Genomic DNA, 231,606 nt, shown 5'->3' on the forward strand with positions numbered 1-231,606 from the left:
CCGCTTAAGATATTGTACGTAAGGAAGCTTGCTAAAAATTCGTTTGCAGTAAGGAAGACAGTGACACCTCTGAAAGACAATACAAAAGAGGCAGCTGTGGGAAACCTGGGCACGTGACAATAGCCGGTCATATACTATGTTGATGGATGGCATTCGCACATGAAGGCATGCAGCGTGCAGACTTGCCCTTTTAGTGACTCAGTTTATTCAGTATTCATTTAACACACATTTCCTAAGCGCCAGGTGCTGGGCTTGCCCTGAAGAGGCGAACAGGTATAAAACCTAGGCCCTGGCATCTCCGGAGCTCACACTGAGGGGGAATGCTGACACGCAACTCAACATCGCAATGCAAAACCAGAGCATCACACATCCCAGCGTAACGCGACACAGCGTAACACACAGCGTAACGCAACACAAGTGGCCACATCACGGAGAGGCGTGATTCGTGTCGTGTAGTTGGTGTGAGGGATGGAAGGGGTGGAAAGGGCTTCCCAGAGGAAGCAGCATATTTTGCATGGTCTCCAGAGTGGGAGTTTGCCAGGCGGATAACTAAACAGTTTGGGGGGGGGGGGAGGATAGATGTGAAAGGAAAAGAAAAAGTATTACTTTCAATCTAAGTTAATAATAATAATGATAAGGACCTATCATGCACCAAGCACTGAAGCAGGCACTTGACATGCATTATTTATTGCATTGCGTAATATTTCGTGGACACGTGCATGCGCGCGCTCCCATCGTGGGCGCCTCCCTTGTAAACAGAAGGCGGCCCCATAGAAGACAGACAGGAGGAAAGCATGAAGCGGCTCCCGGGCCCGGTTCGCATCCCTGTGCGTGCAGCCTCGCCCCCGCCTTCCTCCTCCAGGACCAGATTCCTCTGCCCCTGCCCCTTCTTTCCCTAGAGCCTCTGGCTCCTCCTTCCTCATTCCGTCTGGAGAGAGTCGGGTGTGAAAGGCAGGGCACCTCCGAGCAGAGCAGCATCTGAGGACAGCGTATGGAGGACAACGACGTGACTCGCACTTATTTCAATGTCGTGAGAAAAAGTCTCAAGGCAGCAGCAGCGTCATTGGCTCCAGGGCTGGAGTCACTCCGCCCACAGACACAAGTCCTATAGAAACAGCGTAAACGCGGCTGACAAGCATCAGACCACACACGTCAGTGACTTGCCTACAGTAACAAGCTGGGGAGATGTGCGCACACGCCGAGGAAACGTCTCCAGCTTTCCGGGCTGGGTCCCCGCAAGCCTGAGGCTGGGCAGAGAGCCGACATTGGGGCTTCACCCCCGTTCCATTCCTCTTCCTCCACGTGGCTCCCTCCGTAGAGAGAGAACCATGAGCGTGGTTCACTGCAGGCTTGGCCGTGCTTGATCTACTAACTGAATCTCGCGCTGTTACTCTTCCCATCACCTGAGAGTGAGAAGAACCTTGCGGAGCTTCTTGTATGCCCTCCTCCACCTAGAATTCTGCGTGACACTGGGTTGGGGCTCAGTAAAAACGTAGCTTAAAAAGAAAGACTTTCTGGGGGGAGGGAGGGGCCCTGGTTAGCGCAGTTGGTTAGAGCGCCGTGCTCTTTACAACAAGGTGGCAGGCTCAGTCCCCACATGGGCCACTGTGAGCTGCGCCCTCCACGACTAGATTGACGCAACTGTTTGCCTTGGAGCTGATGGGTCCTGGAGAAACACACTTAAAAAAAATAAAAGCTTTTTTTAAGAAATGAAAATTTGATTTAAAAAAGAGTTTCTCGGCAGGTCAACTCATGGTAGATGTTACGTGTGCTATGGTGACATGAAAGGATGTACAGTCCCCCCGCGGTATCCGAGGGGGATGATGCCAGGGCCCCTGTGCACCCCAACGTCCCCGATGCTCAGTCCCTTATGTGAAGGGGGGGAGTATTTGCGTGTCACCCACGCACATCCTCCCGTCTACTTCACGTCATCTCTAGATTACTTATAATACCTCATACCACGTAAGTGCTCTGTAAATATTAACAGTTGTTATACTGCATCGTTTAGGGAACAATGACGAGAGAGAGAAAGCCTGTGCGTGTTCAGTCCAGACGCCGCGTGTCGGCCAAGGACATGGTGCGTGTTGGCCAAGGACGTAGTGCGTGTCGGCCAAGGACGTAGCGCGTGTCGGCCAAGGACGTAGCGCGTGTCGGCCAAGGACGTAGCGCGTGTCGGCCAAGGACGTAGTGCGTGTCGGCCAAGGACGTAGTGCGTGCCGGCCAAGGACGTAGTGCGTGTCGGCCAAGGACGTAGTGCGTGCCGGCCAAGGACGTAGTGCGTGTCGGCCAAGGACGTAGTGCGTGCCGGCCAAGGACGTAGTGCGTGCCGGCCAAGGACGTAGTGCGTGCCGGCCAAGGACGTAGTGCGTGTCGGCCAAGGACGTAGTGCGTGTCGGCCAAGGACGTAGTGCGTGCCGGCCAAGGACGTAGTGCGTGTCAGTGCGTGCCGGCCAAGGACGTAGTGCGTGTCGGCCAAGGACGTAGTGCGTGTCGGCCAAGGACGTAGTGCGTGTCGGCCAAGGACGTAGCGCGTGTCGGCCAAGGACGTAGCGCGTGTCGGCCAAGGACGTAGCGCGTGTCGGCCAAGGACGTAGCGCGTGTCGGCCAAGGACGTAGCGCGTGTCGGCCAAGGACGTAGCGCGTGCCGGCCAAGGACGTAGTGCGTGTCGGCCAAGGACGTAGTGCGTGTTGGCCAAGGACGTAGTGCGTGCCGGCCAAGGACGTAGTGCGTGTCAGTGCGTGCCGGCCAAGGACGTAGTGCGTGCCGGCCAAGGACGTAGTGCGTGTCGGCCAAGGACATAGCGCGTGCCGGCCAAGGACGTAGCGCGTGTCGGCCAAGGACGTAGTGCGTGTCGGCTAAGGACGTAGCGCGTGTCGGCCAAGGACGTAGCGCGTGTCGGCCAAGGACGTAGCGCGTGTCGGCCAAGGACGTAGCGCGTGCCGGCCAAGGACGTAGTGCGTGTCGGCCAAGGACGTAGTGCGTGTCGGCCAAGGACGTAGTGCGTGCCGGCCAAGGACGTAGTGCGTGTCAGTGCGTGCCGGCCAAGGACGTAGTGCGTGCCGGCCAAGGACGTAGTGCGTGTCGGCCAAGGACATAGTGCGCGCCGGCCAAGGACGTAGTGCGTGTCGGCCAAGGACGTAGTGCGTGTTGGCCAAGGACGTAGTGCGTGCCGGCCAAGGACGTAGTGCGTGTCAGTGCGTGCCGGCCAAGGACGTAGTGCGTGCCGGCCAAGGACGTAGTGCGTGTCGGCCAAGGACATAGTGCGTGTCGGCCAAGGACATAGTGCGTGCCGGCCAAGGACGTAGTGCGTGTCAGTGCGTGCCGGCCAAGGACGTAGTGCGTGCCGGCCAAGGACGTAGTGCGTGCCGGCCAAGGACGTAGTGCGTGTCGGCCAAGGACATAGTGTGTGCCGGCCAAGGACGTAGCGCGTGTCGGCCAAGGACGTAGTGCGTGCCGGCCAAGGACGTAGCGCGTGCCGGCCAAGGACGTAGCGCGTGTCGGCTAAGGACAGTGCGTGTCGGCAACCACGTGACTTTCCCCGCACGCTGTCTGTCCGTGGGCAGCTGCGTCTGCGGGCTGGCAAAGGAGCTGCAGGAGAGCAGTGAGAAAATACCGTTTGTTGTTGCTACAACAGAGACGAGGGCGGCAGGGCGGGGGACGGACGCACTGTGTCCTGGAGGAGAAGGTGCCCGACTAAACCTGAGGGTAGTGCGTGATGCTGAGGAACGCCGTCCGGGTGACACAGCCCCGGCTCACGGTTTGGTCCTGCCAGTCTGCCCACCCTGGGGCTCTGCTGAGCGGTCCAGGGAGGCAGAGGCTGCTCACAGTGCTGCAGAGGGCGCCGAATCCAACATGATGGAGGGCGCCCAGGCTCTGTCCTTCAGCGGTGTTACCCCGCTCCGCGTCCCCCTGCCCCACCCCAAGAGTCTCACTTGGAGCACAGAGCACTGAGGCTGGACCACCGGGAGGACTGAAAGCCACTGCCTAACAATACTGAGCTCAGAAGAAAACAGAAACAAACTAGGAATTCCAGACTCTGAGAGGCGCGTTAAGAAAGTACCAGGAAAGACCAGGGAAAAGTCACTGGCTTGAAGGGGCGTAGCGAGGGGCGCTGGAGGCACAGGCCTGGGTTTGAATTCAGTCTTGCACTGTGTTTGCTGTGAGTTTGAGTTTGGAAAATTTGCTGAACTACCCAGCCTTGGTTTTCTTTATCTGTGATTAGTGGACATTGAGGTTTTTATTTTTTACAGTTGTGTACAATGCTGTGATCAGTATCTGTACATACATCCTTGAATTAATCTCATTATTCAGAAGAGATTCCTAGATGCCGCATTCCTTGGCCAAAGGTATGCATTTGAGGCGTGTGGTCAATTGCCTTCCCGAAAGTTTCCAGCATTTTACATGTAATGACAGCATAAGAGAGTGCTGGTTTCCCAGCATCCTTCATACCATAGGTTAGTAAAAAAAAATCCTGATTTTGTTGACTTTATGTGAAAATAGGCATCCCTTTGTTGTTATGTGGCAATGCTGTAATCACTAATTTAGTTGGATCTTTTTCACGCGTTTATTGGCCATTGGTGTTTCTTCTTTTGTGAATTGTCAGTTTATGGCCCATACCCATTTTTCTATTAGTCTATTTAGATTTCCTTGCCTGTTTTATAAGAATTCTTTATACACAAAGAAGGGTAAATTTTTATCTGCTATAATTTGCAATTTTTGTTTGTCTTTTTATTTTTTATGATGGCTTTTTATATTTAGAAGCTTTAAAGTTTATGTGGACTGAATAATTTCTGATGCCCTTTGAAATTATTCATGGCATTCATTCCTAATGATTTGGGGGGAAATGCATTTACACGTACACTGAATTATTTGGACCCCATCCATGGAGTGTTAGATGTGCAGATATTAGAAAGATAGAGTATAGAAAAGCCAGAAATGAAGTCACTCATATTTTAGTTATAGAATTAAATGTTTAATGCTTGGAGACATATATATGAATCAACACAATTCTTAATTTTTAAGTAATTTCAAATTTTGAATATGCTTTTACATATATGTATCAGGTATTTTGGTGTTTAAATATTTACATAAAACATTTATTAATAGACATGATGTAAAGTACTTCTCCCTGGAACTAGCAAATGCACAATATATCAACAAAACATTCCGCACTTTTATTTATTCAAGCTACCACAGCAGGATAAATCTGAATAAAGCCTAAGACATTTATGAATACTTTTTCCAAGATCAGATAGGAAGCTTATGTATAGGAAAAAATAATATTAAATACAATTGAGATAAATAAAATTAGACACACATAGCACTGTATCTATTATCTTTTTTCCTGACTCCTTTGTTTCTTCCCTTTGGCTAGGGAATCAGAACTGAGTCAGTAATGTGCTGTTTGATATATTTTTTACATTCAGAAAAGCACAAAAGAATGACATACCGTAGGTGGATTAGTCTGTTTCCAGCCCCACAGGTAGAGCGAGGAACGGCCCAGCAGCCCTGCCCAGGGGGCCCCTTTCATAAACCAGCCCCGGGTTGAGGATCAGTAGTACATTAAGCAGAGGATTGAAAGGTTAGAAAGCAGAGCTTCAGAAAAGGGTAAAGGCTGGGTTGGAGGGACTAAGGCTTCAGAATTGGCTCAGACCTGTTACTTAATTCCATTCTGCCTAAAGCAAGTGATTCTACAAACACAAATGACATATAGATAATAGTATTTTGTTTGAGTGCTTGACATTGGAGCGGTAGGGACTACTTTTTTTCTTGTTTTTTTTTAATCTTGCTCTTTTTTCTTTGTAAGACTCATTCTCTCACATGGGTCCCGTAAAACAAGAGGGGTTATGGAGAACATTTTCGTTACCCTCAGGTGAAAGAACCTGGCATTTTAACCAAGAAAATAAGCATGGTAACTTGAGGATATGAAAGGCTATCAGCTTTCCTTCCTACCCCACAGAGTGCTCAGAGGAGGGATTGAGATAGGGAGGAATAACTTCCTGACTCTCTGGTTAAATGTGTAACTAGCCAAATACAAAAAAAGGAGGTGGAGAAGAATCCAGGGAAATATTAAAATACACCAGTCCTGTCTCCATACTTTAAAACCAGCTAGTTTTGCTCCAAGTTAGAGGCGGGTAGACTCTCATGGAGGCAGCCAGATCAGCTGTCCTGATCATACCCACAACCCACACATACTGTAGCAGGCTGTATTTCTAAATTATATACTGGGATTAACTCACCAACACCAACTCCACCATGAATGACCACCTGGAGTCCTTCCCCATAACCTGCAGAGGGTCCCAAGGAAGGGCACTGATTGGCCCTGCTTGAGAAGCATACCCGCCAATCACTGAGCCCAAGATATCCGCTGCTATGATTGGCCAGATCCCTAGTTGGGGGATATGGAGGAAATGTTCTGGGGAACCAAACATAGCAGTTGTCTTAATGCATTGCAGAAAGAAACAGAGATGGGGTGAGTTTTTTTCCAAGTAAAACAGTTTAAATTTAAGTGAAATACATACAGAAAAATACACAAATTTCAAGTACAGAGTTTGATGAATGCTTACAAAGTGAAAATACCTATACAACCATCACCAAGATTACAAAGTGAAACATAATGTTGATTTTTTTTTTTTTTTTTAAAGTTTACTTAAGTCTTTACTGGCTTCATTTGAGACTCTTTCAGGGCACTTTTTTCCATGCTAACTCAATAAATAAGTTTCCTCGAAATGGTAAAATTATAACCACAAGTGCTTGTAATCAAAGAGTTAACTCAATCTTCTAAATAATAAATACAGAAATCTTTTGGTTTTTAAGAATTTTCTCTCATGCTAAGAAATATTCCCATTAAAAAAATAAAGAAAAAGGATGTGACACAATCCTCAGAACCTCGTCCTACCATCTGTCAATCACCTTTCTGTTCCTGTGTTCTGGGGTTTTCTTCATCTCCTGTTCTCTACAATACTATAGAATAAGTCAATGGCTTGATAATCAGTTTTTATATTTTTCTGTGTTTTTATTTTTGTCTTTTTACTCAGAAATAAAGTTATTGTAATTATATCAAATAATATATATTAATCTATCAAATAATGTTTTAGTAAAAGGGAATAGGTCTGTATTTTCTTTTCCAAATAATTGTTTTCTAATGTAAAAGTAATGTATACTCACGTCAAAATTTTGAAAATAACAAAAAGCATAAAGAAACTGAAAATCACCCTTAATCCCACTACTCAGGAATAACCACTGCAAACATTTTTCCAGGGTTTTTGTTTTTTTTCTGTGACTGTGTATTTTTTTCTTTTGCACAAAGTTCATAATCTCTGTCAGTTTTGTATACTGCTTTTTTCTTACTTACCTTTGCAATCTGATGGCTTTGTGTTTCTAATCAGAAAAACACATAATGAGAATTTCAACATTTTAATATGTGAAATTAAATTCACACGCTACTCAGTAGTATTTCAGAAGAGGAAGGCTGTAGAATTAGAGCACCTCTGTGGAATCAAAAAATGTAGAAAGAAAGAAAAAGATGCTGTGAGTTGCTAATGGCCAACTCCAAGCTACAAACCGTAGAAGTCATTTGGTGGTGCATAAATCTCAATTATAAGAACAGATAAAGAACTCAATGGATCTTTTGGAGAGATTGAAATTTTAGCCACTTCCTCTACGAAGCAACCTAGGTTTGTATTGTCACAAGTGCACAGGAAGCTACACAACAGGCAAGGTCTGAATTAAATTTTCTCTCTCATAACTCATAGACACAGAGAACAAATTAGATGGGAGGGGGCTGGGGAGTGGGTGAGAAAGGTGAAGGGGATAAGAAGTACAAATTGGTAGTTACAAAACAGTCACAGGGATGTAAAGTACAGTGTGGGGAATATAGTCAATTATATTGTAAAAACTATATAGTGTCAGATGGATACGAGACTTATTGAGGGGATCACTTCATAAACTATATAAATGTCTAACTATACTGTACACCTGAAACTAACATCAAATGAATGTCAACAATAATTTAAAAAATAGTCACAGGGATATATAGTAGAGCATAGGGAATAAAGTCAATGTTGTAATAACTATGTAGTGTCAGATGGGTAATAGATTTATTGGGGTTATCACTTTGTGAGGTATATAAATGTCTAATCACTGCGTTGGTTCATACACCTGAAACTAATAAAAAAAATTAGCTCCATCAAAAAAAATTTTTTTCTGTCTCATGGGAAATTAACGAGACCATTTAAAAAATCATTTAAGATGTGAGCTAATTATTTAGACAGTAATCCGAGATTAATCTCTGGGAATGGGAATGCTGTTCCACACTTCACGGCTTCTCTACAATTAGAAGCATGAAGCATTTTCAAAGGGAACTGCGTCTGTTGCAAAGTGAAGTTCAATTTGAACGTTAACTTCAGATATCCAGACTTGTCATGGAGAAGAGAATGTGACAGTAAAATTGTTACCTAACTTGTTGGGACTGAAATCAAGGCTAAAGCATACTGAACTTGGGTTCTCTGGCATGGATTTCTCCCCAATAAATGGCCAGGCAATCTTACAGTTGGCTTGGAGATTGGTTTCCTTTTCAGAGAAATAAGAAAGGAAAACAGATGACTTTCAAAATAATTTTGGATTGGGAAAGATCTTTCTCTACAAGGCACCAAAGGCAGAAGCCATAAAAAAAATAAAAATGATTCGTTTGACCATGTTAAAAAAATGGCCTATATATTGACATATAAAAACCTATAGAGCAAAAAGGTTAGATAATAGATAAATAAAACAGTGTTAAAAATGTTTTGCATGTGGGATTGTATCACAGAAAAACATACCTTTATCCATTATGGGGCTTTTTGAATGTAATTGTTGGGCTGAGTTCATTCTGAGCCTCAGACCATGCTGCCAGCCAATTTGTGATTTGTTTTTGGGTGGAATATGGACCTGTAGAGACAGGCCTTTGCAATTACATCAAAATAATCTAACAAGGTTTTTCTTTAATAACAAAAATTACAGTTCTTCGGGTGGCAAATAAATTACAGGATGCAGGCTAGCACTGCTCAGGAGCATTTGTGGTCTTTGGAGGCTCACAAATCTAGGTTTAAATTCTGATCCTGCACTTCGGGGCTAGCAGGTTACTTACCTTTCTGACCCATAGATTTTTAATCTGTGAAATTGACCTAAAGGCCTACCACACAAGGTTTCTATGATGATTAAATGAGATAATGTGTATTAGGCCCTTGGGAGAGTGATGGCAAACAAAACATTTCTAAATAAATGGTCACTGGTAACACTCAGTGTTCCTTGGTGGTAGTCAATTAAGAAAAAACAGCAATTCGTAAACACTACAAACTACAAAAAAGAAGTGTATATAATGAGGCTTGGGACTATGGCTTCCAGAAGACAAGGTCTCCTTCTGCAATATCAAGTCAGTTTTGTCTCAGTACAAAGCAATGGGAAGATTTCACAAGGAAAGAAAGAAACGGAATTTATAAAATATACCAGTGCATTCAGTGAACGTGTTCAGTTTCTGGAAAAGTGAAATAGTTGTGATTCTAAAATAGAACCAAAGATGTTCATCCTACCTCTGAACTTGACAGTTTTAGGACTTAAGATTGAAAACGTGTGATGGAAACAGCAAAGCTAGGTCAGAAGTATGATTTTGTTTTATTCCTTTGGGATCCTTGTACCATCAAAAGAACATTTTCCAAAAAGGTTAGCGTCTTACTGAGGGAAACTTAGGGGAGACAGTGATACACTTCACAGCAGGAGAGGAAAGCTCTGAAGGGAAGCGTTCAGCTAGAGAAGTCAGCTGGCTGCGGCCCAAGTCGGGCTCGCCACCTGTTTTCATGTGACTGGCAAGCTAAGAGGGAGAATGGTTTTACATTTTTTAATGGTGGAAAAAATTTTTTCATGACACGTGAACATTTTATGAAGTCAAATTTCAATGTGCATAAATAAAATTTTAGTGGAACATAGCCACACCCATGGCTGCTTTCCCATTGCAAGGGCAGAGTTGAGTAGTTGTCATAGGGACCAGATGGCCCAGAAAGCCAAAAATATTTACTATCTGACCCTTTACAGAAAAAGTTTGTTGACTGCTGAGCTCGAGGTAAGCCTAACTGGAAAGCAAAACAGATGGCTATTTTAATAATTTTGAACTAGAGAAGGTCAAAACACATAAATATAACGCAGTTGTTAAAGTGATGTAGACCCACATTTATTAACATAAAAAGATGTTACTATATTGTTAAATGAAAAAAAGGGTAGATTATAAAACAACATATCATCTGATCACATTTTTAAAAATATAAAAATAGACCAACCAATTGAGCAATCGATTGATAGATCGGAAAAGAGTGATAGTCAATATATTTTGCCACCAGTGGGCATGGACACCAAACCATCCACACAGTTGCCCATTGTACGTAACAGATAGATATGGTTATTCATCAGTGTATACCCTGTAAACCAGCCCTAGACATCTATGCAGGAACACTGTTTGGAATATACAATAAATGTTAATGACTGTCTCTGGGCAGTGGAATTGTGGGTAATTTTTCATGTCTCTTTTATTTACTCATAGTTTCATATATTTTCAAATATTTTTCAAACTGACTGCATTATTACTCTTCAAATCAGGAAAAAAATAAAGCTATATCTGTTTAGAAAATGAAATAGAGCAAAGGAGAAGAAACCAACTAACTAGTCACCCAAATAGCACCATTTCCATAAATCATGAAATGGAAATATGTTTTCTAAATGCTTTGGTTCTCAATTTTTATCATATAATCTTCTGATTAAAAAAAAAACTGCTTAGTGGAGAAAATTTGGAAAATACAGTAAAGGACAAAAAGTAATCAATTATCCTAGAAGTTAATATTTTGGTGTATTTACCTTTTATACAAAATTGGGAGCATATTATAGTTTGTGTCTTTTTTCTTAATATTTAGAAAAGAAATATATTATCATCTTTCAAAATATTATTAATGGGTACCTAATATAATGAGATCTACCATAATTAATTTCCCCACATTATTGGAAATTAAGTGATTTCTTATTTTCCTCTTATAAATAACACTTTGAAACACATTCTTGTATAAAAATCATCTCTGCTGTGGGGCAGTTTCCTAGGAGTGCATTTGGAGGCCATGAACATTTTTAATGACTCTTGAAACATATTACCAAACTGCTTTCCAGACAGCCTCTTCCAAATAGTCCCTTAGTCTCAGTTCATCTCACGCTGGCCAAGTTAGACTATTACAATTAAAAAAAAAAAAAAATCATCCATTTTTTAGAATGTTTTAATTTATATTTGAAAACTGGTTTCATTGAATTATTTTTGTATGTTTATTTGCCATATAAATGGCATTTTGATGGCAAGTGCTATTATCATAGCACTATACTGATGACAGTTATCCAGTAAGTAATGGGCCAGAAATTTTATTAAAAGGTTTTTTTTTTGTTGTTTTTTTTTTTTAAATTTTAACAGTAGGTTATTAAGGAAGAACTTCATCTATGATTCTTATTTATGTAGAAATTTTTGTTTCCAAAAATGTGATGGCCTTCTATTAATCCACAAGATGGGGATATTTTGATTTTATAGTATTTTAATCTCAGGTGTTAAAGTGGCATCATTTTCAGTATTCCTGTTAAGCCTGGATCAGAACCATTCCACTAAATCATTAAGGGGAAAAAGAATTACGTTTCATTTCTAGCTCATGATACTTGTCATGATATATATGTTTGTAAGGTAACATTGAGAAGACCTTTTTATTTCTGTGGAATATTTTTCATGCAGTTAGTATGTTGTAGCATCAGGTAATGGCAGTGGCGTGTTTGTTTTTTTCAAATAACCAAAACTTTAAGTTTTAATGTTTAGGCTTAGATGCTTTAATAAAGTGACTTAGAAATGTTGAGAGGAACAAGCTTTTGGAATAAACACATATAACAAAACCTTTTCTACCAAAACTAAACTGCTACCCATCACTATTATATAACCCTGGTATCATCTCCAGTCATAGTTATAATGTTCCTTTCTACAGTTCTGGGAATTTTTACCTTAGACTCACAAAGTTCTTCAGTTGGCTTTTCTCTCTCACTTCACCTGTGTTACTAAACTCACTTAAAACTTTCATGTAATTGAATCAGTAGCTTTGGCTGTCTTTTTTGGAAAACCCTGATCAGCTAGGAAGAGGACAACTCAACATTGGCTCTTCTATTCTCTCATCTGACAAAAGCAAAACCAGGAGAAAAGAGGCAACTTTCCAACACCCTCACGAGCAAGAGGTGCTTCTTTAAACTCTCTTCACAGAACTCCCTCCTCAGTAGCCCTGCCCAGGTGTCACTGGACACAGTCGCCATGATGCATCCCCCTTGGTGATGCCCAGCAATTTCTAATTTTACAAATAATTGGAAAGAATGCATCAGAAATAGCTTTTAGGAAGAAACTTTTTATTCATGTAGAGAACATTTTAAGGCATAGTCAAACATTTTTATGAACAAGAATGTAACGGGTTCCATGATACTGGTCATACGAAGATCATTTTAACACTGCGCACTACTGTGTATGCTCAATGTTAAATAATTTCACAAAAGGATGTCCATCCATTTAAGGAAACCGAGATTTCAATAGCATTTGCAACAACAAGAGGATAGGATTTTTTTCATGTATTGAAAATGATAAATTACTTGCTGCTAAACCTCCATATATACTGTATTGGAAACTGACGGGAACTGACAGTTTCATGGCAAGTTCCTAAATACAGTCTTGGGCCCCTTTGCTGTGGCTTAAGCAGGAACTACTGTGAGTCATGTAAAAAGTCTCGCACCTAACTGGAAAAACTCACCGCAGCCAGCTTTCCCAGGTAAGAATGAGCAGAGCCCAGGAACGACTGGTCACCTCCTGGCAAAAGCCGTTGAAAAATCAGCTGGGGTTTGGGTATGTGTGTTCCCTTTTCAGACGTGGCTTTGACATTCCTGGGCCGGGCATACTGGTGGTGGAAACAGTGAGGGTTATTCAAACCACTAGTTGATCTGCTCTACAATGTGGAGACTGGCAAACTTACCCCAGACACAGGTGCTCGCCGTTCTTCTCCACCTGCACCCCACGTCTAAACTGTTAGGTCTCAGCGCATACACGACTAGCAGGCACGCAGAGGAAGCTTAACAATCCTAACTGTGCTGATTATGAGGACTAGGGTTTATAATAGTCCACTTACAAATGCACACAAATTACAAATATGTAAATACGGAAACAAAAACCCTCTATTAGAAGTTGGTGACAATGAGGGATTTTTGTTCATAGAACAGCTTCATTACGAAACATTACATCTAGGGTCTATGATAATTTGGTGTTTTTCTACTACCAGTATCCAAGCAAGCAAGTGGCATCACTTTTAGATGTGGGGAGACTTCCTGATGAGAAGTGTGAGGTCACAGATGTCTCATCAAGTGAATGGGTCTCATCCTGAATGCCAACACCAATGGGTTAGGGGTGACGCCCACAGCAGCTCATGGGGCTGGCAGTCAGTGAGCAGTGGTGGTGTTAGCCATGCCCTCTGTCAGCCTCATGGATGGGAGAACCGGATGGCGGTTCACTGACGTGGATTTGCTACTCCTGACTTAAACGGAGCCGGGAATGGAGTCCCAGATATGAGTCTAAAGTCTGTCACTTAGAGCTGTGGCCCCTTGGGCAAGTTACTTAATCTCCTTAAATCTCGGTTTCCGATTTGTAAAATAGGGGTGATAAAAATGCTTGATCTTATAGGGTTGTTTTCTTTTTGAGGATTAATGGATTAATGTTAGAAAATATTTAAAGCAGGGTCCGGCGCATGATAAGCACTCTATAAACAAACGCTACTACTATTACTATTATCATCCATGAATGTTTTTAAATCAAGTCAGTGGTTAAAGCTCTGGCCCTGAAAGCAGAACAAGATAAAAGGGAAGCTGCAGAGGCTTGGCCAAAGCCCCAGGGCCCCACCTACTCTGCCCAGCAAACCCCAAACCCAGGGAGGCCTCTTCAAAGAACCCCTAGGATCCCAGAGCCCAAATTGAAAATCCCTGAAGAAGGTTATTTACAAGTGAAAACAATGCTCCTCTTTTGAGGTTCGCTCTGCATTTGTTAGCCAGTTAGGCTTAAATAAGAAAGGTCATAGTCAGGGCAAAATGGCCAAACTTAAGGCAGAGAGAAGTACACTATGCAGAAAGTGTTCCTGGAAGTAAGGTAGTCACAATCAAGCAGTAAATTTACATGGTGACCATTAAAACAAAAAATTTTATACTGAGATTCTTTTTGGCAAATAAAGGAGAATTAAAATTCACTTTAGGTTAGCTTGAGGATAAAGTGGATCCTTAGCTTTGTATTTATATCTAAACCATGGCTAGATCTGGTTACAAGAATTCAGCCAAGAAAAAAGTAACTCCCAATTGGTCTGGACACATTAAAGGAAAACATTCTTCAATTATTCAACAAATTCACCTGCTCAAATAAGTCAAGCTCATATGAAATTCCGCAGTTTAGTCTCAAACCTTTTTAACTCACATCTGCAAATCATGCAAACTTCTGCCTGAGGAATCCCTTGTCAATATATGGTGCCTCACGAGACTTCTGTGAGTCCCTTTTCCAGTGTCCATGAGTGAGAGAGCCACATAAATGAGTTATAACTTTACTTTTTAGAAGCACTGGAAAGCTTTCAGCTCTGAAACTAAAATAGTAGTCTTCAAATATATACCACATTCTAATGATTAATCCCACAGTGAAAATCCTTTAAACATACTTAAATTATTATGATGGGGCTCCATTTCATAGTGTATCAATCTTTAGTTTCAGTGGCGTTTTCTTTATTGGCCTGATTAAGTTTTGCTTTCGGTGTGTACATGTGGCTAAAAACATAAAACTGACAGTCTCTTTCTTAGGATACACAAAATGCCAGGTTTTGCAATTGCCTCATTAATCATCTCCAACAATGAACTATGTTAATAAAGGTGGGAATATAAAGAAAAAAAGGTGCTTAATATTTAAAAGCAGGACATTAATGACTGTGTGATATATTGGAAAAATTCTCAAATCTGATTTCTCAAGTCACTTCCTTTATATTTGCCAAAAATGGACTTTTATGATGATGGCAAACCAGCTGATGCAAATTTATTCATTTTTTTGCTTGCAAAAAAAATTGCGTCTGCATCATTTTTGCTTAGTTTACCAAAAACGGCCGTTCTGAGGTCTGGATTAGAGTCACAATGATACGATAAAGAAATTGCTTACGTTAAACATAAAAGTTACAACAAATTGGCATGATGTCAATGAGGGATAAATGCTTAAAGAGTAAAAACATCTCCTTTTTCTCTCATGTCCATAAATGGCTGAAAATGGCAGTGAAATTCATCCCCTACCCAGGCAAAATGTGCTAGGATTCTCAGCTCTTTTATATCCTTGGATTTTGTGGAAACAACCATGAAGGATGTGGTAACTTTCTAACAGCATGCAGTGAACTTTACAAAATGTGTCTTGGTAACTCTTTTTATGGAATTTCTTGACTCATATTTTTAAAGTTCAAACGTCGAGAAAAAAATGCTAACGAGCATTGAATAATTTTTAGGACCTGAATTTGCTACCTAATGAGGACAATAGTCCCACACTTCAATCTTAGTGACATAAATGTGCTAGGACTGTACTCATAATCTTTTTCAAAACAAGTATAAAAAACTAACAAAGCAGCCATAATTATAAATCTGCCTTGCTGCTTAAAGGAGAGGAATGGCTTAGGCCTGAGGGATCTGAAGTTCTGTAAGAATTTAATAAAAAAGAAATATTTCTCACATCTTTTAGAATATCATCGAAAATGCAATTAAAGGAAAAAATAACTCTCATCTTTCTTGTAAAACATTTCCTAAAGGGAGTCAAATCATTAAATTTATATGTTAAAATTATACTGCATTAAGAAATCAATTATGAAATTCTTGAAAGTCTAGGATTAAGCAACATTTAAATTTGTATATCAAGCTGCAAACTTAATCTTAGCTTGGAGAAGCAAGTTTAATCTTACATTAAGTGTTATGTACCAGTGCCAGCAAATTAATATTCTACTTTACAAGAAATATTTCTGGATGCTTTACTTTAACATCTCTCTTTTGGGCATTAACTTTCCATATTAAATATTTGATTCTTAGCCTTAAAATGAAGAGTGAAACATTAAACCGGAAAAGGGTGAACAGTATGGTTTCTGATATTATTCTTACAGAAATGAAAACGCAGGATACTGTTTACTAGGAATGAACACATTTTAAGGCCCTAAACACTCCTCAAATACAGTGAGCCCACCCTTCCAATTTCCCCTGCTCCACAGACCGTTAAGTGGAAGGTCGTGAATCTCTGTGGCATCAAGAGTTGGAATAAGCAGATTTCAACTTGACTCAGTTTAGAGAATAGAAAGGTCTGAGGCTCCTACAACCTGCTACTCGAGGTAAAGGACTTTTTATGGAACGATTCAAGCAGGGGCTGGATAAACGTGTCCAGTAGTTGCTTCTCATGTTCCTTCAGTTCGAAGATTCTATTAGTCTGTCTAATTAACAGATATCTAATGTTGATATGATACGATAGAGTCAGCAGACACCAGCTCATCAAATAGTGTTGGCATGGCTGGCGTGCATTAAGTAGCTTCAGAAAAGTCAAGGCTGTAATTCTTCTAAGGGTGACTTGGCTACACAACCCCGGCTCCTGGTGGCACTCCACAATGGAATGTACCTCGAAAGACCCTGCTGGTCATCCAAGAGGAAGGAAAAAGTGGTGACCCCAACAGTGACTGAAAATCCTTTGTGCATCAAACAATAATGCGTGTTGTCTTTGAAACAAGTATTTGTTAGCTCTGAAGGGAGTGATGAAAGTCACCGAGCTTTCAGTCACTTGATCATTTGGGACTGAGTACGAAGATGAGAGAAAGACCACTGGGAAAGGTCCCAGCAAAGCCCTGAGGGTGCCAGCGCTTGCGGGGTGGAGAGGAGGGCTGCATACAGCGTGACAAGTGCTGCAGAGTGAGATTTGGCCACTAGGAGGGTAGTTTCGTTCAAACGGCGCTGCAATGTAGCCTGCAGCAGGCCGAGGACGACGAGATGCCCACATAGCGACCCCGGGGTGGGCGAAAGCCCGCCTTCTTCTCTGAGGGCCGTCTGTCCTGTCAGTATCTTTGCCTCCTGATGGGACAGTATCTCAGGAGACAGGAAGAGCACCAAAACGCTTTGTAAATCCTTTACAATCAGACCATCTGTGCTGATTCATTTGTCTTAATAATAAGGAAAAACTCGTGGAACTATTTTAGATCAATGTTGAAATTGTGTTTTAAATAGAAATTTTGACTGTGAAGAATTGTGCTTGGTACTGAGTTCACTTGACGTGTACGAATGAGAGCCGACTATTGCAAGGGACTGAGCAACCCAAAGGCCACCAGATTGTCCTCAGTGGGGCTTGAGGTGGGGAAGCAGCGTGTTTGCAATGACCAGACTCCCAGTTCAGTTTGATGGTCTTGTAGTCTTGGGAATTGATTTAATCAGAGGCTTGATGGAAAATGTCGTTCAGGTCAGTGACGTTGGCTCGTGACTCACAAGCTTAGCGTTTTCAAGCTGTGTCCAAGGTGACTGACAAGCGTCGTTTACTGACACCTTAATGAATGTAGATGTTAATGAAAGGCACCCAAATAGTTTACTTCTAAAGGCTCTGGAAAGTCAGTGTCGGTGCTCAGTAAAGGTGGAAACCTGATGTCAAATTGAAGGACCTTTTAACATAGGATAAGCGGGCAATGAAAGGGCGTAATTAGAGAGGTATGTATTTTTATCAAGTGAAAGTCTCTTATTCGGCTCCGAACGTGTTTCTGAATTAGAGGTGTTCTCTAGCTCCCTTATTTAGGAACCAGGGTGGGGGGCACCTCGGATACTGGGACGTGGTATTTACCGGAATTCTTATGAAGGTCTTATTGTTTAATCAGAGCCAAGATGGCAAGGTTTTTATCCTTCTCTGTTAAAACGGTGCCACCGAAGTACTGACTCTTGTTGTTACTCCAGTCTTAATTCTGGAAAGTACACAATTCACTGATGTTAAGAAGGCACATGATTCTTCAATGTATGTACTACAAGGACAAGAAGGGAGATGGATGGAGTGAACTTAGAGATCAGGGGTCAGCCAGCTGCGCCCGCAGCCTAATCTTGTAAGGCTTATCAGAACCCAGCCAGGTGAGCCGTGTGCATGTTGCCTGTGGCTCTTTCCTGGTACCACAGTTGAGTTGTTGTGATGGAGACCTCATGGCCCACATGTTTACTACCTTCCACTCTACAGAAAGTTTGCTGACTCCCACTATGGACCATTAAGATCCTGACTGAAAAGCACGCGCGCGCGCGCGCACACACACACACACACACACACACACAGTGTGAGATCACCGGCATTTTAAACACTGATTAGGTATTTGCTATGAAGAGATTTTAGCGAGGTGTAAATATGCTGTGCTTAAAAAGTCACATAAAAATGGAGTGAATAACATTCCTTAAGAATATCACGTTCCTTAAAAATAACGTGGGAGGGGGGACTCGGAAGCTTGTGATCTCATCCTTTGAGGTGATGCTCTCCCCCCACCCAGGACATACGTGGCACCTCATCCAGCTGCCTGCGATGTTTCTGACCATTTTACTGGCCAGGAAAACCCTACTAGGTCTCAGTCCCTTCACCTAGGCCCGAGGCACGCTATGAAGGTGTCCTTTTTCTGAGTACATAAACGGGTTTTCTGAAAAAAGAGCTAGTCTAAGCCTACAGAGGGATCCAACAGAGCTGGGAGGCACCTAGAAATAATATATTCCTACCCCAGAAAAAGATACAATTGGTTAATATAAACATTTTTGGTTGCCAGTTAAGGCAAAAACATTAAGGTCTGTACAAAAATTCTATGGGTAACAAATCTTTCTCCCCAAAGACTTTATTAAGATACATTTTCAAGGTGAAAGTATTCTTTTTATTATGTTGAAGGGAGACAATGCAAAGTGCTGTGTATACATTAGCTTAGCTTAATCTGCACCGCTTTTGGTCATCCCACCTGTCCACTGCTCCCAGTTACTCCTGCTTTTCGGAATTGCTGAAATGAAGTGTGTTGTTTTTTTTATAAAGCTCCCTGCTTATTTAATGTTGTATCTTTTCCCATCCCTCATGGCTTGTAGTAGAATAACCTAGAACAGGGTGGACAGTGTGACCTCATTACCCATCACAGGCAACCATCTCCTCACAAACAGTTATGTAATACATATCTGTGGACTCCATGTCCGACCACAGGCAGAGGGTCTGTAGCTGGAAATGGGAGGTCCCATTGAGTGTGGTGAGTCACAGTGAACAGAGAAGGGCCAGCCGTGGTAGGGTTTCGAGGCAGAATTCCCGCCTAGTAGAATTCCCGTTCTCCACAATTTTTTCCACTTTCCCATTCCTGAATCCCGAGATACAAACTATTTTCTGTTCTCCACGTATCATTTCCACAAAGTGATGGCCGATACTACCAACCACCTGGGTTCAAGGAGCCGATTTTTCTGATTTCCCGACCAACTTTTCTCGGGATTCGGGAACGGGAAAGCGAAAAAACTTCCTGAGAACCCTCGTCTGTGGTGCCTGAGCTGCCTTCAGAGGCGCCTCCTGAAGACCAAGTAAGGGTTCTTATCCGCATCTCGCACTATGAAATGCAATCCTGAAAGGAGGCACAGTTCAGACTGCCCAGGAAGGAAACAGTAGCCGCATATATAAAACTCCAGTTGTGTACGTGGTCTTTAAAGAATTTCTTCAGGTTTCCTCTGCCATCGACGAGGCTAAGGCCCTGGACACATCCTCTGCTTGGAGGCAGATCCAATTCTGTCGTTCTTTGGAATGAGCTAATTGTGTAATGATTTAGGTGACAATTACTTGAAAAATTAGAGCGGTAAAAGCTGCTCTGGAAAATCACCCATGTCTTTATGTAAATACCACCCTCCTAGCTTAGGAATCGTGCCACCAAAACCCAGTGGGTGAGGCGAGGACAGGGGCAGGGGGACACGGACGTGTAACATACAGCCTGTTGTCCTTCACGTGGTGAAATCTAAATGCCAACACCTAACATGCCTCTTCACAAATACAAAAATCTTATCGGCAACTAAGACAGCAGCTCCAAGTGGCTTTACTGATGCACTACCCCACTCTCCCCTCCAACAAGCAATAAACTGCAACAGGATTTTCTTCTAGGCTTTCCCATCTTCCTCAGATACACTGAGTATTAGACACGTACATGTTAGTCGTGGCCACAGCAGTCATTCTACAACCAGGATTTTGCAGCAAACGGCTAATACTTAATCTTGTCACTAAGTATACTGAGTTATGGATTCGGTGTGGTTAAACAAAAAATATATCACCTGAGTCTTGCATCGAGATCTCTATAGTGATGCCTGCTGTAGGTAGGGTTTGGTCATTCTGTCTGTGGGGATGGTCACCTGTGTACTGGAGGAAAGGGCCCCAAGGGCCCAGGATGGACGATCCCACATGTCCTGTGCCTGGCCATACAGCCTACTTCTAACCAAAATCAGCTTGATAGTTACATGCCATTAGATAGAGCAGGCAAAACCCTTAAGAAAGTTACCGAGGTCTTTAAATCATTTGCTTAGTAAATAATTTTGAGTTCCGACTACGTGCCTGCCAGCCATCGTATTTGACTATACTCTGCAGCCTCTAATTTCAAAGTTTTCCCAAATCTAAAATATTTACTTCATGAGTTTGACACAGGGAAAAGAATATCAAGATGGAAGTTGAGGAGCCCTGGATCCTAAAATCCACGGCAAAGTGCAGCAACCTCTCTGGGAATCAATTCTTTATTAGAAACTCTCTGCAAGTTTCTTTCAACCTAAATTCCTTAATTCTCTTGAAACCATTTTATATACTGTTGTCTCACCAACTGTTGGGACATGTGCCAAGATGATTGTCTTTTGCATGTTTCACTAAGATTCTAAAAATTCCCTAATTATGCTTGGAAGATAAGTATTTTATTGCCAAACTTCGCTTTTGTTGGATAAAAGAAAAAAGTGTATGGCTGATGGTGAGAAGGTAGTACTCATCGCACGTAAGGCACCGTGGGTCTAGTGAGCCTGCTTTATTCTCTTTAATTAACTGAAGCTATGCTGGAGTCCATTCTTTTATTTCCTTCTTTAGTATAAAATGCGAAAGATAGTCATGACAGAGACTAAGCCCTGAAGGCCCTTTAATCTCCTTGTCACCATAGATCTAATAATTCAATTTCCTATACCAGCTTCCACACATTGGACTATGCTGACTGGTACTGAGAAAGAAAAAAGAAGCTCAAGTAGCATTTTCCTTAAAGTGAAACATGATTTCTAAATTTTAACTGTGCCCTTTCTGTTGTCAAAATACCACGAAATAGTTATGCATACATAATCTTTTCAATGTTTTTAGTGAAGCAGAACAAAAAACTGGTAACTATAATGCCCTGAAAATTTTAAAACAAAAGAAACCTTTACATAGAAATGTTTGCTCAATACTGCCTCAGCCAAAACGCTTGTCAGGCAATCCTTCACTTTATCTAGAGTATCTCCAGTGGAAGATTTGATATTGTTCTGAGGCTATCTCCTGTCATCTTTGGACAATTAAAAACTGCCTTTTAATCGTGAGCCACGTGGTCCCAGCTTAACCTCTTGGAACCATATAAAATATACCTAATTCTGCTGCACGACAGTTCTCTTACAAGGTTAAAGACACTGGGCATTATATGCCGTATGGGCACCCCACCCCCTCCTTTAATTCACCCTTCTCCAAACTCTCATTTCTTTAGTAAAGCCTAAATATCTGGTCATTCTGTAATTTCCTTTGTTCTAACACCACAAAAACCTAAAAATACTAGTTAAGTATGTTTTCTCCATACTATTAAAGTTTCAAAGACTTGAAATTTCCAAAATTATGCACAAGTGTAAATTACAGGGGAAATGCTTTAATGTTTTCTAAAACCTGTAGAGAATCCCAAAAGGAATCATGATGAAACAGATGACAGGCTGATTACAAATCGCTGCTGGTAACTCAAACAACTATCCAAGCGATACTAGGAGGTAGTTTGCGTCACTTACGCACTTCATATAAAAACATACAAACTTGTAAACCTCAAGTACAACGATATCTGAATTATACATAGGTCAGAGTTTACAAAGGTATTCCCCTACCCCAGTTAGTCTAATTTTGTACACCTGAAATGCAAAAAGATCTGAATTAAATGTCAGAGTCAACAAAATTCACAAAGCCAGAAGCAGTTTAGTGCTCACGAGTTTATATTTTTAGGTTTGATAAAGACTCTTGTGTATTTTCTAAATACACAGACAAAACAGTTTTGGAAGTTTACATACATGTCTTAGGACACTTATACTAGGTAGGTAAATTACATTAAAAATTGGTCTTCGTAAAAGGTCTTCCCAAAGAGCTTTTACAAACAGCAGGCAGAAGAAAGTGTTCTTTTTGTTTACAGTGTTTAAATGCTGATTCTCCCATTTCATCATGGTCTCAACCATCCCTCTCCTCGACCCAAAATCTTGTTCTCAATAGCCAGTGTACTCCGAGTCTCCGTACCCCACGCCATAGAACCCAGGGCTACTGTGTGCTCACCCCTAGCACATGTTAAGTCATCACGTGAAGGCGGGTACAGCAGGAACAAAACTTCTCATCTCAAATCCTAAAGTGACTAAGGAAAACCACCTGTTAGTTCTAAGCACGTATATCATGTACCATCTTTAAGTTTAAGGATCTGGGTGACTGAGCGGCACAAGAACGGGGCTCACATCTAGTTCTTCGTTTAAAAATCCTTTTAAAAACGAAAACGCCACAGCCAGTTCGTACGTGTGCCACGCGGAGGCTGGGCACCTTACTTATAGTTGGGCGACAGGCTACTGCTGCATTAGGAGGAAGGAGCAGTAAGGGGACTTGGGGGAGGCGGGGTTTGACACTCAGATTCCTAGCATAGCTGTTTCCTAGGGAAAGGAAGTCTCCTTAGATAGCCTCCTTTGAAGAGCTGAAATTCTACCAAAGTTGTTTAATGAGGCAGCAGTAGAGCCCCTAAAAGTGCTGCGGCTTCCGGGGCAGACCTGGCCCAACCCAGCTCTGCCCCTTAGTAGGTGTATTACATTAGGCAGGTCACAGTGGGCGGGTTGCTTGGGAGTCTTTCCTCTTCTCTAAAATGGAGACAATAGCACCTACCTTACAGAGGACTAGATAAAACAATGTAAAGCGCAATGGCACATGTAGGCACTAAAAAAAAAGAAAAAAAAAAAAGAAAAAAAAATGTTTGGAGTCCTTATTCAGAAAAATAAACTCTTCATTCTATGTTGACAAAGTCCTAAAAATATAAATAAAGCTTATCAAGTTTTAAAATTTATGACTTTTAAAACCCATCTTCCATCACGCTTCCCCCACATTATTCGACTCCAGTCATCAGGCCTTAGACTAAATGAAGTCTCCAGGCCCTGATCCTTTCATTTCCTAGTTTTCTCCCTGTCCGCCCTTTTCTCCTTTCTTCTTGTCCTCCTGGTTCACGTCTGTTACTAACAACGCCAGACAGTGTTCGAGCGAGCGCTTTACACACACTGACTCATTCATCTCTGTCAGGGTGGCTCTACTGAAACACTAGGGAAGCCAGTGTTTCCCCCCAAATCTCAAAGCTGCTCACTACTGTTCAGGTCTCCTTATAATGTTTCTTCTTTTTTCAGCTCTTCATTGCTTGGGTGCTAAAACTTAGCGAAACAGCTAGTGAACATGAAAATTGAGGGCCAATAACAATGATCAAGTCGGAACCACATGGCAGTAACTGTCTGAGAACCCTAAGAAATAATGCATGATCTTGACTTAGATGAGAGGGTCTGTTACCACAGAGACACTAGGAAAGAAACAGTTTATACTCTTCCACTTCATTAAAATTAAAAGCTCTAAAATATTTTTCATTTAAAATATTAAGTTACAAGAGAAAAATTCAGCAAATGTGTAATACGTAATTCTGCCAGCCCCCCCACCGACAAAATTATGAGTATTGTTACCTCTGAGACCAATGATAAGTTCTTAGTATCTAGCAACTTCCTGAAATTGTACTGTAAGTCAGAAAAAGAATATACTTAAAAAAATAGAAACGTCCAGTAGTATACCTTAGTACTAAAACTATTGTTTAAAAAAAGATCTAGAAGGAAAAGGCAGTCCCTCGAGATCATGGAACAAAATAAGTTAGGCAGTCAGCAAGTAGAAAAACCTGTCAATTCTGTTTCTGGTAAAATGTTTACTTTAAAGAAGAAATTTTTATATAGGCTGAGGCTAATATAGTCAAGAGTTATAAACATTTTTCCTTTGGATTATCTTTCTAAAAACAAAATTTTAAAGTATCATATTTCAGTTGACTAAAAATATAGCCAAATCTGTCACAACACAACACAAAAGGTAATGGACAATTATAGAATATTTTAAATTAACAGTAAGAAGCCATCTACATCCAACCTTATTTCCAACTAAATCCAAAACAAAAGCACAACAATCCTGTAGTGTACCAAGTGTATTTCAATTTACTGTATGCAATCTAACAAAAATTTGGTCATAATTTCCCAGATATACATAAATGATTTAAGTAGTAAAAGAAAATTCAGCTTAGAGTAAGTTCATATCTTGAAGAAAAGTAAAAGTACATTAAGAATGTAAAGCCAAGTCCAGTTTCTATGCAATAAGTGAACTGTAGTCTAATAAAGCAGATTTACGTGATTTTCAGATATATATCTTTTCTCTTTAATATATATTTATATATAGACAGATCTACCAATTGTAAACTATGGTTTATTTTAAAGGAAGGGGATAAATGGGATGAAAGAAATCTTTATACTATACTTACATATATTCACAATGCAGAACATTTTACGTTTAAAATACTTTTTCATTCATAGTATCTTTGCCCAACTAATGTCTACTTTGGACCCCACCAGAACTACATTTTACTCATTTATCTAGAACATTGAGAATAAGATGTACTCTTCAGTCTTAAACAAAATCAAACCAAAACTATTCATGTCAGTTTTACAGGTATGTAGAAACTACAGTAAAGTTTAGGTGACAAAAGATGCATCTAACCATGTAACTGTACTTTATATCTGATTTATCCAAGCAGAAACATCAATATCTAACATTATTCTACTGAAATCAGAGACAATGAGAAAGTCTCTCAAAAACGATCAACATTTCAACTTTGATCAGATGGAGCACCAAAATTGTGTCTGTCAAAGTGTACTTTGCAACTTTTCCACATGACTAGCATAATTTAGTTACCTGATATAAAATAGGAAAATATACTCAATTTCTATTTAAAAGAAAGCTGAAAATATGATATCCCTCAATCTTATATAATATACAATATGTTTCTGATAAATGTTGTGCATGTTGATATTATGTGAAATGCTGTGAGTTTAACAATGATCTAATTCATCTGTCATCAGGCTATATAAATCTGACAATTTCTACTTAATACATCACCCCTTGTACCCTGAAGAATTTAGTATAATAAACTGTAAAGTCTCTCAGTATTTTATTTGTAAGATTTTTGCAGCTTGTTGAATCATGGTGACTACTAGAAAGACTACATATATCAAGGTGTAGTGACTTTAAGAAATTGAAAAAAATAAATTAATTATCTATCATAATTTCAAAACACTCAATATCCCAGTAAGTATGAAACAAAAGAGAATGCGATTTTTGTGTTAATTTTAATGATAAAAGGGCACAAGAGTAAAAACCTGATATTTCACTTATATTGCATATAACAAGCTAACCAAACTGGACATGGAGGATAAATTATAAAACAAATCATTGTACTTATTGTTTCAATGAGTCTCCTTTCGATTAGATTTGTCTTTTCAAATAGGACTGAGGTATAGGTACACTGGCAAAAATAAAGAGGCAAACAAGAATAGTGCCAAAGTAACAGATACCTAAAACCGAATACCATGTCAGAAAACGTCTTATAGTAACCATTTATCAGATTAGAGCAGCAGGAGAAAGTTACTTCTAAATCATAATCATTTAGTGGTATTTGTCAACTTCGCCACGGTAACTTTGCAACATCATTCTTCATTTGTGAAGGAGTAAAATTCATGTCAAAAAGGAAGGGGGAATGGAGGAAGTCAGTTAGTTCATTCCAATAAATTACCTCTCCAGTTCTTATAAACATGCCCATCAGCACAAAACTGAGAAATAATACCTAAGACTAGAAGAGACTTGGTTTAACTTAGGAAGCAAATTAAAATGGAACATACAGAAAAGTACAACCAATGGGGTTGAAAAGGCCCCTCACTGAAAATCTGTATTAAAAAAAATAAAATTAATAAAAATAAAAATAGAAACAAAACTCTACTAGTACGAACTAGCCTGAGTGGTTTGATGGACAGAGTAATCGGGCCAGCTGTCACTGTATCCTCAGAACTGGATTTCTTCATTCATGTTCAAGTGGCACATGAATGTCAGCGCTGTCAGGACAGGGACTCTACTCTTATAGGACCCAAAGAGTTACTGTATATCCGATAAATAAAAAATATTTTTACTTTGATAACTGACTGAAGATGTGGGGACTCCATGTAATCCAACCACAAGGTGGCTTGCTGTACAGTCCTGTGCAAATATAAAAAAAATGTTTTTTGCTATAAGGCTTTGACCCTACAGTTTCACAGCAACATAACTACCATCCAGCATGTACCATTATTTTGCAAGCCTTCGAGTTCAACAATTCAAATTGTCGATTCATATTATGTCCAAATGCAGCATCCATGAGAAGTATAGTAGGTCAGTTAGTCATCTAGAGACATACACACGTCTCCGGCTTCGTCCCACCGAGACGGGTCATTCTGATCGTCGCCATCGTCAGGCAGCTCTTCATCAGCTTCTCCTGCTTCATTCTCCTCGTACTCGTCATCCCGAGGGAAAGCTGTCTCCTGTCCCTGATCTACACCGTCTTGCCCTCCTGGCTGTGACTTATCTGCACAGTCTACACAAACACCATAGCGTCGAGATCCGTGTCTTATTCCAACACTGGCTGCTAACATGAAGATCTTCTTACACACCATACATTTGTATTTTTTATCCTTTTTATGCACCTAATTGAAGGGGGGAAAATCCAATATAAGGATGGTATAGACAATACAATGCATTTGAACCACTCAAATGAAACCACCCATTTAACAATGAGTGACTGTACCACTGGTTTTCTATATGAAGCTCAGTATCAGTTCACCAATCACATTCTTTGTTTAAGGCAATATATTTAATAATCAAGGTTCCTTAAAACTGCAGGTAACGGTGTTAAAATACCTTAAACTTCACTGACATACGTAGTTTATCTCAAAGATCGGTTACGTTTCACGTTACTTACCAGGGAATGTCTTTTTACATGCTCTCTGCGAGTAAACAGTTTTCCACAAATATCACAGCTAAAGGATCTGACTCCCGTATGGATGAGCAAATGTCTTTTTAGTGTTCGTCTGTATTTGGCTACATAGGTACAGTGAGGGCATTTTAACTTGTTCGTGTTTAGAGATGATTCACCTTTGAAAATTAAACAAAAAAAGCACTTATTATATATAAGCAGAAACTGGCTATTAAAAGCTTATCTACTATCACTGAGAACAGAGACTGTTACAGGGCCGTGACTCTGATGTTTTCTAAATCTCAGAATACGGAAGCTTGTAATGGTTAAAAATTATTTACAAATTCTGTAGATGTTTAGTTGACTAATACTTGCCATTTTCCCAAGTCTCTTGTTTTGGCCAAGATTCAGGCAATAATCCATACTTGAAATCGTTTGAAGCACCTGGTAGCAATCCATACTTGAAATCATTTGAAGTACCTGGTAGCAGGCCATACTTGAAATCACTCGAAGGGCCAGGCATCAGGCCATACTTGAAATCATGTGAAGTACCTAATACAATTGAAAAGTGATTTTGATATAATAATGGTAATAAAGATCTGTTTCTTAATAGAATCAAAAAATATTTGTATTTGAGCATTATGATAGAACAGTGTAATAAAAAATAGCTAAATAAAACAACTCTACATTTTAGTCTCAAACTGAGATGTCTTCAGACTTTATTATTCCAATTATAATACCCTAATTGGCAGGCATCTTAAATAGAAAACTACAATACAATTCAACCATAGTAAAAAAAAAATTCAGTAAAATAAATCTGAATACTATTTAATGGTGCGTGGAGGGCACATGAAACTACCTCTTTAAATATTATACTTCAAACATATCCAAACAGACCTGTGTCTTTTTTTTTTTTTTTTTTTTTTTATTGGGGAAGGGGAACAGGACTTTATTTTTTATTGGGGAACAGTGTGTTATTTTTTATTGGGGAACAGTGTGTACTTCCAGGACTTTCTCCAAGTCAGTGTTGTCCTTTCAATCTTAACTGTGGAGGGTGCAGCTCAGCTCCAGGTCCAGTTGCCGTTGCTAGTTGCAGGGGGCGCAGCCCATCATCTCTTGCGGGACTTAAGGAATTGAACTGGCAACCTTGTGGCTGAGAGCCCACTGGCCCATGTGGGAATCGAACCAGCAGCTTTCGGAGTTAGGAGCATGGAGCTCCAACTGCCTTAGCCATGGGGCTGGCCCCCAAAACTCTGTCTTAATAGTTGCTATTCCTACTCTGTCACCTGAGACTGTCACCCTGAAGCCCAGCTTATGGAATAAGACAGTCTCCTTTTGTCCCCAAAACAATCATATAATCTTGTTTTAAGGATAACTGGTATAGAAAAATGGACCAAGGATGAAAAATAAAAATACACGGAAATTACAAATGAAAGTTCTTGCATCATTAGATTCTTGTTTGTTGTTTCAGACGCCCTGTTGGAGGTTCACCAAAATCTCTGTTTAAGTGCATTCTTAAGTAAATGAAAACCCAGAAGGTAGAACAGTTGATGCGTGAGGATCTTCAGACTGGCTGAAATAGGAACTATCTTCTCTGGATTTAATTCCATCTTGAATATTCCTTGTATGCAGGAATCCTTTAGCAGTGTGACTATATCCAGAACCTCCCATGGCTATTGCTACCCTGAGCCAATCGACCATCAACTCCTGCCTCTGGGTTATTTTCTATAACTATCGTGTGTCTCCCAACTCACACCGAGTTTTGCCTCCTCAACACAGCAATGTGAGATTCTTTGAAAACTTGAAGCCAGAGTCTGGCACTGCTCTAGTCAAAAGCCTGCAAGGACTACCCATCTCACGCCCAGTAAACACCCAAGACCCCCAAGGCCCTGTGCAAGCCAAAGCCCCCCCCCTGCTCTAGCCGGGCTCCCACCGCCCCCCCCCCCCCAGGCGCTCCGCCCACACCGCCCCGGCCTCTGTGCTGTTCTTCCACGAGAGATGGCTCCTGCTGCAAGGCCCTGCACCCACTCTTTCCTCTGCCTGGAACACTCCCTTCTCCATGCTGTATACATAGCTCACTCGTGCAGCAATTTATTAACTTTCCTGGACACCATCGGTTTTAGAAAAGAATGCCTGCCAAAAATAGGTTTTCTAAGAATTCCATTTCCCTATATCTATTTGCCAGATATATTGCCTCTCTTAAAAATTAAAAGAACTTCACATTTCTTCTTGGGTCAAAGTATCAATACCCAACAATGCAAAAAGGTCTCTCTGGTATTTAAAAACTGCACTTCATTACTATTAATGTAAATTGTTTTATACTTGGAATACATTCACCCACTTGTTTAATGTTAGGAACGCCCTCGGAATCCATAATTTGACTACAGTGTATTACCACTTGGGGGAAAGTTCTCAGAACCCTAAAGTGAAGCACCATATCGATGTCTGTGGGACGGAGACTGGGGGTGAGGGGTGGGGCGAGCCTGTGAGGTGATTATATCAATTTTAAGCTTCACGTTTCCAAATTAAGTTTGAGCTCTGTGACTCACAGTTCTTGTCTAAATTGGTGCAAAACAGAGCGCACAGGCTGTGCCTGTCTTACTTTGTACTTCTAATGTCCCAAACAGACACCCCTCAATTATTTGCTGAATAAATGTATCTGGCAAATGCTAACACGTACATAGTATTTTTGACTTGCTCAAAATACTTGAAAAACATCAGAAATCATGTTAGATATGCTATCCTCAACTAAGTACTATTCACTACATAAAATAAGAGAAAGAATGGCCCTAAAACAATTTATGAATTGATAACCTAAGATTCAGAATTAAAGATTTTTTAATACTTGAAATTCCATGTTTTTCCAAATAACCTTCAGTAAAGATATAATAAAAAGCATTCAATGATAACAGGCAAGAGACACCATTCTGGAATACAAAATGGTAATTCAAATTAAGAAAGCCTCGTCCCAAACTTGTTTCACTTCTCCAAATCCTTATCACCAGGAGAGAGACCTTACGGGAAATGTAAGAGCAGCCTGAACACAGGTATTCCTCTGTAATTCAGTGCACTGAAGGATCATTACAGTCATTAAAGATCTACCTCAAAACCGTGCTTACTGTTCATCAACACCCTTCTGGGCACACTAGTCCATGATGGCAAACGAAGAAGCAAGCAACGTTCTTCAACTCAAACTCCTAAGGCCAAGGCTGAGCTCAGCTGCACAAATACTAATGGATCAAGATGTCCCCTAAAGAGAAATGACTCTATATCAAGCGTTTACTTTCTGGAGAATGAGATAAATTCATTATATGGACCACTCGCCACTGAAAACGTTTCTGTGCACACATTTAAAATTTTACATATGAATTCACATAGCCCTACTAAACCCATTCTTGAACCAGATTTCTAAACCGAAAAAGTGTAATAAAATAGTCTTGCACTATTAGTGACTTTCTATACAAGGAAAAAGTCTTCGAAATCCAGCCTGTAAACTGCTAGTTTGAAAGCTTTTGTAAATTCTTTTCAACAGTTAGGAGAAACCACCTTAAAGCAGTTTCTTTAGAATTCTGGCTTACTTTTGGTCGGAGTATTCAGAAGCATTACTTACAGTTGCTCTAAGGAGGCCCCCTAATTGTCCCCTTCCCCATCAATGCTGAAAGAAGTGTCAAAGCTGCAGAAGTTGAATCAGTGAATATCCATGTCCCTTTATGTATCTTCAACAAATGTTAGTTTTGTCATATGTGCTCGCTATGTATACACACACACACCTTTTGGGTCTATTTGAAAACAACCTGCATACTCATCACCCTACCCCTAACCTAAATACAGCGTGTATCTTCTAGAACTTTCTCCTACGTAACCACAGCATCTTTATCACATCCAAGAATTTAAAATTGTTCAAAGAGTATCATTTAACACATACAAAGAACATTCAGTTTTCCAACTGTTCCCCAAATGCCCCTTTGGTCATTGTTTGGACCCACGATGTAATCAAGATTACGATGCATTTAGTCGGCCTCCTTCAATCTAGACGCCCCTATGCTTATCTTTTATGGCGTTAACGTTTTAGAATCTGGACTAGCCGGATTTGTGTAGGTTTGGATGGAGATTTTGGCAAGAATACCACATAGGTGAGTGACACTGTGTGTCAGGAGGCATGCTATTTCAGGCTCGTTTACTGCTCTTACTAAGCGTAATCATTTGGCCATGGTCATGTCCCTCGGGCCTCTTTGTGGCCTCCTTCCCTCTGTGATCGGGAGTAACCTATGAATAGACCGTTACAACAGCCTTTCGCTCGGTCATCATGGAACAAGCCCATCCATAGTGGCTTAACCATCACGGATGATCCTGAATTATTTCCTGTGTGGGTTGCAAAATCTGTGTTTTTCCAATTCTATCATTCTTCAATTCTTATTAGCTTGGCATTCTTCTGTAAAGAAAGCTTTTCCCTTTCTAATTTACTCATTATGTACTCATGTAATTCTTTCGAATATTCATGGTTCTGCCTTTATGTGCAGGATGCTTCCTCCAAAGTATGGCTGATATAAATATTACTATGTACAATTAACGTTCTCCATAGCCATCAACAACCATACTATTATTTTACATCAAAGCTAATTCAAATAGCCTGCTAATTACCATTCTCGTTCCAGCTATATACACTAGTAGCAGGAAACCACAGCTATTAACTTAATTACTTTTGATATTTAAGAGTTTTAAAAACTCCCCCAAACAAACAAACACCTATCCATTTGTATTTACCAGGCGTCATGAGCCTATTATAATCATAGCTACCACAGATTGGAAGGATTTACATGGCGTACTCTCTTTTAAGGGAAAGAAAACTGCAGTAGGTCTTTAACAAACGTGCCCAGGGACACTTACTTCCCATTCTCCAATCCTCTCATCCTCCCGTACCTACCAGCATCACCTCCATCTTGACCCGAGCTGGCTTCAGCCAATAAACTTGCGTTTACATTCCTATCACAATCTGGGCCTGAGAGTAGAGCACCGTCCAGATCTGAAAAGGAGATGTAGAGTCAACTGTGAGTTACAACCCCGCACAGCCATCACCCAAACCAGCAGCCCTTCCTGCAGCCGTTTCTGATGCAGACGACACAGAAAGGCCAGCCGCAGGGACTGAGTGTCTGCTGCGCACTGGGAGGCTGCGAAGCAGAAGACACGCGTTTCCACCACGAGAGTAAGTGGGCCCCAAACAGGAAGGCCGCGTACTGGCTCGGCGTGAGCTTGAGAGCCAGGTGAGCGAGAACTCCGGCTCCACCGGCTACCGGCTATGGGCGCGCGTCTCAGTTGCTTCGTGTGCCCCACCTGTATCCCAGATTTGATACGGAAGTGTCATTAGCTAATGCCAGCCACGTGTTACAATCATGCTGTGGGGCACCCAAAGGCAGCGGTCACTGCTAGTACTAGGGACACTAGATGTGTAAAACATTGTTGTTTCTGTATGAGTTCACAAGTGGGAAAGATCAACTAAAGCCACACTAGAAAAGGAAGACAGCAAAGAGGTTTATTCCTGAGTTCACCTTGGACCATGGAAGCGTGGGGAGGCAGCTTAAAACCAACGGGCACACGACGGAGATGAGTGCTGCTGGCACCAGCCTGCTGGCTGCCGTGTCATCTGTCCCCGCCGCACACTCTGTGTAGGGCACTGCCCTCACGCAGGCACTCACTCACGCTCCTGGATTACTCAGTCAGTCACTGAAACAGGTGCTTGGTCTCCTTGCTTCTAAACCGTGGTGCTCCCACTTCTACTCATTTCCCAACAACACTGCCGGAGAGAGCTTCCTAAAACATCAATCTTAAGTTGCTCCTTTACTTAAAATCTTCAATGGTTAACCACAGCCATTAAGAGAACCTTCAAACTCCTTAGCTTAGAATACAAGGTCCTAATATTCAGGTCGCTGCTTATGAATCTAGCATCACTTCACTGTACTATGTACTCTCTCAAATGAACTACACGTCTCTGAAGATGGTTTCACTAAAAAGACAATCTCTCCTCTGCCTCCCATTCAAGACTCACCTTTGGTATCACCATCCTATACTGCTCTGCGTTCCCAACACCCAAGGTGAAAACAGAAAACAAAACAAAACCCTCTTTATAGAAGTAGGTATTTACTAAAAAAAGAAACCCCAAAAGTACAGTGGGCAAATGCACTGCAGTCCGTCCTCCCATGGACTGCTCCCCAGTGCCTCCCGTGCATGGTTCTAAACCCCGATCAGCGACGGTCTGGTCCTCACACTCTACGTCCGAGGCCAGCAGGACCGCGCGGCACTGCATGACTGCGAGAAAGTAGTTCCTGTACAGGGATCTCAAGGGGCCAGACAGACCAGCGAGAGCCCTGCAGGCTCTAAGGAATCTGGCCTTGTTTCCCTAAGGGCAGTAAAAGGATTTAAACAGGGCATTAATCTCATTTCCATTTTAAAAAACTATTCCTGGTGGTGTATGAATTAAAGGAGGGCAGGAGGAGATGTAAGGAGACCAGTGAGAAAGGTATTTCAGGTGAGAACTGAGGAGGCCTTGACTTGGCTGAAAGGCAGTGGCAACCAGAGAAAAGCAGATGCATTTAAGAGTGTGTGAGGGAAGAGTTTGCTAGGGCTTGGGGACAGTGTGCCGGGTATTGGGGTGTGTGAGGGCACGGAGGGGTCTCGGCCTGTAACTAACAGCAGCCAGGAAAGCCTAGCGGAGGGCCAGCTGTGGTGGGAACAGGCTTAGGGACTTCATTATGCACATACTGAGTCACACGACCCTAAGAAGGTTTACTGATAGGTTTGGGGCGGGACGATGGGTGGGCGCCGCGCGCCAGATACTTCTGCTGCGTGAGGCCCCAGCCAGCAGCAGCGTGGGAACTGGCTCCAAATGGGTGTAAATGATCAGGCCCCATCCCAGACCTGCTCAGACCCTTTGGGGGTGGCGCCCAGTGATCTGGTTTTCAGTAAGCCCTTTAGGTGATTCTGACGCTTACTAAAGATTGAGAGCTGTTTTATTATAAAAATGGGGAAAACACCAGGCAAAGAGCTATTAATAAGCGAAAAGCGCTTAGTTCTTTGCCTGGTATACAGCAAACATTCAAAATTTTAACTAATTTTTTTTTCATTTAAGCTTCTAAGTGGAGAAATTTAGTACCAAAGGCTATAGGTCTAGTGCTTGAGCAGATGGTAACAATGAGTTAGAATATACATGGTAAATAAAGCCACGGGAGCAAACAGATGAGACCATGAGGAAAAGACTATGACCAATATAGTGAGATTCCTACTAGCTAATAAGCTACAACAGGATATAAACAGACGATAAGGAAGAGAGTATTTCAAGAAGTCATGCCCTGGGACAGTGCTGTCCAGAAATCAGGATGAGGACCGAACGCACTGCTATCGTTCCACTCACTGCGCACCTAGGAGGTCCCCGCTGACCTCAGGGACCCTCGTGAGCAGACAGCAGGAGTGGTGTGTGTTGTGAATGGAAGATGATGAATTGAGATACAGTACCGACAATGTGAGAAATTTGCTATAAAAGGGAAGAATGAGAAATAGAGTAAAAGTTATTTTTGGTTTTTAAACGGTTAAAGTGGGGTGGCCGGTTGGCTCAGTTGGTTAGACCGTAGTGCTCTTGACAACCACATTGCTGGTTCGATCCCCACATGGGCCACTGTGAACTACACCCTCCACAACTAGATTGAAGCAACTACTTGACTTGGAGCTGATGGGTCCTGGAAAAACACACTTAAATAAGTAAGTTTTTTTAAAAAAACCCTTTAAAAAAAAGGTTAAAGTAATAAACATGTAAATGCTGAAAGGAAGAAGTCACTAAGAAAGGGAGAAGTGAGAGATATTGAAGAAATGCCACACCAAAGAAATGATAGGTTTGTAAGATTCCTAGGCAGTCTGTCTGGATAACTCGAGAGAGAGCACAGTGAGTCCAGAGGGAAGTCTGCAGTGAAGGACACTGCAGTCCCCGGCTTTTGTTTTTTCTGGCATATAGGATATGAGCTGCCTGGAGGAATGGGACGAGTCAGGGGGATGAAGGACAAGGTCCTGGAGAGAAGGACAGCAGACAGCCTCCCACCTGTTCCTGGAGAGCAGACAGACTGCTTAGGCTCTAGTTCCCCGGTATTTATCACAGTGCATGGCAGGGAAAAGGCTTTGCAACAAATGCTGTTAAACGCTGGCTGAAATATTTTGCCCTTTGCAACCTGTATTGTTAGCTTAGTTTAAATGAATCGTTTTTGAAGAATAATTTCAGTTTTGTGGTGTGCAATGACACTAAAACACATCCATAAACTGAAAATAATTAACTAAAAGTCAGTGGCTTTGTTTTCCTGCAAAAAGTTACATATTTTTCGATAATCAAAAGTAAAATTCAAATCATACAAACAATTTTACTAGGTTTCTCAATATCTTTTAAAAAAAGTCATTCTAAAGTGTAGTCTGTTCAGAGGGCAATTCTTAAGATTCTGCCAAGTGGGTTTGTAAATACAGGCTGTTTCTATTTATGTAACATTCTATAGTGATTTGTTGAAGGCTTTCCTCTGCTAGTTCTTAAAACAGACATTTCCTGTCTCCTAGCCTATCTCTAAATTTAATTTGTGATCTTTAATCCTTCCTGGACACTAAGTACAGAACACCTCACTCTAAAAACTTAATAAATGGCAAGTGTATTCTCCCAGTGCACAATATTTCCTCTCAAACCAAAATCATACCCGTTACAGATATTAGATTTCTTTTGAGAGGTACCAACTAGTTGGTTCTTGACATTGAAAACAAACCTCAAAATAGGTGAGCTCTTCCAGGTTGACAATAACCTTTCATAAACAGCATGCTTAACTCAGAAATCAACACATCATATCACGGCTGCACCTTATTTGAAACCAGCAAAACTACCTAGTAACTGTTTTTTATCAGTTTTATTGAGGTGAGTGGGACAGAAGCCAGGGAGCCAACCATTCACTTGATACAAGAATGAATTTTGCTTCACTCGGAAGCAAAAGCAGTAACTCCTAGTCACCATCTTTTCTCTAAAATTATAGGATTGAAAAATAAACTCTACCATACTTGCTTTTTTGGCAATCATGACCGTGCTATGAAAATCTTTCACTTTATTTAGCAAAAAGGGCTAAGATATCTCTACAAACAGACCTTTTTGAAGAGCTATTAAAACATTAGTTTCACAAGATAACAGCTCTTTCTGAACGTAGCAGGTATTGTGTGCTATGTAATACCATTCAAATGATCAGAGCTAAATGATGTCATTAATAATTTCTTCTATTTTCAAATGTCTTTCTCCATAAACAGGTAATAGCAGACCCCCTCCCCAAAAGACACATCAGACATGGATTTTTATGCATCAGACAGTAGATCCTTTTGTAAATGCTATCTCATTCTAACTTTACTATATGAGAGTATTTATGTAAGTGTAAGAATAGTCTAATCCTCAGCTTTATGAGGAAGCTATGGTAAGCTAGAGGCAGAGTGTTACAGTATTTTATGAACTGTATCACACTGCCTCCGGATCTCAGCACCAAACCTGGGGGCCTGGCCCACAGCAGGCAATCGCAAAAAGGGGAGTTTGCAGTGCTGGAAGTGAACGTGCAGAAGTATACCCATCTTCAACTTAATTTCCCAGTGATACTTGATATACTTTTCTGCCACATGAACAAAAATAAATCCTACTTATACTCTGTGCTAAACCAGCACTCACTTTATTAACCTTCTCTTTATTTAATAAACCACCTCTAAAATCTTAAGGGAACCTAGATTTCAGCTATCATTGTTCTTCACAGTAATACACTCTGATCTATCTTTAAAGCAACCTCCTCCTTGGAATTCTTTTTTTTTTTTATATAATTCTGATTAACCATGTACTACTGCACTTTTAAAACATGACATCTTGTTCAGGGGTTGTAAAAACTTTAACAAGCAATGGAAAAAAATGTTTTAATAAACAGGTATAGATTATTTTCTCTTTATTCATTGTGGTCAAATTTTTTCCCCTTTCAGTGGACAGTAAACTCAGTTGCCAATTATATAAGCACCCTTGACAGTTCCTGTAGCAGCCTTGAGGCTCAACAGTTCCCTTCAACCCCACACTTGTGGACTCACAGTGACTACCCCATCCTAGATAGACTGCACTGTTCTGCTGTTTCCGCCATGACTGGGCCTTAAAGGTCTGCCCAGGTCCCTCACCGCTCCGATCCATGGACACGCTCCAGTTGGTGTGCCAAAAGCAAATAGAAACAGATCAAAACTCTAGTGAAAAACTCTCATGGTCTCAGAATCTGTAAAATGAAATTCACAATACATCACCATGTCAAAGAGAACCACAGCCTGGCCCTAACCTAGTCACCCAACCTCATTTCCCCTCTATTCCGTGACCCACTTATCCCACCTCCTGTCACCTTGCAGTCAGCGAATGCCCTCCTCCTTTCCCCGGCAAACTCCTACACAACACAAGAGCTCTCTGCCTGCCTTCTCGATGAAGCTTCCCCCACGCACCTCCGCCACATTCTTCCTTGAACATGTGTCACACACACTGCACTGGGCCCCACAGCCATCCTACTGTGAACAAGTGCCAGGTGAGGGACTCTTCTCAATCTAGACGTCAACAGCATCTGACATGTGGCTTAGTTTCTTGGGGTTTAACAATTTCTATCATCAAATTTCCTCTTCTATCATGATGTAGAAAGCTATTTGAGTCCCAGAAAAGTAGTATTTGGTTATAACATAACTTTCTGGAGAGTAAAGCTCTGAATGAAAACTTAAGACACTCTGGTCATCCCAGAATATTAAAGCTGTGTCAGAAGTCAAAAATTCTGTTTTACAAAACTCTCAGGGTTTGACACTTGGGGTTTAACAATAACTGAATGCCCTCAGCAAGGCAGAAATCACAGAAATGCTTTCCTAACTGACCCACACCAGGCTTCTGCCGCAGCCAGCGGCGGCCTGGCCACACAGACCTGTTTCCTTAGGGTTCTAACTTACAGGTAGGGAATCAGTCATCAGTACAGCCAGCTCTTGGGTCAAATAAGGCAGACAGGGAAGGAAAGGAACATAGTCAGAGCAAAAATGAAGGACAAGCAAAAAACAGATGCCAGAATATTCTAACTACCATATAGTTGCCCACGATCATCATAAGATTAAATAATGAAGATTCTTAGTATTAATATATTTTATAGCCCAATAACTCCTGATGGACATTTATATTTTTAAATGAGCATCAGGCCTTTAAATGACCATTTAATATCTGTTTGTGAAAAAAAAATTGAAAAATGACTTAATATTATCATTTGTAGCTCATCCTTTATAACATACTCAACCAACAGGATGCCTGAAAGGTAGAACGGAACTCCTGGAATCTTCTAACATAAAAAAACTAACCCAGGATCCAGGCCCATAATCTGTTTTCTGAAACATTTGGGTTAGTAAGACGCAGAATGCAGAAATCTTCAAACTTACAAAAGTAATAACTACAACCCTCCTGCGGGGTCTAGAGCAGGATCCTGTAATCAAAACAGTATTTCTGCAACAAAACATATATATAGGTGTTCACATTTAAAGAAGTTAAGAATATAAAGAGTTGATTTTCCTGCTGAGTATCAGGCTTTGTTACTAAAATGATTAAGAAAAAGCTTTGCGTAGTTTTTACAGCTTTACCACTTTCCAGGTTCCATCCCATTAGAGACATCCTGCAGGATACACTCAGGCTAGTTAAGTGAAAGCACTGAGTCCAAAGCCCAAGCTCCATGGCTTTTAAACATATTTTAAATAGTTCATACCGTAAACATATATGGCATGGGCAAAATAACAGAAGTCTCAAATCAGATGGCCAATTTTCAATTATAAAAACGTTTCATAATTTTAAAAATTTAGAAAGCATTTCAAGATTCTGCAACATACAGAAGTCACGCCAAATATCAACTACGACTCAAAAACACAGTAGATAACTACTGAGTTTACTGTAATTAGAAGTAATAATTCATTATTTCAAATATGTACCTCATTAGGATATCATAAAGATATTTAGTTCGAGCACTTTTCTCAGATTTGTTTACTAAATACTCCAATTATATGCTTTTTCGCCAAAAGGAAATTGTAAAAATTGAAAATGTAAAGCTTAAACCTGGTTTCAACTCTACTTGAAAGGATTAATAAAAATTTCCAAATGCTATAAAGCTGTTTTCCCATCAGAAGTATAGATGAAAAAAAGGAACTTATAGATTAACTCTGTATTCTTTGATCAGGTAAAACCACATTGCACCTGAATATTTGTACGGCACTAAGAAAAAATTCAATCATCAGTACAGAATTAATATCAGCTCTTATTAAAGATAAAAATCAATTATATAATCTACTGCTGCATTTACTAGAGAATGCTTTTGAGGAAATTGTCCATTATACTATTTGGTGTCAACGATACAAAACCACACAGGAATTCCTCCATTCAGAACTCAGTACCAGAAAAGTCTGTCATCCTGCAGAACTGGTATATTTCCTCCTTTTGAAAGAAGCTGCTTAGACTACATGACATGTTAGAAAAGACAGAACTATAGAGACATAAAAACACCAGTAGCTGTCAGGAGACTGAGGACAGGGAGGGAGGGAAGGACTAGGTGCAACAGGGACTCTCAGCACAGTGAAATTATTCTCTGATACTGTAATAGCAGATACATGACGTTATGTGTTTGTCAAAACCCAGACCTGTACAACACAAAGAGCTTAAGTAAACTAAAGTGGGCAACATATTATAATAATTTATCAATACTGGTACATTAAATGTACCACACTAACAAAAGATATTAATAAGGAAAACTGAGGTGGGGGAGGGGTGATGTAACAACAAAACTGTTTTTTTTAAAGTTTGTTAAAAAAAAAAATAGGGAAAACTGGGTGCAGGGGAGGGGAGGCATATAGGAACTCTATGTTCTGCCCAATTTTTCTGTAAATCTAAAACTATTCTAAAAATATAGTAATAAAGAAAAAAGCTGTTGCTTAGTACATACCTCATTTTATTGCACTTAGATTTTTTTTTTTTGAATTGCATGACAGGTATTGCATGTTTTTTGTTTTTTTACAAAAGGAAGGCAAGACCCTCCACCACCAAAAAGATTACGACTTGCTTTTTTGAGGTGCTCTGGAACCTAACCCACAATATCTCCCAAGTATGCCTGTATCTTAGAGCCAATTAGAAGCTTAATTAGGGCACCCATGTTAACACCCTTGACTAGCATAATGAACTTAAATTTTATTTGCTTTGCTAATTTGTTTCTTGTTGGTCATTTCAAAATCTTAGTTCAAAATGAGGCATGTATGCATACACAAAATGTACATATACGTGTAGATTACAGTTGTTTATAATGCATACAACTTGCTAGTGTGACGGGTATAAATATAAAATCTAGATTCAGAAAAACATGTTCCATGAGCCCAGAGCATCAAAAGACCAAAAATGGGATTCACATCTGATTTTGTGCTGATTAAAAGTGACAACTTATGAATACACTTTGAAAAAAATTAGGCATAAATTATTCCTATAATTTAATTTCTAGCCTTACGTTTATCTACTTTGTTTGCCTGAAATTTGTTTTCTGGTTGTGAATCAACAAGACAAGGATTTGAAATTTTTACATCATCAGAGCAACTGATACCTTTTTTCCTATATTACCCAGAATTTAGTTTTTCCTGGTTTTAATTATCCTATAAACTCCAATAAAACAGTAAGAAGGACAGAAGTTTTTAAGCTTTCTTGAGTTTTACTTTCAAGTATCCTCATCCATCAAAAATGATTCAAAGCGAATCCCAGTAGTGAGTCAAATAACAGATGATAGTTTAAGATTAAATAGCATCTGAATAAAATCCCTGCTATTTATGAGTAATCTTATCTCAATATCTTACATTTCTTTGAGGCATCCAAACAGCAGCTTCAACATTATGTAGCAAAAAGACAGCATTATTCAGAACTGTGGTTTACAAACTGTAGGCTTAAGACCCGGGGAAGTCAGTTTCTACAAGAGACCCACAAGTCCAAGCACTGCTTGGAGACTGAGTGAAACTCAAGTGGACTATCCAGACGTATAGGTACAGAACTTTGAGCTCATTTAAAAGCATTTATTTCACTGAGTTTTCACTATTTCCTCAATAAATGGAAATTAAAATGATGTGGGGTTTATTAAAATGTTTGAAGTTTTAAAAGGGACTAGTTTTTTAAAAGGCTGGGTCTACTAGTTTATTAATTCCAAGGTCTTAATGTGAGACAGTCTTAATAAAACATACAACCTGCCTCTATTATTTACTAGCTGAATGACCTTGAGAAAGGCCTTACCCTTGGTGAACACTGACCCACTGTATTCTGTATTGGTCACAACTTGCTTGGAGAGCTGTAGTCTATTCTGTCTACCAAAATTTCAAGGTGAAACAAGCCATGTCTGTGACTGGAAAAATTCACAAGGCAGGAGGAATAGCACGTAGCCTAGAAGGAGACTTGAGGGAAATGTTTTAAATGTCTAATACCTGAAGGGTTACCAGGCAGATTCGAGCGATTGGAATTAACGGCAGAATTAGGAAGTTAAAGAGAAGTAAATTTTGGCTCAATGTAAAATAACTTCCTATAATCAGTCATCCTATACTGGAACAGGCTGCCTTAAAAAGGATCCTTTCTAAGTATTTAAACAAAAGGTCAAGATGAACTTATAAAAGCATTTATGTAGAATTTGGTTTTAAGTAACCTCAGCAGTCTCCCAACTTTAAGGGGGGTTAAGATGACTGTGACAGTTGCTGTGCTTGCTTTTATAGTTGTCATTTAATTTGCATAATAATCCTATTATACCATGTTTTAAAGAGGCAGAAACTGAGGGCAAGTGTTAATTTAATTTGATGGTAGTCGCATAGTGGGTACGTGGAAGACCTCATTTCCAAATCCTGACTCTTTCTGGGTTCTTTCCTTGATATCTAAGTGGATCTCAACCTTGGGTCACAGTATAATTACCTGTAGGCTTATAAAAATCCCACCAAACTAGCCACATCCCAGACCAATTAAATGGGAATCCCTAATGGAGAGACCCAAACATCAGGGTCCGTGAAGGTCCCACGTGATGCCAACACCCACTGCTGCACACGGAGGGTTAGGTTTCTCGGCACACGTCCCCATTCACTTGTTTACACACTGTCAATGACGGCTTTCAGGCTACAACGGCAGAGTTAAGTAACTGACCTTATGACCACCAAAGCCAAAAATACTTACTACTGTTTGGCCCTTTATAGTAAAAATTTGCCAACCCCTGGCTCTATATCACATTATGTCCTAACCATAAAAGACCATTTTCTACCACTAAATGAAGTTTTATTTAGAGGCACTAAAAACTTCTGAAAAACGGCTGGAATGTAGCACACGTTACTGACAACCGAATTGGTGAGTTAAGCAATGTCCATCGGGTACCAAAGCGATACCAATGACGTGATAATGACCGTTTAGAGATGTGAGAGAGAGACTGAGCGCGTATCAGACTATCACAAACCAATGTATGCTAGACCTAGTCCATGGATACAATCTTAACCTTCGCTAGGGGTGCTTGCTAAAATAATCACCAGTGATGGTATTTTCTACAAGTATGCATTGTGGGTCAATATTAGTGCTTGCCTTTTCTCTGAATCCCTCAGTTTTACGTGGGGTTACTTTTAAGAAGGGACTACCTCTAATTAGTTTGCCAATCAGCTACTATCTGAAAACTCTGCTTATTCCTTAAATTGTGTGTGTACATACATGTATTTCAAAAAACACTATAGGGTTCCCACCATGCTATTAACAGTTAATCCATGCAGCAGAAAAAAACAATGTCACTCGAAATTTTGAGAATCGCTTCAAAGTCTTCTATATTAAAAATTAAGCCAAAGTAAGTGTGGACAACAATGTGGAAGCTAAAATTGACATTTTTATGTAAACGTTTTCTAGTCTTTGATTTTTAATAAACTTTAGAAACCAAAGGGAAAAAAAAAAGAAGCCCAAATAAGGCACTGCTAAGAAAAATCTACCCTTAATACTTTAAAGAAACTGCCTCTAGGATTTTATTGCTAAAGACTTATCTTGATAAGTATGAGGGAAAAGAGCAGTAAACAGTGTACATTATACATGAATGTTGATTTTTTTTATTTATTTATCGGGGTGACAATTGTTAGTAAAATTACATAGATTTCAGGTGTACAATTCTGTATTACATCATCTATAAATCCCATTGTGTGTTCACCACCCAGAGTCTGTTCTCCTTCTATCACCATATATTTGATCCCGCGTGTTGATTTTCAAGTAAGTAAAATTTCTACCAATGAAAACTAAACCAAAACCTAAAGAGCTAAAGGAACCATCTCACAGGATTACTATGGCATTTTGCCCTTTTCCCAGGGGGAAAAGGAAATAAAAACAGTAATTCTTTTTAACAGAAAGTACTCCATCCCCAGATGATCACCATCATGGAAATCAGACACTGAACGGTACAGAGCTTTGAGGCAAAACAAGCATTAAATCACATATGCGAGTGGTGGACAAGTCTGGGGTCTGCATGGGAAAACCTCAGACCCACTGGACTGCTGCTTCAAAAGAAGTTAAGTCAGACACAGGCAATTCAAGTTAAAGTCAAGTCTATTTACATTCTCCAAAAACCCCTCATCTCATTTTTTAAAAACCCACACTACAAATGAGGTATGCTAAGATTCTCGCGTATATTCCTTTGGGGATACCCTGAAGAGTAAGGTCTCAGAGGCCTCTCTCTAAACTAATGCAAATGAGAATGAAAATAAGGTGATAGTAAGACAAACTTAAAATATTCCAGCTTCTGTAACATTTATGGTGAGAACAGTAGCCCTAAACATTAGAATAATCCCATTACCATTTGCAAAATTCTATGAAACACTTGCAAATGTTTAATTCACTAAAAAAATTGAGTAAAGGATATTAACTAGGTCTCCAAAGTGTTCTGAAATGACAAACTATTTATTACAACCCAAGATTTTTTATCTTTCCCAGCACTGGGTGCAAAAAAGGTGAGCAGAGTCCAAAGATCAGGAAAGTCAAGGAACTACACACGCAGTGGAGCCCACATGACACAATAATACAGGCAAAGGCCTGATGATTAACCCAGCCTGTGAGAAACCCACATATTCACGCCTCGAGAAAGAAACTTAAGATACAAAAATTATGAGCTTCAGTAATTTTCCCGCACCTCCTATTGTAAGCATTCAAATTTAGTATTACTTATGTGTATTACTTTTATAATGAAAAAAACTAACTTTAAAAGTAGACTGCAAAATTAAATCCAACCAGAATTAGAATGAAAATGGAAATACCTTTGTATATACACTATTTACCTGGTTCTTCCTTAATGAAGGACAGATCTTCTTCTGGATAGGCAGCAGGTGGTTGCATCACTGAGCAATCTTCTAAATTTGCTTCATTATTAGGTGGTATATTATAAATAAATCTCTTTGTAGTTTGGTTTTTCCTCCTTGTTTTGCCAGTTTCTTGAATTCCCTGGGAGCCCATATTATTCCAAATAAACACTTTTGTTTGACCTTGAGATTCATTTTCAGCCAATTCAGGTGAACCATCCTGGACCCAACTACTGTCATTCATTTGGTAGTTTTCTATTTGGCCCTCGTCGACATTACAACCATCATTTTCAATTTTTACATTACTTGCCAAATTGGTAAGATTCCGTGTTGCCCAAAAACTGGCAATTTTTTGATCCCGTGATGAAGACAGCCCATCTCTATTAACTGGTTTTCTATTATTATAGTCCACAACTACAGACTCTGGAGCTTCGGATTTAATGCTTATATTTAAGGCATCTTTAATGAAATTTCGGCAAGTTTGAACAACTTCACTCATCTGAAGATAGCTGGCCACTGTCATCACTTCAATGGCATTTTGGCTTGTGAGCACCAGGTTACCAGAATACAGGAAGTCCAAGATGACTGAAAAACCTTGAACTGCAGCAATATCTAAATGGGTAGTATTGTTTTGGTTAGGGCTTTCTTTGTTTGAAAAGCAATATAAAGTCTTAAAGAAACGGCTGCCTGCAACCAGGATGTTCTTATGAGCTTTAAAGATTTTTCCGCTCACCACAATGCTGACATCACAAAGAATACCTTTCTTTCTCTGTTCATTTAGTTGTCGAAGAAGTTGATAGCAATAAGAGTTCTCATTTGGCCTACTATTAAAGTCACAGTACCCCTCTTCTGATGGTATTTCTGATTCCTGTAATTGGATGGAAAACATTAATATTAAATTTTATTTTTTAAAGCCCTCAAAGTATAAGAAAAACAAATATTACCATCATCAATTAACTTTTTAAAAAGCACTAATCATATAGTTGTCCTTCGGTATCCTCGGGGCTGGGCTCCAGGGCCCCTGTGGATCCCAACATCCCCGGATGCTCAAGTCCCTTCCGTAAAATGGGGGAGGAGTGTCTGCCTGTCACCTACGCACATCCTTCCATGGACTTTAAATCATCTCTAGATCACTCATAATCTCTAACACCGCGTGAAGGCTCGGTACATAGAACAATGCCAAGAGTCTGTACGTGTTCAGTAGGGACCCAACCACCGGAGGCCTAACCACACTGCATGTCGGCAACAATGTAACTGTTTTCGAATAACTTTTTTTCGAATATTTTCAATCTGCAGTTGTTTGAATCCGTGGATGCAGAACCTGCGGAGGCAGAGGGCCAACTGTATACTAATGTCAGTAATCATTACGAAGTGTGCAGTCTCAAATACTGAAGAGAAAAGGAGTGAACAGCTCAGTGCAAATCATTGCTATTACTGTAAGGAAAATCAAACCCATCTGAAGGAGGATCAGTGGGATTTAATTTACAGAGTAACATGTAGCATGCTATGCTTTTGAAGTATAAACTGGGCCGGCCAAATGGTTACAGCGCTGTACTCCTAACGCCAAGGCCGCCGGTTCGATTCCCACATGGGCCGGTGAGCTGCGCCCTCTACAGCTAAGATTTAGGCAACAGCTCTTCCTGGAGCTGAGCTGCCTGAGCAGCTGGAGGTCAGCGTGCGCAGCCGTGGGCTACCATGTGCTGCCCTGGGCTACCGTGTCCGGCAGCGGGTGAGAGCCTACGACTGGGGAGCGCAAGGCTCATCATACCAGCACGGGCCAGGGAGCTGCGTCCTACACAACTAGACTGAGAAACAATGGCTTGAACTGGAGTGGGGGTTGGGGGAAGGCCGAAGAAGCGGGGGGGGGGAAGGAAATATAAACTAAGGACCTGAATTAAGACTAAAGTTTTAAAAATCCGGCAGCACATCATGAAGTGTTTATAGAAGCAGCGAATTAGCATTTATACTTCAAGAACTACTTAAAGTTTATACATCCAGCAGGCCAACACCTGAAGGAGGAGGTGGTTATGTCTAACTGTAGCAGTCATCTTAGGCTATGGTCACTGTGTTCTGAATTTTCTGGGCCAGTCCCAATTTCTGAGAGTCTCTGCCATTATCAGACCAAATGTCCTAAATTTTAAAAATAACTCAGACAAAAGCCTATCCACCAAAATATTTGCCCCTTCTATTTTAACACAAACTATACAAATCAAGCACAACTACCCAACCGCTGTTTTTTCTCATTATTATTGTACAAGAACAGTAATGTCCCATGCTTTTACAAGCGACACTAGCAATTTCTTTTTCACTACTGATTAGAGCACTGAACTGGTAGCACCTATTAAACATACCCTTCATAATGAAGGGTTTGCAAATCAAGAGACTACGTACTCTCCAAGGGGAGTATTTCTTGAGGATGTGGGTGAAACAGAGCTAAATAAGCACATAGCACTAAAATAAATGGCCAAATATTATTTGATGAACCAAGTAAATTAAGAAATTCTTATTACTAAAGACAAACTCAAAAGTGGGTCCGTAAGAACTCAAGTATGGGTCTATTTGGTTCCTTCTTTAACATTCCATGATAACATGAGCTATCACTGATAAGTAAAATACACTGTTGAAAAGGTTTAAATATTTCCAGAACTGGTCTTTTCAAATGTTGGAAAACTTTTTCTATTTCCCTTCCCAAAAAGGAAAACACAGCTTAGCCCAGACATTAGTCGAAACTGGCTAAGCAAGGACATTTTAAGGAAATGGACAGATTTCAAAAATAAGACAATTTGTTACACCGGAGATTCTATAAAAATGAAAAGCCTTCAAGTGTTCTATTTGTGATGATGCCCATAAGTAAAATTTTAATTTTAGATCTGGAAAAGAATCTTAGAATTCTTTTCCATGTAGTTAAAATCCTCGTAACATATTCAAATTTATTTCGAGATGCTAAAAAATAGTAAATATTTCACTTTACAGAGGAAAAAGCTGCTAAAAGCTTGAAAAATCCTGTCTTTACTCATTTATTTAATAAGCATTAAGTGAATGTCTAGTTTAGACACATTCTACACTGGACCCAAAATGAGTACGTATAGTTCCCATTTGACGTTTTCACTAGTGGGCAGGACTCCTGAGGTACTGAAGAATATACCAAGGGTGTTATGCGAGCAGACAAGAAATGCATCAAATCCATGTGTGTGTGTGCGTGCGTGCGTGTGTGTGTGTGTGTGTGTTGTTTTTTCCGGAGCAGGGGAATGATTTTTAGAGGAAAGATCTGATCAGGGCCTTAAAGGATGCAAGAGGGGCAATGAAGGAGGCCCCTCATTCTAAGAGAACAAGAGAGCATGAGAAAAAGAACCCAGATGGTCTGCAGTATCCTCACAACTGCAGCTTTATGAAAGAACTTCAAGGTGATCCAAAACAAGCCCAAGATATGCAAATATGCACTTATGAACATTCTGAGGGAGTGTCTGTAGCTTTCATCAGATGATCAAAGGAGACTGGAATCCCCGACCAGATAAGTACTGCTATAGGTGCCTCACAGGGCTCCAGAAGCAGTGATCTGATTGGATTGGCAGATAGAAGAGATGACTGTGGCAGCCAAGTGGAGGATTACTACTGGGGGATGAAGACTGGAGATACTGTGACGAGGGGAGCTACTGTTAATAATGCAACATACTTGCAAGAAACAAGGACCTTAAGGAGGGAAGACATAATGGTAATAGGGGGAGAAGTGGTGAGGCAGAGTCTGGAAAAACATCTGGAAGGAAGATCAGAACCTGAGTGATTAACTAGATTGTGGAGGCAGGAGAAAAGAATCACAGGGTCTTCAGCATTCAAGCTTGGAGAGCTAGATAATGCCACCAACTTAGAGAGAAATCTAGACCACCCCCCAGTCTCACCCCCTTCTGAGCGAGAGTGGGAGAGAGAACCAGTCGCAAACTGAGCTCATCTGTAATCAATCCATAAATAAGAAAATGCTATTTTGCTACAAATCAACAAGTAATTAGTATTGACTTCCCTACCCAGAATTATAGTCCTCTTTCAAGAAATGACTGCATACCAAACACAATGAATGTCAGAACCTATGTAAGTATCATTCTACAAAATGGTTATTTAATGGGCCACAGGTTTAACTTTAATATTTCTCCTTCTTAGCGAAAGGTTTTCAGACTTCCTAAATTATTAAAATCAACAAACCTTTGCACCTTATTTTTGCCAAATGCAAAGAAGGCTGGTAGACCTGTTTCACCTTTGCTTTGGTTGCTGACCTCACATATTCCAATTAGTAATTTCAATCAGATCATCGATCTGAATTCAGTATTTACCTTCTGGAAAGGTTAACTAAATTGATAACAATAATACATCTAAGTGCATGTTTTAGGGTTAGTAAACTGGCACGAGTTGACAGAATGTGTGATTTAAGCTATGAATAGTTCACACGTGCATAGAAAGTGATCTGAACCAAGATACAGTGGTAATCACTGTTAGTAAAGCAATTTTAAAGTACTCTAGGCCAAATGGTCAAATCCTGTATGAGCTAATTATTAAACGTGATTCTATGAAGATATAGTCAGCTGTTACTCTAAACAACTACATGCTGTCCCTTACATCTTACACTCACACACCCTTACAAAGAATACAGGGGTCTCTGAAATAGAAGGTTAAGAACAGATTCTAACCTTATTTACAGTCTCCCATGAGCAGTCAACCAACATCATCTAATTCACAAGAGTATCAAACTTTTAAGTGGGTGCTATAATGTTTTGGTCATCACCGTAGAATTGATGAAAAAGGACTTTTCTTACTTACAGAAAGCGTAAGAAAGAAAGGCAACCCTTAGCGACATAGTAAGATTGGGCCAAACTCCTCTCGCAAACTGAATTCTTGCCTGTAGAACTCCAGAACTCTCACTTGAGTGTATTTAAGACAGGAGAAAGCTAGTAAGATACTTTTTGTGAAGCTGAGAAAAACTGCATGTATAGTGAGAAAGTCTCAGACTGCGCAAAGAACTAGATGGCTCAAGTCTCTGAAGATATGAAAAGGAGAACCGGTTTGCTCTCTAGAATCAACAGTGATTCCACGAGATAAAGTGGCTTCAAAACTGACAACATTGGTAACACTGAGACATGAGGTAGCAGGCCACAGGAAAACATCGTTATTCTTATCTGTGAAGAAAATAAGCACGATGATAAAAATAATAGTTATCATTTACCAAGTGATTACGTGCTGGCATATATGCGTTGCATACCTGAGGAGACGAGGAGTTTTAACCCATTTGCCTGCCAAGCAAGCAGAGGATTAGAAGTCAGGGCCCCCTCACCTTAAGCCCAAGAATGCTCTTACAGGCTGTGCTATACTGCCTCCTACAGGTCATCAAAGACTGCAGGACAATGGGAAAAAGGACTGAACGCCGCCCACAGGAATCAGCCAGTTCTTGAACCTGTCACTCACATTAACAAAGAAGTGTATGTAGGTGGTACCTGCGGTCAACGTACACACAACAGCAAGACAACACCCCAAACTAAAGTTAGCCAGAATTAAAACAGAAATGATTAGCATCAATTCATACTGGAAACATCCAAAAACCCAATCAAGGAAACCCAATACAGATAGCCTTACAAACTAAATTGTATTATCCTCAGTCTAATGAGAGAACATCCTAAGAGAAAGATGGGCTGCAGATTATATCTATAAAAATGGAGTTTCAAGGGGGCAAAAGGAAGGGAAGGGATAATTTGGAGTTCAAGTTTATTAAAGGTTTTACCTAGGAATGAATTCCTTGATCCAGATACATGCCTAAGGGGAAGTTTACACTGTACTAAGTCTATCATAAGGTTATCCAACTAATTCCCCTTCCTCTGATTTCAGGTTCACTAAGCAGCTAATTATAATTTGCATTCTCATTCAGATTTGCCTACAGGGAGAGACTATGCTGATAAGAGGAGTAACTGGTCCACTGTATATTAAGAAAATTCATTCTAATTGTCTTTTAAAATTTTTCTAAATAACCAACCTACCATTATTTCCCAAAGTACACTTTCATTTTCACAAGTCCCTGACCTCCACCATCTGACTAAATAACTTCAGAGATACGTTACTGTTACTTAACCCTTTCTAGCCTCAGACTCCTCTTCTGTAAAGTGAGAACAAAATCATTACTTTGCAGAGTAAGGTAAATGTGTTTGGCACACAGAAGACAAGGAAAGGTTAGTACTACTCACTCCATTGCCCAAGCTCACAAAACTAGTAATTGCAGAGAGCCGAGATCTGAACCCAGATTTACTCCAAATCCCATTCTTTTTCCATGACAGCATTCCATGTAGGCTCTCGTCTGGGTTGTCACCAAGGACTCTAAGAGTCAGGACAATTTACTTAACCTTTCTAGGCCTTCTATCTTTAAGTGACCTTCCTACTAGGGTTTAGGCAACTAAAATTTGTGCAGGAACTGTTGCCATTGTCCACAGGGAAAAAGAAACCTATGCTTTAAAGTTTAAACCTTAACTTCTGAGAAACTTCTGAGCGATGGGGTTATTGGATAGCGCCTAATTAACTCCAGTATAAGTATTCTGAACAGCCAGCTCACTCCAATAAACACAGGGGGACCAATATCTGAAAGTTGACTTTCTAAACCAATGACTGGCTAGAATACAAAAGAATGAATTCCATCCACCACCACAGGTTGTTTTAAAGGAGAACTGATCAACATCTGTTTGACTTGAAAAGGGATTATCAAACTGGTAGACTACTATCTCTAGAGTGGAAATATTAAAACAAGAACTAAGTACAGGTTACTTGTTTTGTAACCAAGGACTTATGATTTCAAGGAGTTTGGTAAATATGTTCTCTACCAGTCCAAATCAACTTACTGAAAAGTGGGGATTATATAAAAATCTCAGCACAGAAATCTGGGTAGAGGGAAAACAAGTTAAGCAAAGCTACAATAATTTACGCAAAGCACGCCTTTGGTAAGAAGATTCAAGAAGTTTAAATGGAGATGAATTTAGTAAAATTCTTCCCAAGAGGACTGTTAAGCAAGTAGCTTCCACCACATTTACATACTGCTCTCATATTTCATATTATCCTGACCTGATATAAAGAATTTTCTCTGCTGGATGTTTTCCCGAAAGGAGTAGCGTCAAAGGTTAAGGAAATTGTTTAATTCATTCTTCAAAGAGTTGCCAGATTTGACTTCTACCAGCACGCTAAAAGACTATGAACATAAGGCAGCTTTTCAAAAATCACAGCTAGTAAAATTTCTGACCGCAAAGTTAACCTTTTCGAGTTAAAACCTTCAACCTTTATTAAACGTTCTTTTTGATTCAATCTGATGGGCAAAGAAATTTGAATCATTAAAAAAAAAATCAGATTAGTAAACTGTCATTCCCTCCCGCTACCCCCAACACACAGAACTTTTGAAAAGTTGTTCCCGAGCTGCCTAACCTCCCACGCACAGATCGCCCGCACCTCCCAACTGGAACGCAGCGTTCCCCCAGGACAGAGGCTTTTTCAGCGGACAAACCTTCCCCTGAAGGATCTGAAAAAGCGGGCGCAGGGTCTACGGTACCTGGGCGTTGGCTTCGTGGAGTTTGTGCTCGGTAGAGACGTGGTGCCTCAGGAGCAGGGTTTTCTTGTAGTTGCGCGTCCCTCGCGAAAGCTCGTCGTGCCCCACTGGAGGAAGGTCCCCGCTTCCCCCGTCCTCCGGGGTCTTCTGGCACCAGCCGCACGACATGAGCCCCGTGTCCTGGGAATACCGCAGCCAGGGGAAGTCCTTGAGCCAGGCGGTCTGGAAGGAGCACTGGAGCTTCTGCATCAGGGACTTGGGCCGCGCGAGCGGGAAGTGCTGGACAGTCTCGCCCTCGCCAGCGCCCGCGCCGCTGCCCTCCGCCTCGTCCCCGCCATCGCCGCCCGACCGCCTGCTGCTGCTGCAGCTGCCGCCTTCCGCCCCGCTGCCGTCGCCCGGGCTCGCCCCCTCCTCCTCGTCCTCGGTGCTGTCGCTCAGGGACGCGCCGTCCGGCAGCAACTCCTTCCCCTCCAGCGCGTCCAGCTCCAGCTCCACCGCCGCCGGCGCTCGCCCATTGAAATGCCTCAGGGGCCACGCCGGGGTGTCGGGCCGGCCGCGGCTGCTGCCATTGTTGCCGAGACCCCCGCCGCCGCCGCCGCCGCGGAAGGCCAGAGTCCGACGGTTCCTCTCGGCGAGCAGGGGGCCCCCCACGCCGCCGCCGCCGCCCAGCGAGGTGGGGCCGCCCGCGTCCGGGGGGAGCAGCGATTCCTTGGCGTCCTCGGCGGCGGCCGCCCCGGCGGAGGCCTCCGGGTCCTGGGGCTCCAGGCCCTCCGATTCCACTTCCTCGTCGGCCCCCCGCCCATTGAGCTGCTGGGGCGCCGGCGGCGGGGGCTGTCGCGCCGGGGGCTGCGGAGGCCAAGCCGAGGCCTCCCCGCCGGCGTTATTGTTCGCGGAGCCGCCGCCGGCCGTGGCCAGCCCGCCGCCTCGGAACGCCAGCGTCCTGCGGTTCATCTCACTGAACGACATGGCGCGCGCCGCCGCCCGCTGCCCCGGCTCGCGCCCGCCTCGGGCCGCGTCCCGCGCGCTCCCCGCGCTCCGGTCTCGCGGGGCTCGGCCTCGCCCTCCCGCCCGGCCGCCCGGCTCGCGCTCGCTCCCGGGGCCGCCTCTCGCGTCCGCCGCCGCCCGCCGGGCCGCCGCCTCCGGCCGCCTCCGCGTCCTCCACCCCCGCCCCGCAGCGCTCCGGGCAGCGTCCCGCGCGGAGAAGGGGGCGGGCGGCGGGGCGGCGAGGAGCGAGCCGGGCGCGTGCGGCCTTCGAAGTTGAGGCGGAGTGCGGGAGCCCCTCGCCGCCCCTCCGGAGCGCCGCGCGCACACACCGACCCTCCGCGCCGATCTCCTCCCGCGGGCGCGCCGCCGAGTCCCGCCGCCGCCGCCGGCTCCCGAGGCGCTGAGGGCGTGCGGCGCGTTAAACTGCCGGGCTCCGCCACATAACGCCCGACAATAAAGCCGGCGGAGCGTTTCCGTCCGACCAGGCCCTGGCGGAGGTCGAATGGCAAATGAACAACGGACCGTGCGCCCACAATGCACCGGGGTAGCAGTAACCGCTGGAGGGGGAAAGGGTGGGGGCCGGGCGGGGAGGGGGCTGGGCTTGGGGCTGGGCCGGCTGGGGTGGGGGCGCCCGGGGACCGGGAAGGGGGCCGGGCCGCGCCTCGGGGCCGGGGGGCGGGGGGGCGGCCGCGGGGGAGGAAGTGGGCCGGAGGCGGGGGACAAAAGGCCGGGCGGCGGGCTGGGGGTCTCGGGAGGGGCGGGCGTGCGCGGCCGGGGCCGGGCTCCGCGGCGGACAAACAGCTGGCCGGTGTCAGGGTCCGGCCGCCTCCCCGCTGCCCACGCGCACCTACCCGCGCCCGGGACGCGCATTTTCCTGCTCTCGCCACGAGTTCACCTGGGACTTGGGAAATAACTGTGCGGTGGGAGCTGCGCTCCAGCCGTGTCACTTGGTGGGGGCAGTGGCGGTGCCTGAGGAAGTGAACTTATTTTATTCTGTTCCCTCACAAAGGCTGGCCCGGCGCTGCCTTCCACGCGAGGCGGTTACCACCACGGACACCTCCGCGTCGGATGCCTTGTGTGTGCCAGGCAGCACCTCAGACCCGAGGCGATCATCGGTTCACAGAAAACGCACCGCCCCGAGTGTCTTATTGCTGTGATGAAATGGAAATTTAAATAAAAGGTCGAACACGTGCGTTCACTGGGAAGTATTGACATGGGTGTTACATCACCGGCAGCCAATCAGACCGCGCCAGTGGTGTTTATACTTCTACAACCACCTTGTGAGTATTACAGTATGTCATAACGTTATAAATATTAGGCAGGGTTTTCCCCAGGAGCGGGGAGGAGTCTGCTGCTGCCGACGCCGTGTGGGACTCGGATCACTGTGCATTCAAAGACAAGAGTTAATTTTGAAGACTCTTTTTTTTAACTGTTTACATCGCGTACGGCCTCTAGATGGATTAGAAGAACAGATTGAGCTGGAAATGAAACTCATAACCCTAGTCAACTTTTTCAGAGAAAGATTTTCCCATTTAGAGCCCTCGTACTTATTTTAAAATTTTTAATATGCTGCATTTAGCAAATTCTAGTGTTTAGACTCACTGTACTATTTTTAAATGTGAGATAAATCTGAAATTTCTTTCATTCAAACCTATTTCAGGTTTAAAAATGTTCTCGAACTATGGAGGGATGTTTTACTCTTTTAAGCAATATATTAAAAGTTTAATCACAAACGACATATAAAATACGTTCAAGATAATTATTGACCGGAAAAGGATATTTATATGGCAAGGTACATTTTTTATATTAACATACCATGTTCCCCCCAAAATAAGACCTAGCCGGACAGTCAACTCTAATGCATCTTTTGGAGCAAAAATTAATATAAGACCCAATATTATATTATATTATACCCGGTCTTATATAAGACCCGGCCTTGTTTTCCTATGTATGGAAAAATAAGACCGGGTCTTATGTTAATTTTTGCTCCAAAAGACACATTAGAGCTGATTGTCCGGCTAGGTCTTATTTTCCGGGAAACACCGTATTAGATGTGCATAGGAAAACTGAGGAGTACCCTTGGAATCTTTGCAATTACAGACTACCTAGCGTTAGGGGCTTAAATGGTCTACATTATATATTAATACAAAGTTATATATTTTATACAGAGCATGTGTTGACACTTTTAGGCCCTCTAGTTTTATGATTCTGTTCTCTTAAGAAATTTCTATTTTAAAATTACACTATTTAAAGCTTTGAATATATATATAATGTGGACTATGGAATATGGTATGTTTTTTAGATTAACTTTGAAAACCAGATTTTCTTAGACATGGTAGTATAAAATACTATTTGTCTTAATATTTTTAAATGGACTACACACATGCATGCATGGCCAGGCTCTACTATTGATTATATAGATTTGTTCAAAGTAACTTTCACCTAACTCACTATAATTTTAGTATTTATATAAATGAGCAGTGTTTATATCAACCAAAAACATTAGTTCGGCCTTATTAAATGGAATGCGATTTTAATGTAAAGAATGGTGCTACTAACCTGCCACAAAAATAGTTTGGCTTTGGGTTATTTTTCCAGTAATGATCATGTTGTCACCTATTCATACTGTTGCCTGGCCACCAGTGAGCAACAGCTTGAAATTCTAATATAGGTCCTTACATTGGTATACTCTGTGACTTTTAAAAAAATGTTTGTTCTGCTTTGTTTTACTTGGGAAGTCTAGGGCAGCAGAATCTCTGACGTTGACCTAGTTTGTACCTTAGAGAAATGAGAGGATTCTGCCTGCGTTACTGTATATAATATGTGCTTCCATGTAATATATGGAGGAAGGGCATAATACTGTGCTTTGTCTTTAAGACATTTTTAAAATTCCAGCACTTTGCAAATAAATGCATTAGTTATTATATTTTAACCTCCACTGCCTCCCCCATAAAAAGAGGGAGGAGTTACTGAAGTTAATTGCTTATCTGGGGTTGAGTTGATGGGAAGTGAAAGTGGACTTGAGAATTTTTGTTTCAACTTTAAAGGTTGTTCTCATTCCAAAACTGTGAAGTTCATATCTTTGATTCCTTTCATCTTATATGCCTAGTACACAATAGGCACTATGTAAGTGTATGCTGGTGTTATTATTTTTGCTTTCTGGCAGTGCCAGAATCATCAAAAATGTTGGGATCAATAGGGCATTAGTTGTGTCAGGACTGAATTTTTCTCAGACATACGTTTTACCTTGTATTTTGTCTCTGTCTGGAATTATGTTTAGATAGGAACTAATTAGGAATAAACAGCACTAGATTCCAGTGGTCCAAATAGGTGACCTGAATTCTGGGACCACTGGACTCCCAACAGCCACACAGTGTGAGCGTGTGGTGTGTGTGTGCATGTGTATGTGTATGTATTTATACTTTTATCATTCTATGTATATAAATATAGATTCAGCTACCTTCCTCTAAGTCTGAAGGAAGATGAAATCAGAAGCAAAGTTCAAGAGGATGGTAACCACTAATGCATCAGAACACCCGGTACAAGGGAACTTTGAGTAGCAGAAGGGGATCTCCTATTCTGTAAATGGAGTTTTTAAGAATTCCCCCACCTGCTCCAGTCTTCTACTAGCAAACAGGGATCTGTTCTCCCCTCTAGCCCCTACATTTACTGTTGGGGTTCTACCGTATTCAAGGGGATTCCCCCTTATGCTTACAAGGGGAACCCCTCAAGAGTGGGGCATCCCCAACCCATTTGTCCCCTGCCTAATTTCACTTAAGGCTGTAAAGTTGCTGTGGACCACCGTGGTGCTATCCCACTGTAACTCACTGAGCAGCCTGAGTTCCTGTATCTGGTTCGGATGAACTTGGATGGTCAAACTTGACTTTCCTTTGCTGCCTTGGTCAAGGCACTTTGCCTCGTCACGGCCTGTGATTCTGTCTGTGGATGGATGTGTGTCATCCTCCAGAATGAAGTACCTGAGAGTAGAGACTGTGCATTATTCACTCTCATACTCCCCTCCCCCAACCCCAGCCTGGCACATAGGAAGCAATTAGTAAATGCACGTTGACTACTTTCTCTTTTCTTACAGTCTATTTTGGTAGGCAGCTTTTCTTCTGGTTCTTTTTTTTTTCTTTGCTAAGTAAAATGTATTCTTTTTAAAGGTATTGAACTAATGTTTCCATTGCGTTTACATTAAAAACATCTATCATTTTATATATGTGTACATATATATATATAAATTATAATGAAATATTTTTCAGCCCTGAAAAAGAAGGAAATCCTGCCGTTTATAACAACAAGAATGAACATGGAGGACATTATCCTAAGTGAAATAAGCCAGACACAGAAGAAGAAATATCTCATGATACCACTTATATGAGGAATCTGGTTAGACTCATAGACGCAGTAAGTGGAATGGTGGCTGGCGAGGGCAGGGGCGGGGGAGAGGTATTAGTCAGAGGCTTCCAAGTTTCAGTTATACAATATGAGCAGTCCTGGAGATCTGCTGTGCGGCACGTGCCGATAGTTACAACACTGGATTGTGTACTTCAATTTTGCTAAAAGGGTAGGTCTTCAGTGTCCTCGTCACAAAAATTAGTGAAGTGATCAGGAGAAGATGTTTGGAGGTGATGGATATGTTTATGGACAGATTGTGGTGATGGCTTCACCAGTATATACTCATCTCCAAACTCGTCAGCTAAGTACAGCTTTTTGTATGTCGGTCACACCTCAATAAAGAGGTTTAAGAAAAAAAAAGAAAAGGCAATGATAGTTGTATAGTTGAATGTAACTAATATGTTATTGGCACCATTTTCTAGGTAGCTTACAGTGAGTTATAAACAGTTTACACAACCTTCTCGTCAGTTACATCAGGGGAGGTATTATTATCTTCATTTAACAGGTGAGGAAACCCAGGTAGAAACAGGTTAATAATCTTCACATTATTTATGATACTACAATTAAATATTTCAAAACACTTTTATAACTTCCTTTTTGGATGAGGCTGAAGTTATATGTGTAAGGTTGAAGACAAGGTAATACTCTCTAGTCTAAGGCTTCCTTAGCTACTACAACACACAGCATACACTTAACAATGCTGTATCTACATAATTAACTATTGGCTTCACTTAATTTCAAAATTGGTTTTTTATTCAAACGTGCTCATAGGAGAAAAGAAAAAAAAAAAGAAAGCTCATCCGTTATTTCTAGTACCCAGAACTAACCACTGAGGTGTAAATACAGTTGTTTTTTTCTGTGCCTAGCTAAAATTGTTTTTTGGTGTTTATAAATTGGATCTTAGTGTATTTGTGCTCTTAGTAATTAATATGTTTCAAAATGATTAAATCTTTTTAATATTTTAATGGTATGGATATACTATAATTGATTTAATCAGTCTTCCATTATGGTTTTTTTTTTTTTTTTTTTTTTGCCATTATAAACAACTCTTTAGTGAATGTTCCTGAAACTGAAGTTTTCTATCTATTATTGCCTTAGGATAAATTCTAAAAGGTGAATTTCTGGCAAAGGGAATGAACATTTTAATAAGTCTTATTAGTATCCCCTGGTTACCCTCCAGAAATGCTCTCAAAAGTGTAAAAAGAAAATTCTATTAGGGAGGTATTTTTAATATGTTGGGAAGCGAAATACCTAGTTCTAAGAACAACACAAAAGCCAGAAACCTTAAAGAAAAAGGTTGACAGAATTGACTATATAAATTATAAAACTTTTGTTTTTCAAAAACACAATCAACAAAGGTTTTTTAAAAGTAAACTTGGAAAAAGAAATTTGGGATATATGTGACAGGCAGGCTTAATATCACTAATATACAAATGGATCTTATACATCGATAAGACAAACACCTATCGAGTAGTAGAAAAGTGTACAAAGGATGGATATTAGAAAATCACATAAGAAGAAATACAAGTTACTAGTAAACATATGAAAAGATGTTCAGACTTCGCCAGTAATCACAGAAGTATGCATAAAAAACACCAATAGATAAGTAATTTTAACCCATCAGAGGAATAGGAAAATGAATATAGTTGGGAAAGTAGGTAGGAATAAGTTCTCTGGTAGACTGGATATATGCATCAAAGTATGCAATGTTTATGTATCTTTTTACCCAGCAATTTCAGTTCTGGGAATTTATCCTAGACAGGTATGTTAAGATGTCTGTGCAAGGATGCTCATTGTAGCATAGTTTATAAGCCTAAAAAACTTGAGCTTCTATCAGTGTGGGGTTATTTACATACATTATGGCACATGCTTGTAGTGAATTATTGACCAGCCATTAGTAAGATTGATGTGGCGTTATATAAGTCCAAGGCTTATTGTTGAGTTAAAAAAAAAAAAAGGCAATATATTAACATGTAATTGGAATACTTAATTCAAACAATATTGGGCACCTATTTTGTTGAGCACTAGGGATATATATACAAAGGATGCCCAAAAAATGTATACACATTTTCAAAAAGGAAAGCTGTATTAAAATTGTAATACTCAATATACACCGATAACAGAAGATGAACACAAGTCACCTTTGACTTCTGCAGTTGTAAGAGGTGCTCAAAGTGGTTCCCATCAGCGTCCAGACACTTTTGATCCCAGCAAACTACTGCTTGAACAATGTTGAGCAAAGTGTCCACTTGTATACATTTTTTGGCACCCCCAGTGTATGTTGTTGCCAAACAGCACAGCTGCGGTCCCTAGAGCATATACGTAAGTTCCTGCTGAGTGCAAGCGTGGAAGGTGGTTTAAAAGGCTCTTCACCAGAATGGGGACAATAATTATCTCAGCAGGATTTCAGTTTCTAAGAGTCTTTCTCAATACCCTTCCTGTACTGTCTTATATTGAGAATATAATTTATATTGACTATATAATCCCAAAAAAAACCAAACCCAATAAAACTATTTTAATTTGGGGGTAGAGAAATTAACTCTGATAATCAATGAGAGGCCTTTGCCCAGGACTTCTGGGAAGGGGTACTGTTCATTCTTCCTTTTCTCCAGCTACTGTGAGCCAGTTTTGCCCTGCCCCCCAAAATAAACACAAAAGGTTTAAAAGATGAAAACCAGTTGTTTCTTTTCTTAGAAAATTCCAATCCCTTTAAACTATTATTTATTTTTCAAAAGCTTAAGTTCACATGCAGATGTTCAAGGAATCATCTATCTCAATAAACCCTACATTCTGGCCCTGCCCTCTAATCCATCCCTGTAGTGAAGCCAGTAATCTTTTCAAAATGCAAATCTGATCCTATCACCCCACCCACACTTAAAACCCTACAAAGGTTCCAATTATTTTCTGTTGGTCTACATATCAAAACACCTTTTTGCCTGCAGAGCCTGGCAAGGTCTGCCTGTCTTCCTCCACTCCTGCCTGGTTCCCTCCTCCCTCCACGTTTGCTTTGATCCCTGTCTGGCCTTTGCACAAGCTGTTCCCTGTGCGTAAGCTCTTCCCTCCCTTCTCCTGACTAATCCTTTGGTCACTTCCGCAGAACAGTTTTCCCTGACCACCCACACCCCCCAACATTCCAACATCCTGTCACAGGTTCGCCTAGCATTTTTCAGTTCTCCTTCACAACACTGTCACAACTGCAGTTTTTAAACATGTAATTGTTTGATTGTTGCACACTCACCCAATGAGTTGATAGCTTCACGAGGGCAGGGACCATTTCTGGTTTTGCTCAACGTTGTGTTTATTGCCAGCATCTAGAAGCAGTGACTCTGCCATCGCAGACAATCAGTAAGGATTTGCTGGATGAATCAATACGTGAATGCGCGAGTTTACAAGCACTACCTTGAACACACAACCTTGAACTTTCAACAAAAGAGTAAAATAAAACAGAGTTCAGAATTTTACTGGATAAACTAGTAGAGGAGAAATATGTTGTGGAAGGTTTCAAGTGTTGATAATTGCATGTTATTCAATGTAAGGTATTGCCATAGAGTATGTAGTCGTGGCAAGGTTGTTTTGAAATTTCTTTTAAATTAAAACTGGTGAATAAAATTTCCAATTAAAATTATTAGCTTATTAAAAATATAGACAAACATTATTTAATCTGTGAAGTTACGCTTTTAATTAAAAGGTTTTTTAGTTCCAAATTTAATAATAGCTAACCATTTTGTGATTGCAGTTTCTCTATATTCTGATAAATTGCAAATAGGAGTTAGCTTACTGTATCCTCAGAGAGATGAAGTAGAAAGTCCAATGCCTCCTTTGTATATGTGTTACACAAAAATCTATTCTTTTTACAGTATGAATTCTTATTTAGGCTGCAAAGAATGAGAACAATGGAGTAGGGGTTTGATATTTATTTTTTATCAAGAGCTAAATTATTAAAACCACGTGTACTCTCAGGCTGTTATGTGAAGTCACTAGGATGTGGATAAAAAGGCAGGTATTTATTGAAACAAAAACCACCCATACACTGCTAATTTCTTAGGAGTTCCATCTCAACAATTTAGTTTTCAGCTTCTATTTGATTCACAGATTCATTTCTCTGATAGGCCCATTAACTGGGCTCTGTGCAGTAGCCACACTCATTCACCTCTTTCATAAATTTACAAATGCAAGCCAGTTACCCTCAGAAGGACCAGGTGTGGAAGGGAGAAAGATTCCAAGGCCAGAAACGTCCAGTGCTGTGAAGAAACGCCCTTAAGCAGGCCGTGCTACACAACTTCATGTGTTAGTTTCATAGGGAGCTTAAATTCCAATTTAGGTAACTCCCTTCCCCCAGAACTTGGAGTTGATGTCGAGGACAGAAACTAAAGCTACTGGAAGCAAATAAATCATGAGATCGGTCTTTACAAAAGAAACCACCATCCCAAAGATGTGGTCAGTGTGCTCAAGATTGAGAATACATCCGGGCCTGGAATGGAACTGCTTCCCTGAAAACTTAATCTCTTAGGCTAGTCCAGTGCCCTTCAAACGGGGGTGTGCTTCGCCCTAGAGGAATACAAAGAATTTCCAAGGGCTATGTGAGCTCAGAGACAGTTTTAAAGAGAATTAGTTGTCAGACTTCCAACTGCCTTCTATACTCTTTTCCCCAAAACTGAACTGCTGCTCTTTTCAAGCTGGTTTTCCTTTCCCATCTCCCCTTTCACAATCCCCCTTCTCCCACCTCACCAGAAAAGGCAAACCTTTCACCCATCCCTAATCTAACTGTTCCATTGCCCAGATGGAAAAGGGGGCCCGAGACAAATAGACAAAGTGAATGCCACCAATCACTTGGTAGCTACATTCTGCAACTTGAATGGTTTCCAGCTTTTGCCTTCAACAAAACTGAAGAAGGGCCTAATGGAAGAGTCACTTGGTCATTAAAAATAACTTTCAACGATAGATCACTAAGGGTTTTTTGCACATAACTTGGAAGGAGTTTAAAGAATTTTGCGACATAGCTAAAACAAAACCCCCTCTATTCTCATCATATTTTTTTATGACCAAGTGTTCTCAGCACATATTCAAAAGAAGAAAAGGTGGAATACAATGATGACAAACGCTTTCTCACTGTAGCCAACAAATTCTTGGCATGTTAATTAGTTGAAAAAACTCAGCTAACTAAGGAATGTATTTCCAATAAATGTTTGTCATGTTTAACATCAATATATTTATGTTGCTTTGACCAAATGTGCACTAATAATTATCATGGTAACTCATTTCAGGGTATTTATAACATTTAGGGTCATTGGAATTTTTAAAATTAAATTTAAATTGATAATAGATTTCTGAGTATAAATATATTCTAAAGCTGTAGGGAAGTGGAATAGAAATAAAGGAATAATGTACATTTTCCAAGTCAAGGTGTTTTTAAATGAATGATGGTGGATATCAAGTAATTACGGTCTATAGATTCCATTGAATGGATTTTCTAAGAAGATACAATTTTATTTTGCTGTATCAATATTTACAACATGCCAGAAATGACATTCATTACCACAGTTTCAACTTACAATGAAAATACCTCAGATGCTACCTTAAGAATGCATGAAAGAGTACGTAGTGTTTCACAGTTATTTGGGGAGGACACTGGCCTAGTTCAGTGTTTCCCAAATGCTATTTTTCACCAGTTGGTGGTGAAATGAAAAATAAAGACAATTGAGAGAATTTTTCATAAAGGTAAATTTGTTCAACTTAAAAGACTGCTTAATATTCTGAAATTATATCCTTTTTGATATTTTAGACTGAAGATACATGGTTTGAAATTATGTTGTGAATGGTTGGTAGCATTTTAAAAAATGTTCTTCATTGCTCCCCAAATGGTTTAAATTATTTTTTTCTTACTAATTCACAAAATTCAAAACCCTGAGTGAATCACGGTCTCATGGAATATAAAGGGGAATATTTTATACAACAGACTATTTTGGAATTACTGAGGAATGGAGACAGCCAATTTACCACCTAGTTTAATGGACATAGCCAGCAACCAGTTTAATGGTAGTTTTTGAGTTTGTACTGTGTTCCAAACACTAGAATTTAATAGATAAATAAGATTGTTCCAACCCCCAAGACAGTGAGGAAGAGGAACGTGTAAATTAATAATTATAATGATTAAGTGTTGATAGAGACATGTACAAATTACTGTGGAAACATGGAGGCTAGAATGTTGCTGGTTTGAAGAATTGAATTGCTAGGGAATATAGATCTTTGAGCAGGGTTTTGATACAGATAATGAAATCTGTCAAAATTAAAGCGAGGAAATTTTAAGTAGTGTGTTTGGATTATAGAAATACTGGAGATGAAATTTGAAAAGAAAGAAGGAGAGATCAATAAAGAGTTTGGGTTTTATCCTGAAAGTCGTGGGGAGACTGAAAGATTTTTAAGTAAGGGAACAACGAAGTCAGCTACTTCTTAATAACATCTAATTCCTAATTATACGCATGCTCACCCAACAATCTGATCTTTAATTTGGCCTCCTATGTAGATTCACCCACTAGGAAAAATCCTCTTTGTAGATAAGATAGGTTATCCTGACAGATAAATGTTGTATTGAAAATTAATGAATTCTCAGTTTCTTCTGAATTTGATTGGTTTGAGGTAGTATCCAACATCTATTATAATATATTTTAAATACAGTGAGATCAAGCCAGTTTGGGGATGCCCACACCTGATTTGCAGGCCTGAGATAATATTACTGAGATCAACAAGCTATTCCCCTCTGCAGGAGAAGTCCTGAGTGAGAAGCTAACAGGGCTTCTAATGACTTTCTCTGTGGTACCCTGAAGACTACATGCCCACCATGTTTCCCCGAAAATAAGACCTGGCCAGACAATCAGCTCTAATGCGTCTTTTGGAGCAAGAATTAATATAAGGCCCCGTCTTATATAAGACCTGGTATTATATGATGTGATATGATATGATATAAGACCTGGTCTTATGTAATATAAGACCGGGTCTTACATTAATTTTTGCTCCAAAAGACGCATTAGAGCTGATGGTCTGGCTAGGTCTCATTTTTGGGGAAACGTGGCATCAGCCTCTCACCTCTCAGGTGTACTGAGAATTCCATAGTCAGGATGGCAATAATTCCATAGAAGATGGTAATGACACTTTAAAATTCCTTAACACAACTTCCAGAAATGAAGATAAAGCTCTTCCAAACATTTGTGATCGACCAACCTAAAATCTGCCTCACACTTTTAGGTATATTACTCTTGCAACAAGAACCATAAAGATGGCTGTGCCATTACGCCTCCGTTCTCAAAAGGAGTGGACCAGACAGTGTGGGTGGAGAAGGAAAACTCCCCAAGTCCCTTTGGATAAACTGCTCAAAGTGGTTGCATTGCTTAAACCGTGGCTCAGCAGAGTCTGCGTGTCCAACGACAGTCAATGTAAGGGAGGTAAGTTGTTTTCCTGTTGGGGAGAAGAGAATGAAGCCATTAATTTTGCCTTGATACGTTTTGTCACAGCGCTGAGGTGTGTTTCCCCAGGCCAGTCACGGCCAGCGTTGTACTGTACAAAGTCATTATGCCTCACTGGTCAGTGGAACAGTCAGGCTCGTTGAACAAGTACAATTCAGGTGCAGCCCACTTTTTTCTTCTAACCTAACCTAACACTATGGGATTCTGTTGTTGACTCTTGACTATTTCAGGATTTTCAGGTTTGCTCAAGAGACATAAGTGATCAATTTGTGATTCAGAGATTTCCCCTTTCTCACATGCTCCATGTTGCTTCAGTTAATACGTTTACATCTACAACAATATTCACAAAGGATGGGCGTCAGTCACACAGTTTTAACGTAGACTTCAGTTTTCACATTGTGCGGCTTGGGGAAATTACCTAACATCTCTAGACCCTGTTTTTCTCATTTGTAAAATGGAGCTGCTACTAGAGTGGTAGTAACCTCATAAATCTGTTGTGAAAATGTGAGTGATCTGTGTAAAGCAGAGCCTAGCAAATATAAAGCAACAAGTTAATTTCTTCAACTTTTCAAATACTTACTGCATGCCTATTGCTGTGCTAAGTGCTGGAGATAAAATGATAAACCGGAATAGACACAGTTCCTGCTCTCAGGAAGCAGGCCGTCTGATGCAGGTGGTGACAGCCACAAAAAGTGAAAAGGAGAAGGGGAGGAAAGGGGGAGAGGAAACTGGTGCTCTTGGCGCTTAAAATAGGAAGATTGGACTTGATTCTTTGGGTGATCAGAGACGACTTTCTGGGGAAATGACTCCTGAGCTGGCATCTGAAGGATGCTTGAGAGTTAATTCGGTCAAGTGGAGAAGAAAGACGGTTTTCCAGCCTGCACAGAGGTGCACAGGCCTGCTGAGAAGGAGTCATCGCAGGTTGGAAGGATGGAAGTCGCTGAAGGGAGCAGGACGTGTGGGAAGGTGGGTGTGAGATGGAGTGAGTGGGGGTCACTGCGCAGGGCCCGGGAGCAGTTTTAAGTTCGTCTTTTCGCAGCGACCGCTGGGAAGCTGCTGAAGGGCTTTTGAATGAAGTAGGAGGAAGGGCAGCAGGAAGTATGATCAGTTGGATTTTGAGATCTCTTGGCTGTAGAATGGATAAGAAGAGGACCAGAGGGAGTAGAGGCTGCGGTCAGAGATGATGAAAGCTTGGAGCAGGTTGGTAACGGCACAGGTGGAAGGAACTGGGCGTGTCTGAGAGAGATTGGGGGGGAATTTACAGAAGTTGGTGATGGATGGGATATGGGGATTAAAAAAGAACAAAGTGTTGACGATGACTCTTAGGTTTCCGACACCATTCACTGCAACAGGTAACATCAGAAGAGCAAAGTTTGGGGGTAAAATTACGTATATTTGGAAATCTGTTTGAAGTTCTTTGGAGATATTTAAGAGGATACATTAAGATGCTAGAGCTCAGAATACATGTATCATAAATACATATATGTGTGTACACACATGCACATACGTAGATGTCGTCTGCATATAGGTGGGGGCTTTTCACCTGTAAAATGGGCATATTACTCCTACATCACAGAGTGTTGTAAGAATTGAGTTGGAGATGGTGCATGAAAAGTGCCTTGGTATATTTAAATAACTCTGCTAGGCTAAGAGAGAGCAAGGAAAAAGTACTGGGTCCAGTAGTGGCAGAGTAATGTGGAAATGCCTGAGAAAATGCTGCCGGGAGTGTCTGGCAAGCAGCGGCCTGAATCTCGTGTGGTGGACAGAATAATCTGGTGTATCCCACTTGCGAACACTACTAGATTCTGCTAGTAAGCTGCTTAGGTGTTTTCTGAATAAACAGTTATTGCATCTGAGCACTGGAAAGGCTCTTATTAATACTAATTACAACAGAAAAAGTATTCCAGGACGTTCTCGTGGAAATTCATGAACATTTCCTGAGGGTGACCAGTCCAACGTGGTACAGTTAGAGGAAGATTCTGGGACTAAAGAGTAGACGTTGGCCACAGAAACAAGTGCAAAGGTGCATTTGAGGAGGAGTGAAGAGTACAGAGACTAACTTAAAAAAAAAACAGCCACCACAAACAAACAAAAACAGTGACATAAGAGCACAGCGGGATGACAGAGGTGACATTATCTTCGAATTAATATCATTTGGGGAACGATAGGAGATGATATCAGGTAAGTCAGGGGCCAAAGGGTGGAAAGCAAGTAAGTGATGGGGATGCAGGAGAAGATTTTAAGCAAGGAAGTGATGTGATTAGACCTGCTTTTGGATGGAATGGTTTCAGACCATCAAATAGACCAGAGTGGAATCGAAGACTGGAGAGACGCGTATAGTCATGATGCCGTTGCAATAGGACAAGTCAAAGACAAAAGGCTGCCGTCCAGGAGGCATGGGAAAGTGGTCTGGAGTGGAAGTATTTAGATTCATATTTGGGAATTATCAGTCCACCATAGTGGACTAATAAATGCAGTCAACGCAGGAGAACTTGTCAAGTGAGACGAGGTACAGAATTTAAAAAGAAGCCCGTGAAACAGCATCATTTGATGAACAGCTACAAGAAGAGGGTCCTGAGAAGGTTTCTCGTCTGATAATCCTCATTCTCGAAAGTTCTTTCTTGTGTCGAACTTAGCTCTCTCATGCTGTCCTCTAAGTCAGTTTCTTCTGTTCACGCCCCAGTTGAGCTAGAAAGCAGCTGTTCATCGTCCTGTGTAGAACCACCCTTCCCATGCCTGAATACTGTTATTAAGCAGCCTGGCAGTCTCCTCTAACTTGGGCTAAATCATTTCTAGCTCCTACTTTTTCCAACCCTTTAATCATCTCTGTGGCTCCCTGTTGACTCCCTTCCACTTTCTCCACGTCCCTCTTTGAGTTGAGTCTGTTGCTGGACCTTGTACTTTGGAGATTCCCTCTGAGGATCACAGAAGAGTTTTCTTCGATATCTCCTTTGGTAACTACGTGCGCCAGTGCTGTGCTTGGATTTGCTTGTGTTAAATACAGGATTTCTAGTAAAGCGGCTTACTGTGGCCCCTTACGTCTAACCAGCTAAGTTGTTGTATTTCTTGTTAGCATCCAAGCCTGTGGATTGTGACGTTTCAAAGAGGTAACGCTCAATACCCCTACGTGACGGAGTGAACTGCGATGCTCTGCCCTGGTCTCATGGGTCCGTCTGGGTAGGAGGCGCGAGCTTTGGCCTCCATGCGCTTCCAAAGCATGACATGGACCACGAGGGTGTTTCATCGCCCTTTTCTTGTTTTAACTGTAAATTCAGATTAAACTATAAATATGACAGAAGCTCCCTTGTTTCACTCATCTCACATGTCTGACTACCTTACTCCACTGTGGACTCTTTGAAGGAGGAGCACGACGCTGGCTGTTTTCATATACTCAGTTCACTTGTGTAACTCAAGGAAAACACGCTGGATGCCTGCCTTAAATCAGCTGGGTAAAAGGAAGGTCTTGTGCAGCGACGGCACTCCAGCTCGTTGGTGGTAACTTAGTTATTGCTGAGCAGTGTGGACAGGACGACGCTGAAGCAGTGTCCCAAAGCATCAGAAAACGCCGTGGCAAGTGGAATTGCTGGGCGTTAGAACTGTGATTGCTGTCACACCTTGTTTGCCGTGGAGCTGGGATGTGGGAGAGGAGGACAGGTAGTCCCTCCTGGACGTTAACAGTGAGAGGCATGCCTTCATCCTGTGTGATGTCTTGGGCCCAGACTCACAGACCAGTCCTGCAAGAAAGAAAACAGCGTTTTGTTCAGTTTATAGATCATAGCGAAGACAGCAGAAAACCTCAGAGGTCATGGCCCTGTTTAAAAAAAAAAAAAATCTGTCCACCCACTCATTTTGCACAATTGCACAAGGTCTGTTTTTAGTAGCTTTTGGAAACTGTGTGAGTGCTAATCTGCATGGTTGCCACACACGGTTCTGAAATGTTATTACAAGAGTTCATGGTTTTTCCCTTGAAGCTGCTCAGAAAATAGTTTTGATTTCATGTAAAAGTTGAAACGCCAGCAGCAGAGGTGTTATTTTTTAATTAATCAAATTCAGCTGCCACTTTCAAAGTTCCACAAGAAATCTTACGGTGCAATTGCTAAATGTTACTTTGACAGCACATTGTCAAATGATTTATTAATAGATGAAGAGCTGGATCACTGAAAACTTAGTGACGTCTTTGCTAGACAGGTAGAGTTTGGTATAAAAGCCGAACTAAGGGAGTTAGTGTGTTGGGGGTATTGTCGAGCCCCTGGAATGTAAGAAATAGGCCTGAAGAACTGTTGGGACATTCAGTTTTAGACACTTTTGTTGTGGTTGTTCTGTGCTTCTTCACTTAACATGAGCCTCCGTGTGGAGGCTTTGGAGAACGGCCTCAAGGATACATGAATCTTTGACAAGTCAGGTAGGTTGACCCCCTCATCACAGGTTCTGCGTCTAAAGCTCGCAGTGAATGGTGGACGTAAGCACTTACAGTATCGCTTTAGTGAGCTGAGAGAGAGGCATTCTCACTCCACCTTCTTTCTGCGTGACTAGACCACCAACACAGTTTTAACTATCCCTTGGTCTGTAGCTGTACCCCAAACTTTCTCCAGAACTGCTGGTTGTCTGCTACCTGTTTGCTGCACGTATCCAGGAACACCTCGGACTCAACAAGTCGGAAGTTACTGAAGCCATCACTTCCCATCAAACCTACTCCTTCTCCTCTCGCACTTGGCGTTGATGCTACGCTTCTCAGCTGTCTTGCACTCTTGCATTTCCTACGTTGGACACACGCAGTCAACCCCCAAGTCTTAGTCTCAATGACCAACTCCTGAAGAGTCGCCGAATCCTTTTCCTCCTCTCCACGCGCTCTCACTGCCCCTGTCCAGGTCTCCTCCTCCCTCCTGAATCCGGCAATGTCCTCCTAACTAGTCTCCGTCCACATCCTACCACTTTGTCTCCCTATTTAAAAAGTTCAGTGACTCCTCACTGCTTGTCAGATAAGGTTCCAACTCCTTAACATGGAATTCACAAATTCTATGGTCTTGCCCCATCTAACTTTGTATTTTAATCTCCCTCCACTTCTTGTCTGGAAAATAGCTCTCTCGCAAGGGTGCTGTTTCTCTTCTGTCTCTGTCTCTGTCGCACCCTCCCACTTTTTATCTTCCTCATCATTTGGTTGATTCCTCATTGTTCTTGAATAAAACCTACCTCAGCTACCATCCTTCCTAGAAAGTCCTTTCTACCTACCTGCGTGCGCGCACGCACATACACACACATACGTACGCACACACACCTGTGTGCCTCTAGAATCCCCAGGACGCATGGCTGTCTTGCCTGTACCCCTGTATCAGCATGCTTGTCTGTACCCTCCTGCGATGAACGCTCTAAAGGGCCATCACGTCCTATGTACCTTTGTATCCATAACTCTCCAGCATAGGGCCTTACTCTGGTAATCCTTCTGTAGGTGTTGACTGAAAAGAATGAAGGAATGTATCATTATTGGTGCCTGCAGCAGAACAATTAGCTGATAGCCGAGGTTCTAAAATAAAATGAACAGGACACCACTTTCTCATTTGCAGTCTTGGAATCTAGGCCTCCCTTTGCCTGGTAACTTTCCCTGTCCATTCCCCCAGGTTAATTACTTATTTCCTCTGCTAACATGCTTTATGATTCTGCGTGTTTGTTAAATCATCTACACGTGTACTTGTGCAAGGATTTTATTGAAAAACCTTAAATATTATGAGAGAACCAGGATTTTAACCATCAGGTTTGAAACCTTTATGGATAGTGTTGTTTTTAAAAAGAGAATCATGGAAATACTTCTTTGCTTATTTTGGAGTACCTGATGAATTTTAACAATTCGCTCTTTGAACATTTTGTATTCTATTTTTACTAGGAAACAGGTTCTTCCTATTTTGTTCATTGAAAATTATGCAAGCATGTGACCGTGACTAAGATACTGATCTGTGCCATCTTTGGTTGATTCACAGAGATGTTGGGTCACTGTTAGTGCCCTCAGAGACTTCAGCGAGAGGGACAAGTTAGAGCTGTTTATTCTTCCGTTTCATTTTTACATTAGATGAATTTAAAACGGGATCGTTTAGTGTAAACCATACTTTTTATGGCGAAGGGACAGCCCTAGGCAAAGGTGCCTCTTTCTTGAACTCTCATGAAACGAGAAGGTGCTCTGTCTTCTTAAATATATACTACGTGCAATTATGCCTTCTGTGTTACTTTCTAAAGGATTTCGCTGTTTTTAATATTCTCTTTCAGTTTGATAATGTCTTTAGGGAGTCAAGCATTTCACATAGGTTTATGTTTCCTTTAACTAAGTTTTACAGGGTAATAGTGTCATGAATATCATACATTTTTAAGAGATATTTATTGGTGAATAAACAAAGCAATAAATCAATACGTAGGGGGATGATGTGCTTTAAATTTGTCTGTGTAACATTTTAAGTATGTTATGGTGGAGATCCATTGTTTTGCTACCAAGCAATCCTTCTTGTGGGACGGCGCCTCCCTCGATTCCTAGCAGAGCTGCCAGGTTCATGTGATCAATGAATCGCAGACTTTTTGAACTTTTCATCTAGAAAATAAGGTCAAGTGCTTTCTAACGGTTGAGATTATAAGATGTAAAGTCTGGATGGTGTTAGTGGTAATGCAGCGGTCTAAAGTTTGGGCTCTGAACTTGAAGAGGTTTCCGCTGGCCAAAGAGGGGACGATATGAACATCAATAAAAATAAGTACAATGGATTGAAACAATCAAATATGCTAGAATCTATCAGTTCACAATGATACAAAAAATGTTAATTGGTTACTTTCACTAGGGAACCAACTCATTATTTTGAACAATAGTTAATAAAGGATTTACCTTGCCTTCCTTGAATTTACTGTACATTAGGGTAGCTAAACAGTTAATGAAGAATTTTTTTTCTCTATAGAGCTATTGCAGCTAATAAACGAAGAAGGAATGATAGACTAGATTACACTCATTTGCAAACCCCTAATGGGCTATGCAATAGAATATCCACCACCCACACATGGTTACCGAGCACTTGAAATGCGGCTGGTCAAATGAGATGTGGTATAAGCAGTGGTGTGATGGTAAATGTTTAATCACTGGCTCTCTGAGATGGAAAAAAAAGTTAGACAACAGCTATAAGTTTTAATGCTGACTAGATATTTGATGATATTAAGGAATTATTGTCAGTTGTTAGGTCTAATGATGGTGTTGCCATTATGTTAAACAATTCTCTTTTAGAGATATGCGCTGAAAAATTTACGGCTGAATTGAAATTATGTATGGAATTTGCTTCAAAATTATCCAGTGCCAATGGGGAGTGATTGGTGGTGGTGGTGGTGGTGGTGGTGGTGGGGTATACCATGTTTCCCAGAAAATAAGACCTAGCCAGACTATCAGCTCTAATGCGTCTTTTGGAGCAAAAATTAATATAAGACCTGGTATTATATTATATTATACTACCCTGTATGATATGATATGATATGATATGATATGATATGATATGATATAATATGATATGGTATATTAGACCCAGTCTTATATTACATTAAAATAAGATTGGGTTTTATGTTAATTTTTGCTCCAAATGACGCATTAGAGCTGATGGTCCGGCTAGATCTTATTTTCAGAGAAACATGGTAGGTTATGACAATCACTAATATAAGAGAAAGAAGGGGAAGTAGACATGTAAAGGAACGGAGACGAGACTGGATATTTACGTGATTCCGGTCCCTGGGTCCAGTTCCCCAGGACCCACATCAATCTCTTCAGGTTTCCTAAAATACTCCGGAATCCTCCCAATCAAGTCCCCTCTTTGGTAAAGCACGTTAGATTGTGTCTGTGTCTCTTGCAACTAAAACTGTTCTAACTAATAGATAAACCCGTACTTTTTATCTATGATCCTGTGAGATTTGGAATTTATTGTGTGTGTGCTGGGAGCAGCCCGTCTTGGGTTCCTTCTCTGGAGTTACTACGTCACCTCTCAGTTTGGGCAAGGCGTTCAGCTTAGAGCTCAGAAGCCTTTCTTCTTCTCATTGGTTGATCGTTAATCTTAAAATTAAGAAGGTTAACTTGACTGCTCCATGATTTCATGTCAATGGCCAGATTTAAGGTGGCTTTATCTATTATTGTGCCTTTCATGCTCCATGACTATGTCAGCTTCCCTCCTATTGTTCATTTTCTCTACCAGGGTGTGTGGCAGGAGGAGGAGACAGCTCCTCTGAGCAGGACTGAACCCTAAACTATTAACCACAGGGCTTGACTTGCGCTTGTTCACCACCAAACTGGTACGTGATCGTCAGTAAAGAATGTTGTCCTCTTTGAAAAGCCCGTGGACAGGGGACTTCACAGGGTTCCTGTTCATTGCTTCGTTTATGAATTCTCACGTAATGAGTTTTTATTGCGTACGTACAACTCCCCGGGCTCTGTGTTAGATACTGGGCGCTCGTCAGAACAAGGTGGGCATCGTCTCTGTGGTTGAGGAGCTGGCAGGGGAAAGACAGAAACACTAAGGAAATTAAAAATAAGCAAAGCAGTTACAAACTGGGACAAATGGTATGAAGAACACAAGACAGCAAGAAAAAGAAACTTTACAAAGGAGTATGATAATATTTTAGCCAAAAATTGAGAAGGGGCTAGCGTAGGTAATGGCAGGCAGTGAGTTGTTTGAGTAGAACAGGGTGTGTAGAAGCTGTGAGAGGCGAAAGGATTAATAATATTGGAGAATTAAAAGAAGAGTCTTGCCAGGAGTGAAGTGGGTGAGCAAGGAGAATGGGGTGAGGTTATGTGGAAGTAACCGGGCCAGACCCCTAGGGCCCTGTAGGGCTGCTCTGCGAAGGCTTCTGGGATAGCCCAGGCCTTTAAACCAGGGCGTGACATAATCTGATTTCAGCTGTTCTACCAGTGGTGTGGATGCAGGAGTAAAATAAAAGCCGTCAAAGGTAACCCAAGAGAGTGAATGGCAGTGTAGGGGGAGGGAGAGAAGTAGACATACTTAGGACACGTTCTGGAGGTAGACGTGGTGAAGACCGATGAGATAATGCACTGGACAAACTAGGTAAACGACAAACTGCTGCGTACACTCTGAGTCTTACCGTCACCCCTTGAGCCTTGTTGATGAAGCTGAGTTTCTCTGCTACCAGTGGGACTTCATTGCATCTGCTCCTTGGATCTGTTCTGTCTCCTGTCGTATCCAACCAAATGGGCCTCTGAAAACATTGTACCTTCTTCTTAAATTCTCAATATAAAATTCATGTATTCGAGAAATAGTCATTAAACAAAAAATATTGAGCTCTTAGCATACATTTATGTAGGTAGCAGATTTGAATATAAATTGCTCCAAAACTTCATTATTATTTTCATTCAAAGATATACTTGCTCTGTAAATGGCTTTTTAAATACAGAAGGAGCTCCTTTATCAAACTAGGAGAATTATGTGCTGACATAAGCAAAGTACGTTGATGGAAAATAACAGAACAGAATCATAATTTACACTGGAATTGAAGGTTACAGAGACTCAGAGTATTTTTATGTCTAAATAAATAATGACAAACTAACTGAGTAAAGAAAATTAAGGATAACAATTGCATAGAAATGCCTTTGATTTTATCATCTTTCTTCTACTAATAAAATGTAGTACAGGAAATTAATCTTAGTGAATTTTTCTATACCTTAGTGACCCCGAATATGCTTCTGTACAAACAGGCTCTCCTAGCTGCCAAAACAAAACTGAAAAAAAAGAAAGAAAGAGAGCAAAATGCTTCTTTTGCTCTGATTTAACCCTCCCGCTAATTCTTTGAGGAGTTTCTGAATTTCAGGTAAATCCAATCACTCCCAAATAATGACAGACTCTAGCCTATCTCCTGCTTGAAGCCCCAGCCTTTGTTCAAAGTAAACGGATTAACTTTTCATTGTTGAGATTTTCTCCAATCTAGGTATGTTTGCTAGATTATCAGCAATTTAAAAAAAACCACCACGAGAGCCCTCCTTAGCTCTTTCTGCTCACTCCCCACCACCCTCCCCATGCCCCCAAACCCCTCTCTTTGCCACGAGAAGACCCTGTGACTCACTTTTTTGAATGCAGGCTATAGTCTAGTTAGTACCTTCCTTTAATCTCACAGTTGCAGCGTTTTGTTCCTGGGTGAGAAGCTTTTCACAAATGTTTGCCTGATATTATTTTTAAGTCCAGGTGTCTCTTTAAATTTTTTCATATGGAAGGAATTAATTATTTGATCGTGCCCTTTCCATATTGCCTTTTCAGAGCGCTTGCTTCTAGGACAGGGCAGAGCAAAGCGCGTTTCCAAGGCTCATGGTTCTGAGCCCTGGATCGTTGCTTGGAATTCCTGCTCAAAGCTGAGGCTGCCTTCTGAGCATGTGTGTTTTCCCAGGCAGTCTTTCTCACCGCTGAGTAGTGGGCTTGGCCCCCAAGAGAAAGTGCCCTGTCTTCTAACAAGTCCGTGCACATCATTCAGGAACAGAAAGAGTTTCCATGCCGCAGTCACAGCTTGCCATCAAGGCACTTTCTTTCTTCCAAAGACTCTTTCTATTTTATTTTGACAGGCCTCATTTTAATTCTGATTACAACTCTGAATAGTATGGCCTCCTGAATTGTACCTCCTTCCCCCCCCCCCACTTCTTGACTGTTTGGTCTAGTGTATGTTCTCTGAGTGTTTCCTAAACACTGACATTTATTCATAGGCTATATGATGTCATTGTCTCATCAATAATGGAAAATTAAAAAACGGTTATGATAGATATTGAATTATGTTCTCTGATATACAATGTAATATATATATAAATACCTATGTAACATATGTATATATTTATGGATATATGGTAAATATATTCCTTGAATGTGCAAGTTTTCCATTACTCCTGACTGTCTCTATCCTTTCTGACCAGATCTCAAGTTTACATCAGCTATTAGTACAGAAACCATTTCGTGCAGGAGACATGCCTGCATTCTGACAAAAGCGGTTTCCTAGGGATGGCAGTCCTAAACTAAAGCCCTGACTCTACATGCCCTTCCCTTCACTAGGAGTTCCAGAACCTTCACTGTCAGCGTGGAGGTGCTGGGAACTTTGGGAACTGCTGCTGAATGCAGCAGAAGTGGCCCAGGAGCTGAGGCTCGGGGACTGGGTCCCTTCCAGTCTGAGCTGCAGACCCTCAGCGGGGCACTTCACTGCCCTGCGCCGTTAAAGAGGACTGATACGTTCCAGGTTCAGATGTCTGCGAAAGCATTTTACAAAGTGGTATACTGATGTCCGTTGTTGCTATCATTGAAAAGTGAAGGCAGACGTTGTAAGTTTAAAAAATAATAATAAAAGTAGGAATTTAAAGAATAGAACTTTGGAGGCTCTGGTCCAAAAATATCGTGTCCTAATTCGCCCCTTTCTATTGTTAAGGTGCAGTCCGTTCTTCCTCCAAAAAACATAAACATTTGAAATAATATATATTCCCTATCTTTTTTAAAGAAGAGCTCTGAAAATATTCCAAATCCATTAATCATTCACATATGGGTGTTCAATTAGAATGTTTTAATGTGAAGTTAAGAGAACTACACTGAGGGCATAGGAGTTTCATTAGGAAGGAAAGAAGCAATCATTGGGAAATACGACATTTTTAAGGAGTTGGAACAGGCCCAAATGGAGGGAAGCACTGCAGGCAGCACAGAAGCACCACCAGGAGAGAACTGGGGGAAAGAGGCGGCACTAACAAGCCAGACTTCACATTTTCTAGAATTTTCCTCTTCGTATAGAAAATAGTGGTGGTGGGTGGGGAAAAGTCTCTTTATTCTACTCTCCTCAGTCATCCTTACAAGACCCAGAATGCAAACAAGTAATACACACATCCAGGGTTGACCAGGCTTTTGTGCACTTGCCTGGGAACTCAACCATAGCAGTGTTTCTGGAAGAAAAACATATTCCAGCTTCCAAAGAGCCAACCATCGTTATACGCATTTTTGGAATGCAATCTGTTTGAAAGTGAAATAATCGGGCAGCCTGAATAAGTTGTCTTTCAAAAAGCTTTTGCAGTTAGAAACATATCAACTTCTATGAAAAACTGGTTTCGAATGGGGGCTGAAGCTTTTGGAGTGATCTTGCGTAGTTTTTGGAAGGAGATGGGCTATAGGTCTATAATTGAGGTGTGTAGATAAAAACATTTAAATTGATTTTAAGATATTTAAGACAGAGCTATAAAATAGTTCCCCTATGTTCAGATAGCCTGGCAATCTCTTTCCATTTCTGAAATCAACTATTCACTTTAGGATGTAATGGGGCTTCCTTAACCTATATCTTAAGAATAATCTCATCTATAATAAATCACATCTATATTAAAAAAAAGGCTTTGCAAAACATTTATAATACTGTAGCCAGGTCCATGGTTTATTAAACCCTTATGGAGTATTCAGAATCACTTACACAATTTAAAAAATAAAGTGGCAGGTTGGGGTAAAATACTTCCGAAAGTTCAACAGGTACTTGAACTTTTTTCAATCAGGATAGGTATAATTTAGAATTTCTTGTACAGTAATTTCACTCAAATAAATGATATGACTAATAAGTTATTTATTGCTAAATTAGTTTAGCCAAGTCATCCCTTTTACCCACGAGGTTACGAGGGCAATCCCAGTGACATTTGTGTTGCAGGAAAGAATTAACTTCCTTTCCCTTCTAAGGGAAATCCCCCGTAAGTAGGGTACCCGTCATGTATGATCCAAAGCGGGACAGTCTTCTCTGTAGAAGTGCCAGACCAGAGGAGCTATCGGGAGGCTAGGCATGCAGCACGACCATCTTGGGAAATACTGTGATTCTCCATTCACAGCAGTGCTTTGCTGCCCCAATTTCCCTCTCAGCACAATGTGATCTGCGGTCGAGGAGAGAGCCCGGCTTAGTGAGCTGGCTGACTGGGGTTCCCTCCTACAGGACAGACACGTCCTCCCCCAGCTCTTTAGGCCAGAAGACTAGGAAGCACAGGCCTCCTCCCACCTGATGATCAGATCTCATTATTTTCGCTTCCTAATTCCATCCGCGGTACCCAACCCACCATCCCTTGGTTCAGGTCATTATCTGTCACTAGCGTTATGGCAGCAGCTTCCTGTTGGCTTCCCCTTTTACCCCCTGAGCCCTCCGATCCATTCCCCACGCTGACGCCTAATCTTCCTCGATTGGTCATTCTCCTTCTTAAAATCCTCGTTGGGTTCCCACCGTCCTCTGATCAATCTCTAGCTGGCCCTGCAAGGCCTGCGTAATTGGACACACATCGATAGCCTTCTCTCTTAATCACCCCTGGCCCGCTCCACTCGCTCCCTGGGCAGCATATTGAATTAGTTCCAGGTCCTGGAGAACACCTCCCACTTAACTATATTTTACGTAAACGCTTCCTCCTCCTTGCTCCCCGTTCTCGCCCACCCCACCTCACGCCTGTGCCTGAAATTCCCGTCTTCGTTATTTAGATCTCGGTTGAGAAAGGACTTCCTCCGGGAAACCTATCTCTCCACAGCCCCAACCCCTTCCTGTGCTATCACAGTAATCTCGTTTTCCCTCTGCAGAGCACTTCACAGGCTGTGGCTCACTTCTTCGTGTGAAACCCCACCAGAGTGTGAGCTTAGCGGGGGCCTGTGCTTGAAACGTGCCTGGTCTTGACCTTCCAGCAACCTGTTTGGCATAATAATTCCAGAAAATCTTGCTTTCATGAATGCCAGCCGGACTTTGTGGAAGTTTCTCCTCGCCAGCCCCCAGTCCCAATTTTCATATGCTTTTGCAGATCACAGTAGATAGCTAACCGTGCGGAACTGTCTCATTCATTCCTGCCCCACACCCCCACGCGCTAAGGCTAAGGCTCCTCCTGCAGTGGAAGTAAATCCCATGTCCCTTGTGGGTGCCCCAGGGCAAGCAGCATATGGAAAGGAAAATTGGCTTATTGCCATCAAAAACACAAACTCAGCAGATTTTTCTTTCCTCTTAAATTTAACCCATGAAGAAAAGTGCTTGCATCACCAAAGCTTCCGAGACCCCAGGGAAATCACTGACAGCTGATTTCTCAGTTTCCTCGGAGGACCAAGGAGGGCAGATGCCAGCAGTTCAGGATTCGTGCGTTCACCAGTGGGTGAAGGTGCTTCAAAATCATAAAATACTCTATAACACACTCATTGGGGTACACGTGTGACCACTATGTTCTTCAGGTTTGAGACTCTCCTTCACACACAAAAGGATATAGAAACGTAGCCTCCCCCTCATTTGGGAGAAAGCCTCAGGGGCACAAACATTCAGCTTCTGTGAGAAGCAACAAGGAGAACAAATGTAGAGTGAACATTACCCAGTGATCTTGTGGAATTCAAGTGTGAAGACCGCAAAATCCGTCTCTGGCTTCAGTGCCTCAAGCTCTGTCTCAGGTCGGACCCCATTGGAATTGTCCTGGCCAGGACGGTCACCAACCGGAAGAGGAAAAAATTTGTCCTTTGGAGTCTAATTTCACCAGCCCTTTTTTCTCTGTGGGTGTCCGTTAGAGGTTGGTCAAAAAGAGTACCATGAAGGTCCAGGCTTCTATGTACCCAGTTGACTCGCTCTGTTCGAAGACACTGTTCACATTTTGGGGAAATGTTTAGGATACCAGTGTTTTTTTCGTATTCTGAGAGAGAAATGTTTTCATAAATATTACTTGCGTATCCGAGAAACACAATTAAGTGCTAACTTCCATGCAGCCCAAGCTACCATTGTCTTACGTAATTTAGATAGACAGCGGCTTCACAGACTTCTTTTAAGCATCAGCAGTGTAAATATTCTCTCTTTACAAATTCCAATAAATTCAGACAGTTAGTTGGTTCTAATTAATTGAGGATTTCTTGGACATAGCAGTCACTGCAGACCAACCGTCGCTTTTCTGTAATGTCATTTTCTGATGCACATGCGTTATGCCTCGCCTTAAATCTCACTCCTATTGGATGGATGCTGTGGAGACAAAGATGAGACCCCTTTAGTAGTCCGTGGCCCAGTGGGAAACAGGCGTCCACAGTTGCAACGCAGTGCAGTCCAGTGAAGGAGTTATGGTCCCCGGAAGTACCACGCCCGGCTGGAGGGCATCACAGACGGTTTTCTACAGGAAGTGGTACGTGAGCTGGGACTTCATGGCTGCACAGAACGAAGGTGGGAGAAGTGGAGGGGAAGGGTGCAGCGTGCACAGAGACACTGAAGCAAGAAGCCTTGCGCTGTGCCCAGGAATTACAAACAGTTCCGTGTTCCTGGAGCTTAAACTTTGGAGGAGTCAGAACTGTTGGAGCTGAGAAGTAGGCAGGGCTGACGCTGGAGAGGGAGCCTGTACCTTCTTAGACGGCTTGGACTTTATAATCCAGGCCGTGGGGCTCCACCAAAGGGTTTTGTGGGGATTCTTGTTAATAGTTAATCTCCAAGAACATGTGAATTGAAAAATTTTATGTAAATTACTTTCCATTTTTACACTACTAGCAGTTGGGAGAGACATATCATAAACAAAAACTTCAAAGGACTTACAATCTGGCACTCTTTTAATTGTGTTTATTCCAAACACTTTCCACATCAAAATGGATGTTTAAAATGAATAAATCCGATATTGTGAAGTAGTCCATCTTTAGTCCTGATGTTTATTAAATAGAAAGACTCAAAAATCATCCAATTATTCTTGGAAAATGTGCATGAATGTGTGGTATTTGGAATTCTATTTTAGAACCCAAATGTCATAGACATCTGGACACAAAAATTATGCAAGAGAGACCTTTAGAAATGTGTTACTAATTATTGACTCTTCCTTGCAACAGCACAACTGAGCCTTTGTTATAGATGCAGTGTGTGCGACCTGCTGTAGACTGTGGCTTTCTTCACGTGTTAGGGTTTATTTTCATAGGATAGTCTTCATAACTAGCATCACAAAGCTTCAGAGAGTCAATAATAAAACTAGTAAGCCTCAGAAATAAGTGGATTATGTTAGCAGTGATGAATGAACAAAACAGTAGCTTAGCAAAAATTGCTTAAGGAAGGAAGAGGAGCGATGTGATCAAGCCAGCTGAAGAATTAGGGACATTTGAGGGCAACTAGCTATGATGCACAGACCACGTCAAATTTAGACTTAGGAGAAGAGAATTCTAGTACTGGTCTTATAATTTCCCACATACGTGTTTTAATCCCTAAAGTGTTCTAATTTTTATTCATAACAGGAAAATTATAGTATTTCAGGTCTTGTTCTATTCTAAAATACAGCTCGTAAGAGTTTGTCATGAATTCAACTGCTATTACCTACTATGTGCGCTCAGAACAGTTCTCAGTGATGCTAAGAACAGGGCAGGATCCCAATGAGCTGAAATGCTAGTGGGAAGGGAAGACAAACAGAGAGACAGCTGTAAATAAAATAATTGTCCTTAGTAGCAAGTACCATGAAGGCAATAAGATGAGATCGCCTTCCAGAGAGGGGCTGGGTGGGCTGGGGCGACGTGACAGAGATGAGCAGGGAGTGGCCGAGACCTGAAGAAAGCAGAATCCAGACGTGTGAAATCCAGGAGCCAGGTATTCCTGACGGAAGTGCCAGGGCCAAAGACCTGGGCAAGGGACACACCAGACTTCCTTGAGAAACACAGAGAAGCGGCGGAGCTGAAAGGAACATAGAAATGAGGGGAAGACAGACAAGAAAAGAGCTAAAGCAGGTCACGTAGGTTGTCATAGGCCGTGGTGAGAAATTTGAATTTTATTTTGAGTGCAGTGGTCAACACTCGGAGGAATTGAAGCTGGGGCATGACACGATCTAATTTATTTAAAAATATCACTTTGACCCCTGTGTGCTGAGACTCGATGGAAGGTGGCAGAGTTAAAGTGAAGAAACCAATTTCAGAAGCTATCGTAAAATGCCAGATAAGAGATAATAGTAAACTTGGCTGAAGGCAGACAGGGAGAAAGGCCTGAGTGTGTGAGTGGTGATGTATTGGTCTCAATCCTTATATTTAAATGTCTTCGGTGTTAATGTGATACTTTAGAAGCTGACTCAGATTAACTCATAAATTTGGTAACCTTGATTAAAATTCAGTGAAAAATGAAAGTGGTCAGCTAGGATAAGGGGTAGGATTGAATGAATGTCATTTGCTCTGGAAATTTTTGTAGTTCACATGTTACATATCAGTGTATTCTGTAAAATTATAAGTTTCTTCAAGGTAAGGCATGTTTCCATTCGTGTCCTCTATGTGGTCCCTAGCACAGATGTGTAAGCAGTCATTCTAAGCGTTTTGTGAGGAAGGGGAGGACGAATCAGGAATCAAGGTGGGACGGGGGGTGAGGATGAGGAAATCTATTGAAAAGGGGCCACAGAACCAGTGATCCTCACAGAAACACCAGAAAGTTGTATTTAACATTTCTAAGTGGAGGGCTGTAGTATAGCTAAGCATCAAGCTACACTAATACTGTGTGAAGATAATTGTTTCATTTGCATGTGGCTACAAAAAAGTTGTGAGTCACATACTGAAAGAGGCTTAGGGTTTCTTGTGTGTTTTCTGTATTATATAAATAATTAGAATCACCTTTCAGAGAAGTACCCAAACTGCAGCAACCAGGATTAAAGCCTGAGAAAAAGAGTACATTAAATAATGTCTTTCTTCTTCTTCGCTGACATTGGTTTATAGCTGTAGAGTAGATCAAGACCAAGTGTTTTTATCCTTTTTGTACAGGTGTGACAGAGGACGCAGAAAATGCACACGCCTTCAGGGCGATGAGTGATCGTGGCCAACGATGGGCGAGATGTCAGGTGTCCCAAGAGTGGAACAGAAAAAGTAAATGAAGCCAACTGGTGAGCCCACAGAGAACACCTGTGCACAGCCACTCCGCTGAGCCTCTGCGACCACGCAGAACATGAGGGAAGGTGAACAGAGCCTCTCTCTCCAGCCTCCGGAAGTGAGTGATTCTTGTAGCTGCTGGGACTCTGTGAAGGTCGCCTCCTGCCTTCTGCTTTGAGGGTGGCAGGAAGGGAAGTGTTTTGAAGGGTCAGTGGGAGAATACTTCAGCTCCTTGTGTTTCATGTAACATCTTGCTTTTCCAGAAAAGTATCTCGGAGCAGTAATTGTCAAGATCACCATGTGTTAGGCACAGTCAGTACCTAGGGAACATCTGTGGATTAGGTGCTTCCAGAATGTTCTTCTCTAAGAATAAAAGCGGAAAGTATAAAAATAGGGAGGGTGAGACCTGTCTTCTGTCGATGAGACAGATGGTGATTGGATGGGTGACTGACAAAACTGGGACCATCCAGGTCTCATCAGGGTGACTGCCTGCCTTATTCCCTGATTTACCTGGAAGATGACTGAGGGGAAGGGAACATCATAACTAGGACCAAGTGGCCAGACCGGGACCAAAGGCCAAGCAGTGAAGGTGCTTGGGAAAGTCAAGAGTGAGGGAGGGTGGGCTCTGAGGTCGCTGCCTGTTATGCCCTCTGTCTCCACCAAACAAACCAAAATGAAATTGTTAGTGGGGAGCAAGAACCTAGGTAGTGGGAGTGACCGAACCCCTCCCCCCAACAGAACGCTGGTAGTGTTTCTCCTGCACGTAGGAGGAGGTCACTGACTGTCGCACGCAGTTTGTCAGGCCCCAGAGAATAAGTGTGCTCTGTGACAGTGAAGACAGGCCCAAGCCACCTGGCTTTTTACTGGTGCGTCCGCATGACATCAGCAGTTTCTGCTCCGAGTGACACGCAGCAAGCAGCCCTCGCTCTCATTTCTCATTTTACCTCCTGTTTGAGGCAGGAGTGGGTAGGAATAACAAGGTCTTTGAACACGTCTGTATCTTTTATTGTTAATGAACACATTTACATTTTGTTTTCTATCTCGAGCTTTTAAACGATGAAGGTTGAGGTTAATAGTTAGGCCACATAATCCAGTCCGTTCAAGTTCATTTTCAAAATCAAATTCCTTGGGCACACACCTAGACGTATCTGGATTAGACAACCTGAAACGTGTGATTAAGGCAGAATGAGGCAGATAAGTGGTCGGCTAGCTTTTCTCTAAGATTCCTTTATGGCACAGTGATGTAACTTCAACAGCTGGAAGGAGGTTTTTGTGGTCGATGAAACCATTTTTGCTTTTATTCCACGTCTGAAGACCAAGGGTGAGCATGTGCTGGAGGTGGCAGAGGCCGTGAAGCAACTTCAAGCCCAACTCTTTGGCGTGTGAAAACATTTGTGTGAGAGAGAAACAGTTTTCAAGTTGTATCCATGCCCGACATCCTCTAACATAGCTAAAGCCTATTATACAGTATTGATGAACACAATCGCTCCTTGCATTATGTGCACCACTGTTGTGCAAGGCATTGTGGGTAGCCTCTAGCAGTCCAAACTAACCAAGGCATGCCAGGAAATAAGTACACTCATCAGAGATGGGTTGTGAGGCTGTGTCTGAGGCGCAGTGTCGGTGAGGGAGACAGACCTCCCTGTCCTGTGCTCATGGGGCCAGGAAGGCCCCCTCGGACGGACGTTTTGAAAGAAAAATGATGTAGTTCCTTCTGGGCCGAGGAGGAGAAAGGGAATTCCAGGAAGAGGGACCTGCTGGAAGCAGAGCCGGGATGGTTGGAGGCAGATTGGCGTGGACAGCAGAGGACTGAAATATGGCTGGAGAGATGGGAGGAGGTGGGAGCACTGAGTTCCACAGACCCAGTCAGGTGGGATGGGACGGACGGGCTGTGAATGACACTTAAAATAGGGAAACAATATGGTATTAAGGAAAGGACAGTTCTCAGGGCAAGGAGGCAGAAGTGAGCAGGAGAAACGAAGACCAACTGAGAGTCTAGGTCCTAAATCGAGGCTGTTATAATGAGATGGGAAAGGAAAAGGTAGGGTGAGAATGGTTTGGCAGGCAGAATCGGCGGGGCTCGGTGACAGCTTGTGTTCGGGGGCGAGAGAGGGAGGAACTAGCAAAATCCCAAATTACTGGCTTGGGAACATAGGGATCTCTTATTATATCTTTCTCTAAACCATTATACATTATTCAATGTGAGATTAAAGAAACGCCTGCATTGTGAAACATCACAGTTTCCGACTAAGGGAATCCCTAGATTAGAAATCACCCTCCCACACCCGCATCCCCGCTTTTCCGGTCCATTTTTTTGCTTTGCTCAGGAAGCTGTGAGATCTGGCTCCGAGACAGAGACAGAGACAGAGACAGAGACAGAGACAGAGACAGAGACAGAGACAGAGAGAGAGAGACAGAGAGAGACAGAGACAGAGAGAGAGAGAGAGAGAGAGAGACAGAGAGAGAGAATCTCACAGACCTATTGTCCTAGAGAAAAATATGAAAGCCAGCCAGAAGATACAACTGGGATGCTTAGAACTAGGTGCCCACGGCTTTATCACAGACTATAGCTGTGTTCTGTGTGTGCAGTTCTATCTGGTTTTCATTAAGCAAAGAAACTGGCTTTCAATAGCAAAAACGTGAACACTTAGTTACAAGATAACCAGAGACCTGTGCTTGGAAGTTTCGATGTGCATTAGCAGAATTACATCTTGACATTTTCTACGCAATGAAAATAGTGAAGCAAATGCATGTTATTCTAAATAGGTACTGCCTTCTCATATTAGGGATGTTTGAGGGTTAAAAGTTTAAGTGAATATTGTTTCTCGTGTTTTGCATTTTAAGGTTTCCTACTGCGTTCGTGTCTTGCCTCTGTATGGCCGTTTGGGAGGCATTCTAGCACAGTGGCCAGGAAGCTAAGCTCTGGAGTTAGGTTGTCTGAGTTCAAACACTGGCTCTGTCACTAATGTCTTTTGGCACTCCATCAGTTGTCCCTGTTATCTTGTCACGGACACACACATGAAACTAATAATGTGAGCTTGACCTCTAAGTAGAGCCCAACCCCAACAAGGCTTGTGAAGCCCCAGATTGGCTGTGCCCACATCCAGAAGTTCCAATTTAGTAGACCTAGGGTGTGGACCAAAAAATAAAATTGCATTTCTAAAAAAATTCAGGTGATTGTATGGGCCCATATTTTGAGAAACATTGATCTAATTAATTAGAAAGGAACTCATTTAGGAAAAAATGAGACAACAGCAGTCAGAAAACATGTACACAGTTTGTCATGATTTTGTTTAAGAAGCTAAACTACAAGGTGTGATCAAAAACTATGTTGAGTGTTCAAACTAAAAAAAGAAAATTGTTACAGTAAAAGACACATTGCCATTAACCCCCCCCTCAAAATATTACCCCTCGCTCTGAACACATCGTTCTTGCCACTTTCTGAAGCATTTCTGGAAGTCCTCTTTCTTGAGTGTCTTTAGTTGTGCTGTTGTGGCTGCCTCAATATCCTGAATCATTTTGCCTTTGGGGAAGAGCCAGAAGTTGCACAGTGCAAGATCCTGTGAATAAGGTGGATGAGAACACACCACAATGTTTTTATTTGACATAAATTGCCGTACTAGAAGTGATGTGTGACACAGAGTGTTGTCAGGATGGAGGATGAAACCATTTGCCCGTTTCATGTTAATGTGCTGTTCGTGATCCATGACTTACGGCACACTTTAAAACACCCCTTCTCTCTACCGTAGCTCACACCCGACTGACTGCACCGAGCAAGTTGAAACTTGTCACACACTATAAGATTCGATGCGCCACGTCCCATATTGAAGATCCCTGACTCTCCATTGGATGGCACTCGGCAGCAGCATTTACCGTATTGATCACACCCCATATATGCATTGGGAAGTTCAGTGGCTGATGAGCCTTTCATTTAAGTGAGAATCTCTAATTTTTGTTTTATTACCAGGAAGCCCTTGAATTTGTACCATTCTAGGAATGTGTCCCCATAATTAGAGTATGCATTAGTCCCACTCAGAGAAACCGATTTACCCCAATCATCTTCTCTAGTATTTCAGGGTTCTGTGCTTGAACCTGAACGCAACCAAACCATGTATCATTTACCAGGCTAATTTGTTGAACTCCACAACTAAATCAAATCCTAAATGCCCTTTCCCTGAAGTGTGAACCAAATGAAAGAGACCTTTTTTTCAAAGATAGCAAACTAGTTCAAATTAGAAACAAACCTTTTGCTTTTTTTCTTTTTTAAAACAATTGAAATGCAAGATTATATTTCCTAACATACCAATTCATTAAAAACCAAACAAAATAAAAGTTTGTTTAAGACACACTTCCCCCCACAACTAGACTGAAAACAACAACTTGACTTGGAGCTGATGGGTCCTGGAAAAACACACTGTTCCCCAATAAAAATTAAAAAAAAAAAAAAGATGCCCTTACCAAACAAGCAGTTGACTGGAATGTTAAAGTCGTAAATCCCGGTAAGAGTCTAGGTCCCAGCAAGGCAGAGCATTCCACTCGTAGGGTTGAAATCAAGACACTTTAATGAAGGGACTTAGAGATGTGGGAGGGGAGGTTAGGGCACAAGAAAGGGGTTCTGGGGTCCAGAAGGCCAGCAATAGCAGGAAGTCATTGCCACAGGCCTGAAGAGGCTGAGGGAGAGCCCGTGAGAAGACGAGCTATGGAGAAGAGGCAGGAGTGTTAGGTTTGGGGAAGCACCCCGACATACACAAATTAGGAGGGGGCTGCTCAATCAAGGAGGAAGGGGGAGGGAATACCCAGCCTCTCTCTCCTCCTAGCCTCTGATCTCCTGCAGATGCCTCCCCATCTGAACTGAAGGTTCAGACAGGGTTGTGTCCAGGGCGCCCTTGACCGATCTGCCGTGTAGGCTTCCTGGGGGAGCAGGTGGAGCCCGCCCAGCTCACTCCCCCTTCTCCTAAATGAATGCTAGGTGTTAGATGAAGTATTAGTGACTGAGTTAGTGTATGTAAACTTTTTAGAAAAGTCCTTGGTGCATAGGGTGCGGTACCCTCTAAATGTTAGCTCTGATTGCTCCAGGCATAGCCCTGTTTTACGGAGGAAAACACTAAGACTCATGGACTTGAAGCAACTTCCCCTGGTTAACAGTGATGGCAGAGCCCACACTCAAACCCAGGTCTTCAGGCCCCAATTTGTGCACATTCCCCGTCACTACAGCACCTTCTAAGCATGAGGCCATGTGCTGCATGCAGAATTAAGGTTCTAATTTATTAGAGAAAGAAGCATCTTTACTTTCTGGACCCAACTGAAGCAATCTGTAACCCAGTCAACACCTATGAGCATACATAAAAATAACATAAAAGCTTATTTCAAAGACAATTCTACATGTTCAATAATAATAGTAATGGTGATTTAGTAATAGTTATTGTTAACATTTTTGAGTGTTTACTGAGTGTTCAGCGCTGCGTTTTTTCCTAGTATCATTCTAATGAAACCACTGAGCCATGTTACCCCTTCTTAATTTCTTCTTCATTCTTTCAGGTCTTTTTCTGAACTCGGAAATAATCCACTTGGAAGGATTTCATAATGGGTGAGTGAAATAGGTTTTACCTGACTCTGCTGGCCTTTGTCTGACCACTTAAGGTTTGATAAAATCATTTTGATCGTGTATATTACATCCTAAAAAGCCTCCCAGATAACAGTATTTTTTCCTGGAACTGTTGGAGAACTGATTCCGTTATCCTGCCATGATACAAAATTAGCCCCGAGGTCAGAGACATGAATTGGTCATGCATTCAAAATTTGATTGCATGAAAGAGACGTCTTGAAAATAAACATAGTTAGCGTTTTATTTGTGTCAGGTCAGCTTTTTTGGCAACAGATTTTAAACAATGAGATAGCATGTACCCTTAGGTCTTTACATTTTAGGTTTTTAGAGTTTCAGTTCAAAGAAGGTATAATCAGTAAGCTGAAGCATTGCATGCACGTTTCCAGTCAGCTAAAGAAACAAACAAGAAAGGTTTTTTCTTTTTTTTTTTCCCTGTGGGGTTAGGTTTCCACCCTGTCACACTGTCTGTCAGCTTTTCTCTGAGGATGGGAGCAATTATCAGACAAGGGCATGCTAACCAACAGCTCATCACGAAATTTCGGTTCTTTCTCGGCAGTCAAGTTTCAGAGTTGTCATTTTAAAAGTCTGGGTAACAACAGCATTAGAGAGCTGGCTCTCTTTGAAAACCAATCACATCAAAGAGAATAATTTTAGCATGCATACCGTTTGCTTAGCTTTCCTAGCCCAGAGGAAATGACGTGATTATAGTATTGGCCGAAGCATGTAAAGTTGCCAATATTTGGCCAATAATTAATGGTCCGATGCCAGCTTGACACTGGTCAGCAGTTTCATATGGTGCATCCTACTAGTTCTGATACTGATGGAAGCAGTACATGGAGAGGCAGGGTTTCATTCACAGCCTCTTTCGAAACTCACACCACTGGAAATGATACTGCTTTTGCACATTCTACAAATAAGGGTCACTGCTGATGTTTTTCCCTTGTGTTGAAAATTTCAGGTATATATGAACGAACATCCACGAAATCTGTGGAATTGAGATTTTAAGGTGTTTATAAAGGATTTACATGTGTAAATTTCCCGACCAAATTCCTGGCACATAGTAGGTGCTCAGAAGAATTGAGTGATTAGGTCTCACCAAAAAGGTCACCCACGTGAGCTCATCTGATCATAATAGTAATGCAGTGTGATACGGTCTTTACTGGTTACATATTGTTTTAAATACATCATTTCACTTAGTTTTGAGTCAAATTACCTAAAAACCCATTCCCAGCACATTCAATTGACGTGTCAAATCATACTGCAAGCATTTAAAAGGTAGTATTGCATTATTATTTAAGTATTCTTGTAACAGTTAACAGAAGTTGAAAACAAAAGGAAAGAATTTTCTGTGCATTTGTGTAAACTGGATATTAGAAAATGTCATAGTTATGATTCATTTTTCTAGTGAGATTGGGAAATGATTTCGTATACACAGATGTCTGTTGTGTGGTGAACTTGAGGAACTGACTTATGTGATTAACAAGGAAACGTCAGTATTTATAGAAAAGGAGAGTTTTGAAGAACAAGACACTGATTTTATAATTCTGGCGCTATGCTCAAATTCTCACTTATTGCTGATACCCAAATTCTTACAATTCTGGCACGTCCATCAAAACCCCGGTACATTATTTTCTCTTTGATATCATTACGGCTGTTCTGAGACACCGAGGGAAATGTGTGACGCAGTGGGAGGTGGGCAGATGACTCATCCGGCAGTGACAGCCACACACGTGGCCCACAGGTGTACTTTGTAGGCAGAGGTCTTTAAAGGGTCCCACACAGCTTGACCAATCCATCTCTTCTGCAGCTCCTTTGCGGTCACTACATCTACAGAACACGCCCTCACCCCTGGAAGTCTTAACCTCCAGAGCAGAGGAGTCTGGGCGCCAGGTCGGGATGGGCCTTTGCAGGTGCAGACTTAGCTGCATTCAGCAGGGCTGCAGCTCAGCGCGCTGTGTGTTTATATAGTTAAGTTCCAGGGTGATCCCATGCGGCCGCTGCACGGGCCACACTTGACTCCGAGCAGCAAAGAACGAGGCATTCCCACCTTTTTGACCTACTGGTATCTCCGAGGCAACGAAACCAAGCTCAGACTTACCTTGTTCCCCAAAGCAGGCAGTCTTCCTCTGGAGTGGTCATTATTTTTCCCCACTGCGAATTCTCCAGCTCCCCACAGAGCTGCTGTGAGTCTCCTCCTCCTCCCTCCCGCCTTCACGTCCCAATCAGATCTGCAGTTCTCTCATTCTTCCCGGGATCTCTCCTGCCCGTCCCTCTTCATCCCACTGCTGCTATCTGGGCTCAGGCCTCTGGGACCGCACGTTCCTAACGGCCCCTCCTGCCCTTCCAGCCTCTGCTCCACCCACCAGCTCCATGCACAGTTGGCATTCTAAATCGGTGTTCATTTATATTAACTTGGCAGAAAAACCGTCCAGAACAGTCTCGAGTCTCTGACCTGGCACTCCAGGCCCGACGCCCGGGGCCCTCTTTTTCCATCCCTATCTCCCCATGTTGTTCTGCGTGAACCTATGGACCACCTGCACACCTGCCACGCTTTCGGCCCCCCAAACCAGTGTCCTAAGCATCCAGAAGAGCCTGGGCCACACAACTTCATGACACAAGTGGCATTTGGGTAATAGTGTCATTGACACTGGTGGGTAATAAGGATTTCTACAGGCAGTGTTAACTGTTTCTGCATTTCTGCACTGTTGGGCTTGTTTAATGGGCATTCATCATTTAGTCAAAGAAATCCAGTAAGTGAAACCTTTTAATGACTAGATTAATGACAGCCACCCAGGAGTGTCCCTTGGGCCTCTGTTCCCGCTGCACCCTCCACAGCCAGGCAGGTAGTCAGGCTCAGGGTTTTGCTTGTTCTCTCTTGCACCTTGCTTCTGCCCCCGGGGAAGTGTGCCTCGTTCATCTTTGTGTGTCCAGCACTGAGAGCGTCGTGTGGTACAGGGCTGACATTCAGACAGGAGTTACGCAGGCTTTGCAGCCTAAAGTCCGTACAATGTAGGAGCCCCTCTTTAAGAACCGGAACCCAAAATTCTCTACATTTTCAAAAACATCTGACCTTGCGAATGCATGGCCAGGGTCTCTCCTAGGAGTTGGAAGGGGGCCATATCGATGGCGGGTGAGGGGAGGTCCTGAAGCTTACGCCGTGTTTGCCACATGGTGCAGCCACCTGTGCTTCCGGTCATTTCTTTGCTGTTGTGGTGGTGGTGGTGAGTGTTATTATTTTAATGAAAGAAAGAATGAGCGACTTTCATAACTGGGAACTTTCCCGTCATGCTCTCTGAACTGAGCCTGGGCACCCAGCATCAGACGTTCTGCTTCCCGGAGGACGGTTCCCTTCGGCTTACATGCAGGAGGGGCACTGGCGTTTCCTGGAATTTGGAGGAATTTCAGATACCCCTGGGATTGTTCTTGGACAGCAAAACCTTTGCTAACTCATCTAGTGAAGCTGGCAGTTTTCAAACTGTATGTTTGTATTTTGAAATGGGAACATTGCCTTATAACACCATCATTCTCCAAGGCTTTCAAATGTGTTCCAAATATTTCCTTATAATTAGAAACTTCCCTATGAAATCATAGATTTTGAATTCGGTTTGTGTTTTTTGTGTTTTTTTTTTTTTTGATACTCTTCAAGGAAACTTTTCTTATAGCTAGTTTTACAAGAGGAACACCCCTTATAAAAGTATGAGACACCTTTGTAATTTCATGTAATTTTGAAATATATTAAATAGATATAGATATAGATAGATAGTTATAGATATATATATATATAGAGAGAGAGATATACAAATGAATATATTTCACGCTGTACTTCGTCAGCAAAAGTTAGTGAGCTACATTAGTCTTTGCTCCTTGCGTGAGCAGTGGTGGCTGAAAGGTGTATTGTTCGGCCAGCGTCTCCCTGTCTGAAGTTTGTTCCCCACCTCAGTGTATTGTCACCCTGTGCAGTTGCATCCCTAGTGCTTACACCAAACTGTTCCTATCTTGCTCCTATCTCTGTTTACTGTTTACCCAGGTACCTCCTCGATGATGGGTAAATATTCATCGATGTAGACTCTTCTTTAATGATGCTGCTGGTTGCAAAGACTTGCATTTCCCACCAGGTTGTTAAATTCTAGCAAAACCCCAGAGGAAAAGAGAGCCCCTCCCCCTGGCTGACTCTCTCGGGCTTATCACAGCAGCTCCAAAGGGCTAAACCTAAGGGGCTCCCTCAGCCCCCTCCTCTTCTCAACTGCCAGCTGTGCCTGTCTCTTTCCTTTCCTCTTTCCTCTCGGCTTTAGTTCTGCCCTCCAGCTAATCAGCTGGTCTTCTTTGGACTGCCTTTGTTCACTTCATTCCTTCTAGATTGTTTTCCCCAAATCCTTGCCCAGCCCCTGTGGAGTGAGGCTTTGGCTCTTCGTAACTCTCCTTTTCACGAACCTCTTGCTCTTGGTAGCCCTCTCTGAACCTCCGTGTCTTCATCTGTGAAGTGTGGACATTCAGAGAACTCCCCACGGCACGTCTCGTCCTTGGCCGTCACCAGCTGGAACCCTTGCCATCATTGTTTTGATGACCGACTCCTTTCAAACCTCACTTCTTCTGCTCATCTCCAATAATTGTTGGAAATTATTGATAACTTAATAATAACTGTTCAAAATCATGCTGCATTTGTATGTTTTACTTCTCGATTGCGATGTAAGTTCTTTGAAGGCACGTCTTCTGTTATTCTCCCTGTAAACTGCTGTATGTGCCTTCTGTCTAAATCAGTGGTTGTCAGCCATAAAATTAATCCATATCACTTCATGTTGCACTTAAAGAAAGTGCAAGGGATCTCCTGCCTATTTGTGGCTATTCTGCTTTTGCTGCCTACATAATATCACTTAAGTGCCTCTCTCTCCTAGGTTGAGACTTTCCCCAGGAAAAATAGAAAGGGAGAAGTCTTTTATGTGTGTGCTTTCTATAAGATTTCCCCCAAGTTTTAAATCATGTAACTCATCCCTAATTTCAAACTGCGATTAGAGTTTCGAGACTCCATCACGTGCTGTCACTGATTATGGCAGTAAATGCATGGGACAACAGAGATGACCCCGTGACCTAGAAACAAGGTGACCTTCAGAGAACTATGCTGGGACCAGCGACTCTGTAGGGTGGGTGACAGAATTCCCCCACCCTAAGGGAGTCTGTGACTGTAAAGTGGAGGGGATTAGAGAACAGACAGATTTTATCAGGGGCCACCAGGGAGGAGGAGCCTTGCCTGACCCGCTATGTTGCACCCTGACAAGGGAGGAAAACTCGTGTGAATTAAGAGCTGGCAGGAGGTGCTATATATGGACTTTTTTTTTTTCCTATTATGTGGTCTGTTTGGAAATCTTTTTTTTTTTTAATTGAAGTTTATTGGGGTGACAATTGTTAGTAAAGTTACATAGATTTCAGGTGTACAATTCTGTATTACATCATGTATATGTCACATTGTGTGTTCACCACCCAGAGTCAGTTCTCCTTCCATCACCATATATTTGATCCCCTTTACCCTCATCTCCCACCCCCCACCCCCCTTACCCTCTGGTGACCACTAAACTATTGTCTGTGTCTGAGTTTTTGTTTATTTATTTGTTTGTCCTTTTCCTTTGTTGCTTCCAGTTTTATATACCACATATCAGTGAAATCATATGGTTCTCTGCTTTTTCTGTCTGACTTATTTCGCTTAGTATTATACTCTCAAGATCCATCCATGTTGTCACCAATGGCACTATTTCATCTTTTCTTATGGCAGAGTAGTATTCCATTGTGTATATATGCCACATCTTCTTTATCGAATCATCTATCAAAGGACTCTTTGGTTTTTTCCATGTCTTGACCACCGTAAATAAAGCTGCAATGAACATCAGAGCACATATGACTTTACAGATAAATGTTTTCAGATTATTTTGGTAGATACCTAGGAGAGGGATCGCTAGGTCATATGGTAATTCTATTCATAATTTTTTGAGGACCCTCCACACTGCCTTCCGTAGCGGCTGCACCAGTCTGCATTCCCACCAACAGTGTATGAGGGTTCGTTTTTCTCCACAGCCTCTCCACCACTTGTTACTATTTGTCTTGTTGATGATAGCCATTCTGACTGGGGTGAGGTGATAGCTCATTATGGTTTTTATTTGCATTTCTCTGATGATTAGTGATTAGTTGAACATTTTTTCATATATCTATTGGTCCTTTGTATGTCCTCTTTGGAGAAATGTCTATTCAAAGCAATTACCAACAGAACTAAAGGGAGAAGTTGACCAAAACACAACTATAGTACGGGACCTAATTACATCATTGACAGCTATGGATAGATCACCCAAACAGAAAATAAATAAATATCAGCCCTAAATGACACATTAGATGAAATGGACATAATTGACATTTATAGAGCACTTCATCCTAGAACATCAGACTACACATTCTTTTATAGTGTACATGGAACATTCTCAAGGATAGACCATATATTGGGACATAAAACTAACCTTGGCAAATTTAAGAAGGTTGAAATAATGCCAAGCATATTGTCTGCTCACAAGGCTTTGAAATAGGATATCAACTGCAAAAAGAGCAGGAAAAACCACAAATATGTGGAGATCAAACAACATACTTTTAAAGAATGACTGGATCAAAGAAGAAATCAGAGGAGAGAGCAAAAGATACATAGAAACAAATGAGAATGAAAACACATCCTACCAAAATTTTGGGGATGCAGCGAAAGCAGTTTTACGAGGGAAATTTATATAATTACAGGCCTATCTCAAGAAAGAAGAAAAATCCCAGATAAATAACCTCACGTTATACCTTAAAGAAGTAGAAAAAGAACAAATATATGGAATCTTAAAGAAAAAGCCAGTAAGATTTTAGGCAGAGTTAGTCAAATATTGTCTTGGAGAGAGACTGTCACGTGCAGTGAACTGGACATGTAGGTATTACAGACGCACTCTGTAGGTGGGTGAGACTAGCTTTGAAATTCACATGGTCTGCATAAGCTCACCCCCAAGACCCCCCACCTCTCTCGGCACTCTAAACAACCTAAGCAACCTTCTGAAGGTTAATCCAGCCTCCTGGCACCTCTACCACTGGGAACTGGAAGGCTCTAGAGAATTACTTGCCTTCACTGGACATTTGCATTCTGATTTAGCCATCAGTCCCGTGCAGAGACAGGTCCCAGGACTTATGAAACCTGAACATTCTTTACAATTGGCGATGTAAAGGGTGATTGGGACTTTCTTTGAGAAAAAGAATACAAAAGCAAATAGGAAATTATTTCTTAGGTGTTGGAATGGACGAGAGCAAGTGAGTGGGTCTGAAGCTCGTAGCTTTGTCAGCGTCTCAGCGAAGCCGTTGAAGTCAGATTGGTCAGTACCGGGAGCCCATCAGCTCTGGGTGCACCGGCCTGCAAAGCTGCGGGTCAGACCCAGGGAGCCCCCATCAGCAGCCCTCTCTCTCCCCAACAGCACTTGTCATCTTAATAGTAAGTACGGCAAAGGACTCAGATTCCAGACGGCCTCTTAAAAGGATTTTGAATTTTCTATGACCCTTTGTACCTATATTATCATCCTGTTCAAGTGTACAGTAACTCTCTTCCATTTCTTAACTCTTCCCGGATTCTGTCTATTTTTCTGTGTTCCAAATAGATCGCAATGTCAGATCAAACACAAAAAGAGAAAACTGTAAAGATACGACTTATGCCCAAATCAAGGTTTAGATGTCTATGGGCAGGAAGAGGAGAAAGCTTAAGTTGTGAGCATGATGGAGCCGTGGGCGTGACAGAGCCTCGGGCATGATAAAGCTGTGGCCTGACACACTTTGGCTCAGCAAAGAAGCAGACCAGGCCAGGAATGTCATTTCTTTGGGAGACAGGGAATAAAGATGCCCCATTTGAGGCAACGGAAGAGTGTGAGGTCAACAGCTCAAAGCCCCAGGCTGCTTGCAAATTGGTGCAGCCACTATAGAAAACTGTATGGAGGTTCCTCAAAAAATTACAAATAGAACTACCATGTGATCCAGCAATTCCACTTCTGGGTATTTATCTGAAGAAATCTGAAACACTAATTCGAAAAGTTATCTGCACCCCTGTGTTTATTGCAGCACTATTCACAATAGCCAAGATACGGAAACAACCGAAATGCCCATCAATAGACGGTTGGATTAAGAAATTATGATACATTTGTACAGCAAATTATTTACTCTGCCATAAACAAGAATGAAGTCTTACCATTTGCCACAACATGGACAGTGAGGACATTATGCTGAGTGAAATAAGTGAGGCTGAGAAAGACAAATACCATATGATCTTATATGTGGAATCTAAAGAACAAAATAAATGAGCAAACAAAACAGAAACACTCATAGACGCAGAGAATACACTGGTGGTTGCTAGATGGGAGGGGCGTTGGGGAGTGGGTGAGAAAGGGGAAGGGATTAAGTACAAATTGGTAGTTACAAAATAGTCACGGGGATGTAAAGTACAGTGTGGGGAATATAGTCAATAATATTGTAAAAACTATGTAGGGTGTCAGGTGGGTACGAGGCTTATTGGGGGGATCACTTCATAACTATGTAAATGTCAAACCACTGTGCTGTACACCAGAAACAAATATAAAATAATATTGAATGTCAACTGTAATTAAAGAAAAACAGTCACGGGGATCTAAAGTGCAGCATAGGGAATATAGTCAATAATATTGTAATAACTACATACAGTTTCAGATGGGTAATAGACTTTTTAGGGTTATCACTTTGTGAAGTATATAAATGTCTAACCACTATGTTGTTTTGTACACCTGAAACTAATATAATATTGTATATCAATGGTAATTGAAAAATAATTTTTTTTAATTAAAAAAAATCCTGAGGCTGGAATGGGGCTCTATTGTTCCTGAGAGGAGGCTGACAAAACCTGTAGCCTGGAGCCATAGTTTATATTAAGTTGTAAACCTAGAAAGCAGGAGGTCACAGACCAGCCCAGAGACGAACCTGAGACGTGCTTGATCAAGTCCAACGCTGTGACATGGGACTGGGCTGGGTTGTACCTGGCGTGGGTGGAAGGGGAGTGGTGCGGTGGTTCAGGTGGGTGTCAGCCCAGGAGGGTGTCCGTGTGAAGGGGCTGCCTGGCATGGGCTGGTGAAGACGGCCTCCACAGGGGATGGAGGTGGTTGGGGCAGCTCTAGCAGAATGGTTACAGGAAGAGGAATTGATCAGGTAAGAAAATAGTGAAACTAATGGTGTTGGGCTGGAATTGCAGGTAGGGTGTGAACTCATGGTTTTCAGCAGATGGGAGAGAGGTATGGAAATATTTACATTCCTAGTGTTGTTCCCTGCGAGTGTCTGGACAGTGGCACCCCAATAGCATTCAGTGCGCCTAGCTTTCAGGTGTCGGTTTCTGAGGACCTTTCCTCAGAGGTCCTTGGAGAATTGGCTGACTTCAGCGACGGGGTAAGGGAAGTACAAGATGAGTCTGAATCCTTTTGTTGCACCTGAAATCAGGAAGTGTTCGAAGAATGATGGGGACCCAGATGCCACCTTTCAGGGGCTCCCATTGGAAAAATCTGGGGCAATTCGAGTATCAAAGTTAATAATGATAGTAGCAGACTATAATTCATTGAATAAAATAGGGCACCAAGAGTTCATACAGATATTTAAAAATTAAAAAATTAACAGTTTGATGAGGAGTGATATGTAATCTCATAAAACGCCTCTCACAATATTTGTTCATTGCAAAGGGGAAAACAAAGTAATTTCACAGTGGAGAAGCCTCGTAGACAGGACCTCAACAAACTGACCAAAGTTAATGTCACCAGCAGTGGTACAAATACAAATCATGTCACTTGAATAGGATAAAACGATAATGCATCATCACATCTGTGAATTACTGCATAACGTGTGTAACAGGTACCTAATCGTGAGGAAAGCATCAGACAAATTCAAACTGAAAAACATTCCACAAAATAAATGCTTATAAGCATCAAAAGTGTCATGGTTATGACAGTGAAGTTAAGACTGAGAACTGTTCCAGATGGAAAGAAAGGAAGGAGACACGATAACTATTACCATGTTTCCCCAAAAATAAGACCTAGCTGGACAATCAGCTCTAATGAGTCTTTGGAGCAAAAATTAGTACATTAATATATTAAAATAAGACCGGGTCTTATATAAAATAACATAAGACCGGGTATAATATAATATAATATAATACTGTTTCTTATATTAATTTTTGTTCCAAAGATGCATTAGAGCTGACTGTCTGGCTAGGTCCTATTTTCTGGGGAAACACGGTATATATGCCGTGTGTGCAAGATCTGGGTTCAGGAAAGCACCATTTATCTGCGAAGGACATGATTGGGACAATTAAAGAAACTTGAATGGAGTCTGAGAATTTCATTATAGTAAAGTATCAATACTAATTGCCTGATTTTGATGGTTACATTGTAGTTACATACGAGAATGTCTCTGTAGGAAATACACACTAAAGTATTAGAGAGTAATGGGCCATAATATCAGTCATTTACTCTCAGATGGCTAAAGAAACATGTTTTTTTGTACCATACTTGCAGATTTTCTGTAAGTCTGGGATTGTTTACATGTATGTTTGTTTATGTAGTTCATAGCTTTTGTGTGTTTCATGTTTCGGATATCCACATTCAGCCAAGTTTCCCCAAGGCAGATTTTAATGCAACCTATTAGCTGTAAGCACTGACCTTGGATAGGTGATTAATTTTGCTATAATGAGAAGAGTTTGTTTTTCTTCTAAATGACAAGAAGCTTGATGAGATGGATATCTTTGGTAGGTCATTACCTCCCAGTCACACAGAGGCTCAGCGCTGCCACCCTAGCTAATGGTGATTCTATAGTATTTTCTAGAAAGAGGCATGCAAGTGATGATAAAAGGGTGAGTGAGACCAATGGTGGATGCTTGTTCTGGAACTTTGTCACAGGCCTTTCACATCATGTGACCACAAGAACTAATGATTTTCAGAATTGTACACCTGAAATGTATGTAGCTTTACTAACAATTGTCACCCCAATAAACTTTAATTTAAAAAAAAACAAACTAATGATTTTAATGATTTAATATCATTCGTATTGGTTACTTTTTTGTTTGGTTTCTCTTTTATTCCACATACTTTTATGGAGCCTACTATGTTACAGGTCCTGAACTAATCTTAGGAATATAAAGGTGAAAAAAGGCCCTCACAGTTCCCAACAGTGAACAAACGAAGTGGTCAGATGAGGAAGCCAGTATTTACTGTCTAGTGGAGACCTGGGGCACGGAATGTCCCAGACACACTGGCTGTCTCTTAGGAAGACTTCGCAAAAGGATTGTTATTTAATTGTAGATTCACATGTGCTTATAGGCAGTGATGCAGAGAGCTCCCAGTCTCACCCAGTGGTAGCATCTTACAAAATCATTGTATCATATCGCAAACAGAACATTGTCATTGATGTATCAGCGTTACTCAGATTTCCCCAGTTTTACTTGATTCACGTGTGTGCGTGTTTTGTTCTGTGTAATTGTATCTTTCCTGTGTCCATCCTTGCAGTCAGGACACAGTAGAGTTCCATCACAAGGGTCCCTCGTCCCGCCCTCCTGTAACACCCACCTCCCTCCGCCCTCCATCCTTCTGCCCTTACTCTGGGCAACCACTTACCGTGTATTCCTAAACGTTTTTCCCCCCAAGAATATTACATAGGGGCCGGCCCGGTGGCTCAGGCGGTTGGAGCTCTGTGCTCCTAACTCCGAAGGCTGCTGGTTCAATTCCCACATGGGCCAGTGGGCTCTCAACCACAAGGTTGCCAGTTCAACTCCTCGAGTCCTGCAAGGGATGGTGGGCAGTGCCCCCTTCAACTAAGATTGAACACAGCACCTTGAGCTGAGCTGCCTCCAGGATGGCTCAGTTGGTTGGAGCGCATCCTCTCAACCACAAGGTTGCCGGTTCGACTCCCGCAAGGGATAGTGGGCTGTGCCCCCTGCAACTAGAAAACGGCAACTGGACCTGGAGCTGAGCGGCATCCTCCACAACTAAGACTGAAAGGACAACAACTTGACTTGGGAAAAAGTCCTGGAAGTACACACTGTTTCCCAATAAAGTCCTGTTCCCCTTCCCAAATAAAAAATTCTTAAAAAAAAAAAAAAAAAAGAATATTACATAAATGGAATCATACAGTATGTAACCTTTTGGCTTTTTTTTTTTTTAACTCAGTAATTCCCTGGAGATTCACTCAAACTTTTGCGTGTGTCAGTAGTTTCTTTCTCTTCACTGTTGAGTGGTTTTCCATGGTGTGTATGTACCCATTTACCCATTGAAAGACATCTGAGCTGTGTCCAGTTTTTGGCTGTTAGAAATAAAGTGTTTATGAACATTCCTGTACAGGTTTTTGTGAGAGCACAAATTTTCATTTTCCTAAGACAAATGCCCAAGACTAAAGTTGCTGAGTCGTGGTAGTTGCAGATTTAGCCAAAGAATTTTCTAGAATGGCCGTACCATTTTATAGACCTATCAACAATATACGAGTGACCCAGTTTCTCCACATCCTCACCAGCATTTGGTGGTGTCACTATTTTTTACTTTAGTCATTCTGATAGATGTGTAGTGACAAACCCATTGTGGTTTTAATTTGCATTTCCCTGATGGTTGACGATGTGGAACGTCTTCTCATGGGCATATTTGTCCTTTGTATAACCTCCCTCTTCAACAAGATGTCTGCTCATATCTTTTGCTCATTTTCTAATTGGATTGTTTGGGGGTTTTTCTTGTTTGTCTGTTTTTTACGGTTGAGTTTTGAGATTTCTTTATAGATTCTAGATACCAGTCCTTTGTCTGATGCATCATTTGCAAATATATTCTCCCAGTGTTGTAGCTTGTCTTTTCGTCCTCTTCATAGGGACTTTGCAGAACAAAAATTTTTCATTTTGATGAAGTTCAATTTTTCTTTCTATGGACTGTGCTTTTGGTGTCATTTCTAACAATGCTTCATTTAGCCCAAATCCCCAAAGACATTCTCCTGTTCTTCACACACCTTTAAAAATATCCATTGAATCCTTTCGGTCCCTGAAGAGAACCATTAGCTGGCTTCCCATTGCATTTTGAATTGAATCCTAACTTTGTAATACCCAGTGGTCAGCCTCTGCATGCTGTCCCAGCGTTGCATCCCACAGCTCCACCCACACTTTCCAGGTGGCAACCACATGGACGTTCTTTCGGTTTCTCCAGGCTCTTTCCACCTTAGGACCTCGTGCATGCCCTTTGCTCTGCTCAGAAGGCCCTCTGCGTGGCTGGTTTCTTTTCGCACCTTAGGACTCAGATGTCACTATGTCTGTAAGGCCATCTCAGGCCATACCTTCTACACAGGCTCCACTGGCATTTTCTGTATCAACACTCAGCCTTTATCAATTAGCTTCATATTTTAGCATTTCGTCATTGTTTGGTTTTTTGTTTGTGTAGCATCTGGTCCCTCACCAGACTCTGACTCCCTGAGCGCAACGCTTCACCCCTCACCCCGGCCCCCAGTGCTTCTTTCAGGGCTCAGCAGACAGTGTGCCCTCGGTAAACGTTTGCCGAGGAAAATAATGAGGACAGTTTAAGAAAGCTTCACCTCGATGTACAGTATTTTCTGAGGAATTTCAAGAAGACTAAGTTTTATTTGGAATCATAAGTGCTTTGGGCAGAATTCTTTTCAGATGAAGTCTTACTGTGCAGACTCTCTTCACTTGATATATTTTGTCTTGACGATTTGAAGCGGAAAGGAGACTGATAGAATTGTGCGTAGAAAAAGAGAGGAGGCAGCAAAATCGTACTTACGTGTCCAGATCAGATGAATTCCCGCTGTACTGGCATCAAAGATACTGTTCCCGTGCTCGAGTACCTTGTAGCCCAGCGAGGACGGGTGTGTGCGGACAGACGACTAAAGCCACAGTCATAGGGCTTTGTGACAGGGACTCACGGTGCTCCTGGAACCCTGGGGGGGCGTGCAGCTCGCTGGGCATGACGATGGGGGGCTGGCATAGGGAGCTGCAGAAGATTCTTCAAAGGACGCAGCACTTGCTTTGAGTGTTGGAAGGTGCAGTGAAGTCAGCTGGGGGGCAGGGCGCTGGGCAGCCCATGGGGCAGTGGGATGTGGGGCTGCGTCATGGGGGCCCACGTGCAGAGCCCCCAGGGGAGCTCTGAGGGGTCAGCAGGGCTGATTGAGCGCGTTGGTGGCACTGTGGAGGGTGGCCCGGAGGACAGTGAGCCTGGAGTAAGCAGAGGCTGTTACAGGGAAAGGCCTGAACTCGGGCCATGGCGGGGCTGAGAGGAAGAGGCAGCAGTTCTGACCCATGAAGGGTGACTTGTGTCAACAGCATTTGGGACAGAGGGTACGATGCGCAGGGGCCTGGGCACAGGAAAGGAGAGGGAAGACGTCACATCCTGTGTGACTGCCTGGGCTGTCCAGAGGTGCTGCTCACCAAGACGGAAAACTCAGGAAGAGGAGTCGTTCATGGGGAAAGATGTTCGGTGTGGGGCGCCTCGTGGGGCAGCCCATGCTGAGTTCCAACAAGCAGACACCTCGAAGTCCAGCACTCAGGTCGCATGTCATCGAAAAATAATTTGCCACGTGCAAGCAACTTCTAGACGTGGTTATTTCATCCCAGAAAATTGAAAATGTTGAGGCACCGAAGATGATTTTGCCGTTGGCTTGTGCTGGAAGTCACAATCATCATGGAGCGATGTGTATCCGTGGTCCACGGCTGTGGAAGGACGACACTGCTGCTGTCATCCCATGAGACCCACAGAGCCCCCAGCACAAGACTGCTTTTTCAAGGGAAACAGAAAAGCGAAAGGAACCACAGAATTCTGCTTCTCGGGCAACGGAGGGTCATCTCAGTCTAACCCCTCATTTTCCCATGGCCAGAAAAAGCCATTAACGTGTCCAAGAAAACCCGGTTACATAGACTTCAAACCTACATATTGTCAAGCAGCTCCCCCACCTTCTCCCATGAACCTGACGCACAGGACGTGGAACCGATACTGTAACCTGTGGCCTGAGAGCCCACTGGCACTGACATAAGCCCCAGTTTTACTGGGCAGACTCCGTGCGGAGGGTGGCCCGGCACAGATGACCGTTAGTGGCTGTTTGGCATCCCAAGGAAGGGGATGTCGCGAGGGCTCACGGGCCTTGAGCGCTGTCCAAGCCCCCAGCTCACGAGGAACCTGCACTCCCAAGCCAGCCGGCCATGGAGCTGTGAGGAATGAAGCTCTTCTTTCTGGCAAAGAATATACTGTATGTTGCAAAGTCTCAGAGCGACGTCGCAGACTCCAACTGGGCTTCCCAGTAGAGCCATGCAGCTGGGAGGTCTAGTGAACACAGAGCCCAGAGTGATCCGTGGCGCCTGGGATGGGGGCTGTACTCGTTATGTCACCATTCGCTAAAGATAAATAATGATTTAAAACACACACACTAAGGTACCAACAGCCAAAAAAAACCCCAAACTGCACAAGTACAGGTGAGAACTGCACAAGACGTGGTGACCCAGAAGCATATGGAAACAAGCCTGAGGAGTGTTGATTGTCTCAGTATGAGTCAGCCGCGTGTGCTGAGGGTGCTGAAAGAGCTCATATGGGTGTGAGCTACGGTAACAGTGGTCAGTGTTCAGGGTTAGGGAGGTGACGCTGCTTCCCTGTCACTCTATGTTGGGAAACCCTACGTAGGGATTCTGTGTGTCAATGACGTACCTGGCTAAGCGTCACTAACTGCGTAATGTATGTCAGGTGATGGGCTGAAGGCTCACCTCACACAGGCCTCCTGTCGGTAGATAAGGACACCGCCACTCAGTGAGCTTGGACCTGTCCGTGGTCAGGCCAGGGCTGTCTGACCCAGCGCTTAGCTGGGAACGGGTTCCTGAAAGTTCACTACTGAAAAACAGGGAGCTGGGTTGGGAGGATCTAGGAAATCTCACAAAGGAACCTCTGAAAGAACAACAGCTCCAAGAGGAGAGGAGAAGAAAACTTGAAGTCCCCAAGGGGAGGAGTGAGACCAGGCCACACAGCTCCAGAGGGCCACCAGCCAGTTAACAGAACAGGAAGGTACATGAGGGTCTATTTAAAGATGAGTTCTCTGTCAAAATAATTGTAGGTGTCCCAAAATGGGCCTGGCTGCTTTCCGAGGGACCGAGTGCCCCCCTCTGCAGAGATTCCATTAGGAGGTTCATCGTCATCTTGTGGGAAGAGGCCCATGGACCCTCAGTGCAAAAGTAGGGGAGGGTCTGCAGTTACTGTCTTTTGCGTTTACAGAGCATCATTTTTTAAACAGTGAAAATATATCTACATAATAATATTCTGTAGTCTGGCAGTTTATCTAGTGAAGAGAAAAGCTCAGGTCAGGTTTTAAATAGCAGGAGATGGTATGGCAGTTGAGTATAAGAAGGTGCCGTGATGGCAGAGAAAATGGAGAACAAAAAAGAGAAAAACCACAGTTTCTTTTCAGAAGAAACCAGGAAGTTAGCGGGAGTTCTACCATCTAAATGAACCACTTGGATCTCCATTGTTGCCATGACAAAGAATATACTACATTTATTTTATGACACTGTGAAATCGTTTCTTAAAAGCAAAGTTAATCAAGGGCTGTCTTCCAGCTTCCTTTAGAAAGAGTTAGCAGAGTTCATCTATCAATAGCTTAGGATAACATACAATATCATACAGATTCCACAGTTGGCCTCTGACTCTCTTTACCTTACTAATCCCAGAGCAAACAAAACCCTCACCAGGGCAGTAGTATTTCCACTTCTCAGCAAACTTTCTTGAAAGAACAGGTATCGATAAGAACGGCAATTAACCAGTTTACTGCCCATTGTAAATTAGCAATTAAAACTCAGAATTATTTATTGTTAGGTTGGCAAGCGTTCTTTTTTGGTCGTGTTTTTTCTCCTTTTGCCAGAAGTCTGGTGGCAGAACGGTGGTATTATTTTGTCGGTGCAAACTGATAACAAAATCAGTCAGTTTTGAGTACTCTTTCATGTAGGTTCACTTAGAGGCAAGAACACAGCTTATTGCCGATGGTGCCAACCCTGGAACTTGACTGTCCCGATGGAGTCCCCTTCCTCTGCCCCTCTCTAGGGTGGACCCATCTCTTCTTGTTAAACCTCTGCAACCATTTTCTTACTAGCTTCCTTGCCTCCATTCTCAATGCCCCACCATCCACAAAGCAGACAGAGACATGTGTTTAAATGGCAAAGAATTGCCATTTCTCTTAGGACAGAATCCACACTCCATCCCAGGGTCCGGGACCGCGAACCTCATCTCCTGACGCTTTTCCTACCGGCCACACGGACTTTTTCCAAGTCCTTGATCCTGTCTTACTCTCCCCCACTTAGGGCTTTTAAATGGCTCTTCTCTCAGTTTCCCTTCACCCAGAAAAGCCCCACTGGCCACAGCCCCCAACCCAAGCACAGCTCCTGTCTGATTCACTTCCCTGTTTATTTCCTTCACACCGTTTGGAGCAACTTATAAATGCATGTATTTGTCAGTTGGCTTGTGTTTCATCTTCCTCTCCTAGAGAGGAAAGCAGGACGCAGATCAGGTGAAGGTCTTATCGACAAGGGACTTGACCCCAAGGGAAAAGCAGAACCTGTGAAAAGGTTTAAGCAGGGGCGAGACGACAACACAATTGTACTTGCCAAAGCTCTGTGGCAGAACAGTTTGAGGAGTGAAGAGCTGTGTGGAGAGTGGAAAGAGGGAGAGCCGTCCGGAGGCTGCTGAGGGGGCGTAAGCCAGGAGTGCTGGTGACGTGACATTGGCATTGAGCTTTGGGGTGAAGGAGGTAGATGGCCTTAGGACATACTTAGGAGACTGTGTCAGTAGACTTGGTGACTTGATGCAGGAGAGGGAGGAGAAATCTAGGTGATAGCCAGGCTTCCGGCTTGGACAGCCGAGGGCTGGATGATCGGCTGCCGTGGGGACACTGGGTCAGGAGCTACGTCTGCTGGGGCTACACTGACTCTGAACCTTGCGAGAGGAGAGGACGTGAGCCGCTGAGCATCAGAAGCCTCCAAAATACGTCTGGCTTGGCGAGAGAGATGCTTATTCTATACATACCTTTCAGCATATAGAAACCGATCACGTTTTGTTACTTGTATCAACAAATGGTAGCCAGACGCCGAGAATGTTGTACTTACCTGGGTTCGTTGGGGATGCAGGCGGGCACCCCGCTAGGATAGGTGCTCTGTTGTCATCTCTGCACTGAGCTGTGCGCCCTGTGACAAGCTGGTCTGCCTTTTGGAGAATCAGCCTTTCTGTGTGTCAGAGGGGACCCTCCTACCTCCTTGGGGCGAGGTGCAGAGTGCATGCGGTGACACCTGCAGGGAGCTTGGCACAGGCAAAGTGCTCCGCGACGTTCACGAGTGTTGTTGCCACTGTCACCCCTGCCCTTCACCAGCACCTTCCTGTGCCTTCTACAAGAGAAAGAAACTGCTGGCCGCCCCACTACCCAGCTGTTAAAGCTGATTCCAGCTCAGATGTGTAACATTAATGTCAGCAGGCTAATGTACTCTCATTGTGTTTTGGGGAGGTGTTTTTTTTACGATATTTTTGATGAAGACTTTATTTGGGATTAGAACTATGGATATTCTGACTGCATTGACACAGATGTCCACAAAAGGCTACAATGCTTTCACAAGCCCAGACCCCACCCCCCCCATGTCCCCAAGTAAAGGGGACATTTGGATGAGCTGGTGTCCCTAGCTTTAAGTATGCAAACTTCGGGAACAGCTGAGCACAGTCAAGGGCAGAAGCCTGTAGCATGAGGAAGATTAGACATCTGTTTGATTAGGACAGTGTTCAAAGGCTCCTTTCTAATGGGTTCATGGTGCTGCACGGATGGGGGCAGGTGACAAGCAGTAGTGGTCCCTACACCCAATTGGGACGTCCTGCATCAAAGCAAATCAATTCTACACACATTTGTAGAGAAAACAGATGCCACTTATGCTGAGAAAAGCTCCCCATTTTGTAGCTCGATGCTATCGGAACACTCCGTGAGTTATAATTGCGTCCTGATGTCCTTAGTCCCTTTCTCACTCAATGCGACATTATACTCTTTCTTCCCAGAGATTCTGTTTTAGATACAAACTATACTTTCCCTCTCCTGGGCAAAAAATAAAATGGCAGGAGGGAGTGTATATTTTATTAGGAAGATGTGTAATGGATTTGGGAAGTAATTTTCTTATTAATTTTGTGTGTGGCGTTTTTCTGACATGTTTAGAAATTTGAAGGCTTGTGTTATCTGACTGCCAGGCGGTGGTTAAAAATTCTTCTCCATTTATTTAGGCAAGAAGAGTGGTTATCCAGTAAGTGGCAGCAAACAGCTTATCAATTCATCTTTTCTGATTTTCTAACTCTCGGATTCTTGTGAATAAAGCAGAATCACTGACTGAGCAAGTGCAAATGAACTTGAAAGAAGAGGATCCACACTCTGAGTCTCCTAGGAAGCAGGTCTGCATCTGTCACTTCCTCTCCTCCCAGCAGTTTTTCAGGGACGTAGAGGGTGCTGATGCGCAGGGAAGAAACCGCGAGGCCCTTTCTGCGTGGCTTCATCGTTTTCTGACGCAAAGGACAGATTCTGGGGATTCACTGCGATCAGTTTAAATTCAGAACACCGCGTTGCCAGCACCTAGGAATTGCAGACTATTTGTTAAAAGGATAATGAAAAGCGAAAAAGGCTGTCTGATGGTCACAGTCACCGTACGGCCAAGGTTTTCTGGGACAGACCCAGTTTCAAAGGTTCTATCTTGTTACTGCTTTAATGATTCTCCTCCTTATCACACCATGAATTCCAGTTTGGAAAATACGTCCTTTAAAGGTTCACTGTGCTATTCTTAGGTGCATGTTAATTAATATTTCCAGAATTAAAGAAGGCATCTTTAAAATATTACATGAGTTTTAAAACATTATCCCAGGAGAAGTAAATGTCTTCCTTCCAAATGATAGGAAGGCAGCCTGAACAGCCAGCTCCTGGCATCGCGTAATGATTACTTGAGCAATTTTCCTATTGTTGCAATGGTGTTCATACACGGGTTTCATGAACTGCAGACACACTGAAATATTGTATTTTCGAAGGACATCTAAGAAGCAGCATTTTAGTTTAACTCAATTGCTGTTGCTACTTCCTAGAGTCTGAAAGAAACTATCAAACAAGTTCTAGAATGGACATGACACAAAGTTGCTAATCAGGAACATGTGATATTTAGACTACACTTGGTTGAAATGGCCACTAGATGACTGAGAAAACGTTGTTTTTAAGTCAAAAAGGGTCAACATTTTCATGACAGTTTTAATGAGAAGTTCTTACATCACTGAAAATGGATTTGGATTAAAAGGGAACCTTCAGATCAGGCTCTCTAGAAATGGAAGTCAGGGAAAATGTTGGAAAATTCCATCAATTCCAAAGTGTTTTTAAACTAGTTTTGAAAGAAGTTTAGCATACAGAAATGCTACTTCCTGATTTACAGTAAACTTACTAAAGAATTCAGAGCTTGGTAGGTACATTCTGTGCAGACAGGTAATATTAGATGTTTTGCAAGTGATGTTGTTTGTTGACAGCGCTTTGAGCTTCATCCATTGTGTTTTTTTCACTGTCCAACAACAATATCATTAGTAATTGCATCATCGTTGGTCTACCACCTGCCCACTTAACTCGCTTTCCTACTTGATCTGTGTAAACTGACTTGCATACAATTTCTCCGTTCACCCTTTCCCTGCCCTAAGGGCTGAGGTCTTATTACTGTGACATGGTTTGTACATTGAAGAGGTCACAGGTGTCAGCTGATGGCCTAGAAGGTTGTCCCCCTACCACAACCTTCCCTTCCCTTCCAAGGCAGGGGTAAGGTCCAGAGACATTTCGGGTATGTTATCTGAACTTTCATCCTTATTTATAGCCCAACAAAAATACTCGTCATGGAAGCGAGGAAAGACCAGGGGTTTATACTCACACAAACCAGGGTTTGAATTCCTGTTCTGTTGCTTCCTGCTTGCAAACTATATTCCAAGTCACTCTAAGACTCAGTTTTGACTCTCTACTATGCGGACAATACTACCGTGTTTCCCCGAAAATTAGACCTAGCCAGCCCATCAGCTCTAATGCATCTTTTGGAGCAAAAATTAATGTAAGACCCAGTATTATATTATATAAGACCCAGTCTTACATTAAAATAAGACCCGTTATTATATTTATTATAGTATAGTATAGTGTACCTGGTCTTATATTTAAATAAGACTGGATCTTATATTACATAAGACGTGGTCTTATGTTAAAATAAGACCAGGTCTTACATTAGTTTTTGCTCCAAAAGACGCATTAGAGCTGATGGTCCGACTAGGTCTTATTTTCGGGGAAACACAGTAAGCTCATGCAAATATATCTAAAGCACCCAGCTTTGCTGCCCGAGTCCTAGTGGGCTCTGAATAAATGTTAGCTAGTTAATAATGAAAAGTGTTAGCTCATAAGTAAGAATTACAAATGGAAAAAGGACTGCAGCAGTACCACACAGGCCGCCCCGGTGCCACCCTGGTGGTACAAGGGAAGGGGGTGGCGTTCAGCGGCCAGCCTGCTTCACCACATTTCCCCGTCCGTCCAGCGTTATTGCTCTGATCTGTGAACTAAGCACAATCACACAGCCTCGGGAGCTACTGTGGTGGAGTTACGTGTGTTCCTGTGTGATAGAACAGATCTTAGCAGTTCCCCTTTCCTTGCTTCTCATTGAAATGTTGTTGGGTTTTTTGTTTGTTTTTTTATAGCATAGTCGCTGCCCACTCCTTTTTAGACAGAGACTAACCTGTAATTTACTATCACTCATGATGCTTGAAGGATAAGAGAAAGGAAACCAAACTTGAAGCGATACAGGTTCTTGCTTGTATTTCTGGAGAGAGAAATATGTTGATATCGACAGTAACATATCTATATGGCCCATGGGTCTCAGTCCTGGGCAGGTAAACTGAGGGTTGCAAAGTAATGAATCAGAGATGCCCAGGCCAGCTTGATAAAAAGATCTAGCTGTTCTCATGGGCTGACTGCAGCTCATGCTTTCAATGTATGTGTTATTAACGGCCCACTCTGAGCAGACGTTGTACTAGGTGCTAGTTGTCCAACTATGAACAGGACAGGTCTCATCCAGAGAGATGTAGCAGATAAATTATTACAGCAATGTGAGAAGTAGACTAATGCATGTATTTATTTCATGAGCATCTACTGAGTTCTTGTCAGATGCCAGGCGGACTCCCAGGGCCTTGGGTACACTAGCAAAGAAAGGAGACCCAGTCCTTGACCCAATTAAGTTTATAGCCTGTTGGGGAAGACAAGCAGTGACTCAAGTAGTGACAATAAATAAAGGGTTGTGATAGGGGAAGGATGGAGACCTGTGAGTGACCTGAGAGAAAGGGGACTTAAGCTGGTGTCTGACCATCAAGAAGGCCGCCTAAAGGAAGTGGTGTTTAGGCGGACAGCTGAAGGGCAGGTAGCTCTTAGCCAGACAGAGAACGAGGGATGGGGAGGAAAGTTCCGGTAGACGAAATAGTGTGTGGCTGAGGAACTGACAAAAGCCTGACATGGCCGCACAGAGCATGTGAAAAGGGGGTTGGATACCGGGATTGTGGGAGCACAGAAGAAGATGCTCTCACCTGTGCCCCTGGCTGTCAGGGCAGGATGCCCGGGAGCGAGGAACTTAGAGCCGAAGGCTGAGTGTGTGCTCACCTGCAGAACAGAAGAGGTGACGGAGGGGCTGAGGGAGGAAAGGGGTGTTGCGCCCCAAGGTGAGGAGGCAGTCGGCGGCCTGGCCCTGGGGCTCAGTTACAATGTGAGTGAAGGGATGGGTGGTGGGAACGGTGATGGGAGGAGATGGAGACGGCAGGGGGTCAGATCAGGAGGGGCTTTGTTGCAAGGAATTAGGACGTAATGCTGTCAAGTAGGACAGGGATCCAGAGAACCTGAAGGAGAGGGACGGATGGGAACGGAATTGTGTGTCCGGGAGAGGAGTGAGGATAGATTGCAGGGCAGGCCGGCCTGGATGCGAGAAGAACAAGTGCGCTGCCAGTACCGTCATCCAGGTAGGATATAAAGATGGGGGCAGGAGATGGGGAAGTGGGGGGCTGGGAGTAGTCTGTTCAAGATGATTTATGTAAAGTCAGCAGATCCAGACAATTGGTTAGATGAAGAGATGGCGAGCAGGAGGGATGGGGCCGACTCCGACCGTGACCGCAATGAAGAGAGAGCTATGAAAAGAACAGATTTTGGAGACCAGGTAGACACTGCAGTTAAGAACATGGTGAATGAGGTGCCTGTGGGACATCACGTGTGGACAGTCTGCAGGCAGGAGATGGGTGTGTCGGTCTGCGACTCCGAAGGGGGTTCTGGGCTGAAGGTGTCAGCAGCAGTAAATGACCAGTAATAAGGAGACAGGGAGGTAGGACTGAGTAGCGTCAGAGTAGAGTGAGAAGACGCAAGACCTTTCTTGAGTACGTATGCTGTCTGGTTTTCTTATTTTTCTACAAGGAGCATGGCATTATTTTGGGGAAAAAATTGAAAGACGTTATTTCCAACGCTCTTAACCAGTGAGAGGGACGAATGCCTATTATTCTGAGAACTGGGCTGCACATTAGTATGTAGGCAGAGAGGAAAGGTAGACAACAATTTTTTTTAAAGTTCATACTTAATGGTCTCACTTTTTTTTTTTTTTCCTAGCGAAGTGGTTGAGGATAGCTGTTGACCAAAGAGGGTGGGGATTGAAGAGCGTACAGAAACATGGGAGGACCCACGCAGAGGGGAGGGGACAGGGAGTTGTCTAAAGATACGTTTAAAAAATTAGACCTATATTCTTTTTTTTTTTTTTTTTTTTTTTTAATGGTGCTACAAGCAGACAGTGTTCTTAACAGACAATGGGACAAAGCAGTTGACATCTGGCACGCACATGTTTTTTCTGGACAACAACACGAGTCGGGCTGCATAGCATTCTTTACAGAAGTACCATACAACACATTCTGCAAGTTAATCGTTGTTACACCGCCGGAGAGGACGCAGTCCTCACTGAACTGTCAGTAGGCAATAATTACACAAACTTTACCATTTGTCAGAATGCACTTGGAGCTTTAGAAGACTCACAAGTTTGCAAGTGTAAGAAGGTTAGACCCCTCCAGAGAGGCACCACACAGAAACTTGTAAGGGCACACGTATTGTCAAAATTAATTTTTAGGTCAGAGGAAGAGAGACGGGGCCTGGCCTAAAGTGTCGATATGGCAAGAATTCATTGCGTCTGCTTTGAGGACACCAGCTAATCCATTTAGTGGCTCCTTCAATAATTAACTGGATTTCTGGGACAGAATGCAAGAATCAGTGAGTGTGTATGGCTACCTCCAGCCTAGAAAGGTTGGTTCACGTAGTGAGAGGATTTATTGGACTTTTAAATGTTTTCCTTTTTGTGATTTTTCTGACCCAGAAATATGCTTCTTATTTCAGCGGCTCTCTCAAAACAGCTGAGTAAATGAGAGTTCCCAAACGATCACCGTTAACTATAAATCAAAATGTTATGTTTCCTCAGTTATGCTAGGATTCTTCAGTTTGTTTTCTTTCTATCACCAATGAAGTATAAGCCACCACCAGAATGATGATTAAAAGCATTCTACCAAAAATATTTATTCCATTCTGTGGCAAACACTTGTCATCTCCAACTTAAGTTGAACAGCCCTTGCTTAAGTGTAACTGCTGCTACATGAAATAGAGGCATCTGGAATTTATTCTCTTACTCTTTCTAATTATAGCTTAATTTATCAACCGCACATTTTTAAGATGGTTATTCCTAGTAGGCTTCTCCATTACAAAACATACTAGAAGTAGTTCATCTCAAAATCATGCTGTTTTTACTCGTTTGAGGGGTAAATATCACACTTGTTTCTATATAATTTTTCTCTGTACACTCAGTTGTATAATTTCTAAAGTTCTCTGTTTTCCAGAATTCCCTCCCTACCCCAACATCCTCCCAACCTCAGTCAAAATTCTCATTTTCTCAGTGGCACACTCAGTTCCACACAGACCACTGGTCATGACCTTAGAACCGGAAGGGATCGTGGAGATCGTTAGTTCAATGGCCGTCAGCTTTACAACATGTAAGACTGTCCTTGGATTTAGGGACTTCAGTCCCAGACATTCTGATTCAGTCGCTCTGGGGTGGAGCCTAGGGATGTACATTTTTTAAAAAGCACTCCAAGTGATTCTGAGCCCACAGACCACACTTTGCAAAACCCTTAATTGTTCCAGACTCTTCCTTCTGTAGGTGTGGATGCTGAGGATAGAAGGTGTGACTTACCCATGACCTTTGGTGATCAAATTAATATAATTGTCATCAAAGTATTCCAAAACTATTTTTGACATCCCTCTACTTTTTAATCTAAAAGAGCAGGGACCAAAATATTGTTGCCGTCTTATGAAAAGCTGCTACCCTTGCCCTAAGAGGGGGAGGTAGGGTTGGAAACGTGTGAAAGAATGCACATACCATTGCTTCACGAAGTAAATTAATCATATGCTGGCATCATCAAAAAGCAACACTGATCAAATTACATGTGATGTTTTTATGGGGTCCTCTAACAATGTTTGTGGACAGAAAGTAGATAATGAATGAATGTTACATGGTGAATGAATGAATGAGTGAGGCCGCCAAACGAGTCCTGCCCAAAGCCAGGATGGAAAAGGTTCAGACGGTGGGGTGATTGTCTCAGGGCACCCAAAAATTGCCACCCTGGCCTGTCACAATCAGGGCCTCAGTCAGGGGCGAGAGAATAGATTCATCTTTAGGAAGGGAAACACTCCCATGGTAAGTGAGGACAATTCCATTATTTCAGTAGTTTCTTTTTGATTCTTTGTCAGTAGCTGGAAAGTAGTTGCAGGTTTCAGTAGTCTAGGTGCAGTGTTGGGTTATAATTAGATTGTTCAGAAAAGACTTTCTCTTCCTTTTTGTTTTTTTTTCTCACCCTCATCGGAGGGGAATGGGTGTCAGTGTGGGCGGTTTTCACTCTGTTTTTAACTAGTTGACTTTTGCTGATGAAGAGGTTACTTCACTTTGTTTGGCTTCTTGATCTACATTATTCAGCTGTAGTTTTGCTTCTAGTCAAAATGGAAAGCAACTGTAGTCTGTCATCCTTTAATGCTGCGAGATGACAGGAAGCTGGGTTTTATTTGTTTTTCTCTTTGAAGTGACACAGCTGAGCGAGCAGACGTAAGAGTTTCATTTTAACCAGAAATTTTGCTTAACTTCATAGTAACAGCTATTTCATGGAGGACCAGTGGCCTCCTGGGCTTGGCGTGCAGAATTATCAGAGGAGAAGAGGACCAGGTAATGGGGAGGGGGTTCCAGGCAATTCTGGAAGAAGCACACCAGTGAGTCCAGAAACACAGTTTGATTTCATGTTTATGGAAGGCAGTCCTAAGCAAAACGTGCCCTGTGAGCTGCGTGGGGCCCCTGGCCTCCCTCGTATCTTAATCGTCATTTAGATTCTCTGCAACTGTCAATGAAAGAGCCGGCACTAACAAAAATGGCATACTCTCCCAGAGTCTCTGTGAACCCCGAGACCCGCAGCATCGTTAAAGGCCCAGAGCTCAAGGCCAGCGAGAACCCAGTGGCCACAGGATGGGAAGCTCAGGCCAGAGCTTACCACCCAGCTGCACCCTTCTGTAGTCTTCCCATTGTTCAGGTTGGCTCGTTTTTATTCCCCTCAAACTGCGTCTCTGAAGCCAGAGCCTTTGCATTCAGAAGTCTAGAATCTGTTCTGTAAATAAATGCAATTCAGGGGTGTCTTGCCAGAGTCCCACATCCGCCTATAGGATACGTTTATGGAAACGATTCTGACCTAGGGATGGTACGTTTTCGTTTTCTACAAAGCAAATGACAAGACATGCGAGGGATCCTTTGGGGTGTAGCGGTGGAGAGAGGAAAAGCGTGGGCCTCGTTAGTGGGCTATGCTAAGCTTAACAGCCGATGGGCCTACCATTTCCATTGATGATACTGACGTGAAAAGGGAATACTGGGGAAGACAATGTTCCCATTTGGCATCTCAGTAACCTTTCCGAAGAGGCAAACCTCACGGCACTATTGTACTTGTTGCTGGTCAGTCGTTGCCCGGCGAGAGCTCCCCGTTGCTTCCAGAGCCCAATCTGACGGTCTTAGCCTGGTGTATGAGGCTCTTCATGCACAAGCCCCCTCTTTCCAGTCTCATCTTTGCTACTCTTATTTTTTTTTTTTTTTGTAGTTATAAAATTGAGCTAATAGTTACATATAATGAAATGCACAAAACTGAAGCATACAATGCAATGAGTTTTGAAAACTGTATATATACCTGTGTAACCCGTCTCCCTGTCAAGATCTAGAACTTTCCATCACCCCACAAGTTTCCTTTGCGCCTGCTCCGAGTCGCTGCCCACTCACAGGCCCTCCTCTCACTCTCATAGCTGAGCTTGACCTGTTCCTGAACTTCCCATCAGCGGAATCCTACAGCGTGTCCTCCTTTGGGCCTGGCGTCCACGTTCTCCTGTGCATCAATCGTTCTTTCTTTTTTTCAATTACTGAGGGGTAGCATGTGGTATAAATATATCACCATTTGTGTATTTATTCTTTTTTTGAGGGACATTTGAGTTGTTTCCATGTTTTGGCTATTATGGGTATTCTTGCGCAAGTCTTTTGGTGGACTTTTGTTTTTATTTCCCTTGGATAAACAAACACCTAGGAGTGGAATTCTGGGTTCCTTTTGTAAGGAATTGCCAAATAGATTTTCAGAGCATTTGTACCATTTTGCACGCCCATCAGCAACATAGGAGAGAGAGTTCCAGTTAGTCCACGTGTTCGCTAGCACTTGGTGGGGTCAGTTTGTTAAATTTTAGTTACTCTGATAGTGTGAACGGAAGTCTCATTGTGGTTTTATTTTGCATTTCTCTGGTGACTAATAACGATGCACACCTTGTCGTGTGCTTACTGGCTATTTGTAATCTGCTTTTCGAGAGTGCCTGTTCATGTCGTGCCCGTTTACTTATTGGGTTGTCTTTTTGTTATTGATTTCGTTCTTTATATATTCCGGATACAAGACTTTTGCTCCTCTTTACTTGGTTGCCTTTTCATTTTTTGATGAGCAAACTTTCCAAATGTAAATTTTTGATAAAGTTATTCAATTTTCTTTTATGTTTAATACTTTTTGTGCTTTCGCAGAAATCTGCCTACTCAAGTTTGCAAAAATATTCTCAGTATTAGTGTTAATATTAATATTAATTATAATATCAGTTATATTCTATATTGTATTCTATATTCTACACATTATATACTTTACACTATATAATATATTTATGTAACAGAGTAATACATATAAATGTATATTATACATTGTAATATTAGTTACAATAATATTAGTGTTTTCTACTACCAAAATTGATGGCAGTATTTTTTCTGATGTTAAACTGTAATGAGATTTTATGGATTTTATCTTTGAAATGTCTATTTACAGAGATAGGCGCTGCCAAATACTGTTATTGGTCTGTGAGCAAATGATTTTAATTAAACATACTCATTGCTTAGAAGGCACTTACAGAATTCTATTAGAGTCTTCTCTAAATATTTGCCTTTCGGCATGTCATTACATCACAGATTACTCACTTTTAATTGAAAGTTAGGTGGACACTTCTTAACTGTGCAGTTAAATTGATTTTGAATCATGGAAATCTCCTTCGGCTCGTGCATTGAGATGCTAGAAAACACTGCTGGTACTATAGTCAGAGCTTGGAAAATCTGTCCTTACAAGTGGAGATCTCTCTTCTTCTTCTCACTTTTTACAACATGGGATGTGTACAAAACAACTTGCTCCCTGAGAAACAGTGAGGGCGCTTCATCCATCCTCTGTGTCAAATACTCAACTCTGCAGTTGTAGCATGAAAGCAGCCAGGTATAATACGTAAAGAACCGGTGTGTCTGTTTTCCAACAAGACTTTATTTATGGACACTAAATATTCTTGTTTTGATGGTTTTTCAAATACTTATAAGTGTTGTAAAACCCATTTTTAGCTCATGGGCCATATAAAACTGAGTGATTAGACATAAATAGCCTGTGGGTCAGTTTGCCGAGGCCACTCCAGAGCAGTCCTGAATCATTTGTAGTCTGCATTTTACTTTTTCTCCGTTCTTTCAGACCTTCCTTCGCCTGTGCATACCAAACGCCCCCTCACCAGAACGCTCCACCTGTGTCTGTCTTCCTGATGTCATATTCCAAGACACTGGTGAATTCTCACCTACTAGATTTTTTTATACGGCTCAACAGCCATACTTTTTCTGTGATTTTGCTAGTATGTAGCTAAGTCCAGAAAGAACATATGAAAGAGTGAGAATCTGCCACTTCACTGTTCCCTAAATCATATTAAAACAACCTGCTGTTTCGTTTCGTTTTGTTTTAAAATAATGAACTAGACATTGTCCTGAGAGGGAGTATGTGGTTTGCAGGGTCAGAGAGAAAGTGCAGAAAAAGATCATTTTCACCAAAAGATTGTTATGAGGATTAAATAAGATACAGAATGAACACTCTAAGCATAGAGAAAGTTGGTAATGAAACTGAGTTTATTCTCTCTTTCCTCCTCTAAAGATGTTTGATTTTTAAGAGCTAACTGGTGAAAAAATATGTGTGCTACCCCACACTAAATTCAGACACTGTACGCTAAATCGACAGATTTTCTTAATGCCAGTATCACCCTTATTATCTAGTAGTTAGATTCCTCTGTGATCCCATTCCTATCTCTGGGAATAACGTCTAATTTTCAAAATTATTTAGCTATATTAGAATGTTTAAAAATATATATTTTTTAAAAGAACATTTCCTTTAAGAACCTACTTATGTTATAAAACAGTTTTCTCACAGGCTTGTGGCAGGTTGTAAAATACAAGCTACCTGTAGTGGTGTGAGAAGAACGATTGTGAAAGCTTTTGTTGTGTTGGAAGAAGCCAGTTCTTGGACGGTCAGCAGGTCTTATGCCTCTGATAGTCTACAGGGAAGAACCAGGACGTCAGGAGGACTGGGATGGCTTGTATGCCCGTGAGAGCAGAAAGGAGCTCAGAGAATCCATGGGAGGAAGCAAGATTCTGCTCATCTTCAAGAAAGGAGACTAGATTGAGTTCTAGCTAAAGTCATAGGTTAAATAAGGTGAAGCGAGGCTTCCCTTCAGAAGCCTTTCTGACCTCGCCTCCTCCGGACGACACTGACTGGGCCTCTGTGTCTCCGTCACTATCACACACGTAGCCAGGGCACACTGCCTTCCAAACCCGGACTGCCCTCCCTTCCAGTTCCCTGTTTGCATTCCTGCCTCCTGGTACTGCAGGGAGCCACATCTGGGTTTCACTTGTGACTCCGCCACTTAACTGTTTAATAACTGGAACCATGTCTTCTAAATATCTGTGTGTACGCGGCAACTAGCATAGGTCTAATGTTTTTGGAAGAAAGAGATGGAGGACTAGGTGGATTGGATAAAAACAATAGGGAAAAAACAGCGAAATGAAATCTTTCACACTGATGGACAGGCCCTCTGACCTCCGTGGCAGTCTTGCCATCACAGCTGCCACCTCACACACACCCCAGTTCCACACAATGAGTATTGCCAAAGTTCTGACTAAGGAAAGGAAACATCAAAGTTTAACTGTGACAGTTGACAATGAATGATAGATAAATTGTATTGTAAGAGAAGGCACTGGTCTATATAGATGGAGGGTTGTGTGTGTGTGTGTTCTCTGGTTTTATAAACAAAGCAGTGAAGAGCAAGAATAGGAGGATTAGATTGAAATGATAGAAAAAGAAAGATTACAAATGTGGTGAAACATTATTTTAAAAGGATCAAATTGCCAGTAAACCTCAATATCCATCAATACGGTCAACTCCAATGGTATCTGGATGGCTACGTGACCGCCGCAATTATTTCCTCCATTCTCACTTAGCGTGGAATTTCTCCTTTCTCCCCTTCCTGTGACCTGGGGCTTCCTGCAACTGGTCAAAGTTACTTACTGTGTCCTGGTGTCTAGACAGGCAGATAAAAGTCCCCAAGAAAGAGCTGAAGAAAAGGGAAGTTGCAAGAGTAACTTCTTGGGACACCTCTGTCCTCATCTTTGACCCCTCTGGACTCTAATTTCGCTTCCCCGTAGGTCTGTAACCTTCATACCTATGCTTCTCAAGGTGCGGTCCTCATCAGACCACCTACAGCAGGCTCACTGGGGGAGCTTATAAAAAATGTCTCTGAACTATGCCCGTTGAATCAGAATCTCCAAAGCTGGGGCTCTGGCATCTGTGAAAGAGTTTTAGGGTGGCAGGTTGTTTGGATGGTATGTTCATTATTTTATTTTTTGAATAAATAATATATTCATGTCGTTCAAAACTCAAAAAATTTACAAAGATACATGGTGAAAATTCTTCTACCCGTTCCCTCTCTTCCTAGTTCCCCAATTCCTCATTACAAATGACTATTGCCACTAGTTTGTTTATCTTTTCAGTCTCTCTTGTTCATCTATCTATCTATCTATCTATCTATCTATCTATCTATCTATCTATCTATCCATTCTTATCCTCCCCACTCATTTTACACAAAGGAATCCCAGAAGCATGCCACACACATTGCCCACTATTCATTTATTTCATTTATTAATATTTCTTGGAAACTTTTCGTATTAGTACAAGGGAGTTTCTCCATTCTTTCTCACAAATGTGTATTTTTTCACTGAATGGACATACCATAATATATATGGCTTTTACTGTGCTTATTTGTACCAAAATTTATTCTTTGTCTTTTTTGTTGTTTTTATGTCATGCAGACTTTAAAAATTATTTTATGAAGTCAAAATGATCCGTCTTCCTTCTTATGCCTTCTGGAGTTTGAGTTATACTTAGCAAAATGTCAGGCATTTTTCTAGGGACTTTCACATATATTATTTAAAAAGTGTTTTGCTATATGATTGCAGCTGGAAAGAATTCAATAGGATAAAATTACTACCATCCCATTGTTTTAAATGTACCTAGTGTGTGTAAGTCAATTTAAGGCCATATAAGAATAGCGGTTCACCCATGTTTAGTAGTTTTATGGTTTGTTCTCTCTCTGTCTCTCTCTCTCTCTCTCTCTCTCTGTCTCTCTCTCTCTCTCTCTCTCTCTCTCTCTCTCTCTCTCTCACTTAAATCTTTTCTTTTGTGTTTTAACAAGTCCCCTGGATGATTCTTGCACACATCAAAGTTTGAAAACCACTTCTTCACCAGAGTTCTTATCTGTCTCTTCATCTCACCTCAGAAAGCCTCATTCAGCCTCAAAGATCCACCATTATCACCACTGAGGTCTCTGTATTTTCCTGTAAGAAGCCTTGGAGCAGCCTCAGGGAAAGCCCGTGTCTGATGGTTTTACTGGCAGTGTCACTTAGACAAGGGAGGTTGCTTGTCTCAGGAACTGAACTGAGATAATGTAACTGAATGTGTTCAGAACACATCTTTTTGACCAACGGTCTTGGTCGGTATTTTGACCTTGAAGAACTTCAGTTCCTAGATGGGAGACAACAAGACGGTAGTAAAAGTCAAACCATGTTAGGATATAAGTGCGGAGCAGAGGGCCTGACACACGGTGAGCCGTCAGTACCCGTCAGCTGGCGTGAACAAGGTAGGCCAGAAGTTGTGGAGCTGTCTTCTGCCCCTCACTCTACCAAGAGGAGATAAACGCAGTTGGAAAGAACAGGTGGTCGCAGTGGGAAGGAAACAGGCTGGCCGATCCCTAGGGCTCAGAGAAGAAAGGAAAGGGCTTTGGGGAGCTGGCTGAAGACCCGGAATGTCCTAGGGTTTTATCTTGGCAAGAGGCCTTGGCCTCCCACAGCTGCTCACCTTCCAATTCTCTGGAATTTTAGATTTCAGGCACGAGATGATTTATAGGGGTTGCATGAGAGCGGTGAAGAATAAAGAAATAAAATGTCCACAAAAAGACCGTTTAGATAAACTTCTGTTTTTCCTTCCTTTGCTGGCGGTGCCCTGCAGAGACTGGCATCCCAACGTGGCTTACCGCTCCTCTGCTCTGTGACCCCGAGCTGCCTGGTGAGGTCACAACTGGTCCCTGTCCCCTGGCCACACTGCCTATCCAGCCTGGCGCTTGTCTTCTGTGCTGTGAATTCTTGGGGCTCTTTGCTATCAAATGAAAATAAGCAGCGATGTAAACGGTCTCTTGGTTACTTGAGCCAAACCAATGAGGAAAACCTGCTTGACAAGCTTCCACTGAAACTTCTAGTAGAATCAGCAACTGATCATTCTTACACCAAATGTCTGGCTTTTAGCCAGGACTAACAACTGTTCCCTTTTTGCAAGCCATATTCTAGTGACCATGGAGAGTCAAAATAGACATTTTGATTCTAGAGCGTTTTTTAAAGGAAGGTGGAAATCACAGTGCCATTATGCAAATTGACCACAGGTTTAGGATGAAGAAAAAATAAGCTTACACACTTGTAAGAAATTGGTTGGCTGCCAATCAAACATTCTTTAAAAAAAAAAAAAAAGGCCTCACCAAAGTTACTACTGTTTTTCAGATTGCTAGAACTCATTACCAGTAGATTAGGGTTGACAGATTTAGCAAATAAAAATGCAAGGTGTCCCCAAATATTACAGGGGGTATACTAACAAGTGATGTGTTGTTTATCTGAAATTCAAATTTAACTAGATGTTACGTATTTTATCTGGCAGCCTTAATTTAGATGCATTTTCACTCTGATGCCAAGAAATATGAGAAGGGCAGGGTAACATTTTAAAATTCTGATGAGATACTTAAACCTCTTTGCTAGGTCAAAAGATAATCCTGACCTTTTCTTCTTGCCATTTGTCCTCCCCTGAAATTAATTTTATATTTCCCACCAAGCTTTAGAGTCAGGGTTCTCATTATTCTCTTCAAATATGTGTGACGGAAAGAATTAATAGGTACTGAGTACTTTAAAAATGCCAGGCATTTTTCTAGGCACTTTAGCTATCCCTTAAAAATTATTTTCCTATACAATTTCAGTCTGAGAGTCCTCAGCAGAATAAAATTAATATCATCTGAATGGATCTTTGTAATATAGAGACTGGCTAAGTCTATAAAAATTTACTGAACCCAAGATGAGTCAGGTAGTATCCTAAACAATAGCCCAAAGGAGAGATAATATGTATTCATTTATCGTTAGGAAAAACAGCCTTCATCGCTAGCACTAACGCGCCTATTAGCAGCAGAATATACTAATGCAAGCTGGAGAGGAAAAGAATAAGTGGACTTTGACAAACTTGCTAATTATTCTTGCTTATGGATATCATTGTGTGTTCAACTAACATTTATCAAATGGATACATGTGCCAGGCAAGGAGGCTGAGGCTAGAGTTCCTGAACTCACACACAGCTGACAGTCTGGTGAGGGTATGACTTGGTTGCAAAGGGCCTCCTAGAGCGTTAATGCGCTTTCCAAAAAGGCTCCCCACGGGCAGACAGGCCCCAGTGTGAAGGCACCTCAAAGACCCTACATTGCGCCCAGGGACTCAGGTGACCCACTTGGCGTAATCTGGAAACCCTGAAGGATTATAATAGGAAGCGAGTAAATGGAATTCCCTGTGAGTTGGAATAAATACAGGTCATAGGAATTGTCTTAGTGACCGACGTCAGACCACATAATGCAGGACAAGGATAAAGTGCACCGGGGCCACCTCACACTCGTAATCGCTTGGTAAGATGAAATGTGTCTCAAGCTCAGAGTTGACCTGCTAACTAACAGTGGTTAGCGTTCATGTTCTTAAAGCCACGTGTCCTGTGGGTGTTAGAGACACCATGTTAGGTAGGGTGAAACCAGGCAGGTGGTGGAACGTGAAGCATTGAGACCGTTCTCCAATTTTACTTAAATTTAAAAAAAAAAAAAAAAATTCAAATAATTGAGTTCAAGTTTTTGGAGACATCAGTTTTTCAAATCCCATGACTTCTCAATTTTTCCTCTCAATACACTTTCTCTTTAAAGATACAACATGAGAGTATGAAATGTATCTGTCATGCAGGGAGTCATGCGGGGTAGCATGCGGGGTCTCTGCTCCCGCTCCCCGCATAAGAACACAGGATATGGCGAGGCCAAAAAGGAACACCCACAGAGCCATAAATAGGGGAGTCATACCACTATAGTCTCACTGGCGGCTGGGTTGGAGACGTAGGAAGCAGGACCCACAGAATCTGCAATCCACACTCCGCCACACTCTGCCGCTTCCTAGCTCAGCCACCATCTTCTTGCTAGCCCCCATTTTTCTGCTAGCGTAGCCACAGCAGTTATATTAGTGGCCAGTGGCTCACTGGTTACAGCTGACGGCCAACCAGCCACAACTGATGGCCATCCAATCACAGTTGATGGCCATTTATGACCTGAGCCAACACCTTTCCATGTGAGGCCGAGAGCCTGGAAACTGCACTGCTGGCTCTGTCCCCACAGTATCATTCTGACATTTTAACCAGCCTGGGTGTCCATGTGGCTAAGCTTCCAGCAGGTTCACTCCTGATATCAGCACCAAGGCCTTCAGCTCTCTTCCATTTCGGCTAAGGTGATGGTGACTGGGGACAAATTCCATGGTGTGTGTGGGTTACCCCAGGACCACCTCCAGTGTATTGAGAAAGGGAGAGCCTGGGTAAGTGGACAGTCTTGAGGACTAGAAGGCGTCAATGTCAGCATGCAGAACAGACTAAGTATGTGGGAAGGAGGAGGGGAGTTCCTACTCACTGATTTGATGATGAGGAAGGTGAGGTGAGTTCCTTTTCGTCCACCAGGTACCTTCCATCCTTCTTGAATATCTGCCATGGATTCTTCCCTGATTTGTCGCACTTGAACTCGGTGTCCAGTTAAAATGAACTCACACTTTACTATTTATTTCCTCAATTTGGTTGCAGTACAGTTGAGGCTCTATTTCTATGACCAGTCAACATTTTGGCAATCATCAACTGAAGACTAATTAAGCACAAAATAATTACCAGACATCCTGCCACAGTGGAATTGGCTTTTTTCAGTCATCTATACAGAGTCTCAATTTAATTTTTTACAAAGTAATTAATCTAGTTAGCCGAAGTCTTTCTTGTCCCCGTTTAATTTAACTCAGCAAACGTTTATCGAGAGCCTGCTTTGTGCTAGGGCACTGGGTGATGCTGCTGTTCACGTTGGTGAGGATTCCACCTGGAGTCCTAGAATTTGTCGCTTGCAGCTGGGAAGGACTTTGTAACTCACCGGGCCCACATTCCTCACTTTCCAGAGGATGAGACGTATCGATAAACTAGAAGTCTCCTGCATGGCTCATCGGTGAAGATGGGGCTGCCGATCCCAAATTACAATTTGTCCTTTTCTCTCTTTCAAAGTGCTGTGTGCACTGTCGATGGGAGTTGGAGCCCATTTCATTCCAAACCATCTTTCCGAGGGAAGGAGAAAGGTGAAATTTAGGATTAGAAATTGCGGGATTGCCCTTTCCCTCCTCCCGAGGACAGAAGGGTCCCACTCCCACCTCCCCAGAGGAAGTGAGTGGAAAGCCGGCTTCTCTCCAAAGGGGTCTGCGAGGGGCCCAGGCATCTCTGAGCTGCCTCTGCTTTTGCACCAAAGCCTTGTGGGGTTGGTCTCTAGCACCATCGAAGTTTTCATTACTGAAAAATAGTTGAATTCCAAGGGTTTTAAAGGAACAAGCAAAGCAACGTTCACAATTGTATGTGCCTTTTCTAAATCATTCAATCCCATATATATATTGCAAGGCAAAAGCTTTTTGGGTTTTGTTTTGGTTTTAATGAGAGCTCATAGTCACATCATCCAATGCGATGGGACAAAGGATTCTTGGCCATTTGGTCCCACTGACAAACACGTGAATATACAGTGATCCTTTCAAATCACACAGGTACACAGAGAATTTGGGAGGATAGCGAACCCTATGTCATGACTGGGGTACCTCTGAATGTTGAGCCTATGGGTGATTTTTCTTTGAGATTTTGTTTATTTCTGTGATTGTTTTCAGTGACTACCTAACCAGAAGAAAACATTTTAAATCACGTTTCTGAATCTGTCAAGAACACGTAGATGTAGGTACAAGAATAAATATGTTCTTTGTGCAGTGTTGATACTAGCTCAAACACAAAGCAAACAAGTGGTTAAAAAGGGTTAAAGACAAGGGAACATTGTGATCAAACTAATAGGGATTGGGTAAAGCTGACGGAAGATTATGAGCCTATAAAAAAGGGTGTTGTATATTTGCGTGGATTTCATGGGGAAATGTCCAAGATGAATATTACATTACATATATATCCCATTTATATTAGAAAGCACTGAAAGAATATACTAAACTTTTATTTTGTTTTATTCTGAGGGTAAGACTTGAAGGAAAATATAACTTTCCTGTTTATATACTGTATCAGTTTGCCAGGACTGCCATCACAAAATACCACAAACTGGGAGGCTTAAACAACAAAAATGTATTTCTCACAGTTCTGGAGGCTAGACGTCCAAGATCAAGGTGTTGGCTGGTTTGGTTTGTTCTGGGTCCGCTCTCCTTACCTTGCAAATGGCCGCCACCTCTCTCTGTGTCTCTGCACAAGCATCCCTTGGTCTGTGTGTTACCTGTGTGCTAACCTCCTCCTCTTCTAAAGACCAGTCAGATTGCATTAGGGCCTACCTTATTTTAACTTAATCATCTCTTTAAAGACTCTCCAAATACAGTCACATCCTGAGGTGTTAGGGTTAGGATTTCAACATGAATCGGAGCAGGGTAAGTGGGGACATAATTCAGCCCATGGCATATACTGTAGGTTTCATTTTCCGTGAGCTCGCAGTCATGTTGAGAAGAAACAGACAAAAGTAAAGTGGTGACTAATACAAGGTAGTAAGTAAGGAATGGTAAATTATGACTGGTGTGGTTGGACTAAGCAAACGTAAATCAGTGTGGATTTGGGTAATCTGGGGACACGGACTGGAAAGGGGCCATGACTAGCTCCAGGTCTGGAAGGATTGGCAGTAGTAGATAAAGAGAAGGTAGGACGTCCCAGGCGAGACGGTGATGTTGAGGACAAGAGTAGTGACAACAGTAATGAGAATGGCGCCCTTTTAGAACAATTAGTACAGCAGCCTGCCTGGAGTGAGAGAGGGTGAAAACCAGAGCTGAATAAGTCGGCTCGTGCTGCATTAACAGAGAACTGTGGAGGCCAGGGAGAGAAGTCTGGAAGTGACCCAAGTAGACAATTGGAGCCATTTTTAATTTCCTAGGAAGGGACCAACAATGTTGAGTCGCAGTTTAAGGAGACCCACCGGCCAGCAGAATGGAGGGTCCTCTGGAGGAAGGCGGATTCTCAGTCACAGACAACCAGGCTGCATTTGCTTGGGGTGAGGGGAGAGCAGGATGGTCTTAAAAGAAGCTCAAGGGGAAAAATGCCCATGGTGTAGTAGTAGAGAAGAGACTCGTTTGACCCAGCTTGTTTCCTAAACTCTGTCGCCGTCCCCTTCCCCAAAGATGGGACCCCTTAAATCCCCACCTGACCCTAGTTTCCAGAACCTATCCTAATCTGAGAAATGCAACACTTCTTAGCCTCCAGACCAACCCTTAGTGGTCCAGCGTCATGGTGTCCACGTTTGATTACTGGCTCTTCTTGTAACTGAGCTTTAGACTTGATCCCTTATTCATTTCCCTTCTGCGCATCTGCTAACTGCTCCCGTTCTCTATTAGGATTGGGTCCTGCCTCGTTCTGGTTAGTTGCCCCTCCCAAGAAATTAAAAAACAAACACGTAAGCCAAAATGGTAAGTGTGATTCTCTGAAGAGTAATCTTGTTCTTTCATTGTTCTTTCTTGTTCTTTCACTTTGCTTTTCTGAGTTGTGGGAGCTTTGTTGATGATGCACTTTGTTGTAGTACTTTTTAAATGCAGAAATTAAATTAGGAAAAGAACAATATTTAAACCCATGTATAAAAGGAAAAAATAATTGTCTTATATGAGTTGGTGCCTACGGTACCCAAATTGATGTCGTTCTAATAAGAAACACGTCTTGTCATAGGAAATAAAAAAGAAACTCATTTCCTGCTAACGGGTGAGGACATTACTTCTTTCTTACAAATTCAGGGAAATGATCTGCATTCTGTTTTCTTTCTAAAGTGGATATAGCGTTTTCTGCTTAAGCCCAGCCACAGGGAGCCATAGCATGAGGCTGTGTGCCCTGAGGAGAGAGACTGGTTACGGTCAGTGACCTGCTGACATATAACACTCCGTCCTTCTCAGGCCGTACAAAACCGCTGTGACCTGATCTGACAGTGAATGCCCGATGGTTACATGGAGGCCAGACACAGAACAGACATCTGACCTGAGAAGTCTTCTGTGCATTTCTGACCTGAAAATATTTTTCTCCTCTAGTTTCAGAGGATGTCCAGTTCTCTAACGATGAGAACTCTGATGACATACAGGGGTCTTCACAGTTAAACTCTCACCACCCACCTAAGGGGAGTCAGCTGAATGAGAGGACGTGGGTAGCACATTACCCCATCCCCACTGACCCTTCCGTCTTCCCCGGGTGCGTGGCACCCCCATTAGCAGTGACATGGATGACTCCTTGTTCCCCACCAGACTTGTTGGCCGTGGTACCACAACTCTCGCTGTTGTTTGCCTTTATAATACTAGCCTACGTGACCCTGAGCCTGTGATTCTGCAGCAGGTTCCATGCGGAACTAGGGAATTAAGCGCTATTGGGTTTGGTTTCTTCCCCAGACACAAACTTTTCCTTCCTACAACCTAATCTTTGGGATCTGGTGTGTTCTGTATATAATTATATTTTGCCTTGTTTGTTCAGCCGAGAACTGTTGCTCCATGGAGATCTTTGTTCTACTTTACTGGCTCCAAAATGTGTCTCACTTATCTGAATACTTAGCCGTGGTCATCACTTTCTCACCTTTAAAATCACCAACATTAGTGATACTGTGATACTCAATACTGTGACACAATATTGAGAAAATACAAAATAAAAAAATCTTTGTAGAACGCATTTAAATTCTCAACCCTTTTAAAGCAAATTCTAAAATTCTCTTACCCATTGAAATCTTTGGTCTCATCTCTGCAAAACACCAACAAATTAATTCTCTTTATAAAATTCCAGATAGTGAATGCAGGCTTTTCTATATTTAAAAAAAAAGTATCTTAAACTCCGTGGACCTCAATTTCCTCATCTTTAAAATGAGGGTTTTTGGAGAAAATAATCAAGTCTCATCTAGGTCTCTAACTTTATGATTCACTTCTTGTAACTTTCTTATGATTCATTTCTACACCTTATTTATACCCTAGTCTATGAGAATGAACCCCAAACAATGTGTATTTGGTATTGTTTTTTTAAAAACATATTTACCCATGAGACATGAGACATGTTTTAATGAGTATATATGTATACACACATGCACGCGCACATGTGATCTCTTTCTCATATAATCTAAAGAGCTTATTTCAAGTCCTAGTTCTACTAATAAGCCGACCTTGGGCAAGTTACCAACGTGCCCAACTTGCTTGACCTTGGGCAAGTTACCAACGTGCCCAATTTCCGCATTTGCTGTTGTTAGATATTTATCTAACATAAATATACTGTTGTATATTTATCTGGAAAAGAGTTTTAAATATTGAAATACTTATGAATGCAATGGTTTAAACAAAAAGAAAGGAAAAAAAGTTTTGGAATTGTTTCAAAATAACCTGGAGAGCTACAGAAGGTAGGATAGTTTGGGTCAAGAAAAAAATGAATCACTTCATGTGTAGAAAATTTCTTAAGTTCAGGGTTTATTTTCTATTGAGTAGCTATAAGGATACAATTAGATAAAGTGACTAACACCTCTGAAAAGTTAAAAAAAAAAAAAAAAAAAAAAACACCTTAAAATCTTTACCAGTACAAGATCTTTGTAGCAAATCTTGATTGACATATGTATGAGCTAATGTAGGCATTTTCCTCTTCGTGACTTCCTGATAATGGAAACTGGCTAAATAAGGTGATTTTCTTTTCAGTGCAATTAATTCTAAGTTGAAAACTATATGTCTACTGCAGTATAACAATATTTCACCTCTGAAGAGTAATTTACAGTTTCTAAAGTGTATTCATCTAAATTGTCTAATTTAATCTTCATAAACAAATATTTGACAGGAAAAACAGGTATTTGCAATTCCATTTTTCAGATGACAAAACCAAGACCAGGTATGATTTTTCACTATGCCAGAATCGTTTCCTAATTGTTCCCTGTGTATCATGCTTACCAAGATCTCAAAAGAGGTCCGTGTGGTTCGTTCCTTTTTTATTTTAACTTTCAGTTCTTCTCTAGACCCTTGGAATTGCTAATCTGATTTGAAACTGGATTATTACTACATGTTTTGTCCACAACTATGGCTGCATTATGATGTGCTTAAGAAATGTGCCATAAAGCCCCATAGGTTTTTCTTGCTGCTGGGGAAGTAGGTCTCAATCCAGGCCAAACTGGAAAATCGTGTTACAACCGTATCAGCTTGTCTGAAATCTAACTTGAGAAAAGGTTAATTGTAAATATTTCCAAAGGAATTTGGTCCCGAAAGAATGCACAGCAATGGGCATGAGCCGCAGGCCACGCCCCTTTGGGAAGGCTTTCCATGGCCAGTGTCCCTGTGGAGAGTCGCAAGGCCCCGGGGAGTTTCCAGGGGTGATGACAGACCATCTCCTTCCCCTCTTCCCACGAGACAGAAGTGGGGATTTCTCCCATTGCTGAACAGCCCTGAGGACTTCCCCAGGCTCCTAAAGAGGAGGTACCAAAGTGGGGATCCCCAGTGTTGGGGACTCCTGAATGTTCTCATAGGCTGGGGTTCTTGACCCAGGCAGCGTTTGAGAAACCCTGGGAGAGTTTGTCCAGTACTCGTTCCTGGACTCCAGCCCCGCCAGTGAAGTCAGCCTGGCTGGAGATGAGTGGTGGGGACTGGGCTCAGGCAGGTTTTGAAACTTCCAGGGTGATGCAACCTACAGTGGGGGCTGAGAACCAGCTTTAGGCTGTCTGTCTGATCACCACGAAGGCCTCTGCATCCCACTTCCACAGTCACGCGGGAAAACGCGGGAGGGTGAAGATGTGGGGATTGGCACCCTTTTTCTTCCCTATCTTTCAGTCGCCCTCCTCTTCTGTTCTGTTTGGTTCTGCCTCCCTCCTGCATCTCGTCTCCTATAGACATGAGTTCACAACAAATGATCAGGAACCCATTGACATAAAAGTATGTAACATTGATTACCTAACATGATCGCCCTCTCAGAGGCATTGGTGTATGATATTCATGGGGGCTGTAGAATAAAGCCAAGGGAGTAAGCTGTGATTCACCCAGGACATGAGACCTTGGCGGGGCCCCAGTGCCACCTCCTCCACCAGGCCCATGCTTTGGAAATACAGCATCTGGCCAGAAGACACCTCATCCTTTGCCCTGCTGGTCATAACTCCGGGGGTGCCACTTGATGCAGCTGTGTCTCAGTGGGGTCCCCTTGGGAGCAGCCTCCTGCAAAACCCGAAAGAAGCAGGGAAACAGAAGAAGAAAAGCACACACTGACACCCAGACACCATCCGTGTGACTTGGCAAGTGATGGGAAAGCAGGATAATTCTGTTATGCCGTGAACCAGCTTTCCTCACCGTGCAAAGGAAAATGTATTTCCTGAGCAAGCATAGGGAGATAGAATATAATTCAGGAGTAAGGAAGCAAATAGACATTTAGCTAACTCCTGCTTACCTATAGGGCAAGGAGTCAAAACCAAACTATGTGTCTTGTGTGGTTTGAACTGAAGCGCTAGATCAGTGAGAGTGTAACAGCTGAGGCACTTCCTGGAGAATCGCACGGTGCAGGTTTAACACAACACTAACAGAGAAGCCCCTCGGTCATCACAGTCTGTGGACATCAAATCAGTTTTACTGTGTTTACATCCTCCGGGAATGTCACCACAGAACACATCATGAGACGTGTGCACACGACTTAGTAATTATCAGAGAGAACCAAAAAGTCGTCCTTTCTGAGTGGCTGGTTTAAAATATTTCTTTATTAAATGCGACCAATGTTTGAGCCCTGACTGCTTTTTAAATATTTAGCCCAGGACCCTAAAGGAGACAGGCTAACTTAATTATAAGTAACATATAAATAATGTGGGAGACGTAGCTAGGTTGCTAAGTTGTCCAAACGCTCTCTGAACTAAATTTCTATTAGTCATGTGTATCAGAGAAGGGGAGTGGAAAAGAAATCTAGCCTCTATAAATATAAATCAATATTCTGTCCCAAGAGCTGGCACGTGACTGATGAATGGTGGCCGTGGTCAAAGATGAGATGAGAACAAACAAGCAATTTACATTACAAAATACATTAAACTTACAAAAACTCTTCTAGACCTGACTTTATGAAACAGAAGCAGCACCAGCTTTTTTTAGATGGTCCTTTTGTGGTAAAAATAATTTGAGGTTATTCTATTCTTAGAAGTTTGGAAGGAATCTGTTGACACATATGGTTCTAACAAATTACAAACACCCCCAAATTTTTGTTAGGAAAGCGTGCTGCCAGCATTGAAATGTGTGGCTCATTACTATTTTGAAATGCTCCCATGATAATTTAATAATACTGATAGCAATACTTTTAACTTCTGACTCTTTTGTATATCCTATTTACCATATCCTGTGGGCTGAGTTTGCACTGGATCCATCAAATTTGCCTTAATAATAATAATAATAATAATAATAATAGTGGTGATGGTCTCTAAAATTCACAAAACCATGTCCACGTGCTGAGCGTTGGGGCAAGGGCTTTGCATGTCTTATCTGATAAAATCATCACTGTTTCCATTTTGCCTATGAGGAAATAGGTCTGAGAAATGACTTGCCCAATCAAAGCCACTATACATGGGCTTCAGGTTTCAGTTCCAGGTTCGTCTATTTTGCTTGTTGTTCTTCTTAACCGCTGTGTTGTCTTGTCTCCCTATAAAAACTCATCAGCAAACTAAGACAGTACAGTCTAGTTAAGCTGTAATGGAAAGTATAGACACATCCAGTTAAGTTATATTCAACTATTTCTCTAGCACTTTGTACCACTTAGTTGTATTGTATTGTGTTGTATTGTACTGTATTGTATTGTAGACAAATAATCAAAATATACGAGGTCAGACAATTAAGTTTGCAAACTCATCCTAGAAAAAGTGCTACACACCTCACTGCTGAATATCACTACAGTCACCTTCGAAGTCCTCCCCTTGGGAAGCTATGCACCGACGCCAGCGACTAGTCCACGCTTCAAAGCAATTTTGGAACTCTTTTTCTGGAATGGCCATCAGAGCTATCATCGTATTACCCTTGATGTCCTGAATGTCATCAAAACGTCTTCCTTTCAAAATTTCCTTTATCTTTAGGTAAAGAAAGAAGTCACTGCGGGCCAGATCAGGTGAGTAGGGAGGGTGTTCCAATACAGTTATTTGTTTACCGGCTAAAAACTCCCTCACGGGGCCGGCCCGGAGGCTCAGGCAGTTAGAGCTCCGTGCTCCTAACTCCGAAGGCTGCCGGTTCATTCCCACATGGGCCAGTGGGGTCTTAACCACAAGGTTTCCAGTTTAATTCCTTGAATCCCACAAGGGATGGTGGGCTCCAACCCCTGCAACTAAGATTGAACACGCACCTTGAGCTGAGCTGCCGCTGAGCTCCCGGATGGCTCAGTTGTTTGGAGCACGTCCTCTCAACCACAAGGTTGCCGGTTCGACTCCCACCAAGGGTTGGTGGGCTGCGCCCCCTGCAACTAAGATTGAAATGACAACAACTTGACTTGGAAAAAGGGCCTGGAAGTACATACTGTTCCCCAATAAAGTCCTGTTCCCCTTCCCCAACAGAATCTTTAAAAACAAACAAAAATTCCCTCACAGACAGAGAGCCGTGTGAGCTGGTGCATTGTCGTGATGCAAGAACCATGAATTGTTGGCCAAAAGTTCAGGTCAGCTAATTCTTTCACACAACCTTTTCAGCACTCCCAAGTAGTAAGCTTGGTTAACTGTTTGTCCAGTTGGTAAAAATTCATAATGAATAATCCCTCTGATATCAACAAAAGGTTAACAACATCGTTGCAACAAGTTCGCAAACTTAATTGTCAGACCTTCGTATATTATAAGACAAAAATCTCCACAACTTCAAGGCAAGCAAGATTCCTTAAGACACAAAATGCTCAAATAATAAAAGAAAAAGTTGGTATGTTGGACTTCATCAAAAGTTTTAAATGTCTTCTCTTCAGAAGACACCATTAAGAAAAGAAAAAGCAATCTGTATACTGGGAAAAAAATATATATAGTGCACATAAGTGACACAGGACTCATGTCCAGAATATATGGGAAACTCTTACAACTCAGTAAGAAACAATATCCCAATTAAAAACTTGGGCAAGTGATTTGAACTGATACTCTGCCAAAGAAGACATACGGATGGCTTACAACCACGAAAGGTACCACTGTGCACCTACCAGAATAGTTAAAATGAAAAAGACTGAAAATAGCAAGTTTTACCAAAGATGTAGAAGGACCAGAAGTCTCACACATTGCTGGTAGGAATGGAAAATGGTGCAATCACTTTGGGAAACAGTTTGGCAGTTTCTTATAAAGTTAAATACACACTTACCATATGACCCAGCAAGTCTAGGTATTGACCCAAGAGCAATGAATATATATCCATGCAAATTTTTGTCCTGCAATGTTTTATTAGTGTTTACTCAACTTTACGCATAAGAGTCCCAACTTGGAAACAACCCAAACGGCTACCAGCTGGTGAATTAATAAACAAGTTGTGGCTAGTCCTTAAAATGGACGATTGAGAAATAAAAGGGCATGAGCTACTGGTACAGGCTATAACATGGGAGAATCTAAAAAAAAAAATCATGCTGCAGAAAAGACAGCAGACGACGCAAAGAGTACGTTCTCTAATGATTCCATTTATAGGAAATCCTAGAAAAGGTAAATACAATCTATAGTGATCTATGTCACCTATCTTTATTCTCTACTGGATCTTCCCTGTTAGCATGAAACACGTTGTTCTTTCTCTTCTCCCACCCTCATCATTAAAAAGCACATCAGTTGTTGCCTTGAGCCAGGATTGAGAAGATAAATTTACTGCAAAGAAAGGGAGGAAAGGGAACTTTCTGACATGATAGAAAGTGCGTCTTCATTGCGTTAGTAGTTCCTGTGTATACATTTGTCAAAGCCACTGACGTGCACACTTAGCATGGGTGTTTTGAATTGGGTATAAATTGTATATAATTGTATATAATCGTGTATAATTGTATATATAAAGTTAAAAGGTACAGAGAAATACAAGGCAAGGAAGAAGAATGTGGGTGCATGGGAAAGTGGTTTTGCTGTCATTTTTTCAACAGGTAGAGGCAGGGAGACCAGTTAGTGGGTTATTGCAATAATGAAAGAGGTGCTGATGGTTTAGTCAGACCACAACAGCAGCAGTGGAAATGGTGAGGCGTGGCCAGAGCTTGAAGGCAGAGCCAACAGGCTTTGCTTGTCAGTTGTATTTGGGGTGAGTAAAAGAGGGGAGTCCAGGATGCTAGGCTGAGCAGCTGTGAAGAGAGCACTGAGATGGGGAAAATCTTGATGGACATTGGTTTGCAGGGAAAGACCTTGACTTTGTCTGGGGACATGGTTAAAGCCTGAGCTGTATTGTTCACATCCAAGTAGAGCGACTGAGGAAGCAGAAATGAACCTCGAGTTCAGGGTGGAATTCTAGACTGGAAATATAAGTTTAGAAGCCATTGGGATATAAATGGGTTTTAAAGACTGGATGCGCTCACCAAAAGGGTAGAAGCAAACAGAGAAGAGGTCCAGGCACTGAGCCTGTCGCCTTTCAGGGTCAAGAAGCCAAGGGAATAAAGAGGGATAAGCACAGAGACTGACCCGTGAGCTGGAAGGAAAACCAGGAGTCTTCGTTTGCCTGGAGGCCAGGGGTTGGGGGCGTATTTTTAAAGAGGGTGTGAACAACTGTACTAAATGCTGCTGATTGAGCAAGGAAACTGAGGGCCAAGCGCTGACCGTGGGTTTAGCAAAATGATGGCCAAATGGTAACCTTGACAGAGCAGTTTGGGCGGACCAAGGTGGCAAAGCCTCCTGGGAGCGGGTCAAACTGAAAGTATGAGAAAAGTATCTGGAGACAGCAATACAGAAAACTTTTAAGGATTTTTGTTAGCATGGGAGACGTGTAATGGGATAGAGCCATAGGGAAAAGGGACGAGGAAGGGACTGGAGAGAGAAAGAAGGAAAAACGAGTTTGATGCCGGTGGGAGTGACGCAGGAGAGAGCAGCAGTTGGTGACGCAGAGAGAGAAGGATAATTGCTGGGGCAGCCCCTGAGGAGGCGAGGGGACCGCAGTGAGGACCGGCGGGCCACACAGGGCAGGAATGACACGCGTCGTGACTCTGGGTGCTCCCAGTGGGGCCCTGGCTCCACACCTTCCAGATGTGGGCTGTATGCAGATAAGGAAAGGCCTCCCCTCGCAGAGCTGAGCATCTGTGGACCATGTTTGCTCTGACCTCTCACCTCACTGTGACCCTGAGCCTCCCGCCCCAAACCCTGCTTGCGAGTTTCTGAACGTTGCAAACACTGTCTCCCAACTTATGGGATGTGACTTCTCCTTAAAAGTAGCAAGCGCATTTCTTCTTCTCCTAATTTTGACATTTTCACATTTGATGAATTCTTCTCACAAATACTTTCTGGCAGGATGAAACCAAGTGAGCTTATTTTAGCCCTCCCTGTTGTTTTTCCTGTGGCATTTTCACTTACGCCAACCCAGCTGAGGAATGAGGCCTGGTGGTGAGTGGCTGCTGTGCAGCCGGGAGGCCGTGTCCCTATTCCAGGAGGCAGGTCAGGGAGCAGCCCTGTGCCGTCCACAAAAACCACAGAGTTAAAAAAAAATATTTTGTAAACAAAGCCACCAAGAAAACAAGGGCTACATAAAAGCTCTAACCAGCCCGTTGTATCATCCGAGATGGAGTAAAAAGAATTTGGAACCCAAACGCCCAAGGTATGCAGTGTGGTAGGGTGAAGCCCTAATCCCTCAGCCTGTTCACCTTAACCACTGTGCTTATGCCTTGACTCCCAAAAGCATAAATATTTTGACTGTCTTTGCCATCTTTATTCTTCTAAGAGTGCCTTTCTAGGTCCCTGTGATAGAATGGCAGCACATACTACTATCCATAACTACCTTCGTAACTCCAGTTACTCTAGATGACAAGTAGGTGGCTTTGGGAATTCATTCAAAACCCGTAATGATATCTGGCCTTCTCTGTGGGGGGCACTGTGCTGGCTAGTGGGAATATTTATTTATTTATTTTATTTTATTTTACTTTTTATTCTTTTAAAACACCAACATTTTTTTTTTTGGGAGGGGGATATTGGGGAACAGTGTGTTTCTCCAGGGCCCATCAGCTCCTAGTCATTGTCCTTCAATCTAGTTGTGGAGGGCGCAGCTCAGCTCCAAGTCCAGTCGCCGTTTTTCGCTGTTTTCAATCTTTAGTTGCAGGGGGTGCAGCCCACCATCCCATGCGGGAATTGAACTCTCAACCTGTTGTTGACAGCTTGTGCTCTAACCAACTGAGCCATCCAGCCGCCCCAGCCAGTGGGGATTTTTAAATGATGAAGGCATGCGCCCTGCTTTTCAGGATCTCACCGTCCAGTTGTGGAGACAAACAAAAAGAGAAATGTACTATCACATGGTCAATACAATGGACGTGACTGCATAGGTTATCAGAAGAATACAAAAGAGGAACCTTAACCCCTCTGGGGTATCTGTGGAGGAGCGGCTGCTACAAGTTTCGTGGATGATGGGGACACCAGGAACCAAGCAGATGACAAGCGGATGAATGGGGACCAGAGCTGCTCAACAGAATGCACCACAGAGTAGGAAACTGGGCTGGGTGAGGCTTGAAGCTGGAAAGGTGGGCAGAGGCCGATAATGGCCAGCCATGGACGCCACAGGAAGGCACCAAGCAGGTGACGGGCAGCTGCGGAAGGCTCTAGCAAGGGAGTGACATGGCCAGAGCCTCATTTTAGGGAGATCACTGGTGAAGGAGTTTTAGGGGCAAGTGTAAGTTGGGTTCTCCCAGAAGCAGATCCTGAATCAAGGATTTGAACAAGTCTTTTTTTTTTTAAAGGAAATGATCCCAGAAGAAACTAGTGAGGAATTGGGAGAAACAGGAAAAGGAGAGAAACGTCAAGCAAGGAGCAGTTTCAAGGCTGATCCTGTCTGGAGCTCTGAGTGTCGCTTGTACCTCGAGGTTTGTCCCACCTTAAGGCAAGCGGCTGGGTTCAGACTCCCACCCCAGGCAGCTGTCATCTGCTGACCACCTAGGGGAAATGGACGCTGTGAGCAGTTCCTGTTTTTCCCCGTGGGCCAGGCAAGTCCATTGCTGAAGGACCATCCTCTCTCACTTACGGGTTCCAGCCAAGCACGCAGGAGCTGGGGGATGCCCGCAGAGTCAGGGAGAAAGCAGTCTGCGCGGAGCTCCAGCATCACCCACGGGGGGGGGGCGGGGGGGGGAGAGATCGGAATAACGCGGGGCTTTTTTTCCACTATTTTTTGAAAAAATGAGTAGTATGTTCAATAGATAACTCTCACCCATGCCCCGTTCCTAAATCTCACCCCATCCCTGACTGCCCTTTCACTTCTAGATGAGTGATGCCACCGTTGCCTTCCTTGTGCCGACTAAAGGATAAGGGACGAGGTGGTAACCAGGGATGACGTGAGGATAACCAGAGCCCACGTTAACTGCTAATGACAAGCAACGCTTCTTTTGAAACGGAGTCGAACATCTCCAACAGCGGTATTTCTGAGGAAAAGAGGCGGCACCGAATCGATGATCGTGATGAGTCAAGGAAGGTAACTCTGGTTTCTAGCCTGAGTGTCGGGTGGATGGAAATATCATTAAATGAGACAGAAACATATAAGGAAAGGAATGAGTTGGGGTGGGGAGAGGATGATGATCTCTTAGTACCTTAGTCTTACGCATTTTGGTGTTTTCGGACTGAGACCCACACCATCTTTTCGCACAGTTTGCCATCCACATTAACCTGACTTGACGGCATTAATAGAGCTTGACTATTGCCCGTGAAAATGAGATTGCAAATAGCGTTATTCCTACAGAAACTTCCCCCAGAGCTATCTGTTTGAACCATAGACTGGTCATTTAACCCTCGTTCAAGTAATCTCTTTCTTGGGCAATAGCTATTTCACCAGTGACTCTCTATTCTTCAGGATTCACTTGGGAACACCCTCCTTGCTGTGTCCTACGGTCTTACACTGTTACGTCATGGAGTTTGCCTAATCCCAACTGGGCCCCCACAGGGAAAGACCCACCCATCACAGGACCCCCAGTACATCACAAGCTGCTGCCATTGCTTGCCTACCCCCCGCCCCCCCGAGACACCTGTCAGATTCTGTGAGGCGGATAGTCCCTTTCACTGCCATAAGCAATAAAGTCCCTCTGTTGTAGATGGAATCGTTTTGAAAAAAGTTCTGCTTTACAGACAGGCTATTTTGGTGGTATTTGGGGGGAGCCAGGATTTGGCAGGATCCAAGATCATTTATAACGTCCACTGAGTCCTAGCAGAAGAAGTGGAGGCTGATTTTACTTCTCACACGGTTTTTATTTTATTTTATTTTAATTATTCAATTACAGTTGACATACAATGTTATATTAGTTTCAGATGTACAACATAGTGATTAGACATTTATAAAACCTACGAAGTGATCACCCCAATTAAGTCTAGTGCCCATCCGACACTGTACATACTTATTACAATATTATTGACTGTATTCCTCAGTGTACATCCTCATGATTCTTTTGCAACCACCAATTTGTGCTTCTTAATCCTTTCCCCCTTTTTCCCCCAGTCCCGCAATCCCCCTCCTGTCTGGCAACCATCAAAATGTTCTCTATATCTATGAGTTTGTCCCTTTTTTGTTTGCTCATTTTATCTTTTAGATTTCACGTATAAGTGAAACCATATGGTATTTGTCTTTCTCCGTCCAACTTACTCCACTAAGCACAATACCCTCTAGGTCCATCCATGTTGTTGCAGATGGCAAGATTTCATTCTTTCTTACGGCAGAGTAATGTTCCACTGTATGTGTGTATCACCTCTTCTTTATCCATTCACCTCATTGATGGACAGCCAGGTTGCCTCCATATCTTGGCTATTGTAAATAATTCTGCAATGAACATATAGATGCATATATCTTTTTAATTAGTGTTCTGGGTGTCTTCAGATAAAAACCCAAAAGTGGAATTGCTGGGTCTTCTTTGTCTCTTGATATAGCCTTTGTCTTAAAGTCTATTTTGTCTGGTATACGTATTGCTACTCCAGCTTTGTTTGTTGTTTCCACTTTCATGAAGTATCTTTTTTCTAATCCCTTTACTTTCAGTCTGTGTGTGTCTTTTGACCTGAAGTGAGTCTCTTGTAGGCAGCATATGTAGGGGCTTTGTTTTCTTACCCATTCAGCCAGCTTGTATCATTTGATTGGAGCATTTAATCCATTTACATTTAAAGTAATTGTTGATAGATATGTAGCTATTGCCATTTTATTATTCATATTTTTTGAACTTTTTTTCCTTCTTGAAGAAGTCCCTTTAACATTTCTTGTAACATTGGTTTGGTGATGATGAGCTCCTTTAGCTTTTTCTTGTCTGGGATCACATATTTTCTATGAGTCATTTTCCTGACTCTTACATATGCACAACTGGAAGCAAATGTTAATTTCCTGGGTCACTCTCTTTCCACCCAAATGTTAGGTATAGACATGTGACATTAAAAGGCTTTATTTTTAATTATTTGCCATTTTAAAGCGTTAGGAATCTTTCTAAAGGATTGTAAAGGATCTGATGATATTTCCAAAGACTTCTCCCTGAAGAGTAAACCTGGAATATTTTGGACTTGGTATATACTATCATTTGAAGTTATAAAAACTGAAAATTCAGTGAAAGCTCTTCAAGTGTGAAGAGATACCTGGGGGCTCCTCAGACATGTCCTGTGGGAAGGACGGCTGGGTAGGCTCTGCCTTGGGAACATTATGCCTTTTATTGTATCGATAATGCCTATATCTCCAGAATAGGGGTGCTCTGGGCTGGCTGAGTTGCCACAGATAATAATTACATATTTTCAGAGCTTCTGCTCATTAAATCTTGGGTAGTCTGGACAGTATCTAGAGAAACAAGGCTCCCCAAACACTGTCAACCCACAGCTGTGCCTGATTAGCTTTTACCATCATATTGGTCCCAAATCAGATTTTGAGATAAAAATTAAAGTTGACTGTAGGTCAATGGCTCTCAACAGGAGGGAGGGCGCAATTTTGGCCCTCAAGGGACAGCTGGCAATATTTGGAGATACTGCGAGTGTCACATCAGGGCGGGGGCGCAGAGTGCTGCCAGCACCTAGCAGGCAGAAGCAAGAGACGCTATTAAGCGTTGTGCACTGGACAGAACAGCCTCCCTCAACAAATAATTATCTGGCCCAAAATGTAAAAGGAAAAATCATGACGAGGTTATAAAACCCTGATTTAGGTAGGTTTGTTGCAGTTGGGAAATAGCGCAGGCGTCTTCAAGACCTCTCATGACCGTGTCTTTGCTCCCACAGGCCCTCATCCTATCGGCACCTCCTCAGCCATCCAGCTCCCTTTCAAATGCAGCCTCCTCAGACACACGCCTTCCCTCCTGTGTCCCTGCTGCACTGTGGTGTGTCCATTGTGACAGTCAGTGTCTATGGGGAACGTGTCTCATATACCCCTACCTATAGGAAGTCTCACGAGGGCCTCTGAGCTCGGCATTCCCCAATATTCTCTCCTTTTTTTTTTCTTTTTTGGTTGAACCAAGTTGAAATGGATTAAATTGAATAGCTTGCCAGGTTTCTATCTAGCCATGGAATGAGTCCCAGTGGACAAGGATGTTTGCGTTCAGCCTTCTGCTCTGTCGCTGCCAGTCCTCTCCCAGGAGGGTTTCCAGGAACTCAGGGGAACTCGGTCATCCCTGGCCATTTCCTTTTGGTGTACAGCCATTCCCCTGGAAGAAGTGGCCCGCAGTGTGGAATTCTTTGGAAAACAAGCGTTCTAGTGAGTAGGCGGGCAATCAGGAATAAACACTGAGAAAGAGAATAAAGACCCCACGCTTTATCGTAGTAGATGAGTGTTTTAAGATGGTATGGTAGACAGAATAAGAGCCTCCGAATGACATCCCCGGCTAATTTCCAGGACCTGTGAACATGTGACATTACATGGCAAAGGGGGATGAGGTAGCAGATGGAATTGAGGTTGCTCATCAGCCGATCTTGTGGTGGGGAGATTTGCCTGGATTAACCCAGGTGGGCCTCGTGCAATTGGAAGGGTCCTTAAATGTGACAGAAGGATGCGGGAGAGGCAGCATCTGAGCCCTGTGAGAAACACTAGCCCCACCATTGCTGATTTGGACGATGGGGGAAGGGACCCTGAGTCACAAAAAAGAGGGCAGCCTCTAACAGCTGGGAAAGGAAACATGTACTTCCCTAGAACCTCCAGAAACAACATAGCCCTGCCAAAATTTTGATTCTGGCCCACTGAGGCCCATTTCAGAATTGTGACCACCCCCAAAACTATAAGACAATAAATGTGTGTTGTTTTAAGCCACTACATTTATGGTGATTTGTTACAGCAGCAACAGGGCACTAATACAGATGGAAACTTACATTTGTTGTCTGGACAAATCAGGTGACATTTTCATGCAGCAATTTCTAAAAATTGCTTCTTACTGTATAATTTTGTAAAGTTTCTTCCCGATCAGAGTCTTCTCACAAACAGTTCCTAACACCAAGGGGAGGAAAACTGGAAAAGCTTTGACTGAGATGATTCATGACCCGCATGAAGCTTATCAACACTTTAATGACTGAAGTAAGAAAAATGGGGGCAAGACAGCCTTTGTTTCCCGGGCATTGTTTCCTAAGACTCTCAGATGCCTCACATTTGGAAAAGAAGTGGGAGTTAGAAAGGTCTAGAACTAAGAAACTTTAACATGCTGTGCGTCCCCAGCAGGCAAACTACTTCATTGAATAAGACCATAAACATGGAGGTGAGGGCTGGGGGCTGTGTTGTGTGGCCAGAAGCGATATTAAGTGGTGGGTGGCTGACAACTATTTAGAGCTCAGACTTTAAGGGGTGCAAAAATGTTACTGAGTTTTAAAACATCACTGAAAGTATACATGGATGTAGAAGGTAGTATTTGCCACAATTTCTCTTACACAAAAGAACTACTCCACTGAGCAACTTGAGGGAGGGACACCCCTGCCTTTTCAGGAAAATGGGGCTCTTTGAACTCAGGGTAGTGTGGTCTGGTGGGGTACGCAAGCTTGGAGTATAGTGGGGCTGCTTGAAACAGTAAATGTGAGCTTCTTTTTCTATGTTCCTTACCCTGCGCTTCCTCAAAAGAAGCAGCGCGTAGATATTTACCAAGTGTCCTTTGGAAGGGTGTTGCACTTGTCCTGTCTCAGGTCGGCCCTGCTGTGTGTCATGTGTGTGAGAAGAAATTCCTCTGTAGTGACGTTCAAGGTCATTTTTCTAAACTATGTTGGGGTTTTGAAGTAATCTCTGACTGTTAGGAGCCTAAGAATATTAACTTATCTCGTTGGTTTTATTGTAACCAGGTTCTCGGAAGTGACAAGTTGTTTGGTTGACATGTCAGAATGGAGTTGCATTTTAAATAACCAGAACTCTGAAATGATTCTGAATCTCTTAGTACTGCTGTGTTTACATGTTATAGTACAACATCTTATGGAAAATATAAACATACTAGCTTTCAAACAAAAAAAGAACAAAACCCGCACTGATTTTGGTGCTGTTTTACTATAAAACGTGTATATTTTATGATGAGTTTGGTGTTGAGGGGTTGGAATTAGAATATAGTATTTTAGGTTTATGATCTTGGATCCTCTCCTTGCAATGTAGTCAAAATAAAATAAGAAGAATCTGAATTTGTAAAATTGTGCTATTCAGTTGTGTGGTACTTGGATAGATTTGAGAAAGGTCATATCTATGAGATTTCATCCCCCAAAGAACCACTTTACTCCTTCAAAGGACTGAAAAGACGATAAAAACAAAGGTACACTTTCATTTTTCCACAGAGAAGATGTGCGTTTCAGTTATATAAAACAAATCAACAGGGTTTGAATCCGAGCATTCAAATGGAGTGAAGATTAACTGGCAGAAATGCGTGCCCTCCTCCTGGTTTCATGGAGAAAAATCCATTATGTCAGGTAAGTGAAGAAAGCCAGTGGGGAATACAAAAGTTCAAAGAATCTGTTTCCTTCTCACCAATGGCCTTTCCAGGGGGTGGCTTGTGGGGCGGAGGGGGAGATGGACTTTACTTCTCCCTAACCTCCTCTTCCCCAAAGCCATTTACCAAAACCAAACAAAGCGACATGTCAAACTGTGCTTGTTTGGCCAACACAGCTTCAAAACAAAACAGTTTCTCTAGTCCCTTTGGCTAACGCCATGGCTGGCCCTGCACCCTCCTTCCCAGAAATTCGGAGGTCTTCACTGCCTCTCTCTGGAGGACACAGTGAGGGGGGTTAGCAGTCAGAGCCCTAGGTTCTTGTGACACCTCATTTACACCTTGTTATAAAAAGTCATCTCTTTGACCTTGATTTTTTTTTTCCAGAAAAGTGAATTATTTATTTCTTCTTACAGCCACATATGCTGCCCAGAAGCCGGCATCTCCCTGACATGTTTTATTAAGGAGACCAGATGTTCCGGCAGTAAGTTTTAGGTATCACACCCTCTGACAAGAGTCCAGAGGAAAAACAGACCTTCAAATAAATCTGTACAAAGACTTCATATGCCTCTGTGAATTAAATTTATTTTCTGAGACATTAGCATACAGGCGCTGAGAATCTGCTCCATTCCACCTCCTGAAATGTAAAGAAGATTAATTTATTCACATGCCTCCCACCCTCCCCGCGCTCCCCGCCCCTCTCCTCCCCCAACCCAGGAGTTATTGAAAGTTATTAAAACGGGGAGTTTTACTGTTTATATCTCTTAAGTTGATTCTGGACAATAGTTTACTTTGATTCTCCTGATGTCTACACAGGCCAAGGTCATTAATTAGTCATTAGCATTTATATGCTGCTAATTACCCCCTGGGAGAGGTGCCTGGGAGCCGCCAACACCAAGTGTTACAGCAATTTGTTTGTGAGCTGGAGAGGTGGTGTGATTCCATTTCCTCTGTGTTCTCAGCATGCCCTCCTCTCACTGTGTAGATCTGAAGAGGCATTTCACTTTCAGCAGAGGGTATTCTTCCTCCCACTTGGGCATTTTCATGCAAAAACAGCCCACTTGTCAAAACTCAAAGCGACTGTGGTGACAGATGTGACATGATACACACAGCAAGGTAGAGAGCTGGCATCTGACATCTTTTAGCTGCGCGGGCACACATGTCAATATGCCGTAAAATGCAGACACTTCCCCACGGAATCTGGATAAACACTCCTTGCTGAGCCTCTGCTCTATCAATCTGGAACAGATGGGTCGCTGTTCTTCTGATGTGTTGTGACAAGCCGCAGCAAATACAAATCATAGCTCCCACAACGGCTGGTGTCTAACGCTGTTCTTTTTCTCTTTCACCCATTAAGTCACTGTTCTGTTCTTAAACAGACAGTTAAAAAAAAAAAAAAAAAAATGAAGGAGAGGGGCGGGGAGAGGAAAAGGAAGAAGACTGGATGGTCCTGCGGCAGAAGGAGAGAACCTCTGGGCCTAGGGTTTCCCTGTCTTTTTCTCGTGCTTTCAGATCTGGGTCTGCACACTGTCATCCGTGTGGAATTCTGGAAATTTTCCCAGACCCCAAACTTTGAAACCAGGTATCTGGGCAGCGTCTGGGGGTGGCGGGGCAGGGGCAGCGGGGCTGGTTTAGCCAGTGCCAGATAAAACTTGACCCTGAATCAATACAATAAACCTTTAATATCCTTCACTGGTCTTGGCTCGGGAGCCGCAGTTGGTCCCGTTCTTCCCTCCACATGCCGCCATCTGAGGCCCACAGGTTCAGGTCAACCTGATTTCATTTATACAGAAACCTGGGGGGAGCGGGGAGTGTAGGCTCACTGAGATCTGTATGGACCACCCCACAGCCCAACCCCGGGGGCAGTCCTGGGTCACGCATGCCATCCAGGAGTCCCTGGCAGCTCGCATCTAACACATCAAATCGCAGGAGAGTTCCATCCCGTCGGGCAGGAGAGGGCTGTTTCAGTGACCAGGGCACCAGAAAGGGAACCAAAGTTAGCGTGGAATGTCCCCGTGACCATCCAAAAGCAGCACGGCCTGTTCCTGACGTGGGGGCCCCCTGCCCTCATCTTACTGCCGCGGTTCCCAGTGCCGTCCAGGTTTGTGAGCGTTCAAGAGAGTGTAAAATTACCTGGTTCCTCTAGTGACGGTTACACTGCTTCCAAGCTGGCTGACACGTAGGGAATTCACCGAGTGTGAAACGGACCTCTGTGGGTTATCAGGAGTGAAGGGAAACCACAGAGTGACCGATGGCCGGGAAGGCCCGCTTCACGGGTGATGGAGAGGAAGGAACACGTTCCAGATCCACGAAGGGATGGCCTCCTGTCTGGGGACCAGGGAGTGGGAGACACAGACAGCTCAGCCCGTAATTCCGTGACCTTTATAGTCCTTGTCAATATCGAGGGTGCAAAAAGTCCCCCTAGAACTGAGAAACTGCGTCCCGGCAAAAGACCCAAAAAGGAAGTGCAGGGGTCACTAGTGTGGAATTTAGAGTCAAACATTCATACTCGAGCTGGTTCTGTCGCTTGCTGTGTGACCGTGGGGAAATGACTCAAAGGTGCATTCCTCGTCTGTAAAATGAGGATAACGATTGTATTTATTTTGCAGGGTAATTGTGAAGATCAAATGAAATAGTGGATGGTGGATGCTCAGAGCAGTGTCTGACAGAAGAAATGCTGCACAAATATAAATAGTATTATTATTTAGATAATGGACCAGGGTATGGGGAAGAGATGGTGAAGGCAGAAAGAACTAGGATTTATAGATGAGCTCTGACAATTAAGTTCACGAACTCATCCTAGAAAAAGTGCTACGTACCTCATTGCTGATTATCACTACAGTCACGTTCGAAGTCCTCCCCTTGGGAAGCTATGCACCCATGCCAGCACCTAGCCCACCCTTCAAAGCAATTTTGGAACTTTTTCTGGAATGGCCATCAGAGCTGTAGTCGTATTACCCTGGATGTCCTGAATGTCATCAAAATGTCTCCCTTTCAATATTTCCTTTATCTTTTCATAAAGACAGAAGTCACTGGGGGCCAGATCAGGTGAGTAGGGAGCATGTTCCAATACAGTTATTTGTTCACTGGCTAAAAACTCCCTCATAGACAGTGCCGTGTGAGCTGGTGCATTGTCGTGATGCAAAAGCCATGAATTGGTGAAAAGTTCAGGTCGTCTAACTTTTCCACGCAGCCTTTTCAGCACTTCCAAATAGTAACCTTGGTTAACTGTTTGTCCAGTTGGTAGAAATTCATAACGAATAATCCCTCTGATATCAAAAAAGGTTAGCAACATGGTTGCAAGAAGTTTGTGAATGTGAACTTAATTGTCAGACCTCATATGACCAGGTTCGCTTTCAAGATTTTTCCCTGCTAAAGCAGATATACTGTCTTGGGGATTCAGTAACTATAACCTAACCCCAAAAGGGCTTGAGAATTCCTTTGCATCCCTATCTGCAGGACGAAACCTGACGGGTACGACCACCTTATCCGTTCAGCTTTGCGGGGACTTCTCTCTATCCCTATGACTTTTCCCTGCAAGCAGCTACATTTGTTACAGGGCCTGAGGGTGCCTCCTAGAAGCAGTGGTGCCATAGCAGGAGCTGACAGGCACGTCGGTTCCCTCTCCCTCTCAGTGTTCCTTTCTTTTTCCCAATAAATGATGTCACTATCCAGCAAAGCAACTAGGTATAAATAGTAAGTAATATTGGTAAAGCCACATATGTAAATAAATGTAGAAGCGCCCCATTCTCAATTTCTTAACTATAATAAAATCCAGTTTCATTTAACACTGGTCTTGTCTCCAGGCTTAAAGAGAGCGCTGCTTTCTGCTCATAATAAATCGTGACCTTTAGATGTTAAAGGGCCAGCAACTTTATTTTGATAAATATCCAGGAATACTAAGCAGCCCAGAAAATAGACCTACCACAGCTTCCTTAAGTGAGAAAAGGGAAATATTTAGTAATCAGATCGTACTATTTTATTTTAAGGTCAAAGATTCAAATTTTATCTTGAGTACAAACCTCTTCAATGTCACAAAGAAATAAAAAGCCTTCCAAAAACATACATAAATTTCAGAGGTGAGTGAGTTATAAATCTGTTGCTTTTAGGTACCATTCTTGTAGGCAACTAGCCATCAGTTCACGCTTAATCAAGAGACAAGAAGTAACCTGCTGAGGACTCTCTCTTAGACTGGCTGGCAGCAGTTTTCTCTTTCCCAATGTCTCCTCAGCTCTTTGGTTTCTTCATTGTATTTAAAAAGAGTAGGAGACATTAAAAACAAACAAACAAACACAAAAACCCAAGTAGTGTCTCTTGGGTTAATGGAATATGATGGAAGCAAGTCCCATTTTATTTTCTAATGAAACACCTCCCTACCTCACTGCAGGTAACCCTCTCCCACTATATACACGTCCGTGAAAGTGTTTGAAGGTCGGATGTGTGGAAATGGAAAATCAGATGCCCCTGTTGCGATAGGCAGAACAACGGCCCCAAAGACGATCACGTGCCTATCCCCAGCACCTGCAAACATGTTACCTCACCTGGCGCAAGGAGTGTTGCAGCTATGATTCAATTAAGGATCGGGTGCTGGGGAGAGGATCCTGGATCTCTCAGGTAGGCCCAACGCAATCACAAGGCGCCAGTGGGAAGGAGGCAGACATCAGGAGGAGAGGAGATGCTAAGCTGCTCTGCCGGCTCTGAAGATGGAGGAAGGAAGGAGCCTCTCTCTGGAAGCTGCAAAAGTCAAGGAAACAGTCTCCCTGCCCGCCTCCAGAAGGAATGCAGCCCTGCAGAGCCGTTTTAGACTTCTGACCTTCAGAACTGTAAGCTAATATATTTGTTATGTTTACGCCGTTACATGTGTGATAATTTGTTACAGTAGCAATAGGAAATTAATACACATGGTATATGTGGGCTTTGGGTCCCAGAGGAATACGCTACATTATAAAGTTCCTTACTTCTTGTTCCCACTGTTGCTGCTGCTTTCAGGAGCTGAAAGGTTCTGAATAGGTAAGAATCTACACAGGCACCCAGGTCCCAGGATGGGAGGTATCAGGATGTGTGTATGAATGGGGCCCAGTCAGGCTGTCCCCGGCCACCCCAGGGCTTCCAAAAGTTAAGCTGAGTATTGACAAATCCACCTCCAGATCTCTCCCCTCTGTCTGCCCACTCAAGCCCACTGCCTCTCACCTGGCGGTCTTTAGACCACAGGTAATTCTGATCCCTAACCTGCTTCATGCAGATGCCAGGGGTGTGAGTGTAAAAGGAGTCTGTCTTCCCCTGTTGCCCCGGCCAAGTGTGCCCTGGCCCAGGTCCCCAGTGCACACAGCTGCCCGCTGAGCTGCACCTGGTGGATTGTCTAGAGACCCTGCCTTTGCTCCATGCCCACCTTTGAGAACTGTAAGGACACAGGACCGGGTAGGAGTGGGGGCCGAGGGAGGGGAGCAATACCTGGAAGGTTTTTAAACAAAGATGCACAGTTGTTTCCACACTCACCCCGGATTTCTGCTCAGAGAGTAATAAAAGTGATTTAAAGAACCAGTTCAGAAAGTCTAGAGAACAAAGGCTTAATTCACTTGATGTGCTTTGGAGTTGCCCCAAGGTGCCTTCCTATCCAGCAAAACTTAACAAGTGTGGCCTTCACCACTGTAAATGTAGAGATAAATCGGACATGGCGTGCCGGGGTGAATAGGCCAAATAGCCTCTACCATGAACCAGTTCAAACTGGGATCAAACCCTTTTCCCCTAAGTTGAATGGTCTAGATCGTCAGTTTCCTCATCAAACTAATATTCTCTTGGCCTAAAATCTTTGTGTTGTGGTGTTGCTGACGTTGGTACTAAATAGTTAATCCCTTTTTACTGTGTGGAGTGATTTTAGTGTATGTTTTAGACTCCTCAGATTTTAAAGAGCTCAGATTTTTGTGTCCAGTCGGGCAAGGAGAGGATTCCAAGTAATGAGACAAAATTTGGTTTTATGAAAGGCCAAATTGGAATGGAACGCGTTGCATTTCTCATCCAAAGACCTTGGTTCTTCTCTCAGCTGTGCAAATTCTTAGGTAGACACCGGCCAAAGCACTTAACCTTTTTAAGGCTCCGTCCATACTGATAAACAAATATTCACAGCACCTACCTCTTGGGGTTATTCTAAGGAATAAATGAACTACTTTGCGTGAAATGGCGTAGCAGAATGCCTAGCACACCGGATGTGCTCAATAAACATGACTAATTCCTGTTATTTTATTTTTATCATTATGTTCTTTCTTTGACTCTCTCACTGACTCATTGGGAAACCCAAGGAGGTCACTGGCTCCCAACATGTATGGAGTTCTTGTGAGGTGACAAGTGTTATAATGTTTGCAGACTATAAATGTGAGTGCCCGTAAAGAACTTACACGGAAAAGGCACTAATTTGATAAAAACTAAGCTCTACAGCTCTAAATATAGGTGTAAATATAAAATACACTTCTATCGCACTATAGCAATAAGAAATTAATATCAATCTATCATCATTTCATCAGATATGACTTAATTAATGGGAGTAGGTGTCTTCCCAGACTGGAAAGTCCTATGAAAAATTAAAAACCTATATAGTATCACTGCATTGTCTATGTGAATTTGGTCTTAAAGAGTTATTCTCGGTCCCTCTGGGTACCAACTGGAGCATCAATAGAAATATAAGACATGACAGGTTTATAAGCTAGTTTGGAAGGTAATATTTAAGGACAGGAGACAACTAGACGACAGCTCAAAGTGTGTCGTTGGTGTAGTCTGTGTAGGAAGTCAGAAGCGGGGACGTCTCAATGGTGGTTGCTCACCCTTGGCACCTGGTTCTTTAAAATGGTGGCAAAACATGCAAAGCGAGAACCACGGTCAGTAACTGACTGAAGCTGAGACACTCACAGAATTATTTGCTGTGACCTTTCTAGAAAGCAAGTGACCTTGAAAAGCTTTGCTTGACCCTGCCTTCCACCCAAGCATTCTTCCCAATTCTTTTTTTTTCCCCACTGACAAACTTTTCTTCTAACAATAACTTGTGCTCATTATAGAAAATTCAGAAAAGTAAAAATCATTTGTAATTCAATGCTATAGAGATAAGCACCCATAATAGTTTGTCCTTTCCCTAGGAATTTGTAAAAAGGTTAAAATTTCACATATGTAACTGAGATGTCAACTCAGATGACCTTGAACTTGCAGATACAGAGTAGGTCAGCTCATGGCCCCTCCTGTATCTCACTGGAGTTGCAAATTCATTCTCCAGGGCGGCTTCCGGTTCCGAGGGGTTTATCATCTCGGTCATTTCAGGCTCTGGTTCTGATTCCATTGAATTTAAGCATGAATTCACCCTCTCAAGCTGTTCTTTTTCTCTGGTCCCCACCAGTCTAAAAGTTTGAATTTCTCCTATGAAATTGCCACACAAGACATTTCTATTGTTAGCAGATTTTACTGAATGTCTGGGGAAATGGAGGGGTTTATATTGAACGTTTGAAATTTAAAACTGAACATTAATATTTCTTTCCTACAATCTCTTGATTACCCCAACAAGAAGAATTAAGTCTTGCTGACCATCTGTCTCTGCAGAATCCAGCCTTCTGTCTTTAATGTTATTTAGAATCGCTTTGTCAAGTGATCCCTTGAGCGCTTGGGACTTTGAGTGAAGTTGTGCTAAACCCTTACATTAATTTGCAGATAACTGATACATATCCGATACTGAGCATCTTACATTTTTCTACTTGGTCAGTTCTCTTTCCTCACATACCTCCCTCTGCGGATCAGCCTTCCCTGGCCCTCCGTGCCTGGCTAACTCCTGTCATCCGTTACGCATCAGCCAATGTTTCACATCTTTTAGAAAACCTTTGAGGCCCTCTTCACCCTCCTCCAGACCACAGTTGATTGGTCTAGATCCGAGTCTCTCAGCCTCAGCACCACCAACCCTCTATTGGATGGTCCTTTGCTGTGGGCACCATCCCATATGCTGTAGGATGTTTAGCAACATTTCTGGCCTCCACCTACGAGATACCAATAGCCGTCCACCCCCAGCCGTCAGGACAATAGAAAACATCTCTAGACATCGTAGAATATCCCTTGAGGGGCAAAACCACCTACAGTTGAGAATCACTGAGCTAGAGATGGGCATACGACCCACGCTGGGGTTTTTGTTAGATTATAATTGAAGAAAGGGACCTGCCCTCCCTGAGTCAGACCATGGGTTGAGGGTGAGGCTCAGAGCTGATGGCTTTGTTTCTTGAGCTGTGGGGAGCTCTGCAGAAAGGGAGCCCGCAGGGGACAGGGGGACAGGGTTTCTGGGGACATTCAAGGGCCTGCTTCTGCTTGGTACTGAGTTCTTCTTGCAGCCCTGTCCTTCTCAGTTTTATTATTCCCACTTCCTTCCCTTAAGCCAGGAAACAGTAACACATTTGCCGAATCAGTGTTTGAACTGCGTTCATGGCTCATGTAGCCGTAAGAGTCCCGACTGTTCCAGCACTCCCCTTTGCGGCCTCACAGCAGGCACTGTGTCCACTTCCCTCCTTCAGCAACTAGACTAGAAGGGCCTTGAGGACAGGAACTTCTCATTCACTGTTATGTCCCCAGCACCTAACATGCTCCTTGGCACATGGTAGATAAGTAACAGGTCTTTGTGGGATAAATTTAATAAGTGGGAGGGTGGGTGGGTGGGTGGGTGAGTGAATGGATGGATGGGTGGGTGGGTGGATGGGTGGGTGGGTGGATGGGTGAGTGGGTAGATGGTGGGTGGGTGGGTGGATGGGTAGACGGGTGGATGGGTGGATGGGTGGGTGGGTGGATGAGTGGGTGGGTGGATGGGTGAGTGGGTAGATGGTGGGTGGGTGGGTGGATGGGTGGACGGGTGGATGGGTGGATGGATGGGTGAGTAGAGCACAGTGTTACACTCCAGCTATCCCTTAAGCCCTCACAGCTTCCCATTCTTAGGCCTCCAGAGGACTCTTTGGGCAGGAGCCATGTGTGGGCCCCCTGCAAAATTCTCTTTGCTCAACACTGTTTAGGAACCGCAGTGTTCAAAAAAATCACAAGGACTAGCTACCATGTCCTGAAGGGCAATGCATGACTAGAGAAATTCCTCTGGCAGTAATGAAGTAATATGGAGCCAGCTCCCCTGAGAAGAATCTGTGATGCAAGAGGTAGCACATGACAGGAGACGGTCGTCTGGCCGCATGGCCTGAGACCTATGTGAGCCAGGAGAGACTCCTGCCATTATCAGAATCCAGTGTGGCTGTCAGATACGACCTAGTGAAGAGCTGGGTCGGCAACAGCTTGAGATGCTACTTCGTGCTTCCCCCAGAGCAGTAACACAGGAGAACAAATCATGCAACGTGAGGGTAAAAATAGTAACCACCTCATAAAGTTGCTTTAAATTAATACTCTCTTTGCACTGAGGACTCTCCCTGGAAAATACCGGATTCCTAATAAATGACAGCTCTTGGTATTAATGAATGAATCAATCCACAAATCAATTTGATTACGATACCCAAAGAAGTTTTTCTCCTTTTGGAAATCTTTTTTCTTCTTCACAGGTGAAACCCTATCCACATAAAGACGAAAAAGTCTTGGGGAGAAAAATGAATTTTTTTCTCTGAAACCTTCAATTTACACTTTATTTTTTCAAAACTTTTTTTAAAAAATCCTTCCAATTGTTGCAGTCTAGTGAGTTGTTCAAAAGTATTACTCTAAATAAATCTTAAATAAGTTAGTGGCCAGATGTAAAGGATTTCTGAAAAATAAATAATCCCTTCATCTTATATTTATTCTATACCTACTGTGTGTCAGGCGTAGTACAAATTCACTGTCCTCATGGAGCACACAGATTAGCTGCTGGAAAGAGATTGAAAATATAGACAAACATAATTATGATAATGCTGAGAAGAGTACAGACTGCTATATCAGGGTCTGGAGGATTCACAGAGCCTTTTTTGAGACTGGGATGTGTATGTATAGACCTAAAGAATGAGGTGACCATGTTAGAACTGGGGTGGGGGGAGGTCTGGAGAATTGTAGGGATGCTCTGGAGACAGACGAAGGGTAGCAGTATTGGGCCTGAAAACTAAACTGATGGATTCCAGGCAAAGTCTCAAGGTAAAAAGAGATGTGGCTTCTCATTGCAAAGAACTGAGAGGACACTTTCTGGAATGGAAAAGGGTGAGGGACAGACGGACACACGATGAGCCTCTATAGCTAGGCAGAAGGGAGATCACACAGAGCCTTGTAGGTCTTAAGGATCAGGCCTTTATCCTAAAGGCAGTGGAAGCCATTGAAGAATCTGAGGAGAGATGTGACAATAGCGTGCGCTTCAGTGGGAGGGTATGAGGTTGTCACAGAATCCAGGTGAGAAATGGTGGTAGCTTGGACACGGTGTGGTGACAGTGGCGATGTAGGGAGGTAAATGCATTGAAGTATTTAGGAAACAGGATGAAAAAGACTCGGTGATTCATTACTGGGGAGAGGCACGTGGTGAGAAAGGTAAGTAGAGGATAAATCGTCAGTGACTCCTCGGTCTCTGGCTGAAGCAACTGAGTGGATGGATGGCGTGGCCTTTACTCAGGGAACACCTGAGAAGGTACAAATCTGAGAGTAGGAAGATGTGGAGTTACGTTTTAGAAAATATTGAAGCTTGCATGGCTATGCTGAAACATCCTGTGGACATATCCGGTTGACCACTCAGTAGACAGGTAGGAAGTTATGGGAAGGGTCTTTGCTGGAGAAGTGAATCTGAGAATCACTGGCATGAAGGCAGTAACGGGAGTGAGTGCGATCAACACAGGACCGTTCATAGTGACACGAGCGGAGGAATCAGGATGGAGCCCTTAGGAAGCCCTGTATGGAATGAGCAGTGGAGGAGAAAGGACCGTCAGGAACTGAGAAGAAACAGCCAACGTACACAGGTTGCCCGGGCGGTGTAACATGACAAAACCAGGGCAAGAAGAGGTGCCATGGAGGGGTGATCAGTTGTGTCAGACACTGAAGTTGTGATTTTAGTCTGGATTTAAGAGTCTATTCGATTCGGCAGCACAGAAGTCTCTGTCGGTCTTAATAAGAATATACTAGATGAACGGAGGCAACCATCTCTCCGGTGGAAAATGGAAGGCTTCTCCATCCCAGAACAGGCTATGTGCTTTATTCCTAGAGTGGGCGCTATGGCTACAAGAGACCTACTCCCATGGAAAAAAGTCATGTAAGGAAAAACGAGAGCATAAGGAAAATTTATGTAGTGGCACTACAGGCAAATTATTTCTGTTTTTTTTTGTTTGTTTGTTTGTTTGTTTTTAAATCATACTACTTGTGTAATGGTATATAAAACTTCCCATGGATTATGCTTTGGGGAAAAAATACTCTAAGAGTTAAAGAAAATATGGCGGCTACATTGGGAGGTGAGGAATGCAGAAAAGGACAAAATAGGGCGTTAGGAATAGAGTTGGAACACAGAGTCAAAACACTTCTACCTGGGAGCCTGTGGTCAGGGGAAGGTGTGAAACCATTGAATGCCGATGCAAAAAAAGCTGTAGAGAGGGCAAGCTGAGAGTCACAGGGAGAGTAGAGGGTTCAATAAAGAGCAGGGTGCTTCAGACCCGGAGAGAGGATGGGGTGGGGGGCAGTGTCACTGTGGAGGCTTGGGGACAGGAACTTAACAGTGGTCCACGTGGATCACTCTGGCTTCTCTATGAGCAGGTAGTCATGGAGGGGAAGAGAGTGGAGAAGGGTTGGAATACCATTCGAAGAGCTTTTTAATAAAGGAAGCATGGTTCGAGTCTGAGGAGCTTGTAGTCTTGACTGTCCCTACCCTTTGCAATTCAGCAGTAAATGTTCGGAGCCTTGACAAGGCTTCCAGATACTCTAGAGACCAGTTAAGAAACTTCTATCAGTCTTACGAGAAAATTACGCTTAAAACTTCTTTGTTTTGAAACCTTCTCATCAACTTGCCACACGTTTATGTTGGGCCTGTACTAAGAATGTTCTTTTCGTCAAAGTGAATTTAAGTGGATTTTGCCCCCGTCCTTTTGCAGTATTTTACCAACTTTTCTGCCATTTTCTAACCCGTCTAATAGTGCATCGTTGTACATCCATTCTTTAAAATATAGATGTTTTCTAACCCTCCCACCCTGCTGAATAAACTTCACCACTAAAACAATAGCACTCCCTTCTCCCAAAACACTGTTTCCCTTTATTTAACAACCATAACTTACAATGCCACACAGTGTTAAATTGTTCAAAGTGCTGTCATATATATTACCCTATTTATCACCGTAACAACACTATGAATTACAAATTATGATTATCACTCTATAAAGAAACTGAGATATAACTTGCTCAAAATTACGTGACTAGCAAAGAGCAAAGCGAGGATTTGAACCCCTGTCTCGTGATCCTTCAACTCTAATGCATTTCACTATCCCAGTGATTCTTAACTGGTAAATGAGCAGACATTTTTTATATTTAGAGAGTTTGGTATTTTAATATAATTTCACATAAATTATTTACATTTAGTCAATTTAAATAAAAGCAGTAAGTAAATAATAATAGAGATGGTATGCAGATTTGGCAAAATTCATGAAGATATGTGTGCATGAGTGAAATTTTCATAACCCCTGAAAGACAGGCAAAACCCAGGGGTAATTCTCCCCTTTTAATAACGCCAACGAGTTGCTGTGACGTTAGATAGGGTAATACAGAGGTGGGCCTTCGTTTAACAAAACCCGATATTTAAATCCACTCCCTCCCATTGAAAAAGAAATCCACGGAAGGGGAAATTATATTAAGATCTTTAAATAATAGTTACAGGTAACGTTTATGTTCCTGGTGCTTTGCTCTGGGCTCTTATAAGCATTATCTCATAACATCCTCCCACCACCTTGAAGGTAAGTGCATTTATTAATCTAAGTTTTCAGCTGAGGAAGTATAGTAAGATTTGAACCTATTATCATATTAATAAACTCAGTGCACACAGTTTCATGGGGCAGCAAGTTCCAGCTGCTGACAGCATACAGGGAACAATCTGTAAAGGCTTCATTTCCCCTTTTCTTTCTCTAGAAGAAGAGTTGGGAGACCCAGGTTCTAACCCTGGGTCTCTCTATCACCTGCTGAGTCACCATCCTGAGACAAAGTTCTTCAGTTCTAGGCCGTGGTTTTTCACATCTACACAATAAAATGTTTGAATTTTGTCATCACCAGTATCCCTTTTATTTCTAATAACCTACACTTTTACTCTTCGAACTGTTACTATTAGGTTGGTGCCCAAGTAATTGCGGTGTTTGCATTTGGTTTTAATGTTTTAAAGCACAACTACTTTGGCACCAACCTAATAGCTATTTGTGTCATGTCAGGAACACCTGGACTGCGGGAGTTAGATGTACTGTTGAGGACCCAGCGCTGAAATCAAAAATCGTTCCGAGTCGTTCTGACACAGCACCAGCTCTGTAACTCCTATGCCTCGTCCCAGAAGAAAGACGCAGGGTTAGCTGACCTATCATCAGCAGTAGAGCTGGAACAGTCATGATTGCACAACCCTTTGAGCGATAACCCAGGAAACCCACAAACACTTCTGGAGTAACTCTTCTAGCAGAACATGCTGGGAACGGCCGAGCGTCTCATCCTTAATGAGTTTACAGACAATTGAGGAAACATGACCAAACCCATGAAAATCTAAATTGCGGATCAAAGTGTAGCCTTGGAAAGGCCCTTTGACCTCCTCTAGTCACAGATTCACAGACTGTGAGCTGCAAAGGGCCTTGGACATGGTTCCACTCCCTCCCCTCCCAGGCCACCCCTAACTGGTCAACCAGAAGCCCAAGCGCCGGAAGGGTGAGGTCACCAGTCTGCAGCTAGTTAACCGGGGCGGAAGGACTGGAACTCCCTTCAGGAGCCACACAAGCAGCTTGGTCGGAGTGGGGAGTTTGGCTTAAGGATAGTTGCCGATGGGGACGTGGTCATGGGGGCTTCTCTGTGTCATACCCAAGCACTGAGAGGACATACAAGGGCCTGATGGGAGAGAAGGGTGCCCTGGCAGTCGGGAGTATAGCCGTTAACAATTAAATCAGGGCTGTCTCCATGTACTGATGCAGACCAATCAGCATAGTGTTAAAAATAGGGGGGAAAATGGTGTACAATGGTGTGTGTGTGTGTGTGTGTGTGTGTGTGTGTGTGTGTGCCTGTGTGTAAATTCATAAAATTTCTCTGGACAGATCAATAAAAACCTGGTTACTGTATTTGCCTGCAGGGAGAGGGATTAGACGGCTGAAGTACAGGCTTAGGAGTTGGGTCCATTTGTCATGGTATGTTCTTTTGAACATTTTGACTTTAAGAATTTTTGCATATATGAGTATTGCTTATGTAAATTCATCATTTTTTAAAAGAAGATATTCTTATCTAGTCTGGAAAGCTTTCTTTAGGGATGAATAATTTTTTTGTGTAATAAATACCGTGTTTCCCTGAAAATAAGACCTAGCTGGACCATCAGCTCTAATACGTCTTTAGGAGCAAAAATTAATATAAGACCCGGTCTTATTTTACTATAAGAATGGGTCTTTAATATAATATAATATAATATAATATAATATAATATAATACCGAGTTTTATATTAACTTTTTCTCCAAAAGACACATTAGAGCTGATTGTCCGGCTAGGTCTTATTTTCAGGGAAACACCTTTTGTACCTTTTGGTAAAGTAAGTCATGTGACTTTAGAGCAGTAAGATCAAGGTTAATTATACAGTCACTGCCTCATTCATAGACAAAAATGTTAGAGAGGGTGTGATATCCTGACATTAAAAGTTGATTTGTTTCCCTCTGCGGTTACTCTCCAAGTAATGACTGCAGTTGTTGAAAGGGTGCCAGATCCCGTCACACAACTCAGATGGGAATCTAAACGCAGCCATATCCTCCCACAGCTGGCTGAGGACTCCGTGAGTGCTATAAATAGAATCAATCCTGCTTTCAAAATGCAGTTCATGAGATAGCTGCAGAAAAGCGAACTTGACAACACGCTGGGATCCTTCCATCATGGAACTGGAAGGGGGGGAGGCAATGAATACCTACCGGGTCGATCAGATTTTGCCTGTCCTGGTGGTGTAGTTTCTAGCACACGATGGATCCCACAGCACATCCAAATCTCCTTAACAAGCTCTGTGATAGCAGGAGCAACCAGAATCGACAAACACAACGTTCTGTTCCTCCAGAGAAAGCTTTCCCAGCTGAGTTTTTGGGTATGTGGGAACCACCTGCTTCATCAAAGACAATGTTTGAGAGCTTTTGTGAGTGCGTCCTCGGCCTCATAACTGCATGTTCTCGCTAGGTTTAACATTTCTGGAAAGTAAACATTTCTGGAAGCATCCACCCAGTGGATTGTATGTCATTCACTCTTTCAGCCCTTTTGGGGGTGGAAGTAGCAGCAGCCTGTTCTCTAGAAAGTTTGCCCAGTAACTTGCCACTTTGGGAATTTTCCTGGCCTGCTTTATAAACCTGAGTCAAACTTTGCTGCTAAGAGGTACAAACTTATGGAAAGCCTAAGGGTGCAAGTTTCAAATTGGCTCCATCAGTCTAGTTGCTTTCAACCGTAGCAGTGGTTCAGAGCCACCTAAGATGCTTTGGGGGAAATTCAGGTATCTGGATCTTCACTGTCCCTAATCTCCTGAGCTGTGAGGGGCCCAAGGAGGTTAGAAGAGTACAGAGAGTGGGAAATAGTCATGGGAGGGATGAGCAGCGGCCAGCTCGTCCATGGCCCCTAGGCCGTGGTGTGGGCTCTGATCTTCAATCCAGGAGCAAACCAGAGCCTATTGGCATCTGTTAAGGAGACGGAGGACCACTCGGGTATGTGCGTGCTTTTTCAGTCCCCCTGTCCATAGTGGGGGGACTTGGTCAGAGAGGGACACAAGTGGATGGGTGGAGCCAACAGCAAGAGACTTTTTAATATTCTAGCCTGTACTCATGCTTAGAGAAGAAGTGGCAGAATTGAAGGGGAGTAGGCAGGTTGGAGAGGCATTTAGAAGGTAGAACCAGTTATAGATACTGGTAATTGATTGGATATAGAAGGGAGGGAAAGGGGAAAGGTTAATTCCCAGATACCCAGGGTTCTGACAAAGGCAGACATTTGTACATCTGACTTGTCCTTCCTGGGTGGTTCCCTGGTGCTGGCTGAACCCCCGCTGGGGTCTGGAGGAAGGCAGTGTTTGCTAATCAGTGTTTCACCAGCCTGCTGTGTCCTAAAGGGCTGGGTGCCCGCATTCCCACAAAGAATAATGCAGTCACGGAATTTTGTGTGCCCCTTCTTAGCTAGAAAATACAGTTTACAAGGATTAGGAAGACATTTCATTTAATATTGAAATACCCCATCACCAAGTGATATTTCAAGAACGTAGAAATACTATGTAGAAATAAAATTGAAAAGGCAAGTATTGATTTATAGGAAAACTTTACTAGTGCTTAAAAAAAGGCAATTTAGAGATGTGTCTTAATTTAGTTATTTTACTTGTACGTGTGTGTAGGTGTGTGTTCATGAAGGTGTGTGTGTCAGGCTGTTTGGAGACTCTGATGGATCTTTCATGTTTTCCCTTCTTCATTAATCCCTTAAGAGCAACATGCTATCACCATGATGTGTATGGTTCAGAAAATGATTTTACAAAATAAGTGGGGTTTTTAATGTGTAAATCAATGCTGGACTATTAGTTGAGTCTAGACAGTCTGGACTGGACCTCCACTCTCTTCGTTTCATGGCTGATAAAAAGATTCAGAGAGGGCAAGCATCTCAGTGGTGACCTTTCATCACAATAGAGCAAGGGGTCTGAATTCCAGAGACTCCCCTCTGAGCAGCTCCTTACTCTCACAAATGTTGGATCAATGCACGGCCCTCTCAGCCGAGCCCAGACTCCTGAAAAGAACATTTCAGACATTTGAAAGAACTTGCCAGTCCAAGCTTTGAGCAGTCGTCCATGTTACATCTCCTGTTAAAATGGCTTTACCAGTAAACTGCTGCTAATGAGGTGGTTTATCTGGTTTATTGCCCTTAATTTTATTACCTGCCCAATATAATCTTGGCTCAAGCTTCCCCTGCTTTAGAGGCATGGTAAAAGCTTTATGTCTAGGAAAGCCCCACCCATAAAGAGATTTTGCTTTCTGTGGTGTGGGCTCTGAGCCAGGCCTGTGGGCTGAGGCACTGGTCCTTCCAACAGCCTAAGTCAGACGCTCTAAGCCATTCTAGAATCTGATTTTCTGGCCTAGGTGGAGGTAGAAGCAATCTAGAGGAGGGAGCTCAAATGAGTCAACAAAAAGAAAGAGGCAAAGACCGAAGACGTATTTCTCCATTCCCCGAGAGTATCAGAAGCTCTGTTTCAGATTTTCCTTGCTTTAGCATCAACCACTCAGAAGTGTTTGTGGTGGGCGTGGGGGGGTGGGGAGAAATCAGTCATCTGGTGTTGGCTGGGGGCTGAGCTGCAGCAAAGCCCCTCACAGACGGGAAGTAAAGCTACTGGGCCAAGAGCAGTGAGGTGGGAGAAGACACAGCAGGTGGAAAATGGAGGAAGTGAAGTCTGGTTTTCAGTGAGGAAGGGTGGAGCCTTCCCAGCCCTTCATGTGGCACTGAGCCGAATCTGGCTGGCTTCCTATTTCACTTCTCTGAGGGGCTCTCTCGACCCCCCCCCCCCCCACTCTTACCCTGTCTCACCACCCACGTCCACAGATCACGCTTTCTTTGGATGCAGCTGCTGCTACCACTTTAAGAGCCTGGTGTTCTTATACCCACTGCGTTTTAAACCCTTGTAGCACATTCTCCCAGATACCTTTTATTTAAATACATGTGATCAGACACTTTTGGGCGCTAGTGCCTTGTATCAGTTTGATGTTTCTCCTGCTGCCCTTTTCTCAGCTAGTCGTGGAAATTTTCTCTTCCTTCTTTGCCACCCCCACCCACACCCTTACTCTCTGCTGCTGGTCTGACCACAGCCGCCGCAGGCCAAGAAGACGTGGGTGGGCAGGTGCCAGCCACTGCTTGAAGCTCTTGGGGGCTGAGATGGGGGACTTTTGAGAGTGGGGAGGGAAGGAGGGTGTAGCCCACAGACTTTCTCGAAAATCTTGAGGGCTTTTTAACAACAACAACAACAAAAATGGCGCTGAGAGTATTAAGAAATACTCATTCTAAATAAAAATAGTATATGCTGCTCTTGGAAAACTCTCCAGAATATACTAGTAAGTGGAAATGCTAGTGATACCCAATGAGTACTCTCTGATTCCATTTGCTGTTTGTTTTCTAAGGATGTGCACACATTTACTTTTATACCCATGTGGTTTTTCTGAATTGTTTATCGTGATTACCTCTGAGGAAAGGGTTATGTGGGGAGGAGGTCGACTTTTTATTGTACATGCTTCTGTACTGTTTGAATTCGTGTTTTTTTTATTCTAGTGCATGTATTACCTTTATAAAAAGCAAGTTAAAAAATCTTTTGAAAGGATTTATTTTCCATCCCTTGATGATTCTCAGAGAACCATTCATTAGATACCAAGTGGGAACTGAGACTGAAAAATACCGAATAATTCTGTCTCACCTAATAGGTTGGGCAACTTATTATAATACCATCATGAACACTTACTATATGCCATAGCAATTATCTCTGCTTTGTGTAATTATTTAATACTTATCAGTCAAATGAGATAGCTATTTTTATAATCCTCAGTTTATAAAAGAGGAAACAGGCTCAGAGAGGTTACATAATATTCACAGGGTCACACAGCTAAATAGTAAGTGCTAGGGAGCCAACTACTTCAGAAAGGTAGATTAAACAGCTGCCTCGTCTACCACTGAACCCTCAAATTTTAGCAAAATGCCTGGTACATGGCAAGGGACATAAATATACGGGGGGTGCCCAAAAATGTATACACATGACTTGTATTCATCTTTTGTTATTGGTATATATTGAGTATTACAATTTTAATACAGTTTTTTTCCTGTCTTAAAAATGTGTATACTTTTTTTGCACTCTCTGTATTTACTGAATAAATGAATAGTATCTAATATAAAGCTTATGCCCTTATCGACTACATGAAATTCCTCCCAGAAGCTACACTTGGAGTGGACAAAAGGTACCTTGTCAGCGCATTTACAGATACTAGCTCAGATCCTGGACCAGAGTGGCAGGGAAGGAACCCCAAAGCCTAAGGTCAGCCCTCACCTCCTAGTGCTATACTCACTGCATACCAGTTTCAGCTCTAGAACATTCCCTCCGTACTCCTCCCTCACCTACTAGAGGGATAAAAGACATTTTTGTTTTTCCTGACTGATTTACTACCGTATCATTCATTCATTCATTCATTCATTCATTCATTCATTCATTCATTCTTTCACTCATCAAATATTTACCAAGTACTTACCACCTGCAAGACATTGAAGCTATAGCTTCAATGGAAAATCCAGATAAAGTCACTCTATTATTTGTCCTAAAGGAAGAGACAGACAAAAGTAGAATAAAAAAAATTAATAAATGAGAAAATATCAGGCAGTTTAAGTACTTTAAAGAAAATACATGGTGTCATAAATCCAACTATTATTATGGGGGAAAAAAAATCTAATATTTATTTTTCTAAATTCCCTTTTATAAGTTAGTAGATACAAAAAGATGAATTTAGACACTTACCTCGCACCATAACCAAAAAATTAACACAAAATGGATCAGAGACCTAAATATAAAGGTGGAAACTATAAAACTTTTAGAGGACAACATAGGGAAAAACATCTTTGTGAACTTGGCTTAGACCAAGGTTTCTTAGATACAACACAAAAAGCACAATATTTTAAAGAAAAAATTGATAAATTGGACTTCTTCAAAATTTTTAAATTTTGTTTTAAAAGACACCATTAAGAAAATGAAAAGATAAGTTATAGACTGTAAGAAAATATTTGCAAATAATATGTCAGATTAAAAAAAAAACTTGTCTACAGTACATAAAAAACTCTTACAGTTCAATAGTAAGAAGAAAAACAATCCAATTTTAAATTGGGCTAAAGATGTGAACATATGTTTCACTAAAGAAGATATATGAATAGCTAATAAGTTCATGAAAAGATGCTTAACATCATTAATCAGTAGGGAAATGCAAATTAAAACCGCATGAAATACCACTTCACACCCACTAGAAAAGCTATAACTTAAAAGACAGATACCACACTGAGACACATTATAATTAAATTGTCAAAGTTAAAGACAAGGAGAGAATCTTAAAAGCGGCAAGAGAAAAATAACATGATACATACAAAAGAACCCCCATAAGACTATAAGCAGATTTTTCAGCAGGAACTTTGCAGGTCAAAAAGGAGTGGCATAATATATTCAAAGTGCTGAAAGGAACAAGAAACTGCCAACCAAGAATACTCTAATACCCATAATTGAAGGAGAGATAAGTGTTTTCCAGGCAAGCAAAAGCTGAAGGAATTCAGCACCACTAGATTGGCCTTAAAAGAAATGTTAAAGGGACTTCTCCAAGTTGAAACAAAAGGGTGCTAACTAGTAACAAGAAAGCTTATGAAATTATAAATCTCACTGATAAAAGTAAACATACAGTTAAATTCAGAATACTCTAATATAATGGTGGTGGGTAAATTGCTTATAAATTTAGTATAAATTTAACTATAAAAATAACTATAATTACAGTAATTTGTTAATGAATACACAAGGTACAAAGAGATAAATTGGGACATCAAAAACAAGGAAGACAACAAGAGAGGAAGACAGAAATAAAGTAATTACAAAACAGCCAGAAACCATGAACAAAATGGCAGTACTGGTCTTATATTATGTTATATTATATAAGTAAGACCTGGTCTTATATTATAGTAAAATAAGACCAGGTCTTATATTAATTTTTGCTCTAAAAGACGCATTAGAGCTGATTGTCTGGCTAGGTCTTATTTTCGGGGAAACACGCTAGTAAGTCCATACCTATCAATTATTACTTTAAGCATAAATGGACTAAATTCTCCAATCAAAAGATATACCGGGGGAGCCAAAAAATGTATACACATGACTTATATTCACCTTTTGTTATCAGTATATATTAGGTATTACAATTTTAATCCAGTTTTTTCCTTTCTTAAAATGTGTATACATTTTTTTTGGCACCCTCTGTACAGTGGCTGAATGGATTAAAAAAAAGAAGACCCAACTATATGCTATCTACAAGAGACTCACTTCAGCTTCAAGGACACACACAGACTGAAATTGCAGGGCTAGACAAAGATATTACATAGAAATGTAAACCAAAAGAAAGTTGGAGTAGCTATACTTACATCAGACAAAATGGACTTTAAGCCAAAGACTATAATAAGAGACAAAGAAGGTCATGTAATGATAAAGGGGTCAATCCAACAAGAGGATATAAGATATAACGTTTGTAAATATTTATGCACCCAACATAGGAGTACCTAAATATATAAAGCAAATATTAACAGACCTGAAGGGAGAAATAGACCACAACACAATGACAGTAGGGGACTTTAATACCTACTTGCGACTGTGACTAGATCATCTGAACAGAAAATTAATAAGGAAACATTGTACTGAAAGTACATGTTAGACAAGATGGACTAAACAGACAACAGAACATTCCATCCAACAGCAGCAGAATGCACACTCTTCTCAAGTGCACGTGGAACATTATCCAGGATAGATCATATGTTAGCCACAAAACAGGCCTTAATAAATTTAAGAAGATTAAAATCATACCAAGATCTTTTCTGACCACAATGGTTAGCTGCATTTATTACTTTTAGAACTCATTTGACAAGTCAGTGAGGAATTCAGAAATGGTCTCCACTCTGATTTTTGAAGGAGGGCTTTTTCTGATTATTGGATATAGTTTCCAAAGGGCACAGTGAGCATACAATGTAAAGGCTAATTTGGGTGTTAATCCAGAGGTTGTATGCTTGTAGTAAAGTCATTTCGGTCACTGAAAACACATTGACTTCTGTTGTAAAATGTAACAAAGTGTAAGCAAAAATAATGGAGCAAAAGCAATAGCATCCTTTTTCTACTTGATTTTAAAATCTCTTTTAAAAAACAGTTATTCATACCCTGAATAGCCAAAGAAATCTTGAGAAAAAAGAACAAAGGTGGAAGCATAACACTCCCTGATTTCAAACTATATTACAAAACTCTAGTAATTAAAACAGCCTGGTACTGGCATAAACCAGTGGAACAGAATAGAAAGCCCAGAAATTAACCCATGCATGCTTGGCCAATTAATATTTTCTAATTAAAATTTATTTGGGTGACAATGGTTAGTAAAATTACATGGGTTTCAAGTGTACAATTCTGTAATACATCATCTATATATCACATTGTGTCTTCACCATCCAGAGTCAATTCTCCTTCCATCATCATATATTTGATCTCTTCTACCCTCATCTACCATCCCTCTCCCCCTTTGCTCTCTGGTAACCACAGAACTATTATCTGTGCCTATGAGTTTTTGTTTCTTTATTTGTTTGTCTTGTTCTTTTGTTGCTTTTAGTTTTATATCCCACATATCAGTGAAGACATACCGTTCTTGACTTTCACTGTCTGACTTATTTCTCTTAGCGTAATAATCACAAGATCCATCCATGTTGTCACAAATGGCACTCTTTCATCTTTTCTTATGGCAGAATAGTATTCCATCGTGTATATGTACCACATCTTCCTTATCTAATTATCTATCAAAGGACACACTGGTTGTTTCCATGTCTTAGCTTGACCAATTAATTTACAACAAGGAAGCCAAGAATACACAGTGGAAAAAGGACAGTGCCTTCAATACATGGTGCTGGGAAAACTGGACAGATACATGCAAAAGAATGAAACTGGACCACTATCTTATATCATAAACAAATATTAACTCAAAATGGGTTAAAGACTTGAACGTAAGACCTGTAATCATGAAACTTCTGGAAGAAAACACAGGCAGTAAGCTCCGTGACATCAGTCTTGGAAGTGATGTTTTGGGTTTGACACAAAGAGCAGAGGCAGCAAAAGCAAAAACAAGTGAAACTACATTAAACAAAAAAGTGTCTACAGAGTAAAGGAAACCATTGATAAAATGAAAAGGCAACCCATGGAATGGAAGAAAATATTTCAAATCATATCTGAGGAGGGGTTAATATCCAAAATATGTAAAGAAATTATGCAACTGAATATAAAATAACAAAAAAAATTGATTTAAAAATGAGCAGAGGAACTGAATAAACATGTTTCCTTAGAAGACATGACAATGGCCAACAGACATATGAAAAGATGGTTAGCATCACTAATCATCAGGGAAATGCAAATAAAAACCACAATGAGATATCACCTCACACCTGTCAGCATGGCTTTTATCAATAAATCAACAAACAACAAGTGTGGGCGAGGATGTGGAAAAAGGGAACCCTTGTGCACTGTTGGGAATGTAAATTGGTGCACCCACTATGGAAATCAGTATGGAGGTGCCTCATAGGATACAACAATCCCACTTCTGAGTATATATCCAAAGGAAATGAAAACAAGATATCAAACAGATACCTGCACCCCTATGTTCACTGCAGCATTATTCACGATAGCCAAGATGTGGAAATAACTTGTGTTTGTCAACAGAAGACTGGAGAAAGAAAATGTGACTGTATATATACAGTCTGTATATATACAGCATATATACAATTACATAAAGACAGACAGTAACATAGGTTGGCAAAGATATAAAGACAGGCACATCCATTGTTGTGCCTTTGTATCTTGTTGGTGAGAACCAAACATGGTACACCCACTTTGAAAATCATGGCAGTTGTTAAAATGTTAAACATAACTTTACTGTATGATCCAGCAATTTTATTCCTAGGTGTCCAACCCAGAGAAATGAAAGCATAGACTTGCACTTGGAATGTTCTTAGCAGCCTTTTTCATAGTAACTCAGACGTGGAACCAGCTCCAGTGTCCATCAGCTGGTGATGAGGTGAACAGAATGTGTTATAGCCATATAACGAAACACTATTCCGCAGTAAAAAATGAAACACTGATTCTCCTTGCAACATGGATGAACCTCCAGAAGCGTTGCAAAGTGAAAGAAACCAGGCACAAAAGACCGTATGCTTGTATAACTCCATTTATGTGAAATGTCCAGAATAGTCAAATTTGTAGAAACAGGAACTAGTTCAGTGGTTGCCTGGGGCTTGGGGTAGGGACAGCAGTTAACTGGAAATGGGCAGGTAAGATCTACCTGGGGTGAGGGCAGAATTCTAAAACCGGATCATGATGATGGCTGTACAACTGGCAAAATGAATAAAAGCTACCTGAATTGTATGCTTAAAACTGGTGAATGTCGTGGTATGTTATTGTACCTCAATGAAGGTATTAAGAAGAAAGATTTGAAGGCTTTTGGGCAAGACAGCACAGTGACTTCGCTCCCTCGAAACCAACCCCATCACTCAAGAGCAAATTAAAACATACACCATTCAAAGCAAAAAGTTATTAGAGAAAAAAAATTTAATTCAGAAGAGAACCCTGTCTTAATTTTAAAGAGTTTACTAAGTAGATCCCAGGAAGAATTTCAGGATTTCGTTTTTCAGTTTCCATTCAGTCACCCACTAGCCAGATAAATGAAGAAAACGCTCCCGTTTGGGTTTCCAACTATACTGTCTTGGTGGAGGGAGCAGAGAGGGACTCGTGGTGAATGAAGTCTTTCCTTTCTGAAGTGTGTTCCTCTTCCTTTGATTCCCAGCCTCTGGCCTTACTGATTGACGTCTGCTCTGCTTTGCGATCACCCTCCCTAACTTGTTTTAATCCTTCTCAGCCTTGGTTTGATTTTCTCTGTTTTGTGTGTCCCATCCTTCCACAGCTAAACCCACTCTCTCCCTCTAGTGAATTTGCCCTTCATCTTCCAGCCGCTTCTCCTTTTCTGTGCCTTCCTGCCTCTCCTGGTCCTCCTTTCCAACAGCAGAAATAGGGATAAAGGTTCTCATCCACTGCCTTCGGAGTCCTGTGTGGTTCTCCTGGCCGGTGGAAAGTGCTGGAATGTGACTTCAGCAAATTCCAGGGTACCCAGCTGAGTCCTTGCACAATTAGGGGGAGTGTTTGAAGGTCTGTTATTGTTACTCTCACATTGTCAGACTTTTCGAAGAAACGAAGGATTAATTATTGACAAAGTTGCGATGAAACTTTCACTAACATACTTTCACACCTGGGTGGGGGCGTGAAGGAGGCCTATACACCAAGCATTTCAAGGAATTAAAACAAAACAAAACAAAAGACCATCTCCCATTTGAATTTTCATTTCTCTCAAACATTCTAAAATTGGAGGAAAGAAAGGCTCTTTCTGAGAGAGGGAACTATGGGAACATTTTAAAGGGTACTAAGTTGTTTTTATCATTTTTTCTAGCTACAAATAGAGATATAAATGAATAATAAATTTACTTTAAAGTCTGATAATTTTTTTACAGCCTGTAGAGGGACTTTCATGAATAGTCATAAATTTCCTTCACTTCCAGCGGGCCAGTGTGAAAAGAACATTCCATAAGAGAGCGATTCTAATCATGTGTGGTAATTACACAAAACCCTGAGCCATTAGACACTATTAATTGTCTGAAATATAACCAGAAGAAAAATAAACATCAGGAAGGAAATCTAGCATGACTGCAATTGAATTTAATCACAATCCCTCTCGCTTATAGGAAAAATCAGTATTTCACAATTGATTTAGTTAACTTTTAAGTAACTTTTTAGTACTTTAAACCATCTAGCAATCTTTGTTCTTTATTTAACCAGATATGACTCTGAAACTCTTTTTACCCAGTGTTTTCTGATACCACTTTTTTTTTTTTTATTAGTGGTGTTCGTGCAGTTAACATTTAATAGAAATCCACTCACGCAGAACGCTCCTCGGCAGCCGGCAGCTCTAGCCACCAGCCCAGGCAGATGGCTGCTAAATCTGAACTGGGGTCAGGACCAAGGGTCCCTCCTGGCAACTTCTGAGTCGTCATCGGTCCAGGAGCCTCTCCGCCTCCTCCCATCAGCTTGAGCTGCACACACCCAAACCTCAGTTCCTCTGCTCTTCCTGCCCTTGGTACATATGCCCGTCCCCTGTTTGGGATCCTTCCCAAATTTGACACAATCTTTGTAATCACACCCTTCCTCTCCTCCATGTCCCCACCCTACGGAAGGCGAGGGGCAGGAGGGGTGTCTCACCTTTGAAATGCCTCTCATTTCATCCCTTTGTCACCACCCTCTGTGTGGCCCATCACTAACTACAACTGCTCCCTAACTAGTCAGCTGGCCTCCATTCTCGCCTCACTTCAGTCCACTGGACTGTCTGAGACTCTCTCACAAGCTCACCCACCATCACTCCTGGCTTCCAATCTCCATGAAACCCTTGTCCAGAGAACAGCTTAGCCTCCTGTGCCTGGCACCCAAGGACTTCTGCTCCGGCCACATTGTGCTGTTCCAGGGTTACCTGGTGTGAATCCACTCAGTACTTTCTTCTCCCACACAGACATCTCCTGAAAAGTTCCCACAGCCTGCGTTTGCCTTCCCTTCTGGGCGCTGCGCTCTGGCAGGCATCTCTATTTGCCGGCTTCTACCTGCTTTGAACGCCCTTCCCTCAGGAAGCTTCCTGGAAGAGCCTGCCTTCAACAGAAAATGATTTCCAATATCCTGTTCTTTCTTTTAGCAATGTGCTTACACCTCTCTTTGACCCTGAGCTTGAGCCTTCATCTTTATAGACATACTTTTCCTCCCTAAACAGACCGAAAACTCCAAGAGAGCAGGCAAAATGGTTTTCCTTCTTCCTCTTTTTCATGTAATAGACAGCAAAATATAGTCGAAAGAATATGGGTTTTAGAGCCAGCTGGTATGAGTCTGAATCTGGACTATGCGACCGTGTTTCCCAGAAAATAAGACCTAGTCAGACCATCAGCTCTAATGTGTCTTTTGGAGTAAAAATTAATATAAGACCCTCTATTACATTGTATTATATTATATTACATTATAATTATATAATATAAGACCCAGTATTACATTATATTAAAATAAAACCGAGTCTTACATTAATTTTTGCTCCAAAAGACACATTAGAGCTGATGGTCCAGCTGGGTCTTATTTTCAGGGAAACACAGTACTTACTAGCCGAGTTACCTTGAGGAAGTCACTTAACCGTTCTGAGATGGTTTTCTCCTCTATAAATGGGGATGCTAAGTAATAGTAGCGTTAGCCCTTAGTGAGAATTAAATGATTAAAGCGCCTTAAACAGCATACGATATGTTCTTCAAAGAGCGTTTGTTTGTTTGACTACTTTTCTTTATACATCAGTGTCTGTATCGTGCCTTGGACATAGCAAGTGCTCAACTGTAATAAAGACACGTCTGCCCTGGATTCATAGCTTTAAGACAGAGGTGTCCAAACTGTGGCCCATGGGCCAACTGCGGCCTGCAATCCATTTTTAATTGGCCCACAGCAAATTCCAAAAATATATTTAGTTTACTTACATAAACCAGGTGAGGCAATACGTACTTCACCTCGCGTGAGTGGCCCGGCTGTTTGTGTATTTTCCCCCATATGGCCCTTGGTGAAAAACGTTGAAAAAAAGTTTGGACACCCCTGATTTAAGAGCTCCGTCCTGCTCACATGGGCTCGCCATCTAAATGTCTGCCCCTGTGTTCCTGTGGGCCCACATTCCAAACGACCTTAGTGGCTGTCAGCCTCTCTCGGAGTTTCTGATTCACGTGGTCTGGGGCGAGACCTGTGAAAAGCTCCCCCAATAGTTCTGCTGTATAAAGTGGAGCCTCACTGGCCAAGGTTTCAGCTGGATGACTTGACAAGATCTGCTTGGTTTGGTTTCGGTTTCATTTTAGTTCTTTTTTTACCTGTTGCCCTCACTACAGCCTAACCCCCCTCAAGGCTCTACCCAGGCCCTACCTATGCTGGAAGGCAGCCAATAGGAAACATTTATCCAAAACACAGAGGACGCCTATCCGTGGATAAGCAATGTGTTTAATGTTTATTAGTGGTATTTTAATGAGCAGACTTCATGCCATTGTCTTGCAGCCACTGAAGTAGCCTGCCACTTAATTGACGGCGACGTGCCCCCTGCTCTACACTCACTCAGTTTTCCTTTTGAATCAGTCAGGATTTGGAGGGAAAGCAGGGGATAAGTGGAACCAAAAAAAGTGTCCATTAAGCTGCTCTTGAACTGTGTACCCTAGACTCACCTGGGGCCTTTGCTGGTAATGCAGCCGACCCAGTGGTGAACATCACAAACACTTGAGTTTGGAGAGCCCTCATTTTAGTTAGATGTGATTACTGAAATCATGGGGGAGAAATCGCTGAAGAAATTAAGAAAGCACTGCCAATAAAAGATAGAGAATTGAAAGGATCTATAACCCAAGCTCTAGAAGAAATAAAACAGAGAGATGAGCTTGAAGCCTTGGGGAAGTTCCAGATAAGGGGGTCAATTGTGTTGAAAATGCAGATCACCAGGCCCCACCCCCAGAAAACCAGATCCAGTTAGTTGAGGTGGGGCTCAGAAATCCACAGGACTCACAATGTATTTGAATTTGATGTGGTTCCCTCTGAGAAGCACTGGTACCTCTTGTTTTATAAATCAGTAAAACCTCCCCAAAACAAAATGGTTACTATAAGTTCATTTGACAGCCAATTTCTCTTTTATATTTTCTAATATTGACCTTATCACCTGGGAGACAAGAAATGGCCTTTTATTGTCCAAAGACTGAGCTACCACTAGAAGAAACTTAGGTTAATTCAATTCAAGTCAACGTCAGGATAACTGTAGCTCACACGTTGCCGTTACACCTACACAATCCAAAACATGGCTGCTTCGGTCCAGAATGAGTTTTACTGCCCTAGGGGTGAGTGGGTAGGGAAAAGTAATTTTCTTTGTGTACAAGGTTCAGAAGTTTAGCAAACAAGAATACCAATGTGACACATGTTGTCATATCAACTATAATCACACTACCACAAACAAAGCCCAAGATGTTAAATGCCACAGGAAAGGAGGATCAGGGTGATGATTTCATTCATTCATTCATTCATTCATTCATTCATTCATTCATTTATGCCTTTGTTCAAGAGATATTTATTCAATACCTATTATGTCAGATACCGTTAGACAAGAGATACTGAAGTGAATAAAATACAGTCCCTGCGGCTAATTATCACCACGATGGCAGTGACGTGAACATACTGGATTCACCTCTTAAATTTATACCATGTTATATGACAAATATATTTCTATTAAAAATAAGTAAAGGTCCTGTCCTCGTGGAGCTTACATTCCATAATAAGTCAGCAGTTCCCCCAAATCTTTACTGAGTACATTCTGTGTGTCAGACACTGAGCTAGACATCAGATTAAGTAGGCGAGTTCGGTGAGATGTGCCCCCCAGAAGTGGTGACGAGAGCCAATTATTCAGAAGACACTCATTTCTTAGCCAGTCTGTGGGTTCTTCAGATACAGAGATTAATAAGAATTGGTCCTGACACGTGGAGGGGGCGTTGAGAGAGATAGTTGTAACGACTGTTTGTGAGACCGTGTAGAGACAGACGCGGACTGCTTTTGGAGCACGGGCTGGGGAGAGATGAGGCTGGAGAAAGATGTTGGGTCCAGATTGTGAAGACATTGAATGCCCTGGTCGGGAGCTTGGACTTCACTCTGTAGCTCTCTGCAGCCTTGGAAGGTGTTTGAGTGGAAAAGTGGCCTGATCAGACTTGGGTTTTAGAAAGTTACCTGGAGACAGATAGGCCCCTGAAGAAGCCATTATAATAGCCTAGGCAACTGATAATGAATGCTGGAGCCAGGCGTGTGACAGCCTCGCTGAAATGAGAAGTCAAATTCCAGAGTTCCAGAATCAGAAGTGACAAGATCTATGAGAGGAAGGGGGCAGGGGGAGAGAGGGAGGAGGAAGTGAGATTCCCGAGACTGGGTTCTGTGCCCGTGTGCGTGGGGATGCGGTGAACGAAGCCTGGTTTGGTTGCAGGGAGGAGAGCTTGGTCTGAGGCGTGGGAATGAGGGCAGAAAGAATGACTTGTCCTGCTTGGCCAGCTGTGAAAGGTGCAGCTGGGGTGTTCATGAGCAGTTGGAAACACAGGTCAGGAGTTCAGGAGCCAAGTTGAGCTGGATGTGGAGATAAAAATGGGGGGAAAATGCATGTCCGAGGGGTGGCTGGGGTGAAAGAAAGCAATGAAAGACACCCTAGGCAATCTGTCGCCAAAGCAGCAGAAGCAGGAGAACTGGGTGGTGTCCTTGGAGCCATGGAGAACAGTTTCCAGAAAAATATCTGGGGTCAAAGGTGAGAGATCAAGAACGAAGCAGACTCTGTCAGTAATCTCATCTCGTTCATGATATAAACATCATCCATGTGCTGATGACCCCTATTCTGTACCTCCCATCCAGATCTGTCTTCCAGAGTCCAACTCATTCATTCATTCATTCATTCATTCATTCATTCATTCATCTAAACCAAACATACGGACTGACCTTCGATGGGCCAGACACTGTGTTTGAAAGACCCAGTTCCACAGGATAACCGCGGAATTGCCCCTGAGTTCCCAACACAGAGGCTTATAGACATAGTGTCATAAAGGCCATGAGAATGCACAGGCTTGGGGAGTTATGGAAAACTTCCTGGAGGGAGAGACTTCTTAGCTGAGACATGAAAGAGGAACCAAGGGTAAGCAGAGAAAAGGGGGAGGGTGGAGAGTTCTCCAGTGCGGCAGGGAAAGGCGGGCAGTGTTTTCTGTGAACTGGAGGAGCCGTCATGTAAACAGGAGTAGGGATAGGTGAGCCTGGGCTGGGACAGACGACAGAGGGCTTTGAGTGTTGCATTATGTACAGAATCATAATTAATTATGATAGCAAACCCAGGCTGCTTACTATGTGCTCTTACTAGGTTTCAAGAGTTTGGTTTGCATCAACTAATTTTTACACTAACCCCAGGAGATAAGCGTGACAAGGATCCCGTTTATCTAACAGCCAGTGGTTCACTGACAAGGTTTGAGCAGAAAGTCGGTATGAGTGAGATGTCCCTACATGAAACACAGAAGTCATGGTTATGGCCCGCCCAAGCCCGCCTCTCGTTCCACATTCTTTACTGCCACTCTGGTACCACCATCCCCCCAGGCCCGACGATGGAACGGGGGCGTCCACCTTTACTGCCCAGTCCTAACCCCTCACTAAACCGTGTGGCGAAACCCAGCTCTTTCTGCTGCTCACTCTCAGCTCTTGAGATCAGGACATCCGGTCGCTCACGTGGGCTCTGCCTCAGCCTCTTCCTCTGGCTCCTGGCGTCCTCAAGCTTTTCCCCCTCCTGTCAATCTGCTCTCTCTAAAACACGAGCACGACCATATCAGGCCTCTGCTTTAAACGCACCAGACCCTCCTGTAGCCCATGAGTGTGGTTATGGCCCAGGCACCCTCACTTCTGGGGCAATGAGGCGCCGTCCCAGTGACAGGTGAACAGCGAGAGTGTCACCAGTACTTACCATGCACCGGGCTCTGCTCTCAGTCCTTTCCATGAGTTAACTCAGTTTTCACAATAATCGTCCATGTCACAGCCAGGGAAACTGAGGCACGAGAAGGTTCAGGAACTCGTCAAAGGACACAGTTAATGAGCCTGGGATGGGCCCCCTGACTTCAGGGTATGTGCCCTTCACCTCCCCTCTAAGCTGGGGAGGGGCGAGAAAAGCAGGCCCAAGGAGATTTGGGAGGAAATGAAATGAAATAAACCAAATACAGCTTTGGGGTGATTCTGCTGCGACAGCGGCTGCCGTCTCCCCTCGCCCCCTTGGAGAGTCGCACGCGTTCTAAGTCCAGCCCCTTAATATGGCCCTGCCCCCCGCTTTTTGCATCCTCTCTTCTCAGCCTGCCAGGGCGCCCTTCAGTCTTGTGGTCCCGTGTCTGGCTCCTTGCCCTCTGCCTGCGTCCATGGTGTGGTGTGGTGTGGCCACCCCTTCTCTTCCCCCCGGGACTCGGAGACACCTTTCCTCCCTTTGGCCCACAGCCTCGCCCAGTGTGCAGGAGAAGATGGCACCACCCAAACCGTGTTGTACGTTGACCGCTGGGCTGGCCCTGCTCTTTCTAATCCACCTTGGCTTTCCCCTCTCTATGTGGTTTGTACAAAGTTATTCCACGGTTACAGCGTGGGGGGTGGGGTGGGGGGTTGTTTTTTGTTTTTGTTTTTTGAAACTGACAGAGAAAAGTCTAATTAGTTCCATTTGTTCAACAAGTCTTTTTTTCCAGCTCCTTCTACATGGTAGACACTGTGGTAGGTGCTGGAACAAGTAAACTCCCTTACAAGGCAGCCCCGTTTCATCTGCCACAGCCAGACCCGCCCACAGGGAGACCCCTCTGAGGTTCCTGACCAGGTCCCACACCTGGGGCCCCACACACGGTGTTCACTGCACAAAACAGGATTGTAATTATCTGTCTATATATCTGTCTTCACTTGTAGACCAGATTCCCTAAAGGCTGGGACCTTTTCTTCCTCCTTATATCCCGAAACCCTATACGGCATCTGTGGAATGGAAAAGAACTTGAGTGCTTTTTAATAATACGGCTCTCGTGGTTCTAATGTGCGTCAACAATGGGCCAGGTCCTCTCCCAAATGCTGTTCCCCCAGGATCTCAGTCCCCTCCAAGGAACAAATGAGGCAGGAACTGAGACTATCTCCATTTTCCAAATGCGGACACTGGGGTAGAGGGCTTCATGCCCTGTCCTGAGACACTCTTCAATGTGGGGCATATGTTCCTTTTTGCCCTAATCTAGCTATAACCCGAAACTCCCTGATCCCATTAAACCGTCCAATCTCTCTATCTCTCTGGCATCAGCGTGCTTGTTTGGAAAAAAGGTTCCAGGCAGCTCCAATTCACATGACCACCTCCAGAAGTCAGGAGCGGAAGAGCGTAATTCTGTCGTATGCAGCACACAGGGTTTTAAAAGGGCCCCCATCTGTGTCCCTACCATGGGTGGCGGTAGGGGAAAGGTAGGTTTTTCAAAGCAAAGGCACACTTCTCTTTTACTGGAGCAGGTAGTTTAGTTTGAAGCATTTAAATTCCAGCCATAAAAAAAAATGCTTTTGTTATGTGAGTTGTTTCTTTGTCCTGCCACATTAAAAGAAACCCTTCCCTACCCCCCCCCCCACCCCCGCATCCCCAAGACTGGATTTAGATAAGCCTAGAGCCAAAACCACCCTGTAGATTGCGGAACAATTGGCCTTCAGGTGGGGCTTAATGAGATACTTCTGAATTCTTAGGGGTCACCTGAGTGCTGTTTTTTTTTTTTTTCCCAGAACCTCCCTCTCACCTCCCTGGGGGGGTTTCTCTCCTGCTCCCTCTCTCCCCACCCTCATTTATCTACGCGAAGGTCGGACTTCAGAGACTACATGCCGACTCCCCGAAGCAGATAGCCCAGGCCTCCTGCAGTCACCACCCGTCCCACCCCCACCCTCAGCACCCAGTCCCCGCTGGGCCTGTTACCCAACACTCCTGGGGGGCAGGGCACAGCGCTGCCGCCTTCCAGGACGTCCCAGGTGTCCCTCCCAGGTGTCCCTCCTCTCTCTCCAGCCCTCTGGAAATCAGCTGCCGCCAAACCTTCTCCAGCCTCGGACTTTGCCCCCTGGGGTCCTGCCCCCCCAGCCCACCGTTCCTTCCCCCTAAATGCTTTCTCCTCTGCACCACCAGGTACCAAATATAGCTTACATTCCGTCTCCGTACCCTACTTGAAAGCGACTCTAAAATATAAAGTTGAAACAAAGTTTCTTTTAAAAATCCGCAGTATTTTCCAATGACCCACCTCGGGAACTTCATTAGCTTTAGTTTGTTGACATTCATTCATTCACCTGACGTTTTTATTGAGCATCTCTTTTGTGCTGGCTCGATGTGGTGTTAGGCATTGATGAAAGTCTCTTAAGATTGGGCTTTTTTCTTAAGGAGCAGGAAGTCCCCTGGAGGAGACAGGTGCCCACAGGACAACCGCCAGTGTGTGTTAGGGGCACAGGGGTGCGGGGAGCCCAGGAAGGCGCCTTCCCAGGTTCTTCCCCTCTCCCTTCTCCCCTCTGCCCTTACCAAAGACAAAGGCAGGACACCCTGAATCTCCCTGAGGCTCCAAGTGTTTCCTACTGGGACACTGCTGATTGCATTGATTCATTCATTCACTCACTCCGTCTTTCATGCAACAAATGTTCTCTGAGCACCACCTGTGTCAGGGGCCTATTCTAGGCGCTGGGGGGACACGGTGGGAGTAGAATGTGATGCTTGGGGCTAACACGGTTACCATGGCGGCGTCAGAAAGTACGTATGTAACTGAGCCAACAGACAGTCAGCTCAGAGGGTGGTGAGGGCTGAGGAGAAAATGGAAAAGGCAGACGCTCAAGCGCCTGGAAGGAATGGTGGACTATTTCCTCAGGAGGGGGGGACCTCTGTAAGGAGGGGCGTGGGGCTGAGACCTGAGTCACAGGACGTCCCCTGTGCAGAGACCAGGCTGAAAAGCAACTGGGGCAAGGCCAGCAGGTGGGCATGAGTTTGGCGGGCTTGCGAGGCAGAAGGCATGGGAAGGGATGAGGTGGCAGATGGGAGAAGGCAGGTCACACAGCGTGGTGGGGACAAGAGTGTGCAGGGAGTGAGCAAAGCTGGACTTTCAGTTCATTTGTTTTGTAAACAAAACAGAAAGCTCACGGTGCACCAGGCCCCTGTCTAACTACTCTGCTGCTGTCCACGCCTGTGACCCTAAGAACCCTGGGAGGCAGGGACTGTTACTGTTCACTGTCGGGAGAAATGGGCCTGACCTGCGTCAGTAGTTCGGCCGCCGTGACTCAGCTCAGTGTCACGGGTTGAAAAGTGGCATGCTGGCCCCGGAGCCTTCCAGGCCTTCGATGTAGGCTGATGAACCAGACAGTCAAGGCTGGCTTTAATATTAGAAGGAAAAAACTCCCTCCCCTTTTGGAAATTCTCAGAAAGCACTGTTTTTGTCCCAAAGTCGGGGAAACTCTTAAAAATCCTTCACAATAGGCTCTAGCCCAGGGGCAGAGAAGTTTGGAGGCCCACTTGCTGGCAGCAGGGCGCGTGCTCCTTGAGTAGTGTTTTGTTTTGTTTTAAACACTGTCAATTAAATGCTCTTAAGACGATAAACCCTTCTTTGTCCCACTCGGGGCTCTTTAGAAACGCAGCTTGGTGACTGGGGATCTCTCTCCTTTAAAATTCTGATGAGCCCTGTGGCGGCTGATTAGTATTCACGGTTCTCGGCACCACTCCTGCCTCCAGCGCTCTCAGCACCAGGGCCGCCTTCACGCGCGAACCAGTCACCTGGGGTCTTGTTGAAAACGCAGATTCTGACTCCGAGGGTCTGGGGTGGGGCCCGGAGGTCTATCTTTCTCACTGGCTCTAGGGGGCCACCGGGTAACCCGAGGAACAACCAACCCAAACCTTGTCACCCGGCAGGGCAGTTTCTCAGGGCGCAAGTTAGGGGCACGTGTGCCGGAGTCCAGCGAGCCCCCCTTCTGTGCTTTTCAGCCAGGCGTTTGGATCAAACGTGAAACAGTTGCACCATACACTGCACACATCGGGCGACTGGATAAGATCACCAGGCAGGGGGCCGGCCGCAGTCCTAGCTGACGGGTGCCTGGGGGCTGCTCAGACTCTGCAAACCCTCGGGCCGGAGCAGGGCTGGGCAAACGCTTCTCAAATTCCTCCCAGTGCAGCCTGCAGTGTCCACACACGTAGCAACTGGGGGCTCTATGAGTCCCCTCGTGGGGAGAGATGCCCTCGCCCACTCCGGCAGCACGTGGGGTGGGCGGCTTTAAGGGGGGTCAACCTCACCCCTCCCCCTCCCCACATACCTGAGACCTAGCTCTTCCCCCAGGAGGAGCAGCTGGCAGGCAGAACCACCATCCAAAAATCTGTCAAAATCATCCCTGACAACTGGTGTAGGAATGACACAGTTTAGGGGCATCAGCGAGTGAGCCAGCCCGAAGCTGAGTATAAACTAAAGACTGAATTGAAAATAAAGACTGTCATTTATGAGACAGGAATTAATTATGCCTCAAAATAATCAACTGGATTAACTATGTCTGACAACAAGTGAAAGCGACCGTGGTCCCCTGTCTTACCCTGTTGATCCGCCTATACTTTTATCCATATTTGACTTGAATTCTGTCTTCATTAGTAAAATATCAGACATTTTTATTTTATTGGCTACAAAGTTGAGCAGCACAAATGAAGCCTCAGGGAGCATGTAAGTTCCTTTGTCTACTATTGTGTGCACTGGGAGTTTTTAAGAACTAAAATGGGGATTATTGTCACGTCCTCCCCCTCTGCTTGCCCCTCCACAGCTTTGTCTCTGGCGCAGGTGCAGTGTGATCACCCCAGTCGTCAGGCGCCCAATAGCTTCTTAACTGACTTAGCCCGGGCTCTCCTTTCCCACCCCAATAAACACTCCCACAGCATACTTTCCATCGAGCCATGCCTTGCTCAGGAGCCCTCTGTCAACCAAATAAACTCAAATTCTGCAGCCTGGCACCCAGGGTCTCTTTCCTGGCCCCTCCGACTTTTCCAGGTTGGTGCAAATCACATAACCTCTCTGAGCCTCCAGCATCCATTTAAAAACTCTGGCTCATAATACCACCCTCTCCAGTGTTTTAAGGATGGCATGTGATATAAGAAGACCCTCTCCCAGCAGGCGAGCTCTCAGGAAATACGATCTGTTTCTGCCCAATGAACACTTCTTGCCCCCAGACTGGAATACTTATTTCTAAACTTCCAGAGCACCCCCCGGCCCCCTGGCTTGACCCATTTGCTGAAGTCCATAGCTATGCTCAGCATTTCAGCCCCACACCTTCTGCGTGTTGCTTCTTTGCTTACCATTTTGCGTTTATCTGTGTATTTGTCAGCTGCATGGCGGTCTCCCACACTTCCATGAAGGCAGCAGCAGTGTCCCTTGTGGGCCATGCTGTGTCCCCAGCCTCCAGCACAGGACATAATGCACAACGAGCAATTAAAAAGTACATTTCAGAGACTACACAGATCCAGTAGACATAACACCTTCTCCCAATCTTTCCCATTTTTCCCCAGTCTGCCTCAGCTGCTGGTCTCTTTTAACACAACTCAGTTGGTCTGCATTCAAGGGTTATGTGTGAATAAATATTACCCTCTTAAATAGCACCGTGTATGCGCAGTGTGAATTTGTGTGGATTCTAAGGATGAACTAAGAAGGAGAGAAAGAATGAAAGAAAAATAACCAGGTGAGGAGCAGCAATGCTCCCAAACAATGAAACAAGTCACCACCAGGTTGATCTGAATGGTGACCAATGGCCTCCAGGTTCAGAAAGACAGGAAAATGGGCAGTGGTGGCAGCTTCAGGAAACCGAAGAATTAGTTGAGGTCTCCAGGAAACAGATAAAGAGTTAGCAGAATCTCACTCTATTAGAAATGCATTTGTATGGTATATCCATGTATACCATATTTGGAAGGTGATTTAAGTATTTTTAGGCGGTTCTTGAGACTTGGCACAATTTTTACCTTCAAATCCTAATCACTAGCACCACTCCCGTAAAATTAAACTCCACTACATTATAAGTACTTTGAGGCAAAATTGGAGTCTTTTACACCTTGGTGTGGTCATATATCATAGAGACAGGGAATAACTTAGAAATTAGTGTATCTTGTGTGATCACCAGCCGACACTCTTAAGTAATTCTGTTTGGCTGTATATCAAAAGTTATTGAATTAACATACATTTGTCAAAAATCTCCTCAATGAGTTTGAAATCTCCGACGTGTACTTGTTGAGAAGATTTCATTGTTCTGTAATTGTGCTACATTTCGCCAACGGCTGACAACACTTTTGGCACAGTTTCAGTACTAAGTGGAATTACATACAGAGGGTGCCAAAAAAATATATATATATACATTTTAAGAAAGGAAAACTGTATTAAAATTATAATACTCAGTATATACTGATAACAAAAGATGAATACAAGTCATTTGACTTCTGCAATGACAAGAGGTGCTCAGAGTGGTTCCCATCAGCGTCCAGATACTTCTGATGACGGTGAACTACTGCTTGAGCAGCGCCGACCAAAGTGTGCACTTATATACATGTTTTTTGGCACCCCTGGTATTTATTACTAAATTACATAAGCTATCTGTGCTTACTGAATAAAAAAGGTGTATATTTAAGCAAAAAGAAGAAAAAAATCAAGTATGACCCAACTATTCAAACATAACGATTACTAACATTTTGGTTTGTATTTGTCCATATCTTTTGTGTGTGTGTGTGTGTGTGTGTGTGTGTGTGTGTGTGTGTGTGGTCTTAATGAATACAGGTTTCCCCCACTATATGAAATTTCTTATGAAATCGTTCATAAGAAAAAATGGCATAAAGCAAAGAAGGAATTACCTTAGGTCACCTGTGGGATATCTGTACTGTAACATCATATTGATGGTTATAAAAACAAATCATAGAACATCAGCATCGACTGACTGTAGCCTAAGCCCTTCATTTGACAGTTGCAAGATTCTTTCCTAAGGGTAGAATGTAGCTGGACTGTAATTACAGCGACTTTGAAAGTATGAAGCCTTTGGGTCCCAGAATATAATTCATGTTCTTGCTTGTTCAAATCACAGTGGCACAGGGCTCTAAACCCTTCCTATGTTCTAGAATAAAAAAAATACACAACAGGAAAGAAAGAGTGATAGATGGAGGTTCAAAACAGTCAGATAATATTCTTATCAGATTGATAACAAAGTTACTTATTCATACTGGAAAAGTACTTTTAACTAAGAGTCAGAACAACTACATTGTAATTCCTACTCTGTTATTTACAGGACATGTGACTTTGATAACCTCTGTGCCTACTTCCTCATCTGAAAAATGGGAATTATTCCATTTTCCATTCCCATTTTCATGAAATCAAATAAAACACCGAATGTAAAAGTACTTTAAAAAAAAAATTCCTCCTAAGAACAGCAGTATTTTATTGACCATCTCTTTATTTCTCCCCATCCTCCCATCCCCTGCTTTGGCTGCCATTCAGCTTGTTCTCTATATCTGTGGGTCTGTTTCTATTTCCTTTTGTTTAATCATTTGTTTTGTTCTTCTAGATTCCACAAAGAAGTGAAATCATATGGCATTTGTCTTTCTGTCTGATTTATTTCACTCAGCATAATGCCCTCTAGTTCCATCCATGTTGTTTTAAATGGCAAAATTTCATTCTATTTTACTGTTGAATAATATCTCATTGTATGTATGTACCACATCTTCTTTATCCTAGAATGTGAACGTGCTTTTTAACTGTAAAGCATCTTGCAGAGTAAGGTGTTTAAGGAGAGAGAAAGAGAGGGACAGAGAGAGAGAGAGAGAGAGAGAGAGAGAGAGAGAGAGAGAGAGAGAGAGAGACAGGCTAACGAATCATACACCGCCTGTGTCTTCCCTTGGGCTGCAACACTCTTCCCAGCCTGGTGCTCCTCTCAAGTTGAATTGATGTTTTGTGCGTGTGCTTTCATATCATTGTATTCTTTCACACAACTACCACATTTCATTGTCATCCTCGGTTTCTATTTCTGTCTCCCCCACTAGACAGTAAACTCTTTAAGGACTAGAACTGAGTCTTGCGGCAGGAGGCTTAGCGGGCACTTTAGCCAGGCTCTTGGTTAGCCCTCCCCAACACAAGTTTCCTCTACTCCCTCCCTCAGGCTGTGCCAACCAGAGCCCCAACCCCCAACCCCTCCAAGAACTTTTAGAAGCGCCATTCACCTTCTGCACTTTTATATGTCTGGCACCTAAAATGCTGCCTAGCAGCGAACACTTTAGACAGTCAGTGAAAGTTGGTTGAGGGATGAATGAATGAGACAACCGACTTATTATATCAATCTGTAAGAATGCTCTTCCTGTCAATCAAAGCCTCCTCTAATTAAATCTCTGAAATCTGATCAGGGACCGTTTTTGTTTGATTATTCAAGAAGGGCCATGACTTGTACAAACTTGTGATTTTGCTGCAGAAAGAAGGCGAATGAGGTGCAGACCCGGCCGTGGTCAGCATCCAGGCCCTTCACCCATGGGTTGGCTTTCCCAACCACCCAGCTCTTCAGGGAGGCTGTGTTATCATACAGTCTTTCATGTGTTGGGTGAAGCTGGGGACCCACCTCTTTTGAGTCTGAAGCCCAAGTTCTTCCTTCTCTAGCTCTCAAAAAGATTAGAATTTTCAAAGCATTTGTTATCTCAGTTGAGTCCCACAAAACACAGTGAAAGTAGATATTTTATCATCCCCCTTTACAGATTAGGAAAGAGGCTCAGAGAGGTTAAATAATTTGCTGAAGGTCACTCAGCTGCTAAGTGACAGAGAGGACCCTAGAAATCAAGATCACTGACCCCAAATCAATGCTCGTTTCTCTAAACCATAGCATAACCACGTTGGATGAAGAAACCAGCCAATGCGTTTATTAACTACATGAAGTTTTCCTTCATAAATGTCAGTAGAAGGAAGGGCACGGTGGGCTTTGGGGTCCGTTATGTGTCTAATATTTGTTCTATGCAGAAACTTTTTAGAGATTTGATATGTATTAGTTGACCATAGTATTTAGAAACCCTGGGAGGACATGCTATTATATCTTACATGTATGTTCTCATAGTTTTACACAATGCTTTCCAGAGTAGAGCCCAATGTGTGTCCACTGGAGTATACCTGGAGGAGACCATCAGATGAGTTTACTAGGTGACTGTCCCACCATGACAGGTAGTGGAGAGGAGGCCTTATCAGAAGAAGCATGATCTGGTGAATGGTGCAGACAGGTTAAGAATGGGGTGCAATCCTCTGGAAGCACAGCCTGCTACAGCCTGGGGACCCCACAATCTAGAAATGCCAAAGGGTGGTGGAGTCCAAACCAAGGAAGGGCCCGAGTCCAGGAAGACACCATGGCAGAGGGAAAGCGTTTGGGTCTTGGAGGCTGGGGCACAGCTCTGCTTCCAGCCTAGCTCTGTTTGAATTTCAGGTTCCTCATCTGAAAAATGCTTTCTAAGAGTCATTTGGTGGGTGATTGGGAGGTTTAGCATTTTGGTGAAGTCTAAGGCTCTGGAGACAGATGGGATGTGTGTCCGGCTCAGCTACTTCCGGTGTGTGTATGATCCTGGAAAAAACACATCGTCCCTCTGGGCCTCAGATTCATTCCTCTTCTGTAAATTGGGACAATCATTCCTACTTCATAAGGTTGTGGGGGCAGTTAAATAACGTTTGAAGTGCTTAGATCAGTGACAACACCTATGATGGAAGTGTTAGCTATTGTTACTAGCACCGGTGTCGGTGAAGATTTCATTATCCATGGCTTAGAAAAATACAAGAGAGCGAGCCTCAAGTCAGTCCATTTTTAATTAGTTTAAAGCCCTGGAAGCTGAGGTTGATGCTGAAGTGATGGTAGAGAGCAGAAGAAAGGCAGGAAGCGCAGGGCTTCTCAATGTTGCAGGTGGTGACCAGGGTGAGGAGATATTTATGAGAGACGCAAGAAAAACTGTGAACAAATAACCTTTTAAATAGTGTGGTAGCAAAATGCAGGCAAGAAGAGGAAAAAGAAAAAGAGTTTTATTTGGAACAGAGTACAGTTTCCAAAAATAGACCCACACTTATATGGGCAATTAATTTGCAACAAAGGTGCCTAGTTAGATAATTCAATGGAGAAAAGGTAGTCTTTTCAACAATAGGTACTAGAACCACTGGATAGTCTATATGAAAATAATTAACCTTGATCCTCTCTTCACACCACATAAAGATGAACTCAAAATGGATTCACAGACCTACGTGTAAGAGCTAAAACTAATTAAACTTTTAGAAGTAAATCCTAGTGGTATTAGATTAGAAAAGACTACTTAAGCAGGATACAAAAGCCCAAACTATAAAATAAAAAAATGATAAGCTGACTTTATCAAGATTGAAAATTATTGCTCTTAAAGGTAAGTCACAAGACCAGATATATTTTTGCAAAACTTCTATCTGACTCAATTTATAAAGAACGTGTATCTGACTCAATTTATAACTCAGTATGAACAATCCAATAAAAAACATAGGCAAAAGACTAAAAAGAGGGTGCAAAAGATTTGAACAAATACTTCATAAAAGAAGACATAGAAATAACAAATCATGTTCAAAGATAATTTGAAAGATGTTCAACATCATTAGGCATCAGAGAAAAGCAAATTAAAACCACAGTGAGATATTTTGAAGCTATGTTATTAGATACATAAAAGTTTAGAATTGTTATATATAATGACACTATTCTTTAAATTTGATTTGGTGTATACAATGTTCTTAGAATAATATTTATTAGATTTTTTAATAGCTGTCCTGTAAATATATACAAATATACTGAGAATATATATGCTATATATAATCTTCTTTGTTTTTAAAACTAGTTTTAACTAATAAAAATTTTTAGTAAAAAAAAAAGAGATACATCCACATCCACAAGAATGGCTAAAAATGAAAAATATTGACAGTAGCAAATGTTGTCAAGGATATGGGGCCCTGAGAACTCACACACTGCTAGTGGAAACGTAAAATGGTACAGCCACTTTGGAAAATAGTATGACCGTGCTTTATAAAGTGAAACAAACATTTAGCATATGACCCAGCCATCCTACTTCTAGGGAATTACCCAAGTGAAATGAAAGTGAAGGGGACCACAGTTTTGCCATCCCAAACTGTGCCTTTTGGGATACTGATTTTAAGCTGGTTATTAAGAAACAAAAAAAGTCAGAGAACAACCTTTGACCTTCCTCCTTTCCTGCCTAAGGTAATTCAGGACCAGCCGGGCTTCAGGAAGGGAGTCTTATCACATTCACTGGAGGATTTTCAACTTAGCCTATTTTAATTAAGTATGGTAGATGGGAAGGATCCAAGCAGGGGCCTGTTAGCTAGCTCCCGAGCCCCATTGTTTCTGTGTTGTCGTCTGGCAGGAATTTGTTTGGCATGTGTGTTCTGCTCTTTTTCGGCTACCTGTGAATTGCCTATTTTCCCCTTCAAAATCCCAGCCCCCTGCCCCTTCTCCTTTGTGCATAATGACCTACAAGCCTCAACTGCCCTGTGTGTTTTGGGTGCCATTATTATGCCCTGCCCCTGCTGTGTACGTCTGTAATAATCAATCTTGGACCTTTCCTCCTGTGCATCTGTCTCTGTTCATTTGACCATTAGCTCAGCTAGAAGAACTTTAGAAAGTGGGAAGAAAATTAATTGTTTTACACCCCCACGAAAACATGTCCACACAAAAACATGGACGTGGGCTACAACATTATTCATAATAGCCAAAAGTAGGCACTACCCAGGTGTCCATAAATAGGACAATGGATAAAAAGAGATGCTGTGGTATATTCATAAAACAAAACATTACGCAGCCATAAAAAAGGAATGAACGATGACCACGCAACAACGTGGTGGCCTCTGAAGCAGGATGCTTGGTGACAGACGCGTGACACAAAAGGGTACACAACCAGGCGATTACGGTTCTGTGTGCGTGACATTCTAGAACAGGCAGATTTAACCTGTGGTGGAAATATTTGAAATATTGGTTGCTTCTGTAAGGATAGGTAGGAGAAAAAAAATTCCAGGAGACTGAGGTGGAAAATCCTATAAAGAAGCTTCCTGCTCCCCGCTCCCTTATTCTACCCGACACTTAAATGGCTTGGCTTGCCGTGCAGCTCGTTTCCTCAAGTAGCTTTTGCTCCTTGCCTCAGCAGATTTTACCTCCTGTCCTGGCTAATCCTAGATCTGTAGCTAATAATGCCGGCACATCTCAACAAGATCTTGAAAGCCAGGCTAAAACACATGCCATATAATACCATGTATGCAAATTTTAAAAGCATACATACAATGCTATATTTTGATTGCAGAACTACACACTCATATTAATAAACATATAGACACATGAACAGGAAGTATAAGGATTAGCTTCAGGGGAGAGAGAGGAATAGGGCCGAGGGATAGTAGGAAAGGGACATCAGTTATATCTGGATCTAGTTACTCCCCGTCCATATTAAATAGAGATCTGAAGCAAGTAAGGAAAATTGTTGCAATTTACGTTTGGATTGGGGTGGATATTTTTTAACAGTACTGTTCCTACTTCTCTGTGTGTTTGCAAATGTTCATAGTCAACCACAATTAGAGTGAGAATGACGACAGCCCTGCAGGCCTGGCCCGTCCTGATTCCCGTAGCATTTCTCCCAGCTAGGGTTTCCAGGCGGGAATTCCCGCCTGTTCTCAGGAATCTTTTTCACTTTCTCATTCCCGAATCCCGAGAAAAGTTGGTCGGGAAATTGGGAAAATCGGCTCCTTGAACCCAGGTGGTTGGTAGTATCGGCCGTCACTTTGTGGAAACGATTCATTGTGGAAAACAGTTTATATCTCGGGATTCGGGAACGGGAAAGCGAAAAAAATTCCTGAGAACAGGCGGGAATTCCCGTCTGGAAACCCTACTCCCAGCTCTGCCTGCCCTGAGGTATTTAACAGAAAAAAATTAACACCATGTCTCACCAGGAGTCTTCTTCGTAGCATTTTGGGGAAGGAAAACCTCCTTTCCCTGTTACTAAGATTTCTCAAGAAAATCTACTGATAAGCACGTCTTCCTCTTTCTATCAACATCTGTCAACTTAGAATTCCCAGGACATGGCGCTTCAGTTTACCACAGTTCATATGCTGTACCACATTGCTCTTTGGAACTTGAGTATAACCTTCAAGTTCCCTCCAACCTGGAGTTTCTGTGGTTGATTCTTTTTTTAGAAGATTTTTCAAGTTATGAGATGCTTGTCTCCTCAAACCTGTAGCTTTGGGGGTTTTGTGTTTGCTTTTTAATAATGTAGTTAACAACATGGCCACTGGATGCTACTCTTGTTGCAAACAAAACAACAATGGAAAACCATATATCTGGGAGCAGCATCTAGAATTTGCAATGGAGCCCTCAACTCTCAGTAGGTGAAGAGGTTTGCTTGATTGGGGACACTGAGATGATTAGAAAAAGCAATGTACTATGACTGAAAAAAAGAAAAAAGGACCAGCGTTAGTTTGCAACCAAATCCTCAGCCGATCTCAGCATTCATCGATGATGGTCAGATTGGACGAGGGTCCACACTGAATGCATGACTTGGAAAGTCACCTGAACCTCTAGTATCTTTATTTTTTTTTAAGGAGGGCACAGCTCACAGTGGCCCATATGGGGATCGAACTGGCAACCCTGGTGTTATTAGCACCACGCGCTAACCAACGGAGCTAACTGGCCACCCCCTGACCCTCTATTTATATTTTTCTCAGGCTGCATGCCACATTTCAGTATATTGTATAATTTACTCATTGACTTGGCTTGTTATCTGTCTCCCCACTCTGGAGAGCAGGATCTCAGTCTGCACTATTGCCTGATGCACAGCAAAAGCCTAAAAGTTTTCCTGTGACACAGCTGGTGTCCAGTAAGTAGTTGTGGAATGAATGAATACATTTCTGAGTGAATGAATGAATTCCTGCCTCTCACAATCCCTGTCTGCGTGATCTTAACGGGTAAACAGACACAGCTCGCTGCTCTTCACTGAGGGATGGCTCCCTGCCTGGCCCTAGGCTCAGCTCATTACCTACTTGTCATTTAGGGTTTCAGCAACCCCTGTGACTGAGCTATTAGTCCCACTTTGCAAATAAGAGGAAATGGGAGACCTGGAGAGAAGTGCACTGCCTGAGGTGGGGGAGCAGAGAAAGGATTGGAATCCAATCTGCGACCTCAGCTCTTCCAGGGTCACACGCCCACCACGGGGGAGGGTGACATGTGGGAGACCAGTTGGGAGCAGGGTTCTCTGTGCACCTGTGAGAACTGGGAACTCTCAGTGCCCAGTGCTTTGGTTCCCTTTAGCAGCCCCCCCTTCCTTGGTTACCCATGACAGACCCACCGGAAGGACAGCTGGGGCTCCCCTCTCCACTGCAGTTTTGACCTCACTCCTACCACCTGGCACAGGACCTTGTCACAGTGTCACGCTTGTGAACAGTGATACAGATTTGTCAGACACACTTCTTCAAGTTCAGATATCATGATGATGTTCTTAGAAGTGCCATCATTTAGGGGGGAAAGCTTGACCTTTGCAATCGTACCATCCTTGCTTCAAATGCTATTTCGGTGCTTGCTCCCTGTGTGACATTTGGAAGGGAGTTGATCCTGCTAGGCTTGGTTTTTCCCCCCCACTGGTATAATGGACATACTGCTGCCCACCTTCCCACGTGGTCGAGAAGTTGAAGAAGATTCTTGCAATTACATATTAAGGCCCCTCTCTTTCACTTGGTCACATAAGGGACAAACCAGCATTCTTTTTCCCTGTTAGAAAAAAAGTGGAGAGTGCAAAGAGAAGGTATTTCAGATCCCCTGGCAACTTGTCTCATCTTGTTTCAGTCCTGCTTCCTGGAACAAGGGGTGCAGGGCAGGGAGAAAGGAAATGGGGTCCTTTCTGTTCAACACTGCTCTGCCCTGAGCGGGTGAGGGGCGCAGAGGGGGCAGGAAGCCAGGAGGGGACAAAGCGAGATGCCCCCAGATTTGCAGTTGTCACAAAACAAGAAGAATGGATTCCCTTTTTCTTATTGATTTGTAGAGCTGTTTACATATTGTGAGTAGCATGCAAACGATTCTTTACAGTTTGTGGATGGTCTTTTACATTTTTTCTTGGTGTTATTTAGTTGTATAATTATTTATGGCTTCAAAAGTTAAAAGGGGGAAAATACAGCCCAATGTTAGCTTTTCTTACAGAAAACAAAAACAAAACAAAACTAGGTAAATGGATATTAAATTGGTAAATAGAGTGCTTGTTAGGCTATTCGTTAGAATTATTCTTTTCTGTATTTTGTGATATTTCATACAAAAAAAAAACAAACCCCAAAGAAAAGTTGCACCCTCATTGCCCTCGCCTTGAGCTATCTACACAAACCCCTTTCTTCTCCAGATCTTAAACTTACTTTATTGAGGGCTATTGAACATAGGATAAGAAAGACTGCATCTCGAAAGGACTTGGAATTCTGGGGACATTCTTGGCTGAGACACCCAATCACAGGGACAGCCCCAGGCCAGATTGTGAAAGAGGCTACGTGTCTCTGGGCGCCTCCATTCCTGAACCCCCACCCTGGCCTTTCAACATCTCCTCCTCCCCCAGGCACCTGGCATTCTCCTCGGATTCCCAAAGTCACCTCTCCCAGCACCAGACACACAACCTCCGTCACACATAGAGGCTTATGAAGAGTGGACTCAACCCCAGAGCATTTCCATTTTAAAAGTCTGTAGAGAGAGGGCCAAGGAAGACAAGTGGAATGGTCAGCGCTCCTCAGCAGGGTCTCTCAGATCCTGGGGAGGGACCCCCGAGAGCTCACAGGAGGTCCCAGCCCTTGCACACCCGCAACACTCTTGGAGTGGACAGACCCCTGTTCAACAGGCTGGCGCTCATGCGTTGTAGGCAGCAAATACGTATGTGTTGAGTGAACTACATGGCCTGCTGTCTGTCTTGTTCTGTGCCCGGCACTGTGGGAGACATGGGGGATCCACCTGTGAAGACAACACCCAAATTCCTCTCCTCAGGGAGCTTCCATGCAGGTGGTGAGGAGGGGAGGGGAGGGGACGAGGGTGCTGAGAAGGACTGCAAGTATAAAAGTGCACGTGGACTGTTGTTGACAAGAAATGCTGTGGAAAAATACAGAGCAGGAAAGGGGACCAGAGGTGCAGGGGGAGGGGCCACTGCCCTTTGACACAGGAAGGTCAGGGTGTCATTGGAGCAAAGACTCTAAGAAGGTGAAGGGTGAGCCATGCGGCTGTGTCGGGTAAAAGGAACAGCAAGTGGATGGCCCCCCGCCCCCAGCCCTGCACCACTCCCTGCCATCCAAGCCCGAACCTCCCAAATTCTAAGAAGACATTAAGCGAGGTCTTGCTTCGGTAGTTCACATACACGTCCCCCTGGCCTGGTATCTACCGCCTGTCCTTTCTGCCTGGCCAATTCCGACTTGTCCTTCAGGATCCGTATCAGATGCCCCCTTCCCTGTGAAAACCTTCCTCAAAGCCCCTGGGCAGAAGCAATGTCCCTGCTTTTGCACCCTCGTGATCCTGTCTGCGCTTCTTGCTAGGAGCGCTGGGTACTTCTCCCCAGGGAGTCACAGCACACTGGGGAGTGTTTTGCACAGCTCTCACGAGAGGTGACTTGTGGGTACCATCATCGCTGTTCCTCACGGAGAAAACAGGTCCTAACAGGCTCAGGAGCTCGTGCTGGGTCATTGCTGGATTTGGAAGGCAGGACAGGAAAGGCAACAACCCGCAATCCACCCGGGGCTCTCGCCGCCATTCTAAGAGCCTCAGTTTGCATTGGGTGCCTCGGATTTGTGTCAGAACTTTCAGCTACTTCCCCATCAGCTTGAGGACAGACACCATTTGTGTTTGAGCGAGGAGAGCTTGTCTGGGGAGTATCAGATACATATTTGCTCAGTGACTACAGGATGACCTAGTCACCAACCGTTCATGCGTTCATGTGGAATTTAGTTTTGAGCAGGGGCCTTTTCCATGCCACCCAAATCCTTCTCCACCTGACCTCACCAGAACCAAGTCACAGTAGGGGATGGGTTCTTGGCATTTGGCTGGTCTTTCCACTTGGGGCACTCTCAGCTGAGTTGGTTGGCCACTTGGCGGCCCTGAAATAGTGTCTGAGTGGATGAGCTGGATCGATGGGAAGATGTTGTTTGCTTCTGGTAGGTAGAGATGGTGTGTTTCTTTCAAATGAGGGTGAGGAAACATGTATGTCACGTATTTCAGTTTCTAAAGGGCTTTACTCCACCACACGCCTTCACTCATTCAATGGCATTCAGCATCCAGGACATGCCAGCTGTGAACAGTGAGGCGGGGGTGGGGTGGGGGGGGGTACCAAGAAGCCCTGGCCTATCTTCAAAGAGGCCTTAGCCCAGAAGGGGAGACAGACAGGTACCTGTGGAAGCAGGTTCGGCAGCCGTGACAGTTGTCAGTCAGGCCACCACAGCAACCCCAAATGGAGCACAGGCTCCCAAGGGGAATCACACATGAGCCAAGTCTTAGAAATTGTGCAGTTGTTTTTCTTGGCAGGGTGGGGGGGGCGGTGGGCGAAGACTGGCTCTCTTTTCTCTGAATTATCTTATTGTTTAAAGTTGAGAGCACTTCCTTATGTTTTTAAGTGGGATAGGAGGACTGTGGCAAAAGCCCATAAATACGGTTTCCATTTCCATGGTGCCTTGGCAGTCTCCTCTGGGTGGGTAAGACCTCAGCTCCGTGGGGAGCAGTGGGGGCACCCCACCCCACACCCCACCTGCTGTCTCCTGCCTAGAAGACCAAAGTCCAAACTCCATAGTCTTGTCCAAAATACCGATACAGGGAATGCGTGACCCCCAGGTGCCTCTCTGCACAATGGATGTGTCACATTTGGTTGAATCTGGTGTGGGAGTTTTACAACCTCAGGCGTATCGACCATTTTCATCTCAGCGTGCTTTACGGTGTGTCGTGTTGTGTGTCGTTATCTTGAGAGTTAAAGGTTTGTGATCTGGGAGCGGGAGTCAGGGCTGGGAGGGGAAGAGTCTGAGGGAGGCTGAGAATGGGGGAGCATCTTGGGCTGAAGTGGGCGGGGCAGGAAAGGCATTCAAAAGGGGGGACTCCTCCCGTTCTTGTTCCTCCCCCCTGGGAAGGAGGGCCTTTCCTTGTCTCTAGGAGTCCAGTGGTCCTTCACTGCAGATAATGATAAATAACAATGTTTGGAGAGAGTTTTGAAGCAGATGCCTTCCAACCACACCATAAAAGAATTAAACAGTAGAGTCAAAACAATTAACCTTTGTTTAGAATCTTGCAGTTTACAGAGGTGTGTCAATTCATTCCACCCTGGGCACAGCCCTTTGAGTTGGGCCTTGTTTGTCTCCACATCTTATGGATGAAGAAAGCAGAGCCATGGAGAGTTAAACCACGTACCCAGGAGGACGAGGCTGGTTATTACGAGGCGTAAACATCAGGACACAAATATTATAAAGAGGGCGGAACCCACTCCTTTTGGGGGAAGGGAGGCCGGTGAGGTAAACAATACTCACTTACTCCCACCTGAAAATAAACAAGGAAGGGCCACCCCAAATGTATGACATAGGGAGTGCCCATGTATCCTACTAAAGATTTGACAGCTAAGTGAGGATAACAGAGTTTCTGGTCACGAGCAGCATTCCCCCTACTCCCCACCCGCTTATTCTGTTTAGAACCAATTCTATAGGGAACAAACCTCCTCTGGGGTGTTTAGAAGCAGCATTTTTGCCATTGTTACTTTGAAGAGCAGCCTTCCCCACCCCACCCCCAGTGGGGGGTGGGCCGTGACTCAGCAAACACCTGGGGGTATGGAGAGCACCAAAGTGTGGCCAGGGGATTGTTTGAAGTCCCAAGTCCCCTCTCTCCCAGAGCAGTGGACAGAGGCCGCCGCTGTGTGGCCTTGCGCCTTTTTTCTCTCTCCAAAGGGGCTTCCGCCCAGACCTCAGGCTTGGATAGAATCCTTGCTATAAAAATGTAACAATTAAAAATAGAAAAACAAATATACACCCTACCACTTCGCTTTTCAAAACATGAGCACATTATGCAGGGTCTCTATTTTAATTTCTTGCTCAAAAAAATGTTTGGTGTTAACATCCTCCCTCCTCTACCACAAGGTGAATTCAAGGTGAATAACTGGAGCCTTGCAGGGTGTTTGCTGCTCAGCAAGTATTTATGGACTGGCTGTCGCCCCTCCCAACCCCCAACTGCACACCCTAAGGCGAAAAGGCCGGGAAGGAAGATGAGGCAAGTTCTGAGTCTGCTGCGGAGGGGAGGGCTAGGGTCCTCTCTGGTGAGGATTTTAAAGTCTGACGCAGGCTGCTACAGTTTGGGGTGGACCAGGACCCTTAACTCCACGTAGATGGAAACTTGGGAGAACAAGGGCAGGGTGAGAAGGAGGTGGCCGGCAGTTCTCCACGTCTAGTTCTCCACTTCTCCGTCAGGGACTGTCCTGGCTTTGCCCTGGCCCTGGAGGATGTCATTGAATTCCTCCTCTCCTCAGTTTTTGTCTGTGAAATATGACTAGTAGACGCCCGTCTCTGCGGCGGTTTAGAGGCTGGGATCAGGACACGTGTGTGAAGTCTATTGTGAACCGGAGGAGGCCATCCCTGAACATCCCGCGGCAGAGATGGTGAGCTCCATCTGCGTGTGCCCACATTGTACCAGCACCTAAGCAGCACTCAGGGAAGGAGTGGCCACAGGAGCGTGAAGGGGGGTTAGCGGATTCTGTGGGCAGAGGGCTGGGAGAGTATTTCAGGATAAACGGAGGAGAACGGGGATGGTGCTCACATGCATGGACGGAGGCAGGTAGAAGGGTCGCACACGTGGGGCGTCTTAGGAGGACTGGAGGCCAGAGATGAGGGGCCACCTGGGCGTCTTGAAGAATCCCTTGTCTCCCAGTAGAGTCTCCAAGGGGAGGAGAGTTTCAGTGGCTTTTAGGGGAGGAGGCAGGTTGGTACAAGGTGGCTAAGTTACCCGGAAGAAAGAATCTAAGTAGAAGGCCCGAAAAAGCACAGAACCGACGGAAAGGCAGCGTTGTACTCAGTGCCCATAGGCCCCCGGAGCACATGGAACCCAAGAATACAGGTTCCATGTTTTGCTCAGAGACTGTAGCCAAGCAGTAACTTGGGCCAGTTCTGGGGGTACCAGGCCCAGTCCCTCTGACTGTAACTCAGCCCAGGCCTTGAGAAAACACTGTCCTGAAAACCATCCAGCTCTCAGTCCAAGCCCAGCCTTTCCTAGAGCATAATCAACCACAGGGTGGGGCTGTGCTTCACTTTGGAAGGACCCTCTCCTTCCCTCACTCCCATGGGGGTATGTACCATCTCCAGCTGAGATGGGAATGAAGACAGAATGAGACCCCAGGATGAGATTGCAAGCCCTACTTAAACCCTCTAGGGGTCCTTCTCCCCTTAATCCATTCCAGGCTGCGTTCTACACAGACACAAGTGATCCTAAGGGAAGAGAGGTAGGCAGGGGCATCTCTCTCTCTCTCTCTCTCTCTCTCTGTCCCTCCTAATTGGGAAAATCTGAGCACATATACACCTGCAACCTGAGAGGAAGGGACCAGCAAAATGGGAGAGATGTTATACATAGTTGCCATATTTTATCACACACAATATACTATCAATTTTAAGACGAATAACTATTTTGTATATCACTCAGAAGGAAAAAAAGTTGCCAAATTATGACATCCCCTCCTGATTTCAGAGTTGTTAAAATGGGGGGAAATATGCAACATAGTCAGTATTAAAAAAGCATCACCACGTCCATTTGAAAGTTAAGCAAGTCATTAACAAAGTATTAGACAGCTAGTATTTGTTTAATATACCTTTATTTAGCGTGAGTGTGTGCCAGGCACAGTTCTTATTATTGTGTAAATAACAATTCCTTTAATCCTTGAAACAACCCTATGAGATAAGTACTATTGTTATCCCATTTTACAGATCAGGAAAGGTTAATAAATTTTCCCAAAGTCAATAAGTAGCAGATCCAACCTTCTAACCTTGGTCGCCACCCCCGGAGTCTGTTCTTCTCACCACCAAGATATGTGTTGGCCCACAGAGAAGGTTTGATGACTAACAAAGGAGTGAGTGAATGAATCAAAAAAATAATGAACACTGGACTTCAAGCATAGAATTTGAATGTCTCCCTCCAGGAGGACCAGCATGCCTTCCATACGTTCAAGGTCGTCAAACACGGGTTAAATTCTAAAGGCGCTGAGACCACAGGAGCTGAGAGTGGGGTGTGGTGTACCGGAAGAAAACAAAAGTAGCAAGTTAATTAGCATGACTGTCATGAAGTTGTTACCTTGTTATTCATCAAACTGCAGTCCGGTGATTAATCAGTTATCCTCCAGGCATTGAGGACAGTGTTGTGGGAGAGAGTGCCACCTATTGAATGACCGTCACCACAGCCAGAGAATTTCTCCCAGGATATCCAACACCATAGGAGAGAGGACCAGTCAGCTTCAGAAATGGGCCTAAGACAAGAAGACCAAGTGACCAACAAATCACCTTGAACCAGAAGCTAAATTCTTCTCCAGGCCACGCAGAAGGTCACAGCTCAGAAAGCCTTCATGAGAGGTTAAAGAGTCTAGTGAAGACCAGCTCTGCCTGAGCACTGAGAACTTTGCTGACCTCTGTGGCTGGCGTGGGCAGTGCTGTATCCAGTCCAGCCCCCTGCCTCCCTGCACACACCTGCAGCCAACGCAGACGTCAACACAAGCTCTTGCGGAGGAAGAAAATCAACAAATATGGAGTCTCCATTCAGTGCTTTACCGATGCATTAATTTCTCTTGCATTCATTCAGTGAATATTTACTGAGCAGTTACTATGTACCAGGCACTGCCCCAGACGATGGGAAAACAGCACCAAACAAATGCCGCCGTCCAGGTGCTTACATGGCAGAGGAGGGGCGATGGACAGAAAATAAACAAGTAGTCCAGTAATTTCAGACCGTGACAAATGCTGTCAAGAAAATAAAAGCAGAAAGTGGGGTGAGAGTGGTCACATCATTTAAAACGACAGGAGATCTCATGAGATCATTTTATTCACATTGTTCAGGTTCGAGAGGTAAAGCATTTAGCCTGGCGTCAGTTGAACGCAATTGTGAGTGAGTGAGCAAGCTAGCTGGGAGTTCACTCTCTGCCTCTCTGAAGCCGCAGCCCGGCTCTCACCACTGCAGGAGGCTGCCCAGGAGAAGGGGCAAGATGGACAGTCAGTGCGGGAGGTCCCAGTTGGCCCCTTCTGCCACTTGTCATTTCTGTTTCGTTGTAGGACTTGTTCCCAACACCTAAGTGTCTCTAACGGGGCACAGAGGTAAACAGATTCCACTCTGTGGGTATTTAACGGATCCTCAGAATCTGATGGTCCTTGATATGTAAGTAAACCCTTCAGAGGGGGGAAAAAAAAAACAACCAAGCCAGACCGCTTAGTTTTTAGTTCTTGGCTGTGGATTTGGCAACGAGGTTTCTACTGATCTTGTACATTCAAGAAATTTGTGGCATTTTCTTATTACCCGAATCTCACCGTGTTGGAGGAGACGAGGACTTCTGCGTGCTTTGATGGCAGACTGTCATTTCCAAGAAGATGGGAGAAGCCCTGAGAGAGTCCCACGGTGTGGCCCTGGCCAGTCACCAGTAGGATGGGGGGATGTTGGGGTAGGTCCCCAGAGGAAGAGGCTGCTTTTGTGTTTGAGGGGGGAAGGATGTTGCCATGTCCTCTGGATGTCCGTGGCAGGGTCGTCACATTGTCAGAACCCCTCTTGGACAGCCTGTTGCTGTCACACCCCTCGGAAGCCGGAAAGGACATGTGTTTCCTCTCCTGTTTCAGGGGCAGCGACAGGGTCACGGCTCCTAGGGAACAGCAACCACTCTGATTCAAATGAAGTCTTGAGGAATTTATGGTGTTTTCCAACCTCCAGAGATGATTGTGTGTCCTACAACTGGCCTTCCACTTGCCACCTCTGTGGGCCGCTTTCCTAACAAAAAGCAAGACGCTCTCTAATGTGCTTTTATTGAATTGGAAAATGGATGCAAGCATTTTCAAGCAATAATCCATCAGGAAATATAAAATAACCAGAGCAGACACTAAAGTGCTTTTTAAAAATTACAACGGGGCTGATAATGCCAACACTTCACTCTGTGAGCCCTCCCTGGATCCTTCAGGGTTATTTGTGTCCTGCTGTTATCCTTGAGGAAACGTCCATAAAAGGTTCCTAAGGCAAAACGGAGTTACGTGGGGCTCCCCTGGTAAGATCTTTCCTGGGCAGAGTTCGGTGGGCTGTGCTTTTCACAATTCCCCCTTCTCTCACTCTATGAATCCTCAACCCCAGGACTGAGAGGTCCCTCCTGTTTTTATAGTTGTTTCTTTATCACTGGGTTTTGCATTAGGCATAGGAAGCAGTTTCGAATGCCCAAGAATGGAACCCACATGCAATGGCACTTTCCCCCTGCCCGTAAGATCCTCCAACTGTCCCCACACTCAGACCGGCTCCACACACCTACAGCTTTTATTTTTTCTGTCATTTGATCATGGATCCTTTCACGCAACTCTCTCAGTAACTTGGCACCTCGGTATCTCAATGTCTTGAGCTACAGAAATGTATTGATTGTGACAACAACAATATGTTTCCTTTGAGACTTTTCGTTTATTCGGTCAGCGTTTTGTGGAGAACTGGCAGGTTCAAAACCCTGTGGTACGCAGGCCAGGTGAACAAGACTGGGAAAAGAACCGTTTGAGGAAGTCTTGGAGGTGTGTACAGTTTGGAGAAATGCAAGCACTGTGATTTGGCGAGGCAGGGGTGGGAGGCACACCTGGGGGACGGGACGGTAAGAAGTGAGGTGAGGGGACCTGGGACATAGGTTCTTTGCTGTAGTACGTCACTAAGATAACACAATGCCCCGTCCTTTTGATCTCCAACCAAAACCCCTATTAGACTGCTTCATTTACCTGGAAATTTACACACACACACACACACACACCTCTTTACTTTTTTGGGAGGGGTAAAAAATAATTTTTTTAATTAAAAAAAGTTGTTAGTTTTAATTTTTGACATACAAAAAGCTGTGTATAATTAATGAATACAACTTGATGAGCTTGGAGACAAGTATACACCTGAGAAGGTGTCACCAATTTATGCCATCAATGTTTTATCACCTCCAAAAGTTTCCTCCTGCCCTCTTATTATTATTAGTTTTATGCTTTCACCTTTACTTTTTATTTAACAATAGTATGCCCTGTCCTCACGAGGAATGTGGTTATGGCACATGGGAAGGTTTTTAGTATACTTGGTGCCTCTTCTACAGTTCCCTTATAGCCACGTGTTTATAAACCACATACATTTTTGGTGAAACACTTTGGCTTACAAGCTCCTTTTCAAAATCATCTTTCCATCCTAAATAGTGGAATATATAAGGCATAGGAATCTATATATATATATCTGAGTTGATATTTAGGCTTCTTCTGTCTAAGCAGCTATATGGATTTGGGGAAATTCTGAGAAATTTGGAAACTCAGATATGCAATGGAGTAGGCATTTAATTAGCTATGAATTAGAGAAATCAAACACAATAGTCTATAAACATTGTTCATTGTTTCCAACCCCCAACGTGAAAAGCTGCATTTCCGTGCCAGCCCCTTGCACGGCAGTGGTCTGGAACGACTCCCCTTTAACTCACGCCCATGACTTTCCATCTGTCGCTACCTCAGTGTCTGAATTTCTATAGGGAAGGCATATTTTTAAAATCCCGCCTTCCCTCTTGCATTGCACTGTGGTTTTTCTACTGAACTGACGTTCATTTCAGCTCAGGCCAATGGTTGTTTTCAGGCTGTTAGAAATGGGGACACTTCTAGGGGTCCTTTTTCTTTCTGATAAATTATGAGGTGACATGGACAGGGGTTGAAGTCAGATCAGTATGACTCAAGAAAGCCAGGGAGAGAATTGAATGGCTTTTAAATGGAATAAAAAGTAAGCTGAGCCTCATAGTTTCTGGATATTAGGAGTAAGGCACCCAGCAAAAAAAAAAAAAAATCAGTGAAAATAATTTATATCACACACATTACTTTTCTTTAATGAGAGTGTCTCATAATGGTCAACATTTTGGTGGAAATTCAGAGATGAGCGAAGCTAAAAGTAGTGAGTCAGCAAACGGTTTCAAAGAAAGGGACATTTATGCTGGTCGTCATGTATAGAACTGCCAAGAAAGGAAAGATCAGATTCTCAAGAGCTGAATAATGTACAGGAACAATTTCCCGGGTCAAGACCTGCCTGGGCTTTTGCTCTTGAGGAAGCCAGCCTGACTCACTTGTATGCTAGAAATCTCCTGATCGTTATTCCAATAACATTCTCTGTAGCAGTCATCAGGATAACAGTATTTCCCCCTTATTAGTCTCCCTCTATTCTTGGGTGGCGGTGAGTTATGAAGTCCCACTTAAAGGGTAGGGGATGTGAACAGTCTTGTGGACCCTGAAAATGTTAAGCATAAAGTTACCAACCCAGTAATTCCATTCCCAGATTTCCGCCTGAGTGAGATGAAACCATACATCCACACAAACACTTGTATATGGATGGTCATAGCAGCACAATTGTGTAATAGCCAAAAAGTGGAAACAGCCCCACTGTCCATGAACTGGCAAGCGAACACGTATCCATACGGTGGAATATTCTTCAGCAATAAAAAAGAAGGAAGCAGTGACATGTGTTACAACTCGAAAGCACGTTAGCAAAACAAGTCATTCATTCATTCATAAGAGGCCACATGGTGTATGATTCCACTTCTAGGAAATACCTGGAATAGTCAGATTTATAGACAGGCAGTAGGTGAATGGTTGCCTAGGGCCGAGCGGGTGGGGGGAATGGGGAGAGAATGCTGACGGGGAAGCAATTTCTTTTTGAGATGGTGAAAATGTTCTAAAATTATTAGATTCTGGTGATGTTGCAGAACTCTGTGAATACACTGAAAACGCTGAGAAAGTTAAGGCGCTGTTACAAACGGGATCTAAGCCCAGCGGAGGACGGGCTGCGTGTGCTTGGTGGGCCTTGCGTGTGTAACCTCAGGATTTGCTTGTTTTCCTGGATTTCTCCAAAGAAGAATCAGTGTTTGGCAGGTGGAATAAGGGGCAGATGGGGAAGGGCTGACAATGCAACGAACCTTAGAGGGTCAAGATCAGGTTAGATTGAGAGAAGGCGGTTAATAGAGTAAGTTTGTGCTTGTGGGGAAAGGGACGGGGTTTGGCAACAACTCACAAGCAGCTTTTGTCTCCTCTCTGGGGATCCTGGTCGGCTTCACGTGGGACCTGCTGTGTGGCCGACCTAGAGACCCGCCCCTCCCCGCGTGGACAGTCCCTAGACTGCCACGCTCCCTCCTTTAAAGGCAGATGCCAGCTCCCCAGTGTGCTAAGTGAATCCAGTGTCTGAATTTGATTGGCAGTTCTCCGGACTGGATTTGGCACACAGACTGGTTTGTGAACAGCAGAGGGCACTGTAAGCATGTAAAGTCTGGCTGAGGCGCACAGGAAGAAGGAAGCGGCTGGGTTAGGGGGCATTGCCTTGGAATCTGACACAATCAGACTAGAAGAACAGACTTTGGAGTTGAGAACACAATTGCCACGACTTGCAATAATGATATGGCACACGAGCCACTGCATTGAAATAAAACCAAACTCCAACAGCTCTGTGAATTCCTAGAAGGATGATGTATTTGGACATTCTGGACATTTCATCCGATAAGTATTTATTGAATGCCTGCTGTGCACCGGTACTGAGTACTCCGATACAGCGCAAAACCATCAATCCAAAGAGCGTGCTTCTGTTGATAGATTTTAAAAATGAAAACCGTGTTATCCATATGCACTTTCATCACTTGAACTCAGAATGCAGTAGAATTCTATTCCAGGATGCAGTATTGTCCGGAAACATCTGATAGAGGAGGGAAAATTGTTGGCTTTTTAATATCGCTTTCCAGCCAACTCCACGGTGTGAAAGCATAATAATAGCTGCATTTATTCAGCGCATACTGTGTGCCCGGCACTGTTCTACATGCTTTCCGCCCTTGATGTAACAGCGTCACTGGCAACTTCTTGGAAATACAGAATCTCAGGGGCCACCTCAGACCCACAGACTCAGAATCTGCATTTTAGAGACATTTGGATGCACATTAAAGTTTCAGAGGCACTTCTCTCCTCTGTATGATGGTATTGAATCCCCATAACCATCGTGGAGCAGAGGTGCTATTATCTCCATTTAAAAGGGGGAAACTGAGGTAAAGAGAAGTTAAATAACTTGCCCAGAGCAAAGTTGGGATTTTTAACTCAGGCAAAATAGCTTCCATGCCCATGCTCTTATTCATGTGGCCTAAGTTTTTCTCCTCTTTATCGTCTCCCCATTTTCAGATGCATAAAATAGATACTACAACAAGCATGTCTATTACACTCGGATTGGTTAACTAGTTACTGTTTATAAATGTAGTTGAGATCTTTAAACGAAAAGGAGTTTTTAGCAGTTACTTACACAAAGTAGACTTTAAGTGTCCCTTTCTCAGGAGTATTTTCTTTGCCACAAGTGTGTTTTTATGTTTGCCTCACACCAGGCATATTCCTAGCCCAGGGCCTTTGCACTTGCCTCACATATCTTCATGCCTAGCTCTCCCACTTCCTTCAAATCTTTGTTTCAATAGTACATCCTCTAGAAGCCTTCTTTGAGGACCCTACTTGAAATGACTACTGTGCTTTTCTGAGAAAATAATTCAGAAAGGAAAGAAGGATCCTTTGCCAAATCTAAAGCAAAAGAGAAGGCTTTAAAAGCCAAGAAGGCCACGCAGAAAGAAATCGACAGCTAGAAGAAGAAAAAGATCCATACAATTTCTTCCACCGTCTGGTGGCCCAGGACACTGCAACCCTGAAGGAAGGCCATGTACCTTCAGAACAGGAAGTCTGATCGCAGGCGGGTGAAGCTTGACCACTGTGCCATCCTTAGGTCCCCCCTCGGTTTCCGAGTGGGTCAGGGAGAGTGGAGAACAACAAAACCCAGGGCTCGGTGTGGTTGTCAAGGGCAGATCCAGCAAGCTGTGAAGAAGCTCTGCTAACCCTGCTGCGAATATCCTGAGGAGAGAAGAAAGCATACCTCACACCTGAGACTTCCCATGATGCTTTGCATGGTGCCAACAAAACTGAGATCATCTAAATGGAGTCCAGCTCATCAGTTTTAACATAGTAAGGATTTCTGCGATGCAAGGAAAAGAATGACAAGTGTGACCTCCCCCAGCACCCACCCCACCTTATGCCTCATCTCTGCTGTATTTTCCTCAGTAGCACTTTTTACAACCTGATAAATGTGTGTTATTTTTTTAATTGCTTTTTTTTTTTTGGTTAGAAAGTAAATTCCCATAAGGATAAGGATTTTTGTTTGTTTTTTTGTTCTCGCTGCACCCATCCCCACCCCCAGCTCTTAGAAAGTTACCTGCTTCAAGTGCTTTATAATATTTGTTGAATGAATGAATGAATGAACAAGTGAATGGTTCCTACCTGATTGTAAACTTCTCAAGATGTAGGGCCATGTTTTACCCAGTTTTACATCTCAAAACCCTAGCAGTGCCAGGGATTAAATAAACGCCTATATAAATAGAGGCGTTTTCTTGAGAGCATACTTATAGAAGTTTAAACTGCATGTTTATGTCACTAGTATCCTTTTTTTCTGTTGTTCAGAAAAGATCAGGTCAAAAATGTGACACAAAAGATCAGGTCAAAAATCTCTTATAACACAATTTATAAGAGAAGTCCACTCAGCTGTAAGAAAGGATGGTTGTGTGTGGTGCATCTCATGTCTTCAAATTTTGAGAATTTCATACTTGATAGGCAATTTTTATTTGATGTGTAAAAATTTTAGTAGCTTGCAAAGGTATCACTTTTTACTCAATGCTATTAAGTTACTTTAAGAAGGTTCTCTGTATGTCAAAGATTTTTTTAATTATTAATTTTTTTTCTGTATGTCAAAGTTTTAAGAACTATTATTTGATGTAGCCGTTGCCAGGAAAACCATCTTCATGAGCAATGAAGCGAGTGAAATCAATGAACTCGTCCATGTGTAAAATTTCAACTCCATTGGTTCAGAAACAGACACATCATTATTTTCATGTTTTAAAATGAAACTTGAATTTTAGTCACGTGTGAGGGTCAACGACATCAAGTCTCACTCCCCGCTAAATTGTCTGATTTGAATTTTTGGTCTTGCTCGGGTTTGCAGGATGCTCTATAAAATACTCTTTTTTTCTACCTCATGAGTTTCAAACCAATAAAGAGAGAGACATCAGAGTCTAGCGGGTAGAGATAAATTGTCCATCCTATGATCGGTGAAAGTGAATTGAGGACAATAGCTTGAATCTTTGGTCACAATCCAGTCTGTTCCAAGCCTAGATCGCGGGATGACTTACCTGGGGGCTAGCTTCTGAAAACGCACTTACTCAGAATCACTCCTTTGAGCGCGCTGACATGCTCTGAGCCCCAGTAGTGGGGAAAGAGGAAAGCAAACTAAGCCTGAAGTCTGCAATGTTTACCAGGTGGAAGTGGGAGAAGAGTGGACCAAAGCATAACCATTCTACCAACATCTTGAAAAAGTAAAAACGGATCCACGCTAGGTCAGATCTTCTCCACAATTCACAAAGTCCTTCTGTTATCATCTGGGGAGGAGGAAGTGGGAGACAAAGAGAGGCAGATGCTCTCTTCCCGTTACACTTTTTAAAGTGAGCTTATTAAGCATATTTATGAATCAGAAGACCCAATATCTTTAAGATGCCAATTATCCCCCAAATGATCTATATAGACGTAATGCAGTCATATTCAAAATTCAGGAGGCACTTTTGTAGAAACCGTCCAGCAGATTCTAAAATTAATATGAAAATGCAAAAAATCCCAGAAGAGCCAAAATGGTTTCCATCACAAAAAGAAAAGAGCAAAGTTGGAGGACTCACACAATTGCTTCCAAGACTTCCTTTAACGCAGTGGTTCTCACTCCAGGATGCTATTGCCCCCTAGAGGACGTTTGGGAATGGCTGGAGACATTTTTAAATTTTCATGACTACGGAGAGGGGGTGCTACCAGCATGGAGAGGCTAGAAGCTGGATGCGGCTAAACATCTCACAGTGCAAAGGAGAGCCCCCACCCCGCACACACACGACAAAGAATGAATCGATCTGAAACGTCAATAGTGCTGCAGTTGAAAAATTCTGCTCTAAAGCTGCAGTAATCACGACTGTGGTACCGTGGGCATAAGAATGGAGATGTTTAGCAACAATGAATATAGAGAGTTCAGAAACAGACTCACACGTATATATAGTGAGTTAATTGTTGACAGAGGTGCCACAGGAGGAAGGTGATTCAATGAGGGAAAATAATAGTCTTTTCAATAAATGGTGTTGGAATAATTGTATGAGGGAAAAAAAATGAACCTCAATCCTTACTTCACACAGTATAGTAAAAACTAACTGTAAATGGGTCATAGACCTCAATGTAAGAGCAAAAATTCTAAAACTTCTAGGAAAGAGTATAGAACAAAATCTCGACAACGTTGGGTAAAGCAAGAATTTCTTAAACAAGAAAAGAACGAAGCAAGAAGAAAAAATTGATAATTCGGATTTCATAAACAAAACAAAACAAAACTTGTTGCTCTTGAAAAGTCACTGTTGAAAAATAAAAAAGCAAGCCACAATTGGGAGAAAAATCTTTGCAAAAAATATATACAATAAAGAATGTGAATACAGAATATAAGGAACTCTTACAGCTCAGTGAAAACAAACAAAAAATAAACAGGTTCTACCTGTTTGAAGACATACCACCAAAGGCAATAACTATATGGGTAACAAGTAAGTCAATAAATACATGGAAACGTGTTTAGCATAGTTAGTCGCCTGGAAAAACCAAATTAAAACCATAAAGAACTACCACTACCCATGCTCCAGGATGGCTCCAAAGATTGACAACACAAGTTTGGTAGAGGATGGAGTGTGTAGAAGCTGGATGCTGCTAAACATCTCACAGTGCAAAGGAGAGCCCCCACCCCGCACACATACAACAAAGAATTAATCGACCTGACGTTGCAAATAGAGCAGACACCGTGGAAAACACTTTGGCAGTTTCTAATCAAGTGAAACATGCACTTCTCACACAACCCAGCCACCTTACTGTTATGTGTTTACCCAGGAGAAATGAAAAAAAAAAAAAAGTCTCTGCAAAGACTTGTATATGAATGTCAGTTGATTTATTCATAATAGTTCCAAACTTTAATCAAAACGTTCATTAATTGGTAAATTGTGAAAATACTGTAGAATATCCATTCATGCTTTGTAAAGAAATGAAGACTCTGTGTGTGTGTGTGTGTGTGTGTGTGTGTATGTGTGTGTGTGTGGTGGGGGGGATAAGGGGAGAGGAAATGGGGTCAGTGGGCAGGACAGAGTAAGCAGGTGGGCGCATTTACCCACCTACACACACTTTCCCGTACTCTTCATGCTTTGCTTCCTGCAAGTGGAGTTTACGCATCATGTCAATTGCCTTTCGCTGAAAGACCTTCTTTTCAGCATTTTTTGTACTGCAAGTCTGCTGGCCATGAACTCTCAGTTTGGGTTTACCTGTCAATGTACTCATGTCAATTTCTCTGTTTTGAAACAGCTTTATTGAGATATAATTTACATGCCACACCATTCACCCATTTAAAGGGAACAATTCAGTGGTTTTTAGTATTAGGTTGGTGCAAAAATAATTGCTGTTTAAAAGATTAAACATAATTGCAAAAGCCGCGATTACTTTTGCACCAACCTAATATGTTCATGGAGTCGTGCATACATAATCACAATCAATTTTAGAGCATTTTTATTGCCCTGTCCCCAAGAACCCTGCACCTCTTACCATGACCCTCATTTCTGCCATTTCCTCTAGCCCTAGGCAACCACTCATCTGCTTTCCATCTATAGATTTGCCTATTCTGGACATTTCATATAAATGGAATCCTACCATATGTAGTCTGTTTCCTCAGACCATTCCACCTCTAGTACCAACTGTTACAGGCTGAGTTCCAGGAAGCAGAGACTGAGATGGAAATTAGCACGAAATGTTCCTTAGAGGGTAGACTTGGGATCCACACCTGGGAGGGCTGTGAAGGAAGCTGACTTGGGCTGAGGGAGTTGCTGGGCTGTGACGTGGTCACCCTGGAGACCTCAGCCAATGACGCAGGCAGCTCTGAAGCTAGGGCAGCCCTTTGGGCTTTCGGGAGTTGGGCTGAGGGGTCAGGCCTTTGTATACCTGTATTAACCAGTCCTTGGATGAAGACCACCACTGGGAATGGGTGTGACCATGGGGAAGGGACACTCTTCAGCAAGGACAGTTCTTAGAGGGGCTGACAGCTGCAAGCTGTCAGTCAGCATAACACCTGACGACTGAGAATTAAGCCCTTCAATCCGGAAGGGGTATCTGGGTGGTATATCACAGCATCCATGACACGGGATGACTTAGGAATAGTGGTAGGGGGAAGAATGGGGCCCAAGAGTCTTGTCAGGGTAGAACCCTCTTCTGTTTTGCTTGGAAGAGAAAAATCTGCTCTTCATGATGTCTCAAGTTGGCAGAAAAGAGGTCGAGAGTCTAGCTGAAGTGTTGCCAACTGTATAAGTGTTTCGTAAATAAGCACATCTGGGAAGGGTGTTTGGGCACAGCCAGTGAAGGCATTGCCAGCCCTTTGCAAATACCCTTTGAAGAGCTGAAGTGCAGACAGAAATTTCCACTGTGGGCTGCTGGGGACTATTCCTCACTCAGAGTAAGGCCACCAACCTGTGAAGGGTGGTTATGAACAGCTGATAAGTTTAAAGGGACAGTGGCAATAAGTAGTCAATTGAATAGCAGGATGGGATAAGGTCATTTTACTTCTGAACAGGCCTTTAAATGCTAAATTAATTTCTCTCCCTTTTGTTCAACTGTTTTCTTCCTGCTCCTTTCTTGCCCTGTCTTTTCCAGATATGCCTCTATGGTGTTTTTCTCTTCCACTCTCGACTTTTCATTTCTTGCGTTTTTCTTCCACTTCCTCGTTTTTTTTCTGTCTTTTCCCCTTTCCCCTTTCCACTTCCTTCCTATATATTATTCTCTCTTCCCCACTCATTTTTTTTGTACCAGCTTTATTAAGATGTGATTCACCTGCCCATTTAAAGCAAAAAAAAAAAAAAAAAAAAAGAAAAAAAATCCAATGTTTTTTGCTATATTTATAAAGCTGTGCAACCAACACCACAGTTAAATTTAGAATATTTTCATCGTCTCCAAAATATACCTTTTGCCCTTTAGGTACCACTCCCCATCCTCTCCTTTCTCCCAGACTAAGCAAACACTAATCTATTTTCTGTCTCTACAAATGTACTTATTATGGACATTTCTTATAAATGGAAGCATACGCTAGGCAGTGTTTTGTGACTGGCTTCTTTTACTTAGCACTTGGCATGATGCACTCAAGGCTCATTCAACCTGTAATATGTACAGAGCATCCTTTCTTTTATGGCCAAATAATATTCCTTTCTACGGATGTACCGCATTTGTTCATTTATCAGTTAACGGATCTTCGGGTTGTTTCACTTTTTTTGGCTATTATGAATAATGTCACTACAAACACCTGTGTACAAGTTTTTGTGTGGACGTATGTTTTCATTGTCTCAGAGTGGCGTTGCCTGGTCATATGGTAATTCTATGGTCAACTTTTTGAGGAGCTGCCAGACTGTTTTCCACACTGTCTCCACTACTTTGCATCTCCACCAGCAGTGTGTGATGGTTTTGCTTTCTCCACATCTCACCAACACTTCTTATTCTTCGTATTTTTGATCATAGCCATCCCAGTGGCTATGAAATGGTATTTCACCATGGTTTTGACTTGCATTTCCCTGATGACTCATAACATTGAGCATCTTTTCATGTGCTTATTAGCCATTTTTATATCTTCTTTGGAAAAATGTCTATTCAGATACTTTGCCCATTTTTCAATTGGGTTGTCCTTTTATTATTGAGTTATAAGAAACTTTTAAACAGATGTATTCTAGACACAAGTCCCTTATCAGATATGTAGTTTGCAAAGCCCTTCTCCTATTTTGTGGGTTGTCTTTTTGCTTTCTTGGTAGTGTCCTTTGAAGCACAAATGTTTTTAACTTTGAAGAAGTCCTAGTTATCTTCTTTTTTCTTTTATTGCTGGTGGTTTTGGTGTCGTAACGAAGATACCATTGTCAAATTCAAGGTTATAAAGACTTACTCTTATATTTTCTTCTAAGAGTGTTATAGTTTTAGCTCCTATATTTAGATATTTGATCCATTTTTGGTTAATTTTTGTATATGGTATGAGGTAGAAGTTTAACTTGACTCTTTTGCTTGTGGATATCTTCTTGTCTTAACCCCATTTATTGAAAAAACTATCTTTTGCTCATTGACTAGTCTTAACACCCTTGTCAAAAAAATCAGTTAACAACAGATTCATAGGTTTATTTCTGGACTCTCAATTGTATTCTTCTGGACGATATGTCTGTCTCTATGCCAGTACCACACCTCTTGATTGCTATTATCTTTCAGTAAGTTTTGAAATTGGGAAATGTGGGTCCTCCAACGTTGTTCTTTTTTTTTTTTCAAGATTGTTTCATAATTCATTTTTATTTGAAACACATATTTTTTTTTTAATCTTCTATATGCCAGGGGACATGTGAAGGGAACAAAATAGGACTGGTCAACCGAGAGAGATGCACTTAAAGAAAAATTAACAATGATGATGGAGATTATGATAGGAGCATTATAGATATTTATAAAAACAGAATGAGGAGATTTAAGCAAATCTGGGAATTGTGGGAGACTGACTGAGAGCTGGGGAAGGAATAGGAGAGAAGCAGAAGAAAAGAGAATTTACCACATTCCAAGCTGTTCCAAGGGATAGCTTTTGTGAATCCCAGGGTCGAGGTATGGCTATAAAAAGAGCAAATTTCAGGAAAGCTTTAATAGAGAATACAAGAGGAGAGTGGTAAAGGTTGAGTTTACAGAAGGAGGGGCGGAGGGGCTGCTTTTTATCTCAAGGAAAAAGAAGAGTCACTGTGGGCATCAAAAGAATGATGGAGGCGTGGGGGTGTGATCATTTCACATGAGAAGTAGCACTGTGACTGTAGAGCGAAAAATGGATAGGAGGGGAGCAACACCCAAGAAAAGAAAATCAGTCAGGGGGCTTTGGAAGTGGAAGGTGATGTGACCCAGACTACAACGGTGGGGGGTGAAAAAAGAAGTGAAAAGACTGTGAGGTACTTACTAGGCAGAGTCTACAGGGCTTGGTGATTCCTTAGATGTGAGAGATAAGGAGAGATAGAAGTCAAAGACGGCTCCTAACTGTCATGATATGGAACTTGTATATATTCTGAGTATGCCGTAGATAGTGAATAAGGGTGAGGTCTAATTAAAAAAATAAAATGGGAAAGTGGAATGGTATATATTTCTCAAAAATCTCCCAACAAACAAAATGAAGTTGCCTGTAACTTGTGTGGTCTCTTAGTATTGCTGTTTTGCTGTTTGTTTGTTTGTTTGTTTTCTAAGACCACTTTGAGTGACCCTTATTTAAAAAAAAAAAATAATAATAATAAGGCATGTGCAACCAGGAAATATGAAAGCCAAGTGAGAGGCTGACTGCAGGAGTTCTTTTTTTTTTTTTTAAGATTTTGTTGAGGTTCTAAGGCACCTCAGATAACGTGACTGACAATAGGCAGAACTTCTTTCCATCGACTCTCCTCTCCTACCTAGATTGCCAGGACAGCTTCCCATGTGGTCTCTCAGCTTCCAGTCTTGTCCTTCCCACGCTTCCCTCTATCACTGCAGTCCAACTGGAATGGTTTTTCAAAAAGGTACATCTCAGCTCATCACTTCCTTTGCATAAAACTGTTCAGTGGCTTCCCGTGGCCATTAGGACAAAATTCAGACCTTTAACCTAGTTTTCATGTTCCTGCATAGTTTGACCTCTTGCCACTTCCTCCACAGGCTCCAGCCACTGAATTGTCTTCAGTTCTTTCAACATTCTGTCTGCCCACCACCCCCTCGTGGCTCTCTTTCCCACCATCTTTCTTTGCCTGCAATGGTACCTGCTTCTCTCAGCCCTTTTCTGGAAAGCCTTCCCAACATGTCACATCTGGGTGAGGGATCTCCTTCTGTGTAAGCAGCGTTATACTCCCCATGTCCATCAGCCGGCTGGGGCTCAGCTCTCCTGTGGTCTGGCTTGGTCCGGGGATACGTTTTAGACTTTCGTAAAGAGTGAACGGACTGTGCTTCCTTGAAGCAGCCCGATAAGGATATTGATTTTCTCAACTGCTAGCTGATAAAAAGCTGGTACCTGCTGTATAGCTACCAGGAAGTATCTTCTCGGCAGTACCTGATTCTGCCAAGAGACAATCAGCCTGAAGACAGAGTGTTGTGAAGGCTGAGGAGATGAATAGGGAAATCAGGTCTTATTAGAAGGCCAACTCACCTCCACTGCACGCGAGAATGAGCAGCCAGTCCCCAGAGTTCTACGTCATATTTTTAGCTAGGACAATTTTTAAAGCAACTGTCTACAAACCTCCTCGTCAACAGCAATAACAAATTGCTTTCAGCAAACATTTATGTAGTACCCGGCACTGAGTAATGCTACTTCCTGACATTTCTTTCACCATAAACTCCCTGCAAAATGGACTCCAGGATAGATCAACGAGGACACCTGTTACATGCAATTGTTATGTATAAACTAGTTAAAAGTGAAAAAGCAAGGAAAGTTGAGAAAAATGAAAGAAAGAGCAATTGAAGTCCAATGCTTCTTTCTGGTAATAATTACCCAGCGGGCCAGGTATCTATTTGGGTTACTCCTGCTTCAGGATAATGTCTGTGATGAAAGCACTCTGGTCTTTCTGGTCTCTTTACATGATAAGCATGGGTCCAGTTCATCTAAAACTCTTATCAGTCAATATATAAGTGGCTTTAAAAATAAGCAAGTAGGAGAAAGGGAAGGAGGGAGAAAACACATTTCTTGTATCCCTCGCTGGAAAGTCTTAGAGCCTCCTCAGGAAGCTTCCGCCTCAGGAAGCTCTCGCCGTTTGCCCCAAATCCCACAGCAGGGCAGGTCCAGCTCTTGATAAGCATCAGCTAATGAGTCCCTGATTGGAACACATGTCTTTTCCTATTTCCAAACCCCACCTCAAAAGCCCAGGAAAATTCACACCTCAAATAATCCAATCATATCTATTCTCCAAGTGACGATAAATGGTTTAACAGTGCCTGAGACAGAAGATCCATATCTGAGGATGTACACACACACAAACACACACACACACACACACACACACACACACACACACACACTTTGAAAACAAGTGTGTGTGGACTGGGCTAGACAGAGAGCTGGAAAGGCTAAGACCCTGGAAGGATAACTCACCATCAGGATAGGACAACATAGGACTGGCTTCTGGACTTTGGTCTGAAGGGGGAAAAAGGTTATTATTGGTTCTGGGTCTGAGAGGGGCCACGCTTGGAACAAACTTGGTTTGGAACAAACTGGTGGCAAGCTTGAATCCTGTGGAAAAGATTGTTCAAGTGCATCTGAAAGGTGATCTGAGTATGGAGAATCCTTAAGAGAGGTTGACATGGAGGAAAGGGACCTGTCTGGTCTGCAAAGGAACTAATATAAGGGGTATTAGCAGCGACCACAGCAGGACAGAGTCTGAGCTGCATCCTCGAGGCCGTCTGGGATTCAGCCGGGCAGCTGCATCAAGCCTCTGGCTCAAATGGTAGCAATAATACGCAGTGATTCAAGAGCGGTAAACTGGTGGGGCAGCCGATGTTATGCGGTCCAATTCAAGGGCACTCAGCTCCACTGAGAAGGCAAGATGCTCCCAGGACACTTGTGGAACAAGTTAGAATGGATTTGCTGGGTATTTCCTTATGTGACATGGAGCAAGAACCTGCTGAAAGGCCGAGCTCTTCAAGACAGGGCGTCCTAAATGATTTCCACATCTTGGCGCACATTAAGTAACACATTTAGATAAACTGAAGATGCTGCTCATTGCCAGAGATAGCCATCTCAGCAGCTCAGGCTGGCTGCAACTCTGCTGCTTGATTACCCTGGGGGCTGAGGAATTCGATATTGAGGTTAACCCATTGAGGGCTTAATGAACCCAGTAAATTATTTGTGGGGAGACAGCTATAAAAAATCAGGGAATTCAGTGAGGCCCAGATCCTAAATGTTGTTTAAACCTGTCTTCATAAACCTGATTTACCATGGAGATCATCCTATTTCCTTAAAGGATGGGCAAGACATTTCAGCAGCCCAGAATCAGCTGTGTCCCTCTGTCTCACGAAGTTTCCAGAGTGGGACCAGGGCTAGTGATTAGAATATAAGGGGTGGGGTGGGGTGTCGGTGTCTCTCCTCCTTAAAACTTACCCTCTAGACCATTCTAAATAGCAAGATACAGAATCTATCAGATGGAAAGAACCACCATAAACACAATGGATCCATTAAATATCTTGGAGAGGTAACCTCCTCTCCAGCCGGCTTCTCTTTGGTCCCCAAGATAAGAAGAGAGTTGGAAGCACCTACCATTTAAGAGACTCCTGAGATTCTGCAAGTGAAGGAAGGGAATCATTATGATAATCAAAGGCTGGAAACAGTTGGATTAGAGGTGGTGCCAATGAGGGGGCTGCTAAATCTCACCTCCTTTCAGAGTCTCCGAGAAGGTTCATCCTGACCAGCGACCAAATCCAGGCTGTCACCTGAACAAGTCCCCCCATGCCATGGCCACCTTCTGGCTCATGGCTTCATGTGGGCAGTTTGCCTAAACTCCAATTGCAGCCCATGGGTTTTATGACAAGCCATTTTATATAAATGCCAAAGAATGTGACATGTCAATAAGTAACACTTTTGAAGCAAATCAAATATGCTATTCTCACTAAGGAATTTATGGTCCTGGAGAGACTTAACTCTTGAGTTTGCAAAGTCTCCTCAGAGGAAATTCTTTTGAGAGACTTGTTAACTGTGCCAGGAAATCTGTTTTCACAGGAGGCCCAGGGAGCAGGTGCCTGAGCAGCTGGGAGAAAAAGATTTCTTGTTTACACTGTAAACCTTCCATGGTTCACACTCCTCCAGGCCCCATTCTGCCCACATAGTATAAAGACAAGTCATCAAAATGGAAAAACAAAGGGAGAATGAAGGAATATAGAAGAGGACAAAGAAATGAGATAAAACCAACAGTATCTAAAATGGGACCTATAAGAGACTAAAAAGTCAGTAGGTTAGATGGTTAGAGCTAATATTTCCAAGTTCAACTTTAAGAATAAAAAAATGAAATATTTTAGAAGGCAATTTTCCAATATCTAGTAATATTTAAGCTTCACATCTTTAGACTGAGTTTGTACCCTTTGACCACCATCTCCTGAATTCCTCTACCCCGAACCTCTGGTAACCACCATTCTGCTCTCTATTTCTGCACTTCGGCTTTTTTTAGATTCCTCACATAAGTGATATCTTGCAGTATTTGTCTTTCTCTGTCTGACTCACCTCGCTTAGCACAATGCCTTCAAGTTCCATCCATATTGTCGCAAATGGCAGGATTTCCTTCTTTCTCATGGCTGAATAATAGTCATATACAGAGGGTGCCAAAAAAATGAACACACATTTTAAGAAAGGAAAAAACTAGTAAAATTACTTTGAGCACCTCTTGCAATTACAGAAGTCAAACGTGACTTGTATTCATCTTTTGTTATTGGTATATATTAATACAGTTTTCTCCTTTCTTAAAATATGTATACTTTTTTTGGCACCCTCTGTATATATGCCACAATTTCTTTATCCATTCGTCTACTGACAGACATTTTGGATGTTTCCTTAAGTCCCAAAATCATACAGTCGGGCAGTAGTGATAATCCTCAGATACCAAGTTCTTTTCTCCCACTACACTGAATTTCTTTGAACAAGGTATTGTGAAGGCATATTATTCTGAAGAATGATAGATTAGTGAGATTTTGGGGGCTAACAGGGTTTGAGGGTTTGTTGGAAATCATACCGTTGATTGGTAGGCCCAGTTCTAGACAGGCTATATCACTGTAGGATTGGATGGATGAAGGCCATAGATTCTAGGAAAGAAAAGATTGTGTAGAGGAAAAGTGTGACATTTCAGTTGTCACCCTACCTGGGTTCTTCTTTCTATATTCCGGAGCTGCTAAATCAAGGCACTCCGAAGTCTGCCCTGCCTTAAGCTAGTTCTTGTTACTGTTAACCAGTTCTAGTCATTGTTGACCAGTTTAATTAGGCTTTCTGTTTGTAACTGAAAACATGCTAATAGATAGCCAGAGCTTTCCTGCTGTTTAGTGAATGAGACGCCAATGAGAATTTTTAGCAACACGAAGCTAGTGAATGCATAATACCACAGGTGTATGCTTTTTTCTACTGATTTTGCTTTCTGAAGTGTTGCAAGCTTTTCACAAATAGGGGAAAGTGTTTTACATATTCAGGAAAACTTATTAAATATTTTTAATTACCCAGATATTATTTAACTTGTAATATACTTGAGTATGTATGTTTTATTGAAAACTCTTCATAACGTGGAGTAAAAGCAGGTTACAAGAAATTGTGTATTTTGTTACTATATTCTCTTTTTTTTTTTTTTAACTAGTGGCTATTGTTTAAATTATGGAATGCTAACTTTGTTATTTCTAAATTTAATTTGGAGAGACGATGATTGACAAAGCTCTTAGTTTGTTTGCAAGTAAAGCAGTGGCAGCTCTGCTGTAAGAATACTATTAACTGTTGCTTTCCAATAAAGAAACGTGGGCACTCTGGGGGAAAAAGTATTCCAAACGTTTTTAATGCTTTGTCCAGTCTCTGAATTCCCCTTTGTTCTGTTGGAATGCCTAAATTAATGAATTTGGTACTGATTTATTTCGAAGGCCCTAAGGCTTGAAGGGTTGAGAGAGAATGAAAAGAAGGACAGAAAGGTTTTTCCATAGACTGTGTTGGGCCTCCAGGCATGGAAGTGAGTCAGTGGAGAGCACATCAGATCATCTCAGTTCCTTGCTAAAACATGTGGAAAATAACTCTAGGGCAGGGCGGAAAGGAATATTACTGATTAATGAAAAGATTTATACTGTAACTGGGGTTTCCTCATTCCGCCAAAGTAAACCAAGACTGTAGTATTGCAGCCATATTGGTTTCCCATGTTAGTCTCCTACGTTCAGATGGCACACTGGGCCCAGTCCCCAGTCTAGTTGTACAGTGTGGGTATCCAGTAAATAGTTCCCGACTGACTGGATGATGGATGAACTAATGGGAGACTGTAACATTAGTTTACGTATCTTTTTGATATAAGCCTTACTCTCTCACTGCCCAGGCGGGCATGTGAGATATTTGGGTTCTCTGCTTTCAATCACAAAAAATAAATAGAGCAGTTGAAAGAAATTAGCTTCAAGAGTGTTGTGTTGCTGCTATGGTTTAACATTTTCCACGATATACTGCCTCGCCTCACCATAAATACAAATTTTGGCAGTAGCTGATATAAATAGTCACATTGAGTTTTTACTGTATGCCAGGCAATGAGCCATGTAATTTTTTTTTTTTTTTTTTTGTAAGGAGGGCACAGCTCTCCAGCTCACCGTGGCCCATGCAAAGATCGAACCGGCAACCTTGGTGTTATTAGCACCGTGCTTTAACCAGCTGAGCTAACCGGCCACCCCATTGAACCATATTCTTTACATGACATTTAAAAATCCATGCTCACAATGGCTTTCTAGGCAGGTAGTATTGTTTCTTGTTTTACAGATGAGAAAATGTGTAAACTATGTTCCCTCTTGGGCTATATAAAATATACACGCTTGCACAGAAGGAAAATGAGGACATTAATGATCTCTTTACAAAGAGATTCTTCTCTGGGTGATAGGATTCCCTCGAGTGTTTTAATGTGACAAATCCTCCTAATTCATTCAAAAACCTTTCCATGATAATAGTTCAACCTGCATGCTTTTCAGTTACAATAACTCCTCAAGAACGCAATTGTGTACATGAAAAAAAAGAACTGTTAAGTTTCTGCCCATTAATGATATTTTTATATTTGAAAGAGAGACAGATGCTTGAACTTAAAAGTAAATTTGTTGAAACCATATAAAAAAACTGTACTGTAAAGATGTATATTTATGACTTTTATTATGTAAATTAAATAAATCCCCATATGCCAATCACCCGCCTTCAAAGTTATCAAAACTATCCAATCTACCAATATATTTTGGAAATATAGGTGATCGGCAGAAGGCTGTTCATATAATTTGTTATCCAGACCAGGACACTTTTGAGAGTAAAAGGGGGTGTTATTAATTTCCACTAAGGATAACAGGCAGTACTGAGGAAGCAGAACATGGGATCACCTTGCAACGAATTCACTTCTGCAGTAGTTAAGGTCTTTGAAAACATACCCCTATATAAGACTATATAGGACAAAATAGTTCTGATGTGCAAGAAGGACCCACACTTCTCTTGGTAAATAGTTTTCTATATTCATCGTCATCCTGGACGGGATGTGTCCTCTCAAAATTCATATGTTGAAGCCCTAAGTTGCAGTGTGACGATGTTTGGAAGTGGGGGCTTTGGGGGACAAGTAGGTCACGAGGGTGAAACCCTCATGATAGAATTAGTGTCCTTACAAGAAGAGACACAGATCTCTCTCTTGCTCTGTGCCATCGGAGGACACAGTGAGAAGATGGCCATCCATGAACCAGGAAGTGGGTCCTCGCAAGGAATCCAATGGGGCAGCACCATAACCTAGACTCCCAGACCCCATAACTATGAGAAATAAGTGTCTGTCATTTAAGCCACTCAGTCTGTGATATTCCGTTGTGACCACTTAGCAGACCAAGGCAATCGTGTCGAAGGGGTTGGTGTGGACTTTCACTGTTCCGCGGCAGAATTAAACAGAACACCCATTTTTAAGAGCAGGTATTTGGGAATAAATCTACGGGTGTAACCGATCAGCAGTGGGGTAATGCTAACGCTAGCCCAGCAGTTACAGGGCCTGGGGGGGGGCGACACCCCTACATGTGTGACTGGTGCTTGCCGGTTGCCAGCTGGTCCTGCTCCTCAGCCCCTCAGAGGCCCCCTTTCTTCCTTCACCCCGTAAAATGGGGGTAATTAAAGGACTTACGGTGTTGTTGTGTGACAAACGGGTGATGTGAGGAAAGCACACAGCATGTCCCCTGCACGTGCCTTTTCTTCGTCCCTCTCCATCCCTCTTCCCTTCTCCTCCTGTTCAGACTCCTCCCAGGCCCAGGCTCACGGGCGGCAGCCTCAGAGGCCTGGTTTGGGACTTCACAGGGCAGCTGGGGTGGAAGAGCCGGGGCTGGCCCAGGGCCAACACGCTCATCACATACTGGGGACAATGCGATGACATGTCTTGTTCCTAGTCAGAGGGTGTGCAGAGTGTCACAGCGGGAGACTTTACAATTATGACCTTATTTATCACCAAAGACTGGTGAGACCCGAATGCATCAATTAAAAGGAAAATTGGGATATGATTCACCTCAGGGAATTGCTATGAGGAGTCCATCAACGAACTTAGGGACAATTGGGTCTGGCTCATTGTAGACAAGGGGTGGTTAGCTTACAAGTTGACTTCTAGAAACCCTCCTGAGGAGGCACGATGCATGGAGGACTGACATCGAAGTTTCTTTCTCTGTCACAAGGGAGGCAAATCCCAAATGGCCCCATCGGCCCATGGTGGATTCCTCTGCCAGTCTGCTCATTCCTTCATCAGCTCAGAGGACTAGGGCAATACTCAGATTTAAAAGATGGCACTCCTGACCAAAAGCCAAACAGAGTAGAAAAAATGTTTTTATTTCTTTATTGTTCCCCTTCCCTGGCCTCCCAACTCTGAGTCAAGCCGTTGTTCTCAGCCTAGTTGTGGAGGGCGCAGCTCACTGGCCTATGTGGGGATCGAACTGGCGACCTTGGTGTTGTGAGCACAGGGCTCCAACCACCGGAGCCACCCGGCCGCCAGCCGCCCAGAAAAAACGTTTTTAAAGACAGTTTCTCCTGCAAGATTTGTGTTGATCATTAAATTTCCATAGCGTATGAAATCTTCATGGAATACTTAACAAATATTTCATGTGTTGGCAGGGACGCATGTGTGAAAAATAGCGTTTTGTTCTTCACTCATTGTGTTTATGGTGAGTGAGGGGAGACTGCTTCGTAAACCCGTAAGTGTGCTGCCATAGACGCAAAGAGAGATAAATCTTCTCAGAGGAAATTCGTTGAAACCAGTGGGCCATTAGCTAATGCCTGTGGAAGCGTTTATCTTCGTCATATGGAGGGAAGACTGAAGAATGGAAAGACAGACCCTTAAGATCTGGCATGATACATGAGGTAATCCTCCAGAGTCAAGCTGTTTGTTATAGCACGTCTCTGTTTTTCAGTAGATAATATATTACTATTGAATTAGATGGAGAGCTAAGCAAAAATTTTGCCAGACATAAATACCTTCACGGAATTATGAATCTAGAACTGCAGTGTGGGGCGTATAGAAACAGGAGCATTGTGTTGGCACTGGAATTAGGACATTCATTATTTTCAAAGCCATAAACACAGACATACTGGAGAAGGAAAGCTATGGAGAGAGAAAGAGAGTGAAGCTTTATATTTGGCTGGGTAAGCAAATAATGGCCGCATGATTTGTACGGCACACCGGATGAGTATGTTCTCTTTTCCACGCATGGCTTTCCCTGACCCCTCTCACCTCTGAGATGTGGTGTTTTCCCAAATCCCCCCAAAATGGTACTGCCGGCAAAAATGGGGGCAGCCCACTGGCTTCGACAGGAGCCCATGGGGCTCCCAGGGCTCAGTTTCTGTCCCTGGTTTGAGAGATTCAGCTTCCTGTTTCCTTGAGTGATGCATGTTTCCAGAGCTGCAGGTCAAAGGCCCATTTTCATCCACATATGCATGTAGTCCATGCACTTTAGCATTTTGTGTGCAACCTGAGCGTTCCAGAAAATGGCACAGAAGCTCTGACTGGAGTTGTTCTCCAAAGGTCAGAGGCCACTCAGCCAGCTCAGCCGCTGACCAGCAGGCGCTTTATTCCCTCTCGTCCTCTCTTCCTCCTCCTCTCTCTCCCTCCTTTCTGTCCTTCCCTCCCTCCGAAAATATTCTCATCCTGACTTTAAGAGCCAGAGTCCGTCATGAGAGAAGCCAGTCATCTTGCCTCAGCAGTGACATAGGTGTCCTGTGTCTGGGACAACAGTTCTAGGACCTAATTACCTGAAAGGGTCTCATTCTAGCTCCTTAAGAAAAAAAAAAAATGCTCGAAAGAGGATGGAAATTGTGATCCCTTTGTTCTCACTTATAGAAACTGGCGGGTTTGCTGTCCTGCTCCCTTCCACCCATCGGTCCCTTCTCATTTCCTTCTTCCCTTGCTCTCTCCTCTTCCTTTCTCTCCTCCGATTATTTCCTTTTTCTGAGATCCCACAGCTGCCGAGACCACAAATCCCTGTGTATTCTTCCTTTTCCCTCCAGGTTTCCTCCCCCCAGGATGTAAATAAATAGCATCAACATTTAAAAAAAATTATTTTTTATTGAGGGACAGTGTGTTTCTCCAGGGCCCATCAGCTCCAAGTTGTTGTCTTTCAATCTAGTTGTAGAGAACGCAGCTCAGCTCTAAGTCCCATCGCCGTTTTCCGGGGGTGCAGCCCACCATCCCATGTGGAAATTGAACCAGTAACCTTGTTGTTAAGGGCTCGTGTGCTCTAACCAACTGAGCCATCCAGGGTCCCCAATAGCATCAACATCTTTACCAGCAAGAAAGCTGCTTTAAAATTTGGCAAAAGCAAATGCTGAAAAGAGGGAATGTGTAAAGGACCTAGCAAACTCTTGACTGGGGTGGGGTGGGGGGGCAGCTTGCTTCTGCGTCCCTCTAAACTCCAATGGTAGTGAAGTGTTCTCACCGGTTTCTGTGAGGAAACCTTGGAGCTATTTGCTTGAGCAGAAGTCACATCGGTAGCAGCTATTACTGCTTGAATTCCTACAAATAGGCTTCACCTCCAGACTTTAAAAATTTAAGGCAAGGGTTCAACCTCAATATTTTCATGAAGTGATGGTAAATAAGGTACAGTAACTGGAGTAAGTTACCAACTCCATTACAAAAGACCCACAAAAGAATTCCAAATTAATGAAGGTGCTAACTGTTCTTTCCAGTGGGTCTAACAGTCCCCACTGGTTTTCAGTCTTACATGTATACTTTTGTACTTTTATAGTTCTTGTCTTGGAAAGTCCCTCAGGGACAATGAATTGGGTCTTTGTTTAATTCTCTGTAATGACTGGTCTGATGCCAGCCGGTTACTAAATTTTTCTCGAAGCTGATCAGTTGGATAGGAGGGACGCTGCTTGGTCTCAAACCAAGGCAGGAAGTAAATGCATGCCTGATCCTTACTTACCAAATGCTGTCACCACAATCAGTGTAATAACCACACCCCAAATGGAACACATCTGTTCTTACCGAGTGGCAGTGTTGCTTCCAGGTGCACAGCTAAGGGTGGAGGTCGCCGTGGGGACTCAGAACTGAGGTTCTGATTCATGACCTGAGAAGCTTGACCCCCTCATTTGTTAAACAGACACGTGTGGAGGACAGAGCGATGTCTCCTCGGAGATGTCCACGTCCTAACCCCGTAGTCCGTGAATATGTTACCTTGCCTGGACTTTGCAGCTGTGACTCAGGATTTTGAAGCGCAGAGACTATCCTGGCTTATCCAGGTGTGTGCAGTGTAATTGCTAAGGTCCTTCTGCAGGAAAAAGGGAGGCAGGAAGGTGAGAGGAGATGTGACAATGGAAGCAGAGGCTACCGTGATGCAGGGGCCACAAGCCAAGGCAGGTGAGCGCTCTCTAGAAGCTGGAAAAGACAAGGAAATGGACCTGCCCTAAAGGGTGCAGAAGGAGTGCAGCCCTGCTGACCCATTTCAGACTTCTGGTCTCCAGAACCGTAAGAATAAATTTCTGTTGCTGTACGCAACAAAAGCTCGTGGTTGTTACAGAAGCGATAGGAAACTAACCCAGTACATTAAACCTTCCTTGCAAGGTTGTGTAAGGACTAAATAAAGTTCTGTAAAGACTTAGCATAGTCCCAGATACTATGAAGAGAGAGTGGGATAAGTGCTGTTATCAATCTGTAAAGCACCACCCCTCACCCCCATGGAGCTCTTCCAAAGCGCCCTACAACACATAAGGAAAAAGATATGGATTTAAGAGCAGAGGGAAGAAGCTAGAATTTATTGAGCTTGGCAGTTTACATAATGGAATGCCTACCATTATGTGGGAGGTGGCTTTCTAAACCCAGAGAAGTTAAGTAACCTGCCCACCATCACACAGCTAGTAAGGTATTACATCCAGATTCAAATCCTGTCTGTCTGAATTAAAAGCTTGTAGGTTTTGTAGCATTCCTTTAGACTTTATAAGAGAAAATGAAGTGAAATGTCTATCTTGAAACACTTGTTAGATTTAAAAAGACATCTGAATGTATCTTCACTGTCAAATAATCGTGTCGTATGGAATTCTGTCCCCAGTTCACAACACAGTGATATGGTGACTGCCACTTTGCCAGCTCTGCAGGACAAATAATAGTAGTAACAATAATCCATTGATTGTGTTTGTAAAGCACTTTTACTGCTAACAAAGCACTTTTAAAAATATATGTCTTGTTTACTATTCCCTTCTGCTGATAAGAACTCCGAGGGCCACAGGCCACATTGCCCATGGTGCGTGTCTAAATGACAAAGCCTAAAGATGTCCCCGGTTCAGAATTTCACACCATGTCCATTACATTGGTCTTTGGGACTGTCCTTCCTGCATGGCCTGAAAAGTGATTTGCAAACTTTTTCCTGCGCAGGGCCTCAGCTGTGGTTAGCTGACGATATACATTTAGGCAAAGGAGTCCGGAAACTGTGTGCTGAGCTGGAGAGATATTTTGAGGTCAAAAGCCAGATCTTGTTAAGCTGCATGGGGGCTTTCCACTGAGGGCTTAGCCAGACTTCCAAAGGGGTTGGAGTAAAGATTTATTGAACGTCACTATGGTTTATCACCTGCTTAAAGCTCTATTCTGGTTGATAACTGTAAACTCACATCAGTATGGCAGGTTCTGATATTTTATTTTTAGTTACAATGGTGTAAGAAAGAAAATAAACCATATTTCTCTTTGAAGTTCTTTTGTACAAACACAGTCGTTTCTCTTCTCTTTCCAAGTTTGGTAGCTCACGTTCATTTGTTTCCAGGAATTTTTCTTTATACAATATAAATTCATTCCCACAGCCTGGAGATAATTACACGGGAGCCAGATCCCTTCCTTTGTAATAATTTACCGTTCCCCGTCCTTTCCCAAGGCCATGCATAATTAGTCAAATAAGTACACTTAGTACTCCCCTCACTTTCCACGTAAGTTTATGTGCTTTTCTAAAATGGGGATGAATTTTCAGAGCGCTCCTAATTTTGCATTTACTTGTTTATGATGGTAAGTGTTATTGTCTGGCCTCCCCTCATGTTTCCTGTATGTTTAAATCTTCATGGTTTTGTTTTTTAAAATAACAAAAAAAAAACAAAAAACACCCCTACTATTTTGAAATTCAAAACTCATTGAATTTTATGTTTGGTGTTATTTTGAAAAAATAGTCATATTTCTAATCTCCTCTTGTACTTATATACTGCGCGTTCATTAGTAGAAGGGATCTAATTTCTGAGCATTTTTATTGCCAGAAATTTTTAGTAAATTGATACTTAAAATGGCAGAATGAGACAAATGATTGTTTACTACATATGCACACACATTTTGGCGAGTCACGGTGATAATATCTATTAGTGAAGCATTTTATAAGCAAACCACTGTACTTCATACTAAGATGGACAAATTTTTTTCACATTTTTCCATTTCTGGCATTGAGATAGGTCTTCAATCAATGTGGTTAGAAAGCATAATTTAATTAACAGTGTTTTTTCTTTCTTGGCCATATGATGTAAATGCTGCATCGTCAATTTGGTAGCATCTTAGATTCAAGTAAATTACAATGAGTACTAAGAGTATTCTACATGTTGGACAGATTCTCTCATTTAATTCTCTAAGCACTCCCATGATATAGGCACAATTATTCTCCACATTTCACAGACAAAGGAAATCATGAAGGAACCTGCCTCCATTGCTTATCAGCTACACCACAGCCTGTGGCATGCTGATAAGCACTGACTCTCATGGGGCTGGTGGGGGAACAGCTTCGATCTGTAGCGTTTGCCAATTTCCATGGTGTAAATACTCTCAGGATGGCTCACTGCAAGGTACCAACATGCAGTCACTGAACGTAGAACTGGGAAGATATATACTAGCACGTGAAACGTTGATACCAGTTACTCGTCGTGAGTGGGAAGCAGTGTAGCAACAGTACTTGGAATAGCCCAAAGGGCCCCAGTCAGAAGATCCTGTTAGCTTCTTTCCTGACCTTGAACCCCACCCAACTCCATTAGCTTAATCTTGACCCAACTGTGCCTGAATCCTACTTCACTCTTGTTATGTCCAGTTATGTGAACCAGCCACCCCCTTTTTTTCTTAAACTGGTCCGAGTTGGGTTTCTGTCACTTGCAGTCAAACTCCAGTATGTGCTACAAAGTATCGTTTAAACCTTGAAAGTCGTATGTAGTCACAAGTGAAAGATTTTAGTCACAAGAGTGATATGGTCAGCATGTTTGACTCTCTGGTTGGTCCTGAGCTGGAAGCAGGGATGACAAGTAGGGAAGCCAGCAGTCGGCGGCCAAATCCTGACTGTTCTGGGCTTTTCGCGGTGGAGGCTGTGCTTTGGCTGTTTGAACCAGTTCTGGGTCCAATTCTATTGTCATACACGGTCTGACCATCATCCATTTCTATATTCAGTCTCCCAGGACCTCTTTTGGTCATTTTCTCACTGTTGATAAGTTGACCAACCCAGAGAACGCTTGAAATACAGAACCTTACATCTCGGGGATTGTCCAGCTGTTTCCATAGCCAAGTATATTGAGAGATCTCCTTGACTTTTCGTTGTATCATCACGGTGCTCATCTGGCAAGATGTGACTGAGCAGATGCATTTCAAACTCTGGAGAGGATGCAGTGAACCAATATCATGACCTCTATGACAGAAACAAGCACAATTCATATTACCTGTAAGGTGCTTCGAAACCAGGAACTCCAATTGCTCAAACCAGGGCAAGAAGATAAATCCCACAGGCTTCAAGGATCCATCTTAGAAAGCCAAGTAGCTTAACTCCTTCAGACGATGCATAGTCTGTTTATAGAGCCTGCTTCCTTGACCCAAGTACAACAGGAAGTGTAACGTGACTGGACAACAGGGAATCTAGAAGGATGTTATTGTCAGTTCCCACTTGTGCCAAAGAGCTGTGATTGGTCGGTGCTGCATCCAGGGCAGAGGCAGTGGTGTTAATTACTTCTGCCAGAGTTAGTGAAATGTTTCTTGCAGTCTTTCTTGTTTGTATGATTTCCACCGCTGGAAACATTGCTCCCCTAAGCAGTGAGTCAGTCGTTCCCTGGGGTCGAGTGCCTGTATAATCACGTTTCGGAGCTGGAGACTGAGTTAGAATTGCCAGCCTTGGTGATTTATAGAATTAGGATCTCTGCTCCAGACAAGTCTTGGAACCCTATTCCTAACGTGCGTGACATCCTACTGTGCTACTGTGAGGCAAAGAGGATCGGGCATCCTTCCCCCAGTTTTCTGATCCTAGGTCTGTCCATTGGGACGGCACCAGGCTGGTGGTGGGTTAGCTAGGAAATGTTCACTTGTGGGCTGTTTGTTTTTTCTTTCTTGAATGAAGCTGTGTCAGGGCATTCATGCACCCTCAGAACTGTTTTGCTGTCATGGTGTAGTGGAAAGATCTCTAAACCGAAAGGGAGATCTCTGGTGAGTTACAGCTCTGACATTGGAGGGGTATGGGATTTTGAGTATGTTGCTTAACGTGTTTGTGTCTTAATGTCCTCATTTGCAGGGCGCCATTCTGTGGCCCCAAGGTTTGGGGGAAGTCAGAGTATTTATTAATGTACCTTCACATTAATTTTGTCTTCATTCAAATTCCAATGTTGAATATAATGAAGTATGAATTGGAGAAAACAGCGTGATTTGTTTTTCAGTGAGGAATTAAAAGCTTAAAAGAAAAGGTTGAGAACCATAGGAAATATTTTTCAGACAATTCACCCACAGGCCAGCACGTGGGACCCATGAGACCCTTGACTAATGGGGAACCCTCAGATGGTTTATTCGTGGAGACTGAAGAGAACATTTTTCTTTCCTGTGTCAGAAGAAGTAGGTCTATGGTAGTGATTTCATATCTGCAGCCAATGGTTTACTTTAGAAGCCTCTGCTTCTTTGCCATTTTCCCAGGGGAGGAAACTGAGCGAAGATAAGTGAGGAAGGGGAGATTCTCTTCAATGATCCATCATTTTAATTTTGGTACATTTGTGGAGGAAGGGAACTTAGGCTGTTGTGTATCTCAGGCTGGATAGGATTCATGAAATGGCTCCCTTCCTTCCTTCTTTCCTTCCTTCCTTCCCTCCCCTCCCTCCCTCCATTTTCTTTTCTTCTTTTTCTTCTTCCTTTCCTCCCCCTCCCCCCCTCCCCTCCCCCTCCCCCTCCCCCTCCCCTCCCCTCCCCCTCCCCCTCCCCTCCCCTCCCCCTCCCCTCCCCCTCCCCTCCCCCTCCCCCTCCCCTCCCCTCCCCCTCCTTCTCCTTCTCCTCCTCCTCCCCCTCCTCCTCCTTTCTCTCTGTCCCCACCCCCTCGCTTGAAAAGGAGAACTAGGCTTAAAATACACCATGAGTGACGGTTTCTTTGGAGCTACTTTAAAAAGATTTTAGTGATGTTATGGTATATTATTACTCCGTTAGGAGTAGATTTGTGTCCCTTTGGGAAAGGTTCTGGGTCAAGGGCCTATCATTTGGGCAGTGGAACATTTTTCTTACACTCCAGTTTCATTGGAAGGTAGCTTTAGTTTTTATTTCATTGCTTGACACTTCTTCATTCTATTCTGATTGATATTAATAATTTATAATGTAGGTAGAAAAGCCTGAGAAGTTTATAGACTACGGTTGAGAGGATGCTAAGTGGTACCCAGGTCCTTCCTTCAGGCCTGGGAGTGTTACCAGTTGATGGATCTCTACCATGTTCCTCTTGGAGAATTGCCCTCAGCGGAGAAAGCCCCGTGCCTACGATTATTTCCTGATGGCAGCCTACTTTCTAGGACAGGTCCACATAGGGGTATAAAGGCAGAGTCCCATCCCTCAAATTGGGACAACTCTGAAGGGACGTCCCAGCTCCAGATTTCCCAGAAGAATGGGACCAAGGTCTTTGTTGTGATTGCGTCAAAGGTCTTCTCAGCTTATTTTACTTCTGGCCCCACAGGTTTGTCCCCAGAGCACTCCCCAGTAAACTTCCTGGGCACAGATTTCCACCTCACAGTTTATTTCCCAGGGAATCCAGCTGTAATAATGACCAAAACAGTGTGCACAGGGGACCCGTATTACTTTCTGGTTCCTCTCTTCAGAATTCAACTTCTTTTGAATTCATGTCCCTAATGGAAGAACAACAAAATATTTATTTTATGATAGAAACTTTGAAATTTATGTCGCATCAAGGGCTGCCTTCAGAAAACATGGCTGTGGAGAGATTCCACAGCATTCAGCATCCTTCTCAAACTATTCAGCGTTTTTTCAGTCCCTCCCAAACTGTCAACTATGACTTGTAATGATTAATTAGAAGTGAATATGAAGGACAAGTGTTGAATAATTCTTTTTTAAAATTGTGGTAACATAAAATTTACCATTTTAACCATTTTAAGTGTATGGTTCCGTGGCATTATGCACATTTGCATTCTTCTCCAACCATGACCACCATCATCTCCAGAACTTGTCATCCTCCCCCGCTGAAACTGTACCCATTAAACAATACGGGTAACTTTTGATGTGATAATTTAGTTTTTGTTCCTCCCCATTTTAACAAGTGGAGTTTGGGGAAAGGAGAGCATGCAGAAATCTCGGGTGATTCTGAAGAACTTGGTTTTGTGAAAAATGCAATCAGTAAACGTAAAAAAAAACGTGAATGAAAAAGTACTGGGAAGCTGGCTGATTGAAAATTAGTATTTCTTTCTTTTTTTTAAATTAAAGTTTATTGGGGTGACAATTGTTAGCGAAGTTACACAGGTTTCAAGTGTACAATTCTGTAATACATCATCCATATATCACATTGTATGTTCACCACCCAGAGTCAGATCTCTTTCCATCACCATATATTGGGTCCCCCTTTACTCTCTATACCACCGCCTCCTCCCTTACCCTCTGGAAACCACTAAACTATTGTCTGTGTCTGTAAGTTTTCAGTTCTTCATTTGTTTGTCTTGTTCTTTTGTTGTTTTCAGTTTTATATACCACATATCAGTGAAATCATATGGTTCTCTACTTTTTCTGTCTGACTTACTTCGCTTAGCATTATAATCTTAAGATCCATCCATGTTGTTACAAATGGCCTATTTCACCTTTTCTTATGGCAGAATACTATTCCATTGTATCTATAACACAGCTTCTTTATCCAATCATCTATCGAAAGATAATTCGGTTGTTTCCATGTCTTGGCCACTGCAAATAAAGCTGCAATGAACATTGGAGCACATACATATCTTTACGGATAAGTGTTTTTAGATTTTTTTGGGTAGATACCCAGGAGAGGGATTGCTGGGTCATATGGTAATTCTATTTTTAATTTTTTGAGGAACCTCCACACTGCCTTTCATAACGGCTGTACCAGTCTGCATTCCCACCAACAGTGTATGAGGGTTCCTTTTTCTCCACAGCCTCTCCAACATTTGTTATTATTTGTCTTATTGATGATAGCCATTCTAACTGGGGTGAGGTGATATCTCACTGTGGTTTTGATTTGCATTTCTCTGATGATTAGTGATGTTGAACATTGGAAATTTGTATTTCTAAGACCGGAAGTTTTAAAATTCTTGTGGGATAGAGAAAGTTAACAGAAACATTTTGGTCATTGATTCCTCAGATGTTTTTCCTTACCAAAAATAGCTTTGTTGTTTCTCACAAGCTTGGTGTTAAGAAAAATGCCAATAACATACAAAAGAGGATAATACAAATAATTTGATCTGCCATCAAGAAGTAACTATCAGTAACATTTGGTCAATGTCTTCCCAGATATTTTTCTATGCATACAATCGAATCCTCAAATATGCTTTTCCAACAATGTGATTGCAATCTGCCTTGCTTTTTCATCCCAAAATATGTTTTGTCCATCTTCTAAGCACCAAAATCTTTAGAGCTAAAAGGGAAATTGGAAATAAGATCATTAGGGCCTTTATATCTCTCTGGAAATGTGACAGGCTTGACAGCATTCTACCCAGAACAAGTACAGACATTCCACAGGCTGCTTCAAGGTCAATGCAATTCAAGGGAAATGCAAAATCACGTCTCCCTAATAAATGTCTGGTCTACCCAATGTGTTCATGCTATTTCATTTATTTACTTAAACTTACATTTTAGTAATTGATCATTTTTTGTTCATTTTTACTTTCCAGGTTTTTTCATTTTATTCAAGTTACACATGCACACATTTTAAAGATGAAAACAAGACTTATTACAAAAAACTCCAGATGTCCCTCCCTCCTTCCCTTGTATTTGCTTCTCAGAAGGCAACTGCTTTAAAATCATTTTGTCTTCTTTTCTTTTTTTTCCCCTCTATTTCTCCCTCCCTCCCTTCCTTTTTTCTTATCTTCTTATTTTTTACTTTCTTATCTTTAAATAACATGCACATATTGGTACTTCCTCAGTTGTAAGGCATTATCTACCAACTTCCATTATGACTGATGAGGATTTACCCCTCTACTCACCCCTTGCCATCACCCATCTATAACTTCCTTCTATCCACTCCCATTCTGTTCCTTCAATACAAGGAGGAAGTAAGGTGAGAATCAATTTTCTTCAGCCAGTTAGCGGTAAGGCTCCATTGTCCTCTGGCCTTGCTCAAAAGTCAAAAATTCTTATTCCTTTTACTTTGAATGGGACCCCTTTTTTTTCATCTCTGGAACTTGTAGGGTCTTTGTCTTCAGTGTTCTGAATTCCCTAAATATGTATGGTGCTCTGGGCCCTCAGTGGGCCCTTTCAATCTGGAAATCATGTCCTTCCATTTGGGGAAATTCCTTGAGTTACTTCACTAATGATTTCTTTCATTTCCTCCATCTCTTTCTTGACCTCTTTTTTGTATGTTGGACGACCGGGATCAATTTTCTAACTTTCTCCTCTAACTTTCTCATGTTTTCTCTCTTTCCTAGCTCTTGTTGTTTATTCTTCTTTCTAGGAAATTTACTTGATTTTATATTCCAAACCGTCCATGGAGTGATTTAAAATAGCACAGTTGTATCATCTCAGAGTTCTGAGGATTGGAAATCTAATGTGAGTCTTGTCAGTCCAAAGTCAAGGTGTCTGGAGGGCCGTGTTCCTTTCTGGAGGCCCTTGGGAAGAACCTTTCTTTGCTTATTCAGGTTGTTGGCAGAATTCAGTTTCATATGACTGCAGGACTGTCTGCATTTTCTTGATGGCTGTCAACTAAGGGCTTTCCCCACTGCTAGCTTAGCAGCCAGCTTTCTCAGATCTGCAAGGTCAATGTCATTAGGTCGTCTCTCGCATTCTCTCTGTCCTGGTGGCTTACCCCTTTTCTGTAATTTTAGAAGTGTTGGTAAGAATTAACGAATGTTGTGCATATAGTAAAACCCATTAAATTGTATACTTTAAAAGGGTGAATTTTATGTTACGTGGACTACACCTCAATAAAATAAATTTTAAAAAGGATGAATGTGTGTGCTATGCCACCTTTATCCCATAATTTATCTCCTGATTTTAGAGAGGAGGCAGTGACCCAGAGAAGCTGAAGGAAGAAACCAGGTTGTGGTGGCTTTAAGTGATTACTTGTAAGTGATAGTTCAGTGATATGTTCTGAGTTGTATTGGCCCGGCAGAGTTGAATTTTGGTGACAGTGGCACAGACTTTGGGTCCCCAGCCCTGACTCTGGGCACTT

General features: G+C 42.8%; 1 protein-coding gene and 1 long non-coding RNA gene across 3 annotated transcripts; one reads left to right on the top strand and one right to left on the bottom strand.

The window, feature by feature from the left end:
• Positions 1 to 22,291: 22,291 nt before the first annotated feature.
• ZBTB10 (zinc finger and BTB domain containing 10) lies at positions 22,292 to 53,332 on the bottom strand. The gene is made up of 6 exons (XM_019725465.3): positions 52,361 to 53,332; positions 44,779 to 45,667; positions 32,336 to 32,434; positions 27,787 to 27,963; positions 27,418 to 27,590; positions 22,292 to 27,142 (listed from the first exon to the last, which is right to left on the bottom strand). Exons 1-6 carry the CDS (start codon positions 53,321 to 53,323, stop codon positions 26,837 to 26,839), a joined length of 2,607 nt encoding a protein of 868 aa, XP_019581024.3. The 5' UTR covers positions 53,324 to 53,332; the 3' UTR covers positions 22,292 to 26,836.
• Positions 53,333 to 53,746: 414 nt separating this feature from the next.
• Positions 53,747 to 158,406, top strand: LOC109444232 (uncharacterized). 2 transcript variants are annotated; one of them, XR_016021670.1, is made up of 15 exons: positions 53,747 to 53,885; positions 54,351 to 54,621; positions 57,604 to 57,748; positions 64,982 to 65,178; positions 82,887 to 83,109; positions 86,741 to 86,926; positions 88,530 to 88,578; positions 137,295 to 137,532; positions 137,787 to 138,029; positions 138,304 to 138,511; positions 143,773 to 143,904; positions 144,338 to 144,405; positions 145,434 to 145,503; positions 146,531 to 148,744; positions 157,271 to 158,406. It is a non-coding gene; the product is annotated as an uncharacterized LOC109444232 (long non-coding RNA). The 2 variants fall into 2 exon arrangements; XR_016021669.1 differs by lacking the exons at positions 145,434 to 145,503; positions 146,531 to 148,744; positions 157,271 to 158,406 and having other exon boundaries at positions 144,338 to 144,484.
• The last annotated feature ends 73,200 nt before the right edge of the window (positions 158,407 to 231,606 follow it).

This window comes from Rhinolophus sinicus, chromosome 7 (genome assembly GCF_057876585.1).
Source record: "Rhinolophus sinicus isolate RSI-liver-muscle chromosome 7, RSI-T2T, whole genome shotgun sequence".
In the NCBI taxonomy this organism is placed as follows: domain Eukaryota; kingdom Metazoa; phylum Chordata; class Mammalia; order Chiroptera; family Rhinolophidae; genus Rhinolophus; species Rhinolophus sinicus.

Excerpts from the sequence above, each read along its gene's own strand:
- ZBTB10 (XM_019725465.3), bottom strand. The coding sequence starts at position 53,323 with ATGTCGTTCAGTGAGATGAACCGCAGGACGCTGGCGTTCCGAGGCGGC. Across the intron at positions 45,668-52,360 it reads TCCACGAAGCCAACGCCCAG|GAATCAGAAATACCATCAGA; the intron begins GTACCGTAGACC and ends ATCCAATTACAG. Across the intron at positions 27,591-27,786 it reads ACAAGAGACTTGGGAAAATG|GTGAATCATCTCTAAACACG; the intron begins GCAAGTATTAGT and ends TAATTTTCAAAG.